We start from the raw sequence: 211807 nt of genomic DNA on the forward strand, positions 1-211807 counted from the left end.
AGAATGATTCATAAGCCATCAGCAACATACTGTCTTCAGGGAGAACAGCAGTAGGAAGATGGTACAGACAATCCCTTTGCTAGTGAAATACTGTCCTGGGCCAACAGTTCACCTGGGGTGGGGGTGGACAGGATTTCAGCCCCAGTCCATCATGCTTGGGACTTTGGCAGGAGAGAGTTTAACTTTTCATTGACTAGCATTCCCCAGCAAAGCTGATGTTAAGGGGAGACTACAATACACATCCAGCTTCCAAAGGGTTAGCAAAGCAGGCAGGAGAGGAAAGAGATGGATTTGGCTCATAATAGTCAAATTTCAAGGGTCCTCTCTCCACAAAAAATAAGTCTGCAGTTAGAACAGCCAAAAGCTGCAGGGAAGCTGGGGTTGGGGGGATGATGGTCTGGCTGTTATAAGTGTTTCTGCTGCTCTTCAGAGATGAATGCTTTTTCAAAGGCCTAGCAATGGATATTGATTTCAGCCTGAGAGTAGCAGCATCCCCACCCACCCACCCTCCCACCCACCCTGAAGTGACTCTCAGCAGGATGCACTGTGGCTGTAAGTCTTCTGCTTAACAGCAAAGCAACACGTTCTGGCAACATCTTAAATATATTCATAGGACATTGGTGACTGGGCTTGGAGGGGAATCAAATAGGGTAAAGGGAAGAGTGACCATGAAGAGGGGAATGAGGGAAGAAAGGGATGGGAAGGTTTAAAAATGCTAACTGTTCATGAAAGATAAAAGTCATCTTCTGATATAGCAGCACTTCAGCAGTCAGCCGCGCTGAGTAGACCCTGTCTGAGATCAACCGCATGCCAACTTTGTTCCAGAAACAAGTCTGAGAGCCTCTCTCTTCAGCAAGTATTGGTTACGTGGATAGTTCTTTTGTCCTGGCATTTAAATACTGCAGCTTAAATGAGTCCTGGGAACAAAAAACAGAACAAACCAAACCCCATTCATATTAAGCCTTTTAATGATTTAAAATAGCATCTGATTGACCGGAGTGTTTGAGAAAATCAAGATCTGACAGGTCCAGAGCATCACTGTACAGTTACCAAACAGAATACAGGATGTGCCCCATGACAGAGCACTTTCATGGGAAAATGTCACTGTGGACACCCCTTGCAGAAGCCTGTCAGCTCTTCTGCCATTCTTCTCTCTTATGTTTACTGCTATTAACAGTAGTTGTGCATGTACCCACCCACACAGGCAATCATGTTATGCCACTTCACTCATATGCATCAAATTCACTCTACAGCTGACCCAAACATATGAAACATCTTGTACTCCCACACTGTGCTGGCCAAGACAAAATGTGATGAGCAAACCAAGCAGGCTCTGATATGAATAATTTAACATCCATGGCATGAGAGAGAGAACAAGGGAAAGGCCCTATCCGTAAATTATTTTGCACATTGATGCATCTCGATTTAATTTGCCTGGGCTTGTGCTTGTGCCTCAGCGTCTCCTCCCCTAGCCAAACTCTAATCTTGAATCAGCTTGCTGCAGAGTGAGGAGAATGGTCATCACTTCAGAGGGAGTTTCTTGGCAAAACACTCCTGCCTGGTGACAACTGCCCAGGGTCAGGCCATCTGCATCCTCTTGTTAGGCAGCAGCTGCTCTACTCGCTCTGCAGAAACCCTTCTTCCTTCTGGACAGCAGTATAACTGATTTAATTATTGATGATGATGGACAGAGGAGGAGGAGTTCTTCAGGGGGAGTCATAGGCACCACATGTCACAAATCCTAAAATAAAGTCCCTTTTCTAAGGTACCAGAACAATTCCTGTCCTTTTACAGGACACTGTAATTACTGTGTAACCAAGATGACAAACACTGCTAAACCCAGCCAGTTTAGCAGGCTCAAACAGCAGGCTCACACTACATCCAGTGCCACCTTTGAGCCTCACCTTATTTTTAAAGGTTTGTTTGGTTTTTTTCGTTTACCTGTGCGAGTGTGAGGTACAGTGTAGTGTTATTTATCTGGAGATGTAGGTGTATGTTCTGGACGGGGAACGAGTGGATTCTGCCTGGGCAGCTGGGTCATTCAGAAAATCCCAGATGAGGATGGTGTCATCATGTGAGCTGCTGACGATCTGGAACTCATCAAACTGAAGTCGAAAGACTCTTCCAGAATGCTCCTGAAATGCCAGTGGGAGACAGAGCATGTTACTTTGCAAACTAGTTGGCACCTGGGATGGGGTAGGGAAGATGAAGTTGGGCTTGATTTTAGTGTCTTATTAATTTGTTAGTAAACCCCAGAGGAAACACTGCACATCATCATCCCAGAGCATAAATTAAACCCTCTCTCAAGGAAAAGTCTGAGTACAAGGAAAATATCTGAGTACTTGACTTGCAGGCAGTTTACATTACAGTTGTCCCACTACTCCTTAAATCCCAGTATTAGACACACATTGTGCAGAACAAACCAAACTCCCACCCCACATAATTCCATCTGGTGAGGCTGACATGTGCACTGTCTTCCTTATTCCATGGCTAAACTCCCCCCTGAAATTACAGCATTCCCAGGTACAGTAGGTTACAGGGTAAGAGATGAGAACTTTGCATTCAAGACTTGGCATCATTGCCATTGCTGAAGAGGGAACAGCTTAACACTGGAGGACACTAAGGAGCCTGTTGTAAAGTCCAGTGACACGGCAGTAATTCCTCCTAAGCAGTTCTAAAAATATGATCTAGAAAGGGCATTCTTTATAGGCAGTTTGCATTCTGCTCCGAGGCTGAGTGGAAATGGCATGACAATTTGGCAAGATTTCAGACCATAATTAACAGGAGGCAATGGCAAGATCCTGGATTTCACAGAGCAAATCCACTCTGCTTTCACTTGTGTGTTGCCTATTTTCTCTTGGTGCTCATGACACTCTGAGAGCAGTGGCTTCCTCCTTGGTCACCAGGGAACAGAAACTGTGCAGTGACAGTGAGCCCTGACTCTTCCATGAACACACATTTCTCTTTAGTGCTCACACATTTTAAGGGGATTATGAAGGTCAGGAAAAAAACGTGTCTTAAAATACTTTACTACTGAATCTACAGGTTTCTCAAACATTTAGGCACAAGAGAATTGCTAGTTACTAAAGGGGAAATCTTTGTCTTATAGCACAAGACTACAAAAATACAGCTCAGTTTACAAAGAACAGATGCTTTAAAGTGAATTTCTGAATCTTTAAATCAAAATTATCTAAGAATAAATGCAAATGTAAGCCAGATTCTAAGATAAATCTTTTAGAATTTCTAATCAATGGAACATTTTTGATCTTCTAACTTGAGTTTGTTTTATTAACACCTTATGAGTTTCTGTCTTCCCACTTAAGGGAAGTGTTTTTCCAGGTTTTGTGTTATAGCAGTAAAGAAGTTCTTCCAAAAAGTATCATTACACCAGTCAGATCCACTGATGGATTATTCACTGAGATGATGGCGGTGGGGGGAGAGAGAGAGAAAGAGCTACTTTCAAAAGTCCTTTTCAAAACTCTCTTTTTGATCCTAGTCACTGTGGTCTAAGTAAGGCTGCCCTACCTGGACTGTTTATGTCATAAGGAAAGCTGAACCATGAACTTATTCTGTTCATGGAAAGCTTCTGTCAAATTCATGTCGCACTGTTCCAGCTAAGGGAAGACAAAACTGGAAGGGACCTGGCATGCAGCGAACATTTGTTATCTGTGCACTTTCCTCCTACTGTTTGAAAATTGAACACAAGCAGCAGGAGACTCATGATGTTCATTGTGCAGCCAGGTTTAATTTTGGAGGATGAGAGAAGAGGAAAAAAAACACCAAAGCATTGGTAAGCGGGTATAAGAACACCTTGTTGTCATAAAAGTCCTAAAAGCACTGCAACAGTTTCCTCTGCTCCCCACCCTGCTTTTGGCCCCCTCCATTTCTATCAAACAGGGATTTATGAGTATCCATGTGTTGAGATTCCTACAGTGTTTCCATCCCACCGCTTCTGATTTATAATATAATTAGCTGGGCCACTTTGGCTGTCCACTGCTGGAAAATGCAGAGGAAATCACACCAGTTAAATTAAGTCTACAGGTTACTAGGCACACATTTGTCTCAGGCTGGAGCAGAAACACTACTAATACCAAGTCTTAAGTCATAGACTCTCAGGATATGAGTTCATGGGCACAGAGTTGTTCCATAGCTTGGAACTGGGTGACCAATGACAAAGGGCTTTTCTGGATTCCAGCCATGAAACTATTTGCACTTCTATTTGGCTAACAAGAAGGTTTTTCAACGTAGCACCTGCAGGCATCCAAAGCTCTCATGGACTCTGATCCTGTAGCTGATGGTCCAAATACATGATTGGAAAAGGGTAGCACGACTTAATGATCTTACTGTCCATCAGCTGAGTCCCAGTAACCTCACAGCCTGCACCAAATTTGACATAAAGTACTTCAGTGAAATCTACAACAGGAGCAATTCAGGTGGTTGATGGGTGTGCAGAAGGTCAGCCAGCACAGCTCAGCTGGTGAGAAGTAACCACACTTTTAGAGAATCAGATAGCTTTGGTATGATCCTGTTTTAGAGCACAGACTACAGTTATGAGCCACAGCAGGAAAAGATCTAACATATACCTATTGAAACACTGCCCAAACACTTTCAACCTAAGAAATAAAAACATACAGTACTTATTTTTCAATGAGATTTTGGTACTGGTTGAAATCTTGCTTTATCCCCAGCAACAGTGTCGTTTTTTTTTGCATGGAATGTGGTGGAGGAACACTTATAGAACCACCGCAAGGCCTTGGCTGTCCTGGCATTTTTCTCACAACTTTCTCACATTATTCTAAGACCAAGCAGAGCAATTTTTAAACATGACTGTGAATGTTGTTAACACTCACATAATGATATTTTAACCACATCATCATTGACCTGCACTAGAAACCAGTGGACAGCATGAAAAGAGTAGTTGCTGTTTGGGCATAAGGCAATTTCACTGTCTGTTTCTGTCCTGCTTTTTCTTTAAACACCCAAAAGGCAGTTAAAAGCAATCCCAAGTGTGTTTGTTCCTCAAATTGGGAATGTCCTGTTTTTGAGAAATTTCATGCCAACAATTCATAGAACTCACTACTACATCATCAGGTACACACAGATTAATGTAAACCCACTAGCATATGGATTCCAAGGATGACTTAAAAAATTGATTCAGTTATTAACTTCAAATCACAGAATAAAACTGTTGAAAAGTCCAGAGTGCAGTGAAAAGGTCAGAGATTCTAACTTTTAATGCTTGCAATTAACAGCTTGCAAAATTAGAAGAAGTTGGACACCCAAAAAAATCAGACCCCTAGAAATTATTTCAAGATCCTGCAGACTGGGGCTAAACTGACTTGAGTTTTCACAGCTCAAGATAGCTCTGAACAAGCACACTTTCCTCAACACCTCTGTCTAAAGCTCTTACCACAAGAGTTCGCAAGCAGAGGGTCCCTGCTGGAGCACGGGGATCCAAAGCAGCCACAAGATCCCATACTTTAATTTTCCTAGTGGTGAAAAATAGACAAACACCATGGCTCTGTTAAAGAGAAAAGAGCAAGTCCTCACAGAAAAAAAAATAACTGTTAGTACAACTTAGCCAACACACCAGTTTAAGGAAAATTACAGCAATCCTGCTCTTGAGACCTGCTTCTTGCATTTCCCCTTTGTAAAGCTTATAGAACTTAGTGGGAGGTAAAAATATGCTGTCAATAAAGTAAAGCACATAAAAAGCAGGTGGTAATAACTAACAGAAACACATGGGAGTGCAGACAACTTGTCTGTAATGGCAAATGGTCCTGCAGACAACCACAGATGGGAAAGATTGTTCTTAGAAGTGGTTGAGCTGGAAGGAGTTTCAGGTTGAGTCACTCAGATATTCTTACCAAGCACAAGAACTGGACCATACACATCAAATCACATGGACTTGTTTTAAAAGAAGAATGAAAGCTATGCTCTATAGCATGGTTCTCACTTACTGACCATGAAAAGGTCCTCTTAGTATGACAGACAGAGAGTCTGATATTTATATAGAAGATGCACAAAGTGGGGTGGGAGACACTCAGACACACAGGAAGATGCAAAGCATTGACTGCACTGATATCCTCACCCATCATATGCCCCACTGACTATCCTCTTGTTATCAAAGCGTATGCATCTCACCAACTCTTCATGGCCTTCCAGTACTCGTAAACACGCCCCACACTCTATATCCCACAGCCTGGAAGAGAGTACAAAGAAGCATTAAGAATTTTTTAATATCTTAGCATTGCAGTGAAACATTTGGTCTTTGCCTGTAGTTAATGGAAATTTGGAAATAAAGATTTTGATGGAACAACAAAGAAGAAACAAAGCACACTCATCAGTCCTTTCCCCACAGTTAAAGAGATACATGATTTTGCACATGACCGGAGGATGTTACAGTAACACACAGGAGATGAGTCACAAACCAGTTGTGTCTAGTATCTACAGCTCCAGTAATACAGGATATCTCCCAGTTATCTTCACAGTGAGCCTCACTTTATTTTACTGAGGTTCATAGTTTGTAAAAGTGCTGTGCCTTGTTTTTAAGCTATTAAGAGAAGGAGATTTACTAATCCCCTTGGCAGCTTGTTTCAATTGATATGATCACCTTCATGGGGCATGTGCCCCTTTCTGTTCCCCTACATGCCCATTTCTGATTTGGAGACTTCCATCAGACAAATTAAGTTATCAATATAGTGGTGAGAGGTATAGGAATTAACAAGACCTTTTCCTTTGTCATTTCTCCTCCTGAAGGTATATTTAATCTGTAATCCAGGCACCTTATGCACAAGCTAAAATGGATGCTCTGTGTTTATTATTTGAAATGCTTTTATTTTTCTTGCTCTCAAATAACTCCTGTGGCTCTATGTGAACTGTTTTTAATAATACAGTATTTTTAAAAAGTTCTGGCACCCAAATCAATATACAGTAAGAGGACCAGAAACACATTATTCTCTCAACTGTAACTATCCCAGAGTTTTAGCTTTTGTGGTGGATTTTCAGCACGGAGAATAAATTAAAATACATAGTTTTTACACTTGCACACTACCTTGAAAACTAGTTAAAGGCTTCAAACAGTTATGAAGTAAGTCTATTTGTTTTCCTTTGCTTTGTATTTCTTTTGCCAGCTCTTTGACATGACTCCCAATTACCATGGATATAAAAAGATTACTTGCCTACAAGAACTGAAATTCTTTGACATGTATAGTCTAGAGGTGTTCCATCTCTGGCTGAGACATGGTCTGCTCATACAGCAATCCTGTAAGAGCAATATCTGCTCTGACTCCCTGACACACAGCAGAAAGAAGGCAGTCACAAATGTTCTCAAATGCTCATTCAGTAAGTGCTCTGACTGGCATGAACCTCACTGCAGTGAGAAATATGGGGGTTTGTGGAATTTCTCTGGGTGACACATCTTGAAGCAGTACAGCTGCTGAGAGGTCAGGTCACTTTTGCTTGAGAGACAAAGAAAGAGATAAACCATCCCCCATGTATTTTATTCCTGAGGTTCCCCAGGGAATAATCCAGATCTGGTTGATGTGTGCCCAAGGCTGGTGGATAATGGCTGCAGCTGTCCTGCCACAACAAGCTGCTCTCATTTTGGACAACAGAGGAACGAACAGAACAATTTTGTCACTGTGGAACTGGGAAAGGATAGCTCTATGCACATGTCTGAAGCCAACAAGGAGCTCAAAGTGATTCTTCAATCTGTGAAGTTGATCTTTCAGGAATCTGTGAAGGGCCCAACAGTTTTCACTTGAGTACAGCACACCAGTCAAGGTCAGAGCAAGCAACTCCATGACAAAGGTCAGCCAAAGGCACTCTGGCTGCCAGAGAGCATTACCTCTCCCAAGGACTGTAAACAGGATGGAGAATGCCAGACATTAACTGGTGCAGAAAGGTTGGAAGAGCAATCTTGTGCCAGGAACTTTTGTGCCATGTGTTTCCATTCCTTGCCATTGATGATGAAATTGCCAGCAGCTCTGGGAGGCTGCATCACACTAACTGAGGCCTGTATTTTCAGGTCCCAGTCTGAGGTTTTACCTGGATGGGATTACAAGAGGTGATCATGTCCCCTGTCACATGGCAAATGGGCTTTCATTTACAAGGGGGATGACTGCTATTAAGAGTAGGGTCTCTTAGCAGACTTGGTGCCAAGGGTCTTTCTCAGATTTGATAAGTTTCTCTAACTTCTACTTTTTTAAATATTCAAAGGAACAAAGAGTAAAAGAACTAAACTTAAGGCTATAGAACTAACTAAAAGAGAGCATCACTTAAATTGTGTATGGAGCCAAAACACTACCACTGCTCTTTCCTATAACTTTGGGAGAACTTCTGGAAATAGAGGGAGGTCTGCAATTATCTCAGCCTTTAATTCACTTGAAAGCAGAGCAGGGAGATGTACAGAAGGCAGGTGAGTCTGAATCTCCACCTCTTAGAAAGAATGCTGTTGTCTAAACAGACTGGTATCAGATCCTTATGTGTGCACACCCTAGAAATAGACACATGAAGACCAACCACTCATCAAAAACTCAACCTAAGATGATATTGTCTAATTTTTTTTTCGTGCCCTAAATTCTCTGGTTCCTTTTTTTCTACACTTTTTGTTTGTTTGTTTGTTTGTTTTGTCTGTAGCAATTAGGAACTTTGGACCTAGAAGCTAGAATACTGAAGTGATTGGATTAAACTTGATGGACTAGTTTCTGCTTGATGGAAATTAGCACAATGATAGTAATGTCTATTGTAGCAGGTGAAATTTCTGGCCTAAATCAAAACCTAAATGTTTTTTCTATGTCTCAGCTACTTCACGTCCTCAACGTTTGCAGTTGCAAAACTAGAAGTCACAGATTCATCTTCTGGAAAAAACTTTCCCTGAAACTGAGGAATAATGGGCTTTTAAGTTCTGTACTGAAGTCCAGCACACAACATCTGATAGTGGATTAAAATCAAATCTACAAAGCACCAAGCCATCCACAAAGGTGACTTAGGAACCTTTTTCTTAATCATCCTTCTACTGACTTGTGCCCTCTGCTAATGGCTGGGAGAAAACTATCTTTTAGCATTGGGTAAGTCTTTTGCCTTACTCACACTGCTGCTAAACTTGACTTCCATTAAGATTCACTGTTGACATTCCTGAAATTCTAGCACAATTTATCTATTAAGTAGGGATTTTGTCCAATGCAAGCATAAAAGTAACTGTATTCCTGTTTAGCATTATCACTATCTTGACATTTATTTTTATTAGCACTGCATATTTTAGATCTTTCCCTAGCTGCTGTAGTATTTAACTATTTCCTGCTCTACTTCTGTGGCCAAGTTTCATGCTACAACTGCAGAGTGTTATTATTGCAGTTCTCAGCAGTGGCGCTGCTCTAACACAATGCCTGTAATACCTTTTCCCTTGAATGAGAGATGGAAGTTTTAGCTTTCCTGGTCATGCTCTGAGACAGCCTTGTACTAAAATTTGGAACAGTGACCTGGTGATGTCAACCAAAAAACCACTGTTTTTCTACAGAATGCAGAGCAGGGAGAGGCAGCATATGGCAAACCAAGTCCTCAGGCAAACAATAGCAGAGGTCATTCTCACAGAGGAAAAATTATTACTGACATGTGAAGTGAAGAGTTCCTGCTTACACTGTCCAGCTTTCAAGTTTCACCAAAAGGCAGACAATTACTTAAAAATGACAAAGGGAAAGAGAGGTTGCTCCCATTTCCATGACAGAGCCATTTTTTTATATCACGTAACTAATATTCAAGCTTGTTCCATACATCCTGAAATTAGTGGGACATTCCTCTGCCAGCAGCTGCAGGATGGAGGGAGAAATTCTGGTTTGTGATACCAGAAAGAGTTAAATCTCAGACTGCAACCAGGGCAGCTGGAGAAGTGTAAAAGGCAGCAAACTGAACTTCATGCTCTAAACCAGCTGTTCCAAAGTTAACCAGGTGCCAAGTACCACAAGAAGAGTTTGGCGAGAGCCCAGGAGGATTTCTGCAGAGGATTAAATGCCTCTTACTGCAAATCTGACCCCTTTAACTAGACACATAGTTCAATTAAAATATCACAAGAGGACATCATAGAAAGTGGTACTTGCCAGCTCCTTCATACACCAGAACTGTCAGAGCGAATGCAACTTGTTGATTAGTATGGGACTCTTGAGATGTAGAGGATGAAAGACAACACAGTAAAACAGGCTTCTAATATCTCTTCCCAGTAGTTCCCAATGTTCTATACTAAAGAAAGCATATTTCAAAGTTGACAAGGGTACAGAGCACTTCAACTGCCTAACCTCAGCACGTCCCAGGGCACCAGAGACAGTGTGCTTGCACAGAACCCTGTGATGGGGAGTGTCTCTCACCTGATGGTATTATCTGAAGAGCCGCTCACTACTAGCCTGTCTCTGTACTGCAGACATGCAATGCCTCGTTTGTGGCCATTTAAGGTGCGCACAAATTCGCAGGTACTAGTGTTCCATACCTGTGAGGAAGGGGGGAGGGAACCACACAGAAACAAAATTATTACGAAGAGACTAACAAAAGATGGTGTCTGTATGATAAATAGAATGTTCTTAATGAAGATACTACCATTAAGACTGGGAAAATCACTCCTTTGATGACCTGTGATTATAGTCTGCAACTGATAGCAGGTTGGATCACTGTACACAGAAGATTTTTGCCACACAGTATAAAATTAGCTTCCAGGTTTAGCATTCTTGGGCTTTGATTTTGTTTACAAACGATATAGATTCTCCTGAGGTTTAATGCTGCAGACTGGAATCATAGCAGTAACGCTTAAGTTAAGTGCCTCCTTAAGTATCTCCTATCAACTCACCTTCACTTTTCTCCCCATGCTGCCCTCTAACAACTGTTTAAATGGCTGAACAGGTTATGGAAGTGGTCAAGTTGAAAAAGAACACAGAAAAAAATGTTCTTTTTTAACTGCATCTGTACCTGGAACTGATTTTCCATAAGTTCTGTAAATGAGCTGTGCCAGGTCAGCTGAGGAGGGACAAGTGCAAATGAGCAGGAGGAAGAACACTGCTTCTAAAGGAAGATCCTGCCAGGGGCCATCTTCCCTGTCTGATCACTGTTCTTTGCTACTAAATACCCCAGAGCAGCAAACAAAAAGCCTCTGAAACACCTCACCTTTATAGTTCTGTCACCTGATGCCGATACAATGTACTTGTCATCAAAGTCCACCACGTTGACGGCGGCTCGGTGCCCCACGAGCACCCTCCTGAGGGTGATGTCCGTCGGGGAGGCCATGTCCCACACGGCGATGGAGCGGTCCTTGGAGCATGTCACCATCATGCCGTTGTTGAAGCGCAGGTGCAGCACGGCCTCGCAGTGGTGGATCAGCGTGTTCAGCATCTCGCCCGCGTTCACGTCCCACACTCTGCAGGTTCACATTTCAAACCAGACAGAACGGAGTTAACAACCTGCACTGCGAATTTTCTGCAGAGCCAGAGAGGGACAGGGACTGGTAATTGACTCTCTAGTGATATTAGAGAAGCAAACACCACAAGTTATATCTACATCTATTAAATAGTTCATTAAAAAAATGTATTAGATACACCTGTTGATTATGTGTACATTGAGACAGTCCAGCAGCCAAAAACCCTGCAATGCAGTTAACGCCATAAAAATATTGTACCCAGCAAAAAAGCATTCTTTAATTAAGGGAATTTAACGCTGAGGAAAGGTAGAAGAATGATGGCCTTTAAGACTGATGTTTCCTGGTTGTGCCAGCCTATTTTACACTTCACTTCCAGCCAATGTGGAGAAGTAAGTTCCCTGACAGGCTTCATTTTTGACCTCTCTCACAGGACTATCAGCTCAAGTGATAATTTATACAGAAGTAGAAGACAAGACAATTCTTTCCAAACAAATACAAGTAATTGCCACAAGTTGCACCATGATTTGCATTTACCCTGCGGTGCATCTGGTACACAGCTACATTCCAGGAATGCACTGAATACCCGAATTAAGACATAGCATTTATGTCAATTTAATGTTATTGGAACCAACTGTTCCAACTGAAAGATAATTTAAGATGCAAGTTAGAAAAAAGCTTCATACAGAACTTTTAGTACTTGAAATGAAAATTTTAAGCCTTAAAAATATTTATTTTGGGCTATTCTGTTGCAAACTTCTTTTGCCTTGCATAAAGAGATTTCTTCTGGCATTATCACACCTGTATCCCAGATACACTATATGAAAGCAGAAAATGGCTGTATCATCAGGCACATCAGATCTCACAGAAGTTAAAACTTCCTGCTGCCAATAAGGCAAGCAATAAGAAAAGGCAAGATGTGAGAAAGACTTCTAATGTCTTATTTTCTAACTTATGGAAACTAAAGTGCATCAACTTATAAACTCTAAATGAGAAGGAAAACCACATTCCAATTAGAAAATGCAAAGAAGAAAAAACTAAAGACCTGAGCCATTAACATACAAACAGTTTGCAGACAGGATTGCCAAACTGAACAGGAGCTGGAGACCCACTGACTTCTTTGGACAAGTGCATCCCTGAGATCTCAGAAGCATTAAGAGCCCATCTGTACTGTCTATTGGATGAAGCCTCTCTTCCTGAGGAGACCCAAGGATAAAAGTGATACATCCTATGTGCCTCTGGGGTCTGCACAAACATTTATAGGTACAGTGGGAGACAAAGTATTCCTGGGCAAGTAGCCAGTCTGCAATTTGGCCTGCCTGGCCTGATATGGAAAATGACAGTGCTTGTTACAGAAATCAGCCTCTCCTTTTGCTGTTTAGCCCAGTGCAGTTTCCACATCACCTCCAGGCAGGCAGTGTTGCTGAAATTCTGGATTCCTATGAATGACAGGACCCCAAAACCTAGCAGAACTGCAAGACTGCATGCATCACATGTTACAAATTCAATTTAATTAGCTTAACAATACTACTATTAGCTTAACAATAGTAGTTTACACAAGCAGAGGAGCTTACAGCCATCTGAATGCATGCTAATAGCTCCAGAAAAGGTCACCAATGCAGCTTTTTGCTGTCTAACTTCACTACATGAGCAGTGCTTGTACTTTGACAAGGAGGGGGTATATAACAACATGGAGAAGTCAGACCTGCCCCTTCACATCCAAGTTTATATTGCAATTCATTAACTCATTTGTGCCTCTATTTACACTACAGGCCTTACACTCTTTGGTATCCTCCAATATGACTAGTGGACTTCACAAATGCACAACATGCACCACAAGTGCTACCTTGAGGTGTCCATCCTTTTTCTGGAGACTTGAAGAGAAGCAAGATTAGAAAGATTTAATGAAAAGAAATATCATGCTAAAATTTAAGTTAAAGTCACAGGATATCTAGTCATACATATTTTGTTAAAATTAAATGACAACGGACAACTAAACGTTCAAACTTGCTTTGAAAACCTCAACTCTTAAAAAGTTATTCTCAAAGAGAATTTATAACATTCTCAGGCAGTGTCAAAACATGCAAAACCTTGGTGAAATGCCAGATGGCCTTCCTAAGTCATCTTGACCTTGACTGGCCTTGGCTTAGATTCTCATTCCTGCCTGACAGCGATTTGCATGGACATCTGATAAGGGCAGCACAATGCTGAACAACTTCATGGAACTGCTTGAACAGCACACATTTAAGAAGAGATCATTTCAGCAGCTTGCAAAGCTGAAATCTTAAGAGGCAAACAGAAAGGTGCAAATCACGGGCACACACCTGACTGTTGAGTCTGAAGATCCAGTAATGATCACCCGTTCATCATACTGGAGGCACAGGACAGAACCCGTGTGGCCGGTGAGAATTCGCTTGCATTCCAATGTATTCTTATCCCAGATCTAAGACAGCAAACATTCAAAACTAGACAGTTCAGTAAGGTTTTCATCTTTCAGCACTTACTGGTTTGACTAGACTGCTTTTTACTACAGCACATCTTCCATAGTGCACTTAGAAGACCTTTAGTGGCATCTGCAGAGTCTTCTACAGGCTCTTTGGTGCAATACATTGACATCTTTGATATTACTGGCTTTACTACGAATATTGGTTTTACCCTTCTCACTAGGATACAGGGCCCAGTAATTACATAGCCTGTAATTATTGCTGGACAGAAACTCTGCTGGCGAAGCCTATCTGTCTGAAAACAGGGTCTCTCTAGCCAGATAAAAGAGTAGTTGCTGTGCAGGTGGGAGATGGGGGAAGGGGAAGGAGAAGGCTGGGTTACTAACAAGAGACTGGGTAGGTGTCACTGAAATTAGGACACTATTATTTATGGCATAGGCACTCCAAGCCATTAGTATGCCATGATGGAGCATTCTCACCTTAATAGTATTGTCTCGTAGGCCGCTTACGATCTTCTGATCATCATACTGTAAACAATAAACCCCTTTACTTGTCTCACTTCGGCAGTGGATCCTCTGTAAACTGTGCCTTCCACACCGCCAGTTCGACTCTATCGTCTTGAGGAGAGACAGGAGACAAATGAGATGTAGGGGAAAAAGAAAAGCACAGAATTATCTCCCCTTTTTTTCCTTTGGTTGAGAAGGCAGCAGACACTTTTCTTTACACTTTTTCCTGCAATCAGGCCCATACAATGACATAACTGCTTTCTAGAATACATGCAATATAACCAATTAAACAGACAAATGCTTGGAAAACATATCGTGGCTAAACTGGTCTGTGCAGTTGGGAATGGTGAGGAAGAAGTAATGTAAAAGTCTTTTTCTATCTCCAACCTTTAGCCCCTTGTGACTCAACAGCTAAATAACAGAAGAGAAAGTCTCAGTTCAGCTCTAAACGCATTTACAAACTTGTCACAACAGTGCCCAAGCACTGCTTCTGCTGTTAGGAAACAAGCAGAACATGCCATTTTGCTCACACTGAATGCAAGGCAAACATGCTCAGCTGCTTTCTGTTTCCCTGAGTCTTAGGACTGCAGACTTCAGAAATGCACGTTCTCACTGCCTCAGTTCTTGATATCCTCCTGTAAGAGCCTATTAGGTCTCACTGCACCAGGAGGAGCAAAGTACCATGGAACAGAGAAAACCAAGATGTTACAGTGCTGCTGTGATATCTGATCTGCAAATGGTGGAGACTCCACCTGCAAACAGCTCACTGAACAATCCAACTCATCCTCTGTCTAAAGGAGCAGCAGGATCTTTTACAACTATCCCAGATCTACAAACTCCAGACAAACACAGACATGTCAGATTTAATGAAATATTACACTGCAATGGAATTTCCCCAGAATTTCAGCAACATGAATAAATCAGGAACATTTGAAAAAAATAAAACTAAAAAACCAATAGTGAAACACTACCATATCTGGCAACTCTTTCTTACCTCTATGTCCTGTATAATTTTGGGGTAAAGTGCTCTGTAGAAGGAGTTGGGTGGCGCAGTTCCATCAGGAGGTTTATTTTTAAATAGATATTGCCCCCTGGAAGACAAAGAACATTTCCATTGAATACAAATAATCTTTCAGCATTTTGGACAAAGGTCCTCCTGGCATTTTACAAATGGATAACCACTGCTGACAGATTCATAGTCAAACTTAATTTACAAAGATGGGATGGTTCCTTGTTTGTTTGCCCTGCAACGTGTCAGTGTTGCATTTTAACACTGAAATACCCAAGAAAAATCTGTGTCTAGTAACTTGGGGAAGGGAAATAAATTCTCTATTATGGACATGGGCCCATTCAGCTCAGTAAGGGTTGATAGTGGTTCATGCTTGCAATATTCACACACACTATCAGAGGTCACCTTTAAAATAAAGCATGCAAAGCAAATTAAAGGAGCCAAGGAACCCTCAAACCCCCTACACATTCAAGGCTAGCTTTTATCTGCATTAGCAGGAACAGTATCAGTGTGGGTACACGGACATTTTACTGCTACTACTCTGTGCTGGTAAGCAACACCTCATCTATGGTGCCTCCCTCATCTCAACATTGATTTGGAATACTCATATCCCAAGCTAGAGTTTTGTTACCAAAAAAATCTGTAAACGGCAATCACTGCCTGCTGTGTAAAAAACTTTAATTCCTCATCCTGAAGTTAAGAAGCCACCAAACACGGTGTGGAAGCTAGTAAACCCCACCATGGGCGTACTAACTGCTGCTCTGCCTGGCAACATGCCTCACAAAATGGAGACAGGCACAAATGCCTCCGAGTGTAATCCTGGCATCAGAGGCACAGAGTTTACACTGGGCCAGCTCTCCACTTCTCCCTCCCTTGTTCCATTACAGCATAATTAATTGTTCAATACTTCCTTGTGCATTGCCTTCCTGTCCTTTCCATACAGTACACCTCAAAACTTATTTCAGAGACTGCAGCTGCCCTGATACACTTGAACTAGAGAGATCACAACAATGAACCAAAATCTTTGGGTTGTAAGGCAATACCAAACTACAGGACTGGACAAGCAAAATGACAAATGCTCAGGAAAAGAACTTTTGATATTTCTTTAAATCAAGAATTCTAAGTACAACTCGAGAGAAAGGTGCTTTCATGTTTGAACAGAGGAATTACCTCTTTCTTCAAATATAATGACCAGCAGACATGCATATGGGAACAAATACATGAAGATGGCACACATGGATGCAGACAAGCCACTAACTAGACAGATGCCTATTTACTGTGATCCAGCCTCGAAGTGCATTCATGAAAATTAGTATTACTGGCCAAGGAAGATGAGAACCTCTTTCAAGATGCACAGAATACCTTGGAGACATCCTGGAAGACTTGGGGCAGATCTAGAAAAACCTGTGTGCCTAAAAACCTTTTAATTCTTTCTTACTTTACTAGCTAATGTAACACAAAGTCTGGTTGCTACCTGTAAGTTGTGCTGTGCTGCATGCATAGTCAGTTGTTTACTGTTCAGCTGAAGGATTGCTTGTAATTTCCATGGCATCACAGTAGCTATTGTGCTGTGGCTTTGGGATAAAAGGAACTATTGTTTGCAGGTTTTGATGACCAGCCAATTCAATCAGATGGACACAAGCATGCCCAGATTTTGGGCTTCTGCTTTATATTTCTCTAAATCTGTGTAACCCTTACTGCTCCCTGACAATCTGCCAGTGAAGGCTGCCATGCTGCAAAATTGGGGGGGGGGGGGGAGTTCTGTTGTAAATCATGAGCTGCAAATGCTGAAATCAGGCAGCTCATGTGCAAATTGAGGAGCTGTAACCAAGTAACACCAGTTGTCCACATTCTGAACTGTCCAGTTAGTAATCTCCTTTTGCCATGCATAGAGCTAGCACTGATTACAAGCTATGAAGTTCTATATGGCACAGATGCAATTGCACTGGGTATTTTCTGTCTGCATCTCCTAACCACACAACTCTCTCTGTTCACCACAGAGATAACCAGAGGGCAATATGAAAGACTTGGGCACAACTTGCTCTTGAGTCAAAGTAACCTCCAGCACGTAGCACAAACCTGAAGAAGAGGTGCAGTAACAAGGTGACTGTCCTTTAGATGAGAAGCAAAATTTTGCACCTGTTTTTAGGAAATGTAATTTGTCTGTAAGACCAGTATTTGGTGCTAATGTTATTTCTAAAGTGTGGAGGGAGCAAACCCCAGTGATGCCTCAGCAGAAGACACGCAGCTGATTACACCATACTCCAAGAATGGAGTATGGGAATTGGGCAGGGTCTAAACAGAGAAAACTGAAAATAGTAAGAGGGCAAGACAACACATCATTGTGGTTGGCTGGTGCAGGCAAAACATAGGAAACGTGCTCATCTTCCAACATGGGAAAGATAACTTTCCCATGAAAGGAGAGAATGAGAAACTGTCCTGTTTATCTGTGCAGAATAAATGTAACAAGTCAAACTGTAGCTAGGAAGACAGACTAGATAGCAAGAAAACCTCTCAAACACTGAAGTTAGAAAGAGTAAAAAAGTGAAACCATCAAATTCCTTTCCCAGGCATTGCCTGGGGAATCTCCATCAGTAGAAGATTTTAAGAACAAGTTAAGACAAAGATTTGGGATGACTTAGGAAAAATCTGTCCCTTCCTATGGGAGACAAAAAGGACTAAATGACCTCTCAAGCTCCTCTTAGGACCTACTGTGACTTCACCAGTAGGGAGAACAAAATTGAAGTCCCAGAGAGAATAAGTCACTAAAAGAAATGCAAAAGTTACCACTGTCATGCTTGTGTTTATTTTATAATCTTTAAAACACTGCACTATTGGAAGCAGATCAAAGTAGTATTTATTTGTAAAGAATGTCTCATAATCCTGATTTACTTGCCTTTACTTCCTGAGATAAACAGTATAACAAAATTAACCACAAACCAGGAGTCTTTGTTTGCAACTCTGTATCTTTTTCTTTTTAATAGCAACCAAAATGCCCGAGCTGTCACTTTTATCTTGTTTATGAAATATTCATACCCAGTTTCCCTTCTGCCAACATCCTAGGGACACCCTTGGAAAAGAAAATTATGTATTAAAGGGTGTACCCCTGAGAGAGAAAGTTCTAATGAAATGTTAGCAGAGCAGCTTCAAACTTGAGTGAGACCTACATTGTAGTAAGGCTATTCCAGATGATTATTAACTAATCTATCTGCATTTCTAAAGTCCCCTATTCTCCATGGTACCTACCCTCAGCTTCCAGTTTGAAAATTAAACAGATATCTAATAGAGAAAATCTGCTGAGGAAAACAAACAGGCCTATCAGGAAAGAACTAATTCATAGCACATGCTCCCCCACTGCCACTCCTGAAAAAGCTTTTCTGCTCTGAACTGCTGACTGGTTTAGGGTTCCCCTGAGGCACACACAGCTTCTTAATTTGAACTGAAAGACAGCTGGGTGTAAAAATCTCATCTGTATATCTCACTTGTCACACTGGGCTAAGAGCATGATCAGAAGAGGAAGTTGAGGAAAAAATCCCCCACACTGCCACATAGCCAAATGTGGCACCTAACTCCCCAATGGCTGATTTTTGATGTAAGCAACTGTCAGGTTTGGAACTAACATGATGTTTCAGTGCTGAATAACCCTCTTCAAATATGGTTTGAAATACACAATCCCTGCTGTCCTGAACGGGGGCAAAAGAGGTGAAGATTCAGTTTCCTTACCATCCTCTCCTCTCTGACAAACCCCTCCACAGGGAGTCTGTCCTGACCATTCTCTCAATGAGCTTCTTCCACAGCATCCCATCCGACGTCACCCGGTACCACTCCTTGCACACCAGCTCAGCAGCACACAAAGATTTGGCATCCAGGTATGACAGAATGTTCTCAGCAATGTGATCCAATCCCCGAGCTGGGGGAGAACAACAACACAACAGAAAAACATTATTTGCTGGACAGACAACTCCCCCTGCTAGTACAAAGATACACTCTCCTTCCATCTCCTCTTCTGCATGCGGAGCTGGACAAAATGCACAGAAGAGCATTTGAGGCTAAGATCAGGAGTGAGCAGTGTTATCCAACTTCCTTTGGATATAGCACAACAAGTCATTAAAAATAATAAAGAATCCAAGAAGTCATTCCAATCTACTTCGATGGGTTTTAGCACTAGGGGGATATTCTATGGATGGCATTTCCAACTCAGCAACGCAGCCCCCAAAATCTCTCTATATTAGGACCATTTCTCATCTCACTGCTACAGCTGTTCTCATGTTGCAACGGCTCAAAAGCTGTTTTTGCTAAAGCAGTAGCTTTTAAATGTAATGAAGAAAAAAATATATATTCCCAATGTGTGCCCTGAAGGGCAGTGGTACCTTTAGACAGGGGGGAGGGAAGGATATGCAGATGCACAGGGACGTCAAGAGGGAAGGAGAGGCTGTGTAAGGAGAAAGTTAAGCAGGTTGCTAGTTTCGTTTATTTTAGTGGGTGAAGGAAAAATACACACCAAAATAATATCATTTGCAAATATTTTCCAGTGTGAATACCAGGACTGGCTTTACTTCAACATGACCAGAATGAAATGTAAAGCAATTGCCTGGTTAGCACCAAGCAGCTCACTGAAATGTCTACATAGTGAAGGCTATGCTGTATTTCTTAACTGGATGGATGTAGTCAGTCAAAATGTGCCCTTCACAACTCAAATTTAATCACAATCAAGACTTCAGGAAAACAAGATGCCTTTTAAATGAGAAGTTGCGTAAATACAGCTTCTCTTGAAGGCTGTTTAGTTCACAAGTGAGACGCTACCAAGAGATTATCTCACTTCACAGGTTGAATTTCATACACTTTGTGAAGGTTTAGACCACATCATCCCTCAGGCATAATGTTCAATCCAAGAAAAAAGAAGCATTGCAGATTGGTATTACATGCATCTTCCCTCTGGTTCACATTTGGGACAAAGTTAAATACATGTTTTCTTGCTTTTAAAACAACAGCCTCAAAGACCAGGCCCTGCTTGTGAGAGGGTAAGAAAAAGCAGTAAGTATATTTTTGCAGTCACATGTCTGGACTTTTGCAAACTGGGTGCAACCAGCTGACTTTGATTAGAGTTCATGACACAAAAATGGCCCAACCTTTTTTTCCTTAACGAAAAGATCTCATAAGTATCTCCCACTGCAGGAAAATGAGACAATTCAGCATGCTCCTCCTGCTGCTTTCAAATATACTAAACTTAGAATACACTTTGGGTCAGATATTCTGCTCAGCATTTTATGCTTCAATCTTTATGTAGAAAAAGCATGTGAATGATACCAGGCACAACCAGAGAGTGGAGAAAAAGGTCTGACATTTCTTATCTTTAGAGATGCAAAATTAGATGTCAACCTGCAAAATAAAAGCATCATCAGCCTTTATTATGTATTTAATCTGAAGAGACATGTACAACCACTATTAAAAAACAGAAGTATTTGTAAATTTAGATTGACTTCACAGCAAATTGTGGAAAGAGGAAGATAATGGTTTAGTGAATATGAACAGGAATTTGCAGGAATTCCACAACTGGCAGGGTAGACATGGAGATCCTGTTGCCCTGTTCCTGAAGCTTTGTGTGGAAATGGCAGATTTCCCAGTCTGTGCTGCTTCCAGCAGGCTCACAGACATTTACAGACCCACCAAGACACTTACAAATGCCTGCCTCCATAGAATCCTTACAGGTGGCTTTAAGTCAGCAGCATCACCAGATGAATTAATTTTATATATGGGGAGCAACTGGTGGTTTTAGGAAGCAGGGCTACACTGCAACACTTGGGCACAGTAATCTCCACCCATGTGCCCTTTCTATTTCATCAGGAGTTGCACTTTAGATCTTGGCTGCAATAAGGTGCTGTAACTACTGCCATGTCCTTAAGTCATCCTTTGCCATTGATACTAGACCCTTTGCAGCTAAAGAATACTAATGGTTTGGCCTCACCTCCTCACATTTATGACAAGTGAATGGGCAGAGCTATTCTGGCCTGGTTGCAAACTCAATTTTATTATTTTGTTTCTTAGGAACAGCACAACTCACTGAGGCATGTATCTAACAAAGGATTGCTTCCTTAAAAAGGGAAAACTCTGCTCACAGAAGATTTTGTTAAATGGATGTGAAACATGATTAGCCCTTCAACCCTCTGAACCAACAAGAATGTTTCAGCTATTTCACACATGAAATCCTTATCAAAATTACTTTCCTCATAAAAAATGTTAAATAGCTTGAAAATGCTAAGCAGAAGCCTTATTTTTTCAGAAACTGAACTAACTTTGTTAAGAACACAGTTAAGCTGTATTTTTCAAACAATCTTAATTCTGTTCAAAGCACTGGGAAAATAATCTGACCCAACTTTACTCTATATTAGTAACACATACCCATGATCTGAAATTACCTTTAATTCTGGTCATTCCTTGGGACTGTGCTAGGAGGACAGAGATAAGATGCCTCATGATTTTGAAGAAGCTTTATTGTTTTATTCACTCAAGGGGGAGAGCAGGAGAGAGAATGGAGTAGTAAAAATGAAACTAGAATACTGAACACTTGAGAATTTCAGAAAGCTAAAAATTACTTTCAGAGTTTAGGAGGTTTTTTTCATTATATGACTTAATTTAGAATTTTGTGTTCATCATCTTTTCCCAGGCAGTTTCTTACCTTCTTCCCTCCCATTCCCTTCACTAGAACCTGCTTATACTCAGGACATCCTGCACAGACTGCAGAGTCTGCACCAGTGCAATTCCTTGCCTTTAATTTTCTCCCTCAGAGTGATATTCACTAGGACACTTGCACTTTGTAAATATGCAAATTGATGCATATACATTATTTACATACACATTTCCCCCAACTATTAAAATACTCACATATTAACTGCTTGATTCCTATCTATTCTGCATTCTGATAGACTAAAATCAGCTGCTTCCTGGGCAACTGGGAATAGACCAGTAACAAATATGGTATGGCTAGGAAATTTGGAATGTCTCTACAAGTATTTATAGCACCTGCCCAAAATTCTCAGAAAAAGCCCTGTAGGAAGAAATTAACCAAGAGCAGTGAGATGTGTTGATTTCATGGGGTGCTTTCATGGGCTTCCCTGGAGAAAGACCTGGAAAAATTGTGTAAGCATCTACATGTATACTTCCACTTTAATAGTGGGGAAATCAATGCAGTTTCCAAACACTTCCTATTTTTCTGAAACAGAGCAGCTCCACAAGTTATAATGCTGCTCTAAGTACAAGAAGATTATTGCCACTGGACTACTAAAAACTAAAATAAAGCAGGTACTTAACATAACTAAGATTTTTTTTTTAATGCTACAACAGCCATTTGATTACTGGGCACAATGAGCTTAAAATCCAATGAGTCTATCTATTTAACTTCCTAGCAAAACTCCTGCAGTGCCTTTATGCTTTATACAATTCTCAGTTAAACATGCTTTTTTTCCATCTTTTAAGGCTAGAATTTATATTTCATGTTGAGAACTCCCTTCTGAAGAACGATCAAGTGACTAGATAGATCAAATTGCCAAAAGTTCAGCACTGCTATAAAGGTATCCACAGAAGAGGCTTTTGGCAAGAAACAGCTCTCTTCGACTGGCTGTTTAGAGACAACACCTGTACCACTTCTTGCTCAGGTCCCTCTCAAACTAAGGACATATGGCATGGGAATGCTAATCTATTAAGTACCTAACTATTTATCTATCTACAGAGGTATGACCTAATGGTCTGAAAAAATATGACCGAAAGAGCCAGGAATTTATGTTTGGTTCCGAAATTCTATTGCTGTATATATCTGATCTTTTACCACCTTAGTTTTCTAATCTATAAGACAAGGGGGATATAAAACTGCATGTACACTACTTTATGTATGCATTCTGTGAGATCTGCCCAATGCCACATCTGAGAATAGCTGGGATAATATTTTCAATGGAAAGCACTACAAAGGTGTAAAAAGCAGAACACTTCCATCTCTTGCTCTTATGCCCTCCATTTTCTATAAGCAATAAACACATAATCAAAGCAATGGCTTCAGGAAGTTATTTCAGTAGGAAAGAGAGACAAATATCTAAATAAGAAAAGGGAAAACCTCAGCTGAGCAACCAGAAAAGAGTAGTAGTTTTAATTTTAAAAATTTCGTTATTCATGCATCGTTGTGGGCATTAAGAGCACAACTACCTGCCCTGTGGCTTGGGATAACTACCCATGCAATGCAGAGATTAGCTAGCAGTTACTCCTAGACAAACCATGATGGTGTTAGATCATGCCTTGACATACAGTAGGAACACAAAATATTATGAAATTTCATACTGGTATAGGACTTTTTATTCAAAAGCTATTATCTGCTTTGCAAACTGACCCTACAAGAGACCTCTCCAGCAGGGTAGGGTGGAACAGAACAGTTTTTTGAAAGACAAGGAGCAAGCTCCCTCTGGCTGCAGAAGTACCTGGCAGTGCAGTGATGAAGTCCCGCTGTAACATGGGTTTGAGGTATGAGTTTATGTGTCCGTGCTGGTAGTGACACATCTGGGAGATGAGGTGCTCCACAAACTCCACCTGGTCAGACTCGGACCATTGCTCAAAGTACTTGACGCAGAGCTCCTTCTCCTTCTCATAGCTCGCAGACAGTTTTCTTTGCTTGGGCACAATCATACTGGAAGTGCCATTGGCAAGTTTTGTCTGTAAACAGGAAGGAGAGGAACAACCCAAATAACACGTATGAGAAGAAACACAAGCAGTTGTACAATTTCTTTTTGGGGGCAGACAACAGAAGGCAAAAAGCACTCTGACACACGAAAGCTGTCAGACCACAGATCCCGGCTGCTGTCATCAGCCTGAGTGCAGCCTGCAGGACAATGCACTGCCTCGTGCCAGAGCTACACACAAAGGACTCTGGTCACATGGGAAACCTTCAGCAACACTTTAACATAAACACAACTTTATTTAACACGTAGACAGTAAAATGCATTTGGATTTCTAATGTACATACACCAGTTACTTCAATGCACCTACAGCAAATTGCATTTGTACTCTGTTTTTTTTCTTCTGAAGAATGGATTGCTGCTAAAATTCATAGGGAATGCATGAAAGGGATGAAAAAAATCGAATTACACCTCGAGAGCAAAGCCAGCTAAAATACACCCTGACATTTGGTAAACACTTCTTTCACAGAATAAAATATTTTCAACTTTCTGAGCACTGTTAATATCTTGTCAGAAGGAGTCAGCTCAAAGAAGAGTTTCAGGGACAAAGCAAAACATTGACATTTCAATTTACTACTTGATAGTAAGATATAAATTCTGCTTTCTAAATTATTTAACTGGAAGAAAAGTCTGCATTTTGCATTGCAAGGGTATCCTTTGTCAAAGTAAGATTAACCATTTGCTGGGAAATTATTTTTCTTATGCTGGTCAAATAGTTTCTATTTTCTGCTGAAAACATGTGATTTTCTCTTTTTCATTGCAACAGTTTAACACCAGACAGCATTATAATAACAGTCAATATCATTACATCATTTTTATTGTCAAAATACACACAGAGCTTCTTCATTAATTATCAAATAATTAAAAATAACTTACAGATGTAAGAACACTTAAAATACTGAGGTAGGGATGCCTTATTTTTTTTCTATGATAATTCCAAGCATTGACCTTGCCAGAGGCCCCTATTAAATTTAAGGGAAAAAAATGAATCCTTAAATCTTTCTGCAAAGATATCTAATGAACTAAAAGAAATGCAACGATTAATTGATTTTACAGGAAAAGGAAAAACAACAAAAAAGCCTCTTTTCAGCAAGTGCCAAAACAGCAGGCTATTTAGACACCACAAAATTTAGTCACCAGTAGTAGATTTGGAATGCAGAAGTTTCTCATTTCTCAGGAATAAATAACTCCTGAACTTCAATACCTCCCAATCCCAACAGGAATCCTGACTTTGGAACACCAAAATTTGAAAATCTGACAATCTACTTAACTGATCACCATATAAATTTCATTTTCTTAGAGATAATGCACCTAAATACTCTTTTCAACATTTCTAGAGAGCTGGATCTTTCTTTGGTAGAAAAAGACAGTAAAGAGTTGTGATTTTTAACAAGCAGCTCTTTTCTATTTCTGGATTGCAGTTTGACTTAAGCTTCTTTCAGAACACAGAGCATGGTGATCATATCATGAGTGCTCCATTCTGCAGCTCAATGTTTTCAGGTTTGTCCCCACTCCTCCCTGCAAATGTGTGGCTGTGGCTGTGTGTGGCTGTGTCCAGCAAGATCATGCAAGACAAGGACAGAGAGATATGATTTCATTCAATCCTCACGTGGACAGCACGACTGCAAACAAGTCATAGAGCCAGTACTGGGCAGCAGGAAAGGAAAACTCTCTTGGGCCAAGAGAAATCACTAAAGGGACTGTGGGCATCAAGTCCTGTGTGTGAAAGACTGGAGTTTTTCTAGCAAAGTCCACAGTAGTTAAGGGCCTGGCAAAAGATGATTATCTGTGGAGTGGACTGAACACCTGTGTTAAGGGATTCTGGTAATTTTTGCTGCAGTTAAACTGCCTGCAATACAGGCATCCCAGTAAAAATAGTGGCTTAAGACAGTGGGGAGATACTGCAACCCACAAGTTTGATCTCATTTAATTTTTCATTTTGTTTGCTGTGCATCTTACAAAACCAGGTTGTCTCTACAAAGCATTTATTAAAAATCTATGCAAGTGTCTTTTAATTTGAGGGACTCTGAAGTCTGCCTAACCTGCTGAGCCTGAGTGGAGCATATAGCTCATGTGCAAAGCCAATGAAGGGGCAGCTCCTTTCACAGGGTGGCACCACATTCTGGCCTTTCCTTGCCTTCTGAACATCCTTCTCCCAGCAGCTTTCAACTCCCAATTACACCTAAAACATTGGTTTGTGGTATCAAACAGAAGCTGCAACATCTGCAAATACAAGTCATGGCTTATGTGTGTGCAAATAGATGGCTCAGATGGGACAAAACAATTCATTCTGCCTGAACATAGGCTTCTTGGATAGGAATAATGAGTAAATTACAGAATCCATTGACCAGTACTTTTAACAGCTCTGGAAGTGAAACTCCAGATTTATAAAGTGGGTCTGCTAAGAAAAGCACTTTACAGTGTTTATGTCCAAATTAGTGGACATGAGAACACAGTATTTTTTAGGTTCACACTTCAGCTGTATTCTTATAATGTTACTTGAGACCTGGTCTGCACCCTTGCCTGCTCTGGTTTCACACCAAAAGGAGTGAGCATAAGCCCAGAGTGTGCCCAGCATGGCCTATGGTTTGTACCAGCAGGGGACCAAGAGGACAGGACATGCCATGAACACACCAGCTCTGCAGAGTAGAGACAGATAAACTGATAGGGCTCTCAAATCACTCAAACTACAGTTTAGAACAAAAGTTCCAGAATTTTAATTTAAAGATTCCTGAAAATCCACTGGTAGTTCAGTGAAAAAGGCCTATTACAAAATAAAGCATCAACAAAACAACATCATCAAGCATCTGTATTATTGAATCATCTACAGCCTCCTCCCTCTCTTGATACAATAATCAGGCCTCACCTGATAAAGAAAAACCTGTTCCACTTGCCATCCACACTGCTAGGGTAAATATCCATCCAAATGCACTGTTCACTATCACATTTTCTATAAACTTGCCTTCCAAAAATAGCAAAGAAGAATAAGCACTGGTAGCTCATCATCTGGGAGGAAATTTGAGTATAACAGAGCAAACTACTAAGTTGGAACAGATGAAGCTTTCCCAACTCCCTTTCCACAAAGGCCTGTGTGTGAGGGCTGAGAGGTGCCCCAGCTGGCTCTGGGCACCATGACTCATCTGCAGGAATGGCAGAGATGTCCTCTGACAATGCTGAGCTGAGCTCATAAGCCAGGAAACCCAGGGGACTGAGTGCCTCAGGTTGGTACTAGCTCAGGGATCCACGTACCATGCTCCAGTGCAGCCCGTAATTACAAGACCATTTCTCCAAATGGCTACATTTAACACAAAGCACATTTGTATGCCCAGTGAAGTAGAAGAGGACTAATATATGAAAGGACTTTAATCTAAATAATGGCTTGCAACTGTAGGAAGGTGCAATATTTCAACACAGATAAATAAAGACTGGATAAATCTCCTGCTTTGCATATAAAACAAACCAGCTATGGTAAGTCACAGCTGTAACCCATATATGATAACCAAGGTTACTTTTGGTTTTGTTCCGTACAGGGGACCACGGAGTCTCCTAAAGCACAGAAAAAACCAAAACCAAGCAACTTCCCTGACTGTAGTACAGCAATAGTGTTTACCCACCAATGTGAGTGGTCACAACTTTTATGCATTTTTAGAAAAAAATTATATCCTCTAGTCACTGCAGAGGACTTTGTTCAGGCACCTTTCACTGGGTAGATGAATTCAGGTTTCGTGTTACTCAGTGCAAGACAACATCTCTTCAAGTCAAGGAGAAACTGCCTCCTAGAATGTTAAGAACGGCTTAAATGATCCCAGCAAGGTTTGGCACGTTCTGAACCTTCAAGACATCTTCACGCTGAAGCTCTGAAAATACTGAGAGAGCTTAGACCACCACTGCAAATTTCAGTTTCTCCATAGATAAAAGGAAAGGTCTTCTCTTCCACAGTCCAGTACCAACAGGTCATACTGGGTTTCCTCCCTCCTTCCTGGACTCACTGGGACTACAGGCTCTGACACAGACAAATGTCCTTTACTGCTTTTCTGCAACTGCAGCATTTCACCTCCAATTGCTTGCACAGCCCGTTGTGGTTAAGTCACTGATCTAGACAGAGCCACCTTAACAGGAATTTTGGATGGGTCTTAGTGAAGGGGAGGAAAAAAGAGGACATAATGTTTAATTATAAGAAATGATTGAAATAGGCACAGACATACCCCGGGTGCCTCTGCACTGCAGCAAGCTCTAAACTTGTTATCGTTAATGGTTTAAATTTCACTGTGCTAATCATTTCAGGACACAAGCCTTTCTTGATAATCTAATGAATTATTCCAACATCCTTCAGCAAAAAAAATCCTCCATGACAGCACTAATTACAAGACGTTTTCCCAGTGCTTATGTAAAATATGACAGAGCAGCAGCTTAGGGAATTGCAGAAAACTGCTTCTAATTTCCACTGAGAAACTGACAAACACCTCTCTTTCATCTCTCCCAGCTCTCAAGTAAGATTTAACTTTCTCATTTAGTTAATTACCGAGTGAGGATCATCATTTTCCCGGATCGGAGCGGCACAGAGCCTTTATCGTGTTAACTTGTGAACTTGATCGATGGCTGCTGCTAAAACTTAATAACTTCACCCCCTGGCAAATTGTAAGATAAATATAATAGGAGAAACTCTGACAGTAAAAACCTGCCAGAAATGAGCGCTGTGTTTATGTTTCTTTGCAGGCAGCAAAAAAACAACCGACAGCTTATTACTGGGTGCGTGTTACTTATATTTAAAAGACTCCAGGCAGTTAACTTTCTACGTACTGTTCAAACTTTACTCACAAGATAAAAGACACTGGGGGGAAAAACCCAAGCAAAGGAATGACAAAGAAAGGAACCACAGAGGTGTATGTCCAGGGGCCAAGGAAGGTGGGGAGAGACAGGAGCTTCACAGTGGAAGCAAAGTCATGCTTGCCTCTATATCCTGAATATTCCTCAAGATTGACCAGATTAAAAATGTGCACAACTGTGAATCCAAACTTTTCACCAGAAGCAAAAGCTCAGGAATTCTGGATCAAGTTAGAAGCATGTGGGAAAAGCAGAGGGATTAAAAAGTACCAGCATGGCCATAGGATGATTTGGTTTGATGCCTGAAAAGGTGTTCTTAGCCAGAGAACCTCAGCCCAGCTGAATTTCCCAAAGTTACTTGGGTGGCCATGGAACTGTTTGCTACTGCCCTTGATGAAGTAGCACTCGATGCCACAACAATGCAACCACAGCAATGTAACAAAAATGGTGAAACGGAGCTGAGGTATGTCAGCCCTCCATGCTAAAGGCAGAGATAGTTATATGAGAATGCAGCTCAAAGGGTGTTTTTTGCACGTCCTAAAGGCAGTAACACCATAATTAAGAGGATACAGGTTCTGTTTCTATGGCTGGCTTCTTCTTTTTTAGGCTTGCAATGACCAAATGCTGCAAAATTGATTCCCAGACTGCCATGGCAAAGCAGAGAGGAAAGAAGTTCCTTTACAGCTCCTCACTGGCAGCTCTCTGTAAAATAACTCCTTTGCTTTGAGAATTGGGGGGTGGTGAGGGGGTTGTCTCACCATAAAAAACATGATCTCATGAGCCATAGCACCTGAGAGACATGAGTAGGGCAGCCAGCTCCTCATTTTTCTCCTCTGCAGGATGAACCTGCTTTTCCAGTGTTTGAGTTGACAGCAAGGCTACAATGCTAGGTCATTAAACAACTCACTCCATTTACTTTTATTTTAAAAGCTCAGTTTAGAATCTACCCATTTCTGCCTGCCTCCATCTCACATAACAGCCTCTGTGAGGTTAACCATGGGTTTAGCTCATATATGGACTTACTCGCTCAGTAGTGAATTACTTTCCACACTGCAAAGCTCACTGAAACATTCTGAAAAACGAACATAACCCAGAAGTAGATGATCATCAATCACATCTGAGAGTCAAAAAGAAAGCACCATGAAAGAAACCACAGCATCTCTACTATTTATTTTCAAGAGAAAATTCAAAACACACATACTGAAATTAACAGCACCCTAGAAACTAGCAATTTTGCTTCTCTGGAGCTTTAGGCTGCTTGTCCACATCTGGTTTCTAATCACACTGCAGAAAAGCTTTGTAAGAAAGGATACATCTAGATGAAAGATCACTGGAATTACGCTGGACACAGCAGCCCAACCTGCTGCACTTTCTGAAATCCTGGGAGGGCAATAGTTTTCAGAGGTACCATCTAAGTACCTATGATATGGTGTCAGCCTGGAGGGCACCTGGCTAAGGATATTACCTCAGATACAGAAGAGGGGGAAAAGGCTGATTTGGTTCAAGACTAGGAAAAGCTGCAGGCACCAAAGGAGGAATGTGGGGAGTCTCTCTTGGGACTGGGGAGATAGGACTGAGCCATGGGAACTTGCACACAGGCTATACAAAGAGCAGCAATAATACCTTGCTGGACAAGATGCTCCCCTCCCACACTGCTACACAGTAAACAGCAACAGGGAGGAGATTAAAAAACTATTCTTTTAAGCTAATACTTAATGTTTCAGACAGGCTAATAAAGTTTAATTGTCTGGAATCTCATAGCTCTTACTGTAAACTTTCCTTCGATATAGGTCTCCCACCTAGATTTTAAGTGTGGACAAAAACCTCCAAAATAAAATTTCTCTGATGCCAGCAATGGATGTGAATTGGGAGTCCCTCTCCTCCTCCTCATCTCCAAGTTGTCTTAGCAAATAACAAGCACTGATGAGAAATCTGCTTGCATCAGCACAGCACTGGCATATGTTACTTTCCCAAACTATGATCCCTGACCAAATGCCTATCTAGACATATGGGGGGGAGGGCAGGCACCATCACTCTTACAGGGACAGGTTTCAGAGCACACCTTTCACTAGCTGTAAAGTGATCATACACTAATTTCAAAGCAGACACTCCAGTAACAACAAATCTCTTCCAGGGGAAACCACCAAAGGAAATGCTTTCTTCCTTGCATGGCTACCAGAACCACAGTTGAATTGCTGGGACCATTACATGTTATTACTGTTAATGCAGGGAAGGAATATTCACATTATGACTTGGAGAACCAGTCTACTGAAGTCATCAGGTAATGGCCAGTAGCAGCAAAGCGCTCATTTATGTCAGGGAGAGACATAAGTAAACAATGCTCTAAGCAGCAGTTACACAGTTTTCTGGAACAGTTGCTTCTGGTTTTAAAACACTCAAGCATGATCTACTGCCTGAGTGAAGTCACTCTTAATGGGTGTTACTGTTGATTTCCTTCTTACTTCATGTGCTCCCGTAACAGAGAGAAAGGCAGTCAGGAACAGGTAGATGGACTCAAGTGATTCAAAACATGGCTGAAGTAACAGAGAAGACTGACACTACTGTGAACAACACAAAGGGAGAGAGAATGATTGTAAAAACCTGTTATCTGCTCTCAATAACACTACTGAGATTTTCCAACCACATGGTTCTGCCTATGTAAAACTCTTAGCACCATGAAACACAAACCCTCCAAGATGGCTTACTCAGTAGTATTTTCCATGAGTTTTTTCTTTGAGATGCATTTTGCTACCAACAACAAAGAGGGCATAAGCACACCAAACTACTTGGCCAAGGCAATGTGAGAGATTCAGAACTGGAAGTCAGGAATATACATGCTGGGTATCATATAATATTTCCCAGCTACAGGAGTATACATATTTCCAGGCATACTGGAGAGATGTAAAAAACAAAAACCCAGCAGCATTCTGAAGATGCACAAGATTCATGTATGTGCTCTGCTCCCATTGCAAATGTACTCCTTGGATCTGCTGGAGGAGTTGGCTACATGAGCACTCCCTAACCTATTTCAGTCAAAATAAGCTTGTTAGCAGAGACCTGCTATTTAAACTGTCTACACTAAAACACCTCATCTTAACTGAGAGCAGGTTTGCAGTTTTGCTGACAGATCCTGGAGGGCAGCAACTTGCAGCAGCCAGGAGAAGGCTGCATGGTATTCTTTTCCACCAATACAGCCAGATCTAGAAGAGGCCATCTCAGCAACTCACACTGGCTGATACCAATACTACTGCTGTTAGCAGCTACCACAGAGGCAGCTGCAAGAGGACAAATCCATTAAATATTCTTGTACAGTACTAAGTTAAAGTTGGTCAGTGGTCTGCAGCCAAAATCTTGAGATTTTGCCTTGTAGCCTCCTATAACCTCTACAAGGTCATGCAATAACCTTCTCTCGCTAACGAGCATTGTCTTCTCCAGATGAGCTGTCCTGCTAAACTTTCAGTCAAAAGTTATCTTCCTGGCAAACTGGGGTGATTCTCATGAAGGACCTTTCCAGAAGGGTGTTATGACAGGAAGAAGGGCAACAGCAACAGGTAAGCAAAGCTCTGGACATTAAAAGGAAGACTTTCAAAATATGAGTGGACAAAGTTTCAAGCAAAATGGATTGGTAGTGAAGTAATCATCTTCTGAACTGCAGACCTTCAGAGGTCCATCCTATCTTGATGTTTTCTTTGACTTTATATCTTAAGATTGTGTTGGTCCATTCTTTCAATGGTACCTGGCAAAACAGGTACCATTGGAACAGGACCTGAGGAACAGACTCCAAAAATCCATGTTGAGGACAATGAATTCTGTATCTTCAGAAATTGCATTAAGTTGGGTTAGGCCAATTGCTGCTGATATGGGAAAGCACATGACAGAAGAAAGGCAGAAACCAGTACCCTCTGCTACAGCAAGTGACCAGGTCTAACCATAACAGCACTTCAGAAAGGCATATGCAGCTCCACAGCTGAGCAGACTTTATCCCCATCAGTTGACACTCAAATTGCATAACTCAGAAGCCCAAGACACAGACTGTTCCACTAGGGATCCCTCCTTGGCTCAGTGTTTAGCTGCCAATAATCTTTCAAAAAAATACCTCAAACTAAAGGAGGGAGGAAGCTTTCCATTACTCTTCTCCCTACAGTAGACTCAATCAAAGTGGCCAGGTTTGAATGTAGCATATAAACAATATAAATCCCCCAGTAAACTGGGGCAAAACAGATCTGCTAGCTTCACTTGGTCCTTCAACATACTGTATTTTCCACATAATATTCCTCCACTCAAAGCCATGGTTCTGCTATTCCTTTTAGTGAGTTTGTTAATAAACAATGAAAATAGCATCAATTTCCCTATATTTTCCTTTCCACAAATAAAACCCAAGTTTTCTCTTCTTTTTTCATCCCATTCTGAGAGTTACTTTTGTGTCATATCAAGAATGTTACCAGTGTGGAGTATATGATGTGAGAAATCTCTCCCATCCTCATGCACAGATGCATCCCATTTCTAAATTTATCTAACAACCACCACCATTTCCTATAACTTCTACTATAATAATTGGCTAAACATCTAAGAACCTATTACATGCTGAGCAAAGTAGCTTCTACTTCCAACAGTTTGAAATGTATTCTCTTTTAAATACCATTAGGTCTTCTATGGTGACAATTTTTTCTCCTTTGTGAAAGGAAAAGATCATTAGACTTTAGCACTCTCTATTTGCTAAACATCTCATTGATATCTCTCACTTGTTTTCTGTATTTTCAGGTAGCTCACAATAGCTGTACTAAATCTAACAATAGTACACTCACAAACATATTATTTGCATCTTCTCATCTAGGAAGAGCAATCTGGGCTCATGACTGGAAAAACCATATGCAACTTCCTGCTACAAAATAAAATTAAAATGTCAAAAAAGTCGACGTCTCCTGCCACAGCCCAAACTCTGAGATGCACCATTGACAGCCTGTTCCTCGATCGAGGGGTTAGAGCTCCCTCTAGCACCCTCCACACAGAAGAGCCATAGATGCTAAGCTGTAACTACCTGATCTCACTCAATGCAGTCTTGGGTAGTGTTGTTTGTAGTTTTTACTTGATTTACTTTTTTTGTCACATGCATAATTAAGAACACATCCACTAGTTTATCTGAAATTCAAGAGAAACAAGTATCATTAAAAATTCCCTCTACAACTGATTAAAAATATTCAGATTGCTGCAATTAACTGATCTCTATTTTAAAATGTAATTTAGGACAAGCTGAAGGATTATCATGTCAGCTGTGTGTACAATGTGAGATGCAGCAAGAAACTAAATGAAAAAGTTGTTGAAAATTTTCAATTTTCATGGCATCAAAAAGTCCTACTACCTCACCTCCTTTTGGCTGACGAACATCCCAATGCAGCTGACTGCAGTTGTGAATAAAGCATTTCTATTTCACATTAAATATTGAATAATGCCACTTAAGTAAAGCTAAAAAGGTGCAACAATTCTGAGCTCTGCACAATGCTAAGGACAGAGAAACATCTCACAACAGAAAGAGTGTCAGGCCTTTTCAATCATAGGTTATTACTCATTAATTCTTGATAAACTGAAAGCTGGCAGAGCAAATGTAAAAATGAGAAAGGGAAATGGGAGCCAAGTCTTTTGAGTTTTATTCCTAACTCTCCCACTCCCTTCCTGTGCTGCCATAGGCAAGCCACTCCATTTCACAAGTCTACCAGTTAAATAGATGTGTCCCAACACACTTCACACAAAGACAAAGCACTGCTTAATGCTGGGAAGGAAGCCCCAGCACCAAAGGTGCTGATTGAGGGCAATGTCACAAAGTGACACCACACCATACAAGTGTAAACTTTCTCTCAAGTGTCAGCAAACAAATCTGTCATGTGAAAGCTAAAGAAAACAGATTCATTAGTAAAGGCATGGTCTCACTTCACCAGTTAGAGAAAATGCAGCAGTACTAATTGTTTCCACAGCCTTCCAAAGCAGAACCAAAAGGCGAGTGTTATGAAAAAATTCACGTTGAGTTTTCTCAAACTGAAACACCCAGCTACCACTCCAAAATCAATACAGACACGGCAACAACTCTCATCCCGAAGGTAAGTGCCCTAGGGAGGATATGCTTTAGGTGAGTTTCTTTAGTCATCACAGCAATTCTGATGTGTAACCACCGGGGGACTTCAGAACATCGCCTGGGTTTAGAAGTTTGTGATTTTAATATTTGTATGTGACAGAGATGAGGAAATACAGTAGGATGTGCTAGGCTATCCACAGCTACGTTTTTATGTCTCTGACAAGTCCAATAAGAAAGACTAGAAGTAACTAGACCCGAGTAGATTACAGAAGCACCTGACCAAAACTTCCCAACATCGCCTGCTGATGTCCCTCAGCCCCATCTGTCAGCTGTCCTTGCCATTTTGGGCCCGAACTCTGTACACAGTCCTGCTGCTGCACCCAAATCCTGACACACAGACCTTCCTTCTGCAGTACAGATGTCATCCAAGCCCATTCCTTTTATCCCTTTAAGAGGACTTGTAGAAAAGCACTGGCAACAACTTCTCTCTCCCCACACCTCCTGCATGTGGCAGGAAAGGATTAGTGTGACATCTGACCTGTCCAGCAGCAGTGAAAGGTGAAAGGACATCTCAAGTGAAAGCAAGATCTCTGTAGTTGCAGATTTGTTGGTTGGGCTGCTGACCTTCAGCTGGGTGTCTCTTGGGCTGACACCACAACCCATCTGTTCTCCCCCCACCTCCACAGAGCTGCGGCTTAGGTCTGAATGAGACAGGTAAAAGGTGGTGCTGACCACGCAGCAGGAAGGCAGCAGCAGCAGTTCCCCCACAGCAACCAAGTACTGAAACTTTTCAGATCTGTGATCACTTCTGTATATTAGCAGCAATATACTTCCCTTCCTTTTAGGAAAACAGCTTGCAGCTGGCTTTGTGTATTTGTTACTTCAAGGCTACATAACTTGATGTGGGTCCTTGGTGCTATCTTAGGAGATATAGGCAGGCAACAGCTAGGGCAAAATGTAGCCCTTCTTATGCAAAGCAGATGCTGGCTTCATTTCTTGGTGCAGTTTGAGACCTCAGATTGCAGTCAGATGTTCTGAAGATGCAAAACCCAGGAGAAGCAGGTTCCTGGCAGTGGAGCTTACTTGGGAGTTATAAATTCAATATTGACTATTCTGCTGTGAGCAGAAGACTGGACCTCCTAAGGTCTTTTTCAACTTAAGTGACTCTGTATTTCTAACCTCTCTATCACAGTTCCTATACACTTAACAGGCTTTTGGATAGTTACAATTGTCAGATGTTGATGTATTCAATTTATCATAAGCAAAATCTGGAAGTCTTTTAAAAAGAGGCTCTACAGACAATTATTTTTTAATAACTTTCCAACTGTAGGATTCACAAGCCTTTGCTGTTCATTTTTTGCAGCCACTAAAGACCAGGTTCTTCAAGAGTACTGCAGATATACCTGCCCTCTGGCTTTACAATCTGAGAGCAAGCAGAATTCATCTGTTCAGACATCCAATACTGACTTTCAGTTACATCCGTCCAACTATTAAAAAAATTTCAAAAACTATTGACTTTTTTATGATGCTTGTGTTCTCTAGGAACTTCAGCCAATGCTCTCCACAAATTATTAAATTCCAAACAGATCTTCACTTACAACCTGAACCGGTTTCAAAACTCAGGTTTTACAATTAATTAACTGCCTGTGAAGTCTAATCATCTGCAGTCTTCTAAATTGAACCTTGAAATACTCCCATTACAACCCACCTCAGAACTATTTGGGATTACAAATTATGATCCAGAATATGCCTGACAGATCTAAATCAACATGGCAGGGAACAACCTGATTCAGCTCTGTAGTTCACACAATTTTCTAGAATACAGTGACTTGAAAGAAAACAACAAATGTACATAATTGGCATTAATTAAGAACATTTTTATTACCTACAATCAAAGACGTATAAGGAAGGTTTACTTGTCAGAGAGGGAGCTTTCTTTGCTAAGAAATTACAAGTCTTAGTTAATTAACCATCTAATTTTTTGTAGTATAGTTGTTAAGTGGTTTTCACTTTTATTTTCTTCTAAATGAACGTTAGTCTAAACAAAGCAGTTGTTTAAAGTGAGAGAAGTGAGATCAGAAAAAAACAATGCTGAAATATTTTAGTCTTGTTTTAACTGAATTCTCAGTTTGTTGTCGCTGCTACAAAGGTTTCATCATGTGTTGAGCAGCAACAGGAGTTTTTAAGACTTTAATATTATGAGAAGACAGTTGAATCTGAACCTGTGCACACACATTTAGTATAGACCAATTGTATTTCACAAATTCAGGGCATCATGAAGGCAACTTTGCCTGCTGGGCATAGGCAAACAGCCTAACTACGAGTCGAGCAGGTAAGGACTATTTGCCTGACAAGATTCATTATTATGGTAAAATTAAAAAAAATGCAGCCACTTAGAATACTATTTTCAGGACTGTGAACACAACTACTTTGCTGCTCATTTTTAGTTTTCCTCAACAGTAAGGCTCAGCAATGCATACAGTGACTACTGCTGTCTCCCTCCAAGCTGCAGCCTCAACAAAGCCATCGGTTACAAGCAACAAGGCCTGCCTTGCTGAAGTTATCTTAGGTATGAGCTTCCACAGGCAGACTAATTCAAATCTATTTTTGTAAATTACAGATTGTGTTAAATATACATGAAGGAAAATATGGAACAGTTGCTTTTACTGCACAACATGAGTTATTTCCCATTACAAGTTCCCTCCGAGAAAACAATAAATTTTAAAATCTGCCAATTAGTGGCAGTGACTACTGATGATTCTGTATTCCAGTCAAGCAGTAGTATTTGCTGAGTACTGCACAGGGCAGAACAATATTCCAGGAAAATCAAGGGATCATGATACCTGACAATAACAAGTTGAAGGATGCAGTGATTAGTCCAAGCTCACTCTTCCTTTTAGAAGGATGCAGGCTGTGTCATTGCATCAGCCAGAAGGATTAAATCTTTACATGTATGTAAGCCTGTCAATACCTGAAGTACAGGTCAGAGCAATAATGTGACAACTTTTGCCTAAAAGAGAGTGATCAGAAAAGTAAACATAAATAAATTCTTCCTAGAAAACAAAGTCCTCAACCCCACAAATGCTCAAACATATTTTCTCTTCCATTTCTTAAATCATACAACTCTTAAGGACCATTCAATTTGTCCTAATAAAACAAAGTGGGTATGACAGCTCTCTAAAACTATATGTGGATAAACATCAAAAATGGAACAAGAACTATTAAAAAAAAAGGAAGAAACAAAGAACCAGTGGTACAATCTCTCCATGAATGAAGTAGCTTGGAAACTCTAGCTGGGGATTTCCAGTTATTAGAACAACTGGGTCCTGGAAAAATCTTCTGATGGAAACAGTGGAAAAAAAGACTGCAGACCAGACCTTAACTGACTGTAGTAACTAAGTAAGTTCACTAAAGGGACAAAGTAGTATCTACAAGACAAGAGGCTGGAACCAGTGACCTGCAAGGTCCCAGAAGGTGGAATCATAGAGTCATGGAGATTGGAAAATACCTCCAAGATCATCAAGTCTATCTGTTAATATTGCCAAGTCCACCACTAAACTAAATACCACATATACAAGCCTTTTGAATACCTCCAGGTCTGTGACTCAGCTTCCCTGGGCAGCTTCAAGTGCTCCATAAAATTTTCTGTGAAAAATGTTCTTATAATAGCCAATCTAAATCTTCCCTGCACAACTCGAGGCCATTTCCTCTTGTCCTGTTGCTTGTTACTTGGGAGGAGAGGGTGACTCTCACTTTTTTACACCCTCCTCTCAGGCAGCTGTAGAGAACAATAAGGTGCCTTTGAGATTCCTTTTGTCCAGGCTAAACATCCCCAGCTCCCTCAGGCACTCCTCACAGCACTTGTGCTCCAGACCCTTCATTAGCTCTGTTGCCCTTCTCTGGACTCACTCCAGCACCTCAATATTTTTCTTGCAGTAAGGGGTCCAAAACTTGGAATTTGAGGTGTAGTCTCACCAGTTCTGAGTACAGGGGGATGATCAGTGTCCTGGTCCTGCCAACCACACTACTTCTGATACAAGCCAGGATACCACTGGCCTTCCTGGCCACCTGGGCAACTGCTGGCTCATGATCAGCTGCTGTTGACCAATACCCACAGCTCCTTTTCTGCAGGGCAGTTTTCAGCCATGCTGCCCCAGCCTGCAGCTCTGTGTGGGATTGTTGTGATCCAGGTGCAGGACCTGGCACTTCAATTTCCTGATTCTCATAGTTGGCCTTAGTACATTGACCCAGCCAGTCAGAGATCCAGAGATCCCTCTGCAGAGCCTTCCTACCTTCAAGAAGACCAACACTCCACCCAATTAAGTGTCATCTGTAAATTTACTGAGGATACACTCGATCCCCTTGTCCATATTGTTTATAGAGATACTAAACAGAACTGGCCCCAATACTGAGCCCTGGGGAGCACTACTGGTAACTGGTGACCAGCTGCATCTGACTCCATTCACCACCACTCTTTGGGCTTGGCCAGCTTCTCCATGAAAATGCTGCAGGACATGACATCAAAGGCTTTACTGAAGTCTCGGTAGATACATTCACAGCCCTTCCCTTACCACAGATCAGGCTGGACAAGCAGGAACTTGCCCCTCAAAGCCCACACTGACTGGACCTGATCACCTGTTTGTCCCATATGTGCCCCGCGATGGCACTGAAGATGATCTGTTCCATGACCTTCCCCAGCACCAAGGTCAGACTTGGTGCCTGTAGTTCCCTGGATCCTCCTTCCAGCCCTTCTGGTGTAACAAGGCTGGTAATGTCTTGTTTTGCAAGAGACATTCATCATTCACAGCTCAGAGCAAACCTGAAAAGGCACAGATGCAAACTTGCTGATTGTCAGCTGAGCAAACTGACTTTGAATGAGAACATTGATGGGACTGTGCACTCCACTTTGTTAATACACAAAGATGGGGCTTCATTCCTCTCATTAATGACTGGAAGAGCTGTCAATTTTCAGTCTGGCAAGTGCCCAGTGAGCTTGAGCCTATCTGAGATTTATGGAATGTACAACCTACACCTTTCCACCATGTGCTGAACTGCTGAGTTGCACATGACACACAGGAATAGCACCTATTCTTGTGAGGTTTTATCCATCAATCTTGCCTCTAGGAAACTCCCAGGTAACTTCAGATTGCCCTGAGGCCATATTCACTGTGTTTGTCACTGGTTTACAGAGGATATCCCTCATGGTGTCTGATACATTTATAATAAATGTATTACATGGGAACAGAGAATATCTCTTTTCCTACCTTCACTGCCCCCAGGTAAACTCTCACAGGATCTGGGACAAACCTTTAAGTTCTTCATTTATGTGATGTCTGGATGGCAGATGAAGATCCAGATGTGAGTAATGCAAGTGACCTTAGAGATCCTGATATGGCACTTCTACTGGAGGAGTTGCCTTCAAGTCACTTACTGGGAAGATCAGGCCACGATCTGCTGGGCAGCAAGATGCTGCAACTACGAACTCCATTTTTCTCCAGGGCCAATTGTCTATTGCTTTCACAATTAGAAGAAAAGTTACATGGTTTATTTCAATTTGTTACTGTCTCATGCCTTTAACTGACCAGTTATGTGGGTATAGACTGCAGTGGCTATCTGAAAATTCCTGAGATTGCAAAGAGCAAAAGCTCAGGTTCCAGCTGGATCCCAGTATGACTCCAAATCAACTCTTACAACCATCAAAACCTCTCCAGACAGCTGATAGTGATTTACTTTGAGAGAATGGAGATGGAGGCAAGTGTCTGACCTCCACACAAACTATTTATGTTGAGTCACTTGAGGTCCCACATAAGATGAAAAGTTCTTTAGTGCAGTATCAGGAAACTCTGAAAGAAAATGTGTCTCCACCTGAGGACAGAATTTGAAGTGTGTTGATCTGATTTTTCATATTTGAAGGGGTTCCACCTGTCAGTACTTGATCCAAAGAAGCTACTATAGTAACAAGTGCCCAGTAATAAAGGTAATCACGTATTTGGAAGTAAATATCAGGTTGTCCTATGAGAACTGCTGTCCTACAAGAATACTGTCCTACGAGAATTACATATTTGGAAGTAAACATCAGGTTGTCCTGTGAGAACTGCTTTACTCTATTGAGCATTACTGTAGGATACGAGACTGCAGAATCAACAGTTATGCCCCCATTTCCCAACTGATAACTTACCTATGTAATGCATAAATTCACATTTCTCTGACACATCTTCATGGGAACTACAAGACTATTTCAGGAACTAGCACTTTAAAATATGCATTAAAGATAAATTACATTCTGGAACAGTTTATAAGTAACTGTTTAGCTAACAAAAAAACCCTTAATAAGTTTACAAAGTTATTTCTCTCAAAGTAAATGTTATCCTTGTGTTTTAAAGTTATTAATAAAATGAGTTTAACATACTTACTCTTTATAGAACAGATACGATGTTTGACTACTCAAGAAATAAAATTACTATTATCACACATTGACTCATACTGCTCTTATGAGAAGGGACAGTTAAAATCAAATGAAAATTTTGAATCTCAAATTTTAAAGTGTTTCACCTAGAATAAATACTACTGCATTAAGAAAAGAAGGATTTCTGTGGAAGAGTATTACTATATGTAAAAGAGTATAAAGAAGGGTATTACTAATATAGCTACAAAAAACATACAAAACCTTTTGATATATGAAATTTGCTGTTATTTTTCAATGTGCAAAAATCAGGCTAAATTGAGTCTGAAAATTGTAATTCTGTTTAACACAGTTTTTATAGAAAATTTTAAAAAGAGAGGAATTTAAAAAAATGTTGCTGATATTCTGTCAACAGCTAGTAGACAGTTTGCTAGACCTCAGAGAGCAAAGAATGAAATTATAATTGGATGAAGTAAAAGATAGACCCAACCAAGAAATTAACCCCTGATAAAAACATACATTTGCAAAACCCAGCCAAGAGCTAGAATAAATTATTTTACTAGGTTAAAAAAGAATTAATATTGGCTCTACGTTCATTTTAACATATATACAAACATTAACAATCCCAAGGCTGCCTATTAGTTCACAAATGGCATATTTACAGTATTTATGATATTATACCCCAAGTTGGGACATCCCATTACAGAGTCATGGTGGTAAGCTCCATACTTAAAGTGGATTCTGCAACACATTGCATCTTTCCAGTTATTCTCCTGCAGTATGATTACTTTGGGGCAAGAATTTACCACTTGGTTTCCGCCCACAGGGGAATCTGTTTGGAAGCTGACAAACTGATTTAAGCAGCTGTGGAATAATTTACTGGGTCTTCAGTTTTATTAAAGGAGAACAGGAGGCGTTGAGAGCTTTTGGTGTTTTATGCCACAAGAATGTTTGGCTTAGTAACTGTCTACTTTCTCTTTGACTTTCCCCTTGCCTCCCACAAGGATCATATTTGACTGCCATTAGAATGTAACCATTGGTAAGTGCATCTTTCCCAAGATGTATGCCTAACACAGCCCTTAAAAATGTACGTGGTCCTGGGATGAGAGAAGATGCCAAAACAACAGAGCCCAAATCAACATGAGGTGCATATAAATAAAAACAGTGTTTAAATACAAAAAATGCTTCAACTGATACATTTCTAGATTCCCAAAAGTCTAACGAGGAAATGTTAAGCAGCATTACCCTTCTACAGATGAAAGAACTGAGACAGAAAAGCAGAATATGGCAAAGACAAAAGATATCTCAAAATCTGGTGTTATAATTCCTAATCAAATATTCCTCCTGCGAGACCTCATTGCTTACTACAAATAAACTATTTCCTTCCTAAATTTCAGTTGTTAAAATAACTTCTGAACTTCTCTGCAAAAAAGGGATGCTGTGACTCCAACACTTCCCCCACGAAACACTGGAAGGATTAATTAAGGTTTGTGAAGCACTGAAAGTGTAGGGGAAACCCCCAGGAGGCAGTCCCTATTTCCATATTCTGACCAGGACTTGAAAGGCATGCAATAAATACAGCCTGGGGCACAGAACAAGCAATACGAATAAAATAAAATATTGAACAGCTGTTTGTTAAGTGAATACAGTTCATACCACACGCCAAATTTTTTTTCTGCCTTAGGCTGCAGGGAGTGGGAGGCTGAAACAAAATGTTACTTTGAAGGGTTAAATAGTGAAAAAGTTTTAGAAAATTGGAACTGTTTCTTACAAATGAAAATATTAAGACAACCTTTACAAGCAGAACTGCAAGCCCCACTCATTATTATATTAGAAATACAACTGGTTAGATAGCACAAAAAGTCTGTTTTACCAGGTTAACTTCTGTGTGGAGATGCAGTGTCTTTTGGCTTATAAAAGCTATGTGGATACCACCAAACTCATACAAAGCCCTGATTTTATAAAGAGGGCTGAGGAGAAAAGATTACATAGCTCTTACAAAACTTGGAATATCCCAAATACTACAGTAAGCAAAGATGGTGAGATCTCCTGGAAGTGAACCCCAAAGGAGCCCAGCTCACCCAGAGCAGCTTTCCTCCCCAGCTCAGTGCTGCCCACCCAAAGCAGGCAGCACGGAGCTGCTGGTGGGAGTGAGCTCAGAACTCACCCACCCAGCCCGTACAGCTCGCTGCGTGCAGGGCACTGGCTTCTGCCTCCGCCTGCAAACTGAAAAGAGTTCATTTGCTGCTCAGCATCACAAAGTGGAATACCTCAAAATAAAGAGAGCCTGTGTTCTGACTGGAAAAATGAAAGGAAAGCAGCACAGTCGCTGAGCACGGTGTGATGGAGCCTCACTCTTCTACCACAACTTCTTCGGGTATTGCGGGGAAGGAGAAAAGAATTGTCTGAAAACAACGATACAGAGAGCAAGGAAGGAAAAACAGGAACTGTGGTAATCAGAAGGAGCTGCATTCCCACTGTAAACATAAATATTATTTTCTAACATTTCTTATTTTCCTTTCCAGAAATTGCTCTGTAATATCACTTTTCCCCCTCCAGATTATTTTTCTCCCTTTACAAAAATAAAGATTTCGCTAAGACTGGTATTCAGGACTGACAGCCATTAACACCAGTATCTGTTTTTAGAATGCACTTGAGAAAACTGTGATTTTCTCAAACCACCAGGAAAAAAAATCAAGTCAATTTTAGCAATTACAGCAGTCAAATATATTTCATTATAACTTGTTGTTAAGTGAATAAACAAAAAATACTGGGGCAAAAAAACACATTAGAAGAAAAAACAACAAAAAGGAGCATTAGGAAATCAACCCAGTATTTGATGTCTCCTCTTTTTTTGCTACTGAAAGCCACATGGCACACAGTATTTTTAACTGAGGAGTCTTGTTTCAAATATATGCTGAGGAATCATATTTCAAACATATACTAAATAAGGAGAGGAGTATTAAAACAGGCAGTCCCTTACTCTAATTTTATCCATCTCCCTCCTCTTCTTTCCTTGATGCAGTGAAACTTTAACACCAGACCCTGTCTCTCTCATCTCTCTCTCTCGTTTTTGTAAACAGTGATCAACATTTTCCTAAATGACCCCTGAAACGACCTACTTCGAAACTACTCATTAGTAACAGCCACGTTTGCAATATTAACCTGGATGTGGCTGTTTATTAAGATCTTTTAAGGGGGTTAGAATGAAGACACACTGCTGGTGTACAGGGAGCACAGAAGGGGTAATTTAAAACCCATGTTTTTCCTCCCCCTCGCCGAAAACATGCCCAACATTGTGCAGCTGTGCTGCCAGCTTCATCACTCCCTCCATCTCCAGTCTTGCTAATTAAAAGGTTGATCACAGAACAATGCTCTTCTCATTAATTTCAGCTTTCTGATTGGGCAGGATTCCCACTCGCTCCGCCTGATCTTTTCCACACTGCTGAAGTTAATGTGACAGGAGCCCGAAGATGGATTACCCGCTGCCATATTGCCCATCACCTCCAATCAGCAGCTATCGGGGTAAACTGATTGTTCTAATTTGCTCTCATTATTTTTACAATATCAGGAGAAAATAACGCACACAGCTCACTGTCAAAGCCGTGAAAATCAGCCATTAGTTAAACCCAGACACTGAGTGGCTTTATTAGAAGCACTGCAGTTTATTGATTCAGCTTCGGTAAACTAAGATAATACCTGTCCCCTTTAAACACACTTTTTAAGGTGCACTTATGTAGCAAGAAAATATTTATTAGGATAGTTTTGGAAATGCTCGCTGTCTCAGCCTGTTATCTTGATACCCTGGCAGACAACAAAGATTAAGAACAATGGAAGCTTGACTTCCACATAAGGAAGGGCAAAATATGCAGCATTATCTGCACGGCAGCCTGCGTGCATGTCTCAGCTACTCTTCTACAGTTTAAATAAAAATCATCTCAGGACTAGTATGGCAGGTGAATATGTAAATACACCCCATAATCACACAAAATACAGTACTACCATAAAGGCAGACATGGTACAGGCATGATTGTATGAGCTGTATGTACAAGGTCAGTGATTTAGTATTGGGTTTGGTTTTCTGTAGGGTTTTTTCTTGGCTAAGCAAAGGAACCTGCTTAGCCCAGCATCAAAACACAGGGTCTGAGAGAAGAAGGTCCAAATAAGAGAAACTCTTTTGTATGGCTGGGAGCTACTTTTTACCCTACGCAAAGGCGTTATGCAGCCACAATTTGGGAACACATTCAGAAATGTCACTCCACACTAAAGCCTCACAGGATCCCAGAGCTAAGAAATGAATAAAGTATTGTTAGCAGTATGAAGTCAGGAAATTTTACACCACAGCACTGTTTAAAAAACGCTGAAAATTCTGGACCTCTCACTGTCCCTATGTTGTATTTAAAGGGTGCTACATTATTTTGCTTGCTGCCTATCTGCATCTTAGCACAGGGAAATGCTAAATAATGGGATTAACAGAAATATGATACCTTAAATCTTGCTAAACATAAACCCTTAACTGGCGTCTACGATGCTCTAACTGGCAATGTACTCCAAGAGTGACAGGCAGAGCACAGCAGACTGATTTTACTTTTAAATAATATCTAAATTAGATTAGTTCTTTGTGTAGATCTGCATGAACCAGAGGGGACATTCATCATTGTGCCAAAAAAGTTAAATTCACTGGGGTACGCTCAAAGTGAATGGTTCTAGACCTACGTTTTATCTCTCAGATGCATCATCAAGATGCTGTGCCAATATGCATGAAGCCAGCTAGGAGCTGCAAGAAAGACAACGGGAGAGTAACTGGATAGTAGAAAAGGTTTAATTTTTTCCTTTGTCGATTACGAATTGCTTGGGACAGCATCTCTGGTTTCTCTGTCTTGTAAGCACAGAGCATCCTTTTCAAGATTTGAGCTTCTTCTTTAATATTTAAATGGCTTAAATATGAAGAAGGGTATTCTCCTCCCCCCGCCTCCAAAACAGAGGTAATTCTAGTTCCCCCTCCTCCCTCTGATGTAATTTAAAATACTACAATTTTCATTACTGCTTTTTAATATTTTTTAAATCCTCATCAGCTATGGCCATGCGTTTGGGGTTTGGTTTTTCTTCCCTCTTAGAAAAGCCACCTCCTAGCTTTGTTTGGCATCTCTTTTGACCCTTGCTAATGGAGATCTCTTGGAGGGGCGTGCCATGCTTTTCCTCTTAAAATTCCTGCACTGAAAGACTGCACCACACCACACTCCACAAAACGTGCTGATGGCACAAATTACAAGCCCCCAGCCGAACACTCCAGCCCCCACCATTCGGGCAGATTTATGTGGGCTCTTGCCGACGTTATTACAAGTCAGAGTTTATTGGGAAATTGTTACATTATGCGGAGTGTCTAACAAATTGCTTATGCTGCTATAATTGGATTACAACAGCCGCTTGCTCCCACCGGTAAGATTAGGCAAGTAGGACTCCTGCCGATCTCTGAGCGTTAGCAGTAATTTTATTTGCCTTGCCTCTCTCTTTCCTAACAACATGCCTCTTTCCCTGCCAGCTGTCTGCTGAAAAGGCACAGGCTTGTTCCTTGGCCCTAACAATGCAATTACAGCCCTGCAGATCGCACTGTTTGTGCATTAAGTACAGAGCCAAAACGAGGCGAATTGATCGTTTGACTTTTGGAGGAGCCATGTGATCTCTGCGTGCGGGTGATCCGGCATGCACCACTGGGCAGTGCTGCAGTGCGCGCCTCGCCATGAACCCGCTCCTCGCTGCCTCCCTCCCCTGCCCGCTCCCAACAGCCAAGATGTTGGAGCCCACCCCACCTTAATCCCCGTCACGCTACAAAAACAGCCTCATTTTTGGGTGCTCTCTTACTAGGCTCAACTCAGAACTCACTCTGTCTTCTGAAATGTGATACTTGGCCACATCAGTGGCTTCCCTGCAGTGGGCTACACTAGGAAACTGCTATTACAGCATTTCATACCACAAGCTTTAGCAGAAGAATTGGACATATTTTCAAACAACTTTTTTAATTCTTGTATTTGAAAAATACTAAAAATACATCTAATGTCGTGTATTCTGTACCACCTGAGGGTGCTGTCACTGCAGCACTCTTAAAAAGCAATGCTTCCCATGTCTGCCACCATTTATCACCAAAGCCACCTATGACTTCGATCCCAAACTGTCTCACATTTCCGGCATGAAGGATCCTAAAGTACTTTGTAAATGCAAGTCCAGTTTGGTTGTAACACTTATTCTGGCAAACACTTCTTAGAAGCTTGATGTGATGGATCTGGAATGAAGACCTCAAGGCTGTAATTCTTTATGCAGAGTACCCATCACCAAAACAGCAAACACAGCAAGGAACAACAGCATGTGTTCCTACACATAATACAGTCGCAGAGGAATTTTGACTAAGGATGCCAGGTCAAGTTCTACATTTTACAAGACTTCTATTACAGCTTCACTGTCTGTACACTGAGAGGATTCCAAGTTTCATTTAGAAGAGACCCCTGCAGTTGTCCAGCTCAGCCTCCTGCTCAAAGCAGGGCGCTGTATGAAGTCAGATTAAGGAACTCATGGTTTCATTTAGCCTGGTCTTGTAAATCTCCAAGGATGGAGGCTGCAGACCCTCCGCAAGTAACCCGCTCCAGCTTGACTGTCATCACCACAAGAAAACTCTTCCTTGACACCCCTCAAACATGAGATGAAGTTTCTAACATCTGTGGGGGGACCTTCCAGTATTTACTGAACTCAATCCGAAATGTAATGTAATTTGCTTTATCAAGATTCCAAACCATGGAGTCCAAAATGTAGAAACATCTCCATTGAGTTGACCAAACTTTGAAAATGATTCTTCATATCAAGATTTTGCCTCTCCCCTGCCTGACCATCCGTACTGCAGAGCTGTGAGAACTGATCTCCATAATATGCTTAAGAGACCCTCAGCTACAAAGCAATGTATGAGTTAGCTTTTATATTGCTATTTCTTCAAAGTCTCTGTTGCATTAAAAAAAACCCCAAGTGTAATTCTTTTTTAATTTGTGGTTTCATTGACATGCAAAGTCATTTTGGGTGGTAAGAGAAGCAGAAATGACAACCACTCCACAATGTTTGCGTAACTGAAGACTAAAGAAGCCTGTTTACACATAGTTTAACACTCAAAAGAAACTCTGAACAGCTGAAATGCCTTATAAATAGCTCAGACCCAGAGGAAGTGCAAACGTCTGCATTGTGAATTGTAGATCTTAATTACAGACAATGGCTGGTACAGCAAGTAGCACAGAAAAAAAAAGTGAAACAGTTGCACTGTTCATGGTTGGCAATAATTCTTCAGGAAAATATTTACTATCAATCAGTTATGAGAAAAGGGACTCTGTGCTCATAAAACAGCACGTTGCTTCTCATACCAGGACCATTTTGCTTCAGCATAATCTGAATTTAAACAGCTTGTTTCCTGCGGATATAATTTTGGAAATAAATAAAACAAGTCTATCAAAATCTGGAGAATGTGTATGGTGGGGTGGAGTGGGGGGAGCAGGAATATCACATTTCTTTCTCCATCATTTGCAAAGAGGTTATTAGACCAAGATGAAGCTAAAGCATAAAGATTGTCTTGACCTAAAAAAAGAGAGATGAACTAGCAAGGAAGATAAAAGCAGTCATATTTGTGACAGGAAAATCATCATTAGGGCAAGGCTTTTAGATAAAACTCCGAAGCCATTTTCTACTTCTGCTGTCTGAGAATTCCCTTTCAAAGCACCTTTTGCATGTTAAGTACTCCCAGCAATATCCCTACAATGCCTGCCATTCACACAATTCTCATTACAGAGAGAATACCTCCAACAGAAGGGTAAAATGACATGCTTACATATCTATCAGCCAGTGGCTCAGGTGGTGTTTATCCAGTTTGCAACAACCTCAGACACTGCTGTCCCTCCCAGAGAAAGGTATATCCAAGACACAGTAGAGGACACTTTATTGAGGGATTTGGGGCTGGAAGCACATCCACTGACAGTCCCTCTCCATCATTATAGAGAAACTTTCATACTTTCTTCTTAAAACAGCAGAACAAATATCTCAAAACTGAAAGTTGCTAGTCAAATAATATTTGTTCATGATTAAATTGCTCTAATTTCAATCTCAGGGACTGGAAAGGCTTCAAAAACATTAGAAAACTATGCATTATCTGAAGATGCACTGACTCAGTGGTATATCACAGCAGAACTCTGAGCTGGTAGTGCTATTCATGCAAAGTAAATGCAGACACACACTCTGGAAAAAAAGAGCCATCAATCTGTGACATAAAGGGACTTGAGAGTACAAGAGGGACATCTTCAGATCAATTTGTCCTACTGCCAACTGGAACATCCAGCCTGGAACCCTAAATGCTTCTTTATTAAAGAGTGCTTGTGGCTGCTCCTTTAAATTCATATAAAAATTCCAGACTTAATGTTGTTATTGTGCAGACAATGTTTGTTCTAAAAATTCAAAAGTAGTGATGCAGAAAGAACTGACAAAGGAAAGAAGATTTCAATTACCAGCTACTTCCACCACTCCTTGCTTTAGCTGAATCACCCTAGAGTGTAAATGTGTAGCTATAGCTAAATAATAAGATGCATCTTTGAAAGGAAATTTCACATAGCATTCTGGAAGGGCCAAGGCCTGTTCTGTGTTACCAAAATTAAGCACATTAGAGCTCTGTCCCACCTTTAGAAGTATGATGAACTGCAAAGATTCCCTGAAAGACAGAAAATGATTAAAAGACCCTGAGAAGTCCCTTAGTTTGCCAGGACCTTAAAAAAACAAGGTAGGACCAGTTATGTGAGTAGCAAGCAGTGCTTAGTCTGAAACAAAAGTCTGATTTTTCAAGGGTGGTATGCATGACTATATTTTTTTTCTTCCAATTTTACTTAGATCATGGCAGAGGCAGAGAACTTCTCCCAGCTGCTGCTGCTGAGTCCAGAACTATGAAGAAACCTGGGGGTGCTGCATGCCATTTTGAAGGTGTCTCATGAGTGCTCTCTTGCAGGGATGCCATAGGGTGCCTGTCTCTGGCAAAAGTAGGAAAGAATTCAAAGTGCAAAATGAAACTGAGAACGCTCCTTTGTACAGGAGATACAGCTGAACTGGAACCAACGGCAGGAGTTAACAAACAGTAAGACCTATCTAATGAATGGAGGAAATGGGTATTGACTGAAGAACTCTGAGATCAGCTATACATCAATCTCCTCCTGGGAAAGGAAAAAGCACTTGGAATCAAAAGGGTATTTCTAGGATCCAGGGTAATGCAAAATTTAACAAACTTGAAGCAAACAGCAAAACTCAGACCTAACACACCACATAAAGGTGTGCAAAGGCAAGACCTCTGTTGAAAACAGGACTGTACACAATTCATCCAAGCAAATACTCAGCCAAGGAGACTGGAGATACACCAGAGCATCCCCCACCACACATCAAACAGAAAGTGTGAAGGTCACCACAGAAAGGTTTCCTGGGTACAGAACAGAAGAGAAACTTGTTTGCACACCCAGGAGCATCAAAAGAATCCTAGTGACATACCAGATGCCAGGGGACTTTTAACTATGTCCCTCTCTAATTGAGGATGAAGCACACACCAACACCATTATCTGCCTGAAGATACTGGCTTACAAAATATGGAACAAACAATAGGAACAGATGCTCATTTGGCCAGATTTCAATAAGCCTCATTAAAATCAAACACCCTGTCCTTGGAGCCCAGGTTCATGCTACATTTCTACCTTATTTAAACACCTAGCACCAATTCCTGAGGAAGTTGTCCGCTTGTGGTTGCACACCAGTAGGATCATTAAAAGAAGCCCTCTTGCAGAGATTTTTTGATATCTAAAGAAACAAAAAGGAGTTTCTATATATATGCCTGTGTGTGTACACACACATGAAAAAACACAATTACAGACTGCATTTCCTTTTAAAAGACATTAGCTTGAATATACATCAGATTTGTTGACCACTAAAAGGCAATGGGCAGAAAGATGCCAAAAAATAACAGAAAAACTCTGGCACATGCAAGAGAAATGATGTCACAGATCACACATATGAAAACTATGTATCACAATGTATAATTTTTAATTTAAGATCCCAGCTATTCAGTCAAACATGCACATACTTGAAACAATTTCTAATGCTCCTTGTTTGTTTTTACCCAAACAGGTCCGAGTCCTATCAATGGAGTTTCAGAGGAAAAATACCAGAAAAGAAAGGCTAAGAATAAGACACAAAGATTCATAAGAATATTATATTCTAGCTTTATTTTAAAATGTGTGAATATAGCCAGTTAATTCATAGGTTTGCAAAAGGCACTGAGCACCTGGCTGCAGAGTCAGCATGACACTGTACACCAAACCAGACAGACAAGGTCTCCTAACAAACACAAACTTCCTTGACTGATCAAAATACTGTGGCACTATGCTGCTTCCCACACCTGAATATGTGTATCTGGTTTTTCTCTCTTTTATTTTAGGAAAATGCCAGTTGTTAGGTTGGTAATTTACACTGGATGTCCTGCACAGAAGCACTTGTTCACATGAGAGTTTAACAAATGGGCAGTGCTCCAGTCTGAGAGAAGATACCTCAATATTGATACGTGTGGCCTCAAGGGAACTGCATTTCATTCTTTGAACAAACTTTTAGAAATGTCAAGCACACAATCAGCAAATGCCATTAATACAGTCTTAACAGAACACAATTATCTTTTCTGCAAATAGGTGCAGAATCAGAAATTTAGTTTCAGAAAAACCATTGCATCTTGCAGACTGACTGACACATGTGACAAGCAGCTGATAATGCAGACAGTGGATTCCAGTCAGGGCTGATACTGCACTGCAGAATCAGAAAAAATAAATAATGATTTCCAAAGTAACCCTTCCTGTGTTTCAATGCAACTTCAAAAAAAAAAAAAAATGGAACCCCCTACATTTGGAAAAGTGCTGCAGACAATGAAAACTGCAGCACCTTCCAGTATTCACCTCCCTGACAAAACACTCCAAAGTCCAAGGCTAGAAAATACATCAGTCATGGAGGATAAAACTTGGTGTGTGCATGTGGTGGGAGAAGGCCTCTGGACCCCCTAAATCCCATTTAAGCCCTTCAGCTAGGGAACATTTAAGAGTTGTGCCATTTGCCTATGCCATCACTGAACCACCTGCATGTAGATAGTTGGATTTAGAAATGCTTTGAAACTTCTGGAATTTGAAAGACAAGCTTTCTTAAAACCAACTTCATTTGGTTTGTAGATAGGCAAAAGGAAGGAGTACAAGAGCCAGGCAAGCAAGCACTAGAGGAATTATATCCCCAGAAAAGTCCTTATGTTTTTTTTTAGAGATAGATAGATAGATAGATAGATAGATAGATAGATGCACAAATATACACATGTATGTGCATGTATGTATGTACATATATATGTTTATATATGGTTTTCCATACCTATATGATGGCAGACTGTCCAAGAGTATATATACACATATACTGCCCTACAGCATATAGAGACATGATACTTCAAAAACATACACTTTTTTATTTCCAGGATGAAGTCTCAAACTCATCCTCAACAGCATGAAACAAAGTTTTGATGTTCCTGCCTTAAGCCCTACCCACACCTCTCACCACAAACCTGCTGAAAACATAAATTTTGGAGAGCGTATTAGTTAGGACATGAAGCTGTTAAAGTATGTGATTTTATTTAAAAGAGGCACCACCTAAATTAGCAGTACTTCTTATGCACTCTTGCTCCTTAGTGAGGCAATCAGGTCAAACAGGACACCACAGAGCAGATGGGGTTGAATGGGTTTACTCCCTGAGCTTGCTGTGAGCTGCTTTATGGCATTGGAACAATGCTCTGTGATGAGACAACTCAGCCAGAGTTGCTCTGCTTGAAGAGTTTCACCTAGTCTGCATCATAAAGCACCTTAGGAAGTGTGCAAGTGTGCAAGACCTGTCATGTTAAGAAGGGAAATGCTGGTATCAAACTTTGTACCAGGACTGGTAGCTTCTCTCAGAAGTGCTTCTCCAGTGGAAGGTAACTGGCATGTCAAGCACAGTTTATGAGAGCTAAGCCACCTGCAAGCACCATTACAAACTTCTATGGTAGCCAATTCCCTGACAAGAGTCAAAAGTAATGGGACATCCAAATTTCACCAGCAAAAAACCCCAGCAAAGATTTAGCTGGGAAATTATCTTAAAGGTCAGTACAAAAGTGGCCCCTGAAGGGACAAGGCACCTTTAACAACCAATCAAAGTATGAAAGAAATGGACTTCAAGAAGATCAAGGAATAATAACTGAAAGAGAAAACAGGCTTTTGAGTGGTCAGGTTTGTGGTGACAGAGGAGCAACAAAATGCCAGCTGGTTTCAGTAACAGATGGCTGCATGCACTGATCTGTCCTGCATGCCCATTCTAAACTTCCTTTCAGTGGAAATACAAAGCTTGCACAAGACTAAATGCATCTTTCATGCAGCCTTTGCACACATCATCATGGTTCAAATATCCTCCGTTCACAAACAGACCACGCTGTACATTGTTTTACTCTAGTTATGCTGAATTCTAAGAAAGGAGGGTGGCTAATGGCACCTCATCTTTTCCAATCACATCTACCTTAATTGTCAAGAAATTACTTTTCTCTGACAGGCTAAAAATTCATTTTCTCACCATTCTGACAGCAATATCTCCCTTGTCCCTTTCCTTTAAGTACAGTGTTCACTGTATTTTAATTGAAAAGTCTTTTTGCACCTCCCTTCTGGTAGCTCAGAAAGGGAATCATGATACACAGAGCTCTCATGCGGTATTTCTAATACATATCTGGGCATTTGTCATTTGAAGTTGCCACAGCTAATTGCACGGCTGGCATAGGTCATCCCACTGGAAAAGCCTATTACTTGTATGGCAGAATGAACCCTTCAATCCCACATAGCTCAGAACTCAAGTAATCATTTCCAGCAGAGAAAAACATCAAAAGAGAATCCTACACTGAAGGATAGAAAAGCCTACCCAAAATACTTACTCTTTTTTAAAATATTTTTTCCTAAGCGGAATATTTAACAAGAACTTTTTGTTGACTAACAATGAACAATTTACTAAAAATCCCTCAAAACCAAAGCCATTCTCTTACTTACTTTGGCCACACAATTTTCAGTCTTCATAGCAGTGCTTCCTAGACATACTGTTTCCTGGTTTAAGCACAGTCTGGCACAGCTGTTGTAGGTCTGCAGAAAGATTAAAATGGTTATGAATAGAAGAACACAATTTTCTTTCAGGCACCACATTTTTGGCACAGGAACCTACACTAACTCTACGACTCTACAACATTTCCTTTTTCTAAGATGTAAATGTTTCAAAGCAAAATAAACTAGTTTATAGCAAAAGTCTATGTTCAGGGCATGCATGTTCTCTGAGAAGCCATGTACAATTTTACAGTATTCAAAGATTTTTCTTCACTGTTCCTTTGAAAATGGGAAAAAATCTCATCTCAGTTTTCGTTCTTTCACAAAATGCTGCATAACGGAATAATTAAAGCAAGATGATTTCTACACACTCGTTATCAGAGAGTACATCAAATGTGAATAAATACCCGACTTTATCAGAATATAAAATGTAAAATACACAGGACATAAGGAAGGTTATAATCAGAAGGGAGCAAATGCATACCACATTTCATTGTTGTATTTAATTTTCTCAGTTATGTAAAGCTTTCTAAATTTTTTTAAAGTAGAATGTCTTTTTTCTTTAATGCTGTCTTGCCCAGGTGACCCCCAGTTGGGGCTGCAGACTTCTGAGTCTTTGCATCACTCGTAGTCTCTCACCCTTTTGAGGGAAGTGCGAAAAATACTTACAAAGTGGGCTTAAAATAATTTGGTTGACTTGGCTGCTTAAACTAGTATGCCGGAAGAACTCAGGAGCTTCTAACTGAGGCTCTTCTCCTCACCCCCAGCACCTTTGCATCTAAGAGCTTCAGTGTGGGATTAATACACCAGCCACCATTTACAGAAAAATGCTCCCATGCAAAAGTGGCAGCCCAAAAGCAAGCACCAACTTGATTTGTTTCAAGAGTAGAAAGTGGACCACAGAGAAGATGCTGCCACCTCAAAAAGTTGTATGGGGAAACCTCAAGAAAGATGCTGAAAAATAATGAAATTAAACTTGTTACAAAAACATTTTCAAGAGCACTAAGTAAAGCATACTAATGTTCATTATATTTTACGATTGCCTTAATGGGAGGATGCACAAAGACTTGTAGTGAGCTGCCTGTCAGTTATCTCCCTGTAATACTCACTGGCAATCTCTGGAGATGGCTTTTTTAGGGCTTGCTATGATTTCCATTTGCTTGATTTGTAATGACTTCAACCCCAAACCTGCAACAGGTTACAAAACCTGTGGACAACACTGGCATATAAGGCTCCTAAACTTCTCCCTCTGCCCCAAAGCTCCATCGCCAGAGCCAGATTCCCTCAGCGCCAAGAACCAAAATACAATCTCCCTCTCTTGCCCCTCTGCCAGAGGCCTGACTCTGCAAAATGTTGTCAGCAGCAACACAAAAACTGGGAGAGGGGCACATGGCAAAGGATGTCAGAGGCAAGGATGCAAAGAGATTAAAAGGAGTTTACGTTGAACAGTAGGAGATGTGTCCACAAAGCCAGTGCTCCCAACAGCCCCCAGCTCAGGTAAGCACCAACTGACGGGCACTGAGTTATTCACCTAAGTTCTTATGATCCTCATGAAACATTCCTTACTGCACACCATGGGAAATCAGTATAGTGGCTTGGGTGGATCTGTACTGGACCAGCACAGTACAAACATTCTTGGAGAAATTGGGAAATCACAGTCCTTTCCACCTTGCCTGTTTATAGAGCTCCTTTAAAGTTCACCACGAAACAGAAACAAAAGAGAGCACAGAAGCCCTATCTTCTCCATTGCTTTAGCATTCATGTTTAATTTCTCAGCTAGCTCTCTAACCAGAAAACAACCAGTGACAGACAGGAATGCAGAATATTCTGGCTCCAGCAGTTCTCCTCACATGTCACAACATTGATATCTGCTTTGACTAGCAGCCAGCAAGCAATTTCTGTCTCTAGACCCAGAAGGAGAAACTGAAAAATTCAAACACATGAATTCTTTCAAGGTGCTGCACAGATGAACAAAGTGCATCTTTCAGCAGGAGAGGCTCAGACTCAAACTGGATTAGGCCACAAGCAAACAGAAGTCTGATTGCCTCTTGCAAATATTTGCCAACATCATAAAACCATCATCCTGGTATGCATAAAACTTTCTCCTCAGAAGAAAGATCAGAGTGGTATAGACTGCTATAAACTGGGGCTTGGATATAGCACCCCAACTGATAGACAAAAGTCGATACCATCTGCTTTGCACTGACATTCAGACAATACCATGCAAACTTCATTTTACAGGCATGGTATTAGTTAAATTCAACCAGATTGTGAAGGCAAAAAACCATGAAAAGTTGGTAAGATTCTTTGTTCAGTTTTCACATTTGTGTAATTTAAACCATTTATTGTAAATCTGATTTTTTTTCACTTGCAATTTAACTCCTAGAATTCCATAAGCAGTATTTCTGCACAACTTGTCTGCTACATACTTTAAGTTTTATGATGAGGCCTGATTGAGGAAAGTTACTACTAACTCCACTTTGCAGATCAAAAGCTCAGCCACACAAACATTTACTGAAAGCAACAAGGAAGTCTGTGGCTCTGTGAATTGAACCATGAACTCAAATCTTGTCAGTCTTTTTCCTCCCAAGACAGGTATGCACAAACCTTGGTTGCATGCCAGCTTTTTAAAAGCTGGGCTTGAAACAGGCTTTCTCCACATTTACAAATGGGAAAGAGCAGACAATCCAAACACAAAATGTGAAATACTAAATGCTAAACCTAGAGACATCAGTATTTTCTGAGAATGAAAGAAGTTCACTATGCACTATTCAAAAGTTACATACATTTCAGAATGCAAATACAAATAATTATTGTAGTGAATTGCTTAATTTTGATTACTTTCACCCACACATTACATCTCCAGCAAGAGTACCAACTGAACTTCCAGCATAACTTGTTTGTCAAATCCCACAATACCAGGACTACTGACATTTGACAGAACTAGTATAGCATAAATTTAAAGAAGATAAAATGAAACACTTCTTCACACAGTTGGCAGTGAACTTCTGGTGTTTCTTGCCCCAGGACATTGTGCAGAGAAACATCATCAGAAGTGGAAAAAGGGACTAAACAAACTCATGGACAGCAGCTCCACAGATGCTTGGCACAGATATCTTCCAGACATCCCTAGCGCAACAGCAGTAGATGCTGCAGGGACAGGAGGGCAATGAAGCACCAAAAGAGGCCAGACTTCCTTGCTCCCATTCAACAGCACTTTCCACTGACAGTGCTGGAGTTGGCTATGGATGAGGTGACTCTGGGTCTGACTGACCTGGGCATTCTCATGCTATCAATACACCACTCTGCCCTTTGAAAACATGCCAAGGAACTCCTCCTTCCCAACCTTTTCAACTACAGAAGGAGAGGAGAACATGCTTTTACAGTAAGAGCCAACTTTTACACAGTAATTTTATTACATAAGGATTTATGTATGTGCCAAATTACCAGATGACCATTTAGTCCTTCAGCAGCTCTTTGTTTCTCAGTAGAAGTAAAAGGGAAAAAGGGAAAACTAAGAAGAGCATATTTTGTGGATTCAACACATCAGGATGCATATTTGAGAATAAAAAATAAAGTACTCTTCAGTTTGACATACATTACTATCTTTTCATAGTTACAAAGTTCTTGTTATTTTCAAATTCTCACAGAAGAATGCCTTAATTAGCCTTGTGGAATGTATAAAGAGGGCAAAGAAGATTCACACACATGTTCTACAGTATGTTTTAAAGGGTTGAAAGCAAAACACAGAAAACCTAGTTCTCCCTTAAAGTCTAGAGGAAAAAGAGGTAATGTCACTCTACTTGACAGGTCTCAACAAAAATGTACTGCCAATGTTACAAAGAAGCTGCATCAGGCTCATGAGGCCGGGTTGTAAGAAGCTTGGAGAATATATTGTCAAGGCAGTGCTACATGGTAGTCTCCAAATGCTTTTTGGTAGTCTCCAAATGGTTTTTGCAGGCAGCAGTTACTGGCTACTGAGACACACAAAATGGCTGCTGGACATGGAGATTTGGCTCCATCTGATATTGCTCATATGCTAATCGTTATTGTGAACAGGTCTGGTGAACAGACTAGTGAATTGTGAAAGCAGAATTAATGTCATATCATCAAGTAATAATACAGAACCCTTCATGTTAGGTGAAACATTTGATGGTGTCTGATGCTACACAGCAACGTAAGAGTACCTCCTTCCATTTGTTCCAACGCCTATGGGAACACTGACTCACCTGGAAGAAAAGCAGGAAAATCAAAGCCAAAACTAAGCCTTAGAGAAAGATATTTCTCAAGTCCGCCTTCAAAGCTTGACCCTTTTACATATCTCATCTACTCTGCTCCAAAACTGTTCAAGTTTCTCCTCACCTTTCATCAAAATAAGAGGTTTCTTCATCAAGGAAAAGTATTCTGAAATGCTAGCCTGGTTCAACGCTACAGGCAGATAGCTTTGCGTTGGAGTGCTTTAATATGTTTTTATATTGCATATAAAGCATGCAAACATAAACCAGTTTGTTGAAAACTACCCTCTTTGTGGAAGCTGGCTATAATTCTGAACAAGTTTTCAATTTTCACACTGCTGCTAGGGTAAAACATTATAAAGAGTTTAATTTTTACAGTGGCTTCAATGACACAAGATTATCTAACAAAGTAATGGTTAATCAATAGAGGGTTTAGTTGTCAGGTGAAACATATAACACACTAAAAGGGATTGATTGCAAGACTCCTCCTTATTTACTGGAAGGTATATATTTAAAATGACACAAACTTGTTACCAAGCTGCATTCCTTTAACCTTGCAAAAGCCGTTTGAGAAGAGTGTTAAGCAGCCCTATAGCCAAACAAGCTCTAATGAAAGAAAAAAAAAGAAACCTACAAATATATGGGAGCACCAAATCATGTCAGAAGCAGGGGAACCACAAAGCTGTATTCACTCTCAGCCAAAGGCTTAAAATGCCACAGAGGCACTAGACTATGGTTCACTAAAGATAGAGCTGTATCTGATCTCATTCCGTAAGTGTCTTTGGTTACATTTTTCTTTTTAAAGCAAGTATGATCCTGCTCTTTGACACAAACACATAAACATTTCTACTCTTGTCTGCACAGCTCTGGATGAACACTGAGCACCAGCCTGAAGCCCCAACCCCAGGCAGAACTCCATGTGTGTGCAGCTTTTCTACCAACTGAAATCCATTTCTTTGGCCATTCATTCCAAGAATCCCCAGTCCCTGAACAAAGCTCCGCTTTTTAATAGAAGCTGCAACCCAGGAGTTCAATAAGATTTCCCCCCCAATAGTTAGTAATTACATGATTTATCAGAGAAAGATAACACTAATAAAAACACAGCAAAAAGACAAAACCCATACCCTCCCTTCAAGTCATTTTCAGGGAAAAGATTATTAAACTGTTCTTTTTGAACAAGGGCTTTTGTAGCTAAGCACAAATTGCCAAACGGTTAGAAAAAAAGTTATTAGACTCTGAAGAATTCAGCAGAAGTGGGAAGTTATATAAACAAATCACTCCAGCAGATTTGGAAAGATCGCTTTCATCTTATTTAGAGTCTTAGGAGACCTGTATTAATTACCCTTTAAAGGTCTTTCACATGGACTATTTAAAATAAATGCAATTTATTTATTTATTTCAAATGAGGTGCTTCTTCTGAAAGAATTAAGTAATCTTAACAAATTTAAAAACGTTTTTATAAAGAGGTAATTAAAAAGAAGACTAGAATTAAGTCAAGCTGTAAGACATTACCCAGGATCCACCTCGACTATTTTCTTAAGATGAAATTTTTGCCTTCCCTAGCCCAGCCTTGGGAAGGATAGTCTCCACAACAAGTCATAAGACAAAATAAAGACTAGCCAAACAAAAAACTAGATCATTTACAGGATTTTCCCTAAAGCACAGTTTGTCATATTGCAATTACACCTTGCTGACTGTGAAAGCCAGAGTCCTTAATATTGCCACTAGAGGGAAGACGTGTCTTAACACACGGCAATGGCAGTTGGGGAGTGGGTTTTCTTGAGCAATTACCATAACAAAGCTCCCTTGGCTGTGTGTACCTTCTAATTACCCAGTACAATTAAAATGACTTACCTAAAACAAACATGGAAAAAAAAGGCCCTTAAAACAAAAAACCTCAAGACAACGCAAACAAAAAGCTTTCGTCCAATATGCTCGTTACCTGAAATTACATTAAAGCTGAAGATTTTTTTAAACCCATCCATCAATGCACAAGGGGGAGAAACACAAAAAGGAGTATGCCACAATGCCCAACACCACAGAGCTGTTCAGCTATGTAAAAGCATTAAAACAAACAAAAACAAAGAGCAAGGCAAACTAGATCTCTTGTTAAAGAAAAGAAGGGGGGAAAAAAAAGAAAAAGAAAATGTGGTATTTAGCCATCTGGTAGCTGCTTGAAAACAAATTGTCCTCAGAAGAGCAGAAATACAGTATGTCTTCTTGCAGTTCACTGGCTTATGAATCAGACTACTTTTCCTACTTTTTTTTTTAATACAGGCATGGTAATGTTAGACTTCTGTGCTCCTCCTTTCACTTCCCTCTTGTCCCACTATGCAGACATAACCATGGCCATCCCAATCAGATCCGGCTGTTCTAACTTGGATCCATTATTCGCAGTCTTTCAAGATACATCTTGTTGGGCCCATTGTTCAAAACCCCCCAGGATTTTTTTTTCCCCTAACAGCTACTTGCTGATTTTTAAACTCTTAAATCTTTCATTTTATAAGGCGTATCATTAAGAGAAGATGGCAGCCAAGTGATTTTTCTTTCCATTGACAATTTGTGACATTTTTCCAGCAGCGTGCAAGGTGTTGAAAACCTGGCAGCTGTTACCTCCTGGGATGAAGATCCTTTTTTATCCTCCCTTGACAGTTTAACTCAATGGGTCAGCACCTTTAAAGACTGCAAAGTACCACTGAAGTGGATGGAGGCTTGAATTACTGCTCCCTCCCTAATCAATGTAAACCCTCACTGCAGGTGAAACTCTTAATCTATAGAGGTGCATGGGGGAGGAAAATGTAATGCCCTGAGCCAGATGGTTTTCATCTTGTTTTTTAAAGAAGAAAGGAACAAGCTAACAAGGGGACAGCTACTTTTGTTAGCTTCTTGGCCTCTCTCATGGCTTCGGATCCCCAGGGTTCCAGCCACACAAGAGAAAGAATACAGAAAAACATAAACACTTAAAGAAATATAACTAGAGGGCTGGCAACATGCTGCTTTCAAAGAGCTGGGAGCCCTGTTCAGCACTTTATTTATCACTGCCCACGTTCTTCGGATGGTAAGTGGACATGGACACAAAGGGCAGGGGGGAGCAGACAACACTTGCAATTTACTCAATTACAGAGGAATGCAGCAATGCGGCGGGGTGACAGATTCCTATTAGCACTAATGCTCAAAGAGCCCAGTGGCCTTTCCGCCACGAGGCAGCATTCCCATTGTAACTTAGACTCCAGCACATCCCGCTTTGGCCAGCTTTGTAACACGCACTAGGTGTCACAAAGGAATGGAAATTATTTTTTTGTTGTTGTTGTTTGAGAATAATGAGAAAAAAAAAAACTTAAAAAGAAAGAATAATCTGGCAAGTAAGGCTAAGGGTGTACCTCTAGCATTTCAGGGGGCTTTCCAATCTGCAGCTCCAGTAATAACTGGATAACTTTATAGACTAGGACTGCCCTGCCTCAGACAGCTCTCCAACACAAGGCAAATCTGAAGTGCAGCATCTTCCCCAAAGAGACTCAGGGAGATGAAGGACCCTCTCTTCCTCCACACCATGCAAATTTCCTCATGATTCGAGAAGAGGGCTTCAATCTTGCATGGCAGAAACACTTTTGCAGCGGAGAAATAGACATGGAGAGGAGCCCTAAGCAGGGGGATGAGGCTGCCAATTGAAAGTAAACCACTAACAATTGCTACTTCTTGTTTTCCCTTTGCTCTACCTTCTTCAGCCACTTTCTGCTTCTCATGGTTTTCTTGAGTACTGGCTTTAAACTCTTAAGATCAGACTGCGCCTATTTTAATTTTGAAATAGTGCCCAGAGCACGTTTTAGGTGCTACATGCAATTTTAGAAAATTATCTCAAGTCTGTAAGAGTGAATTGAGGTAATATTCTGTGCCAAAACCGTAAGAGGGAGAATTCTTGAAAATGCTAAGGGGATTGTCTGAATGGGGTAACAGACAGGGATGTTTTTTCCCCCGGACTTCCATCTGGAAGCTTGCAGAAAGACAGCAGAGTCCAATGTGAGGTTTGCAGGAGGTACACTGTGGCAGCCTTGCTGCTGCCAGCTTTTCCCCACAAGGCACCTTCGCCCACAGATGAACCACAGCAGCAAAAGGCACTTCATTATTGCTGCAGTGAAGAGAAGGGAGGGAGGGTTTTAAACAACCAGCATTGTGCCCGTCTTCTTTAAAAACCAGTAGGGTAATCAAGTTCAGGGCAGCCCTGGACAGCTGCCCTGTGACCTATTCATGTTGACCCCCACTATTCATCACTTTCCTTAGGACTATGAGGGCAAGCTCCCGGGGAGTGACCACCACAATAGATAGATACGAGCCAACAATAATACGGTTCCTGCAAAAAAAACCAGATGGCACTGCAATAAATTTACAAATCTGCATTCATGGCTCTGTTAAAAACACCCAGAAGCTAAAAGGCTGGAGGGGCCCCCAGAGAGTTTCCCCTTCCCAGTTTCTAAAGGCCGGCTCTCTCCCCAAGACTATTGAGCTCATGTTCTTCATAAATGAAGGATGGAGACATAGCCCTTAAAATAACAAATGGCTGACCTAATCAATCTAGTGTTTGGGTCTAACACTAAATGATAGGCACTGAAAACTAATTATGTTTTTTGGCAAGGAAGTTGAATTAAAATGGAAACACACAGGTTAAAAATGCACTGAAGCATTTGCGAGTCCCTTTGAAAGGGCAGCACACACACACGCTCACATGCAGGGCTTGAAACAGGAACCTGATTCAATAACTCATGCATTTATTTTTAAAATGAATCAGATTAGTCCCATGTGTGACCTGCCGGTCCATCTGTATGAGCTGGACTTAATGGGCACTCTTCTCACGCTTACTTCAGTTTGAAGTATGAGAGAGATAAATTTAGTTTAATTTTCAACAGATCAAGCTATCCATTTTCCAAATGGACCATCTGGATCAGCCTATTAAAATTAATTTATAACTTTGCAGTGTGAAAATTCGTTTGTTAGCTTAAATAAAGTTGCCAAAAACTTTTGCCACTTGTCATTGTTTTTTTCTGGTCTGTTTTCATACTATGATTTTCAGTTTATCCCTTCAAAATTTAATTTTGTCAGATCAAACACTCAACAAAAACTGAACGTCTGCATCCATGTTCCAAAGTCTGTCATAGCTTAGATCTTTTCACTGTTCCAGCAAACAATGTCAAGTTCACTGCCTTCTTCAGTTTCCCAGTGCTAACCTCCATGTCTTTTCTCCCTTGCTGCCCTCACATGCACCCAACAGTGCCTGTGCCTTCCACTTCCAGCAATTCAAGGACACTGCCCCACTTGTTGAGACTTCTGAAGACGCCCATCTCCATACACCATTTTAATCAACAGCAAAATGATATTCCTCTTAGTAACAGTTCCACAGCACTGAGCAATGGGTGTCTTCAGCTCCTGCACACAACTTCAGATGTGTAAGTAAGCATTACACCTCCTCAGCACCTCCACCTTCTGGTATGTCTGATCCACAAACCCACCTGAGAAAGTGTTACGGCTAAGGCTGCATAACAGCACTGCAAGCAAGGCAAGAAAAGGAAACGCACCTTTACTTAAACTTGTTAGCAGCTGAACATGTCAAGACCTAGTACTTACCCTGAAGTGGTCTGATGCATCTCATTAATTTTCTAAGACTAATCAAAAAGTACTAAATATGAGGATACATCCACTGGAAAGACCATTTAAATAAACAGACTCCTCTTCTACCCCCATACACTCGATTTCTCCGTGCATGCAGGTCCATGTTCCTCAACAATGAAATATTAAGGGAGTCTCACAGGAGGAACAAAAAATATGAAACTGTTTGCATAATATGTACCAAGTTAGCATCTTTTCAGGAAAATGTAAGGCATTTTTTGCGTATTATTGCTTTGACAGCATTTGCAGGTCACATTTTGTTGGTTCTACAAAGCATGGGTAGATGTAAGACATAGCAGTCACTCTGCATACCTTTGTGTAGGAGATCCAGATCTTTCCAGTAAGTATTACTCATTGATTGTGAGTATTTAGGCACGTGGCTAAATGTGTCTGAATTCTGGAATGAGAGCCCCAGAAAACTCCCACTGCTCCTGTCCATTGCTAATGGAGAGGAGGAACAATCTGAGCTTTCAAAATGCTCAGACAGCTTTATTTCTGTCTATGTAAAGAACCAGAATTCCCTCCATAACAGGCAAAAAATCATGGACAACCACCTCCTATGATCTAGACAAGAGGCACTTGCTTTAAGACTAAGACTACATCTTGAATTTATTTACAAAGACTGTTATCAACAGAAAGGCCCCAGATAGCAATAAAAGACCCAAGGATTTTGTCCTGCATCTGTCACTGTAAGGACTGGACACAAAGATGGAGAATGGCACAATGTCTCTACAATATTGTGCAACACAGCTAACCATCTTCAATGTAAACAATGCCCATTGAATTCTTTCCAATGTGAAATCTCAGGACACTACAAGTGGTTTTTCAGTTTTATTCCTGGTATCTACTTGATTATGATGAATTGTGGGCCTGAGGGAAAAGACAGCTTTCCTGTGACACTAAGAAAACTTCTGCAGATTGAGATATAACAAAATGGAAACCCAATTCCAGAAACTGTACCTTCCTCATCTGTATAATACAGTTTGCAAATATCTGTTTCCTCAGTCAATAATTACGAGGAAGGACTCGGTGTGATGAGAAGACACAAAAAATAAGTAACTAATGATCCTTTTTAATTAACATCTCTTACTATGAATCTTCTTTTGAAGAAGAATCATATACCTCTTCTTGCTGAACCTGATGGCATGCCATGGATAATATTACTCTAAGATAAACCCCCCCTGATTTTCTGGCATGCTGGGGAGCTTGTTTCCTCTCCTGGGGATACACAGTAGGGACTGAGCAGGTTTGCCCTCTTCCTCCAGCTCTTGTTTGTCGTTGAATGCCAGAAACAGTTTAAGTTTCATCTAACATATTTAATCAATTCTGCAAAGGTAATCCTTCTCAGCTATAAACAGGACCTTAGCCATTATGCCAGCATATTGCCTCATGTCTAAAAGACTTACATGGACTACATTTGTTAGATGGATCTGTCTTAGTCACATGTATGCAGTCCTTCACATGACACTCTCCCACAAAATCAAACACTCCTATTAAAACACAAAAAACCCTTCAAACCAACCAAACTGTTCTAAGCACAAGTGCACTGTATCAAAAAAATACGTCTTCCTTTACTATGACCCACTTCTGGAATAGCTGATGTGGGGCAGGATTGTGCCATCTTATTCCTCTGCCTGAGGCCGCTGCTCCTGTGGCTGAGATGCAGAAGGAAATGCAACAACTCCTCAGCTGTTGCAATGTATGGCCTGGGGTATTCACTTAAGTCACATTCACCAATGGTTTCACTCTGATACACCAGGCAGCAACCTCAGGCAGCTAAGGCATGGACATAATTTTGCTTCAGCTGCCTGAAGGTTGCAGTGGGGAGAAAGACCAAAGTGAAAATGAATCAGAAATCACTAAACTCAACTTAAATTTCCCAGAAAGCACATGTCAGCCTCCCTTTGTTGGCCACGGGGATTAAAAAAAGGAATTATTTTGAATTGATAAGGAATTTGCTTTACTATATATAAAGGACAAAGAAATATTGTTTTAGTAAACCATCCTTTCTCCTTTTTACCCATTAGTAATTTATATGAATGTAAAAGAAATAAGACCAGGTCACTTTTCAGGTTATTAAATTGGATATCATCTCCAAGAAAATTTACCTTCAAGGGCAATAAAAAGTTTAATTGTTGTACAACATTTTGAGAGTCTTGATCTAAGGCAAGGCAAAATATACTACAAACAAGACAGGAACAATTACAGAAGACAAGGCTGAAGAGGTCTTGATGAACACCAACAGAAGAAAGGTAAAACTAAAGTCACAGTTGACTGAACTATACTGAAGCATACATTTCTTCAGAGTCATCAAACTCCCCTGAAAGCTAAATCTCTATGTCTGATTTTCCTGGGTACAATGAGACTTGCTCAGACTTCAAAGAAGAAAATAAAAGATTTCCATGAGCACAAGCCAGACTTCAGCTTCCAGAAGCATTTAAGGATTCAAATAGCTAGAAAGTTTTATCGCATTTTTAAAGAGACTGATCACATACCTGTCTAAGTGAATTCTTCTCAGGAATGATCTTCCTAGGGGGCTCATCATTATTACAGTCTTCTCTCTCAGAGGAATTCTGTGAAAGAAAGTAAGCTTTAATTCAGTTCTTATCCCTAATATTACCCTGTGAGGAGAAAGAAACAGAATATTTTTCCTGCACAGGCTGTAGCATTTTACATATACACATACTGGAGGCTAACTTGTACTTTTATGCCAAACAGCTTGTTATGGCAGAGAAAGAATTTCTCCTCCTCAACACAACAATGCAACACTGTGCAGGTATCTACTGAAGAAGCCCGTGCTTTGGCGATTTTTTCTGAAACTACCAATAACCACTTCCAAAAGCTGAAATGGTGGTTCAATCAGCATGGCAACACTGATGCTCCTGAACACCCCAGAATAACCATTTGAAAGAGTGGAACCTGTTGAAAACAAGAGGTTGTTAATGAATGCAACTGTTGTTCTCTGTGCCACTATGTTTTTAATCTGCCTAACAATTACTAATTGCACTGAGTCTGCCTGGCTGCCTAAAATAATAGAGAAATTATGGTGGAGCTAAATTCTTGCAGAAGAGGTTGTCAGGGAATCCTTCCAAAAACACCCCCAAATCTTGTGTAGGTTGTGTATGATAATACAGCTGTGTTTTTCTCTCCTGCTCCCTGACTCCACATATATGTACAATTTCTAGAAAGACTGATTCTCCAAAATGTAAGCTGCCACCTTCAAACAAAAGATCAGTCAGACAAGAGGAGGTAGACAAGAAATGCAAGGGCTTTTCCAGCATGAGTTAAAAATACAATGAGGAAACTTTTGTCATGCTACTGTCATGATTAAAACCAAATATTGCTTGGTTTAAAGACAAACTATAGTTGTATCAGGACATGAATAGTCTCTTGTAAATGTTGGGTTAGAAACTGCGGGATACAGTGGGGAGAATCCTGACATCACTGCCAAAGTCAGCTACTCTGGAAGACGGCACTCCTTTGCACAGGTTCAGCTACTGCACTCGGGGAGAAATGACAACCAGCTTGGGGGAATCCCAAACACACATCTAAAATAAGTTTGATCACCACAGTATTCATAGCCCTAGGCCACATTCCCACACATTCAGGAGTGAGCAACTAAACAGGTTTTAAAGAGATGCAGAAAAACTGCCTAGGGAGAGCTCTGCCAGGAAAAGGGTGGCTTTCCAGTTACTTGCACACAAGCTCAGGACTGTGTCTATTACAGCAGAAGTTTGCATTCTGCATCTGTCTCCCAAATAACCTGTCCTTTGCTGAGCACGGCTCTGCCTGGCTTCTCGCAGAGACATCTTCCAGCCCAGCACCTCAGGAGACACAAGTGGCATGTGCTGGCAGAGGAGGAGCAGGCTGGGAGAGCAGGGGCAGCGCAGGGCCAGCAGCAGCACAGCGGAGCCTGTGCCCACTGCAGCGCTGCGTGAGCAACAGGACCAAAGGGACAGCCAGGACACAGGGCAGGGACAGAAGCTGCTGAGAAATGACAGACAGCGGGTGGAGGGAGAGGAACACAACAGTAAAACCACACTTGGCATGTCATAAACTGGTCAGGAGTAAATCAAGGCTTGCAGACCAAGTAGTGATTTTGAATTCTTTTTTTTTAAAACAAGATATAGAACCTATAAGGCACCATGACATTTGGAATGCTGTAACCAGGGTTTTATAATGGAAATCAATCCTAAACAGGCCTGATAAATCACTGTAAGAGGGCAGCTTTTAAAAGTTTTTGTATGAGGTCACAGTCAGGACCAAGTTATTAGATTAAATCCTGCTTTGAAAGAACTGTGATCATAAAAATATACAAGCTAGAATTGCATATATGCAAAAAGGAAGGTCAGACATTAAAGCTGCTCTTTTCTGCTCACAAAATTTAGTTTAGTAAGTGGTTCATTCAAGTTAGGATTTTAATTTTTGTGCTTTGGGGGAAAAAAAAAGATCAAGAGTGAAACCTATAAGAACCTGAGGTGAGTTACTAAAGGAAATGCATTTTGTTGTGGCTGTAGGGTAAAGGGGTTGTTTAGTACTTCTGGATTCATTTTCAACATCCACCCCCTTCCCTACAGTAAGTGTCAGAACGATGCCCCTTTCCAACTAATCTCTCTTTGACAGTAAAATCTTACATTCTTCTCGCCTTTTAAAGCCACTAAAGATCCTCCCTCACAGAAACATCAAAAAGCAGGAACTGCTGGTGAACTGTTAGCCCTTATTTTGAAATTTCTAGTTACTGCAAAGCATCAAGTTATCTACTTTTTCTTTAAGCTGAGCATCTAATTTTAAGAGCAAGCAGAGGACCATTTTGCATTCATTATGTTTATAGGTGGCAAGGCTAAGAGGTTGGCTGAACAAAGACCAGACAAAGACTGCCAAGTGCATATGGTGGTTCACAGCTTGGCGTCTCACCATTCTACAGCACCAACACAGCAGCTCCGATAGCAGACTATTAAAGAGGAGCGCTGCTCATGCACTTTTGTCGGCAAGTAAGTTACGCTTGGTGAAGACAGAATGACTGGAAAGCATTACACTTAACAAAAAGCACAGATGTTTATAACTCCTGCTCATTTCTCAGGAAAAGGAAACCTATCAATCCAGGTGCAGCTACAGGACCCTGCATATTTCAGGACTAACTGTAGCTGCATGGAAGTGAATTTCACTTGACAGGGCAACACTTAGCCACGGCCAAGGGAAGAGCATAACGTAATTGACTGAGACGGTACATCTATATATTTCTCCTTGCTGAACAAGGTGGGAGGAGGGATAAACATGTGCGAGGTCAGAATAAGGTTTGTCTCAGCAGGACTCCAGCGATGCTCTCGGCCACAGGAGAGGCAGACAAAGGGAGGAACCGCTCTGAGCACCCTCTCGCGGTTACTGAAATGCACGTCCCGGGCACAGACCTGGAAAGAAGCATTTGGTATCCAGACGGTAAGCTGGGTGTACTCACTGGGAATATTAAAGATCTGCAGCAACTGTACTTCATACATAGTAGGGGAACGATGGAATTTGCTAGGGAGAAAGAAGCAAAGAAAACTAGTGCATATGGAAAGCTGAAAAGCCATACAAACTCCCTTCCACCAGGGAAAATTTTTACTTCCCACAGGCAAGCATTCTTGACTAACACTGAACTAGCTAAAAGCATTTGTGCTTGCATGCAAGGGTCTCTTCTTTTGAACAAATATAGGCAAGATTAGATCCTGAAGTCTCCAAAGCACCCCCTCTTTCCACAGACAGGTAAAATAATTTATTCATTTTTTTCCCCAACGTCACACAATGACAGGGGAAGTACTGAGAAGATAAGTCAGGAAACCCAAGCTCATAGTTCTTGTAACCTTGAAAATTTGTCTCTAACAGAAGATTCCTGCAAAGGGGCTCTGCCTTCCATAGCTCATTTTTCCTAAAATGGCTACTGCCTGTAATGAGATCCTTTTAAATCTGATTTGCATTTAAAACTTCAGCCTGTAATTAACAGAATATAACTCCATGGCAGGTTGTCTTAAAGACCACTACAAAATTATTACTATTTAACTCTCCCCATGAAGCCTCCTCCACCACTAAACACAACATGCTACAATGCATACAAAATCCCCAGACTGAAGCATTTGACAGGAGATGACATGCAGTATTTTGTATACACAGCCCAGCAAACACTGCTGGGAATGAGATATAATACATGGAGAAATGCACTCCCAGGGACTACCAGTTGGGCAGAGCTACCTTTAGTACCGCCTCACTCGTGGTGGAAATCAAACCCCTGCCAAATGGGGGAGGCTTTCTTTGATGCTGTTTTGCCCTGCACTAATTATAAAAGAGTACAGACACAGCCTTTTTTCCAAGTGTATGGAGGTGGGGGTGGGGGAGAAGCGTGTGTCTATGTGAAGAGCACAACTATTTTTTATGCTTTCAAATTCTTAATCCTGTTTGGAGCTGTCAGTGGGGGTTAATGGAAGCCTTGGATAGGAGAATTCCAATCTGGTTGGCAGATGGATAGGTTGGTTATAGCTGCATAACTATGTCTTGCCTGCAGGCACAATTCAGAACACTGTTAAAGCAATATAAAGTCTCTGTCAAGCTGAACCATTTGGATCAGTAGCAAGGAGAAATAATAATAAAAAAGGAGTTCATTTCTGGGCCTTGCGTGTTTATGCTAGTATGCAGAAACTGATTAATTGTCATCGTGTGCTGGTCTGCTATACCTCAGATTTCTACTTCTGGAGTAGATTTTGCATGCTAATATAATCATTCTCCCTCTTGAGACATTAGCAAATAATCAAATGAAAAACAGGATCATAATTTACTGAGATTCGGGCAATTCTCTATGCAAATTTGACTTGTTATTGCTGCTGCCTCGTTAATCTGAATGCCTTTGACAAACTCCTTTGATTTATGAACTCATGACAACTCCAATGTGTATATATTTTGCTAGATTGACATTATCATTAAGAGTGGGTGGACTGAGCTCACATGAATGGCTGATTTTATTCGCTGGTGTCTGCTGCTCAACAGCTGAGCATCTCCTTCTCACAAAGCCCCTGAGCGCCAGGCTCTTCCCATCTACCCATCCATTCATCATCTCGATGTTAATTGGCCCAGGCTTTAAGCAAATTTTCAACACGATTTAAAGGCACGATGACACTGATTACTGACCCTCTGCCATACGGTGCCTATTGATTAACCTGACAGAGATGATGAGCTTGAGGGAAACTAGGTATGTGTGGACCTCGGGGAGGGGAAAAAAAATAATATATTGTTTATGCAGGCAAAACACTCGTCTTTATCCCAAAGGCCAGAATTTGTGCTGCACTGGCCCTTAAAACACACTATTGCTTTAAACACCTGCATCCAATACAGAAAATGCTTGCTTGCTTGCTGTGGAAAAATGATTACAAATTTGATGTCATGTGCAGTCTGTATTTTAATCGAGTTCCCTGATAAATAGACCCCCTCAAGCCAATCAAGTCTCGCTCCAGCCATTGCGTGCGTACACATCAGCTCGAACAGAAGCCTGGGTGTGCAGAGTGTGCTTTTAGTGGTATCAGCAGATCCAACTGCATGTAGGAAATCTACTTGGGTATTTTAGGTCTCTAAGCAAATAATACAGTGGGAACACAGTGTGCAAACAGTTAGAGTAGAGTAAGTGTTCCAAGGGCAAACTGGATGCCAGACATAGCTGTCTCAGTATTTCTGCTGCCACATTAAAATAGATGCTTTAGCACACACCAGTGAAATAGTGCATTTTTCCTTTTCCAGTGCAAACTGTTGATATGACCTGACCCTCAAGCTCCTAAGTGCATTGAATGAACACAGCATTTTATCAGAAATTGAAAATAACTGACATCCTTTTTCATGTTCCTGGAAGTGTCCCTGCGCTGCACTTGGTCCTCCTCACCAAGGACAGAAGGGTACTCTCTCAGTCAAGAGGGAGCCACTGAATAAAGAGGTACATCAGCATTCTGTCTGCAGACTGGTGCTGTATGAAAGTAAAAGGAGGCAGAAGGCCTGTTTAACCCCTGCCCAGCCCTGGGTTAAGTCCGTCAATCAGGGCACACTGTTCTTCTCTCCCAATTCAAGCAGGCAGCCTGCCAGAAGTCAGGATGTTCCTCTTGTTTAGGAGGAGGGAATTTAGGAAAATGAGGGTGTTGCTCCAAGATGCTGCAAAGTTAGTTGTCTTGCAGAAAACAGGACAAAGCATCATCAGGTAAAGGTATGGAGAAATTAGCTGTAATTGCCTAATGCCAATGTCAGCCCGAGAGGACTGAAAAGAGAGAGATATGTGTGGAAATAAGTGCCAGTCTAAGACCAGAGGCACACAGAAGCCTTATGTTCCCTTTCCAATAATCTCTGTAAGTGATAGATGAGTCCAAGTCCATTGTTATCGTTAAGGGACTGTCAGCATCCTCATTTTATAAATGCTGTCTGTCAGTTTATAAATATCTCAGCCATTTCAAACAGTGCTAGGATGAATCCTGGCATAGCCAGTGTCAGTCTGAAGCAGTATTACTGTTAAAAAAAAAAAAACTGTCTAAGATATACTAAAAACATGTAAGGATAGCTTCTCCTTTTTCTCCTATCATGAGGTCCAAAACATCCCAATTCACACTTATTTGGCCAGTCACTACAATATATAAAACCAGTCCTTAGGATTGGTAATGCTCTTTGAGAAGAACAAGTATGAAAGCTGCAAGTTTGAAGGCAATTCTCTGCTGTTCAGTAGATAAAACAAAAATGACAGCTATAACACACAGGGAGATCCACAGCAATGAAAATGCAGAGATAAGTATCAGACCCCATTCCTCCTCGGCATTTGCTGCTCTGAACATTCACCAAGATTAGATCCTTTTAGAGAACACCATAAATTGCAACGTGTAGGCACAAGGGGGTGACTTCAGCCTGGAATGAAGGCACAGACAAGTTTCCCAGCTCTTACAAGTTTAAAGTTAAATGGTACTTTTGCAAGGGGTTTTGGCTGAGCATTAGAATGATGGGGGGGGGGGGGGGGGGGGCAGAGAATCTGCAGCTTGCCTTTCACTGACTGATAACAGAAAAAGAAAAGGAATAAACTAAAAGGCCTTCCAGTTCAGTGTCTGCTTTACAGACTGGCATGCACATGTCTATTCTGTTTATTATATTTATTATCTTGTTAGCTGCATAGAAGCATGGTGCTTTTTTATCCTCCAATACATTTATAAATGCCCTGTGATGGGGGTGAAGACTTCACCCCCCACCTGGAACATTTACAAGTTGAAATTCATGCCCAAGCAGCTCAGATACCTACTAAAACCTAAATTCTTAAAACTGAATCTCTGACAGCAGTGAAAATGGGAAGTGCAACACTACACCTCTGACCAGACACAGACATTCATGTTCACACAAGTCCCAATTTGGTCTGCCTCCATGTTAACACTGATGATGATGATGATAAAAGTTTCAACAACCAGGGCAAGATTCTGATTTTTCACATCTGTAGAATGGATCCTTCATGATTTTCTTAATTTTTCATTCAAATTAATAATTGGAAAAGTATAAATTTTCAAAGTAACAAGACTTGATAACAGAATTTCATAACATACAGAAAAGCCTCTTATGACATTCTTTAACTTAGTAATTACTTGTTGGCTATAAAGGGTAATTTAACGGCGTGGGAAGTCCGCATTACTAGAACGGTAAATTCAGTTTAACATTAAAACACCAGAACCCAGCACAAATATCAAAGATCTGATGAACAGATGCATTTCGAACAGCAAAAATCTAGTTGTAGCTAACAAAAAAATCACCATCACCACCACTCCCCTCCAAAATACAGATGCTAGGAACAAGTCATTTAGGGGAATTTTAAAAAGCTGGTTTCATTTCATCCGTATTTTTCAACACAGACAGAGAGAGACAGAGAGAGAGAGAATGAGAATAGCTAATGAGAACAGGCTTTCCATGTTTCCCAGGAAGCAGCCCTGCTTAACAGTTCTGTTCTGTGAATTTAAGAGAGTCAGCAGTGGCAAATTTGTTGTTAATATTCAATCTTTCAAGCTTTGCAAGCTAGTTGGCCAATGGCTCTTTCTATTCCAATGTTTGTTGGTCCCTTATTTACACACACATTACATCCGGAGAGCCTTTGAATGTAATTTCACGTGGATTAAGGGAAGAACATTTGCTTCTGCTAATCAGGACATCTGGTTATTTTTGTAACTCACAGACATCTGCATTAGGCAGTTTGACTTCCCCATTCCTCATAACAAGGTTAGAGCTTAAGAAGCCTCAAGGACCTCTAGTTGAATTTTATTATTTGCATTTCTTCACAGCCAGGTCTGTTTTGGAATTTTCTTTCCTAAACAGCACAAATTGATCAGCACCTTCACAGGTATACACATGTTTTTATAGCTAGCACTTTCTATGCATTATTTTATAGTGTACATCTTGTACTCCAAAATTTTATGTAGTTCAAAGCCATCTACATCTTTTTAAGGAACAGAAAGCACACATTCCCAAAAAAGCAGGGCAGAAAACATCCAATTAACCTTACAACACACATAATATGGATATACTTTCAAATATTCAACCAGATCACTTATGTAAGACTGGTGTAAGGACTTGTTCTGAATATCATTATCTCTATGCTTTAGTTTGCTTCTTCCTACTGATTTACCCTTGTACATCTGCTCCTCACATTGAACAAAACAATATTCTTCCCTTTCTATTCTTCAGGGCAACATTAGTAATTTCTCCCATCTTTTAAATTCATGTTAAAATTCCTTTATAACAGTTTCAGCTGGGGTTAAATTTTTCTGCCAGACTGCTGAATTGTGCCACACATACTTCAGGAAGAAGGATTTTGCATGCAACAGAAGCCTTTTAGAAAAGAACTGAATCAATCCAGGCTTGGCTCTCTCTTCTTTGTTACTTTCATTTTGCTACATTCTTTCCACAAAAATTCATTTTCAACACTCATCCCAGAGTGTAAAAGTACTAAAGTTTGAAATTATACACTCTTATTCACAGTTCACAGCATTCTTCCCTCCCATGCTCATGAATTGTAGGCTTTTATCAGTGATTTTGTATGCTGGAATAAGATGTTTTCTTGATTTCTTTCCCTTACATGTAGGATGGGGGGAACAGCACAAAGTCAGCTTTTACAGGCTTAGAATATAAGCCAAAATTCAAAATACATGTCAAAAACATATTTCTTGTACTAACCGCAGTTAGCAAGAGCTACTGGATCCAGGGAGAGTTTTTAAAAACTTTTTTATTTATTAAAATCCTCTAGACACAGCTTAACTTTCTTTGTACAATATTTATTACAGCTTCATCTGCATAGGAGCTGCAAGTGCTCTCAGAAATCAGTTGTAAAAGCGTCTAGTTTTGCTGCAGATTTCATGTCCTTGATGCCCAAAAGATAGGCTGGAAATGAACCCCCACAGACTGATGTCTGCAGAGCAGGTATTTGTTTATTGCAGCGCTGATGGTGAGGGGGATATCTCCCTAATTCACCCACCTCTGCCCAGTGCTGTGCTACACCTACACAATGAGTATTGCTTCGTGTCACCGTGTCACTCCAACATCATCACACAGGTGCCAGAACTGATTTACATCGTATGAGATCATGCTTATCAGACAGTTCTGCTGCACTGCGCTTGTGCCACCCAGCTCGGGGAGTTTGGGGGCTTTTGATGAAGGCTTCCATGATCTTCTTCACATCTGAACTTTTCAACTTTGTCTTTGGAACAAGCGCAGTTACAGCGTTCCTTGGTCTGTCTGGTCTTAACCAGCCTAAATTCTTTGTTTTGTGGCTAACTAGCTTTGCACTTGCCAATTTTTCATTAGTACTACACTTATCTGTTTCTATCCACCTGGCAAGGTTTCTTCTTCTTTTTTGTCTATTCAGCATTAAGCAACTAGTTAAACATATACTAGTCATTACATTGCATCAAAAGTTATTTATATCAGGTTATATAGGTATAAAAGTTATAATTCAGGTTATATGGGTATAAAAAGCTATGATTCAGATTATATAGGTATCAGGTTATATAAATATATAAAAAGTCATTATTTAGGTTATATTGGTATCAGGTTATATAGATATATCAGGTTATATTGATATCTTGCAACTCAAGCTACATAAGCACCTTGTAACTTTGATCTAAGCTATATAGGAATCATTCTTCTTCAAGCACTATTTTCTAACTAACTTTTAAAGCTATTTCTCTAGAAGAACCAATGCCATCTCACTGGCCTGACTATAAAACCCCCTCCCCTCTCATTCCTGGTCATCATCTACACTTATTATTATAATTTTCCCTTTCCAAAACCTCTCATTCTGAGCTTTCTTGTCAAACGGACAAAATACCTGCACTTGTCATCACATCCCTTCCTCAGAGCCTGTGGCATTCTCACTCCCAAACACCTAAATCAACCACACAATCCTCATCTCACAGTATTGTTTTATGCTTTACTTGTTGTTTTTTCCTTCCTTATTTTTATTGCAGAAAAGGGGAAAATGAGATCCAAAACAAAAACATGATGCACAAATTATCCAAAGTAAAAATGACAGCATAGGGGAACAAAACTTGTTAACTTTTTAGGCACAGTTTCTCTCCTAAAGCAGCTCGCTTGTTAAGAAATGGGGATTCAGTGATGTCAGTGCAGGGTCAGACTGATGGGAATTCACAGCACACTGTCCACACCACCGAATGTGGAGGCACCCAGATCTTTGTCTTTGACACTGTGAGCCAGGCGACCCTGCAGCCAAAGCTACTTGGTTCTCAATCTGGAACAGGTTCAAAGTACCTATGGAGTCACCATCGAGCAGTGTGGATAACACAGCTCCACCTCCCCAATGTGCCTCACAGTAGTAATTAGTCCATACAGTCAGGCTTCGGTGCTTTTTCAAGCTTCCAGAGCTACATTTATCACAAGAAGCATCAATCACACCACTGGGCTATGAGGCAAATTTAGTTAGCTCCCAATATAGGGTGTGTTTACCTCCATACAGTGCTGTTGAAAAACCTCACTGCAGATATGAAAAATAGGTGTGGTTGCTCAATCAATTAAGCAAAAAAAAATTATAATCTTCTAATAAAAGAATTGAAAGTTACAGATTAGGCACTGCACATTATAATGTTTGGCTAGCAAGCACTGCAGCATTTGAACAGCTGCCACCCAAGAAACAAACCCTTGGGTTCTCCTGACTTGGCCAGAGCAAATTTGGCAACACAACAGCCCCTCCTGCAATATTTAAATTTAACAATTCACTACTAGGTTCTACCACTGTAAAATAATTCCAACTCTACAACATCATTTTCTTTAACTAGGAGTTATAAAGTATTATTTTAAATTTCATTGCACTGGGTAAGAAAAAAGAGTTGGACATGATTTGGAGACCATCAAATAGGGTGAGTAGCCAAGCAGCCAAAGAAGGAAAGATAAAGATGCACATAGGTTCTCACCTTCAGATACCTTGAGGCTGGCAAACATTTTGTTCCTACAGGAAACAATACAACTCTAGACCACCGCCTATTTGAGATCCAGTAGTTGCAGCTTTTTTGCTACAACATGAATGGCTTATTAAACCTACAGCATATCTGTTTTATTTAACTTCTTGGTGGAAAGGGGCCAGGAAAACAAAATGTACTTAAATGCTGAATTTTTTTTTCCAGGCTGAATGCCTTTCATCCAGTAAGACATTCAAAGCAGTGACCCAGCAAATGGATTGAAAAAGCAATCTTCCGTCTCAGTGCCACATTATCATTCCTATTCAGTATTCTCGGTGAGATATCTCAATCAGCTGGATGTGTGTGTAAGTGACAGCGCAGCCCATTGCTGGGTTAATTAAACATTTGACTTTAACACCCTCCCCATCATTAAGCAAATAAAAACAGATAATTCAAACTGCACTTCATCCACGGGGTACACAACATACATGTCAAAATTAAGAGAGTCCAAGGCCCTCAGGGAGTTCTACTCGGGGAGGTAATCAGTTTAAATCTTATCTGGTTTATCAATTATTCTATTGATTAAAGCAGGGTGATTATACAAAACTCCCTCTTGCCACATGGGATACATGTAAGCAGAGCAGGACAACACACACGGGCTCAAAAACGATTTAAAGAAAATACAGACAGATGAATAACAGTCTATTAGTACAAGCCAGCAATCCATAGCTGGAAAACCTGATACTTCTTCAAAGCTAGTGAATTAAGTCCTTCCAAATTAGAGTACCAATGCTTTTAGCTCATCTGCTCTAAAATCAGATCTGTATGTTGAAAGGACAACATTTCTTCATTTTAAAAAGGTAGTTTTTTTGCTTGAAGTATGTTTTATTGATACAGTCCCAGAACATAACAAAGATAGCAAACACCAGTAATTCCAGACTTTTAAGTCATCATTCTTATCTATCAGTAACTCTGAAAAAGTGGATGAAAAGGGCATTCTCTGTATTTTCACACTCCCACATACATACACGGCATAGCCAAAAGTAGAATGTTATATTTTAACGATTTAAGTGTGACAGATCAACTCAGACAAAAAAAGAATGTGCTGTGGATTTGTGGAGGTTTTTTGCTTTTGCATTCCTCCAAAGTGAGGCATTAGCAGTTGTGGGAGCTGCCACTGCCATGTACTTCTCATTTTCAAAAAGCCCTAACAGAAAATCCCACCTTGTGGTCCTTATCACAACTCTCTTGCATACAGCCACACTACACAAAGCAATTCCAGTTACTTCTCATTCCTCGTTTCCAGCTGAAGACTTTTTTCTCTTCATGTGTCTGTGTCCTGAGTTTACAATCACAGTCCCACCTCCATTATCTTCCAGTAATACTATGTTTCAAGTTTCATCTTATCCTAAACTGAACTGTACAAGACCTTGCCCCACACATACAAAACAGGAACCTTTTAAAAACAAAACACTGCAGGCTACTGCAAACAACAACTGGAATTTATTTCCAAAAGTTCCCTCAAAGCAATAATTAGCAGCAAAAAAAGCTCAGCTTTAAACCAGGGCCTTCTTTTTTTTCCCCTATACTATCTCCCATGATCTGTTTCATAATGGTCATACTGGTAGCACAAATTAGTCATCTAATCACATCTCAGCTCTTAACCAGGACACAGGGTATGAACCACAGAAGTCAAAACACCAACAAGCCAGAGAGCCCCAACACCTCACCAGCCAGTGCTGCTGGAGTTGCAGTCACAGGAATTTTAAGCAACAAGGACAGCTAAAAAGCAGGCCTGAGGTGTGTTCTTGCCCTTCACCTTCAGGAGGGGATTATGTGCTGCTCCACATTGGCATTGTGTGTGCATCCAACCATACTTCAGCCTCCTCTCTGTAGATCTCTTTTCTTCTTTGGAAGCAAACTAGAAGCCTGCATTAGCATGCTGTATTTTGCTCTCACCACTAGAAATACTGAGGGTGCTATTTGTAATTGTATTCTTTTAAGAGGTTTGTTCTCTGCAGCTGTTTTCTGCTTGCAGTGTATTTTGTGTAATCAGCACATCATCATAAATACATTGGCTGCTCCCCTGAGGGAAGCTGTCACTGTTTAATTTACAGAACAACCTGGCCAATGTGAATTCTAACACTACAGCACTATGGCAAGAAGTTACCACATTCGGAAAAACAGGTTTCTATGAATTTTTATATCAAGAGCTGGTCCCAGGACAATTTAGTTTCTAGAAATAGATTGATTTTAAAAGCACTCTATACACTGGATGGAATAGATTCTTTCCCATTTACAGCCTCTTAAGGCAGCACCAAATTCACTCTCACATTATTTTAAATGTGACAATCTCACCACAACCATCTTCACTTCTGACTTTTACCAAAAGAAGGCACTGGATATAAGTGTGTAATCCTACACACTAATTTTGTGTGTGTGTCTTTGGGTTTTTTTAATGAACAACCACCACATCATCATGTTAAGTTTGTCTTCATTTGCACAAGGGAACGTACTGTGTTGCAAGGTCAAATGTTATTACCTACATCAAAGGGTTGCTGCACAGTTTATTACTCTAAAGATGTGATAGAAGAGCAAGGTATATTCCTGAAAGAGTAGAAGTGTATGCAGCTTTATTGGCTGAATGAAGAGTTGCTTCCTTTGTTCGCTGGATATATGGTTGTATTTTGAGGGAATAAATCACAGGGATTTTTTTGTAGAAGGTAGGCAAAAAGCAATGGTTGATCTTGCTATACACAGACACAATTTGGAAAATTCCACAAGGGTACCAAATTATATTGGCAGCCATTTACGAACTTTAGACATGAGCCCTAAATAAATACTTGGGTACAATCAATGAGTTACTTGGCTATTTCATTCACAATGGCTACTAGAAGCAGTCTACCTGACTGTGTAGAAAAGGAGCCAAGAAGACTGAAATCCTGATTTTTTTTTTGTACTTATACACACATATACACATATATTTAAATAAGGAAATATATTAAAAAATGCTAGAGAGAAACAACTATAAACGTAAATAATATCCAAAAACCAGAATTCGCAAAGTACAAACTTCTTTGGGAATTCTCCTCAAAAAGCCACAAAAACCTCTTTCATCTATTTAACAAAAAAAATCTGCATTTTATGTCAAGGGGCGGCTGGTTGTTAAATAACTTTAGTATCAATTTTGCCAATTCTTAGTGGTAATTAGAAGCCCTGTTTAACATCACCAGACACAAGGCAAGTATACAAACATCATAAAAAAGAATCATGCATATCACAGAATATTTGCTACGTTTTTTCACAAGGAGAGTTTAATTTTACTTAGTTTGCAGAATATTCTAGCAAATTATTTTTATTTCAAATCTAACAAAATATAAGAAACCATTAAAGCAAAATAAATACTATCTTGTCTCTGATATGGTTTATGTTTATGAGAATGACCTACCAAACACAGATAAAACTGAGTGAAAATAGCTGAGATTTTATGGAAAAGTGAGACAGCTGGTTATCTGTGGAGGAAAGAATACAGGAAAGAGAATAGCTGAGTATTTTTACACACTATGTAAGTAATAGCCAACAGAAAGCAGAGGAAATAAGTTGAAATCTATCCGACGCAGTGTAGCAAAGTACTTCTTCAAGCTATAAATTTTAAAATTTAGCAAGTGCTCTTCTACTGAGAGTGTTTGGGTTGATTCCCTGAAATTTTGTGTGTGTTCACCTTATTTCAGAGAAGAAATGTTTCATTTTCTTCTCCTTATACAGAACTATTCAGAACTATCTCTGCATATTTCCTAAGAGTGACTGAATTCTAACATTGCTTAAATTTAGATGCAGGTAAGAAAGTATTTCATGACTTCTCCAAATTTATTGTAAAATACCGTATTTGCATTTTTAAATTAAAATCATTGGTGTTATCTTTTTGCCAGTTGCGCACAAATAGGTACAACTCGATCTTGTGCCACCGGCTCCCTCCAAAGTCCTCCCAGCCACCAAATCCAAAGTGATAACGGGGCGATTTACAGGGACTAGGCTGGTTCTAAACGCACTGGACCATCTATGACTGGTGCGAGGGGCTTGGAGCGGGGTACCCTCAGAGCCTCCTTTCTGCACAGAAAGGGACAAAGATGCAGGCTTTGGGGCAGCACGGAAGAGTCGCTGCAATGCGATTGAAGCAGCAAAGGCCGGCGAGCCCCGGGGCTGCAGTTCCGGGCGCGGCCGGGGGAGCGCAGCACAGCCCGCGCCATGGCCCGGCCCCCGCCCCGCGCCGCGCCCGCGCCGAGCGCGCACACGCACAGCCGCCTTCTAATTCAATTAGCGCAGCCTGCAACTCCAGAAAAGAGTAATTCAATTAGTGCATTGTGGAGCTCCACAATACCTCCAAGCAGATGTTCTCAATCCGGAGGAACCGGAGCTAGCTTTAAAGATACCTGTATGCCTCCAACGCGGCGCTGCATATGCCGTTTGTCACTACGGCTTTGCACACCTTCCTGACTCCTAACGAGGGAGGAAGGAAAACTCGGATGAGTTTTGTTTCATTTTTTAAACGCAACAGTCAAACTGGTGCTGGTGTGCTAAAAACCTTGCCCTCACCTTAGCGAGAAAAGCACATTAGTAGTAACCGGACCATCACTACCCAGGCTGATGGAGGGGGAGGCCTTGTAGCTACGATGCAGTTTAAATTAATCATTGTCCTGGAAACACTGAGGTGGTATTTCTCAGTGAGAGATACTGTCACACTTCTTGATACTCAGATTAAAGAGCTAATAAAAACACATGGAACTTCTGAGGATCAATATGGGTGCAGAACAAATGCCAATTTCTATTACTAAATGTAATTACTCAATGTAATTAGAAATTAGTGATGTGCTACAAAAAACAACCAAACCCATCCCACTGATCCACAAAGAAAGATTTCTTTCTAGTCCCCTTCATTTCTTTGCCACCTGAAAGGAGAAGAATATCTCTTGCTGTTGCTACTACCCGTGAGCTAAGATTTTGCAGCACACCCTGGGCAACTCCCTGAGTTTGATGGGCTCCCCAGCATCACCCAGCCAGACAACATCACCAGATTTAAAGAGGGATAAATCCTAAAAATGTTCAAGAAAGCTCTTCTGTAGTCACTGGGCACTTTATTTAAAGATATCTCCAGCTAAGCTAACCATCGTGGTGTTCCTACAATGAAGCTCCCAAAAGCCTGAGCTACAAATGGGGCTGGAGGCAATCACAAAAATGCGACTTGGCTTCATTTCTGCTCCATTTTTATTGTCTCTCATGCCTTTATAATTGCTCCTGCCAGGTGGTAAAATGAGGAAAAACAGAAAAGACTGCTGCTGAACACCTCCAACAAGAAACTTTGCTGAAAAAACCAGGTGTCACATTGTGGCAGTTCAATATTTCATAGCCAATACAAGGAATGTGCAACAGCACTGCAACTTTAAATCTTTGCCTCCTGTGTCAGTCTATCTCCTCTCATTGTAATGCCAAAGGGAACAGCAATCAGAGTGGAGATGTTCAATGTGATAGAGGTCAGGACACCAGTGGATCAACGTACCAGAAACACGACCTTGTTTATTTTTTTCCCCAGTATTATTGTTTACAGGGTGCTTTGCTCATGTACCTTGTGGTTCTTAGCTAAAAGATGAAATTACAGCCCAGGATGAAGCGCTCAGGCACACATCCAATTTGTGTTTCCATCTCAGAAAACAAAAAGCTTCTGAGGCCCTCGGGCTGCCATTCAAACTTGGAGAGGCTGACATTTTTAACAGCATGAACCAGAGACTGGCAGAGGAATGATCTAATGCATTTCTGACTTGTCAATCAAAGATCTCACCTCTGCTGTCTTGTAAACAGTTGGGGGCCACCTAACTACATTCACAACCAGGGTAGAGCCTGCTGCCAGCCAGGGGGGTGCTGGAGCCACATGCTCTGGCTATTAGTCACCAAAATTAGGATTCTGCTTCAGAGGTGCACTGTAAACAGCCCCCGGGCAGGCTTCACACAGCCACAGGCAGAGCAAGAGGGTGAATACAAAGCAGGCTTAGTGTCTCCGTGCTGATGGAGTCTGTGACTGGACACCCCATATCTTTCCCAATTAGAGACAGAACTATGCACACCAGCAAACACTGACTCCAAAGCCAAACAATTTCCTTCAAATGTATTTCTCACAAACACATTTCTGAGCATGCAGTTTGCCCACCCCAAGACTCCAGCTCTAACCTCCTGTATAACCAGAAATGATGTACTACTGCTCACATTTACACTGTATTTCCAGCAATAAAACGTCAACTTCTAACACAGAAGTGCATGAACAGGCCAAAGGAAATTTAGAGACACAACTGTTTCTACCAATACACTGACAATGCTTCTTTGACAAATATTCTGCTTTGTAACACAAAAATATAAACATTAGGGAAAAAAAGTAAAGGTAATTTGAAGAATAAGTTCATGCCTGTCTCACAGGGACAACAGACTTCCATCACTGCATACCTTTAACATCTTTGGTACGTTCACCTTTCTGCAAAAGTAATCTCAGTCCATAGACGTCACATCCATCCTGCACAGCCTCAAGTGCACTCCCTTTTGCTCCAATTTGCCTAGCACAGTACACCCATGCTGTCCTCCCCAGGACAGAGCTTTTAGCCCAGACTAAGGAAGTCTCACATGCATGCTCACTTCTGCAAAACCTAGCAGAATCATCCCCTTCACCTGACAAACACTGAGGTATAGCTCTTTATGGCCAAGATCTTCAGGTAAAACAAAATGCAAATTTCTGACATTCTGTAGAGACATTTCTGAATTCAACAAGACGTTGCTACCTCCACCACAAAAGTTAATCCTCCCCTTTGACTACCAGAGCCTGTTACAGAAATAAAAGTTTCAGATTTGGCAAAATAAAGCTGACAAGACAACTCTCTTCTTTTTGACCTGTGTCTAGGCTCCAGACAAAGGTAGTAAAAGCATGACTCTTGTCCCAAGAAGTCTACAATCTAAACAGGAGCTGGTATTTGTGTTGGCTGTGAATTAGGTAAAAAGGAAGAGGCAGACTGCTCTCTGCTATTATGGCAATACATAAAATCTTTGGCAAGACTTTCAAATTCCTCTTCAAGCCTCTTCATTTATACAACAGTCTACAGAAATTAATTCAAGAAAATATTTTGGTCTTCTGCCGACCTGGAAGGATTAATACAATCATTCCCTTGGCATACTTGATGAGTGTAATTGTAAATTTGAATTTTCAAAGAGCTTCAACTATGAAAAGCAACATAAATAGAGCCTTGTGAGCATGCATAGAAAAATATTTTAACAGGTAAAGTAATTATCTTCACATGGAAAATGTCATGAAAACAGGCACCTGTTGGCGCATCTGTAAACTTCCAAAGCACAAATTTCTAAGAAAAAAGAGCATATTCTGTATAATTTATTTTTTATTATTAGGAGAACCAATATGCAACCTAATTTTCAGTTGCTTTGAAGATTAACAGTACTGTAATATCTGACATCCAAGACCCTGAAAATAGAATAGCTAGCCTTTTTCTTGTTAAAATACCCTCTTTGACTTGACCACTTCCCACAGTGCCTTATAGGAGTTCATGTTCCAATCTGCTGCCATCTTCCACCATGATTGCTATGAAATTCAGCTACACAATAGGCTATCAGCTGCAAAGTCCTTTGAGATAAAAGATGTAAAAAAGAACTGTTTCTAGCTCCTTATTCCCCTATTCATGGGTTTAGCCTTAAAGCCTTTCCCACTGCAGGATGATTGCCTAAAAACAGGGCTGAGGAACCAGAAGATCCTGTTTTCACCTGTCTCCAATAATAAAAACACAAAGAAGAAAAATGAAGTACTTGACATATTAACAGAATTATCTCTAAATCAACTACCTGCCAGTGCTTCCCATGAGGAGTCAGCAAGACTTTAACTGAGCTATTCAAAAAGAGCATCTTTCCACATTTCTGTCTGAGCATCTGAAGGCAGGCATGTAAATAACTAGACAAATTCAGCAGTGACTAAGTAGCCTTCCAGATGGCATCTTCTCTTTTGCCACAAGCAAAGAACATTGATATGCTTCTCCAGTTACTTCAAGCTTGCTATGGAATAAAGAAAGTAACTTAGTATGAGAAAATTCACTGGGCTACAAGAAAGTCTTTAATGCTTTCCTGAAGATTTGATACCAAAAAAAAAAAACCATTAAAGAATGATGAAATACTGCAACATCACTGCTTCAAGCAGGCTCCAAACCACTCCATTCTGCACTGGAAAATGCAGAAGCCATGCCTCAGAGGGGAGTTTTCTTCAAACCATGCAAGCTAATGAGGATCAATCAGAGCCCATTGAAAAAAATGGACTGAAATGTGTATGACTCAGTGCTGCAGAAGCTGTTGCTGGCAATGTGGTTTCTCTCTCAACTGGCAGTAAATGTGCTCCTCAACACAACAGTCAGAGTTCAGTGAAGAGTACCAGTTTACTATTTCAGATGGCAAGTAGGACATACTTCCCCAATTCCCATAGTCACTAAATACACATGGAAATGTCTCTCAAAATCTGCAGAAATGCAAATGTCCTACCAGTATCCCAGCACAATGAATCCCTGTGCAGCTGACTCATTTGATCCCAAATATCAATGCACTGCATTAGCAGAACAGTTATTGCTCATATCTACCATTAGTAAGGACATCTTAAGCTTAAATAAATTAATCTTTCCTTTTTTAATATATGCCTATTTTAAGTAATCAAAAATAATTCAAGTAGAAAGGAAGAAGTCTCAATTTGAATTTATAAATTACTTTCCATATACTGCTAAGCTTAAAGAGATTTGAGATTCCTTCAGTAGCCAAAAGCTCAAAAATTAGGCCCATATGATTTAGTCAAATTATGCAAATCAGGATTAGGAGTCTAAACTCTGTTGTCTCTAGAGTCCTCTTAGACTAATAAAAAGTCGTGTTTCCCCCTCCCCCAGAGAAAGCCCCACTAAAAGCTTGGATCAGCAAAGGAGGCCTGGCAGGACACCTTCCAGAGTCCATCAGTGCTACTGCTGTGTCAGCAAAAAGAGTTGCACCAAAAAGCTGCAAGACACTTAAACCTCCTCTGGGACTAAGAGGATTATTTCCATTACTATCCTAACTCTGGGAGCAAGAAGTAAAACTTAAAATAATCTTTGCATGCTTTCCTTTAAAGTGCATAAGGAACTCACCCCAAAACAAGTGAAAATTTCAGTAAGATTCTGGCCTTTTCTTTTTCTCTGGTTTTGAAAGATGCTGGTAAATACAACTCTCTGCCACAGGTTAGGCCAGCAATAGCATAATCTAGCAGCATAAACCTCAAAGTAAATGTTCATGCGACACTAAACTCAAAAAAACATGCTCTCTGCAGAGATACTCATTAAGTCCTCAGCCACTGCAGTTTATAAAATACCTCAGTTTCCAATGTGAATATAATATCTCTGGAGCTCAGACTCTGCTGTTATGTCCACATGCCATCAAAAATGCTTGCAATGATCATGAGAGCCTTGTCTAGGTTTCTTGATGCTCACGCAGCACCTTACTCTCTACCCATGGGAGAATGTCTGCATTTTTTAAGATTCACTGGTCACCCAAAGGGTCTGAACAAACTGGTTTGGCAGAAAACTGACTGATGACAGAGAAAAGCCTGAATCTAACAAACTCAGAGATCAAAGGGATAAAAAAGTTTCCTTTATTTGCCTTTTGACTGATGGCTTACTTGGATAATAATTTTCTGTAGTCAAAATGTCCAGACTCCTGCTAACAAAGCTGAAGTAAAGAATTTCTGGCATCAATTATCATCATGGCAATGAACTCACCCTCTCAGTCCTTCAAGTGGCACACAGAAAATTTAGATAGGAGGGGAATCACAAGTAGCCAGAACAGCCAGATTGGAGACGGTGTGATGGATGCTGTTTGCCAGATATAATTAAGTGGTATCTTTTTGACACAATTTAAAACCAATGAAAAAGATGACGGTATCAAGCCAACTTAGATAAAATAATTATATCAAAGGTAAATGGAAATGCCCCAGCTGCCCTGAATCTACACAAGATGGGTTAAAATACCAGAGATCAGAATGACAGAGGAGAGGCATAGAGTATGAACCAGAATAAATAGAGGTCAAGCAGGCAAGTAAAGGAGATGCACACGCACACAGATGGAGAGAAAAGGAGTGGGGAGAGACAGAAAGTACCTGGAAAGCTGGGAGTGCGCCAGTCCCTGGGTTATACAGGCATCGCAGCGAGGGCATGCTGTCCGCCAGGCTGGAGCAGCCCAGCCACAGAGATCTGGGCATAGAGCACTGCAGAGAAAGGACAACTATGAGATGGGGCTGTATGAGACAGGATGGCACAGATTACAGGAACTTTTAAGGCTTAGCCAAATGGCATCAACACAACGGCCCTTTAAGACAGCACTAATTGCTGAAGCATCTTTTTCCTTGAGAGAAGCTTTACAGATGGCATAGTAGCAAAAAAAAAGGCACTATGGATCAAGAAAGTAAATTTTGATTAATATTCCACAACAACGTGTTGAGTTTTCCCAGTAATAGAAAGTTTCTTTCCAATTAATCAGACCTATTCTCTATCCACAGCAATGCTCCAGGCAGAACACAAGGCAAGCAATTGGGCAAGGAAAGCAGAAAAGTAAACGACAACTTTAAGTCTAATACTTGCAGGGAAAAAAAGGTTTGTGTTTTGTCTGTAAATGGATTTTCCTAAATAACAGAAAAAACCTATGATCCAAGGTGAATAGGAAGTTTGTGACACTTTTTAAGAGTTTCATGTTTTTGCTTGCCTTGTTGTTTGTTAAATAAAATACAATTTTTGTAATAAATTGATTCAGTTCCTACAAACAGAAATACAAAAAAGGAGCCAAAGCAGCCAATCAAGGAAAATACTAGCCATTTTGATAGTTAAAGCCATTACCCCTTGAAATAGAGAGCTGCTTATTCATTTTACACCACTACTATTAAATTTAGGGATGCATTATGATAGCAATTGCTTTTACCAGACACAGAGTTTTTGATGCCATAAGCAGTACTGCATTTGTCTAATTACTGGCAAGGCAGGAAAAAACAAGTGTATTTTAAATTGGCAGATAGCCATGAAAACTGAAGGATGCGATAGATTAGCTGCTGGAGATTTTAAACCCTCATACTCTTCTTTTTTTGCAATCCTGCCCCCACTTTTTTTCTTTTTTTTTTAATAGAGGGGGAGGGGATGGGAGGAAATTTGAGTGGAAAGGGCAGCTGGAATGGGTATGAAATGACAGCTGCCTTCTGAGCCTCCGTTTCTTCCTGCTCTTGAGAGGGCTAGAAAACCTTACGCAATCTTGCACTAAATGAGTATGTAAGAGCAACATAACCCATCTCTGAATGAGCAGAAAGGTGATCACCAACATCCATAATCTGGTCCTGTGCAGACAGACACAGAGATTAACCTTGTCTTTCACCACAGTCTTTGCTGTACTTTGTTGCAATTTACACTGCTGTTCCAGAAATAGTATTTAAAGGTGCTGGGGAATATAACCTATAGAAACATTCTCAACTGAAGTTTATGATACCTTAAAATACATTCCTCACTGCATTTTCATTTGAAAAAAACCCAACCAAACAACTCTTCCCTTTACAAAGATACTGAAACTCAAGAATTTGAGTACATCATAGTACTACATATCACATGAACTTGCTACTTGTATGTAATGCCCCTCCTAAAGCCAAAAAAATTACAGCCATAGTATTGTAACAAGCTACAAAAGTGAGCCATACTTCCTTGTCCACAACTCTAACCTCTTAAACACTCCCACATACAAAATACCTTCCAAATGCCAGCATTTTTTTTCTTTGCAATGTAATATGTATCACTACAGCTACTGAAAGCTGTTGTGACAAAAACCTTTTTTTTTAAAAAATGAATACATGAGATGGACATCCATGGTTAAGCATTTCACCAATTTTATTTATTTAAATCAAAGCTGCTTATTAGTCTCCAAGAACATCACAGTAACAGGAGATTCACTCCATGGTTCCTCTGATGATGCAGAGCAAATTCACTAGGTGAGGATCAGCTGCTTACCATTACCCATCCCAGGATTCATAACATAATACAAAATAAATATGGGATGACTTTTTTTTTTCACACAGCTATAATTTATTCCATATTCTCAAGCTTTCCCATCCCTGAGGCTGCCTCATGTTTTTTGTACTGTGATAATGAACTCAAAGAACTGATTGCCATTAAAACTGGCTGATAATATAAAAAAAAGAGGTTACTTTAAATATTTGTACTGACTCAAGCATGGAAAGGTACAGAGGCAGGAAAAATGAGGAGCACTCTGTCAGTGGAAAGGCAAGCTTAAATTGACTCAAGGTTTACGTGAGATTACAGCTCAAGTCAGAGTCATTACAATCTGCAGGTAGGGCACTCTATTGTGCCAGGGAACTTACAGGGCAATGAAATGTCTTCCTCTAAAATTGCCACAATAACAAAGGAAAACATTGAAGGGCTATTCTGCAGAGCTCTCTGTCCAACAGAGGATATCATTCCTCACCCATGCACTCCTGCCACTTAGTATTGTTCCAGAGTTAGGAAGTACAAAGTAAAAAACTACCAATACCTTAGATGATTTCTGCATCTGTTCCAGTATATAACAAAATCTACATTAGTGGCACAGTTCTGTTACCTATCTCAAAAACATAAGAGTGAAGTTGCACAGTGTGGAAGGAAATGTCATTCCCGTACTTGCCTTTTACCTATTGAATGAAGCAAAGACACTAAATTACTGTTGGTGACTGAAAGAAGCTTACTCACAAGCCTGAACAAAAGGCCCCAGGTGCTTCAATAGAAACAGCTTGTGTGTAAATCAGATGAGTGACCCACCAGAACAACTTCATTTAGAGCCTGATCTCTGAAAAATCTCAACAGCCTCTATCCCCATGCACTGAGCAAGCCACATGTCAAACGCTCACTTTTGTACTGTCAGCTCCATAAACAAGGGACTGGCCTCAATGTTCATGACTTGAAAGCTGACTGAAAAAATCCTCTCCTGAACTCAAGTCAATCTACATCGATTCATCAAAACAAAGATACAGAAGCACAGTGCTTGGACCAGAGCCAAATGGGAATGCTGGTATTGCTTGCTAAGTACTGGACCAGGATGCAGCAATCCCTTTACTTTCCTAACTCCCAACTGCATTAATACTTCGATGTCGGCATAACTTTCAGACCCAGAGATGCAAAGCTTTTTATTTAGAAAAGCAAAGCATCTTTAATACACATTGAGTGGCATAAAACAGGGAATTATTTGACGAAAAACCCAATTTCTTTTTCCCATTGATTTTAAAATCCCACTCCCTGAACTCTGAAATGTATTTTCCCACTAAACAAACACAGGGAGTACAGTTTCAAACAAGACCAGCATCCTCCTTCTGACAGAGGCTGGTTCCAGCTGCTCCACTGGTGATTAAAATGGGTTTGCCTTACTTTGAATTAAAATAGGCTAGAAGCATGGACAGCCTCTGCCTGAGCTGAGTGGACAGTAACCATTAGCTGAAGGGAAGATGTATTTTAACCTCTTCAATTATTCTTGTAATTATATTGCAAGAACATTTTTTGACTACATCAGATGTTCTGCCTCTAATAGTCTACCCTCTCTTCCAATTATCTGATGTCCTAAAGACAAATTTCAATACACACTCAATGGCTAAATTTTTGCCAGTGCTAAAAATTGGTTATTTACTTTATTTGCTACTGCATTACAAGATTATACATTACCATTTCAGACTGGGTTTTTCTTATCAAATTTGTTCTCTTCTAGTCCTTCAGCAAATACAATATACTAGGGGTAACTAACACAGTTTTAGTAAATTGTGTTACAGGTCAGAAATATATCACCTTGTCCTGTAAAACTAAGTGGCTCTACACAGGGAAAAATAAAGTTCTTGAACTACTACAGTTCACAACTACAGTGCACAGGTATGAAAGCATAAACTGACTATTACTGAGTTCACTGTAAAACAAGAATGACCAAAAGAAAATCAAACAGTAGTTGAAGGATATTTTTTTCATAGTCACTTCAAAGAAATTAATTAGACAGTAGTGCAGAATTACTGTCTCTAATTGTGGCACATTTTAAAATAGTGAGGTATTACCTACTACCCCTGTAAGAACCCTGTACTGAACTTTATGATAACCTGTGCACTTAAAACACCTTTGATTTACAGGCAGCCTAACAACTTTTTGTACATCTTCACAAATTAGTGACAAAGCTAAAGAGGAAACCAAATTTTCTCCCCAAGGGCTGGTGTTTGGTGTACTGTACATAAAATTAATTTCAGATGCTAACCACATCTATTGCAGTCCTTCCCTAGTTCAGAATTGTTTCCCTTCTAGTACAGAATTCAGCACCTTAAGCAGGTGAACTCTAAAGATAAACCAATCACAATTTCTAACTCTTACAAAAACCAAGACATGAGGGGAAAAGGGGCCCTAGAAATTCTACCAGCCAAACTGGAGCAGATAAAACATACGGGATGCTCTGAAGGGTATTAGAAATATATAAACAGATGTGAGCTTGATATGAGGGGACAGATCACCACTTCAGAAAGCAAATAATATGGGATGGCTGGCAAAAACAATTCTCCCTGAAAGTCTCTTTCCCACTACTGTTTCCTGCATGCTCTATAAAACCTAATTCTCAGGAAATGTGCCTAAGGAATTTTAATCCTTTATCAAACACACGCTCAGATCTTACTAGGATTCCTAATATTCAGAATTATTTTTATCATACACCACAAAAAATGGGAGAACAAACTTTAAGACCTTTCAATCTCACTCAGTTCCTTTTATACTTTTTTGGCCACATACTTAACTAAGCCAATGCCAAAAATATAACATACATCACTTTCACATTGTGTTCAGTCTGCACTATTCCTGTCACCACAGAATGCAACACATTGCATGAAACATATCAGATAAGGCAGCTGCTATTTACATTACAAATGCTGATCTCATGACACTTAATAACAATTCCAGAAATTTACTTCTGGATAAAAAATTATTTTGGATCCTTTCCCTGGTCCACTTTTCATTATTTTAACCTCTCACATACACATAAAAATGAAAAGGTATCTCTTATGTTTCCCTCTACTGTTCTGAGAGGTGTTTTCTTATTAAATATATATAAGTATTAAAAAAAATACTCCCAGTGCATCTTGTATATTTTGCAATTAAAAAACCTGTCATACATATTTCATTTTTTAGCTTTGGTAGCTCTTCTAATCTGAAAAAAAAAATATAATACAACTTCTAAAAAAGCTGTCAAAATAGAATGAGATTTTTTTTTATTATTTATTTTAGGAGATTTTGTGGGGCTTAGTTATTTTTTTCTTTTCCTCTATCCCAACAATGGATGCAAGGCATACTAAATACATAATTACATGAGAGAGCCACACAGCTTTCAGAAGAGCTATTCAAGTGAATTGTGTAAATAATATGTCTTTAAAAACCCTAACATATGAATACAGATTTACCAGTTATGAAGTAGTTATATACCTGAGAGACAAGAAAATGCATTTTAAAAAAAATTCTGCCCAATTATGAACTTACCAAAGAGACTAGCATGTCTCAGAGCAAATTAATACTTTCATAACTTTTGGAGAAAGTTTTTTGCCTGTTTTCACTTGAAAATAAGAAAAACATTAAAAGCTGTAAGTCTTAATTAAGACAAAAAAACAACAGTCAAAAGCCATACAGTTAAAATGTGTACCTCCTTGCATCCCAGACCAGTTTGCCATACTTATAACTAGGTAATTCTGACTTTATCACTGGCAGTTTTTCTTGAAAGTCTTTCCACATACAAAAATTAATTTATAAAAATGAAGAGACAACTGTAGTAATCCTTGGAGTGTGACCATGAGATGGATCTCACAGGGTTCAACCAGCCCACCATCAGCTCTAACTTGCACATATTGCACCCAAATGGTGAAGGGCCAGATGTGGCTGCTGTAACAACCAGTGCTTTGCACAATTCCTCACCTTCTACTGTGTTCAGACACCTTGGTCACATATCCACAAGCATGTATGGGTATGATTCAAAGTGTTTGTGCTCCTGCTTTGCTATAACAAAAGCTGAGCTATCTCATTAAAGACCCTTGGGCCGTTTTTCATGAATCAAGCAAACCAACATTTCACTTTGGGAAAGCTGAGCGTATTTTTCTGGTACAACCAGGGTCTGACTTCCAAACAATTAGATCTCACAAATCAGAGGCTGAAACATGCTACCAGATTGAATTATAACACTCTTCCCAGACTCCAAACTTAGGTAATACTGGACTTCTTACCCTGGTACAGATCACTGACTTCAATGCAACAGTTTTCCCCTTCACCCTCAGGGTATTACCACATTCTGCCAGCTTTGCTGTGCACACAGAACTCCAACTGCTGTAAAGGGTTCTCCTTCCTTCAGCCACCCACTTTGCCTGTAATTGCTCAGTAAATTTTCCTTAACATACACATTACACAAACTCTTCTCTAACCTTCTTGTAACTCCCTAGCTAACAGTAACTTCTTACAAGATATTCCAGTTCACTAACTACTTCTAAATATCAAAGATAAGACACATGGAAAAGGATTTATGTATTCAGATTATCCAAATAATAACTTACCTGAGCGGGATCTGGGAGGATCAAATCACAGCTTTTAGGTAAATGTTTGTGAATAAATGTTTTCCCCAAGAGTGGTTACTGGAGTTCAACCTCTGCGATTTCAAGTCAACAGAAATTACATGCCCCAGCTTCCACCTATAATGTGTACAAGATCCTTATTTGCCAAGTGTTTGAGGAAACTTATATGGATCGCATCTGAACTCTACAATACTAATGTTTTCATAATTATAGCTCTTCAATGCATGAAGCTGGTCCTAAAGCAGTGCAGCTGCAGAGCTTTAAGATTTAGGTACCATACCCTGCTTTTAAGGAGTAAAACTTCCAGAGACTTGTGTGTGCTTCTTTAAACAACAACAAACTTAGTAAGAGCAATCTCACCAAGGTCTAAAGATGAAACTATGTGAAGCCTTAAAACAGAGATTTTACAAGACCAAGTGGACTTGGCTCTTTGGGAAGCAAGAAAACACAATTGCTCCTAAGCTCCATTATGTCTGATCTTAGAAATATCTTCCAAACCTAATGATTCTATAATACTGCATCTAAAGCCTGATCAATAACAAACAATTCCTCATGGGTTTGGGCAGAGTAACACAGCATACTAAGGAATGTATGAAACCCCTTCATCTTGGAACATTTCTAGAACTTCTCTCTATTTTCATGACACAAACTGCAGAGAAAAAAACATACATAGGTGGAGATATGAAACGGAAGTTTCATTAGATTTTTCCCTCATCTCTAGCTTTATTTAATTCCAAAAAATCTCTGAGTTATTGTTATGCACCTACCACACAAAAGCGTTTCAAGGATAAGTGATATGCCTGCATAGCGCTTTGAGGACATAATGTACTATATGAGTGCCAAGTATTAATAAATGAACTGCAGAAAGAAATCTTATTTCAACTTTCCACCCAAGGAGTTAGTATCTGAATTTTAAAAAGCATATGGATCCACTGAAAATAGATGTTTTAGAAGTTAAGGAAAGGATGCTAAATGACAAAATTACAAAACCAAAATATATCCAGAATAATTTCATTTTTCTCTCAACAAAGTGCAATTTTAGCAGAAGAATCTTGGTTTCACCACAGTCCTGGTTTTTACGCTCTCTTTTCCAGCTGACTTGACTGAAGTGCAGACCATTAATATCTGAAGTGCCTTGTTTTGATTATACTGGCCTTTGCTGGTACCAATCTAGTTAAGGTATCACCAAGAATTTCCAGCATAAAACACATTTACAGGTTTATAACTTGGCTTTAAAAATTCTACTACAAAAAGACAGTGGGAGGCAGAAAGGCTCAGATGAGTGCATTACATTACATATCCTACGTGATGCATACTTGCTGACAATGCTATGAAAAAGGGAGGCATTAGCTTTAACTCTGAATTACCATGTTTCTGAAGCCACCTAAAAATGATACTTTTACTTCCCTGTTTATGTAATCAAAATAAGCTTTTGTAAGTGTTTTACCTAATTAGCTTAACTTGCCCAGTTTCATAGTTTGGCTTAAATTATAGAAAGTGCCCATATAATATAGGAATTAAAATGTCATGTCTATTGACTGTATTTATACACAAACATTCCCTCCCTGTCTCCCTTTGGAAGTCAATTGTGGCTTGTCTCCAAAGGGGCAGCATCCAGGTGATGGGATGTTACACACTGCTAGCAAGTCAAAAGCTTAAGCAAAGATCAAGGCTGAATAAAACAACTGCATTTTCTACAGAAAGACAAACACCTAAACAGGAAAGAGCTAGAGTAAAGAGAACAATGCAGGTTACTTAAAATGCCTGTCCAAAAGCAACACGTATTTCTGGCCATTGGTATTGTATTTCCTCTAGCCCACATAAAAACACAACACAACTCTCCATTATAGCACAGTAACATTAAATATAAAACCTGCCATTAAAGGGCAGAGGGTAATGACATCAGTGTGGGCAACCCATGCTCAGGTAGTGTTCAACTATTATCTCCAGTTTAAGAAGGCTGAAAATATGCAAATGCAGCCAGCACTCGTTTTAGATAAAATTGTCAGTTTTATGGATATTTATAGTATGTGTCCAGTCTTGCAGAACTCCATCTTCCTCCACCTCATCTGTAATCTAAACTGCTTCTAGTCCACATTAATACAATATGTTACTGGGATACTTCTCACATCCTGTGTAAGTCAGGCACCAGATCAATACTCAGCCACGCTGAGGAAAAAAAAAATCATTAAGTTAGGATCTGGTTAAAAATACAGACAGCAGGAGAATAAACCTGATGCACAGCCCCCATTCCATCTGGATGCAAATGTAGATTATGCTTTTACATACACCAAGAGTGGCTTTCTTTTCAATACATGGTTTTAAGGAATCCTACACGTAGTACTTTTGATAGATATCCTACACCAAACCAAACTCACCTCAAAAAAATTTTACCTCTCTGCTTCTCATGAAAGCTCTTCCCAGCCTTTGTATCAACTGCCTTACCCTTATACTTCCTGTGGTGAAATCACAGCACGAAATTGGAATAGCAAAGCTATTTCCACGACAGTGTCTGCTGATGACAAGCACAAGTTTATAACTTTTCCTTGGATCAAGGAGTAAGAAGATTGGGATAGACTTAGAACGAATATCAATACATTAAAAATCAAAGGGAAAGCATGCTTACCAAAAATATCTTTTTCAAAAAGTGCAAATTCTTTTATTATTTGAGGTTGCCTAGTGTAAAGCCTCCTTGGAAATTTTACTGTGCATTTTAGGTTATTTACCCCCTTGGTATTTTTCAGAGTCCAAAAAGCATATATCCCACCTGCATCACAGCACTGGTAATATAAGGCTGCTCTGTTGGCCTCAGAAGTAAAAGGAAAACAGAACAGCCACACAATCCTCTTCCTATTGTTCTCCCAATCCACATTAGAAACAGAAACTGATGCCATGCCCCATAGGTCAACAAACTTGAGCTCTGTGAGACAATAAATGCAGAGTTGAGATTCCTCTGAGACACCCTGCCTCCGGCTCAGCAAAGTTTAAATCAAGAAAACAGAAGCTTCAGTGTCCCAACTGACCTTCACTGGAGTGGACTCGAGGAGAGAGAGAGAAACGGTCTCTTGGAAAGAAGCTCCAAAGCACAGTTCACCCTTGAAGCACATCACTTATTCAAAGAAATGGCTTGCAAATATAAGATTTGGTGTCCATCTTCTAACTGGTGTTGAAGCTCTGTCAGTAAGTTGACAGCAGTAAGCAGCTTGCCCAAGCACATTGCTACCTACTGCTTCTAAGATACTGACACAAGACTGGAGACTATCAAAACCGTCCTGTTAGCACCTTCAATGAAATTCTCATATTTTAAGGGGATTTGCTGGTGCAGCTTTTCATTCTCACACTCTGCTCAAGTGACTTGGCTCTTTGTTTATGTTGGGCTCACAGCACCACCTTGAAGATCCCTTCACCACCACGTTTTGTCATTTCACAACTGCAGTTGCCATGACAACAGGATGCAGCTTATCTGTGCTGTTTTCATATTTCAGTTTTTGTTGCCATAACAACACATTTTTGCTTTCTACAGAAACAGCAACTTTAAGCCATGTATTCTCAAGGACACAGGATTCATCATATATGTTCATCAGAGAACAGATCAGTACAGGCCATTTGTAAATTAAGCTATTTTTTCTGAAGGGGGATTTTTCACTCACAAAAGTGAAAAGCTGACAGCAATTGCTCGAGGCAGACTGCTGAGACATCTAAAGCCTGGCCTTTAATAATAGCCAGAGTAATATAGCACTTGGCCACTTCCGAGTGGGGACTCCCCACAGTGTCAGACTGTGTCAAACTGCACAATTGTTATGTGATGTGAGTAAGTGTCCATACTTGATTCACCCAGGCAGATCTGAATTAGATGCTAGATGCAATTCTCTTGAGTTTTAACCCAGTGGCCTCCCCATTATTACCAGCACCACCACCATGCAGCTTTGTGTTTGAAGGCCCATTTTAATTCTGTAATTCAAGCTGTTGTTGTAGATCTGTTTTCAGACTCTGACCCTCTTCGCTTCCAGGTGACTGCATTTTGAACTTTTATTTACAGGAAGTGCACATTCATCAGACTGGTGAGAAAATGTTATACAAACACAGCATGCATAAACACAGAACAGTGATGGCTATGAGGGGTATCAGCTAACATGGCACTGTAACTTCATTACACCCTCATTTATGTACTTCACTAATGAGACAAGCACAGGTGTCTAACACGGTCCCTCACATGAGATGAATAACAACAATACAGTCCAACCTGCTTTAGCCATGCTTGGTATCCAGAAGATATAAGTTGAAATCCATCTTTTGGCATGTGTATTCGGGGCTAGGAGAGAATAGACATAAAGAGAGACCTCCTTTTACACTGGGACCTAGCTAACCTAAGTCTAAATTCTGGAGCACTTTAAACAATGCAGATTTTTTAAAGCATCATATGAAGGTTTAGTCCCCAGATTAGTTCTTGTTTACTGCTCTGATATCAGCTGCTTCAAGAACACTTTTTTAATAAAGCCACAATTTTTATGTTTTACACCATTTTACATATCAGTCCAGTATATATATAGGTTTTTTTTTTTAATTTCCACAAAAATGCACTTGGAGAAGCATAGCCTTTGTGATGGGTGCAACAGCAAAGATTAATGGTCGCTAACGCTTTTGACACTACATAAAAAGCAAATGGTGTCAAAACAGCAGTAGTCAAGCTATGAATGTTTTCACAGTTACCATCCTCAACATGATCAGACCGGACACTGGACAACATGAAGAGATGACAGAAAATTCCTGAAGAGGTGTAGCCTTAATACCAGGGTAACAGGTTATTATACTTACACACGGCCAAAAATTTTGCTTTAAATCGACAGACAAATATAATCTCCCCCCCATTTACTGTTTTCATGCTTTATTGGATTGAAGAAAAGGCAAGACACCAAATTGCTCTAGAAACACAAAACATCTATAACATAACTTACAGCTAGGAAGCAGTATGCAACAAACCCCAAAACACTGTCTGACATGACATATATTTGTAGTTCAAAGATACTCCCTCATTCAAGTGGATTCAAGTGCTCCTCCTCCCCTCCCCCCAAAATAGGAGATGCTTAGAAATTAATATCATGTCTAAGCAACAGGACCAGATAGAACATCCACAAACACCAAGTCCCGAGATTTTTCTTACTTCTTGAAACAACTTCATAATCCCTTTCTTAACTCACAGTACTTCCCCTCCAAATCAGATGTGTGCCCCTACCACTCACTCCTCCTGGAAGGCTGGAAAAAGCTTACTCATTTTCAGAATAGCTCTACTGAAGATAAGCTTACTCTCACTTGTTCTTGAGTTAACACAATATTTCGTTTGCACAAACTGTACCCACTCTTGTACTTGTACTACCAAAAACCACAATTTGTTGGAGAGAAAAAAAGTGTCACGGCTGAATGACAAACCTTCACACCTATGGTGGGCAGCCTTGGAATTTGAAAAGAAAATAAGAACTAGAATGGACTAAAATCTTACCTCTAAAGAGAAGTACACACTCAGGATTTTGCAGTATACTTTAAGCACTTGTTATTTTTGCTTCTCTCCAGTTTAAATTTAAATCCTCCTAAATCTTTCAAAGTAGTAGTAAGATTATGCCCTGGTGTCCTAGCCAATGATCTCAGTTGAACATGAATTTTAATAACCACCATTGTGCTGATAAATTAAAGTCAAGTATGTCTGGTTACTGCATTCACCTGCTGTGTTTGCACTTGCAATGCTTAACACATTAACAAACTCTGTTTTACGAGACTTCTCCACAGCTAGAAGCATCATCCTCCAAGACCTAAGCCTCCTTCAGCACTAACTTCATGGGTGGTTAGTCTCTCTATGACTGTAAAATGGGGACAACACTCATTTAACCCACCTCACAGGTTTGCTTAGAGGAGCTCTTGACATTTCTATGTGCTTTGGAAATGGAAGAAACTATACCAAGTGCTGCATATCTAGCAAGAACACTACAGAAATACATATTTTACTTCTGGGTCAAGTGCTTCAGTTTCTTTTTTTCAAAGTAGCACAGCCCAATATGTATCTATCCAGGAAAAAAAAATGAAAGTCCTCATAAGCAGAAATAACAATAATTTGAAATCAGTGTCACAAGTAGAGAGACCTGAATACCAGTCTCAGATGTGCCCAAGTTCACACAACAAATTGTTGTGATGCTAAAATCAAACTGCATTCACAATAAATTGTGAAAAATTACTTCATTTGTTTGTGGTTCTGTCACCTAAACCACAAATTAAAAGATAACAGTTAAGCTCTTCAGACCAGCAGGCTGCTTAACATTTGGTAGCCCATCAGGCCAGAGCAGTCTGAATAATTGATTTAAAGACACTGACTTGAACCATTTAATTTGAAGACCGTGGTTCTGCAAATATGGAAGTGTATTAACAGATCTGTTGCCAGCAACAGGATTACTCTTCAACAGAAGTGTTTCCAGTAGTAAAGATAACAATGCATTTCTATTTAGACAACTCTTACCAACACAATTTTTTGTGGCTCAAAAGTAAAGTTGCTTCAGTATTGTAATAAAAGCAATCAGGAGACTTTTGGTAGATTAGCAGCTACTGTAAACTCAATTTATTTTTCAATGCTGACAAATGAAACATAAAAATAGGAGAAACTAAGACCCACCACTCATCCTTAATACTGTATTTGTCAGAGGTATGTCTCCTCTGCATTTGATAAACCTGCTTTCATTTAAGAAGAAATGAGAGACTACACAGAAGAGAAGCAAATTTCACCAGTACTTACAAGGTATGTGTGCCATTACCCACATACTGCTGCTTATGCCATTTAAGTGGGATATCTGCACAAGTGAGTCCCCATTTACATCAAAATAGGCACAACAGAAAATTTTAATTAAAATTTCTCAGATTGATGACTGGTTGTAAAAGTTTAGCCAATCTCCTGAATTCTGAATTTCTCTGGTTTTCCAAGGCACACTTGTAAATGACCCCTAGGAATGCATTCTTCAGCAGAGAGAGGCAATTAAAGTAATACATCTGGTTAAAATATTCTGAATTGCAGTATCCCAATGACAGCAGACAGGACTGTAAGAGGACTGTCAATTTAAAAAAATAAAACAAAATTGCCTCTCTTTCCCCCAGCCTTAAAAATATGTGGGATCCAGAACACGGTCTTGTTTGGAAGCTGTATTAATTTATAAATCAACACTAAAATCTTCCATGATTATGATCTATTCAAAGCAATTCCACCAGCAATACAATTAATTGCCCAGCAAGACCTACTCATCTTTGTATTTCCATGAGCACACATCGTTTATGCTCATGGTTCAATACCATTCATAAGCACAGCATTTTCTCTTAGCATCTGCTCCAGCGTCTTCCTTGACTAGAAGTCAGGCTGCTAGGGGAATTTTTCTCTCTTTTTCAATAGCATCAACAGTGATTGCTTTCCTCAAAATGTAACTCTGAAAGCACTCTAACTGCTAATTTATATCATGCTATTTTGTGAATATTTCACATTTTTATTTAGGTGAGTGGCTAATTTGTAATATAACCTAGTCTACTTCCTTTTCCAAGACATGAATGTTTATTATTGAGGCCTTGCTTTAAAAATGAGCCTTCCATTATCCCAGATGGCTTATTCCACAAACATCAGCACCTCACTCACAGTTCTGAAATGCAATTTTATTGTGTATGAAATCTTAACTCTCTCTCTAGTCTTTCTGGTGTCCACAGAACTTGTTTTCTATATGTTAGCCATGTATTAAAATTATATATATTGCATCTGTCTATAAACTGGGGAGCCAAAATAGCTTACTTCGCTCATCTCTTTGTCTGCAACCCCTGACTATTTTTCCTTTAGTAATCTACTCTTCCATTTTTAATCCATTTGATTTCTGCAGTCCGTAGCAAGGCCCAGAACAAGAGAATGACTCTTGAGAACAACTCAGTAATTTAAAATTCAGTGGTACCCTCTCCACTCTCTACCAAGGCTGATTTTCAGAGGACATTTAATTACAGGCCTGAGTTCCTATTTTCTAAGCCTAAACACAACCCCTGAAGGCTTACAAGATTTGAGTCACAGCTGGAGCTGTGGTTACTATACAGTTTAAATATCAGCCTCTTTACTGTGCAATTTGTTTCGAAAATCAAATCAGATGCTGTGTCATAAACAAGTGCTAATTAAGTACTGAGCGGAAATTGGGCTTTTTTGTGCAAGAAAGGTTCTTAAATATCTGCATCTTCACTTCCATAAGAAAGGATAAATATGATAGAATGATAATTATAAAAGGAAACCTACTATGGTACTTCCAAGGCAGTACTGTTGCTTCTCCATTTCATCTGCTTTCATGTAAGAAGAAATAAGGGAGGGGGAAAATTGAGACCTATATGAAATATATATGTACTAAGGATCTTATTAATCTGATCATATCACCCATAATGCTTGCTGTTCCCTCAGAGAAGACATTCACTCTGGGTTTCCATCACATAGAATTTAAACAAGCAAACTAAACTCATCTCTCTCCATCACTGCAAAGCAATAATGAAGCTACTTATATTACCATTTCTCATAAGTCTCATGATCTACACACAGTATTTATTTGACAATAGCATTGAATTCATTAGATATAACACCTTGTTTGATAAATATCAAGTGAGGAACAGGAATAATGCATTTTAATACTCTGAAGGTTGCCTCTGAGTAACAATATTCAGGACTCCATTAACTAACAGGCTGTCGGCTACAAAAGCAGAATTAGATCTGTCAGTCACTGACATGGAAGGGCATGGCCAGTTGCACTGAAGATTGTCCAGTTGAGATGACTTCCACAGCAAAGGAAAGTATCCCCTGTGGCCTGGAACTTGTAATGAGTTTGCATCCATTACAGCAATAAACTGAATTCCCATTACACAAGATACAACTTCATGGCCCAAACAGACCCCTGACTCTACTGCCCAAAGCAATACTCAAAATAAAGCAGAGGTAGATCTGTGGACTCCAATTCAACAAAACCAAACACACAATTTCAAAATCTTTCATTGTTATTAGGAGAAAAACGCATGAGCTATCTGATCCTAAAAGCTTAAGTTGCCAATATTTAAGTGTGTCCTTTGTGAGATTTTGCAGAAAGAAGGAACAAACACTGAGTCAGCTGACTATCAGGTCTCACAGTTTGACACAAGCTCCTTCAGAAGGACACAGCACTCTCAAACAGTAGGTTCTGACTGCCTGTGAACTTAATGAGTTCACTGCACGTGGTGAACATGGCTACTCCAGCTCTTTAATGAACCTGCCTGAGCTCCTCGACTGAGATCTGCTCAAAAACAACTCCCACTGGAGAGGGTCTATTTATACAACTTGACAGATAAATAGATGCAAGGGTTTTTTATATCCTTCAAGAGCAGCAGCCACCAAGTAAACTACTTCTGTAACATGAAACACCTGGATACCTTCTTTAGGGCTCACAAGAATACTAAGCTAAGGTATTGAAAACCAAATGGAGACCCATGACAGCACTCCATTAATCTCTGAACAAAGTAAAAGCAAGATCCACAAACATGCTTACTCTAGCAGTGTGGAGATTCTCTTTGTGCCCAGGCTTGATTTCACAACCATTTGACACTTTAAGTATGAAATTTAAGTACTATATCCAGCCTCGTTCAAGACTGCAAGATCTGTGGTAAAGACCATTTCTCATGCTACTTCCTGACTTTGTGCCAGGTGAGTATCCAACAGGAACAGTGACATTCACAGTGCAAGCTTTTATGTAAAAAACAGCAGCTGGAAGCTAGTCCAGAGATCAACAAAATGAAGCTGCTCCTTAGAAAAGTCAGAGACCTCACCCGGATTCTAATTTTTCACTAAAATTCAGCACATCAAGAATAGAAAGTCCTGTACTTAAAAAAAAATACAGCCAAGGCAAACCAAATTGAGTTTGGAAGATGACAATCTCCCCTAATCAGCCTAAGAACCTACATATTAACTTTCACCTTCCCAATCTCCTGCTGAATTTTAGGTACCAGTCAAGAAGGCATGCAGGAGAGATGGGTTACAGGTCTGTACCAACTATCCTGGGAGGAAATCTGTGGTTCACACATTAAGCAGACCAATTTGTAAAAGGAATGCCATTTTTTTTCTAAAGAGAACAAGACACTTTGGAGAGCACACTTCAGCATTCCACCACATTTTCTGCTTAGCTACTGAGCTCTTGTCTTCTGAGCAGGCTCCAGCACTAGCCAAACATTTTCCTGTGCAATAAAGTAACCAAAACATTTCCTCTTTGCAGGAATGGCCATTCTGTCCAAATACATTTCCCTTACAAAGCACTCTGCTACAATTACAATGCAGGGACTTTTTACCCATCAGAAGTAACTTGGAATCTGTAACTAATTGACTCAAAAATGTACCAAAACATATTAAATTCTTCTCCTTATGTAAATACCCTGTGCCAAGTTCAGCTCCATGACAGTTCTCAATTCCTGGCATAGGATGCAAATGTTCCTTGGCTTGGCTTAACTAGAGCAAACTCCTCCTTCAACCAAGAAACACCAAAGCATCACCTGCTGTCTTGGAGGACAACAATGCCAGAATGAACCAGAGGCAACAGCAGCAGCTGAAGACACCTAATGGGCAGCCCCTGGTAGCATCCTCACACAGAACCATCTGTAATTCTAACCAGAGTGAACCTAAAATGTTGCAGAAATGGCTGGCCAAAAAAGAAAAAAAACAAAGCCAAAACACAAACAGTATGTCTCCCAAGAAAGGACATCCACTGAGACTGAGTACTGCTAACTATTGCCAAAATGAAATAGTCACCATGGGAGGCTAAGTAAATCTACTCCCAATTTAGAAATGAGAATTAGTGCTAGACTAACCCAATCTTCTTCTTTAAGAAGATCACTGAAGTCCAGACAAATTAGAAGTAGTTAAGCATTTGATAGATGACATGTAGGAAGTTACTAGTTAAAAATTAAGAGGATTAGGATTAATACAGGAGTTATAAGGAGGCTAAGAAACTAAAAATTGTAGAGTATCACAGACAATTTTGAAAAAGGAACCATTAAGCTGTACAGAGAATGACCCTTGTTGAAATCTATTATTATTTTTGAAATTAATGTTAAATATTCACAGTAATGGCTAAAATACTCAAGAATTACCAATGTGCTAATGAAATTAAAGAGACATCATAAATATATAGGACAAAGCATCCTGAAGATTTGGTAACAGAACTGACACATGATACATATAAATTTAAAAGTTACATTATTTCCATTATAAATTAGGAACTGGGTAACTGAGAAGAGGGAAAGAGGCCCTGGGATATGTTACTCATTAGATAATGATGGTTCACCCATAAGATGTGGCCACAGAAATAAATGGCAAATACTATTACAGGATAGTGTATAAAATAAAAACTTCCCAGAAGAGAGGAATTGGGATCACTGCCTTAGCACAAGGAATCCATAAAATGTTTCCTGCAATGTTCTGCATAGCTCTGATAATTTGTGTTTCAGGGACACTAATCAAATTTTGCAGCTGTTTAAAAAGGTCTACTGAGATGATCAAAAGCTCCAGGAAACATTTTACAACAGAAGGAAAAATAAATTAAAGAATGCTGGTTTAGCCTGACCAGATCCAGCTCAGAGCAGAATATGATTGCCCTCCACAAGAATCTGCAGATGAACACAGGGGAACAAGGAGAGCTGGTTAAGCTCAAGGACACTGGCCTATGAACTAATGAGAATGAATTAGCCATGAATGGAGTTAAGCAGGAAAATAAGAGCTAGGATTCTGACTTGCAAAGTAGTCAAATTTGGAATAGCTCTGCAATGGTATAACAAAGAAAATTCCAGTTAGCAACTGCTTTCAGTAGTTTGTGAAAGCTTTAGAGAGGACTTTGGTTGCCAATATCAGACTTGAACCCATGCTCCACAAGACCTACTGCAGTCCAACACTGACACATGTCTTCTCACTGACGGGCCCTTTATCGTCCCCACTTCAGTTCTTACGTTAAGGTCAGGACATTACAGGAATATTTTCTTGCCAGTAAAAACCTTGCAGGGTATTTATGCTTGCTTATAACAACAGCTGTAACAAAGTAATAGAGCAATACACTTCACTGGAGTCATCAGAGTCAAGAGAAGGAAAAATAAAAAAGAAAAAGTAACAAAAATAATAGGGAACCAGATTTTTCTCCTTTTGAATATATTAGCAACAGAAAACACCTTCTGCCACGTTTGAAGAGGCTGTTAACATTATTTGGATTTCTTTCTGTTGAGATGCCTCTAAGACTCATCTTCTAAAACAAGATCAATCCATCATTTCTTGAGACTACATCCCTTTCTCATTGTTCTAATTTGCAGGAGATGAATGATAGCTGGCTGCATTTCTCAATCACACTGGCAGTTTTGGCAAAGTGGAATTAAGGGCATTGAGCAGTCCCAGTGAACAACCCCTCTGGAGAATCGCCAACATCTTCCTAATAGACAGGATTCAAGGCCAACTATCCATAAACTAAAAGCAACTCCCACATAAACACTGCTCCATTCTGTATTGCTCTCACAATAAATTACAGATGATGTGTGTAGAGAGGGAGACTGACTACATTGTATGACAGACTTTCATGATGGACCATTTTTCTCAGAAACAACTTAGAGAGTGTTCTGGTTCCTGTATGGGCAAGCATGGAAACATTCAGACTTTTTTCTAGTCAGCAGACAGTCCAGTCCTGATTAGTATCCAAGCAAAGACTGCCATCACCTTTCTCTACAGTGTTTCATCCATCCCACTATATTTGGGAAAAATTCTTACAATTCTGTAAGAATAACTATGTCCTAAGATGGAAATATCATGAGCGAGTATTCCTACAAATGGAAAAATCCCATCCAGGGCACAAAGCCAGCTGACAAAATTCACAGCAGAGCTCTGCATTGGCTGGTGTTACCCAAATTCCCTCTCTACCATCTTCTTCAGGTGCTTCTGAAGAAGATAAGTCCATCTAGACTACTGTTAAAAGAACACACTTATTATTGCTCTGCTAACACAAAACAGTACTTAAGAACTTCATTCCTTTGTAGAAATGCCCCTGCAACCTTTCCCTTCTCACCATGGGAAGAAGCAAATTAAACCAGCATTATGCCCTTTTGCTGCTTCTAGTCCAAACTGGTTACTCCAATGGATTCTGCCAAGAGGCTGCATGTCTCCTGCCCACAGACTGGAAACACTTCTGTCCTTCCCTCAAGAAGACTAGAAAGGGCCCCTGCTGAGCTTTCCCATTCTTCCTCACTCTCTCCTTTCCGCTGCTCTCATCAAAATGACTGCACAAGACCCTGTTTTAGCAGTGGGGGAAGGAAAATTAAATCAGATCTTTCTCAATTTTTAGTACAAAGGAAGACCAGAAGTAGCTAGAGAGAACAAAATTATGATCAATCATTTGTTTCCAAGGAAAATCATTGTGGAAAAGTGAAATAATTTAAAACTATAAGTCATCGTGTCTGCTTCTGAACCCTTCTGCCACCCCAGCTAACAAATCTGGCTGTGCATGCACAGCAGCAAATAGGCTGAGCACCCATTGCTTAATGGGACCACGGAACTTGCACATCGAAGAGAAAAAAATGAATTTTAATGCAGTTTTTAGAAATACTTGTCATTGTTTCTGCATTGCCATTTAGTGAATGGGACCGATTTCTCTCTCAGTAGGGGATGATATTTTAATGATGTAACAATGTACTTCCCAGAAGAAAGACAAGCCTCATGAGGCAGATTAAAACTAAGAATATTCAGATCCCATTAAAATCAGACAGTTTCAAGCCATTTTTAAAATTAATTTTGTTTAATGATAAAATGGGTTATCTTAACAGGTGGCTAGCCAATTGTAAAATTAACCAAAACGTGGTCAGAAGCACAAGGGTAGCTATTAGAAGAACTGGTTTCTTTGTATTCTGCCTCCTATTACCAGTGTACCATATCACCCTACACAAATTCCTCCAGCCCATGACCCCCAGCAAATTTCTGAGCTTCAGCTTTCTCTTTCTGCAAGCAGGGGTAGCATTTGTCCGACACCAGAGCTCCCCAGCACCTCAGAAAAACTGTCATTAGAAAGCTCTGTTGTTTAATAAGCAGGAAATGTTTAATGCAACTCCCAGGATGTTTATTTTCAACCATTTCTGTGGTATCAAGAAGTTTTTCACAGCACTAATCAGTACCCTGTCAGGGAAACAGCTTCATGTTTGATTGCTTATTAATTGTATTTTGAGCACTAACTCTTTAGCTGCAGCCACTGGACGCTGCTATGCTACAAATAATTTCCAGCTTCCACAGCTGAACACACAGTGGATTCAGCCCTTCTGTGCAAAATCACTTAAGATGTATAAAGAATAAATCTTGTTGAGCATTCCTGAATTGTAAGGAAGAAATGAGAAAGACTGAAGAAAACACTCAGTACTGGAAATACCAGTTAAGCTTGCTACTAAGGACAGTTAAATATTACACAAATGCATGGAATTGAAGATGATGCAATACAAGCAGACAAGGAAGTGAGAAAATAGCCTATTCCATCTGCATTGATGAATTTAGCAGGAAAATTTTTATACAAAAATCAAGTTGTTCAGCTTGCTGGTTTTGGTGGTCTTAAATGTGACCCTAAATACTGTTGCAGCAATCACTGAGAAAATGAATATGACAAGAATACATGACAACCCATACAGATGGAAAAAAGTTAGTATTATGTGAAGGGATCCCACTTAGTGAGAATTCTTATTTCCAGATATAAATTACCCTTCTTGTAACAGAAAATAAGTATCTTTCATTAACATATTTTATAATGCAAACAAACTATCAAAACAGTAAAATTCATAGAAAACAAAACAATGAATGAACACATTCACTTGACAAACATATCCGCTCAACATCTGTATGTCAGGAAATACTTTCTGATCCCCACTTTAAATGTTTTTAGAGTGTGAAGAAAGAGACCAGACCAGGAAATTTCCTAAACCATTTAACTTTTTATCTCAAGTCATTATTTCTGCTACCTCAGAAGCCACTAGCACTGAAAATAAAGAAGAAAACAACATAACTTTATATTTCATCTCATTTATGGCCCAGACATCAGAGCTTGGAGTATTTCCATGGCCAGCCAAAGATGACCATTTGATTTTTTTCTTCATTAGGCACCTCTCAAAGAGGTGATCTCTGAACACTGTACATTCCTACCTTATCTCCAGACATGACACACAACTATAGAATAATTTTTTTTTCCCCTCTAAAATCCTCATCACCTTTTTGTATATCACAAACCATTTTAGGATACTGAGAATGTTGAGGCCACTGCACATCTTGTATCTTCCAAAGACTAGTTAGGAAGTCCTTTGCCTAACCAAACGTCGTGGTTAGAACGAAGTCTGCTTCATCTCACTAATGAGAATGATAATTTAGTACCAAATACTCAAGAGGAATTATAGCTCTGCTGACTGGCAAATAATTTGCCAAGGCAGATTAGTTTAGCTGCATAAAATAAATATCCACCTGCACATACTAGCACTAATCAGGGCGTGAAATTAAACTTTTTATTCAGTGGGAAATAACTGCTGCAAGGCGGTGATTTAGGCTGAGAAGCAAATATTAAGGTCACCCTATTCTCTCTGATGTTTATAGTACATATTACAGTGAGGAGAGCATGGTGCAACAAATTTGGCTTTTTAAGTCTATGAAACTAAATACTTCAGTGATGCGATAGCAAATTTGCCATTTGCTTTTCTAATTGCATACATTTAATGGAGCAAAGTGGCTGAAATGAAACATTACCAGAGAAGTGAGGGTGAAGTTACTGAAGTACCAAAGGCCTGCACCAAGTGCAGAAAAATCTACAGCAAGAAGTCTGGGGTAGAAGAAAATTAACCAATGTTTTCCATACAATATACTAGTGCCAACAAACACCCAAAAAAACAGGATGCTATTACAGTACCATTGGGAAAACTGATGAGTGCATGTGTAATATTCAAGCAGGATTTGCAACCCCACATTTAAGAGGCAATGCTCTGCTATCCCAGCTTACAAAATTATTCTCACTGCTTTCATGACTTCCTTGCTTTGGATCCCTAGGGTTCTCTGCCACAATGTCCCTGACACAAATATGTTACTGGGAAGACTGCTAAGTTCTCAAAAGATTTTTTTTAAAAATAGCAAACAAATAACAGGTCTTATTGACACCATGAATGACTTGGGCTCAGTTCAAGCAGAGCCTCTTTTAAAGTATAAGCCTTTGTCCATCTGTTCCATATATATACATGCACACAGCAGGAAAAATATTTCCAACTTCCCTACCTTTCAGCCTTCCATTACACTGACTACTCTTTGCTATATTACCTGCCAGTTATGTGGGAGCTCCTACAAACATGCAAATATAAAAATTAATGAACTTCAGAGTTTTCCCTCATTAAAAAATAAAATAACTCACAACCAAAAAAAAAAAAACTCCCCCTAAGAAAAAGACCACAACCAAAAAACAACCCAGAAGGCTCTGGTTCTCCTGTGAAACTGGAAAGCCCATCAGCAACTCCTAGAATCTGACCATCCAAAACCAAAAGGAAAATGGTATTTTGGGGGTGAAACAGAAAAAAAAAAAAACACAAAGAACACTCAGGCTGACTTCTTCCTATTCATGAGCCAGGAAATTAGGTAAATTATTGCAAATTAATTAATTCATAAAGCCTGAGAAAGTGAAAGTATGTTAAGTATCAAGCTTTTGCCTCTCAAATGGTCCTACATGGGACCCCAAACTGGTCAGGTACTGTTCCAAGCACTGCCAATTAAACACAACTGAAGTTGTCACTAGTCCATTCAAGAAAACAGATGTCGCTTCATAGAGCTTTGATATTTTTCTTAAATACCTTTCAAAATGAGGAACAAAAAATATGAACTCTTATAAAAAGGGTTTTATTGTATTTTTATAGCATATTACATACCTTGTAACAATCATTCTGTTAAGTGTGAATGTCAGTTTTATTTTCTGTCCCTTTTTTCTTGGCTATTTACAAGCTTTGTAAGAATCGTTCCTTAATTAAGTCTAAACATAGTTTTATATAAATGGATTCCTGGAATTAAAAACGTTCAGACTTAAGAAATGATTGTTACAGAGACTGTAACAGGCCGTAAAAAAGAATGCCACTTTAAACAAAGATTTCTCATTTTAATTAAAAAGATAATCATCAGAACATTCGTATACTTAACAGAACCATTTGAAGCTACTTTGAAAAAATATCTACTATTCTATGCAGGCTTATGTAGTTTACTTTATATGACATTTAATCAAAGTCTCAGTTGAGCCTATCACACTCACACTTTCAGTACTGTACTGTTTCAAACACTTATTCAAACTTGAAAGTTACTTATAGAGCACCTCGACTTCTTGTTCTTTTGTAAATGACTGACTATGGGAATCCCATATTCCTGAACGTATAAAAGCAGAGCTGTCTATGGCAGGGGGTTTTGGGTGGGACTTTTGTGTGAATTTTTTTAGGTTAAGGGGCACGTTCCCCTCTCTCTTCAGCTTGTGCATCAGTTTCTTACACACTGTACTTTACAAAGAGTGTACTTTCATCAGCAGGACTGTACAAAAAATAGAAGAGGCTGAAGTGAACTAAGATGGGTTTCATTGTGGTAAAATCCTTGCTGCCTGCAGCTGCAGAACACTGAACTATTCAATTTTGAAGATCATCTTTAAACCTATGAACCATCTTTCATTCAAAAAAAACCCAAAATTAAAAACACCAACAAAACTTTTGAAAGATGATGTGCAGAACACATGATACAAGACTCTCATTCACCAGCAAAAACAGTCTTCCCTTGTGAGCAGTTGCTTGGTATTGTGTGGTGTTAATACACAGCAATTTAATATCTGGAATAAATTAGGTCTTATTAAGACATAGAGATGAACTGAGTAAGCAAATGAAATTAAATAAATTACTTAAACCTTAAAATATTAGATTATACATATTGTACCTGAGAACAGATAACCAGGAAACTGTAGCAGATATCAGTTAAATGCAATACTGCATTTAATACTGCTTCACTGGCAAGCAATCCAGCCAACAGCAGCCAGTGAGAAGGCAGCTGCCTTCTACTCCATCTAAAAGTTGCACAGACATGAGCAGAAAGAAAAACAACAGAGTACTGTTTGTCTTTCAAAACACCAAATATAGATGCTTTAAAGAAAATTAATTTCATTCATTCTATTAGCACTGGATGAAGCTTTCCCATGAACTTTTTCTGTTAGAGTTGGACATTAAAATAAAAATCAAATCACCAGGTCCATCTTGCCTGGTACCTTGTGATTCAAAAGGGCTGCCCAAAGTCAATGTCAAAAATTAAGCCCTGACCTTTTTAGGTGGAAAAAACATATTATTTTCTAGAGAAGCATAAACAAACTACCACCTAGAGGGCTGCTTTTCAATATGAAATGAAACCTACCCCAAATACATACCAAAATCAAAACTCTCTCCTGCCTTTGATAACAGGCCTCATAACTCTAAAATGTATTTGAATATTTACCTACAATGCTCCTTGGGAAGCTCTCAGGAAAATCAATAATTAATAGCAAAGCCCACCTCTAGCCAAACTCTGAGCCACCTAATAAGAAGATGCAAATGAAGCATACCACACACTCTGATGGACAAGGTAATCCACTGTGAATGATTCAGCATTAGCTGATCTGCTACCTCTGTGTGGTAACTGCACCGGTGCCACTGCTGCAGTGCCTGAGCCCTGCCTGAGTGCTGCAGGCCCAGAAAAGACATTTCCAGGGAGGGCCAAGATGATACTCGTAACTGATTCCTCATGTATCCTGATGTATCTATCTGTGCCACCCAGCCAGGAGCACCAGCAGACCCCCCAGGCCTGACAAACACTTGATTTCATCAGCAGGGTTAAGGAAGAGCCACGTTCTGGACTGATGCACACTAAAGCAAAAGCCTGGGATGTGCTTAACAAAACCTTTGCTCCCTCTACTCTCAACCCGCAAACAAAAAACCCTAAAAAGCTCAGAGTGGACAGAGGGAAGCCACATCTTTCACAGCAGGTTTTACAAGCATTTTGCATACAAGAGGCACTTTAATAAAACATGAAAGAAGGTGGGTTAGCTTTTAGCTCTCAGTGCAGTCTGATCTTGATAATTCTTCCCTTTATCTGATGCAGATCCCAAAAGAGCAGCTTCCTCTCATGGGCATGCCTCTCCCCAGTGTCAGGGAGCTCTGTTGTTGGAGTCCATCAATATCTATTGTTGTCCATCTATACCATCTATTGCTGGAGTCCATCATCATCCTGCCAGCTGCAAGATGGGCAGGGATTCCCTCAGCTTCCAGGCCCAATCTTACAGACAATCACAAACCACCTGCACTAAGCCCTTGAATGAGAATCCTAGCACAGGGGGTGAAAAAAGTAATGTATGAGAAGTCAGCATAGCATGTTCACAATGCTGCCTGGCAGCAGACAAGAATGTTTCAGCAGAAACTTTTTGGGATGTGAAACTCACTATCTAGAGGAAGGTTGTAATTACCAAGCTTGGCCAAACACAAGTGCACAAGGATCTGGGACACTCCTTTGGCCAATCCCACACCAAAGATGGCCATTCATTATTGCTAATTGCTATCTTGCTGATTTAGGTGTCCATACATTTTTCCACTTCACCTAGCTGAGACTATGAATCTGGCAGACTTGGAGACTACTAGCAAACAGATCAAAAAGTCCCAAGAGAGAAACAAGTTCTTCCAGATTAAAAACCAAAAGCCAAACAAGTGTATCAAAGCTCAATTAGAAATTAAAATTTGCAGCTAATGTTTCCTCAATTTCATTTTGGGCATATGTTCTGAAGATTTAATAGAATTCTTTCTTCCTGATGAGCTCAAGTTTAATTCTTTGCCACTAGAAGCAATAACCCAAAACAAACTTTTAGCAAGTGTTGCCAGTCATTAAAGTTATATGCTTAGGGAAAGAACAGTTCGGGGCACCTGAAATTTACATTCAATTTAGCTGGCAACACTTGGTTTTCATTTCTAAATTTCACATTTTTGGCCAAAATGCTTAGAAATATCAACAATGAAGAAAAATTAGAATGAAGTTACAGTTTAAGTGCACAATGCCTCAAATCTATGGAGATTAGCCATATTTGAAGAGCATCTTGGATGCATGTACTGTTTTCCATAGCAAAGGCCAACTCAAAACCTAAACAATGTACGTGCTCCCCGCAGTCCCTATCAGTGGTATGCTGCTGCAGCATCAAGTGAAACACTCAAGCGCCAGTATTTAGAGGTCTTGCAGCAGAATGAGAGGAAAAACAAAATTACAGAGGGATGGTGAGCAGCACAGCAGGATAGTCTAAGGTGCACAATTAAGAAAAAATCCAAGAATTACATGCGCAAAGCCTGACGGTGCCCGTGGGCCCCTTTGCCAGGTCCTGCCTCACTCCAGTTTAACTTCTCCCGCTCCCAGGGCGCACCTGCAGCCGCCTCCCCCTCCTCCCAAAGCTCCCTGTGCCCGGATCTGGGGACCCTGCTCACTGCCCGCCCCGCAGGCAGGACGCCCCCTCCCCGGGCCCCGGTCACCGCCTTCCCCCGCCCGCCAGCCCAGCGCCCGAGGCCCGGCCCGGCCCAGCCCCGAGGCCCGGCTCCCCTTCCCACTGCCCCCGCTCCATCTCGCCCCCCCGCAGCCCTCCACAGACAGAGGTGCCCACCCTCCCGCGCCGCCTTGGCCAACCCCGCGGCCCTCACCATGAACTTGAGCGCCTTTTCCTGCAGGACGGCCTCGGCCGGGTCCATCGTCCTGCGGGGCCGGGCCGGGGCCGCCCCCCCGCTCAGTGAAGGCCGCAGCCAGCGCAGACGGGAACCTGCGCTGCCCCGCGCCCCCCCACCTCGCCCCGCTGCCCGCACGGCGCATGCGCCGCTCCGCAGGCCCACGGGAAATGGAGTCCCCGGCCACGTTCCTGGCAAAGGTCCGACCTGCCGGATAAAACTACAAATCCCGGCAGAGTCCGGACCCGGGGGCACGCTGGGAGCGGGCTGGCGCATACGTTGTGTGCAGTGCAGGGGCCGACGGGGGTTGTAGTAACGTGTCAGGGTGCGAGGTGCGGGCCGGGGTGGGATGGATGCGTCCGCTCGGGGCGGGAGAAGGAGGGCGGTGAGGAGGCGCGTCCTGCAGGTGCCGTGTGGGCAGTTCCAGCTCCAGACCCTCCCGGGGTGGAAGGTGCGGCTGGCTCCTGAGTCACGGCCCCGCGCTCTCCAATGTCCCCAGGAGGGCTCGGCTGCTGCCGCGCTTTGCTCCGGCTGCGCTCCGTGTTGGAGTGCATTGCTGCTGGGAAACCTAAACTGAGCCCCTGCTCTGGGGGCCAGACATGTCTGGGGAAAAGTCACCAGACCGACGGTCCGCAGGGGATGCGAAACAGGGCAATTTGCATCAGTGGAATGGATCGAGTAGGCTGACATCATTCCTTAGAGATGTTTGTTTGAGGCCGTTCTGTACATAAAAAACCTCCCGTGCTTTGGTGCCCTTTTTCTAATAATGTTTCTAGATCAATTTTCCCTGAAAATTGGACAGAGATTTCTTTGCTGTACTAAGCAACAAAGAGAAAAAAGAATTGATCAGCATTCTTTGACTAGCAGCTGCATATAGACAGAAGAATATTTACCATATCTCCTCTGTTTCTCTGTTGCACACCCTGCAAGACCAGCTCATGTGGCAGCCATTGTTTCTAATCCTCTTCTCTATTAAATTTGTCTCATTTCTCTCCAGTTTTTCTACATTTTTCACAGTGCCCAAAAACTGAAGCTGCCTTATATGGAGCAGCAGAGAGGAATTGCTTCCTGTAGTTTTAATACCAACTATAAGACCCTGATAAGTTTTTACTTCTCTATAGCAAACACAACACTGATTTCTAGCCAGTTTGTCACCTAGTAAAACACTCGGGTTCTTTTCCTTGCTGCATTTATATATTTGGCTCTGCATTTTAAGTGAGATACTCTGAATTTCTTCCTATTTAAATGCAAACAAGCCAGCAAACATCAGCACTTGCTTGCCCATATGCAGCTCAGACCCATTGTTTTCATTCCCTTGTTTGACACAGGAACGAAAGTGAAGCTTCAGGCAGGTACAAAACCTGTATCTCCTGAGTCCCAGTGCCTTCCCTCATTTTCTCTAAACACTCCATCACCTCCAAATTTTCAGGCAGGATGATTACAGAGAAAGCAGAGGATGCAGAGAATGTACCCATTACTGGATTCCTCCCAGGGCCATGTGACTGGTGGTGCCTCATAGTCCAGTGCCAGGAGTGTCTGCTGCAGCCAGTGACCCAGCAGAGGTGACCGGGAATGTCAGGGAGTGTCAGCCTTTGCAGGGTGTGATGCTGGCATCATCTACATTTCCAGAGCAGTGGGCTAAGAGAAGGAGGAAGAGTTAACCTGGTGTTCTCCCTCTGCAATCCCAGGGCATAGAAGTCTCCCAAACAGAGCTTCCGTGTCACCAGGAGCAAAGGCTGCCATTCTTGGACCAACCCAGCCATGCTCCTGGCCCTCATCCTTTAAGCCCAGACTCTTAGCAGTGAAATGCCTGAAATGGCTCTAGTGGGGCTGGGCACTTTCCAGACTGCTGACAGCACTGAAAACACTCGCCACGATTACATAAATAACAGTAATTATAATGAGAGAATCCTGTAATTACAAAGGGAGGGCTCCTGTAACAGCACTGAAGGCAAGCAGGGGCTGCTGGTGCTTGAGGCAGGGCTCTCCCATGTCTCCTTCCTCCAGGCATCCTGCAGCTGGCTTGGGTTGGAAATGGATCCTCCTGGTAGCAGCGTGGCAGGCTCAGGGCTTTGATTGCGTGGTTTATTTGTCAATAATATCTGATGCCGGCCTAATTGTTGGAAAATTGGAAAGTGTAATGCTTCAGCATTAGACACCAGTGTCCCAAAGCCCTCCAGGCTGATTGATCTGTCTGGACTCTAACTTACAGGGGATTAATGTCCCTGAACTCTCTGGAGCCAAAACTAATGAGTGTTTAGGTGCTGGACTTAAACTTGGTGGTAGAAGGTCATGGCTTGGTTATTCTGCCACACTGCCATCAGGACCCCACAATGCAGAACCACTGCAGAGGGACAGGGCAGGAGCCTCCACCACAGCACAGAGTGACTGAGGAAGGACTCAGAGAAACAGCACTTGGCCCAGCAGCACTGAGCATGGAGTTACACCTTGTGGGAACCTCACCTGGATCTCTGCATCTGCAGTCTGACCTTGTGGCTCCTTCCCACTGTGGGATGCTCCCTGCAGCTGAATGGCCAGCTCTGCACCCACCAGCTTGCTGAGTCCTCTGTGACCACAGGAGAGAATGGTCAGCACAGCAAGCTGTGACACCATCAAGATGTCACATCACACAGCAGGCAAAGAGACCAACTGGAGAGGTCTGTGGTGCATAAGGCAGGGAGAAGGCACACTTCAGCACATTTACAAACAAACAAACAATTATTTTGTTTGAATTGCAGGACCTGGACATGTAGTCAGTGCTGTCTCTGCCACAGTAGGGCCGCCCTGACCAGCTCCTCTTTACTTTTCCTTGAAACAGCAACTATACTCCCCCTCCCTGCCCTCCACCCCCTCGCTGCAGAGCACTGAAATGAGCCCATATAGTGCTCAGGGGCCTCACCATCCTTCCAGATGAAGGATGCTACCTAACAGTAAAGATATTGCTGTGATTATTTTTGCACTAGCATATTGCTCTGTGCATTCCGGACTCTGCGGACCACATCCACGCCTGGTGTAACGCCATGTTAATTTGCTGTGGCAGTCATTAATTGGGTAAGGAACAGCTGGTGCTTTGCTTCAAGTGAAGCTGATTGGGTCAGTAAGTAAGTGGTTAAGAGATCTACAGCAGGTACAGCCCTACCTTTCTCTGCACTCCAGAGGGGTTTCCATTCTTGTCCCAGTGACCTGTGGTGGAAGCAGCAAGATTTGGCCATGAAACATTAGGGAACTTTAATCAGTGCAGTTCCTTTGGGCATTATTGCCTGAATTTTTAAATTTTGAATAATAAAGGATGATTTTAAATTAAATTTGTTGAGTCGCCATCTGTGTGGGCTTGGCCTTGTTTTCCTCTACTTTGGCAGTGCCTTGGCTTCATTCTTTCCAAGTTGGAGCAAAAAGGAAGGGAAGTGAAAAGAAGGGAGTTCACTGGTGGAAGAATCTTTTGTTGCTCCCTTTGTCCTGCAAGAACTTGGCAGCAGCACTGGCAGCAGCTGCTGCTGGGGCTGTGTTTCACAGTGCTGAACACACAGTAGCATAGGAGCTTGTGAGAAGGTGACAGGGACCCCTGCAACCACAAACATCCCAGTGGTTCAGCTCAGCCTCTCCAGCCTGACAGTGGCATGTCTCACCCAGGGCTCTGGCATCTCAGCTAAAGGCATTTGGTGTGCAGTGGCCTGGGGAAACTGAGGGCAGAACGGCTCCCTTTAGCCTGTGGGCAAAGGGTCTTTTAGGACAAAGGGACACTCAGTCATGCAGGAGCAAAGGGAGGGAGTCCAGACCACACAGTATGAATTATGCTCACTGAGCAGGACAGTACTCATTACCTGGTACAAGAAGACATGCAAGGCTGCACGTATGGAGGGGATGACCAGAGAGAAAGACTTGTCTGCAGAGAAACCACAGCAGCGTAGGCTGTAGATTAACATTTACAGGTTGAGCTGATTGTATCCCTTGTGCTGCTGAAAAGGGGAGCTGCATCCTCTCTCCTGTCTCTGACAGCCACGTGTTTCTTCTCACCTTCTGCTGGCTCCAAAACCTGTTTGCTAGCACAGTGAGCTGGTTTAGTTTACTATAGTGGCAGGAAAATTATACTCAGGAAATATTAACTAAACACTTTGCTGGCTTTTTTTGTGACCACCCAAATGGCAAAGCTACTGTAAGGGCAAGTGAACCAGGGCAGAGAAGGTTGAGACTGGTCCTTCTCAGTTATTGGGAGCTGCTAATTCAGCAAATAGAAGGTGGAAAACCTCTCGTCTTCCCACTTGTCAGGATGTCTGGACCCTCCTGGGGGTTGAGAGCCCTCCCTGTGCTAATATCATCATCACTGGCTCTGGATGGCCAAGGGAGAGTGTCTTGGACAGGGCAGATCCTGAATATGGAATCCTTACAGGCATGCTGAGCAGATTAAACCTGAGCTCACTGCCCAGTTTTCCATCCTACCATGGTGGCTGCCTGGTGCTGCTCCCCCACCAGATTCACTTGGCCACTGGGAAGCAGAAGGTGCTGAAGCCCTGGTCCCAGTCCTCTCCGTAGACTCTGTAGGTGCTTTGTTTAAAATATGAATGAAAATAATTCAGGGTGACAGCATTCTTGCACAGGTACTATACCAACTGTCCAGCAGTGTTCCCAGTCTCCATGGTCTTGCCAGAGGCCACAGTGAGGAGCACCAGGCTGAGGCACATACAGAAGCATGCACCCCAAATCCCAGCCAGCCCAGTGCCCCAGCACAGATCTGGAAGTGCCTCTTTATCCTTAAAGCAGCTCCTTCACTCTCTGAGGCCTTGCTACCTCCCCTGGGATGTGTCCTTTGGTGTTTGCAGCACCTTCCATCAGCCTGTCCTTGACACAGCAGCAATGACAAATTCATCAGACCTTCGGCAAACACGAGTCCAGAGGAACATTGCTGGGGGCTCAGTGCTGCTGCCTGAAGGGTGGCAAAGGGGAAAGAAAGATTTCTTCTTACAAGGACAAAAAACAAACCCAAACCACCAAATCTGACCCAACAGAACAAAAACAGCCCCAACAAGTACCTCGTAGTCAGAACAGCCTTTTAAAGCCTCATGAATATTTAGTTTGTCCTCATGTAAAATATATGACTTTGTGTAAGGATCAGGCAAAGGAGGTGCATGATTTTTTTCTGATTTATGGGCCCAGCAACGGATTATTCATAGCAGAGCAGCTGTGTGGAAAGATTCATCCACTGCAAAATGTGATTGTACATCAGGCAGTGTGAGGGAACAGAGCTATGACTAATGGCTACTTTACATATAAATGAGAAGGTTTTCGCTAGGAACTGTAAAAAAATACAATCGTTCAGCTGACGGGCCTGGCCTCTTTATCGAAAGTGCTGCACAGGGGCCAAGGAAACAAGGAACAAGCCTGGCTGAAGGCACTGCCTTCTCTCACATCCTTCAACATGCAATAAATGAGGCAACAGCAGTCAAGACTTCCAAGGGCCAAATTTGTTGCTGGCATCAATCTGCAATGGAGGAAGGCAGAAGTTTCTCCTCTACCTTGAATGCCCCTGAAGTCCCTCCTGGCCATGCTGGGATGGATCCTGCTTTGAGCATCATGCTCCAAAGCAGAGGGGCAGCATGAGCCAGGGTGCTTGGCACAAGCCCCAGCACAAACCCTTTGCTTCCCCTCCCCACTGTGATCACAGCACCCCCTCGCTCGCTCTTCTAGCCGAGACGGGTTGTCTAGACATTGCAGTTGTGGACAGATGTTGGGGCTGTAATTTATAACAATGGCCTCCAGAAGGCAATTCCAATTTGTTTCGCTAAAGCTTTAAGTTACAGGCAGCAAGATCTCCTGTAAATACTTTTGACTTACAGAGTAAGTACGTAAGAGAGTTTTCCTGGCAAAAGCCCACTTGCTGCAGTGGCTGTGCCTTTCTCCACGTCACAGAGCCACATTACAATGCAGAGATCCAAAAGCAATTGCCCTCTGCCATGGATCAAATGAGTCCAAGAGTGGCCTGGTTTCCAGGAGCTGACAGACATGCAGTTCTTAGAGGTTGCTGCTGCAGCATCATTCACTGCTCAGAAGAGAAGTTTGGAATCCTCCATGCAGAGTTAACCCACTCATTCATGTGCACTCCATTCCTCATGGGGCATTTTCCTTTGTCGTTTGGTGTCTGAGGGAGAACTCAGAAAATCAGATTTTCCCAACCCTTGAAAATACTCCCAAGAAAGGCACCTCTCTTGAAAGCAAAAGGCCCTCACAGGAAAGATTTCCCTCTAGGAAATGACTCACGCAGCCTTGTCTCTGCCCCAGTTCCTACCAATCCTCTTCAGAGCAGAGCAGGCATCACAAAGCCTTCTCCCTCCATCACCCAATATCTCAGACACTCCTCTTGCTGCTCTGACCTTCCTGTGAAAGACAACCATGGTACCAGTTTTGCAAACCTGCAGCAGATACCAGGACAATGAAGAACCCAGAGCTGTGAGCCTGAGACTGTAGCCATGGGCAAAGAGGGCACCAAAGAGTCACAAGCAACTACTTTGAGCACTTGTGTCTTTTGAAGCCTTCCAACCAGGGGTAATGCAAACAAGGGAGAATTCCTCAAACACTGTTTCACAGCACCTACAGTCCATCTGCTTGCAGAGTCTGGGAAAAAAAATAGAAGCCCTTTAGCAATTGTTTGCTTCTGCAATTGTGTTTGTGCAGGTTGTTCCCATATTGAGCAGCACAGAACTTTGTCACAGAGCACTGAGATGCTCTGCAGTGGCTTTATTGGTGCAGAGGTGCATGAGTTCCTATGGAGGCATGTGCTGAACTGGCTGGAAGTCCCTCCAGCAGTCCCTAATAAGTTACAAAAGCTGGTATGAACATCCAGCAGCCAGGCAGGCCCCAGAGATCCCACTCTGTAGCAGATTCAATCATGCTAGGTGCACTACCAGAGGATCACTGCCCAGGAAACTAACAAACTCCTTCATTTCAGTCTGTGTAGATTTCCACATTTGTTAGTCTGCCTGTCCCCTTCATCTCTATGGCTAGGCCATCATACTGGTGAAAATCTGCAGAAGAGCTCTGCATGAATAAAACCACTAGAAAACAGAGACATGAGGCTTTATCTCATGTTCATTAGAAGTGAACATATTTGGAGACTGGGAAATAGCATATAGCTGAAATCCCACCTTTAAGAGTCTCAGTACAGGACATCAACCAAAAGAAAATAAATATATATATATATATGTATATAATAATAATATTGGATTTATTATAATATATTGAATTTATTAAAATATATATTGAATAATATTGAATTTATTAAAATATATATGTAACTTATATATATTTGAAACAAAGAGCATAGAGTGTGGCTGGAACACAGCCAACCACTATGGCAATTTCACCCAAAAAACAAGATTATGGAGAAACAAGACCCTGCAAAGCCTAGAAGACACAAAGTGCTTCAATTAGAGGACATTTGTGTGAGGTTTGGTTGGGATTAGAGACATGATCCATTTGGATTTGCAGCTGAAAGTCTGCAGCCATGTGAGAGAGCCAGAAAGAAAAACCCACTGATCTCCCAGAGGAGTGAGAGCAGAGACCAAACCAGCACAACCCTGCTTTGTAAAATGTGTGTCACTTTGGTTCTAGAGTTTGCAATTAAAGCAATGGGAAACAGCAGTTTTCATGTTTCCAGCCAAATTAAAAAGTCTTACTTTCCCCAGCCCCCAAAAGTTTAATCTCAGATTTAATGAAACATTTAATTTGAAGCAATATATCTTAATTTGTGGGGAAGCAATTTATTGAATTAAAGTAAATAAAGTAATAAATTATTTATTGTTCTTTAATTTTGAATTTTTCAGCAGAGCGATCAGCTGAATTCAAGGCAAAGCAAATGTCTGAGCCCCCATTTACCTTCATCTGCAAGATTACTTGATGCCTCTTTCAACTCAGCATGGTGTGGGAGAAGGTCTTGAAGGAGAGGCTTTTCTAGGAGGGATCAGACTTCTGGCACTTGGCTCCTTTTCCTGCCACAAAGGCACATTTCCGTACTGCTTTGCATACCTGTGATTATCGGTGCAGGGGAGGCACAGTGGTGCTGCAGCTCATTCTGCAGGCAGCATCCAGGCCAGCCCAAGGAAGGCAGATGGTTTCATCCATGGCAATCTGACTTGGAGACTTTTCTGTGCCCTGAAGGATGGTGTGGGGATTAGGATCCAAAAATGGATTTTCTCCATTTCGGCTTGAAAATGGGAAAGCAGAGCAGGCATCTTAAGTTTAGGTTACTCTTCCAAAACATATCACAGTTGCAAATTGCATACCCAATACCTGCAGCCCAGCAAGCTGCTGCTGAGCCCTAGCCTGGAGCAGTACTGTCCCTATCAAGGGAGAAAAGCCAGATTTCCATGGGAGAGGACTGGGAGAGGACAAAGGACAGGACCGTGCCTCACTTGCACACTTTATGTCCTGAACCAGCTTCCAAAGTAAAATACAGATCCAGATACTGCATCTTATGCATTTCCAGATCCCGTGTAGGAGCCAGAAAGTGATGGGATAGAAAGCCAAGGCTGAGGTGCACAGATGACCCCAAGGAAGTAAACAAGCCAGACCCTGCAGCTTCCCCAACAGTCAAGAGGATAAGGTGGCCCTGGGACTAGTCAGCTCCATGGGCATGAAGCCTGGGGCTAGTACTGCTGTTTCCAGAGAGCTGGACTGGACAATTCCCTCTGCTGTTTGCTCAAGCACTTCCAATTAAACCCAGTGGAATTCAATCTCTTACTCTTAATAAACTTCCCTGTTTCCTTGCCAACTCCCCTCTGGACACCAAGACACTATTACTCCAAACACAACAGGAAAGGGCTATTTTTTCTGCAAACTTTCTGACTGAAGAGGCAAGCACAATCCCCCCTAGCAGGATCTGAGCCATTAGAATCCATGAAAATTAACTGCAAATAAACATTGGGCAGGGGAGGGGGAACAGGGCTGCCAAGCCACAGAAAAAAAGGTTTGCACATGCTTCCCCAGACAGGTGAACACCTGCAGTTGCTAAATAGTGTGTACCTGCACATGGGACTCAACATGGAATTTGGGAACTTGTGTTCTGCTGTGAGCACATGTATCTCCAAGGATGCTGCCCCTTATTTCCATGGCACCACAGGTCCATTTTCATGCACCCCAGGCATGCAGTTCTCCTGGTGGGGAAGCTCTAAAAGCCCCTTTCTTGTTGCTAACACCACTCTACAGCATGCACATGTAAGGAAGCTCTACAGCCCCCCTCCTCCAGCCTGGAGTCCTCATCCCCACGTGCTACATCTCCATTGCACAGACCCAGAAGATTAATGCAGCCATCTCCCCTTTCCCAAAGCCCTGGTCGCAGCTTTGCAAGGCAGGAGCCTCCTTCTCCTCTCTCCTCTCCCTGACAGATGCCTCAGAGCCCGGGGCCGCAGTTAAGGTGACAAGATTCAGCAATTCTTTATGAACATTTCATTCCCGCTCGCTACACGACGTAAATTAGATGGTGCGTTACATTCGGGCAAGAAGCACGATATGTCACTGTGGCGCCGGCCCATTGGATGGAGAGGCTAATCCTGCCGTGAATTTCATTACTGCTTTTATGCCATCGGAATTAGCTCGGTGACAGCGAGCCTGATTGTCTTTCACTAGGGGTTTGCCGGGGCACAGGAAGGCTCCCTCCCTGATGGGAGCACTGCCGAGTGACCCCGCGTTGTGGCCGCTCATTGTGCCTTCCCTGGGGCAGGGAGGGAGCAGTGTCCAGCTCATGGGGAGCTCTGATATTCCTCCTCCCCGGTGCTCACATGAAGAGATTGAAGGATCCCCTTGCATGGGGAGGCCAGGATGATGACAACCCCTTTCCCTGTGCCAGGAGAGCATTTTATCCAACCCCCTCATCTTCACGTTCACATAGACAGCTGTCCTGAGAACACTCTTCTTGCTATGACGGATTCCTCATTCTCCCGGCACACACCGTGTCAGGTAGCAGTACTTGAAAGCCCGGAGCCTGAGAGCCAGGGACACAAACTGCAATCCATGCTGCAGCTGGGCCAAACTCAGTTCCTGTATCAGTGTCTGCACTTGTGAGTTTCATGCTCTTGCCCAGTGTAAGAAGACATGAATGAGATGCACAGAGCCATTTCCCATCACTCATGCTCAGTTTGGCAGAGTTTCCTCCTGAAGCATCCTGATGAAGAATATCATAAGTCTGGGTGACTCAGCAAGTGCTGACTATAGGGAGTGAAGCTGGACAAGTTGAACCCATCCTGTGTTCATCACTCCATCTCTCTTGTTATAGTGCTACTGCTAATCAGGGTGCAAAGCCAGGAACACAAAATAGCTTTCCAAAGGGCAAGCACTTACCTAGGTGAGATTGCTGAGAGGTCAGACAGCCTAAGGGTGGCTCCCAGTAGGAAGTGGCAGAGACAAATCTGAGACACCTGGAGAGCCCAAGTGAAACAAAGGTAGGGCTGGCCACATGCACATCCAGTACCCACTTAGCAAGTTGCAGGTTCCCTGGTGAAACAAGGGGTCTCAGAAACATGCTGTAAGCTGTCCCCTGATGCTATCTCCAGATCCAGCCATCAGGAGTCGGCTGAACCTGAGTACCCACATTTCACAGACATCATGGCTTTAGTTCTCCAAACCTAGCCTCTGGGAATACTTTCACCCTCCCTGAAGGCCCACGGCAGGCCCACACCTGCCCACCTCTTACTGAAGCACTTGACCTTTCTCCTGGTGCTTTTGGGCTCTGCTGCCATTTACAATGCATAAATGTCAGTGTGATGCCCTCCAGGGGTCCAGAGGATTGAGCTACACAACACTTGAAGGTTGCAGATGACGTTGGTGATGGTCATGAGGCTGATCTAATAGGTACTGCACCCTAGCATAGGTTCAGAAACCAAATTGCAGGAGCAAGGATAGGGGCACATATTGATCATCACAGCCTATCATACCAGTGCATCTCCAAAGTTCAGGTTTTGTGGTTGTGCATAGTTACAACTTCCAACCCTCCTCCAGTGCTGGATATGGCCCCTGGAAAATGCATAGGGGCCTTCAAAGCCAAATGACTGTTAGGGAAAAAACTCTTTTACATTCATGGCTGGAAGGTCTAGGTATACAGCAGCTCCTGAAATGCTCTGTGCCTCCAGACAGAGCCATCCTGCTCTCCTTCTGGCTGTCTAAGTGTCTTGTCCCAGGGCAGCTTTGGGTGATCCAATACTCAAAGCACTGGTGCAGGCACTCCAAAACATCCCCTGGGAGACTGAAGGAGCCCTCCTGTGCTGGGTGTTGCACAAACACAGCACGGGGAAAAGTCGTCTTTTGCCCGAGCAGGAAAGTTGATATCCATAACTGGCAAAGGGCTGTGTTGCCCTTTGTTGACCTACTGGGAGTCAAACCCACCTGGCTGGGGGTTGCCAAAGGGCAAGTTAGATGTGAAACCCATCCCTAAGGGTGAATCTGAGAGCAGAGATGGTCTAACTGTGCAGTCTGGATATCTGGAAAGAGCCAGTAATGCCGATGTCTGGAGCTCTGCTCTGTACTCCTGGACCCCTCCTCCCACTCTCAGGACAAGAGGATGCACAGCCTTAATGCTCATTTATTAGTCAAAGTGCTCTCCTCTCAGGTAAGCACTTTGGGAAGCTTGCCTAGTCCCTCACAGTAATACTCCATTAGTCCTTCACTCCAATTAGTGGGAGGAGGAGTGGGAGGGGATGGGAAGAGCAGGAGGAAGTTAACAACCGATTTGGGTTGATAAACTACATAAGAGGTTTGTCAAAGACAGGAAAAGGAATAAAAGCAGTCAAACCTCAAATGTTTGCAGGACAAATGCTTGAAGGTACTTAAGGAGCAAGGTGTAGTAGACAAGGGCTCCTGAACTCCTCCCAAAGGAGGGGGCAGGATGCAGCCTTTCCTCTGTCCTTTGGGATGGAGAGGCAGGTAGCACCTGGGGCTTGATGGGGATGGCAACTCCTTGCCAGCAGTTTGGTGGATCTGTCGTTTAGTTCAACCAGGATGAAAAAAAGAAGTAAAAAATTAAAATGAGAATATAATCTGCTATTGTGTCCACAGCCTTCTTGATAGAGATTTCCTCTTCTCCACCATGAAGGTTAATGCAAACATGCCCCCAGAGAGCAGGGCATGGGTAGAGGACCTCAGTGCTCAGAAGAAATCAGATTGGCTTTGTGACATGTCATGAGAAGTGACAGTTGAACCCCAGAGGACAGAGAGTGTCCTTTTTATGGGATCACTAGGGTCCAGGTACCATCACTGCTCTCCACAGCTCGAGAAGCCTCCCTGACCCTGGAGGTATCCAAACCTGGAAGGACTCACCTGTGATAGAGGACTGGCTCTAGGCAGATCCAGCAGGAAAAAAATCACTGGAAAAAGCAACTGTTTGGGCACCACACCTTATGACTGTCTCTCAGCCCAGCTCTGTCACCCTGTCACAAAGTGCCCCAGTGACAGAAGCAAAGGCAGGAGAGGCTGGTCCCTCCCAGCTCCCAGCCCAAAACCTGGGCCAGCCTACCAGCACTTGGAGCATCACTTCCCTCCCCTCCAAGCCTCTCCTCTTACCATGCCAATGGTCTGGGCTTCAGGCAGAGCTGATTCACAGAGAGAGCTCTCCTGGCAGCTGGGAGCAGTCTCGGCTGGATTTGCCCCCAGATGCGAGAAGCCTTGGACAGATAATTCATCGAGCAGCCCGACGCAGCCGAGACAAGGCCAGAAGCTGTACAGAGCAAAAATAAAAAGTCACCGGGACTCCCCATATCATATATATATCAGCCAGCAACAGCTCCATCGGGAGCAAAGGTATTCAAGCATTGGAAAGAGAGTGCTTAGCAGTAAAATAGGTCCTGGAAGCCCTCGGGCACTATTTACTGGGGAATGAATCTACCTTGGTGACTGATTGCAGCCTTTTAACCTGGATAAATCAGATGACAGATAAGAGCGTCTCCCAGGTAGCCCTGCCGGCAGGTACCTCCATTACAGCCCCATCCATTTCAGCCAACTCTGTCACCCACCAGGGGACTCGTAGCCTGCTGTGGGGTGAGCCCTGTGCTGGGATCCATTGGCTCAGGTGCCTTCTCGTTTTTGGAGCACCTCTGCTCTTCTCTTTAGGTCAGGGAAGGCAAGGAAGTCTTTTCCAGCTAGAGAAGAAGCAAAAGCAGCTGCAAGGCTGAGGACTCATCCCTCCCTGTCTCTGTAACTCCAAAGCAAACCATACCCCAGACCGCTGCTGGGGGTGGGGAAAGGACATGCAATAGATGCCAGCATAGGTTTTTGTGCCACACCACTCCAGCACACTTTTCTCAGCCACAGAGGGCACCTTCCAGGCTGCTTGCAGCCATACCCATTACAGTTTCTGAATCAGCCTATATCACATCTGAGAGATGGCAGAGACAGAGCCATCCCCAAAGCCACTTATACTGCAAGGACAGCCATCAGCTGGGAAAGAAGCTTGATTTATATAAGGACACTTACAAGTCATGAGTGCTCGCAGGCAGGAGTGAACAGGTAGCCTGTCTCAGTCTTTCATTTTGAGAGATGCCCTGTCTGCTCCCCCATGGCACATATTAACTAGGATTCAAGTGTCTGTAATATGCACCTTCCCTGCTTATCCTGTCTCAGAGACAAGCTGCAGGGACCAAGTTTTCCATCTCCCTGTATGGCTCTCCAGCAAAGCAGTCAGGAGCAGTGACAGTGCTGCACAGCAGTGCCATGAACATGGCAGCCCCTGGCCATGTGCTTTCAGGCTCAGGGCATGCAGGGCTGGTTTTGCATGCACTGTCCTGCCAGGTCAGCCACAGCCCGCCAAGGAATTGGCAGGTTAACAGCATCAGAGTCTGCCCCATGCAGGCTGTTGCTGCTCCTTTGTGTTTTCCTGCCTGTTTTTCCCCTTTGAGCACTCAAAACTTGCAAGCACACACTTAACATCCACAATTTCAGCCACCCCAAAGTCTAGGCTCCATCCTATCCCATTTCTGCTCTGAATGCCTTTTATTGCTGCTTCAGCCTTTGGAGGGCCCCAGTAACTCAACACTCACCCTGCAACTCTCCTGACACAGCAAGGAGTGCTCATGAGGAACACTGACATTTCAACAGCCACTTGAGCAATTAGTACTGAATACATCCCTTTGTCTTGCAAAAAGGAGAACTAGTCCTTTCCACAATGCGCTTACCCACAGGCACCTTTCTAGGGCAGAGTAGGGACCCTTCCTCTCCTGCTTTATAGATTTGAGGAAGATCACAAAAGGCACAAACAGGTGTTCTAGCACCTTATAACCCAATCCTGTGCTCTGCTGCTCTCTCCAGCATAGCTCCCACCCAGGGCCAGATGCTGATGTTCAAGGGAATTAATTATCCACATGAGATAATTATCCTAAACAAAGCACCGGGTGGAGAGGAGTTAAAGGAACAGTGCTTTTGTCTCTGAGACAGATTCTGGGGTTAGAAAACCTCACAGTGCTCCACCAGTGCTCCCAAACAAGAGACTTCTGAAAACTTTGAAAGCAGACAAGTGTGGGAATGATGCAAGGGAATTAAACTTTGGCTTTGCGTTTTGGATCAGTATGGTCTGGAAAGTTCCTGGGTTTCTGTGCCTTGGCATGATAGTTTCCAGAGTGAGAATAGGAAACAAAATCAAACTGACATATCTTGAGTGTCTCCATATGGGAGTGCTCCCCACCATGCCATTCCTGTGACAGCTGGGTGCCAGTTTCAGCTAGAGGCATGCAGAGCAGGCCCGGGATGTTTGCTGGGGCTGAATGCAGAGCAGGGCAAGTAATACAGGGACAGTGATGCCTCCTTGCACCAGAACATGCACAGTGATGCTCAGTCTGCCAGAAACCACTAAAATCAGTCATGAACCCTTTCTGGCTGGTTTAAACTCATCAGGCTGCAGTTTTTAGAGTTGCTGAAATGAGCAGGAACTCCTTGTCAGGGTTATTCCTGAGAAGCCTGCAAAAGGGGTTTCTCCTCTGCAGCAGCTGTTAATCATGTTGGGAGCCAGAAGAGGATGGGTCTGATCCAGCAAGCTGCTTCTCTGTGGGAAAATCCAGTCAATGCCCTAGTGCCCTGCAACTGCTCTGCTCTGTGTGGTGGGTTGGATCAGGTACCTGATCCCTATGAGATTTTTTTTTTATTTTTTAATTTTTTTTTTTTTTTTTTTTTTTTTTTTTTTTTTTTTGGGGTAGGGTTGTTTTCAGTGGGATTGCTTCCCTGATCTAGCCTCCATACATCCTCAGGGACAGCAGACCTGAACGGGGTTAGACAAACAGCTTGGCTGAGCAGCAGGGGTGAGGGTGCCCTGGGGCAGGATTAATCCCGGCTTGACACATTTCCCACACAGCAGAGCATTCGAGCTGAGATGGAGATGCTCCAGGGAGCCGGGCAGGGGCTGGTGGGCTCCGGGGACCAGGATCTTCCCTCTACTCAGCCCCACAAACTGCAGCATGTCCCTGCCCCACTCTAGGGGCATGATGCGGACGGGACAAGAAGACAGTGACTGCCTGTCTGTCCAGCCAGGTCTGTCAGTCCAGTCCGGTTCCACATACCCAGGAGGTCAAAGAGAGATGAAGGCGTGTGTGTGAGGGCTGGAGAGCACCGAGGATCCACACTGAGCCTGACCTCCCTATCCATCAGAGATCGCACCCTGGAAGCCTTATTCAGCCATCATTAGTATGCAAAGACTGTGATCCGAGAGAGGGGGAGAGAGAAAGGGAGAGGGAAGGTGGGGGGAGAGAGGGAAGGGAGAGAGAAAGAGAGAAAAAGCCAGTTGTTTTATTCATGGCTGGTGATATTATAGACTGAGTGAAAATCACATTATCGTAATGGGAAAGTTAGAGTTGCCGTGATGATGCCCTGAAGCTTGTGTGCTGATTGGGGTGTGATTGCTATCTGTATTTATATGTAGAAAGCAAAGTTCACTGCCAGTTCAAGATGGTGGAGCCTGCTTCTTCGTGCTACATAATTCTTCAGTAGGGAGAAACTAAGAGCAGCCGGGATGCTGAGCAGGCGTGGGGGCTCCCGCCGTGCGGGGCCGCGGGCAGGGCTGGCTGGTGCTGCCGAGCGGGGCGGGCTGGGGGCAGTGCCCGGGAGCGATGGGGGCAGGAGCTGTGAGCACCCGGGTGCGTTTGCCTGTGAGTAATTCTCACAGCCCTGGTTGGGTCGTGATGCCAGGGAAACTGAGCCGCGGTTTCAGTTTTGAGGATCCAGGGTGATGGAGGGTGCAGAGCAGCGAGAGGAGGGGATCAATGTAAATGTCATAGTGCTTTTTGCAGGCTGCAGAGGACTGCAAGGGCTTTGAGGATGTGAATTATTGATGCCTCTGGTATTTCTGTGAGATGGAGAGTCAGTGTAACATCCTGTGGACTCTGCATGTCCTATCCATTAGCCAACTTCCCTCCTCACCCCCCCAAAGACTTCTTGGGTGAAGGAACCTGGGACTTTGCTCCTTCAAACTCCAGCTTCAGCTCTACTGCTGGGATGGTGCTGGGTGTCCGTACAGCAGCAGGTAGTGGGGATGTAGGTGAGTCCTTTTGGAAAAAATCCATGCAAAGAAAAGGATGACACTCAAAACCCTCCAACCTCACTTCTGTTCTGACAATCCTGTCACTCCTGTCTGACTGCTATAGATCCTAGTCCCATCCTGCCCCTGGTATCCTGGAGAGCCTGTAAGTCCAAGAACATGTTCCAGACCAGGAGCTGCTGTCCATCATACAGCAGCACTTGGGAAACCTCCGGTGGGATGAGGACAAGTCATGATCACCAGCTTTCCCCAGGCAGTCAGAGAGAGGAGATCCAGGGGTGGAATTTGAGTTACTGCTTGAGTTACTGCTCTGCCTGGAACTCAAGCAAGTGCCCTGATACTGCAGCACAAGGCACCTTTCACTCACCAGTTTTTTAGATCCCAAAGGGATGCACATTAAAAAGACAGACTATGAACTGTGCAGCTGTCAGCAGTAACACTGAGGTTGTACTGGCACCTGGTGTCCCTGAGTCCTCCTCCCAAGGACACACTTTCCAGCAGGCTCCTGCATCTGCAGAGATGTGTTGGCATCCAAGGGGTGCATTTACCTTGTGTTCCTGGGCACAGTTTGAGAGGATAACAAAAATCAAAGTTTGAGGGAAACAGAGGGTAAGTTATTTTAAAAAAAAAAGAGGAAAATAAATGTAACTACTCTTGCAGAGGTAAAGTGAGGCAGATATTGGAGAAGTGGGAAGAGCAGAGAAATATGCTAAATCCTCTTCTTTCTTTCAGTGGGGTTTATAGCAAGCCTAAATGTGCTCTACTCCCACTGGAGGACCTTCTTAGTCAACTCATCTGTGTGCCTCTCATCTTGCTGTTGCCAACCCCCCATGAGGACCTGCAGCACTGTGGTGGGAATTTCCTGTGCCTCTCCAGTCTCCTCACCCTTTGGTTTGCTATGCAGTCATTTGCAAACACACCTTGTGTATGAAATGCTCTTCCATCCACATTTTGCACTGATGCAAATCGCACAAGGTACAGCTCCCAGAGCATTTCCCCCAGATTTTCCCTCACAGTTCAGGGCATGACACAGCCTGAGAGGAGACAGAAAAAGTCTGGATTGTACCTGGCCTGTGTGGAGGGCTGCTGCAGAGCAGAGGGACTGAGGGATGCGCTTGCTCCACAGGGACTGCTCAGCACCAAGGTCAGAGGGAAGGACACGTTTTCCATTGCAGGCAGAGCTCAGACCTGGCCCTTCCATGACACATGGTGGCAGAGCCAGCTCCTGGGTGCCAAACCCCCTGTGGCCTCAGCACACCAGATGGATGCTCCTGTTCCCAAAGAGCAGCCATTACCTCGGCCGCCTCCCTCCCACTGAGGGAGTCAAATGCAGCTCCAGAATGTGCCATGCTGCAGAGCAGAGACTGCCTGTGACCCCACCTGTCCCCTCCAGTAGCCATCACAGCGTGGCTGCCAGCCAGGACACCCTGTGCCTCAGACACGGGCTAGGCTGGGACCGAAGCACAGCGAGCTGGGATGGCAGCAAGGAGCTGGCTGGAGAAACAGGAGAGCATGAAGGCTGCCAGCTGGGCTGGAAAGCAGGAGGAAAGGAGGCTGCAGGGCACTATAGAACCGGGGACAGGGACAGCAGAGACAGAGTGAAGGTCAGGCCATGCATACAGGCAGTTGGTGAATATCCCTGGGCTAAAATACAGCCTGGGGTACCTCATGGCTGCCTGTGCTGATGGCCAGTGGGAACTGCCTAAATAGCTGCTCATGAGCAGCAGCATCAGGTCCCCATGCCCAGCTCCTCATCCCTGGTCATGGCAGTACCTGTGCCTGGCTCTGGCACCTGGCTGACATCTCCCTCAGCTGCAGGAGAGGCTGTGCCAGGGACACAAGGAGAGAGGAGCTGCTCTGGGCTGCCTTTGTGCCGTGCAGGCTGTACCATGGCCAACAGCTGGAGACCACAGCCCACAGCTCCTTCCTCAAGAGCCTGCATGCAGGCATTTGGTTGAAGGTGTGTGGGACACAGACACAGTCCCTGCACACACACGTGTGCCATTAGGGAGAACGAGCGCATACTCATGCAGGCAAGAAGCAGGATCCCAAGCTCCAAAAACTTCATTTCATCATTTCCCACTGCTTGAGACATGGCACCCCTGCTCTTTTTTTTTCTTGGTGCATGCAAACAAATAAAGAAAATGACATCTCGCAGACACAGACCTCAGCAAACACCTACACAAAGCTGAAGGTCTCCTCCTGCCAAACGCCCGCACAGAGTTCTGTCACACACAGCAATACACTGTTGTCCCAACACACCCACATGAGATCACTGCAGCCAGCACTGACTGCTTCACAAACTTCTCAGCCCAAACCTAGATGAGGTTTGTTCTGTGTATGAAGATATCACCCATGTGCTCAGGCACTGCCAACCCATGTGTGAGCCAGGGAGTAGGAACATGGCAGACCTAGGCTGCACAGTCTACAGTAACCAAAGTGGTTCAAGCATTTGGCTATTCCCATAGGAACATGGGTACACACACACACACAGAGATGTTTTTGACCCCAGCTGCCCAGGCCACAATGCCCCTAGCTCCCTGCTTCCCATGGCACTGCCTCTTTCCCGTCCCTAACTGATCAGTTTTTCACAGTTTAACCAGAATCAGCAACTTCTGTCACCTGCTGCTACCTGGTGCATCCCTTCCCATGCTGGCTAAGTCTGTTTGAGCCCACAGATGTGTGATTAAACACGGCGAGCGTTAGTGGCGAAGCACCGCTGCGCGCTCCCCGTCTGGCTGATGAGCGTGCAGCTGGAGCAGAGCTCCCTGGGGTACCCTGCTGCTCGCTCAACATGCACCAGGTCGGGGGGAGGAAGGTGTCGACATGGCAGGGAGGGTATTTAAGCATTAAGCCATTTCTTTTCCCTACAAGGATTCTGAAAACTGCAGCTTTTCCTGCCTAGGTATGTGTGGCTGAGCCTCTGACAGGGAGACTGGAAAGACTTTCCTTTGTAGAAAAGCTGGAGAGAACAGGGAAGTAGTGAATGTGAAAAAGAATGTAAGAGTGTGGAGAAAACTGTGCAGAATAGCAAAAGCAGCTGCTGTGTCTTCTCCCAGTCTTGCCACACAAAATTCAACGGGCTTCCAGGGGAACCAAGCAGCAGAGAATATGGGGGTGACACAAGGAGTTTGTACCTCACTGCCATGTGATGATGCTGAGACCAGAGAAGAATATACCACCATATATGTTTCCAAAGGGGAAAATTTGCTTCACAGGCTCCAGCACGTAGGCCACCCTCCAGCTTCTCTCAGTATGTGTTCCCTAGGTCCTGGGGGATTTGGTTTCCAGGGAACTCCCCTGGTTTATGTAGCCTGTCAACTAGAAGCAGTGAGACTGACCCCAATGTGATCTGTGCTGCAGGGAAGAGGAGAGAAGAGAACGCTGCCTTGATCCAACACACTAGCAAAACCTTTGTTGGTGACTTGCCCAAACAGAGCATATCATGAGCTCAGAGCACCTGGTCCCTTTTCCAAGCTCATCAGTGGGAAGCATTTTGGGTCAGATTTAAGATGTATCAAGAGCCATCTGAGGATAGATCCCAGAGAAAAGGGACAGAGATATTTCACATTTGCCTTAAATAAATAACAACTCAGCTTTCTTGCAAGTCTAGTTCAACCTGCAGAAATGCAGAGAAACACTTGAATAATGCAGTAAAAAACCTCTCACAGCACAGGACTGACCCACTGTGTTCTCACTGCTCCCTGCTATGGTCCTGGCCAACAGACCCTACTCAGCTCCTCTACTTCCCTCCCTAACTGGACACAGCATCAGGGCAGCCTCCCAGTGCCACAGGAATGGGATAACCACCTGGGACAGGATGCTGTCTGCCTCATTCCTGATGGGAGTGACATGTGGCTCACATTCAGCTTGCCAGCCACTGTTGCCCACAGCAGTTCCAGGGGTGTGAAGGGTGAATTACTATGAACATCCCATTTTGGAGTGTGCTCTCTTGCCATTTTCCTGCTGCAATAAGAGCTTTCCTTAGAGAGGGGGCACAGCTGGAAAAATGCTAGTGGGGCTGAGGAGCAGCATGGGACAGAGCAGCCTGCCAGGCTGGGGAGCTAGCACCCCCATGCCAAGGGACATGGGCACCAGGTCTTGCTGCCTCTCTTATTACCTCTTTCAGCTCTATCTTCCCCTGGAGGACCCCGTCAAGACACCCGTGCACAGCACAACTCCATCTGCTCCCAGCACTGCAGCTGCTGACTCTTTGCTCCCCTGTCTCTTGCTTATTTTCATGCACACAGCCCTTATTTTTCCTGTCCTCACTTCTCCTCACTGGGTACCTCCTAACCTGCATCCAAACCCTGCCTCTCTGCTTCCATCTCTTCTCTGCTTGCTCCATGTCCTGCTGGCCTCACCACCAGCCTCCTTGCATCCCTCTGTCCTGATACAATGGGGAGCAGATTGGGTGCAATGCTCTTCTCAGAGCAGGCCCTGCACCATGGAAATGCTGAGGTGGCTATTCTGCTACACACAAAGGGTTAATGTGTAGACAGCAGCTCAGAAGCCTGTAGGACCATGGAGCATCATTCCTGGGGAATTAGTACCACGCAAATTGACATTGTGCTCTGCAGCTGGTTTCCTCTGTGCACTGCCTTGTGCCAACAATTACTGCAGGCAGGAAGAGGAAGATAAACGGATGAATGTGTGGTTCATGGAAGATCCCTGGATGGACGGATGGATGAAGGACAGCCCAGATGGGTGCTAAGTCCAGTCAAGGTTCCGGTCTAAATTCTTAAATTCCTTATATTAATTTACTTTCCCCATCTGCTGCAGTGAAACCAAACACCCCCAACTTTTCCTTATTCCCACTTTTGACGTCAATTTGATGCCATTCTGTTGGTGCTTTGCTTGCCAGTCCCTTTCTGCACAGCATGAAGCACTGCAGTGAAGTAACCGGGATTAACATCCTTCCCACAAGAGCATTGTTCCCTCAGGGCCAGACACTGGATACCCCTGAGTCTTTTCCCCTATCCTACCTGTGACATTGTGTAGTCTGATCAGCCACCAAGACCTCTGCACTGACCTTCTGCACCCTAGAAGTGTTCAAGGACAGATTGGATGAGGCTTTGAGCAACCTGGTCCAGTTGATGGCGTCCCTGCCCTTGGCACAGGGGTTGGGACTTGGTGAAGTTTAAGGTTCCTTCCAAACCAAACAATTCCATGGCTCTATGAAACAGGTATGAACATTCCAGGACTTTGGGAAACAGAGAAGGTTGCTCGTCCCTGTCTTCCCTAAACACCGTGTGATTTGCACAGCATCGGAAAAGTCTACAGACCTCTGTGTTGTGGAGGAAATTTTCCTTCACTGGTCAGCAGTGCAGCTGGAGTTACCCAGGGACGCAGTTCACGGGCACAAGACAGCAGCAATCTCCCTCTTTACTAGATTTCCACCCCTTGGCTCGCCCCACCTCACATCTGCTGCCTGCTGCAGGAGCCAGCTGGTCAGAGGGCAGGCAGAGATCCTGGGAGGGTGGTGCTTTGCATTCTACAAGTAGTTTTGGGAAAAGCAACAAGGTGTTACTTGGATGGAGTCAGTGGAGTCACAGCCTTATTTTCCCTGTGAGATGAGAGACAAAAGAACTGGTGATGCTGATGTCTTAGCAGGGAAGGGCAAAGGATAACCCTCCTCATGAGCTGGGCTCATCTGCAGCAAATGCTGATGGAGCTGGGTGACAAAATATTTTTGGACTAAATGTTTTTTAAAGCACACCAAACCCTTTGCAGAAACTTTTCACTTCAGTAGAACTCCACTAGTTATTCTTTTGTTTATAATTCTGCAATTCTTTGAGTCCATTTGGGGTCTTAGCAAGGCAAAATAAAAAAATGACAACCAGGGATTTCTTCTAATTTTTGGAATGCCAAGCACATTTTACAAAATCTGGCTTTGAAAGCTGATTTTGGAAGAGAGGGAGGACAGGTTGCTTCCAGCCAATACTCCTCTGGAGTATTTATTCATCAACAGGAGAAAAAAAAAGAGAAAAAGTGAAGTCATTGGCACTTGCACACAAACTTGGAAAGGCAGAAGGAAAATGTCAATGCTATGTCACAACTCTAGCTGGTACAAGACAGCTCTTAAACAGAGATGTGAAAGGGCTGTTTGGGATCATGTACCCTCCATTCCATAAATTACAGCTGAGTTGATGGGGGTAGAGCAATGCTGGACTGGTCAGCGGTTTTGGGAAGAGGTCCCAGATGGTTCCTATTTCATCCAAAGTGGGTCACCTGCCCCTCCTCCTGTTCCCTCTCGATTTCAGACCTGGCATAGTCTAGCAAAATCTTTGTGTGGTTGTGGGCACCTTGCTGTGGCCCTTCGATCTCACCCCCTTGCCTTTCTAAGCCCTTCATTCTGAGGAGACATTTGTGGGGTGGGTAGAGCTGGGGGGATGGAGTCAGCCACCCCCCTTGTCCCACATCATTGAGGATCCCATGGCACTGAGTCCCTGTGGGCCAAAAAAGCACTGGCACGATGTGCCGTGGGCTGTAAATCATGCCTGCACATTCCTTCAGTGACATTTTGCTCAGGACACGTTCCCCCCCTCAAAAAGTATAGCAAGCTTGCACCCCCCCCACCTCCCCTCTCCTGCCCAACCAAACTGCAGCAGTCCTCATCCCAGGGAACAACTCAGCCCCTTCTTGTAATTTTTGAGCATGAAGAAGCATTAAATTGTAATCTACCTTCTTGGCACTCTTTCTCCTTCCTTCCTTGTTCTTCTCCATCCCCAGTCTCTTCATCCTTCTGGGTCCATAAATCTTAATTGTGTCTGTGACTTGGGTTTTCGTTTCCCCCTCTCTTGCTCTTTTTCAGTCTTGATCTTTCTTTTTTTTTACGATGTTAATTAATCATATTTAGGCCTGGTCCCAGCTGTTACCATAAGGAGAGTCCCTTGCCAGCCCCCTCTCCCCACCCCCAGCCCAGATGCATGTCACTTTTGGATAAATCCAAGCAGTTGGAGGAATTCTTTGATTGTCCAGCAGCGGAGGCACTGGGTGATCTGTCATGCTCCGTGCCACCTCTGTGACACGCTGTTTGCAGTGCTGCTCCCCTGGGCATGGCCCACCCTATCAACATCTCTAAGGGGTTCCTGCTCCACAGGAAGAGTCTCTCTGTTCATGCTGAGGGGTTTTTGCAAGAAGTAGAACCTGTCAGCCCAGCCTTATATGGATGTGATTGAGGGGCTCCTGTCTCCCAGGCCCCACCCTGCCTGGAAGGGATGCAGAGGGGAGAGACAGGGCTCATTGGGAAAGCAAATGGGGGCAACCTTGGCAGAGTTTCCAGGAGGTCCAAATGTAAGGTCAGGCCCTACAATCAGTTTTCCCCTGTTCTTCCATCCCCTCCCTTCTCTGTGGCTGGCACTGCTCCCTTGGAGCAGGAGCAGTGTTTGCATCAGCTGACAGGGCTGGCACATCTCTGTGCCACATGGTACTCCATCTCCAGAGGTGACCTTGTATCTGACACTGCTGGGACACATGGGGACATGCAGGGAGGTGGCTCAGTGTGCTCATGCTCTCCAGAGCCTGCTGCCAGTGGATATTCAGTATCAAAAAAAAAAAAAAAAAATTGAAAGATCCCTCCATGTGCTACTTAGGATGGTTGGGAATCCTTGCCTTGGAAAGACAGAAGGCTGAAATAACAGAGGTGGGAAGGGTAAGGCGTGCCATAACATGGAGGATGGGGCAAGGAGGAAAGGAGGAATGCAGGCCTAGCCCAAGGCTGCAGGGAGAGCCCAAGGATACAGCAAGAGAAAAGGGTGCCTGAGCAGCAGTGGCAGAGCTGGCACTGAGGAACTTTGGGAGAGATGCAGAAGGCATCAAGGACACCAGCAAAGACAACAGGGTTGGACATCAAAAGCCTGGACTATGTACCCCAGCTGATGTGCGAGTGTGACTATGGCATGGATTCAGCTGGCTTCCAGCCACGGCCAGCTGGCACTGGCTCCCAGAACCTCCATCAATGCTTGCCTCTAGTGCCCAGTGCTTTGTTACTCCCCAGCAATGCACCAACCTGTCACACCAACAATCACATGGGCCAGCAACGTGAAAAGCCCATGAGCTTACCCCTCTTGCCCCTCATGCCAGGTGTGCTCCCCAGCACGCAATGCAGCTCCTTGTTTAGGCTGTTCATAGGTCCTAGGTTGCTTCCAAACATTGCCTGAAAGGCATATCCCATTTCTTAATGCTCCTGGTTCTCTGGAAGCTGTCTTGAAGCTCCTTCTTTGCCTCCTTTCCCCGACTCCTGTCCCTCTAAATGATACCCTTGCTGTCCCCTGTGACTGGCTCCTAGCGCTAATACCCCTCAGATATTTGCAAGCTATCATCGTGTCCTCCCTGTGTCATCATTAGGTTAAGCTCTTGCAGTTAGCTCCCTCAAAAGTTCCTTGTAAATCTTTGCGTTTACACCTCTGCTTGTTTTCATAGCTTTTTCTGAATGTCTTCCAATCATGCTAATGGCTTTCTGGTCATAGGCCTGGCAATGACCCCTGGAACTCTACTTGGGCCAAAGGCAAAGCTGCCAAGGGGTTTTCTAGGCCGATCCTTCCCTCTGTGCCTCTGTGCTCAGCCCCCAGTCATATCAGCATCTTACTTATGGCAATCTTATCTTTACTGGCTACTCATGGCTGTGCCTGTGTTCCAATACCAGCTCAACCAATGTAGACTGGAAAAAAAAAGACAGTAATATTCCATTCTGCTTATTCCATTTGGAAGAAAGCCAAACCAATTTCTTTCAGTCTCATAAAGGAGGAGGTGGCAACTCACATGAAAAGTGGAGCAGGTGAAAATGGATCAGGATTCTTTCCCCCAGTAAGAAACCAAGCCACCAATGGGTATTTGAGGTTTGGGGCTGGAATGAACCTGATGGGGCTCATCTGTTACTTTTCCCTTTGCAGATCAGCTGTGTTTTCCCAAGCTGACCTTCATCTGCTATTTCAAACCCCAGGTCACAGTTCCCATGGGCTTCATCCAGCTCCCACTGGGAATGAAACCGGGTGCTAAATATTTTGGTGTCATTTCACTGTCTGTTTCTGTCTTTACTACCACCTACAGGCTTCAGGAATGAAGCAGCCTCTTCCCAGATCATTAACAGGGAGCTTAATTAAAAGCTGTCATAACACCAGGCATCGTTGCGGGAAAAGTGTAGTCCACTTTGCAGATGGGTGACAGGGTCACACTGTTCTCATTTTTCCCATCAAGAACATGCTTTTTTTATCACTGACTCCAGGACTCATTGTGGCTCCAACTCATTTTAACAACTTGTACTGCCTGTAACCTTTTCTGCCCTTGTTAAAGTTTTGACCAGTTTTTAAAATTGAAAATGCCTCTTTGAAATGAAGAATGCAGGACTGATGAAACAAAATATTGCAGGTTGTTTCTGTCCCATCACTATCTCCTCTGGAGTATTTACTGTGGTGAGGTATTTGGGGGTTTTAAAGCAATATTCTCATTAGCAGGTTGGGGAAGGGATGAAGTGATTTCCTAATATCCACAAAAAAACTTCCTTGGATTTAGATGTCATGCAGACAGAAATGTCAGGCACAGCCAGGCCAGAAAGTCCCATATGTTTCATAAAAAAAGGGCTCAAAGCATGCTTTGTTCTTGTCTGGGTTCCAAAAGCACTTTCTCACAGTAACCCTACATCCAGAAAATTCCTTCTACAAAAGGGAGGTGAGAATAATCAGTGAGTATTCTCGGTTTTGCTTTACTTTCATTCACTAGGAACAAAAACTGTTGACAGGGACCTCTGCAAGATATTTTGGGTTTTACCTGACTGCTTCACCTTCCCTGCTCCATGCTAGGCCCCCTTTGTGGATTTTCATACCCCATTTTCCTGGGAGTTTGCAGTCTGTGAGAGCAGCCATGTCCCTGTCCCCACTGACACTAAGAGATGAGCCTCTGTTCACGTGTACCCTAATCCTATCCAACCCTCTGTAAGTGGGTAGAAGTCTTCACAGAGATTGGTTTATGTCCTGCCCCTTGCTGTTTTCAAAGCTAAGCCCCACTGGGATCCCAATTCATGAAGATATTGAAGCACACACTCAAACCATGACCACATGAGCTCTGCCACTGCTCCCAGAGGACTTCAAAGGGCTGGGCCCATGTGCTTAAAACTGAACAGGTGTTAAATAAGCTGCTAGATCAGAGCATCAGTCATCAGCAAGGCAGGGGGCAGTGGATATATCTTGTGATAATAGACCACTTTGCTACATTTACACAGGCCTTTGCAACAGCCAATAAATCAGGCAAAACAGCTGCTACTAAACTATGCGGAGACTTTGCCCTTCCACGCAAATTCTCTGGAAAGATCAGCCGTGATCTGGGCAGGGGAATTTGAAGCTGAGCTCCTGCACACCCTGAAGCCAGACCCTGCAGCCCCACAGACTGAAGAGCAGCTGGAGAACAGGACCTGTGGACCCATGCACCCAGCCAGCTGGACTAAACACTGTGCCACTCTGTTAAACCAGGCAGCATCATCAGAATTGGCACTAAAACATTTTGGGATCTGCCGAGCATGAGCACTGCAGGAATTTGGGGCATGGGTCTTCAGTCTGACTCCACTGGCTGCTCCTCAGATTCTGTGATTTCAGCCGTTCACTCAATTCCCTGCTTTGTTAAATGATCCTCTCCAATTCAACCAGCAATTTACTGGTCACATTTCCCCAGGGTGTGTTCTCTTTGGGCTTTATCACCTGCGGCTATGAAGCTAAAGTGGAAGAAACCCCCAGCAGTCAGTGAGACCCCAGGGACACACTGTTGTAGAGACAGCAAGAAACAGCTTGCGAAGCAAGTAGCAATAGATGAAAAATGCAGAATGAGAAAAGCCTGAACAGAAAGAAAGAAAAGAAGATAAATACTCAGTTTGAGGGGAAACCCCTAATGTGACAAGTCTGCAAGCTCCTCAGAGCCCACATTGGACATGAGGGCTACTGCTGCTCTCCCTCCTGATCCCAAATTAGCTCCTTCCTGCTAATGGAGAATAGTTTGGGTTGGCCGGGATTCTCAAGGCAATGCCAGGTCCCATCTTGTTTCTACCCAGAACAGATATTTCAGGGCATTGCAAGCCTGGAATCCATACATTGTGCCTCAACTACCACCAGGGCACTGGGGGAGTTGACAGAGCAGAGCTGCTGGACCAAGCACAGTGGTTGGTGCTAGCACACCAAGTTCCACAGAAAATCTCTGCTCTGTTTTCCAGTGCCTGGCAAACACTTCAGAACTGCCAAAATACTTGTTTGCAATAAAATGGGGAAGGGATTTTCTTTGCATTGTATCAATCTATCGGCAACAAGTTTATACTGTACTGGACCCACTGCTTTCAATCTGGGCAGATATGTCCAAGCAGGAGAGGGCAGCTGAGAGACGGCTATTTGTGCCTTTTGCAACCTCAACCCAGGGATGCAGAATGCCTCCCAGAAAGCTCCTTCTGGCCTTTGTCTTTTTCCCAGCTGCTTTTCTGCCTCTGTCTTCATCCCTCCCCAAAACACCCCCAACAATCCCTGATTTATTCCTGTTCCTCCCGTAAATAGTGTACAGAGGGGGATTTTGCTCCACTGCTCATTCTTTCACAACCATGGGTTAGAATAAAGTTTTGCTCACAGAGATGAGTCTTGATGCTGTGGCAGGGTCTGGTTGGGAATTGAGTGCTGTAGGCTTAGTGCTGTTTGTTAAAAGGCATAGCTGGGCAACTACACATTGTTATCATCTCACTGTGCAGACTCCACACGATATAAACACTGGGGCTTTTTGCTAGTCCAAGCAAAGTGGCAGGAACATCACTACATCTGAAGCCATTGTTTTCCAATTGTCTGCACTGAGCTCAAAGTTTCTGCAGCACAAAGCCAAACCTGGAGGTGCAACTGGCCGAGAAGACCAGGTAGTGGGCTGCCAAGAGAGGGGAAGGTGTCTGACTGGCCACACTGAATATTAAAGGGCTTGTTTGTCTAACATTTACAGCTGATCATGTCCAATATATTCATTTTAGTGTGAGACCCTAGAAAACAATTTGGGAATTTGGCATCTACCATCTACTTACCATTTACCTGAGTAGTCTCTGAGCCTTATTTTTCCATGTTTTATGTAGCCTGATATATCTGTCCTCCATTTTTAAATGTGATCTGGTCAAAACACCTAGTCACATTTTTCTCTTTCAAGTAATCCCTTCATGAGCAGCCAGCGGTCATCCCTTTTCCTATCCATTCCCACACAGTATCTCCCTCTCCAAAGTCACAGGTCTATCCTTGTCTACCTGTCTGTCTGACAAGGGAACAAAGGACACTGAGTTTGGTTAGGGTGGAATCAGATGGCAAAACCCAATGGCTCCTTGTCCAGTTTCCTGCTCTTACAGAAGGGAAAGATTGGGATGGGGCAGGAAGCCCCATGAGACAATTTGGAAAGAAAAGCAAACAAGACCAAAATTTGGGGAAGGTAAAAGGTGATAAATGTCCATCTCTTCACCAAACTTTTCTTCTTAGCCTCTTGCTGAACCCAATTACACTAACTAAAATGAATGTTCTGTCATATGACAGACTTTTCTCTTTGATTAAGGACTTCCAGGCTGCTTGCAGGTGATGCACTCTATAACTCATTGTAAAGATGGCTGCATTTTATAACCAATGAGTTGCGTAGAGTTAAGGGCTTTTTTTGCCTGTCTCCCTCCTCTTCCCTGTTTCCTTGCTCTCCAGTACAGACCGAACTGGGTTTAACTAGGCCTGAATAATTTAATAGAGTCATTATGCTCCTGTGTTTTTCCCTTACTGTCAACTGTAAAATCCATACAGTAGCTTCGGGAAATGGGGCTAATTTGAATTGATAATAGGAGACTCTGGAAAAAGTCATCTATTGCCGTGCAATGGTGGAGCAGATGCATGCTAAATCTTGTATAATGAAAGAATATGCTGGTGTCAATTATGTAAGAAAACGACTTTACAGTGGTTTGAGGCAATGGGTTAGCATTCTGCTTGATATTATCACATAAAGAAACACCCATCAAAACTTCTCATAAATATGGAACGGCAAGTAAGATTACATTATAAATTTGAATGTTATGAATGTGTATGAGAGAGACAGATCGAAGCAGGATACCCACCTCTCATAACTGGGAGTACAAAAGAGCCATATTTCAACATTTACACAACACTGTCGTCAGGAGAGCAGACCAGGAGAGGGACTGGGGCTGTGTCCCTCCCCTACCTGCCTCAGAGCCACTGTCACAACATTTGCTGGGGAAAAGACAACTGCCGGCCATCTTCTCTTAGTCATGTGCCTGCATGAAACAGCTATTTGTCATCAGGCAGGGTGCCTGGGAAGGTGATGCTGCTGCTGCAGGTGTAGGAGTGGCTTTCACTTCAAGAGATGTTTGCATGAGGACCTAAACTTCATGGCAGTCATTGAGCTCAGGGGAAGCACTGCTCTCAGCTTCTGAGGTTTGCTGCTGCCAGGGAACTTGTTCGGAAACGTGTGCTGTGGATGCCAATTACAGTTCCAGTTGCCATCAGCCAAAATCAGTGTCACTGCCCAGATAAGAGACGACAGCAAATGGCTGAGCATGTATTTGACTGCAAAAGGCTGCAGCAGTTTCTGTTAAGCAGATCACTGGCGAAGGGTCTGCTCCCCTGAAGAGAGAGCGGTATCAGCTCAGGTCATGGTGGTGCGGAGTGAGACAAAAAGGATTAGCCAGTATCAGAGGGGATTTGCTTCAGAGCAGATTCCCAGCACATGCTGGAGGGAGGAGGTACTTGGGGTGAGGGAATTCCAGGGCACAGAATCAATGAACCACATAACTAAATTCAATTTGTCATAAAACATGAGCTGCACTGGGCGTAGAGGAGAAAAGAGAAGTCCGGCCCAAGCGGATAGAGGGAACTGGAGGAGCTCCATGGCCAGTCACACAGTTCACATCTAGCCTGGGGCAAAGTAGGTCACCCAGTGCAAACCTGCTGAGCTTGCACTGCCCACTTCAAATCCCCTTGAGACCCAACCACCGCCTGAGCTACTGACATCACAGGGCCTCCAGCAGAGCTGTCGGTTGTCCCTGCCCTGGGACTGGACAGAAACTGGACCAAATCCAGGTTTCTTGTGCCCAGCTGATGGCTGAAACCTGTCAGTTCGCTGTCCCTGGGTTCCAGCTGGCTGGCTGCAGCCCGAACACATCAGGCTCTGTCAGCATGGTGCATTCAAGCTCCCAACACGAATGGGAGGCATGTGTGATACATCAATCCCTCATGCTCTCACAGATGTTGCTGCCCTCCAAAACCCGAGACAGCTGAACACATCATGCATCCAGCCCTGAGCCATCCCGAGCCACCAAAAACATTCAGACACCACTGCATCAGCACAGAGGGACATCTGCAGACAGGGTTTAGGGAATGGCACTTTGGAAGCAAATATACAGCCCTCAGCTGCTGTGCTGCAAAGGGGCAGCTTTAGTCTAGGGCCAGTCAAGGAATGAGGGCTATGACATCTGACCTTGGCCTACAGCACTTGGGTTATCCCTTGCTCTTCCTTGCTGGCTGCCCTGCCCTTCTGCTAGATGCTGCTATTCTTAGAGCAGAAAGGGCAGAAGAGAACATGGCCTTCACTGCTACCGCTTCAATCATGAATCTGCAAATTTCATTTCAGCAGTGGGTTATGTTGACCACCCCAGGGCTAGTCTCTCCAGCAGAGGCAGGGAGGGAGGCAGGGATAATGTTTCTGTGGCTCACTCAACCCAAGTTTAACTGTGCTAAATGACCTCAGAATGGTCATGCTAGCACAGAGAGTGGGCACAGTTAAGTTATGTCTTATGTTATGTTATGGATGGGTTGGTCCCCATGTAGAAAACCAAACCTTCATTTGCCCTTCGGGGCTTGGAGATGAAGTGCATCCCAGTAGAGAAGCTGGTCCATCTGGTTAAGAAAGGGGGACTCAAGTGCCATCATCTCCACTGAGAGAGACAGACAAGCCAAAGAAAAGTGTCTCTCACCAGCCATACCTGACTTGCATATAAAACATTGCTGGACCTGGGGAATAATGCTTTGAGAACATCCAGTACTGCAGGTCCTTCATGGACTGAGCAGGCTGTGTCTTACACAAACATTGACTTTGGCCCACTCTGGCCCTGTGGGATGCCTATTCCAGCCTCTCTTTGCTGGCTACAAATCTGCTGCTAATTTCCAGCCTACATTTTCTTTCCTTGTGCTTTAGCCCTGTTTGCTCCAGTGCCAGTGTCCTCTTTTAGCTTCAGTGGCTCTTCCCTGCTGTTAGGCCTGTTGACGTATTTATGGACAGCAATCAGATCCCCTCTCAGCGGGTGTCATGCTGGGCTAAACAAGCCGAGCTCTCTCAGCCTCCCCTTTCCAGAAGTGATAAGGACATCCTGCACCGAGGCAGTGCAGCTGCTTTGCTTCTGCACCCAGGTGGGAGCACATCTGGGTTGGATTCTACCCCCCAGCCCCTGTGCCTGGCTTGCTGCCATCGCCTTGCCAGAAGTGGGGATAGATGCTGTGCCTCGCCTGTCCCCTCCAGAAGAGTGGTGGATGTCCAGCAGTCACCCTAAACAAGACAGGCACTTCCAAGGTCTTCTGTAAGGACAGTCCGAAACCTTGTTTACTCCAGTAGGAAAATAGGTAAAAACTGGGTAAGCTAGAGTCTTTCCACCCAACAGGTGTAAGGAGGATCCCTTCTCTAGCTTTGTGAAGAGGCTTCTTGCTATGCTTGACTTTCATATCTTCCCTGTTTCTCCCCTTGGATTTTTTTTTTAAACCCAGGCAGCACCCTGATTGAGGTCAATCAATGTGTTTCATCTCAAATGTTAAGTTTTTTGGTGTTTTCCATTACTGAAAGACTTCTTGGTAAATTATTTGGGACAAGTATCTGTCTGTTATGGTTTATTTCTCCTTAGAAAAGAGATTGTTTTCCACCTTCATAAGATCATTTTTTATACTTGTCAGTAAAGCTTTACAATAGTAATAAAATTACTGTTTTAAAACACAGGATTTCTATGCCTGTTGAAAGAAGGTTTCTTCCTGCTGACACTTTGGTCCCCGGAACTTTAGGGAAAAAGGCAGAGTGGTGCCTAATTTTACCAGGATATTCATTTGAAAGAAAATACAAAGGAAACATTTGGTCAATGTTTAAAGACCTCACTTCATATTTTCAAAAACTACTATGTTTAGACACAGATTTTTTGTTTTAACATTTTAGCAGTATGATGCTTTTAAACCTTGACATTAAAATGAAATTAATTAATCTGATCTGAAAGGAGTGCTCCTTGAGGACCTTCCTTTGCAGATAATTTTGAGATCAGTGAAAGGAGAGAGGGAACAAGATGGACATTTCTAATTAAGTGTTGAACATCTGGAACTCTCAGCATTCTTTCTCCCCTCTGGATTTTGCAAACTTCTGCACTTTGCAGAGCTCCGTCCAGCTCTTTATTGTGCTTGATGCTATAGAAGCATTTAAAAATGGTAACCTCAATGTCAGTTCAAATCCCAGAGCTTCAGTTCTTATGTAGCCAAATGCTTTTCTTTTACAAGCATGGATTTTCTCCTCCAAAGCTATTTCTTACCATATCTTTGTGCAGCATCCATTGTACTTTAGTCTAACACCCCTAGTTTCCTCCAAACATGCCCTTGCTCTATCCTAGACCTCCTGTATAATCCACCAGTTCCTTGGACGTAAAACATAAACATCTTGCCTAAGTAGAACAGGGGTTTATAAATTTTTCTTTTAATTTGTTGAAGCTAAACTGTTCAATGGACTACTTTAGATATGCTTCCTATTTTATAACAGAAAAAAAAAGGAAACATTTTTTTAAACAGTTTGCAGTCTCTACAAAAGCCACTGGTTGAAAGTGGCACATACAAAAATATTCATCCAGGTTTCTGACCACACAGTTCAGGGGATGGGAAAGGGGCTACTGTGACTGTTAGTGAGTGTTGTTCTGACTTGGGGATGGGATATTTCTGCAATTATTAAAAAAAAAAAATGGCAAGACTTTCTAATCTTAATTCCAGCCACATTTCAAGGCCTCAGACTGTAAAACTCATAAAGATATAGAACTTTATCCTAATTTTGTCCCAGCTGGACAGACCTAGCCTAAAACCCCAGAGTGAGAATTCCCAGCCACCTGGTCTCCTTGCAGTCTTTTGCCTCCTTTGCCTTGGCTTTTAAGCTAAGAATGGGGGAACAACCTCCCCAGCCGGCTGGAGAGCTTTCCTGGGGTTTGATGGCAGGGCCCAGTGTGTGTGCAGGAGGATCCTGCGCTGCCTGCAGTCCCTGGGAGCCTTGCCCACATGCTGTTCTCATCTACAGGGGGTTATTTATAGCCGCTGATGCCAGGAATTCGGCAGGGACGCTGCCGGGGAGGATAACAAGTTTCTCTTTAGGAGGAATGTTCCACCCCGACCGGAGGAGCAAAGAACAATAAAAGATGATTGATTTCCTCGCAGCCGCCTCGGAGCACGGTGCTATACCCACACCAAGCATCCCAATGTGCAGGGCTCCCTTTCCCTAGCTGATGTGCTCTGTGTCCAGCTGCAGGGCAACACCCGTGGGCAGGCAGAGACCAGAGTGTGATATCCATGTTGGCTCACCAAACTTGACATCTCCCATCGTCTTCACCTGAGATGAGATTAAAGAGGAGGGAGGGGAGGGAGGGCTTGTAAGACTGTGTCTCTGGGCCTTCAGGCTCTTTCTATTTACATTCTTTGGAGTAAATTACTGAGGCTTAGAAATTTACAGGGAAATCACTTTGATTCTTAAACTATATGAATGAAGATGCAGATGGAGAGAGTAATGGCTTAAATTTATTAGTGTGCATAAAATTGTTGATGCTAATTTTCAGCTGTACACTAAGCAAACACTCGATGGGATTAAACTGGATCCCTTATTTAAACGAACTCACAAAATGTAATTTACATCTAGTTATTGTTTTCTACTCCTCCCAGACCCCTTCCCAAGGCTCCCTCTAATGTTGCCTGATCTGTATTGCACCCTCTGCCTCTGGCCCTTCCATCACCTCAGGACAGCGTTGAGACTGCTGTGGGACCTTCACGGAGAGAGATTTATATTTAGACAGAGCTGTACTCTCTGAGATTTGTTCTCCAGAGGAACTGGCCTGGATTTTTTCCACTGTAGAGATGCAATATTTTCCACTAGAGATGCCACTTAAAGATAGGGTTTTTTCCACTACCAATGCCAGTTATGAGCCTTTTCACCTCTCTTGGATTGAGCCATCACCAGTGGGCTCTCACAACGAAGGGGAATCCCTGTTACAGGGCAGCACCACGCTGCCATGCCTCGAGGATTAAGTGTACAGCCTTGTCTCCTGCCGTGCAGCCAGTCTGGATATCACTTGGGCACAGCACCGAGTATCTCCCCTGCTTTTTGACTCCTACTACTGACATAGCCATGCCTGACATACAGCCTCCTGGACCAGGAAGGAGACTGGAGGGATACAGCAGGGAAACAAAGCTCATTAGGAACGTGAGAAATAGTCTTCATGCCAGCAGTATCCTTGTGCCTTGCTCTGTGCTCCTACACCTGATCTGACATCACCTGCCATAGGAAAGGAAAGCTCAGTAACTGCGCCTGAGACAGCAGAGACGACTGGACAATCAAAAGTGTTTCTTCTTCCTGTAAAACTCAGCAGGTCTGCCGAAGATCCACTGATTAAGTGCAGCATGCCTGACCTCGGTGGGGCCAAGAGGTGCTGCAGGGATGTGAACTAATCAGATGGAAAAAATCTGTTCAGCTTCAGCCCTGACCACATGAACTAATCTTATAAATTTATTCCCTGCTCTCTAGTGCCTCCCTATGAGAGGAATCTGTGTTACAGGAAGTCTGGGTGTCACTGGAGGGTGGGAAGGCTGCAGAGGAATAACAAAGCTGACAGCACGTGTGGTAATACAGGAATACCGCAGGAGGTGCTAATGCTGCTCCCTACGGCTGCTAGGACCCTGCCAGACGGACCCGTGCGCTGGCATCCTATTGTCTGGCAGTGGCAGTGGGGGCTACAAGAGTTGGTCCAGTGTGGAGCCAGAAATGCTTGCCCAGGGGGCTGGCTGAGGGCAGGAAGAAGGAGAGGGCAGGGCAAGGGGATTACAGGGAGATGCTGGAGGCACCTCTGCTTGGAGAAAGAACTCTTCCATGCAGCACAGCTCTTTTTTTGGTGTCTGATGATGGTGATAGGGTTCCACAATGTTTCTGTGTACCTTGTGGGAAAAAAATCACCATGGTAGTACTGACTAATGGTGAGTAAGAGGTGATCAAAATAAAAGAAGCTCACACTTTCAGCACAGGGCTGCATTCAGGGATTTCCCTCCCTAATGGCCAGGCAATATCTATCCTCAAACCCCAAGGAAGCTCCCTGTGCTGGGGTGTGTGATGGTTTATCTGCTTGTGGGAGCTGGGCTGGTTGGATATGTCTGGCTCCTGGGTCCCTGTGGTGGAGCAGACACAGGGATGAATGCAGGAGCAGTTTGTGCTGCAAATCATCCTTTTCTTCTGAGCAGTGCTGAAGCCTTGCCACAGGTCTGCAAGGACAAGAAGGAGAGAGAGATTTGCAGAGTCCATCCCATCTAGTTGTCACATCTGTGCTTGAACAGCATCTGCTTGCCCTCTTTCATCCTCTGCACCTCCAGCTCCTGGAGACACTCCCCTGGGAATGTCATTGCTTAGGACATGATGAGATGGGAGGGACAAATCCTTCGCCCCTAGAGAAAAAAGGACAGCGAGGTAAGGTCTGAAAGTGGGTGACAAGTACAGGAGCTGCTGTTCCTCCAGCAGGACAACAGACTTCTGGGCTCAGACAGAGACTGGAGAGGAGACTGGGAGCAGAGATGGAAAGCCACTTCAGCATCTTCCCTCCCACCATGCCACTGAGAGCTGATCAACCCTGTGTCACCTTACAAGCCACTTAATCCCTTCCGTCACGCTTCTCAAGGAAGGGGGAGTGTGGGCCAAGCTTGAGCTGCCACCAGCTGCCCCTCAGTCATATGCTTAGTGTCTGCAGGAGCATGTGCAGGGGGACATGACTGACACCTTGCCAGTCTCCTGCACCTGGGAATTGCCCAGCCCTGCAACCTCAGACCCAGCTGGCTCTTTGATCTCTGTGGGGGCTGAAAAAAGTTCCCTTCCACTCCAGCTTTGGAGAGGATCATTCTGATTTTGTCTGCACTTCTCATATCCTGACAGGTGCCAGTCTTGACTTCCAAGACACCATGGAGGGGGAGGTGGGAAACAGGAGGATTATGAAAACAAATAAAGTGTTGAAAACCCACGAATGTGCCCACCCTTCCTCTCAGTCCATGTGTTGGGCCTTGTTAATCTAAGTAATTGCACTCTCCTTCCTACTAATACCATCAGCCTCCGCAAGAGCAGCTACACTGTGTCTCCCACAGGAAATACCATCCTCAATGTTTCTGAGCATCCTGGAGGTGGAAATGTGTGTAGATGGAGGACCAGGAGACAGCCTGTGCCATGTCTCAGCACAGGACAAAGTCATGCATGATCTTTATTACGGAAGGAAATAGAGACACCATCAGTCACATGCTAGATGTGAGGACGGAACAAGAACTCGTGCTCTCCTCAGCTGCCCTTCTCTGGGTCTCACCAGCTGCTGCTCACACCATCTGAGCTGTGTGATAGATTAGTCTGCATTGTTCCCTGGAAGGAGCTGCTGTAGAAGTAAACCATTTACAAACCAGGGGCTTCTAAAGCCATGAGTGTCCTTTACCTGCAAGAGGAACCTTTCAACCCATGCCAGAAGGACTTTAATATCAAGAGCAATCTCCTGCTCTTTCTTGAGTACTCCAGTCCCAAACTTGGCAGAAGTGAAATAAGATGAGAGTTCCCCACAAAGTTTGGTCTTTCTGTCTGTTAAGGCCTAAATTACAGACACAAAAGCCATGGCTGCTGACAGCTTCAGCCTAGATGGGCCAAGACACTGCTTGGCATTGGCCCTCACCCTTCAGGATGCTTAACCTTTGCTCCAGACAGTAAATTGATCTCACACCTGACTGGGATGGGATGTGTGAGATCTTAAACTGCCTGAAGTCCAGGGGCAGAAACTTAAAGGAAGCTGTGGCTACACAAGGCTGCAAGGCAGGTCAGCATCCGCCCAGGTCTGTGTCCCACATGAGCCCAGCAGGCACTTTTAGCTGGGCAATGTTCTCAGGATCACAGTGTATTATGCTACAGGACAAACTCCTAAATAGGACCAGTAAGTTTGGTCCGTTCTTGTGTGGGTTTCTGCAAGACCCGCTGATGTCTTTTTTCCCTCTCTTTCTTAATGTTCCTCAGGTCTCCTCTCTTTAGCTATTGAGAGACTCTAGATGACTGAGACAGCCAAAGTGTCCTTCTGACAGCTGATGCTGAACTCATTTTTTAGCCAGGCCTGTTGTTCACTAAAGTAACCAGAGTTCTGGGACATTCAACAAAGGCATGGGGTGAACTAGAACAGGAGAAAACCAACCAGGCCAAATCTAAGGTCCATGCAATCCTGCACCATGTCTGAGAGGAGACCTAATGTGGAAGAAGGGGGTTGATGTGCTATGAGGTTTCTTCAGAATAGTTTCCCAGTCTTCAGTGGGGAACTTCCTCAGTCAAACATTGTGGCTTTGTGTTTAATAGCAGCTGTGGTGGATTTTTCCCAATCGTTTTTTGAGTTCCTTTATTAATTTCTTCAAACAGGTAACCTCCATGTATCCCAAGGCAAGGAGTCTTTCAGGTTAGCTGTACACAGCATAGTTTCTCTTTCTGTTTGTTCTCCTGCTGCTTTCACTTGACAGCCTTGGTTCTTACATTGAAGGAAACAGTGGACAGTCATTCCTTATTTACCTGTTCAATAGCATTCACCTCTATCACCTATCCTTCCTCCAGTCTTTCACCAGCTGAAGGGTCTCAGCTCACACTTGGCAGTATCAATCCTCGGACCATCCTTGTAGCTATTCTCCATTTCCATGAGGTCCTACTGCTGCCCTGTGAGGGGGAAGACCAGGAGTCCACCGTAGAGCTCATTATTCCTCTTTGCTCACAGCAGGTGGGACATCCAGAGAGCTTCGTGCCACTCCTTGGCACCAGTAACAAAGATAAATACTGAAAATATGACCTTGGAAGGAAAATTGAAGGAATTGGGCTTGCTTTGTCTGGAAAAGGAAAGGAGCAGAAGGCAGCAAGTAAAATGTGTTTCTGTATATAAGGTTTTTATGCAAGGACAAGGATGAATTGCTCTCCATATTCAGCATGGGGACAAGATAAGGAGAGCAAGGCTCTATTTTCAGCAGGCATGATTTAGGTCTGATGTTAGGAAACTCCTCCAGCTCTGAGCACACACATACCCTGGAACTAGCTATCAGGAAGGGATGGAGCCTCTTTCACTGGCAGTATTTAGCAGCAAGTTGGACACCCATCTGTTGGGAGGGTTTGGGGAGAGCTGTCTTGCAAGGCTGTGTCTCAGGGTCCCTTCAGCCTCACATTTCTCCCTCCGTGTTCGCTCTGTCGAACATTGGGCAGGACAGACCGTGCCAGCCGGGCGCTGGAGACCTCTGCCAAAGGCCCTCGGGGAAGGAGCAGCACTAAGAGGAAATCTGTGCAAATCTATTATCTTGACTCTCTGCCCAAGGCAGGGAGGGTCTCAGTATCAGGCACATCCCCATTGGGAGCTGCCTTCTCACCTCCCTCTGCTACCCCAAAATGTCACTGCTCTCATTACAGAAGACATCACAAACAAAAACTTGCCAGGGGCAGTGTGGATTTTGGTCATTCGCATCCCCACTGGCTTTTCTTTCTCATTTTTCAGGGACATTTTGGGAACCCGTGGACCACAGATTGGAAGATGTTTGTGACAATTACATGTCATGAGTTCATGTCCCTTCCAGGGTGACAGAGTCTGGAGCCAAGCTGAGAGACCCCATCCTTCTCATCTGCCTCAAGGCAGAGGTGCCTGCTCACAGCTCTGAATCAGGCCATGTAAAAATGCCTCCAGTTTTGTCACATCACAGAGTTGGGCTGCTGTTAAGGCAGCAGCTGCCACCTTCCCTCAGCTGCCCAGGGAAGGTGGGGTGGACAAGCAACGAAGCTCCAGTTGCCCAATGGATCTCAACGAGGATATTTTCAGAAATCTGAAGCATGAAGTTTTTAGAGTTTACATCAAAGGAGGTTGTTGATGATCACTTGTTTCTCTGTCAGAGCAGGGTGAGCTGCCTACTAATGCGTGCTGTGATACAGGTGTGGTGAAGAGGGGGATTAGCTAGGCCAGATGTGCACAGGCCACCCAAGGGCATGGTGTCCAGGCAGTCACTTCCACAGTGTATCCCTGAGGACAGTTACATTCTGGCTGAGGATACCACTGAACTGCTCTGTCAACACTGCATTCATTATGCAAACCTTCTTAAGTGACTGAGCTTAATCAATGTGTCCTCCACGGGCAGTCAGGACTGTGTTAATGGTGGAGAATCATTCAGGTAGCAGTAGATCCAGAGACAATGCTCAGCTCCCTCTCTAGATTTGTCTGTGTGGCCAATGCTGCACAGTCACTCTTGTGTGCTCTCCCTTCCTCTCTCCTAGCTCATATAAGGCATGGACACAAAGCAACCCATCTTTTTGTACTTGTAAACGCATTTTACAGAGTTGTAAATGCTCTTATTGATTCCTCAGCCTTATTATCCTTGCTGCTCAGCCAAGAATCAACTTCCATTTGAGGATAAATTATTAATCAGGCTTCTCCAGGTCTATTTCATAATCATTTCCACCATTCTGGCTGTCACATAAGAAGGATTTGCATATTTAGTCTGCCACTTTTCCCCAGAACAATACGTGGCAGCCCATGTTTACCTTCAGACTCTTAAATCACTTCCCCTACCTTATAAAAGCTTTGTTTTTAGACATAGCAGGCCCTGCACAGTTCAGTCCACATCCTTCTGACTCATTTGTTTAGTAGTGTATTTTTGCAGGCAAATACTTTAGCTTCTCACTTCTCTGCTTTTTCATTGCTTATTTATGATACCCTGTGGGGTAAAACTGTGTGGTTTGTTCAACAACCCATAACAAAAATACAGAAGCTTCCAGCGTGGTACTGACTGTCTTCAGTCCCAAGCCCAGCTTGCACAGGAGAGTGTGTTGAGCAGATATTCTGGCTTTCAGCACTTTTTTTTTCCCCCAGATGGTCACAGATGAGCAGCCCTCATGCCTCATTCAAGGCGTGGCTGTGTTTCTGGGACAGGGGAGCGCTGCTCAATGGGAATTGTTTTGGGAATGGTGGGGAGGAGCAGGGATGGGAACATGGTGAAGGTGATGGCACCTGTCTAGGAAGGGACAATGTTTACACTCACAGTAAGTCAAACGGTGGGGACAGAGCCACACCACAGGTTAGTGTTTTAAGTAGCAACAGGGAAACTGAGGTTCAGACCAAAGCAATGCCCTGTGCCAGGCTCTGGAGCAGGATGGTGTCAGTCAAGGAAGCCTCCAAAATTCCAGTCTTTAAACAGTTCTACGAGAGATACTTGGGTGTCCTGGTCCCTCTGAACACAGGGTGGGAAGGCAGAGAGCAGGCAGATTCACCCCAGAATGGCGCCCATCCTTGTTTTGTCCATGGACAGATTCACCCCAGTGCTGTTCTCGTCCTTGTGCCCTCCCATTATGGCTCCCAGGAGTTTCTACACGGCAGGCAAGTGCACAGGCTGATTCCTTCCAGCAGATGGTAGCAGGAGTAAGCAAGGGGATGGGCATCCACTCTGGGATCCCCAGCTGGACGCCGCAGCGTTGCTCCTCATCTCCTGAGAGAATGGCTGGCAAGAAAGCAGCACCCAAAGCCAAGGCACCAAGGGGTGCTACAGCCCTTCCTTATTGACAAGGCCATGGGCACTGTGAGTTTAATGAAGGACTCACTGTCCCTAGAGTGAATTCAGACACGGAATGGCAGGGAGGTGTGCTTGTAGACTGAGTGACCGGTTGGGGTGGGTTAGCCAAGGTGACAGCCATGGCACAGGCCAGAATGGTTGCCATGGCTTTGGGCAAGATGTCAGCCATGGCTCAGGCCAAAAGAGCTGTCACAGCACTGGGCAGGAACTGATTTACCCCATTTTGCCCCATTTTTCCCAGCTTACTTTTGGACTGTGGTTCTTCTGCTTGAGACCTTGCAACCCTGTTCTCTCAAGGGTGACAAGATAGCAGACCTTGACCTTGCCCACAGCTCCTCAGGTTTACTCCAATGGCACTCCCAGTTTCCTTCCTTTGGTCTTTGTCCTTCCCCCACATACATCCCTGATTTTATCTCTCCTCTCCTGTTTTATCACCAGTAGTGATGACTTTCTGCAGGCCTTCAAGATCCAAATTTTTAACACCAGGACACTGCAGGGAAATTCCCGTTCATTTTTTTGGTAGAGGAAGTTTCCAAATGTGACGTTAGTGTAACAAGAAGAGAGGAGGCCAGTGAATAAGAAATTGAAAGGAGCTGTAAAGCACTCGGTTTTACAGAAGGACTTGGATGGTTGAGGTGTGCATGGTGCAATGAAGACATGGCTGTGGCATGTCTAGAAGTGAAGCCAAGAGATGGTTTCTCCATCAGCTCAGGCTGTGCCCTGGCTCCTGTATAGCTTGCAGGCTGGTTTGCAAATGTGTGTTGCCATATCCTATCTTGCCAGCTTCCCACCTCCAAGTGGTCTAGTTCCCATTAGCTGGCTCACTTTTCCAAGACCCCAGCATGGGACTGGATGATTGGGGTGCTCCTCCATGAAGGTGTGGAGTTTACAGATGTTGAGAGCTGAAGTTTGAGGAGGTGATGGCACAGTTCCTAGAAGGGGAGAGCCTGTTCTTCTGTGGGGGGACCCATGGGGCAAGTGGTGTTCTGTGTGACATTTGACAGGTCTGCAACATATGCTGCATCCCACTGCAAGCTGATGCTGTCCTCCAAATCAGCTTCCAGCCTGTCTCAATGTGAGGTTAAATCCTTGCTCAGGATAAAGAAAGTAGAGAAGCAGCAAATGGAACCAATCAATTTGCTATCCGAAAATCGATCAATTTGTGGGGACCCCTTTCCATCCAAAGACAGGGTGGGAACAGGGTCCAGCCACTCTGTGCATGCAGGAATGATCAGTGGGCAGCCCATAATAAACCCTAAATGTATTTCCAGCCATAAAATGCTTGACATGCCTTCAGAGAGGCTGTTGAAATCCCTGATTTGCAGCTGGCACTCATTTTCCATTGCAGGTAATAAAAAGACTGAGCCAGAGTGCTCAGATATTTCATCGTTGGGGTCCATTGCCACCCCCCAGCTGAATGGCCAGATCAGCAGGACTCACACACCTCCTCCTCTTCCTCCTCAGGGTTCTCCTGTCCCTTCAAACAGTATCCGGACCCTGCAGGTGATGGGAGGGTGAGATAACAAGTGGGAGTGGAAATTTCAGGAAGTGGTTGGGACTTGTAAATCCTCACAGGGGCTTCCTCTGTCAGAGGAGCTATCCGGGCAGCGGGGCATGTGCTGGCTGAAGTCATGCCTGTTAGGGAGGTATTTGTTCTTCTGGCCCCCACAGCCCAGGCCGGTTGCCGTAACATCCCTCGAGCCAGGATCTGGTTGCAGCAATAAAGTTGAGCGGGTTGGGTTCCTGGCTGGACAGGAAAGAGTTATTGATCAATGCCATGGATCCTCCCCACCTTCCTCCTGCCCACGGGTGCATACCAAGAGAAGTGAGGAGAGCAAAGCTCAAAAGATGCTCTGTTTAGGAGTAAAGGCTGGCATGGCCAGGGCAAGGACATAGGAAAAGGTTAAACACCAGCTGAGCAAAGCACAGGACCTTTTAAACATCTCTAAATCATGGCTGGGAGCAATTTGAAGACAGTTCTTCTTGTTCTGGGGCTGGAAAGACAGGCAGGACCCCGATACAAGGTGCATATCTTGCCACGGTAGGGTAATACCAAGGAAAATTAACTAAAGTAACAACATGCTCATGTCTTGCATTTTACAAGATCTCCAGGGCTTACATCCTCTCCTATGGTGGGGTCGGGATCATTGGTAGACAATCACTATGTGCCCACCAGGGAAACATGGCTTGAGACCCAGAATTTCCCTCAGCTAGTCAAGCTTCATTATTTCTCATCCTGAGCAGATATTATGTCTATAATAAGATTGATATTAGTAATACCACTAACAATTGTGGTAATGCTAATAAAATAATGTTGGGCTCCTCCACCCAAGAAGCTTCAAGCTTTTAAAGGAAGTTAAGTCTCATGGCATCTATCCCACTTCAAGAAAGCTTATTTAGCAGCAAAGCCTTCTCACCACTTCTGTGGCATGCAGTCTCCTCCAAGGTGGAACACAGCAGCTATTTCTGGGTAGGTAATAACAGTCCACAGCAATCTAGGCAAAGTAATGAAAGCAAATGCCATATTCAGGACAATTACAGGGGTTATAGAGGAGACAGTGTACCAGGACATCCAGCTCAGCCACTAGGCTTTTGGATATATTAGGGGATTTTTTGTGGTGTTCAGAACCTACAGTGGTCAGTCACTAAGACCTTCAGCAGTAGTGTGGCCCCTCATTCTGCCTTGGGTACCACCATATGCTCCTGATTTTAAAAGCAGGGAAAGCAGGAGCCTTGCTGTCTCCTCTGTGTGACTCAGCACAGCCTCCCTCTGGCACTCTGCATTTCTTTATGTGCTAACTTGAGATTGCCCACTGGGACCAACACCTTGGAGATGGAAAGCTCACTGTCTTCTGCAAGCCATGCTCCCTTCCAGAGCTGTATCAGCACAAGCCTGTCAGGAACCAGCAACCCCCAGGAGTAAATCACATCCACAAGAGAAGGTTCTTGATGACCACAGACACCAATAGCTCAGCATGAACATCTCCAGTGAAAACTGCTCCAGGACTTAGACCTAGGGGACGCTGGTGGAAAAAATCTGAGGTTTGTGCTGAAAATCCAAGGGGCTTGTGCTCATCAGCACACACTGCTCTGCCCCCTATTCCTGCAGGCTTTGATGAATGCAGAACTAGTTAGCAGCACTGGTGTGAGTGGGTCCAAGAGGTCATGCTGGAAAATGGCACTTTGTCAAAAATGTCATTTCAGCAGCGTTTCATTGCCTTTTTCTTTAAATGAAAAAATTCAGAGGGAAATGAAGCCGATGTGTTATTTCACTGTGATTTGAAATATTTTGCTGCTGATTTTTAAAATTTCTTCCTCTTCTCACCCTCTTTTGGTCTATCATTTGCAGCTCAAAAAGCAGATTTTCATCATTCTTCAAAAGATGCAGGTTAGGGTCACATCACTCAATATTTCCTTTACTCAAAAAAGATGTGCAAAAATCAAGATGAAAATTTGAACTCCACATGCTTGACCCTGTGCATCTTTTTTTTTTTTTTTTTTTTTAATGAGCCAGTTTCAGAGAGCTTGGCCGCCTCTTTCTACAGAACCTAGATGACTGCTTTGGAGTCCTGTTTCAGGAAGCCAGACTTTTTCTCATGGCCACCACTGGAAGCCCAGGACTGATGCAGGACGAGTGCAAACACAAAGCCTTACTTGTCCTGGACCTCCTCTCCCCATTCCAGCCTGCCAGTTAATGCTGGGACATTTTGGGTTAGGATCAGCCACATCACCTGTACTCAGCTTCCCAAAAAACATCCCTCCCAGACCCAGGGATCTTGAGGAACATAACAGCCATCACTGCCTTAGGCTTGAGCTCCAGCAGCTCATCTCTTCTTTCATTTGAAAATGGGTATTTTGTTGCTCATTCAAAGTCATTTGGCTCCATCTCCAGCTTTGCATTCACTGCCAGAATAGGCAATAGGCTGTGGGGGCCCTCTAGCTTCCAGCATCATGGAGAGAAGAGGTGTGAGGGCTAGGAGAGCACATCACCGCCCTCACCGCCCTCCCCCACCTCTGCCTTCTCGCTGTCTGGGGAAGAAAGAGCAGGACCTCACCTAGGACCCTGGAGACAGACTTTCAGCGAGGAAGAGTCTGCCACTGTGCACGTCAGGAATGATTTGATCAGCCAGAGAGATGAGCACCCCTAGCACTGACATCAGGGGACAGACAGAGGAGAGTGCGAAAAAGCTGGTGATGGACAGCAGGACTGCAGCACGTGGCAGGGTGCAGAGAGCCAGGGCTGCAGAGCAGCACCCATGGATGGTGAGAATCTCTGCTGGGGACAGCAAGGGGCTGATGAGACTGTCTAATGCTGTGCTGAATTTCTTCTCCTGCAAAACCATCCCTGCTGCTTCCATCTGGGATAACAGTTCAAGAGCTGTTGATGCAAAGCTGTGCTCCCACACATCCTGCACTGGCTGGGAGTAAAAGCAATTGAAAGGTGCAAGGACCTTTGCTGTTGCCCACATGCATGAGTATTTACCCACATGTGAAAACACCCCACATGAAAAAGTGATACCTATGAAAGGTTAACATAAAACATGAAAAGATGGGTGAATTTCCCTAAATGGGGAATGAGCTTCTTCCAAGAACTCCCTGGCAGACCCTGCTTTAGCCTGTTGTTCTTGGGAAAGTGGTCCCTGATCAGACACATCTGCCAAGCCTTTCTCAGGGTCACCCCACAGCCTTCCTGTGTGCTCACTGAAACTGTCAAGGTCACCAAGACCCTCAGCGCCCTTCTCTGGCCTCCCTGGCTCAGCAGTTTCTGAGGGCAAGGGTACCAGCTGCAAATTGCTTTGAAGGGCTGGATTGCCACCAAGCTCTGCCCAAAACCTGGCATTGCAGCGTGTACGAAAGGACCATGGGTATATTTTTACCTCTCATATGACCACACACCTCAAGGTATAATGATCTTCAAGGATGCTGATGGAAAATAGGCCTATGGGCAATATTCCCTGCCTGAGAAAATTTCCTCTCTTTTCAGAGCCAGACAGTTTCCAGAGCTCTTTTAATACATCTTGCTATCCTCTGCCCTCTCGTCTTCAGAGCATTTTGATCTCTCTTTGCCTTTCTTTCCTTTGGGAACAACCCCCTTTAATTTTAAAATTCCAGGGGCAAAATGTAGCCAAATGGCTGCAGGTGGACATAGCCTCTCTCTGCCTCCACTTTAAAAAAACCCTGCGAAACATGAAATGAAAAACCAATAGCAACCTCAAAAAAATTGAAATCAGAAATTCTGCAGAGGACCGCTAAATGGTATTACCACCGCATCTACAGCCAAGCCCCCCTGTCAAAACCTCACCCTACCCCTCTACATGTGATCCTCACCCATACAGTCTGCTGGTGTCTCCTTGCCTCTGTTTATACTAAAGCCCTTGTAGAATAAAACATCCATGTAAAATCCAATTTCCTCTGAATCTCTCTCTGAGAAGAGGCCTCGAGATTGAGTAGATAACCTCTGCAGTAATTGCCTGAACCACTCCTGTTTGCTGGAAAGGTGAGATCCATTTTTCAATTATCTATCTGCAGTGACAGCAGCGAGCAACGGAGCTAAGAGGAAGGAGAGAGAGAGAAAGAGAGAGAGGAAATCCAGCCAACAAGAGCCGTCTGTGTCAATCCTGGCAAACGGGAGGTACGATAGATGTGGTCACAGTTCCTGCCATCAATATCCTCTAATATAAATGTCAGCGATGCCATTTTACCCACAGTCATTTCCCACAATGCTGATTACATTATCGTATAATAGAGGGGGGCCAGCCGCACCGCTTTCTCTCCTAACCCTCCTTGCGGTAATGTGTCAATAGCCTGCCTCCATGAAACAAGTCAATTTTCTGCAGGCTTGGCAGCGGAATAAATCTGCCGACTATCTAGAGAGCTGGAGATATTTATACACACCGTGTCCTCTCTCTCTCTCTCTCTCTCTTTCTCTCTCTCTCTTTCTCTCCCTCCCCCTCCCACCTTCCCTCCCTGTGTGTGCAAGCATAGATGTGTGTCCTCAGCAGAATTGAATGATTTTCAGCCCAGACTCAATAAGAAGAGAATTTAGGGCAGTCCTACAGCTTGGCTTCCAGTAACAGCCCTACACGTTTATTTTCTTTAGCTTAACAGGAAAGAGAGAATTATGTTTAGATTTATATGACAAGGGCAGTTCTACCAAAACGCTTGTGATAAGCACTGTGGAAGGGGGAGGAAGGTGTGTGCATGTGTGACAAAAACCAGGCAGGCCAGTGGCAGAGAGGGATTGCAACACCTTGCAGGTCACACCAGGGGGATCCTCCGGGAGCTGGAAAAGCAACTCTTACTTTAACCGACAGCTCCATTTTTAGTGTATGTCTGAATCAAATGCCAGTGGAAGAAGGAGGAGGGAGGCCATGGGCTCCTCCATCCCTGCTGATGGATGAGAGTGAAGGCATTTGGCACCAGTCTCTTGACTCTTGCAGGTAAAGAGGCTTCCAAGGACAAGATGCTGTGGCCACTGCAGCATTCATTGGTTGTTATCTTGGGGATGTGCCCAGGACACCCTGTGGTCATCCCCAGGACACCCTGTGGTTCACTGCCCTGTACACCCTCACTATGATGTCTCCCTTTCTCCAGCACAGATGGTCCTCCCTGAAAACTCCAGTGGCTCCCTCTGCCAGCCAGCGAAAGTTGCTCATTCTGGACTCCCGGGCACTGGTGAAAATGGCAGATACTCCTCATGCTCACAAAGGAGAACTTTGCCACCTTAGCGAGGCACAGGAACAACTCAGAGTGCTCTGGAGAGTCTCTGCTCCCTCTGGATGCTGGACAGACAGACAGACTCTCAGCAGATCTCCAGTCCCTCTTGGACTAAGCCAAGAGAATGTGAACTATTTCTCCTTCCTCTCATCTTTGCTCAACACAGAAGACTTTATACTTAATTCTCAGTAGGGGAATTTTTTGGTGATGGAAAATGTAGTCAATTATTTTTTTGCCAAGAGGGAAAAACAAAGCCTGAGAAGACAAATAGCAAATACAAGATTGCTTTCAAATTTTTGGGCTTTGATTTTTTTTTTTTATAAAAACCTTCAAATGTTCCATCTGTTTTCATCAAATTTTGTACAAGAGGCAAATAATGCTTGGATCATTGCTTTTGGCTTGATTTCTCCATCCTCCTGCTCCAGAACATGGCATTTTCTGGGCAAGGAGATTGCGTGTCCTCCACGAGCCCTGGGAGGAGTGAGTCTACCACCTCCCAGTGATGGGGAAGGCTCCACCAAAGACACAGTTTGCAGTGAAATGTTGTCCTGCTGGCTCCCTAGAGTCATTCCTGTCACCTTTCAGAAAGTAGGTCTGGGAGAGGATGGTGACCTTCTACCATCTTAAGGAGACCTCAGCGACCTCATTTAATCCCTGGGCCAGTACAGAGCTCTGCCCATGTACCCCCAGCCTTGGTGAACATCACACTCTTCCTTGCCCACCTCCACTGTGCCTTTGTAAAGTGTCATTTTTAGCCCACACAGTCACCAGAAAGTTAATTGCAAACACAAATCCCCTCTGGGCAAGAGCAGGCCCAGAGGAAGCAGAGCATACTCAGCATGGTGGGGTGACTTGGCCCTGAGGGAAAGCCAGGGAGTGGCTACGTTGCTGAGCACTGGGCTTGGGCTCTGATTCCTCTCCACAAGGGAAGATATTCAACTCCCCACCCATTCTTCTGCTTGTGTACACATCTTCACAATGATGCCAGCAGCTTTGGTTTTTTGCCCTGGCAGCTGTATCAGAGATTGACAAGAGCTTTATAAAATTGGGAGGGAAGTGGGTTTCTGTGTCTTGATGAAAGTTTTCTTTAGAAATCAATGAAACCCACAGCTCCATCACACAAAGCAGTCCTTCTACCCTTCTCAGTCCTGTCTGCCTGGGCTGCAAGTCATCAGCACCTGTCAGAAAGAGAAGCCTGTGGTGAAGGTACATAAGAATAAACAGGCACCATCCACCCACAGGAACCTAAAATTCCTTTCATACTATCTAGAAAAGACCCTTTGTCTGGTAAAGGCTTGTATTGGGTCTTTGCTGGGAAAGGCTCTCCCCGCATCTGGAAGGGATAAATCTGTCCCCAGTGGAAAAGAGCCAAAGTTGGATATAGTTGGGACTGCCCAGTCCAAGAGCCATCAGAGCCAGCAGGAGCCTTCCTGTTGACACAATCAGCCTTCAAATGAGTCTAAAATCTGGACACATGCCCTGGACCACAGCCTTCAGAGGTAGGTATTGGGGCTGCTTCACTGCCAAGCCCGAAGACAAACTGCAAAGGAAGGCTACTGTGTAAAGATACATTTCTCCAAAGTGAGGAAGTGGGAACTGACTCCAGAGCTCTGATTCAGATCCTTGTCTGCATATGTGGAATATCATTAAGGGAGAAGAGCTGGCAGCAAGCTTCAGCTGCTTACTACTACACTGGCAGGAAAGACAAATGCAGAGCATAAGATAAATGAGGCACTTCCAAGTGCGAGAAAGTCAATACTATAGAGACCTTCAAACTGGAGTCTGGGGACCAGCTTACAATTCAGCTCGCTGGTACAGACAGGAAGACATCCCTGTGAGCTGAGAGCTTAGCAGCAGTTTGGACTGGTACATGCCCGTGGGGTGACAATACAGGTGGCCACACAGGACTGGACTGCACAAGTCCTTGCAAAACCCCACAGGGAGGGACTGCTCATGCACCATCTGTGTGATGGAAGCTCTTGAAGGAAATCACAGCCCTGCTGTGCAGCATAATGTTCCAGTAAAAGAAGACTGAATCCTGGTTCAAGACAATCTCTAGTGTGGCCTGGCAAAAAGCAAGGTGGAACAGAAAACAGGCTTGCCCCAAAATTTTATTAAAAAGCCATGCTGATCTTCCTGTGTCTACTCTTCAGGATGCCCAGAGTAACTCTGAAACACCAGGCACCCAAAACACTGCCACATCAGACCAATGCTAAGTTGTTCCCCCTTCCCTGCTGTGGTTCACTGAGGGGCCAGACCTCCATGGCACAGCAATTGCAGGCTATGCTGGGTGCCAGCTCCTCTGCTGTGCAGCGTGGCAGCACAGCTGTGTGTAAGGCTGCATTAAATATGGCTCTGGGTGCATATGCACGTGCTCAGTCCCACAGCTGAAGGAAATGCAAACTGATCCACCAAGGAGAGAAAGGAAGATGCTGCCCTCCTTTTTTCAATTATATCCAGGTCCAAGGTCAGCAACCTCTTCCCTCCTGTTCTGCAGTATCTTGTCACACAAAACCCAGAGAGAAAGGGAATGTGATAAAGATGAAAGTGATGTGGCAGGCTCGTATGTGAAAACAATCACCCTTCAATTAAGTGTGATTGATTTCCCAAATCAGAGATGCATTCAGCTTCCAACAGATAGATATGGGCGAAGGCCAGATGCTGGGGAATTCAGCACACGTGCTTGGTCTAGGACATCACAAGGAAACAAAATGGAGATGCTGTAAAGTACCAGGTGCTTTGAGATGAGTCTGAGATGGGCATAAAGCTGAGCCAGGAAAATTTTCCCCCTCAAAGAAAAGCTCAATGCTGAGAAACAAAATGCAAAAAAGGTGGCGTTTTCCAAGCTTTGAAGAAGATTTTTTTTGTATCAGACCAACAACCGAGGACAGCCCAGAAGAGACTTTGCAGGCATTTTGCAGATATGTGGAAGAATCTTGCTGACATAAAGCTGTTTCTGTACAGGACAGACAAGGGACCTAGCCTGTCTCATGGGGGAGGTGGGGCAAGACACTTTAGTGACATCTCACAGTGTTGCTCTAAAGCCTTTGACAAACAACTGAGAGGTTCAGAAACTCCATTTGGTTCCTCTAATGTCAGCTGTGTCCCTTTTCTCATTCAGATTCACAGAGAGCCCTTCCAGCTGTTTTACAGACCCCTGATGCTTTGTGAACCAAACTTGCCCACCCACGTCCACACTGCCACTGTCAGAACAACGAACTTGGGGTGTTTCACAGCAGGCAGGCAATGGTATAGAGGATATCAGAGAAGCCACTTTGCCCAAAGAGGAGAGGAGTCTGCTGCAAATGTCTGCAGCAAGCAGACTGAAGCACTGCAATGAGGCACAGGAGCAGCATCCAGATAACCAGCCTCTGCTGATATGGCCATGCACACCAGGGCTGGCCAAAATATATGCTGTGCTTTAGGGGAAGACTGGGTACTCCAGAGATGGTCACCACAACTGCTCTAGCAAGCACTCCTCATCAGCGTTTTTTTTAAATGCTGGAGGGCATTGCAAGGGGGGCTTGCCACCGCCTCAGAAATTTACCCCCTCAGTTCCTATATGAGCACCCATCATTGCACACATCTGGTCACACCATTCTACAGAGTCCCTTCCTGCATTTATCAGAAATAGGCAAGGGCAAAACTGGCAGCCCCAGTGAGGCATTTGACTGGAGAGAAAGGAAGGCAGCACTGCAGATTTAGTACAGCTCATGGCAGGAGAGCAGCTCCTGTATGTTAGTCTGGGCTGCTGTCCCGTTTTCCCTATCACAATCAGCCCCATCCATCTCCCCCTGTCGCCCCCTTGTCCCTTTCAGGGATTTCACATAAAAGGTCTGCACTTGACCCCCCTCCTCCCTGCAGGGAGAGGGGAAGGCCGTGAATAGAGGGACCCTCATGTTTGCAGGAGTGATTTTCACATTAATGGCAGCATATGTTTGCATCGATTCCAAGCTGCGGGGCTGAGCGCGTGTGTGTGCCTGCGCTCGCTGCGGCCGCCGGCTCCGCGCGTGGGGCACCAGGTGCTCGCTGTCAGGCTGAACAAAAAGAAGTGTCAGCACTGTGTGCCGGGAGGCTGTGCTGGCAGCTCCCCCCTGCCTGCAGCTCCAGCTCCCCCTTGCCTGCAGCCCTGCACTCAGAGCATCCTGCCTCTGACTCACAGCAGCATCCCCTCGAGTCAGCTCCGGAGCTGCCCTCCCAGCACGGCACAGCCCTCCCTCGCTGGGGGCTCTCTGCTGTCACCCATCCCTGCTGCCCAAACACTCGGATGGTGACTTTGGGTGCATGGTGGTCGTGCAGAGGGTGCTGGAACATACTCTGGAGGCTTCTCTGACCCTCTGCCTGACTGGTACATCTCAGAGTCCATGTAAATTGCTGCTGTACCCAAAAACAGATCAGCGAGGTCACTTGATGGATTCACATGTCCAGCTCATGGGTGATGCAGCCTGCTGCCTCCTTTCACCCTATTTCTGATGCACCATGGGGCTGATGGATCATCAAGTTCTTCAGGCCATCCTGGCTGGCATTGCCAAGTTTCTCTGAGTGAGGAGAACTTCTTTGTCCCCAACACCCCATCTTCAGTGTGAGTGGCACCCACACTCCCTGCATGGGATTGACCCCCTCCAGCCAGCACCAGCAAACCCTCAGCTCTGCCCTCGCAGAACAACAGGGAAGCTGGAGTTGCAGCTTCAGAGCCGTGGGGATGAAAAGCAGTTTGCACATCCCAATGCCTATCCAGGATGTACTAAACCCAGGTGTTTTCCAATGACAGTAGAGCCAGGGATTGCAAAGGGGGAGGCCTGACCCTGCTGCCTGGTTCACTCATACCTGGGGAATTTGCCAGTTCGTGGATACACTCAAACCTTCATCAGCAAAACTTTCTGGGGGAGTCCAGGACTTAATCTTTTTTTTCTGCTCCATTTCTCCTGCCTCTGAAACAGGACTCACTGTGTTTCTTTTCGCTGCACTGTGCATCCATCTTCTCTTCTAAGATCCTGACCTGTCTGATGCCCTGGAGATATGCAATAGCTCCAGCAGTTGGACCAGCATCTCCCTGGGGTTGTCTAGGCACTGCTGCAATCACAGTAAATTAATGAAGAATAAGAATTTAAAGTGATTCTGTGTGGACTATGAGGACCCTCAGAGGCATGGCTGGAATGAATGGACAGAGCAAGCATGTCAGCAGTGCTGCTGCTCAGCACCTGATGACAAGAAGTCTCTTCTGTTCCCAGGTAAGCTCAGGCCTAAACCCTGTGGGAGAACTGCTTCAGGCCCCCAGGCGAGCTCAGCTGCTGAAGAATCTCACTCTGAAAACAGTAGAAATTACTCATCTTGCTGCGTAAGCCCACCTGACCTCAAGTGTGGATGTTGCAGACTTTACAGCCTGTACCACCTATTTGACACCTGATGAAAATTGCATTTCTACCAACTGTGGTTTAATCTCTCCTTTGCAGGTGGCAAATGATCAGTGACACTTGTGGGGTTTGCAATCTGGAAATTGTTCATCTTCTGCAGAATAGCCCTGTGCCTTTGCAACAAGATATTCTGCAGGGAGAATATTGTGTTACTTCCACACACTCACAGTGCTCACCTGGGACAGAGTCACGGCCTTTGAGGCATCCAGCACCAAGAATCAATGTTCATACACAGAACCAAGACATTCTGCCTGGAACTTGGCATAACTTCTCTTTACCCTCTGTCTTGTCTGCCTGGCAATGCAGGAAAATAAACAGAAACTTTCACTTGCTGGAAATCTTGGTGTTTCCAAATCATACTCAGCAGGGAATCAGAGGAAATGTTGAAACTCCAGAAGGCAAAAGAAAAAAAATCTCCAAACTGCAGATTGCAGCTAAATCATGAATCTAGAAAGTGAAAACACCAGAAAGAAAAATCTCTTTTACCATTGGACATGCAACTTGGGAAGAAGAAATTTCTTGTCATATTTTAAAATGAAGCTTGCTGCTCAGCCTGGGAATTTGAAGCTGGAATGATTTGTATTGTTGCTTTGATTCTCCTGATCAGAAAATAAAAATCTTGTATCAAAATATTTTCCTCAGAAGGATCTTTATGCTGGAATAACCACATTTTTCTCCATAAGAAGTTTTTAAGCAAAACAGATCAGCTCTGTCTATTTAGATGCATTTGGACTCTAATCTTAATTTTTTAATTTCCGGCGTCTACTTTGGTTTTTTTCCAAAAAAACCCAGAGGTGACCATGTAATCCCAGAATCCTGGAGCCAGGGCTTTAGAGAAAACACCAGGTAGCACAAAGGGGCTGATGCTATACATAGCCCAGACACTACACTGCCGTAGACCGGAAGACAGGGAAGAATTTGGTGGGTGCAATAGCTCGATGCCTTATTTATAGTGTGAAGCTGTGAAGCGGTGGTGGGCTGAGCTCCGGTTGCCATTTCCTTTGCTGTGCTTGCACCCAACAAAACAAACACATGTGAGACAGGCTAAGCTGGTGTCATCCATTCTCAGAAGGATATCTCCAAGGCAGGCTATTTTAATCTGCCTGGGCATGCTTTATCCCCTGCTGTAACCATTATCCTTTTTTTGCTTTACATAAAAATGCCTTCTTCAGATTCATGATCAACTCTTGTGTGTACAAACCCATTTGAGTTTCTTTATTTTCCCACTTACTCTGATGGGCGGGGTTGCAAAACTGTTCTTGATGTACAAGGGATCTGCTAGCACAGCTTTGTAAAAGTGCAAGAGAAGTGCCCAGGCCAGGCCTTGTTAATGGACCAAAGTCATTTGCACCCTTCTGGACACTAAGCCCACTGACTGTGAGAAGAGCATGGGTTGTATCAGCTTAAGTGTTAGAAGTACTGAGTACAGCAGTATTTCAAGTCTTGAAGGCTGTACCAGGGAGCAGATGGTCCTCCAGATCCACCAACAGTACGTTTGGTGAATAGATATCTACCAAGTCAGGACATGGGAAGCAGACAGGTGGCCTCATGGCATGGACAGGTTTCCTTTGGTTGTTTTGTGGGTCAGGAAGGAAGGGAGAGAAAGCTAAAAGCAGTAGGCCTTTTTTTTTTCCCCAGGCAATAAGATTGGCCAGTCATGAAATGAAGGGTCCCACCCAATTTTGGGCATTAAATACTCAGATGGGGCTAGCGACCCGTGCAAAAAGCCCCACAGCTACTGTCCTCTGAGACCACACTGCAACGCCCACTGCTCCCTTTCTCCAGGATAAGCAGGCACTGGGAATCACGGACTGCTGAGCAGAGCAGGGCTGCTGTCACGTTCACAGCAGGGCACAGTGAAGGGAAGACCCATGCCCTCAGGGGAGAGAAATCCCTTTGGCTTTTGAGAACTATGTTTTTCTTTTAAGATCTCAAAGCAACCAGCAGCCCTGATGTGCAGCCACTCCAATCAGGGCAGAGGTGTGAAGGTGTCTCACACGAGGTCTGCAGAGCATAGCCGACTTTAACCCCACAATCACAAATGTGTCTGTAAAATTCCCTTGCTGAGCACCTTCCCCCCAGCCTTCCTGCATCATGCTGACAGGATCACACATTCCCAGTACATCCCTCATGCAATAGCAGGGCTGCAGGAATGAAGGCTGATGTGAGGACTTAATTAATCAGTTAATTAATCCCAAACATTTTAACCCTCCAAATCCCTGCTGCACTCTAGTTTGGCAATTTGTTCATTAGTGGAAGTTTTTTGGTTTTTTTGAACCTGGATCATTTGATTTCTCCCCCAAGACAGAAGCAAGATATAATCTTGTCATTAGGAAAGTGAATGTGGTTTTGACTATGTCTGTGTATGTCTCCTGTGTTAGAAGCAAGCTCTGCTTGGGACATTTCTGTCCTGCCTCTATCCTCTCTTTGGGTTTTACTCTGCACTGGACATTGAAAGGCTCAGGTCAGGCTGTGCAGGGGTAGGAATGTGCCTTTGCCCTCTCTGCACTGTTTAATCCACACCAACTACTCAGGCTGTGCTGATGTGAGCACCTTTGGGGCTTTCTTGGGAGATAGGCTTGGTGGATCTCATGCCCACATTCAGCAGGAGCACAGCACTGACCTCCCTCCCTATCAGTGTCAGGGCCACTCTACACAGCAGAGGTGTGAAACACAAATCCCAGCTTTCTGGAGAAGCAGCAATTAAATATGTGGTGTCTGACTGCCACATGCAATGGAAACCCACCCTGCTGTAGTGCTACTCTGCTTGTTTTGTGGTAATGTTGTTTCTAAAGCAACAAGACACCCTGTCCCATCCCCTGGCAGGTTAGGATAGCTGAATGTATCTTAAAAACTTCCAAACCCTTCTTCCACCCTGTGTCCTGCTTCCATCCCTGTCTCTGGCTGAGCAAGAGAACTGCTGTTTTACCCAGGCTGTCACTCCCACCTCTTCACTGACACTGTTTTCAGACCTTTGTTTGTCTGCTCTCCTCTGATCCCCGAGTACACACACTCACTACCCTTCACTGTGTTTGCAGTGTCCCATCTTGAGACAAGCCCAGCAGCTCAGTTCAGGTGCCAAGCTCCAGCCAGCACCACCCAGGTGAAGGAACTCTGGGCAAGTGAGAAGATTTACTGCTCCAGGTCCTAAATACGCCATCAGTGTTGTCACTGTGCCGGTGCACATTCCTCTTCCCTTGGTTTTTACAGCACATCTTTGTGCCACTTGGCTACAGTAATGAGACCCCAACCTAATTGCTATTCAATAAACTCCAGTTAAATTAACAGCTCCCTCCAATGATCACCAACATCTGCTGTTCATCAGGCAGCCTTCCCTCCCCTCGTGCTCCCTGCGTCTCCTTAAATCCCAGTGCCCCAAAATACAGTGTGTCTGTGCTGGGCATGAGTTAGGTGTAACAGAAACACACTGTCTCTGCTCTCAGCTGTGCTGGGCTTGTGCAGGAACCCACTCACTTGTGTGGGAGCACACACTCAGCTGCAATGATGGGATTAGGTGAGCCAGAGCAAGATGTAACCACACAAATGCACAAGCATCCCTGTGGCTTTGTCTGACAAGCACCCAATATCCCAATCTCCGGATCCTTTTTTGCACTGGTGATTCATTTCCCCTGAATTGCATATGGAAGAACTGGTGAGGAAAGGAGGTGACTTGTGCAGCTGACACTGGCAGGGACACCGACTACACAGGAGCTTCACACTCCTTTGACTCATCATTTCTGTTTGAGGATTTAGTCCAATACCAGCACAGCTCTGGCTGAAAATCAGGTCCTGAATCGGATTTCTGTAGGTAGGTTCAGTCTGTTTGTGCACAGATTTGTGAAGCCCATGTGTACCTCACAATCTCCAGCAGCTCCACAGTGCCTGGGGAGAGGGAAGGTCACCTCTCTGATTCAGAGGTTAACAGGGTCACGCTTCACTTGTGGAAAAACCTCCTGTCTAAAATTAAGCCTCAGCCTTGCAGAAAGCCAGGCCAGGCAAGCCATTAAAAAAAGGTCAAAGATATTATCAGCTCCTAATCCAATTAGGTACTGATTATCTGTGAATTCAGCACAGCCTCACTGTTAGAGCTGTGCTTAGGAAAATGAGCATCTCCAAAAAACCAGCTGGAGATCAAGGGGGCTCTGAGAGCTGAGGCAGCCTTGTGAGAGATTATGCCTCTGCCTGGGGAGCACCGAGTGTAGCAAGAGCTACATTGGGTTTTCATTGCTATCTTTCTTCGTATGTGTCACTTGGTGGGTGACATTACATTGCTGGTGAAGGAGGCAGAGAGATCTGTTACCATCCCTGCTCCTAAATATAAGTTTAAGAAAAAGGGAAACAAGAATTTCTAAATTCGATTAAAATCAGTGATGCAGCAGCCTGACTTGTTGGGAATTCTCCAGCAAAACATTTTTAATGGAAAATATCATTCTGGCTAACCCAACAGTTTCCATGGGGAAATAACAGTTTTACCGTTTACTTGTTGGGAGGAATGTTATTTTTTATTTTTGGTCAGTCCAGCAAAACCAACACATTTTAAGGAGGTTTCCTCCTAGCGATGTTCTGGAAAAAAACCTTTCAGTGGGGTAGAAATCTGTTTTTAATCTGGGACTTGATTGCTTTATTAAGGGGATTATGTGATACAGTCCTGAGACACCAGGGGAATGGATTTGCTCCCCTGGCAGGCGGTCTGACTTTGAGAAAAGAGAGTTTGTGTGCTGAGTGGTGGCTGAAAGAGTTATGGAAATTACCCCCTGTGGTTCCATCCCCCTTGTCTCTGGACAAGAGGGATTTTGAGGTTTGTTTGGTTTTTCTTGCTGATTATATGACTGAACCATGGCAGGTTTCTCTCCCTAAATGAAGCACCTTGCATATCTTACTGTGGCAAACTTCCTTGTAAATGTGTGAGCTTGGGGATGTTTCTTCTGTGAAAACAGGGAGAGGTGCTCTGGACAGGGCAAGTCCTGCTGCATCAAGTCCTGGATTTGTTTTTAAGTGTGATTCACAGAATGGATTTGGGGAATAACTCCCTCTGCCCTTTATGGACTTCCTTCCTTGAAGGCAACATCAGTTTGGTTCCTTATTTGTAAAAGGCAGCAATTCTAATATCTTCCCATGTGTTTTACAGTCTCCCATGCCTGGCTGGGCAGAGCCAGACAGGTTTGCAGTACCTAGCTGAGCAGCTTTATGGATTTCCACTGTTGCTGTTTGGCTGCAATGACATTTTATTTGTTGCTTCTGCCTTAAGAAAGAGATACTCCTTCACAAAGAAATCTGCCTGTCAGCAGAGCCACTCCTGGGCAGGGGCTTGCACATGCTGACAAGTGGGGATCAGACTGGAAGAGTAGCACTCCTGATGGGGCTGCGACTCTGGTACCACTTCCTAACCTCCAGGAAAAAGCAAGTTCTGATCACAGGCTGGATCTCCCAAGGGTGTTGGGCTCTGCAGGAGTTGAACCAGTCTGGATCTGAGTGCCAACACTGGTTCTTGCTTCTGACACAGATTTGCTGCTCAGCCTTGGGAAGATGGAGTTTCCCTTCCACATTTTAGCTGTGAGAGCAGCTTTTTGGCCAAAGAGCAGCAGTCAGAGTCTATGCTTTGGGTTTACATCTGCTGAACATCTGGGCTTGAGAGTTTAGCCATGCAGCAATGGTCACCAGCATGCACTTGTAAAGGGCATCTATTACACTGCATTAACCCCACGTGGACACATGCAGGCAGGATTAAGAGGCCATAATCACATTCAGTTTGGTGGGCTTTTGAAAGAGAAATCAAATGAAGGCTGTGAACAAGGACATCCCTGCGGGAGCTTAACACAATTTGGCTAATCCACTTGGCGTGTAAATGGTTTGTTCAACTTCATCTTTCCTGCCAGCATGTATAGACAAGGTGGGAGTGAGAACATGTGGGCTTAGACACTCAGGTAAGCTGAGTCAGGTCTTCTGTGGGGGTCTGGTTCTGGAGTTCCTGTTAGAGAGGGGCCCTTCCTTGTGAGTCTGAAACAAACTGGGGGGAAAGTGCAATGGGCATATCTGAGGGCAGGGCAGCTTCTCAGGCAGAGTGAAAGACAGAGGAGGACATGTTGGTAAATAGTCCATTAACATCCAGTGTCACTCCATTAATTTCACTGAATAAATTTGTCCTATTTTCTTCCTCCCGTCTCCTATGGCCCAGTCCGGAGGCTGTTTGCTGGACTGGAAGCAGCACCCAACAAAAAAACCCAGTGTTATTCTTGGTCAGACCCTAACTAAAAGCTTGGTGAGCTCTGGGACCAGCACTGTCTCTTATTTGACAAAGGTGGACAGCAATGGCAAGTGTTGCTCCCATGAAGAAAACTGGAATTTAGTGGTAGTTATTCTCTTTTCTCTCCCCTGGAAAGGCAAGTAGATGCCTTCCAGACAGCATCTGTACAGCTATGCCCATCCTGCCAAGAGAGCACCTTTCCCTCCACATCTGCATCTCCCCAGTGAGGACAAAGCCCAGAGAAGATGGGAAGAACAGCTCACCCTGTCTCTGAGACAAGATGTCTGATAGAGAGCTAAGGCTTGAGGCAGGCAGATGCAACAGCTCTCCAGGCTGAGCTGGAATGTCATGGTCAGGGAAAGAGTTGTAGCCAGTCCCCAGCTGGAGCAGCTTGCCTTATACCCAGGGCCTGCAACACTGAAGCCCAAGGTGCTGCCACTTGGTTAAAGAAGCAACTCTGCTAGAACATCAAATAAATTAGGGGATTTTGTTCTGCATCACTCTTGGAGCGACAAGACACGTTAACTGCAAGACTTTTGTCTGTGTGGGAGACACTGGTGAGGCCCCCACAGCCCATGGCACCTCCATTCCCTCCTGCCACTGCAATGGTTCATGCTATCAGTAGCTTCAAAGACCATCAGAGTCTGGGTTTTTTATGATGGGTGCTTCTCTGGCAATCAGTGCAATCAAAGAGGGTGAGCACGAGGTGGAGGAGGGAGGAGAGGTAAGAGGTGAAGCTGGTTCAGGGACTACAGCTGCCCTGAAGGAAAGTTCAGGTGCAAGGATATTGAGCATCTCTCCTCTGCAAAAGTGGCAGTGGATATGTCCCTTTCTCTGCCTTACTCACCTGTCTGGGATGTGGCTGTATTGAATTCATACCTATAAAACACTACTTAAAATTCCTCACAAGCTAGCATCAGAGACATGGAACAGAGTGTGACTGACCTATATCCCTTCACAGTAATCCCAGACCCTGTCTCAGGCCTTCCCAGACCACATCCAGTCCTTATCTCCATGGATCAGTGGAGATTTTGGTTGCCAGGTAGAGATCTCATTGTTTTTTTAATTGATGTTGCTATGGCAGGAAAGAGTTTTGCCTTATTGGAGACTGCATGGCTGCAGATAAAGACTGCTACAGTTTTTGTACAGTTTAATTACAGAAGATTACTTGAGTGACCTATCTCTAAAAAAGGCACTTAAAAAGCCCTGTTAGGACCAGTCAAGATGGGCCAGTTTGGCAAGCACTGGCAGGAGGGAGCTCCCCATCTCTAACCAGCCTTGCTAACCAGAGTCCCCAGCAACTTCTCCTCCAGTACAAGGCAGCTCATGACTTACTTCCTAAACAGTTGGTGAGATAAATACCTTTCCTTATCCCTTTGCCAATGCAGCCAGCACACTCCTGTATGACTGGGGCCCTGCCACAAACTACCCCACAGGTCCTGCTGGGGGGGAAATAGCTGGAGGGCAAAGACAACAAGAGATGCTTTTGGTTTCAGTTATGCCTTGTCCCGTGGGAAGGCAGGGAAAAGGTGAGAAGGGACCCTTGCTCTGGCATGCATCCTTCACATCCCCCTTCCCACTGACTCTTGGGCAGCTGCAAAATTCACCACTTTCCCAGCACTCACCCAGGAGGGAATAACGATAATAAAAACGAAATCAGAATGATTCCCTTCCCCAGACTGGGGGGGACAGGAAGGGAACAAGCTCTTGGGAACGTCTTGGATTTCACAGCCTCCCCTGGCAAACGTGACTTTTCAGAGAGAAAGTCACCGCCACTGGCTTGTCCTTTGTGTCTGCAGAAAGGGGGTCCTCTCTCAGCTTTTCCCTTGTTATTGGATCTGGTCGGAGGGGCTGCGGTCCTGCCACTTCCCCCATGCAAAAGAAACAGATTTGTCATCCCTGATGGGCTCTGCTTTCCCAGCCTCTCTTGCCTCATTTAAAGAAAACCCCCAATCCCTCAACAATGTAGAGCTTGAAATCTTTTCTTCCTACTTGATACTTCGTTACTGTGATTGCTTTTTATTGATTGACAGAGCTGCCTTTGCAAACACCCGGGACCCTCAGAGAATTGCAAGCAGCCAATACAGTCCTGCTCTGAAACACGTGTGCACAACTTCTCCCACTGAGCATGACGGAGCTGCACCTTCCCCTGCTCCTGAAACAGGAGGAAAAACTGGGAGATGGTTTCTCTGCCAGGCTAGGAAACACAGAGCTGGTTCATCAAAGAAGGAACAGCTGGGCAAGAGGCTGCCACCAAGATCTTTATTAATAATAGCCAAAATTATCTTTTTCTGATCTCCAAGGACAGGCTGTGGCTCTGTGGGAAATCGCTGCAAAGAGATTTGCCACTGCATCAGTGACATACAGGTCATGGCAGGAACTTTGGTTTATTTCTCATGAAAATCTCCCTGCTTCCTCCAAACCCATGCTGTGTCTCACTACTGGCTTCATGTAAACAATGACTCTGTTTTTCTATCAATGTTCCACCTACGACGGGTGTTGCCCAGTCACCCCAGATATAAGAGACAAAACTCATTATATACAATGCACTAGTCAGGGTTTGCTAATGTTGGGTCTTGTCTGGTTTCATTCCTGGCTGCCAGCAGGCAGGAACACAAATGGAGGAACAGGTGAAACTGTGAGACCACACAGAAAAGCCAAGAACTGGCTGCTTTCTTGCTCTCCCTAGATAGAATTTAGGAAGACAGCAACTCCCAGCAACCAGATCTCCCGAGGCGATCTGGAGGATGTGTCTGCCTGCCCTGGGTCTTCAATCAAACCTGAGGATACTTTTGTTTCCTGATTTTCTGAGCAAACATTGCTCAGAAAGTAGGAGACAAAATGCAACTGTCAGAATACAGATCTTGGCCATGATGTATGGGGCAGTGAGATGGGCTGCTGCTTGTTATCCCCTGCCCTGTTGCAGCAACAGACAAGGGGATGATGCAAAAAGTCGTTGCCAGCCAGCAGGCAGATCACAGGGAGCCCAGCCATAAGAAAAAGATGACCTGAAAGGATCACTTGTAAAGGTGAGGAGAGCAGTAGCTATTAACCTGCTGCAGACACTGATTAAAGACACACTATCCTATAACTTACATTCAAGGTTTTCTAGCCACACTAGGAATAGCAATAATTCTTAAGCAAGAAGTGCTTCCAGTGCTGTTTCCAAGTGTTTTAAATTTTAAAGCAGGTCTTTTCTGTCCTTCCTGCAGGCAGGAAGCTGTTGGGCTGGCCCAGCAGTGCTAACCCAGCCCTCACTTCCATTAGACCAGCTCTTCAGCACCATTCGCTGAGATGGCTTCACACAGGCACAGGCTGGGGTTGTCTTGCTCTGCCTGAGCAAAGCACTTAACGAAACCAGCAGGGTAAGAGCTGGTGATGTGAGCTCAGCCAGCTCAGCCTGCCCTCACCTGCCCCAGTGTGTCAGGGATGCTTTTCCCTCCTGCCTCCTCTGTGGCACGAAGCAGTGGGTGGGATCCCTTCCCAATAGCAGATACCACAAGCAAGGGAACTGTATGTGTTGGGAGCAGCATTTACCAGTGTACACACTGGCACTGTTCTGGCCACCAGCTGCCTCTATTCCCACTCCATCCTCTCTGCAACAGTTTCTACCCTGCAGCAGGTTATCTTTTTGCTGGCATAAATTTTGGACACAACCAAGAAGTCTTTCCGCAGCTGCAGTGTAGGCTGTTTGGTACTAGCATACAGCCCTCTATCCCCAAATTTGCTTTGACATGAGACCTCTCTGAGCCTCCCTGGTATCTCCCAGCAAAGGGAAACACTGGCACAAGGACATGACCAGCTTACAGCAATAGTTTGTGTAATGCTACTGATGGACATTGCACCCTACTTCCCTTCTGGGAGCCAGGGCACTCTGGCCACATCTGGGAGCGTGGGGGAGCCACAGGGCAAGCGGGCATCTATCAGCTGCCAGGCTTCTGTGTTGGGGATGCCTGGCAGCTTTGCCTCCAGGAAAATCTTCCCTGTGGTGAGGGCAGCTTTAAGCAGTGCCCCAAAGCCCTGACATCTTGGAAAGGTTTTTCCCTTTGTCTTGTTTTCCTTTCTTCCAGATCTGACTTAAAACAGAGATCAGGATGACTCTCAGCAAGCAAAGATACCATGACTGTTTCCCCAAGAGCCAGGATATTAGTCCTTGTATGCTGGCCATATTCCAGCTCGGGAAATTACCTTCTGCCTCCCTAAATCCCCCCTGCGGTTTCAATTGGATACGGGCTTCTTCGCTCTCTTGCCGAAACTGCTGTGCCGGGTTGCTGTGCGCGGTTAAGCAGCTGCTGTCGGAGGTGGGTGACAGGGTTGATCCGGGGTGCTGGGTCAGCGCTGCGCGGGGGCGGGAGCGCCGCCTGCCGAAACACCGCCGCTCCTGGGGATCCCGCTTGCCCCTGCGGGCTCTGTTCCCGGGCTTACCCCCTCTTCCACCCCCTTGGCCTTGCAGAGCCACGACTTGCCCACACTGATATGGATTTTGCTTCATTTTCTAGCACGTCAGCTGCCTGGCCGAGCACCAGCGGCTGGAGCATCGATGTGCTCACGCACCTGGAGAACACGTGCTCTTCTCACAGGCGTGTTGAGGCACAGGATCCCTCTCCCCCTGGCTAGTCCTCATGTCTTTGCAGAATAGCTATGGACTTTTGGCCATTCCAGGACTTGTGCCTCCGGGAACAGCTCTGGGGCAGCATGTGGGGTGGTATGCCTGCAGTGTGAGGTTCTGAGCAGAAAAGCATCATGGGCTCTGCCCAGAGGAAAGGTCCTGTTCTGTCCTCAGCCCAGGGCACAGCCAACAGTAGGACTCCTTTCACCAGCCCTTGTGCTGGGGAAGGCACCAGCATGGTCCCATCTACCCAGCGCTGGAGCAAATCCCAGGAGTCAGCAACCCTAGAAGAGGAATCCCAGAGGTCTTCAGACTGAAGTTGTGCAACCTCGAGTTAAAAATGCAACACTGTCAAGCAGCCAGGCTTTGCGTTGTTCTTGTTGCCAGAATCTATATAAGCAAATTACTTTGCTGTCAGGAATACAACAGGAGACAGAGAGAGAAATCCCCTGCTCAGGCACTCTGGAGACAGAATTGCAATATTCTGAGTAATGCAGCCATATCACTGACATCCCCTGACATCTGGGGAATACAAAAAAAAAACAAAAAACAAACTAGCAGAAAACCTTTAGTCATTTAATAGATGTGATTTGTGGATGAACTATAATATACAGTGAAAGGTGGGAACAACGATGGCCTTTAATGAAGTGTCTTGGAGGAAATCTCACACGTTTGCCTATGCATGTCAAGGGAAGATGTTTATATAAATACACACACATTTGCACACACATCTGTTAAACAGTCCTCCTATATGTCCTATGTGTGCACACAGAAATGTATGCATCTGTGCATGTGCCTGTGCTGTGGGCAAGAGAGCTGCTAGCGGCAGTAAAATTTCAATCCAGCGTGCAGACAGCGGTGGGGCCCGCGGACAGGAGCTCAGCCCTCTCCTCTCCCCATGAATCACAGCCCACGGATGAGGATCAGTGCGGACGTCAACTCTGGTGCCAGCTCTTCTTCCCTGGCTCCTTCGGGCTGGATTTCCTCCCCTCCTTGCCCCCCCAGCCCCCCTATTCCCTACCCCCCTTTCCCTTCCCAGCAGGATGACATTCATCCATCATCCAGCATTTTAAGTGCTGGCATGTCATTGAGGCTGTCAGCCGCCCTCTTTGCTCAGTGCAAGGAGCTCCGCTTGGCGGCTTGGTGCAACCGTTTCCATTTGGAGCCTGTAATCCTCCTATTCGGCTTAGTTCCACTCGGTTTCCCAGAGTGCAGAGTGAGGGAAACCCGGTGGGATAGCAGTAGATTATATCAAATAATAAAGAGAAGACTTGCTCTAATAACTCCAACCACAGGATACTCAGGCAGTGCCAGGGGTCAAGCACTGCAACCTGCCAGGGCAAATCCTCTATAGACTTTACCCCTTTTGCTCCCAAAGCCAGAGACACTCCGGGTCCCACCTCAGTGCCACCGGGTGTAAATCTGGAATTAACTCCCCTGACTTCAGTGGAACTACTCCAGATTTATGGCTGAAATTGAGCTTGGGATCTGGCCCCAGCTCAAATCCTGTGGGTGTAAACTGAGCTGTAGCAACTTGGCCCCACAGCTGAAAAATGGATTGACATAAGGAGAAGAAGGATGGAGACAGGGTTACTTAGGAAAGTCAGCACAAGGTGCCAGGGAAAAGTCATTTCACTATCCCTTGCCCAGAGGGCTGGCATTCCTCAGAGGTCTGCCTGTATTTCATCTCAACAAATGAACACGTCCTGATGTCAAATGTGCTCTTCAGAGAAGATGGACTGTTCAGCAGCAGCTACTACTGTGGGGACACTCTCTTTCTTACCCCATAATCCCCCTACACTCCCAGCAGATCCCCTTTGAAGCCCACACTGCCCTGACCCACACATGTGCTTGCCCCAGCTGTTCCAGGTGCCATTGCACCAAAAGGTAGCCTGAGAGACGGCACAGCTGCCAGCCCAACCCCGCTATGTCATGCTCAGCTACTCAGGTTTAAACTGGGAGTTAGAGGAGATGCTTATTTTAGAAGCAAGTTGTTTTTGCAGCATGCTTAGTCAAAGCAGAAGCAGGAGGGGAGGCAGGGGGATTATTTAAAGGGAAAACCCCTGAGCATGGACCCCGGCACTGGACTAATTTTAGAAGTCAGATTATCCTGGAGTCATGACAAGGGTCTAAGTGGGACTTTGAGAAGTGGGCAGCACACTAGAAGAAAGTGGAGTCCAGGACTGATAATGTATGGACTGGTGCTGAGTCTGTGTGGATACACTGAATCAGCTACTTTGGCTGCAGCAAGCAGCTTATGATTGGTGCCTCGGTTTCCCCATCCCTGTGAGAGGATACATCTTTCATGTGAGGTCACTAAAAGAAAGAGTCAAGACTCTGGGTGTTGCAGATGGCAACTAGAAAAGAGCAACTTTTTCAATCTCTGAGAAAACACAAAAGGAAATCTCTGAGGACTGGTTTGTCTTTGTGGTATTTTTATGCAGTACCTGCAAAAATGCTGGGATAAAGGCCCCCAGCAGAATCCTGCCAGAGGTGTAGGCATTTGCAGGAAGGATGCAAGCCAAGGGGCCAGGACTGGATGGAGCCAACTGATGAGTTCTCGTTCCACATCTGCAGATTCAAGACTGGGTTATAACAACACCTCTGCTGCTTCTGAAGCCCTGTCCCATTGTTCGAACAACTGCAAAACCCAGGAGCAAGCATTCACCTGCTTACAATGTCAGAGTATGGCAGCACTTTGTAGGGCAGCAGTCCCAGGCCTGCAGAGCCCTGACTCACCCTCCTCTCCTGGCTGGGCACTAGTGGAGCACGCTGGGGGATGTGCGTGTGTGCATGTCTGCCTGCGCTCCTTCCCTGCACCTGCCAGCCTGCTGATCTATAAGCTAATCCTACCCCAAGCTGATCTATAACTAATTCACTTACAACACAATTGCAATATTGATTCCCAAACTCCTTTGCAGACAGTGCTAAAATGTGTGTGTGTGTGCAGCAGGGACAAGGGAGCTGGCTGACAAAAAGCCAGCGCATGGGGAGGGCTCCACTCTTCACGGGGGAGATCACAACATGCTGCAGAGGCAGCTCCATGTGTGCCTTTCAAGTCCTTCCCTTTGTCTCCACTGCCACCAAGGGCTATGATGGCTGTGGAGAGGTCTGAACTCACCTTTCTGCCCAGACATCCTATGGATCCTATGCATCCACCATCCTTGTGCCTGTGTGTCACCAAAGATGCAGTGCTTTTTGCCTTTCCCCATATTTCAGCAGAGCAGTCCTAGTCCTACACTCTCCCCCACTATGGGAGCGAGAGCTGTGCAAGCAAGTGTGGGTGCTGGACATCTATGTCTGGAGGAGAAGCACATGAGCCAAGTCCAGCTTCTCCGGGGTCACATCTAATGCAGAAGGTGAGAAAGGAGCTGTTTCTAGCCTGATGCAGACCTCTCTGGAGGTGGGTTGAAGGAGCAATTGTGCTTATCTGGGGAGGTAATGGCTCCCACAGTTCCTGGTCCACCCCCAGATGACAGGGAAACTCACTCCAGCAGAGACAACTACCTGCCCTCCAGTGTATGGATCAACAGCATCTGAGAGCAAGCTTGAGCTCAGTGCCTGTGCACCTGACCTTGCACACACCAAACTGGTTTGGGCTCTGCCTAAGTGGTAAAAAACCCAGCACAACCTGAGACCAAATGGTCTTGGGTATCTTCCCAGTCCCTGGGGCAAGCAGATGCAGTGTGTTCTTCCTGCACTGAGCAACTGGCACAGCATGCAGGGGCAGCATGATGCTTAAAACTCCACCAATTCCTGCAAGGGACACCTAATTTCTGTGGGTCTTCACAAAGTTTGTGCCATTTACACCAGCAGCACATGATAACTCTGAAGCAACCTAGAAAAGCTCCTGTTTTGGTCAGTGGTCTCTGAGATCAACTCTTTATTCCAGGAGCCATGTTTGAAAGGTTGATTTATGCAGCACAAAGTAAAGAAGACATATTTAATGATGAATGGAAATGTCATATTGATCCTATGGGCAGGCTGTGAAATATGGTTGTACACGGGCTGTCGCCAAATCCACTGAGCAAGTGGAGGCGTTTGACAGCAGGGCAGTCAATATGGGGATCAAGCCGCCCCCGTGCATCTGCCTGCCCGATAAGCAACACTAAACTGGGATGGAAATCAGGAAAAAGCTCCTAGGCTTGAGTGGAGAGAAGATATTGAAGGATTCTCCCATCCATCCAACCAATACTAATACTATCAGTACTTCGGGGATGTTTGTAGGCATGCAGGGTGACAGGGCTGCCGTCACATTGCACACAGCATGGTGGGGCACTGAGGCCACAGCAGCTCCAACATTAAATAATACTGACAAGAGGCAAGACTGTGTGTCATGGAAGGACAAAGACATGTCTCTCACCAAACACAGGTCAGTGATGGGTGTCCCACGCAGTCTGTGGCAGCAGCAGCACTACCCAATGCCTGTGATTTTCCCCACAAGGGAATGGCGACATCCCCAGGTTTGCCAGAACTAAGGTTGGAATATTGACAGTGCTACTGTTCATTCTAAGGAGCATCTTTGGTCCCCTTTGGAAAAGGGACCCCACAACTACATTGCCATATGGGGTGGCCCCAGAGGGACTTTGGTGGCCACCTTCACTACCCTGCCCTGCTTGCATTGCAGCCATGAGGATCTTTGAGTGTCTGTAAGAGGAAAGTTCCACTTGGACAGAGCACAGCAGAGGGGTAAAGTGATCTTAAACTGGCAAAAAAAGAGCATCAGCCTCATATAATTTCTCTGAAAACAAGATTTATTGAAGTTCTGTCTGTGGAAATCACTGTAGTGTGGAACACTCACCATATAGATTCAATCACTGACTCGTACCCTACTACATTTTTCATTAGGAAAAATATTGGCTGGGAAAGTTTGACCCCATAATCTCTGCATTTTAAACAATAACCAAGGAAAATAAAAGTGACGGGCTAAGGAAATCTCTTCCACTTCAGCACTCCCCTAGGTAGGAGCTAGGAGCTGTAAATCACTCCTCTGGACCAGAGCTACTTGCTATGACCCTTTGTGTCATAGACCCCTCCAGACCTGATGCTCTTTGGCCACATCTACCCAAGGGGTCTCTGGTGTGGGCACAATGTACATCAGTACCTGCTGGAGGACTGAGCCACACCACTGTGTGCTCAGAGGGCAACATTTCAGAGAACAGGACTCTACTCTCACCATGATTTGGGATCCTGATATGCCCAATGAGGGGTAGTCTCCACTGTAGGGCAAATCAAAGATAACACTCATCTGAGACTCAGCTTCTCATCTTTCTGTAATAAGATCTCCTTGGTCTGCACAAGGCTAACATAAAGGACAGGCAGAGCTCTACAGTCAGTAGAACTGTGATCTACACCTTCAGTTTGGCCAACACGTCCCTGTCACCCCATCAGCATCACACAAGGGATGGTTGGAGTCTCAGCTGCTGCTCCACCACAGCCCCTTTCAAATTAATTCCTGGTTTATGGTCTAAATAAATTAACCTTCATCGATTAGAGGTTCACAGTGCTTTTAATGCCAGTATCATAATCAGATATCATAATGGATTTGCCTTTCTAAATAATAGCTCCAAAAGGCCTTCAATCTGAAACTCTTTTTTATGCATGGCCCAATTAGAGACCACAAGGCTTCGGGGCCCAGTCACTTCTGATAACCTGATTTACACATACTGCTTGTTGGTGGCCTTCAAGACTGGAAGGAGACCTTACCCTGGATCCCTTTCTGCTTCTCGGCACCTGCACTCCTTGATGTTCACCTTCTGACAGCCAGAAAGGCACCTCACTTTGCAGCAAAAACCAAACTCCAGAAAGCCAGAAGCAGGCAGTGCTGCTCTGTCTTTAATTCATGCACTGGGTCTACATAGGAAGAGGTCTCCAAATCATTTATGAAAATGGACTCACCTTGGTGAGTCAGTGACAGCACATTCTTGTTGGGAATCTCTGTGCTAACTGAAAGCCAAAACTCATAGGATTGGGTTATTCATGGGTGTCAGTCTCTTCTCCCACTTAGCAAAGGACAAGACAAGAGGAAACAGACTCAGGCTGTGTGAGGCAAGGTTTAGATTGGGAAAAATTTCTTCACAGAAAAGGTTGTCAAGCGTTGGAAGAGGCTGCCCAGGACAGTGGTTGAATCATCATCACCAGAGGTATTTAAAAGATGTAGGTGTGACACTTAAGGACATGGTTTAGTGGTGGAGTTGGCAGTGCTGGGTTAGTGGTTGGGCTCAATGATCTCAAGGGTCTTTTCCAATCTATATAATTCTATGATTCCATGATCTTAAATAATGCATCAGACAGAGCTGAAGTGAAGATTTTGGAGGAATTTGTCTCCAAGTGCAACTGAAAAAAAACCTTTTGCCCATGTGGAGAGGAAAGGGTGCATCACAGGCAGCCTGATCTACTTGGATCTGTAGAATAGCCACGAGCTTTCTAGGGAGGGTTCCTGTATTTCCCTTTATGGCTGTTATCTCAGGGCCCTTTCTAAGCATCCATCTGATACCGGAGAGGGACTTTTCTCCTGTGCTTAGCATCTCCCTTGCAACTTCTCCAAGACTCTTTGGTTTGATTTCCAAGTTCTGACATAGCCATTAATTACAAAGAGCGATTAGTTTGGTTGTTGTTGTTAAGTCATTTTTTAAATGGCTCCAGGCAGCATCAGAGAACAAAGAAACAAAATACCCATGAAAAGAGTTAATCACAAATTACTAATTATTTCCCCCCTCCCTCTGCACTCTTTCCTCCCCAAATCATGAAATATTATCCCCATGAAGAAAGGAAAAGGTCTGTCCGTTTGTGAGCCCTTCACGGATTTTATATACCTAATTCATCAAATGAGAAACACTTCCTGATCGTCCAGGATTATTTTGAGAGGTGAGCTTGTGACCCCCGACCTCACTGCCCAGAGCCACGGCGAAGGGCAAAGGCTCTGATTTACGTGTCCCGAGCTGCAGCCCCGGGCTGCGAGGTGGGGAACGGTGGAGCCTCACTGGCTCAAGGAACAAACCCTGATACCCCGGTGAGGGGCTGCCGCTGAGCCGGGCCCTTCATGTGCAGAGATCCTGTGACTCCAAGTGTTTCTGAACCCATTTGGATTTTATGGGGCTGCTGATTTCAAACAGGCCGAGCTCTTTGAACAAGGCACCGTGCATGCCATTTGGAGGTTTGTATTTATTTACGGTGAGGTCTTTTATTCCTCTTTCCAGACAAAATGTACGTGCCAGATAACAGGTCTTTATCTCAAGGAGTGTGACCAGAGGCACACTCTGGAAGCAGTGGGAGTCTGGGCTCCTACAAATTTTATTTGAAAGGAAAACTTGTAGGGTGATAAAAGCTGATGAGTCCAAGACATGGGAGACACGCACTGCTTCCAGGTCTAAATCCACTAGGATATGCTTGTTAAAGGTCCACAGTTTGTAGAGTCAAGGTGGCAAATCTGTAGAAAGTATTTTTGAAAATAATGACTCTTTCAAGCACCAAATTCCCTGCTTTCTCCATTCCTCCTCTCCCACAGTACCAAGTATCTATGATTCCACTGGAGATAGGCCTTTGAGTGGTCTAGGGCAAAAAACTACTGTTGAGGAATCTAATGCATAAAATCTCTGTTTCAGATGCCCATGTTCCTCTGCCACACTTTGTCTTTGACCACCAGCAAAACAAGTGTGTTCATATCCCCAAATCCACACCAGATCTTCTCTCTGGGCCTTGAAGATGTTCAGCATTCAGCTACAGATATATCTAAATACCAAAGGTGTGCTTACAAACAGAAAACAGTAAAACAGAGCATCTCCAAGAAATGTGATTTCCAAATCTGTATCAGCGGCCAACACAAAGCAGGAGACAGCAGTAACACCGAGACATCTCTGCAGTGGAAGGCTTGAATATATCTGCTGGCAGGTGTGTAAATCTCCACTTCCCAATATATTCATTTGCAGCCTCTAGGGCTGGCTCCATTCACAGAGACATTCTGGACTGCACCAACATCACTTCAACAGGCTCAGAGTTTGCCCTTTGCATGGTTAAAACCCTTTGACCTTTTCTGCATGCATTCAGAAATGCATCCTATTTTGTGTGAAAATGAAGCTATTTGTCTAACTGAGATAAATAAATAAACTCCAGTCTCCCAGAACTAGGAGGGGAGTTTAGAGAAGTGTGCTCCCAAAGAAATGGTTTTTTTCCAAGACAGAAAAAGACCATCCTGTTTGCCTAAAAGCTGAGAGTGATGCAAAAGGGGACCATAAGGGAGTACGAAAACGCATTTGAATCAATAGGATAAAGTTAACAGGATCAGGAATAAATAGAATGAAGGAAATAGGATAAAAATGCCAGAGGAGATAAAAATGCCAGACTCCACATCGCCTCAGAAATCACTGCTGAAGGAGCAGCAGGGCCAAGTTCATCCTGGGTATAATTCACTTGGCTGTTTCCTCCTGCCATTTTAAGGCTTGGTGGCTTTAGGAGCTTTGGGTTGTTGGGGTTTTTTGCTCCCTGTCAATGATGTCTCAATTCAAATAATGTGTGACATTCTTGGGTTTGCTCCACGCCTGCCTGGCACAGCTTAGGGTCTGGCTTCTATAAATGGCAGCTTCCCATGACCCAGCAGCTCTGCTCTGGCTACCAGAGCATACAGAAAGGTGCCTCCATATGAATTTGGGTGATGAATTCAAAGCAGCCACATTTGCAAAATAGTTTTTATGCTTATATAACAGATACCATTCTGATTCAACAAGCATGCTGGCAGCCAGGCTTCTATCCAAATGTGTTTTAATCTCTCTGGCTTTCAAGGAATTTATGCTTGTGCTTTAAGTAAAGCAGGTGTTTTGAGGATTGAGTCCTGAATCCTTTTCACAGAAGCACCATCTTCCCATGGTCCCTTGAAGACAGCAGTGAGAGGCTTTAAGAGAGATACTTGGGTATTTGCTGGTTGTTTTTCCCAACAGCTCGCTGCCATGCCACAGAACAGGGCATTCCAGCAGCTACCCCAGTGTGCCTCACTCTCACACCTTGCTTCACCACCAAAAATATAAAAAGAAAGGAAATTTAAATATGATGAAATGCATTTTTCTCCATTCTTGTTCCCAAGGCACCTTGTAAGCAGGTGTAAGTTTTGCATCTCAGTAAAACTATGGACTGGACTCATTATTTGTTTTATAGAAAGAGAGCAGTGCCCCTTCAGAAAGCAGCAGTCCCACATAAGTCTCATTCATAGATGAGTGAGGTGAGGGACCCCAGCTCATGCAGCAACCCCTGCAGGTGCCTGCTGGGATCCCCTCACTGGGACACAACACTGAAGCTCACATTCCCATTATTGCAAAGACAGACAGAGAAGTCCCCAGCAACAAAGCTGCATCAAACACCGTGTTGGAAATGTGACGCCTTAGAGGTGGCAGTGCCCTATAGCTCTGTGTCTCATAGCACCTCATGATGCTGGTCTGGTACCAGCCCTTCATCCCACCACCTTACCTTTCTGACCCAACTCCCAATCCCGGGCTGAATTTTGCTTAGTTTAGGTGACTTGAGTGCACCACCCCAGGCAGGATGGCTTCAGGCCATCAGCTAAAATAGCTGCTTGTCATCATCTCCTTTGTCTGGCCTTGGACTGACAGGACCTGTCTCCGCTCCCTTTGAGATCTTTACACCCAGCCTCTGGAGGTCTGACTGACTCCCTTTCCTTTGCTATCTGGGTTGGTTATTTTCAGCCTGTGCCTTTTCTGGGTCTTTTTCTCTGTTCCTGGTTGTCCCCTTTCTCCCTCCATGTATACTCTTCCTATCATCCTGGGTGGAGTGGACTCCAGAACAGCCATGCTGTGATTTAGGGTGTCATCCAATCCACTGCTGCGTTTACCTGCTCTGGCATGGTGGGATGTGCTGGCGACCATGGGTCTCAGTCCGTGGGACCAAGCTGGGACCATGTCACACCATGGCAGGAGACAGCTCAGGGCATGCTCTACTTCAGCATCCTCCCCCATTAGTGCTCACATCCTCACACTGTGGGGCAGGTGAATCATATCAACCTCACCAGTGTCATGTGGCTGCACCAGAGAGAGATGATCAGAGGGATGATCAAAGGAGACATGGCTGTGCCATGGATTCCCTTCACAACAGGCTGCCCCCAGAGTCGGGTGGCCAGTGCAGCCCAGAGCACTCTGACAGCACAAACAATTCCTCCCAGGTCAAGGACCTGGCACAGTGCAGGGTATCACTTAACTCTCAGACGTGCATGGCACAAGCTGGTGGGGGTTTTACTCATGTCAGCGGATTGGACCCCTTCCCAGGGAGCACAGAGCTCCTGAGCTTAGCTACTGATGAGAACAGCATAGGAAAGCACAGCAAGGCAATGACTGACCCTGGCACTCGCTGTGCCTTGGTTGTCATTTGTCCCAGACTGTGGTACAGACAAAGTCAGGGTGCCAGGGCTGCTCTCCACCATAGCCCTTGGGGGATGATCTTCCCACCAGGAAGGTTGTTAAGCTTGCAGGAGGGAGATGCTTTTCCTGAAAGTTACTTTGATGCTGTTTACATCTGTAAAATCAAGATTCTATCACTCCAGGGGTTAAATTCAACAGTGCTGGCATGAAAGGCCAACTCATGCTGTAGCATCCTACACAGTAGTTGCCTTCTGCAGATGGGTGACTCATGCTGCACAGCAAGGAAAGCACCCCAACCTTGCCTTCCATCCTCTAAGCAGGGCTGAAGCACACCTGCTGCCTTGCTGGGCTGCACTTTGCAGTGGGAAAGCCCTGCAGCCTTAAGGAGCTCTTCCACAGGAAGCAGGATCCAGGTGTGCATACACTCACAGGTGAGAGACTGGGGCTGGAGGCCAGGCTGGCATCCAGCCCCCCATACAGGGTCCTGCCCCAGCCCTCTCCAGCTGAAGTGGCTCTGACCTGGATCAGTACCAAGGATCCAAGCCAAACCAATATGGATGGATTGAAAGAGATGACATTTCCCAGAGCGCTTAAAAGGGGTGAATGTCAAATGCAGGCTCATCACCCACATCCCGCTGCTGCCCCCTCAAAACTCGGTGTGCAGGAGCACTTCCTTTGTCTAGGAGTGCCAAATTCAGCCCACCACAAGGTCTGGAAGGGAATCAGGCACAGTGGTCTGTGATCACACATCAAGCAAAGCTCAAGACTTGTGCTGCTGTCTTCTCCCGCAGCAGGGAGATGGACGTCAGCAGGCTCTATCAGTGTCATCAGGTCACTCTCTTTTCGGTTAGAAATGAGTTGCTACACTGAAAATAATTGACCCTTAATGCCAGCTGCAGGGACCAGAGCATGCATTGCCACGAGGTTATGCTCCTTCCAATCCATCTGCTGTCCCTGTGTTGAGCTCAGATGTCTCTTCTTCTCCCCCAGCCCCCAGCTCTCCTCTCAGCTTTCAGACCCACCCTGGCTTCTGGGATGTGCATTTAGCCTTTCCCTTCTCCTACCACCCTCACTGCCCCACAAAGATGAGCAAGGTCAGGGATGGCTGATAACATCCCCACTGGTCCCTCTGGTATAATCCAGGAGGGACCTGTAATTCCGCAGAGACCTCAAAGAAGACTTGGTTACCCAATATCCATTGACTCCTTGGGACATCAGCCATGTGAATGTTGTAAAGGTGACATTCTTCTCACTTCATCTGAACTACGGCTCTGGTGAAAGCATGAAGAGACCAGCATTTCCAAAGACAGTTACTGACACTGATGGGGGATGCTGCTGCATTTTGAGGGTTCTTGTCACTGACTACTCCCCACTTGTGAGCCTCAGCAGGCTGGGAGATTTTCTTTCTCTATGTCCTGAATCTTTCCAAAAGGAGCTGCCCCATTGCAGCAATTCAGCCTTGTGTTTTTGTGAAAATAAAGGGTCAAGCAAATGGTGCAGTAATACAGTGTTATAAATGGGCTGGAGCAAACTAATTCCTTTCCTTGACTGTGATGTGCTCTCTGGTCTTGGCAGGACCATTTCCCACCCCAGTGCCTCTATTTGTCGTCTGCATTTCTGCCTTATTAATGAAGCCACAGCTTCCTAGGAGAGAAGCAGGAACAGGGGATGATTTGGGCTGGGATTTCTGGGACTTCAGCAATGGCAACAGCTGTGGCTGTTGCTGCACACATTTAGGCTTTCCTCCACCCTACAGGTGCTAAAGCTCTCCCTGCCCACCCACATCCAACATAGGTTGGATACTGAGCCCAGGCCTCTGCAGGAGTCTGTTAGACGCTTTTGTGGATGTCTGAGCATGGACTTGCTGGCGGGAATGGAAAGCCACAGCAAGGACTTGGAGACTGGGTGAGCAGATGTAAAGTGGCTGCTGCTGGAGTGCAGTATGGCAAGCAACTTTATGCCCAGCAGTATTTCTCTGTAGCTTGGGAGGGAAGCCTCAAAGTTGTGGAAGGGCGGGAACTGGCAAGCAACACTGAGAAGCCAGAATTCTTCTGTCCATGAAAATCTCCTTATAGCCATAGCAGTGTCTTACTGTGCCCAGCATTTTCAGGGAGGAAGCAGTGACTCAGCAGTGTTCCCAGCCCGCTCTCTGCCTTCCCCTTCTGGCAAAGCTGCACCAGGCCCATGTAGACAGGGAACGGGCAGCACGAGGCCAGGCTGGCAGCATGGGGCAGCGAGCAGGCAGGTGGGCTGTCCAGGCCTTTGCAGGTGCAGGGTTATACAGACATTGCATCTGCCATGCTCCCCTCCCACTCTCTGGGCTATCTCGTATGCCGGTCCCATCTTCCCACGTGTCTGCTGCCTATTCATCTTCAATATCTTTCCTTGATGGGAACACTCAACTGAGGCTCAGCAATGCACTGCCCTTTCCACCTGCATTGGTGGTGCAGCAGGCACAAGGCAGCCTGGCTCCCAGCCTGGGCAGTCCTTCCCAGTGCAGAGCAGGTAACAGGACCAGCCACAGCCAGGGGTAAACCTGGGGCACAACCCACTGCAAAATTGACCGTGGCCTGCTACAGCAGAAGAGGGAAAAGCTGATTTATGCCCCCACCATCTCCATGCTGCTTGGCTCCAGCAGAGCTAAAGTGCTGGTTTTGCCTGTACTGGGCCCATTGTGGTGCAAGATCCTGCCAAAGTGTGAGAGGGATGTGTGGTGGAAAGCGTATCAGGGGTGGAATTGTCTACACGCAAATGCTCAACTTTATGTACTTTTAACTAGAGGTGTAACAGATGGTTGCATTTCGGTCCAAGCAGCGGAGAGCCATGCCCATTCCGGCTGGAGCCAATCAATCCCACCACTCTGGGGAAAACGGCAAGCTGGGTTTGGAAGCACGGCTGCCAGCAATCCAGAGGAAGGCTTTGCACAAGCAAACATGGGCCGCTGCCATGCGAAACCAGGGAAACAGGATTAAAGAGACATCGAGACAGACAGCAGAGCACGGTGCCGGTGCCGTGGGCTGTTCCCAGAGCAAATGGCAGCAGAGACAGCAAGCAGCCAGGGCTCAGCAAATGCACATCGGCCCAACCCTCCAACAGGGGAGGAAAATGAAGGACCCTTCCTGGGGAGGGGACAGAAGTTTTATGGGATGGGGAGGGATCTGCTCCCATGCAGTGATGCCTTGGGTAAGGGGATGCCTGCAATGCTCTGCCTGCCCCTGACACTCTGCCCAATACCCTCATCTCTCTCCACACCCTTGAGTTGTTTCTGCATGGGATAGGGAGTGTCCCCCACTGCCACAACTCCTGCTCTTCATGGCCCCCCAACCATGGCAACACCCCTCCTCTGAACTCAGCTACTAGTAAGGATTGGACAGGTAAGTCTGCAAATCCCACCTGGCACTGCTCCTAGGGCAACACAGCTTGGGATCCAGGTGAAGGATGAGCTCTGCAGTGGGAAGGTGGCCAACCCACACCAGGAGACCGGCATGGATTGGACTGAGACAGCTCCTACCTCAGGCCCCACAAGGGATATTTGTCACTCATTTCTGGGCAGGTTTTGAACTAATGAAAAGGAGTACAGTAGTGTAGAGCTGTTTCAGCTGGACTATTTCAACAGCACAGTTTCAGGTCTGGGGTATAAGCAGTTAGGTGGTGGAGAAAGACTATGCAGTGCTGGTTATGGGAAACTGAACTGGGAGATTACAGTGAGGAGAAGTTTTTGGCATAGCAGCCTTCAAGAGCTGAGAAAGAGCACTAAAGAAAAACCATTATCATCATCTCTCTGTGTCTCAGGGTCCTCACCTAAAGCAATGGAGATCACTTGTTGGGAAAAGTGCTGTATTTTGCACAAATCTCAATACGACTAATTACCATTATAGGATGAAGGGCTGGACAAACACATGGGTTCTTCTAGGTCTTCCAGACCTACATTGTGGGGTAAAATATCTGCACCACATTTTTGCCTCTGGAGCATGTAGATTTGGTCTCTTCATACTTCATTCTTCATCAACAAGGAACACATCAAGTACAGCTGAACCCGCAGCTCATTTGCAAGGTGCTCAGCAGACAGATGGGGTTTGGAAGGTGCCCCTTGGGATGCAGCCTTGGGAGCTGTGTGTTACAACACTGCAGATCAGGAATTGTAATGGGAGGTCGCAGGAAATAAAGTTATTTTGTTTAATGGCTTCTGGAGACTGAGGGATTTGGGAAAATCACTAGAACTCTGGATCCTGGCAGGAAACCCATGCTCTGTTTCTGTGCTGTTAACAACAAGCAGCCAAAAAAACTGGGAAGCAGGTTCAAAATCATGAGAGAATGCTTAAACCAATGAAATAAAGGGTGGCTTATCCATGTCCCTTGCCCTGACTTGTTTGTTCTTAACATTCACTTACCTTCAAGGGTATTTCTGTCACCACAAATCTTAGATGAGAAAACCCACATGTGCAAGTTGAACTGTCCCCAAGTGACATTTTGAGTGAAATGTTAAAAACTGGCAAAAATCCAGTGAAGCAGTGAGACTGGGTGACCCAAGAGTCTGCCCAGCAGAGCATTGGTCAGGGTTTAAGTCCTAGAGGTCTGTCTAAACAGGAGGAGATACCTACAGCAAGGACATTTTGGTCCTTGTCCATTGGCAGCACCATTCACCCGTCCAAAAGTTGCATGAGTATGATGGAGACAGAGGCACATCCCAGCAAGGCAGCAGGGAGACGGTAGGCAGCCTTCTGCAATCAAAATGAAGTATTTCAAGCAAATCTGGCTCTTTCCTTACTCCTACCACATTGCAAAAGCCTCAGGAAGTCTCCCCAAGGGCTTCCTCCTCAGCCTGGCAGGGTTTGTGTCCCCCACAGTGCCATTGAGACTTTCACATCACCCCCACAAGCTGGTGGCTTTCACCTGTTTTAAAGACCTGTTTTTTCCTTCCCCACTTCATTTCCTCATTCTGTCTCACAGTCACGTTCCCAGATACCTCTCAGCAGATGTTTATGGTGCTTTTGCAAAACACTTCCACTTTCTCAAGCTTTCCAAACTCTTTTTGTCTCGCAGGTGCTCTTGTCTGGAGAGTGCAATGTCATGAAATGACTGCTCTGACAGCAGGTATGTCCTCCCCCAGCTCCTCTCCCTCCCCAACAGCGCCATGTCTAGAGAAAAACCTTGTGAAGGCTGAGCACACTTGTCCTTATGTTTCTGCTGTAACGTCCCAAAGCATGACAATTTCATAGCAGGGCCAAAAAGTCCCTTGGGTTTAATTTCACAGCTGCAAAGCCCTCCCAGCCCTAAGAATGTGGGTTACACAAAGGCACCAAAACCTGGGTGGGCAAAGGAACAAACCCAGAGCATTGCAGACCATGGTGGGGTCAGGCTGAGGGACAGTCTTTTGTCCAAACAGTGCTGTCCTGTGTGCTGCCAGTGGATGCTCCCTGTTCAGTGCAGTGATGCCCAGCTTAGATTTATTCCAAGAGAGGACATGTGAGCCCCAAACTCCTGGTCTGCTTTTTCCTGACTACTCAGAAAGCTGTGGAGATTTTGGCAGATTGGGATAATCTCCCTCCCCACGGTTTCTGTTCCACCACTGCAGCCCCAGTAGCCAACCCTTCACATTGACAGATATCAACCCCATGTATCAGCCAAGAAACTTCCCCCAATTCATTGTGGTGGTCCAACACCTTCCTCGGGTGTTTGCTCAGCCAGGGACACCAGAGGCTGCCCTGTTGCCCACCACACCATTAATGTCATCCTCCCTCTGTGGTGCATCTTGACTTTCCTTGGTCTTTTCCATTGAGTACTCAATCCTGAATGCCAGGAGATTCACCTCTCCCACACCAGCTCCATGCAGGCTGACAGGCTCTAGCAAGGAATTTCTGTGCTGTCAGACAGGATGAGGAGTGGGTGAGCAGGGATTAAGTGTGTGCCACCTCTTCCTGAACAAGTGCAAGTGGATGTGGAGTTATCAGGTGGCAGATTGATAACAAACAAATGGAAGATCTCGTCTGCATAGCTGGTAGATCAGCCATGAAGCATATTGACCTGGGATATCATGGATGCCAAAAGATTATATGGGTAGAACAAGTGTTAGATGCATTCATGCAAGAACAATCTATCTGGGGCCATAAGACATGAAGGTATCACTTCTGGCTCAGAAGCCTCTGAACCACAATCAGCTGAGAGCTGGGAAAGTATCTCTAGGAAGCATAACGTACACTTACTAAAGTTTGTATGATAATAATATACAGAATAACATATAATACAGTTGGGTCTTTTGCTCTCTCAGGATGACTGTCAGCAGCAGCAGCAATGGAGTCAGGATATGAGGCTAGGCAGAATTTCATTAAACCCTATATGGCCTTCTTCAGCCTCTCATATCTAGTATGGATCAGTGCTGGGCTGACTGCCATTCACACTCCTGCAAACATGTAACACTCACATCACTGAACTGCCTCCTTGCTCTTCCAAGGACTAAAGCTTCTGATTCTGAGAGGATTCACAGACCCACATCTCCATGTCAGACTCCTGCCTGTGCTGAGGATAAGCATGGTGTTAAGCTGTGTTCTTGACTAAGCTCTGAGTCTAAAACAAGAGTCTCTGAGTCAGTCTTGGTGTGTCTAGGGTGTGGTTTCCTGTCTTTCCTAGAAAGTTGTCAATTAGGGAAAGACTTTTCTGAAAGATCTTTCTTCTCTTTCTCAGGAGCAGATTCTTTTCCATTGCTCATCTCTTCTCACCTGATGCAGTAACACTGACTTTTCACTTCTATTTTGCATGATTCCCTAAGTACCCCCAGAAACAGCACCATCTCCTGTGCTCCTGGTCCATGGAGAGCCACCCCCATTCCTGGCACAACCAAGTACCATGACATGGAGGTCTCAAAAACTGCCCTGCTCCATGTCCATGAGCAAGCATAGACCCTCTGGCCCTGACCACCAACTTATAAAGCAGAATAGGCCTAGCCTACATCATGTAGACATTTTTGGGTGTGAATCTGCAGCTTTGGAACAGGAAAGCACCTTGAGCAGGACACAAGCAGGTGCAGCTTCGGAGAGCAGCCATGACTGTCTTCCTGTCAGTGTCCTTCCCCACTTGCCTTTGCCCAAACTCTGCCAAAACTCCTGCTCGGGAAAGAGACTTGGGGATGGGGGCCAGATTTGACCCCTCCAATCTCAGGGGAAAGTTTTGAGGATAAAAGATAAAATTTATTTTCCATTCAAATACAACTAATAATAAAACTAGGGAAGAACAATGCTGGAAATATGCTAAATAAGCAGAAATCTGGCTAAACAGAAGTTTTCCACAAGGCATCAGGAAATCTCTGAATTGCTATGAGTGCCTTATTTAGTGGTGTGTGTGCTTTTTGTCCACACAAGTTCCAGTCACTGCAGCCATCAAACATTTTTTAATAGGAGCATTAACTTAAAAACAGCTAACAGTAATATTCCTAGCTGTGTGGAAACAGCATTTTATTAAATGCTTCACACAGATTTTGTATAATAAAGATGAATATATTATATCCTCTGCCTCCCCCAGAGTGAAACAATAATAGGAAAATAAAAAAAAAAACCCAATAAAGTGAAACATAAATAGAGCATAATGGGACTAGTAGCAAACCGAACTGACTATATAACATCTGCTATTGTTTGCCTGGCAAATGCAAACAAGGGGAAAAACCAAGAAAGATTTGAACAGCTTCAGCCTCTTTCCCCTCTGCTGCAAGGAAGCAGCACTGATATCCCAAGCAGATTAGAGCTGACAGAACAGTACAAGGGCGACTTGCAAATTTGTCCTTAAACAAATGTGTGAGATTCCCTTTGCTTCTGTGCATGAAGCAATTTTCACGAGTCTTTTGCTGCCAGACAGTTTATGTGTGAAAATATTCCTGGGTCTGGTGAGTTCTCAATGCAAACATTCATTCCTTTCAAAGCTCACATTTTACCATGTGTTTGCCCCTTCCTATCCTCTGGTTTCTGAAGTTACCTCATCAGCTGAGCCAAAACAAAGCCGTGGGAGATGGGCAACAAATCCTGCCAACTGAGGGGATACAGAAAGAGCTGATACCTGTGGGCAAGGCCTCAGTTGTCTTCTGTATATCATAGCCAGGGAGCCTTCATCCATCACCTTTGGAGAAATCAGGATAACTAAAGGATCACACTGTGAGCAGAAAGGAAAAAAAAGAGGGATTTTTGCCTGACAGCTCCTTTGCAGATAGTGATCTGGCCAGCCAGCTCACAGGTGTAGTAAACCCAGGGCTCTGCATCTACAAAAATCCAGTCTGTGTTTGTGACCAAACTTAAATCATAGCCATCCTGACTGAAAACAGAACTAGTTGGAAGCTGGGGGAAGGAAAGAAGAGCTAAATGCCTATAAAAGTCATTTTCTGTTTTATTTGTTATCTTGCTTGTAATGATCACACCATGTTTCCTATCTATTTTTACAGTAAGTTGTACTCTGGTCTCAAGAGGCCCCTGGATGACTTATTATTAACGATGTCTTCTTATTATGGATGGTGATTTATTATCAGAATGATTCTATTTGTACTGGGTATGTTGTTTTGCTGCCAGCACAAGGCTGTTGCCATCTTCAGAGCAAAAGGTCATGTTCTTGCAGCACAGCATGCCCAGCTCCACTAGGCTGAGCTGGTGAGATTGCAGACTGCACACATGTACAGGGCAAAAGGACAAAGACCGAAGAGAAAAGAGGCCCTGGTGCACCCGCATTGCAACTGCCCCACAGCCGTTGGGGGGCACAGGTGATCCACTGCTGGACTTCACACCTCCTACCCACTGCCTACACTCCTTGTACGTAGTGAGGTCACCATTTAGGGATCTTACACATCTCAGTAAAAAAATTATATTTTCTATAAATTTTACATTGCATTACCAGTCAACAAGTGTTTATTTAGCATTGGGAAATTAAAATCGTTTTTCTCTCCTGTCCTTGGAGCCCATGTACTCCAAGTTTCACAAACACTCCTTTCACTGTAAATAAAGGTCCTTCTGGAGTTTGGCAATAACTCACAGGGCACAGGAGATTTTCAACACCCATTGCTTCACTGAGACTGCGAAAGGCAGCAGGAGCAGGTACGCAGCTTTCCAAGCAGAAAATCCCAAGATTTAAAGTGAGGGAGAGGGGCTGCTTCTGGGAACTTAGCCTGTGCTCTCAGACAGATCAAGCTAGCCCCTCCAAGGCTGCCCTTGGTGCCCTACCTCTAGTGGCAGCTCCCCAGCCAGGGACCCCTCAGGCCCCACCAATTCCACTCTCTCCTGAGGATGAGGGATGCCCATAACAGCCCCTTTGCCTACCCAGACCAGGTTATTTCTGCTATGTGCAGCCTTAATACCTCACTTGCTCACTCTCTTAGCTCTTACTGAGGAGTACTGGCAGGTCCTTGTTAAGTTGTAACACCAACGAAGGCAAGTGCCATCGCTGAACCTGAGAACCTGATGGGTTTTTCCATGTGCAAGCAGAATCCAGACCCACTGTGTATTTGGCATTAGTGAAGACCTGCTTTGCACACCTGTAAAAAACAACTGAGCTAAGCAGACCCCACGGAGATTTCAAGCAGAAAAATGGGATAAATCTTGAGGCTGTTCACTACACAGGCTTTACTCAGTGCCCAGGAGAAAAAAATCCAGGCTGTAAAGTTCCACAAGTCACAAGGGATTGTGCATCAGCTCAAAAAGAGTCCTGGGTGCCAGGCCAGAGGAGGTGGGAATTTAGTGCCAAGAGAGTTTTGTCACAAATTGAACAAAAGTGAGAAGGGAAGTGGATATGACTCCAGGATGCTCAGAGGTGGAATCATAAGAGAGATTTTTGTTGTGATATTAAACCTCAGAGTTCAGAATCTGAATCTGAAGAGTGGGAATCAGGAAAGTGCCCAACAAGAGAGATTCTTTTCACTCCAGCCTTCTCCAGGAAGCTCTTTTCTCTCTTTCCCCATCATACCTCCATGCAGCACTGGAGACAGGGAGACAGCCTGATCTGACAGCGATCGGTACAGAAACACTGTAAGCTGACAGCAGCTGTTATGCAGGATGGGAATGCCATTCACCATTCAGGATGCTAAAAGTACCCACAGCAAGAGCCCTGCCTGAAACATGACCAGCTGAGAAAGGTGTTTAAGGTTCCTGAAACAGAAAGCAGAATAAAACAAACATATGTGTAAAGCCTCTCATCAGAGATGTCTGCAGCTCATGAACAAACTCTTGGGGTAAGATTCCTTTATGAAGCAGGTCTGAGGATGCAGAGAGCAGCTTGACACTGGGGAGCAGTGCAGTGGATCCATGTGTCCAGCGGGAGAGGCTGGGAGAGGTTTGAGAATCATCTTTTGAATCCCGGCTGGAGATGAACACCACAAGAAGGCAAAGGTATAGCCCAGCCTTTGGTGAGAGGAACAGGGGAATAGAGAAGAGAAAAGTTGCAATAGCCTGGCTGGGTCTGGGGGATGTGTCAGCTGCTAAATGCTGCTGCAGTTTGGAATAAAAAGGAGAGTCATCTGAGGCCTTGCAAACTCACCTCATGTGTGAGTTGAAAGACAAGACAACTGCTGTTTGACCCTATCTCTATCCCATTCATGACAGGACCTGAGAGGGACAAGAGGAACAAACATGGCAAGTCTAACATGAAGAGATGTATTTTAGGGAGAGTTTTCAGCAGCACTTCTCTGAGCTTGGAGGGCTCCTGTGAGGCCAGATGGAGTAGGATGAAAAAAAAGGAGGGATGAAAAAACAGGGAGACTGAAAGAAAGAGGTGAGAAGGAGGAACAGCCTCGCAGCACAGAAAGTTGGAAGAGATCACAGTCAAACTGTGGCTTCGCTTCTTGGTGCTACTCTTGCAATGGATGGATATATTAGTTTTTAATTAATTATCTTACTGCAGTAGTTGGAAGGGGAATCACCTTCAAAAAAGAAATACAAATATCTGCTTTAACAGGAAACTTTTGCTGCTGTAATTTATTGGAAGGCAAAATGAGCTCCGATTACATTATCCACCCGCACAGTGCCGGCAACGTGTACTTCGGATATTGCGCTATAATCCAATGACTGCTCCTGAATTATTAACACCAAGTTGTTATTAGAAAAAGTTGCCTGCCTTATTTCCACCATTGTCCCCCCCCACTCCCTTTATTAAGTTTCAATTGATTCCCCACACCTCCTCCTGCCCCCCAAAAATAAGCCTTCGCCTCCCCAGCTCTTTCATAGCTGGCACAAACGTTACTTGCATTTGGCAGCCTGGTGAATTATTCACGCGTGCCGGGAGCGGCAGAGATATTACAGGTCTCGGAGGAGCCAGCGCGGCTCGGCTGTCACAGTCCTGGGTGCCTGTGTCGTTTGTCCCCCCCGCCGCCCAACCAACCAAAGTTTTGTGGAGCTCTGAGACCGGAGCGCAGTTGAGGGGCAGGAAGAAATCTTGCGGCAGACCCTCCGCGGCTTCTCTCCCGGGGGAAGAGAGGGATACCTGGGACCGGGGTGAGATGGGCATCACCTGGGGTCTCGACACTCCCATTCCAGCCCCACGGGGCCCAGAGGTGACAGGAGAACCCAGCGCTGTGCGCTATTTCCAGCAGCCTCCGGGCGCAGCTGCGCGGGCCTGGCACCGTCTGCCCCCGCCTCCCCAGCGCCCAGCCCGCCGTCCCGCGGTCAGCTCCGCGGCCATCCCGTCCCCTTCCATCCTCTTCCCTGGAACCCAGGGAGACTGGACAGAAGGCGTTTTCGCCTTTCGTTTTTCCCAAAACGAAAGTGGCCCAGGGGACAGGCAGGCTCTGAGGAGGCCGGGGTTGCGCTGATTCCCTCTGAAGGGTCTATCTCGCTTGCCCTGCAGCCCGGCCTTGCCTCTCCAAGACCTGGGACGGGGCAGGGAGGGTCCGAAAGCTGCTAAATCTCTGTCATACACAGACCCTGACACGGCCAAGAGGCCTGAAATGTCCCCGACAGTCTCGGTCCCACCTCCCTGCCTTCCAGGGGCGTTGTGCAGATGGCATTTATCGGAGTATCTACGGGGTTTTAAAACTATGAATTGATAAAAATCAAGTTCTTGCCTTGCCTGGAGCTGGGACAGGCACGTCCCGATGTGTTTTTGCCAGGAAGCTTGAGTCCTACTGGATTTCTTGGACTAGAAAATAAAATACAAGAACGTAAAAAATTAAATACGTTCATACGCTCCTGTTGGCCCTACTCGTACTCCAGGGAACTCCTGGAACGGCTACTGGAGCCTCTGTTCCCAGGGGAAAACCCGGGGGTCTGGCTGGGGAGCCATCAGCGCAGACTGGCTCTCTAGCCCCCACAAACTCCAGGGAATCCCTAAAATCCACCAGGAGCTATGGGACGAGAGGGTCCCAAGCTGTGCTAAGAGGAGCAACAACGTAGTGGTTCTGGACATTAGGGATGGGGTCACCCCTGCGTTTCTGCCCCGCTGTGGTAAATGCTCCCCGGGACCCCACGCAAGTTGATTAGGTAGCTGGAGGTGTTGATCCACCCTGGTCCTTCCTTTTCATTTGTGCTCTAAAACGGCTTGTGCGGGAGACGGGCTCCCCTATTTCCTTTACACCAGCCCGAGAGCGTGCCTGCTTACACCAGGCCAGGCACTTGCCCAAATTGGGACTCTCCCCCGCCTCTTCTCCCGGCCCCACAGCGGGACGGCGAGTGCAGTGCAAACACTGCCGTGCCAGCACCACTGTGCGGGGACTTTGCGGGAGGGAAACAAATCCGTCCCAGGGGTAGGCAGAAAGTGCACGGACCCTGGAGCTCGGCTGATCTCGGCGCCGCCCCGAGAGCTGGTTTGCAAGCGAAAATCCCCAGGTGAAGTCGGGGAGCTGGGCACCGCACCTCCCGTCCGCCCGAGGGGGGCTGCTCGTCGCATCCCGCTCCTGGCTGGGTTTCTGGACGCGCGGGTTTCGTCCCTGGTCGGCCCCGTTCAGGTCCCGGCCCCGCGGCCGAAGACCTCCGAGGGAACGGCGACTTCTCCATCTTTCTCTGCCGGGGAAAATTCGGGGCTTCCCGGGGCCGGTGTGTCCCGGCCGGGGCCGGCCGGGCGCGGTGCCCCTGACCCCAGCTCCCAGGCCGGATGCGAGTACTCGAGTCACAATTATTTTTGGTGCAGAAAAGTTTCTTCCCCTGTAAGGAGGTGGTTGCGAGGGAAGGAAGGATCGCCCGATAGCTGTACAACGAGCTCCAGAAATGGGCTCTGCTGGGGAGCTTCTCCCTAACCCTACAGCGTTCCCCGGTACCCCGGTGCCCCCTCCCCATCATAGCTGGCAGCCGACGGACGCCCAGCTCGGGAGCGTTGTTTTCCGAAGAGAGCAACGCCGGGCAGTGCCCGGCGGCGGCGGCATCAGGGGATACCTCTAGGTACCCGTTACCGGCCGTTTTTCAAGAGTGGACTGGGACAGGACCACAGACCCTGCCTTGGCTCTCCGTTCACCGCGGGTCCCACCGGGGCCTCTCCGCCCCTCGGCACTCGCAGCCCCAAACTTGGAGGGATGTTTGAAGACTAAAACAGTTATTTCTTAGGTTCCCGGCTCGCCCTCCCGGCCTTTGAGAGATACTGTGCCAAGACTAGCTACTAGCTCGAGGGCAGGAGTTTTGCTCCTCTCCCCGCTGCTAACAGGGAGTGGTAACGTGTTTAGACCACTTAAACTAGGCAGACATAGCTGGGAGCCATGCACGGCTCAGCTATGCCGGGAAAGGAGGTGTCATTTGTACGCAGTTACTTTGGTGATCAACACTTGAATGATATATGCCGCCTGCTTTAATTATATTCCTGTGACATTTTCCTGGACAGGAGCGGACAGCGCACAGCCAGAGCCGGGCAGCCCCGGGAGCGTCCTGCTGCTGCCCGCCGGGCCCGGGACTGTTCCCGGGAGGGCAGCTGTGCCCACACCCCGAAATACGGTTCTGGAGACGGCAAGAGGAAAGGCATCCAAAGATGCTACTCCTAGCCTGAGATTTTGTTGTTGTTGTTGTTGCGTGTCCCCACTCACGAGGAGTTTTGGTTTCAGCTGCAGTTTTCTCCTCTGTGAGGAGGAAACGCCGCAGCTTCACTCCCTTTTCTTCCACGTTGGAAGGCAGGGACCTACACCGACACTTCCCAAAGGTTTGGGAGGAAGCCCTCATCCATTCCCGGGGACATCCAAGGGCAGCCGTGGCCCCCAGCCCTGCTTGTCCCCGTCTCTCGATGGGGGACCCGACTCAAACTTCTGCCTGCCCCAGGAGTAGGTCAGTTCCAGGTCCCGCTCAGAGGGGCTGTTGCAGGCAGAAGCAGGGGGGGGAGGGTGTTGGAGCGCATTGGATAAGGGTATTCTTCCCCAAACGACCTCAAAGCTGGGACACACGACTAGCAGCTGAGTCCCGGCGGGACGGGCAGAAGAGCCCGGCGGGATGCGAAGTTCCGTGGCGGTGGCAGGAGCAGGCCCCCGGCTGCCCCCGGGGCTCCCTTGCTCTCTGGAGCCCTCCAAGGACAGTGAGATGCAATGGGACACGCCGGAGGGCACTGAGAGTCCCTAATTCGGGGTTGGGTGTCAAACGGGCTGCCAAAAAAGAAAATTAAAATCATTAAACTCCGAGGGAGGGAGATGCAGCGGTTGCAAAGAAAAAGTAAGCACAGGACAAACGAACCCAAATCCGCCAAAGGCAGCACCGGGCAGCCGAGAGCACAGCGAGAGCACAGCGGAAGCCCGCCGGGACAACCGCCGAGAGCCGGGGGACTCGGGGAAGGCGGCCGGGATCTGCCCCCTTCCCTCTCAACCACCCTTTTTTCAGTGAGGTGCTATCTGGGGAGGGACGCTGGGCGCAAGGGCAGGCGACAGGCCTGGAGCCATCGGGCTGAGCTGTTCATGCAAAAGCAGAACCCGTCTATCCTCTACCAGACAGCGGCCGAGGCAAACGAGGAAGGGTTCCTCTGTGTCGGGAAGTCTGTACTGAGGCTGCTGTCCGTCCTCCCCCGGGCACTGCCCCTATTAGGGAGCAAAAAAAAAAAAAAAAAAAAAAAACAAACATGCAGGGTGCTTTGAAAGCCCTGTCCTCCCGCTCAGGAAGAGAGAGGAGACGCAGGCTGGGGGGACAACGGAGGATCCAAAACTATTTGTAGGATTTCGCTGTGTCTGAATCACTTTTGCTCGTGCCCTGAACGAAACAGGCTGTGCTCGAGATGGGGGGAGTAAGTTCCTCCCGTGTCCGCACTCCGCTCTGCGGGAAAGGCTGCAGCCGGGAACCGGCTGTGCTTTCAGAGCATCCCGTACGCCCGCCAGCCCGCCCAAACTCGCACTCAGGAACGAGGCTATTTTTCTTTAGTTTTTTTTTCCCCCTCCTTTTTATTTTTTTTAAAACCTTATTTCTGTAATTATAACACCAGCACCCCGGCTGAGTTCTCAATAAAACCTGGATCCTGACATAAAACGACACGCTGGAAAACAATGCGAGGGGACACAAGGGAGAGGAGGAAACTCTCTAATTGGTTAAAATATGTTTAAATCACTTCATAAAACCCGAGCAAAGCGAAGCAAATAATCCACCTAGCAAAGCAAAGAAGCCGGGCGATTTAGAATCAGTGTAATTCGCTCCCCCCCGACCGGCTCCCCCCCATCTCCTCGCAGTATTTGATATGATGAATAACCCAATATAGGCCTTTAAAAATAGGTCACTGCATAAAGAGACTCCCAGAGAGCTATAAAAAATGGGAAGAGGGCGCTTTAAGGAGAGGAGCCATTTGCTTCTTTTGTGCTTGTTTGGTACCTAGCGGCCTGGGAGCTGCCAGCCGTCCTCCCCTTGGCCCTCAAGGTGAGGAGGGAAAGTTGGGGCCCAGTCCAAGCCCCTATCTCTCTTCCTGCCCTACCGCCTCTCCCACCACCTCCCGTCCCGTCCAGCCCCAGCCCGGGCCGCGGCTCGTGTCCCGGCCGAGGTCCCCCCGGGGACCGTGGGGGAGCGTTGACGCCCGCAGTGGGGGCCAAGCTGTTCACCCTGGCTCTGGGCTTTGTCTCCGTCCCTGCGGAACGGCGAGACAGAAGCGGGATGGTGATCCGCGTTGAAATTCTAAGGAGCGGGTCTGGCCCCGGGGAGAGCCGGGCCGGGCCGGGTTCCCCGAGAGTGGGGGACACAGCAACCCCCGCCAGCCCTGCCCCTCTCCAGAGCCTCCCGTGGGCTCGCAGCAAAAGGACTCGGGCTAGAAACCGGCCCTCCCCGACTCTTTCCCCCCGCGCTGCTCCCGGCCAGGACCACCCAGCACCACCGGAGCCCCAGAAGCCGCCGCCATCCCCGGAGCGCTCCCGGCCCGCAGCCCGCCACGCAGCCCCTCCGTGGGCTCTCCCGACACCGGGGGGCCCCGCTCCCGCCCCGGGCCCCGCAGCACGCTCCGACACAGGGCGCTGGGAAAGAGGAGCACGACAAATTCGGCGGAAACCTTCGGGTTTTATTGGAAAGGAAAGGTCTGCCTTACCTGGAACCAGGCTCTCCCCTTCTTCCCCTCATAAAAAAAAAAAAAAAAATCAAAGGGCTCTGGGTAGAGCTGGAGAGAGACATTCTGAATAACCTGGTAGCAGAAATTAGCAGGAGGGAGAATAGAAAGAAAACAAACAAAAAAAAAAATCTCGGGGGAAAGAAAAAAAGATACAGCCGGATATTTTTCGGTTTGTTTTGTTTTCGCTTATTATTATTTTTCACTATACTGTATTATCCTGATGCAATAAAGGCTGGTTTGTAATGTAATTTAAAAATATATATGTCCAAACAAATAGCAGGGCCAGAATATGACAAGTGCATTCAGCATTATAATTCAACTGGGCTCCACCTCCATACCGCCTCCTAATTAATGGGTCTCCGAACTTGCAAAAGCCTGCATTGGACAGAGAGAGAGAGAGAGAGAAAGAGAGAGAGAGAGAGAGGGCGAAAAGTGTCATTGAAGATAATTGATTACCTCCCAATCAACAATAACTTGTTAGCAATAGTCAATTACCCCATCTCTTCTCGCTTCTTTCCCCCTGGTCCGAGGTCTCGGTACGAGGGCTGCTCTTCCCCTCGACGAAGTCTGCTTTTTCTTTTACTTTTTTTTTTTTTTAATTATTTTTAAAAATTATTTTGGGGTGGGTATTAGCTTGAGGTGGGGGGCAGGGAAAGTGCTGCGATTTGGGGTGTTTCTTAAAATAGCAGCTAGAAAGAGAAAGAAAGAGGAGAGACAGGGAGAGAGAGAGAGAGAGAGAGAGAGAGAGAGAGAGAGAGAGAGGGAGAGAGAGGAGACAGACAGGAGGGGGGGAAATCTCCGACCCAAAACCCTGGGACAAGAGGTACGGCAGGACCACCTCTCGGCGAGGGACCGTCGGCAGCTCTGCTCCGCTCCGCGCCCGCCCGCTGCCCTGCCCGCCCGGCCCGCCGCCCGACGTGGCTCTCCCCGGGAGGACCCGGGGCTCCTCCGCCGGAGTTGGAGGTGGGCTTCAACTTTTGCTCGCTGTCTTCGCCGCCGTCACCCCGCGGTCCCGCCGGGGGCTTCTCCCCGCGGCAGCGCATCCCCGTCGCGGGTGGGGAAGGCAGCCCCGTGCAGCCCGGCCCCACCATGACTTCCAAAGAAGAACCCAAGCCCTCTTCGGGGGAAGAACGGCGGCGGAGCCCCTTGGATCACCTCCCACCGCCGGCCAACTCCAACAAGCCCCTCACCCCCTTCAGCATCGAGGACATCCTCAACAAGCCCTCGGTGCGGAGGAGTTACACCCTCTGCGGAACGGCCCACCTCCTCTCCGCCGCCGAGAAGCACCCCCCGGCCGGGCTGCCCCTCTCCGGCCGGGCGCTGCTCTCCCAGACCTCGCCCCTCTGCGCCCTGGAAGAGCTGGCCAGCAAGACCTTCAAGGGGCTGGAAGTCAGCGTGCTGCAGGCGGCCGAAGGTAAGCCCCTCTCAGAGCAGGGGGTCCTCCAACGGGTGGGTACCCCGCTCCTCCCAGGGCCTGGTTTTCCTCCTCTCCTCGTCCCCCGCCATGTCCCAGGGTGTCGCACGGGGTGGGATGGGGGTCCCTGCGCGGCCCGTACCCGGCCGGTACCCGGAGCATCCTCCCCCGTGGCCCTCGGGGTGCGGGAGAGGGGGCTCTGTCCCGCTCCCTCCGGATACCCACGGGGCAGGGGTGTGGGGTCCGGGGGCTCGGGTCGGGGTGGACAAGGGAAAGCGGGGACAATCTGGCGGCTCGTCGGCAGGCCGGGACGGGATGACCATCTTCGGGCAGCGGCAAACGCCGAAGAAGCGTCGGAAGTCGCGGACGGCCTTCACCAACCACCAGATCTACGAGCTGGAGAAGCGGTTCCTCTACCAAAAATACCTGTCGCCGGCGGACCGGGACCAGATCGCCCAGCAGCTGGGGCTCACCAACGCCCAGGTCATCACCTGGTTTCAGAACCGCCGCGCCAAGCTCAAGAGAGACCTGGAGGAGATGAAGGCCGACGTGGAATCGGCCAAAAAGCTGGGCCCCAACCCCGCCGTGGACATCGTGGCCTTGGCCGAGCTGGAGCCCAGCGCCGAGGGACGGGGCAAGGCGCGGCCCGGGTCCCCGCCGCCGCCCCCCGCCGCCGCCCGGGAGCCCGGCGCTCCGCCGCCGCCCCGCCCCGCCTCGCCCCCCACGGAGCGGCCCCGCAGCCGCCGGGACAGCGAGGAGGAGGAGGAAGAGGAGGAGGAGGACGTGGAGATCGACGTGGATGACTGAAGGGCGGCCGGCGTGCCCCCCCACGTCCCTCCCCCCCCATCCCGAGAGCTCCAAACCGGCACCCTCGGCCCCCCAGGCCGGCCCCGGCAGCGCGGCGGGGCGGCCGCTCCCCTCGGCCGGAGCAATAAGCAATAGAACCCCACCACAGACACACACCCCCGATTAATTTAGGGTAGAGTCGATATCCCTCCGCCTGCCACATCTTCGGAACGGTGCAATTAAGGACGGCTTCTGTATAAATATTTAAACTTATATATTGGAATTTTTTTCCTTCCCCCTTCTTTTTGAGGTTTTGATTATTATTTTTTTCTAATAGCTATCAGTGATGATTATTTTATCTATAAGGGAGACGCGTAACCTTGGAATAAACCTGGCTTCCAACAGATGTTTGGGAAAGCAGTTGTTTTCAAAGACTTCCGAAACAAACCATTTAAGAGAAGATTTAAGTTAGGCTTAAAACGGCAACAGCAAAAAATTAGCTGCTTTCCTTTCCTTGCATGTTTCAGATGTGCACGAACTAATTTTTTTCCCCTTAAAATATTTTTTTCTTTCGCAATCTTGGGAACTTGGGGCTGGGTGATAATGCAAGTTGAAAAATATATACTTTCTTTTTTTCCTAGAGCATAGAGATTTGTCTCCAATGCAATTTCTGCCTCATTTTAACAATTAAAAGCTATTTTTACCATTTTCTGCTATTGTTGTGCTTTTATTAAAAAGCTGCCTTTCGTATTTTTGATATGAAGGTGGTAACAAAAAAAAAAAAGGAAAAATAAAAAAAAATCCTAGAATTATTTTTTACTCTTTTTAGAATTTTTTGCATGCTATGGAAATAAAAAAGTACAAATCCCAAAATCAATACATTTAAATATTACGCTATAAATTTAAAAAAATTGTACAGATTTAAGACCTGGTTTTGTTTGAATTGTACAAATTTTAAAAGGCCTGCTATTTAAGTTCCGATAGGGACAATGTCGCTTTATTTACTGTCTCTTAGAATTGTACAGATAGCTCTTTTTTTCCGATACAATAAAATCCTTACCATTTTAATATACTTTTTAACGTCCTTCATTTGTGACCGAAAAAGCACCCCGCCGGTCCGAGGCTACACCGGACTTTTCCCCCGCAGGAATCTCCCATCCCGTTTGCATTTAAAGTTACTCTGAGAGCAGTACCTGTGAGAAAAAATGACGGGAAAGGAGCATACGAGCTAGATCAATATTATTATTTAGGGTTTTTTCCTAAGTCTAATGCCAGGCAGAGTTTAGCAGAGGAAGAACGCGGAGCATGGATAAGGCCGGAGGTGCGGGCAGCGCTTCCCGGGCGCGGGGGATGCGCGGCGGCGGCGGGAGCGCGGAGGGGCGGGCGGAACCACCGAGACCCCGGGACGCTCCCGCGGTCAGCGGGGCATTTCCAGCCTGAAATTGCAGGGGAAAAAGAAAGGCAGGAAAAAAATAATTGAAAGAAAAAGCAAATCCGAGCGGCAGCAAGGAGTTATCAGCGATTTGGACAAAAGGAGCGGGATGTGCTGCGGGGGGAGCTGCCCTCCGCCCGGCTGGCCAGGCCTCCCGTGTCTGGGCAAAAGCTGCCACGGGGACACGGGGATGGAAAATGTTTCGTTTCCTACCTTTGGTTCTTTTTCTTTTCATTTCCTCCCTCTATTTTTTTTTTTTTTTTTGTTTTTTTTTGGTTTTTTTTTTAATTTATTTTTTCTTTTTTTTTTTTTTTTCCACCAAAATTAAAGCTCTGGTGAATGTATTCTCTCTTGGCAGCGTGACCTGCCTTTGGAGTCGAGCAACGTGTGTTTCTCCCTATTCTTTGTAAAATTTATGTGAGAAAGGCAAATCTGGTGTACAGTGGTGGAGTCGGCAGAGAAGTGTCCAGATAAGACAGGGTTGGTTTGTGGGTTGGATTTTTTTTTTTTTTTTGGTCCAGTTTCTCCGAGGCTAAATAAATCTTTCTCCTCTTTGAGAATGGATGGGGTTGTAATTTTTAGCGTAAAGCATGAAAACTGGGGACAAATGAGCCCTCTTCTCTGAAGTGACAAGCGACAATGGAGCATATACAGCCTCCTGCGGTTCGCCATGCTGAAACAAGCGTGCCCCTCCGCAGCAGAGAGAAGGCGAGCGCTTGGAGACCATATGGTTTTTGAATTTTCTTCACAATTTCCAGACAATTTGATGGATTAGGTTAACCCTCCCTTCCACTGTTTAACTCCACAACAATGGGAGCAGAGCTGTTCTCCCTTCGTCGGGGCATCTGTGCGCTTCTATTCTTTTTTCTTTCTCTCTTGGTATTTGGAACAAGCCTATGAATTACAATGAAATTCACTTTTCTTTAGTATTATTTGGAAGAGCACTTGTTTTCCGCCACCTCCCGCCCCCACTTCGCCATCCCCTCTTTTTTCCTTTTTCTTTTTATTCTTTTTTTTTTTTTTAACCTCCGAATGATAGCTTTGACTTCTGTCCAGATCTCTCGGAAAGCCTTCAATCTTGTCCTTAAGTGTTTTTATGCTAAGCAGGGAAATCGTAAATGCTGAGAAACTGTGACATTTATGTGAAGATCTAGTTAAAGGGCTTTATTTGTTTTCTTTATCTGTTTTTTTCCCCATTCCCTCTCCTGTTCCCCCTCCTCTCCTGTCCCCTCCCTCCCCCCAGTCTTTTATTCTTTTGTCTTGGAATGGATTTAATGAGGCTGCAAAGAGTACAATTCACTATAACCAAGAAATAAAAAAAAAAAAAAAAAAAAAAAAAAGAAAGTGGCTGGGTGTATGGAAAATAGGCTGGGAGTTAATTTGGGTTTCTGATCTATTGACTTCTGAGTGCAAAGAGAAGAGATGCCGGGCCGCCTTGTACCCGCAGAAGTTTACCACACGTGGCTGGGGCGGGTTAGTAAATAAAGCCTCCTCCTGAAGATTTGTAGCCTGTTAATTTGGCTAGCCCCGTATTTCCAGATAACTGGGATTTTGGCTGTTTAATCTGCGTTTTGACAAACAAAAGATTTTTTTTTTTAGCTTAAAAATTAAGCTCTGGCTTGTGCGCGTCGTTTGTCATCCAGTTTGAAATGCGCCGTTCCCTAGGATCACCTACATGAGGAGATCTATTGCTCTGGGTTCGCTCTTCCTCGAATTTTAGATACAATA

At 44.3% G+C, this 211807-nt stretch overlaps 2 protein-coding genes across 3 annotated transcripts; one reads left to right on the plus strand and one right to left on the minus strand.

Moving 5' to 3' along the window:
- Window positions 1-547: 547 nt before the first annotated feature.
- On the minus strand, window positions 548-115400 carry BTRC (beta-transducin repeat containing E3 ubiquitin protein ligase). Of its 2 annotated transcripts, XM_058810435.1 has the most exons (15): window positions 115314-115400; window positions 88071-88178; window positions 66938-67015; window positions 54502-54591; window positions 23817-24048; window positions 19078-19264; window positions 15340-15436; window positions 14319-14456; window positions 13720-13838; window positions 11149-11398; window positions 10362-10480; window positions 6092-6202; window positions 5411-5489; window positions 1942-2135; window positions 548-917 (listed from the first exon to the last, which is right to left on the minus strand). In XM_058810435.1, the coding sequence occupies exons 1-14, from the start codon at window positions 115359-115361 to the stop codon at window positions 1974-1976; spliced, it is 1818 nt and encodes a 605-aa protein (XP_058666418.1). In that variant the 5' UTR covers window positions 115362-115400; the 3' UTR covers window positions 548-917; window positions 1942-1973. The 2 variants fall into 2 exon arrangements, with proteins under 2 accessions (XP_058666418.1, XP_058666420.1); XM_058810437.1 differs by lacking the exon at window positions 66938-67015 and having other exon boundaries at window positions 115314-115387.
- A 91875-nt stretch (window positions 115401-207275) lies between these two features.
- LBX1 (ladybird homeobox 1) lies at window positions 207276-209661 on the plus strand. Its single transcript, XM_058810802.1, has 2 exons — window positions 207276-207861; window positions 208166-209661. Exons 1-2 carry the CDS (start codon window positions 207537-207539, stop codon window positions 208666-208668), a joined length of 828 nt encoding a protein of 275 aa, XP_058666785.1. The 5' UTR covers window positions 207276-207536; the 3' UTR covers window positions 208669-209661.
- The last annotated feature ends 2146 nt before the right edge of the window (window positions 209662-211807 follow it).

This window comes from Ammospiza caudacuta, chromosome 9 (assembly GCF_027887145.1).
Source record: "Ammospiza caudacuta isolate bAmmCau1 chromosome 9, bAmmCau1.pri, whole genome shotgun sequence".
NCBI lineage: Eukaryota > Metazoa > Chordata > Aves > Passeriformes > Passerellidae > Ammospiza > Ammospiza caudacuta.

Bases quoted from the DNA above. Each gene is read 5' to 3' on its own strand.
- BTRC (XM_058810435.1), bottom strand. From the start codon at position 115,361: ATGGACCCGGCCGAGGCCGTCCTGCAGGAAAAGGCGCTCAAGTTCATG. The intron at 88,179-115,313 runs GTGAGGGCCGCG...CTTTCTCTGCAG, and splicing joins AAAAGGCGCTCAAGTTCATG to TGCTCTATGCCCAGATCTCT. The intron at 67,016-88,070 runs GTACTTTCTGTC...TTTCTTTCACAG, and splicing joins GCGCACTCCCAGCTTTCCAG to AATTCCTCTGAGAGAGAAGA.
- LBX1 (XM_058810802.1), top strand. From the start codon at position 207,537: ATGACTTCCAAAGAAGAACCCAAGCCCTCTTCGGGGGAAGAACGGCGG. The intron at 207,862-208,165 runs GTAAGCCCCTCT...GCTCGTCGGCAG, and splicing joins CGTGCTGCAGGCGGCCGAAG to GCCGGGACGGGATGACCATC.